This window comes from Oxyura jamaicensis, chromosome 5 (genome assembly GCF_011077185.1).
Source record: "Oxyura jamaicensis isolate SHBP4307 breed ruddy duck chromosome 5, BPBGC_Ojam_1.0, whole genome shotgun sequence".
NCBI lineage: Eukaryota > Metazoa > Chordata > Aves > Anseriformes > Anatidae > Oxyura > Oxyura jamaicensis.
In genome coordinates this window covers 16,772,778-16,985,761 of record NC_048897.1, presented here as the reverse complement: position 1 = coordinate 16,985,761, position 212,984 = coordinate 16,772,778, and the positions used below count along the sequence as shown (strand labels likewise).

The 212,984-nt window shown below is 38.4% G+C and overlaps 5 protein-coding genes and 2 long non-coding RNA genes across 14 annotated transcripts; 4 read left to right on the top strand and 3 right to left on the bottom strand.

Annotated features, from left to right (window-relative positions):
• The first annotated feature begins 13,351 nt into the window (after positions 1 to 13,351).
• On the top strand, positions 13,352 to 18,796 carry LOC118168621. Its single transcript, XR_004751691.1, has 3 exons — positions 13,352 to 14,784; positions 15,773 to 15,834; positions 16,820 to 18,796. It is a non-coding gene; the product is annotated as an uncharacterized LOC118168621 (long non-coding RNA).
• A 3,712-nt stretch (positions 18,797 to 22,508) lies between these two features.
• On the top strand, positions 22,509 to 26,151 carry SRP14 (signal recognition particle 14). Its single transcript, XM_035326583.1, has 5 exons — positions 22,509 to 22,588; positions 22,704 to 22,776; positions 23,586 to 23,698; positions 24,801 to 24,833; positions 25,258 to 26,151. The coding sequence occupies exons 1-5, from the start codon at positions 22,565 to 22,567 to the stop codon at positions 25,345 to 25,347; spliced, it is 333 nt and encodes a 110-aa protein (XP_035182474.1). The 5' UTR covers positions 22,509 to 22,564; the 3' UTR covers positions 25,348 to 26,151.
• An 836-nt stretch (positions 26,152 to 26,987) lies between these two features.
• On the bottom strand, positions 26,988 to 64,034 carry EIF2AK4 (eukaryotic translation initiation factor 2 alpha kinase 4). Of its 2 annotated transcripts, XM_035326578.1 has the most exons (40): positions 63,780 to 64,034; positions 63,224 to 63,271; positions 62,044 to 62,159; positions 60,761 to 60,863; positions 58,045 to 58,218; positions 56,172 to 56,252; positions 55,516 to 55,664; positions 53,987 to 54,099; positions 52,820 to 52,977; positions 51,864 to 52,399; positions 51,396 to 51,505; positions 50,673 to 50,830; positions 49,899 to 50,311; positions 49,073 to 49,142; positions 47,885 to 47,965; positions 47,298 to 47,420; positions 46,703 to 46,807; positions 46,371 to 46,428; positions 45,703 to 45,782; positions 44,939 to 45,040; positions 44,467 to 44,517; positions 43,153 to 43,389; positions 42,516 to 42,591; positions 41,967 to 42,088; positions 40,765 to 40,814; positions 40,506 to 40,674; positions 39,810 to 39,926; positions 39,009 to 39,074; positions 38,331 to 38,501; positions 37,607 to 37,741; positions 37,378 to 37,485; positions 36,558 to 36,686; positions 35,412 to 35,498; positions 34,165 to 34,277; positions 32,517 to 32,575; positions 31,277 to 31,374; positions 29,985 to 30,053; positions 29,513 to 29,557; positions 28,366 to 28,490; positions 26,988 to 27,505 (listed from the first exon to the last, which is right to left on the bottom strand). In XM_035326578.1, the coding sequence occupies exons 1-40, from the start codon at positions 63,930 to 63,932 to the stop codon at positions 27,451 to 27,453; spliced, it is 5,013 nt and encodes a 1,670-aa protein (XP_035182469.1). In that variant the 5' UTR covers positions 63,933 to 64,034; the 3' UTR covers positions 26,988 to 27,450. The 2 variants fall into 2 exon arrangements, with proteins under 2 accessions (XP_035182469.1, XP_035182470.1); XM_035326579.1 differs by lacking the exon at positions 63,224 to 63,271 and having other exon boundaries at positions 63,780 to 63,932.
• Positions 64,035 to 66,279: 2,245 nt separating this feature from the next.
• GPR176 (G protein-coupled receptor 176) lies at positions 66,280 to 103,524 on the top strand. 2 transcript variants are annotated; one of them, XM_035326580.1, is made up of 3 exons: positions 66,280 to 66,828; positions 98,965 to 99,217; positions 100,678 to 103,524. In XM_035326580.1, exons 1-3 carry the CDS (start codon positions 66,714 to 66,716, stop codon positions 101,783 to 101,785), a joined length of 1,476 nt encoding a protein of 491 aa, XP_035182471.1. In that variant the 5' UTR covers positions 66,280 to 66,713; the 3' UTR covers positions 101,786 to 103,524. The 2 variants fall into 2 exon arrangements, with proteins under 2 accessions (XP_035182471.1, XP_035182472.1); XM_035326581.1 differs by lacking the exon at positions 66,280 to 66,828 and adding an exon at positions 94,533 to 98,156.
• A 2,735-nt stretch (positions 103,525 to 106,259) lies between these two features.
• Positions 106,260 to 107,314, bottom strand: LOC118167319. Its single transcript, XR_004751098.1, has 2 exons — positions 106,825 to 107,314; positions 106,260 to 106,471 (listed from the first exon to the last, which is right to left on the bottom strand). It is a non-coding gene; the product is annotated as an uncharacterized LOC118167319 (long non-coding RNA).
• Positions 107,315 to 107,570: 256 nt separating this feature from the next.
• On the top strand, positions 107,571 to 190,019 carry FSIP1 (fibrous sheath interacting protein 1). Of its 6 annotated transcripts, none has more exons than XM_035328649.1 (13): positions 107,571 to 107,705; positions 108,549 to 108,686; positions 109,870 to 110,053; positions 110,966 to 111,049; positions 112,352 to 112,521; positions 113,432 to 113,516; positions 117,093 to 117,191; positions 119,337 to 119,434; positions 119,994 to 120,101; positions 125,695 to 125,859; positions 134,499 to 134,636; positions 185,797 to 186,343; positions 189,625 to 190,019. In XM_035328649.1, exons 2-13 carry the CDS (start codon positions 108,561 to 108,563, stop codon positions 189,645 to 189,647), a joined length of 1,827 nt encoding a protein of 608 aa, XP_035184540.1. In that variant the 5' UTR covers positions 107,571 to 107,705; positions 108,549 to 108,560; the 3' UTR covers positions 189,648 to 190,019. The 6 variants fall into 6 exon arrangements, with proteins under 6 accessions (XP_035184540.1, XP_035184539.1, XP_035184537.1 ...); XM_035328648.1 differs by having other exon boundaries at positions 112,349 to 112,521; XM_035328646.1 differs by having other exon boundaries at positions 110,966 to 111,064; positions 112,349 to 112,521.
• A 7,271-nt stretch (positions 190,020 to 197,290) lies between these two features.
• Positions 197,291 to 212,794, bottom strand: THBS1 (thrombospondin 1). Its single transcript, XM_035328045.1, has 22 exons — positions 212,699 to 212,794; positions 212,521 to 212,603; positions 211,557 to 212,134; positions 210,931 to 211,006; positions 210,477 to 210,673; positions 210,170 to 210,295; positions 208,613 to 208,706; positions 207,430 to 207,603; positions 206,887 to 207,063; positions 206,374 to 206,547; positions 206,068 to 206,195; positions 205,807 to 205,959; positions 205,102 to 205,320; positions 204,529 to 204,636; positions 203,988 to 204,147; positions 203,482 to 203,600; positions 202,043 to 202,277; positions 201,442 to 201,669; positions 201,037 to 201,308; positions 200,548 to 200,645; positions 200,305 to 200,444; positions 197,291 to 199,613 (listed from the first exon to the last, which is right to left on the bottom strand). Exons 2-22 carry the CDS (start codon positions 212,588 to 212,590, stop codon positions 199,606 to 199,608), a joined length of 3,534 nt encoding a protein of 1,177 aa, XP_035183936.1. The 5' UTR covers positions 212,591 to 212,603; positions 212,699 to 212,794; the 3' UTR covers positions 197,291 to 199,605.
• Positions 212,795 to 212,984: the final 190 nt, after the last annotated feature.

Sequence of the window (212,984 nt, the reverse complement as noted above, 5' to 3'; positions counted from 1 at the left end):
AAAAAAAAAAAAAAAAAAAAAAAAAAAAAAAAAAAAAAAGGTTCCCTTGCCTCCTGCTGAGGGTATTTATTTGTAGAAGAGTTGCAAGAGTGTGAAGTACCTGTGCTGAAGTTATAAAAAGTAGAATAGCTCCAACAAGAGAGTGACTTGCCCAGAATATCTGTTAGCTGAATGATGAAGCTGCTCTCCTCAGAGGTGCCAGATACCAGAACAGAAATTCAGAGGTGGGCCCTTCATTTCCTTAAAGAAAGCTCTAACGTTTGAGTACTGGGTGTGATAAAGGGCAGGTGACTATGAAGCCTTGTTCCCTGGTTTTCTTTTGTCCAAATTAAGCTTGCTGCAATGAGGCCTGGTCATTTGGACAGTGTAGGCGGGTGGGGGCATGCTGCTGAATGGGGGGTTGACTGTAAACGTTAAGAATCTGAGCAGAAGTTTCAAAATCTCTGTAATATCTCAATACTGTGAGAAAACGCCTCATTCTTTCTGTGAGCAGGTTGTTTGGGAGCTGGGGCCACCTGTTACATATGTATTTGTAGGTACATCAGCTTGATAGGGGTTTTTATCAAGGCTTGGGGCTATGGCAGTAATAAGACATTTCCCAGGAATCTTTCCTTATGCTTTTGTTCTTCCAAACCAGATAAACAGAGGGCCACTTGCTGTGCAGCAGAGGGATAGTTTTTTCCCCATTCACAAAAGAATTCAGAGGACTCTTATTTTAGGTTAAATAAAACAAAGTGTGTGTGTGTGTGGGGGGGGGGGGGGAGGAGAAGAAGCCCCCAAAAGAAAGGGGAAAAAAGATTTATGCTGAAGTACTGTTGTTATTGTTTTAACCAAAATGCAGCTACTATTAGTGCAGATAGGGAGAATTTTTACACCAAAAGGAACACAAGGAAAAGACAGCCAGCATCTCTCTCCACTTAAAGAATCTCTTGACCCAGTATCTCCCTATGCAAGCGTGCACCAACAGTTGCATGCAGTAATTTTTTGTGTAGCTAAGTTTGCCTGCCGGCCTTGTATGATAAGGTGTGCGTGTGCACTCTCATTTTCTTCCTATAAATCTTTTCTTTCCAGAAAGTTGTAAACCTGAAGATAACAGCGTACACTCTGAAAAGTGAGGTTTATGCTGAAATCCTTGGCTTAAAAGTCTTGCCTGGAGGAGAGAAATCTCAGTAAGCCCCAAGGCTGGTGGTTTGGCTCATGAGCCAATTATCACTCCGTGACCATAACACAGGGAGCATACTGGGGGAAGAAAAGGTGCAAATAAGGAGTACACGGGGCAAGCATTTCTTTGGCTCTGATCATCCTTCAGTGGTATATGAGCCTTCAGGGGATCACACGACTGCAATACAGTAAAACACCCCTACAGCTCCCCTAAATCACATCACCTTGTAGGATCAGCGAACACAATCTCTTCCCTCCCATACATCACCCTTGCAGCAGACAGATCTCAAATGCAGAGCAGAGTTGAGCACTTCTGCTCTCGCTGGATCCAGAGCATGTGCCTGCAGTTAATAGCAGATGATCCTAATCGCAGCTCCCGCAGCCCAGGGCTAGCTGATAACTCTCTATGCTGACTGCTGACCCCTGTAATCTCCTCAGTCCTGAGAAGGAGCAGATATTGTGAACCATGTTTTTTAGTAGTTGGGACAAAAATAGTCCTCTTCTTGCACAAAGAATTCAGATAGCAAACTATAGGAGCAGCAGTGACTGAGCAGCCAAGCTAGAGGGCTGGGAAAAATCTGCATTGTGTATCTGGCTCCACCACAGGCTTGCTCTCAGTGACCTCAGGGAAATAATTATTAAAGGTCTCGCAGCCTCACTTTCTTCCTCTGGAAAAAATCAAGATAATAATAGGCAGTGACTCTGAAATGGTATTGTGAAGATACATCATTAACGGGTATTTCTAACGGGCTTTGAATTGCCCAAGGAAAAGAGGGATGTAGAATTAACATCTGGGAAACAAACTTTGCTGAAACTGCTTATTTACTAAGAGAGTGGTTTCGCTGCTTCTGCAGCAGCCCTTAAGGCTGCATTACTACCGAAGGGTAGTCTCGTGAACTCTCCATTTACACTTTAAAACCTCTGCACAGGCAGCAGCAGAGTCACAGATGCAGCTGCAAGAAGAAACCACACACCACAGTTGTGCAGGTGCATGTGGGCCCCAGTGGGAAAGAATATTAACTATTTCCTGGTAATAGGAACACAGAAGTCCTTCACACTTGCAAAATAATCTCAGCACAGTTCCAGGACACGGTCTGTGTGGGAAGCTGCTATTCAATTGAATACACAACTGTGCTTAACTGTGCTGTGATCCTAGCCTAAATGACTTCAGACTAAATATTCTGGATTCGCTTTCAAATTCAACTAAGTTTGTGCATTGTGTGCCCTGTAGTTTCACTGTGATAAGGAAAGCTTTCATCCTATGATTTCCATTAGGGTTAGTTTAAAGCTTTATGTCTGGAAGGAATAGTTGATATTTACCTTGGTATTTGCAAGATCAGATCCAGTTTTTAAACAAGCTACCCCTGTTCTTTGCATCTATTCTTCACCAAAATTTGCAGTAAAATCATTCTTTGTACCCATAAAGTAGCCAGGAATTAGAAGACTAACTCATAATTCATATTTTTTAAGAAGTTCTATATTTTTGGAATAAAAATATCTGTTATGATTCTCTCTAATATATTAATTACAATTATTGTCTGAAATTGAAACTGCGTGATTGTTTGCAAAAGTAACGAGGCATGTTTCCCTTCCCTGAAATGACTGAAGTGAGAACCAGGCTTCCAGTATGAATGTACACATAAGCTATATATTGAAATCATTTACTTTGAAATTGCTTCCAGTTATCTAGTTTTCTATAATATTAAGATGCAAATCTAGGCAAAGTGGTTTTTTTTTATACACTTAATATCTGTGAATCTGGTAGGATTGGCTGAGCTGAAGCTGCCACAGGAGATAGTGATGTTCTGCTGAAACACGGTAACGCTTCAATAACCCCTGATGATGATAATGCATTGAAATAACAACATGTGGCATTGCAATCCACCCACACATCATCATGCATCACACCAAAAATGTCACGATGTGCTGATGGTTAGGTTTCTCTTCTAAAATCACAAAGCTGGCAGTCCTAGCCGTACTGCTCACAACAAAATGTGCTGTTTTGTTTCATGTCTTTGGCTGGTTTTGGCTGTACCCAGGATCTTTCTCACTTGAGGTGGCAACGGGGGATGCTCCTTAAGCATTTTTAAAATGGTATTCAGAAAAATACCCACCCAAGTTCCTGTTCTAACAGAAGCCCACCTGAACAGTAGGAGGCTGTAAAAATGGGCAGAACATCTAGTAAGAAAGAAGTGTGGTACCTGATTTTAATCTCTTCCTTTCCAGCACAGCAGAAAGTAGCCTCTGTCTTTCAGTTCCACCTGAAATATAACTACAGCAAGTTTTCCAAATGTCTTATACTTGCACATTTGAACACTTAGATTTGGCACAAGTTTCAGCAGGGGGTTAGGGTGGTAGCTAGTTGGAATGGTAGCAAAAAATGAATTTTATCTTCCCTCCATATCATGATAGCAAAATAGCTATGAAAAATTTTTGTTTGCCTTCTTGATAAATAAGGCAACATAGTCACATTAACTTCAGGAGTGTCTGTCTGCTTTTCTTACCACAGATGGAGATCAAGTAAAAATGAAAATAAAATAGGAAAAACAGCTTTCGTATTTCAAGCTAAATAAATAAATAAATAAAAATCTCTGTCTGTATTTAGGTTAGGACCTGAATGGAGTTCTGGTGCTTAGACTCTAAATTGCAATTCTGAGGACCTCAGCTGCTGCTTAACTCTGCAAATAACTACTTTCAATAGGTGCTTCAACTCTTAACAACAAAAAATCCTATTTAAGCACTCTTAAAGTTCTGTTTCTACATGTGCTTACCAGCACTTCAGTGTTTGTAGGTCAGAGAAGTGTGACTTCTATCCCACATCAAAGGTCAATGGAGATCCCGAAAATAAAAGATTCTCTGCATTTCCCTCCTTTCCCTTATCGAGCCCCACATGAAATGAATGATCCCTGCTGCTTTTCTCTTCTTCCCCCGGAGCAACAGTGATGACGATGATGACGGTTGTGTTTTCACACAGCAGCTTGGTGGTTGCAACAGTCTTCCTAGGATATACATTAGATACCACAAAGGGACAGTCTTAAACATGGTTAAGTCTATTAGGACTTCATCCATCCTTACCAAGAGGAGTGCTGTCCTGCTTTTATTTCATGCTTCCAAATTACTGGGCAGATGTACTCAATTTCCTTCTGAAGGGCTTGAAGTTCATATTTCCCACGTCTCTGGAAAGTGCTCTAATGATTAGGGAAGAGGTTGTGGTAGGACATTATCTCCTCATGTAGGTCTTGAAGTGGGGAAGGGGGAGAAAATGGGATTCAATAAGAGAGAAGAAGAGTTGTTATGGCTATGATACTACTGATGAGGGCACTAACGTAGCCAGAGCCTTGTCTTTCTCGCCCTGCCTCAGGGCTACTAACAGCATAAACAGCTATTGCATGAAGTACCTAAACAGCCCTGAGATTAGCTCAGGACGTTCCTGACCATGAGAGTACAGGCTAAACAGAATTACATACTGTTCTTCTGCTCCAACTCATTTCCAATGCTTTCCTGAAGTTGTTTTTGTACCTACGAGACAACTTGGGAGTACCCTGAAACCTCTCGTCTAGTGGCCAGAGTACTCTAAGCAGCTGTGGCTTTGTCGGGGGGTGGAGGTGTAGTAGAAGGCAATAGCACAGTTTTGGTGCATTTCACACTTCTGGCCAATAGCACCTGCTAATACATCATGTACTCATGAATTAGGTGACATGACAGTAGCCATGCATCTGTGCACTGCATATTTCCGTCCTTGTTTAGGTCAGACCTGTGTCTGTCCCTACGTCCTAAAAGGTCTGAGCTTCCTCCATGTTCTGGCTTCTTCTCCGTAGGACTGGAAATTGGGTAGCATGAAGCCTCGCCCTGCAGTGCCAGAGTTCCTCCTCTGGACCCAGCAGGGCCAGAGCCACCACTTCTACTGCATGGCTGGCACACAAACATGAAAGCAGACGTGACTCAGTGCATAATCTTCTTAGGGAAAGGACTCCAGGAACTTCCTGCACAGACACAGGCTCTGTCTCCTCTTTGTAAGCACTGGAGGGGAAATGGAAGAAGAGAAACACCAAGGGTGGGAAATAAGACTGTGTTTTCATTTCCTCTTTCTTGTTTGTTACTTGGTCCTTCTCTAGTGAAAGAAAAAAATGCAACAACAAAAAACCCAGCTGCACCTGTTTGTTTTTTTTTTTAGATTTTTATTTTTTTTTACAAAATGTTCTCTTGCACTCGTTCACCTCCTGGTAACGCTGAGCTCCAGAAAATACGGAGCACTCTCTCTTTAAGAAAGACTGCTCTCTGCCCAGCTGTTGACTTGCCTGAAGGTGAGACCTCTGCTTAAATTCATGGCTCCAGCTGTCAAAAGCAAAGAAAAGCAGCTTTTCCTTGGCGGCTCTCTGCTTTGGGTAGAATTTGACATCTTCCTCAGTCAGCAGAATTTAATCAGCATCAAGTGCCCACAGCCTCTCAGCTCCACCACAGCCCGGCTGGGGGTGGGGGAGCCAGACCTGTGGAGGAGAAGAGGGGGAGTCCACAACCCAGCAGGCACAAACAGACACAGACACAATCACCGGCCTCTATAAGAAATCCAAAGCTTGTCACTGTCTAGGGAGAGCCTCATTATACCCTTTGACTTAAGAATTGCTGTTATCATTCAGTAACCTTAGCCAGCTTAGGCTTTGCTGTGTCCTCCTGAGAAGCTGAGAGCAGGTAAATGGAGTGAGTTACTGACAGCTGACAATGACACTGATTTCCAAAAGAAAGCTGATGAAATGGGCTCAGGGATACAGTTTCTCAGACTTAAGTGAGCAAGTAAAGCCTAGCGAACAACTCCTGCGATTGCCATTCCTTGCTTGCCTTTCTCCTAGGGAAGAGAATGCCTGCAGTACTTTTTGTGTAGATACCACCAAGCTAAATGATCCAGCTCACAAAGCAAAACTGTTTCCTGAAGCGGATTTGCAGCTAACCTGCAAAGCCCAGCATTCAAGCCTCAAGTGGTCAGATGGGATTGGCATGAGCAGACCTAGGTACACATGGACATAAGTATGGGTCTGCCACAGCAGGATGGCATTTGCTTTTTCCCAGTACTGCCACCCCCTTCCTACAACCAGTCCCCAAAATCCCATGGAGTGAAATGGGACTGGGGAGGTGGTGGTGCGGTGGTCCCTGGTACAGGGTTTGGGTTTTTGAGCCGTGTCAGGGGCTTTCCTGGCTGCTTCCCCCCTGCTGTGCCACTCCTGAGGAGCCAGCCTGCCCACTCTGGGACCCTCATTTCGGGGGGCTCAGTTGGTGCAAGACAGCTGCTGTTACAGCACGAGCGTGTGCAGGGTGCTTTCTCAAGGAGACTCTGTGTTAGTGTTTACCCATTTAAAACAACCTGTTCACAGTAAATATTATCTGTATACATGTTTTGAACACACAGACTCCAGACCTTCCTATACATGCAGTTCATTTCTAGCACCTGCAGCTGTTACCCATTTCCTGACAATATCATCGTGCCCATTGAGGAGAGGAAGGACACGTTGGGTTGTTTTTTTAGTGTTTACCTCTTCCACCCGTTTGATATTAGCCTGCATAATGGCACAGAGCTGAATCAAAGGAGGCGGCTGGTGGGAGCAAACAGGAAATGAAGCAATGCCCGAGGTAAGGCGGGCAACTTGCAGCGGGGCTGGGAGGAAACAAGCGCGTGCATGTGTGTATTTGGGAGGGTATTAATCTGCAAATACCCACTTGTCCCCAAGCAGAGGGCAGTTAAGTTTTCTCCAGGCCCATGCCAGGAATCAGAGGGATCCCCTAGTACTGAATACCCCCACCTAGAAAAGAAGAGGGGTAAGATAGCAGGGGAGACATGCTGTGGGTGAAGGCAGGAGTGCAGGTAAAGGCTTGCTGCTTGGGGTGGGGGAGAGATCACAGGTGTATTGCAGCCCAGGAGCTTGACAGTGATCAATGTAGGGCTCAGGCTGTGAACTGTGTACTGTTGCAGCCTGTAGCCATGAATGCGGTGGCAGTGGTGATTTTTTTTCCACCCTTGTTCCTTTGTATTTGGGGAATTAACTTCATAAAACCTGCATTCATCGTTTCTGCTCAGCCACATGACAAACTCCTACTGAACTGTGTCCTGGAGGGGTGATGCAGCCACAATAACAAGATCCCTCCTGCTCCCGTCATTAAAAACACTGCATTTCTCATCTCACCGTGCTGGGGGAGGGGACTGGGAACAGCCGAGGAGGCAAATCCCACTGGGGATACTATTACAATATGAAAGAGACTATGAACCCTGCTCATTTATGTGCAGAATTTATCTCCAAATGTCCTACCAAAGGACATACTTTGAATCTTATCCTAGTATTGCTCATCTTTTTCAACATTCACCTTCAAAAACAAAACAAAATAAACAAACAAACAGTTACTAATATGGGTGTTTCTAAAATTACCATCTCGCTTCCCTTCTTAAACTTCTCTATTTAAGACTTTACAGTGTTAAAAGGTACAATGCTAATCTTGTATAGCGTCTGGAGCCTCCTCTTCTCAAATGATATCCCTCTTATATGAACAGCTAACTGAAGACATCTGTTGGATGCAATTATCTGAATGCTGCACATTTGTTCTAGACATTGTTTTCTGTGTTGCTTGGGGATAACATTCTTAATTATGTTTTTCTGTCAGTGTTGGTATTTGTGAAGACAGTTTTCCATTGTCCACCAAGTTCAGTGAGTGGTTAAATCCTGTTTGTAAAATATCCAGTGGGATTTCCTTATTGATTAATGAAGTAGATGTGCTTATTTAATTATTTTAATAATTCTTCACAGCCTCCTGTAAGTAGGAGAGGTAAAGCCCGCACTCATGTACAGATCGTTAGCTTTCATTCAGTACAGCATATCTTCGTGGCAGGAGGTGAACTTTGTTACAAGTTTTATGTCTGTAGGATTACCTGCTGTACGGTACGCTGCTTGTGGGACATGAGCCAACTAATAATGTTGGATTAAAGAATAGATGGAAATGACTGAAATGTGTTTTCTTTCAGATTTAGTCAGAAATACTTTGCTAAAAGTTCTAAAATTCTCATTAAATCTTGTGACAGACAGTTGCCCTGACCATTTTATAAAGTACTAGGGAAAGCACTTTCAGTAAATGTCAGCAGAACGCTTCTCCCTACCAACTCCATTTTATCTGTTTTCTAAAAAAAGGACCCATAGACTGACACAGCCAAGTTGCTGTGGCTTACTAAAATACCAGTGTTAGCTGAACCCTGGTATTGCACGCACACACGCTTCCAGCCGGGGCACACACCAGATAGATGTCGCTGACTTCTCCTTGCAGCACAAGCGCCCCGGCCTCGCCCCGCAGCGGGAGGCGCGATGGCAGGCCCGGTGGCAGCGGCCGGCCGGGCCGAGGTCAGCCTGAAGCTGTCCCAGCGTGGTGCGAGGCCCTGGTCCTTCCCAGCAAGGACAGCTCTCCTCGTGCCTGACCCGGTGAGCACGGAGGGAAAGCGTATCATTAGTGTTATTTAATTTGCATTACTGCGATACTTAGGAGCTCCGGTTTGGATTAGGACTCTGTTGTGCTAGGCCTGTGTAAACACAGATGAAAGCGTGACACTGTCCTCCCGAGCCGCCTGCCTTGTACAAACACACACGGCAGTCGGGTACGGTTTCACACTGAGGTTGGGTTTTGTCTTCCTCAGTGCCTTGTGCTGTGCCAAGCATGTTGTCAGCTCTTGCAAGTCATCCTTATTTAACAGCCCACACCTCAGCATGCTCTTTGCTGAACTGGTCATTTGGCAAGCTCGCCTGTTTGTGTAGCGTGCGGCAGATGACCCAGAAGGATACTTGAGGCCAAGCTGGGACGGACCACGTGAGTTTACTTTAAGGGCAGCTACAAAAAGTCCCCATGGGTTGCAGTTTTGGGTGGGAAGAGCTTGAGGTGGCTGAGCGTGGAAAACAAAAGCCTAGGACTGGCCGCCTCATGCCAGCCAGCTCAGGGGTCAAGAGGAGACAGAGCTGAGCTGGCTCGAGCAGTGCCCACGGCTTGTGGGGTCTGCTTGGCCCACACGGGCCATTGTCCTTGTATACCTCGGAGGAGGTGAGTAAAGCAGAATCAGAGGCAGCAGTTAGTTTTCTCTGTGTGAAACATTTACTCATTTTCCCCATAGGCTGTTAATGAGACTTCTGGCTTTAGCAGAAGAAATCCCACCTTATTCCCTAAAACTTGGTAAATAAAGATGAGTCATAAGAATTTTTTGTGTTTTGAAGCAGAGATCTTTCCTTCACCCGAAGCAGGAATGGCAGGGTCACACCTGAAAAGAAAGTGGCTAAAAGCCTGTTTGGATAATATACTGTGTTTGGTCTCATAGAGCTGAGCATCCAGGCAGTGCTTGGGTTTTCTCATTTCCAGAATAAGAAAAGATCTCTGTGTGCGGTGATCAATTCTTACTTGCTCCCTTTCACTCAGTGCTAAAGATCCGACTACATTTCTCCTTCAGAACTAAATTAGTAAAGCTACACTGCTTTTTTTATATAGCCACTAACTTTGGTTGTGTTAAAGACTTTCTCCATTTTGAGACATTTTGCCAGTATGGCTACAGCATGATTTGTACACGTGTTGTATGGATGCATGGGGTGCTGCTTGTAACTGAGGTGCTTTGTGGGTTACACCAGTGACGTGGGCAGATTGAGACAGGGAAAGTGTCTACAATCAAAAGATGTAAGAATTCTCAAAAACAGTATAAACCTCATAATCAAGCCTCGTGAGCTGTTGTCTGAGGTGGTTTGGCTTTGTTTGGAAGTACAGATGCAATGTAGTCAAGGTATTGCAGTCTGATGGATAAACCAGTTCTGGTCAAGGCAGGGTGCAAAGCTTACACCATCCAGCTAACCTTGCAGAAAAAGTGATGTGTCTGGCCTTTGTTTTAATGTATTTCGCTTTGGCTCACTTGCGTGATCAGTCACTCTGTATTAAAAATACACATTTTTACTGTTGTAGACAAAATGCATAAACATTTGACCCCTGGAAATATGATATACAGCTAAAGACAGCTTTTGAAAAACCTGAAGCGTGTATGTGTGTTATAAATTCCTCCTTTCTCACAGGACTAGCACAGTAGAAAAAAGGATAATCAGTTGTCTTTTGGTCTCTCTCTCCTTCCCACCCCTCACCTCCTCCGTGCTCCCCCTCCTTTTTGCTGTGGGATGTGCCAGCACTTGTCTTGGCAAAAGCCAGTCTTGGATCTCAAACCCGAAGAAAACTCCAGTCTGTCCGTGACTGACTCAGCCTTTACCAGGGCTCCTCTCCTCCCCGCCCCAGTGCACACCAAGAGAAGAGAGCGTCTTGGTCTGCTCCAGGGAGGCACAGCAGAGGGGCATCCGCGAGGCAAACACGTAATTCATGCCCTCATAAATCAGGGCCATGTCAGAAGTACAATTTTAAGTGCAAGTACGTGCACGTACCTTACAGATGGATGATCGCATGCGCCAAATACCACATGAGAATAACAGGGCATCGCCGTCTGGTATGGTCCTGGTCTGTGCCTTCAATAGGGAAGTTAAACTAAGAAGTGCTTTGCTGGCAGTCTTAAGGACCAGGGTCCCTTTTTTTTGTACACAGGGCAGGTAAAATCAGCTGACTGGGGTGTGATTTCTACCCACCACTCTCCACTACACACACAAAGCTACTGGCTTTCTCACTCTCCCTGTCCAGTCAATCTTTGGCCTTTCCAGAAAGATTGCCAGCAAAACTATCTTTTGGCAGTGGTGATAACATGAAAAAGAAATTAGAAATTGTGCAGCAGTTCATTTTCCAAAGAAGCTACCAACCATCAGCCACATGATAAACCTCAAATTCTCCTTCAGCCCCACTCAGCCTGGTCTGGACCTCAACCAGGGACACAAAAAGCTTCAGTTCTCCTTCCCAGTACCTAAGTGTGTTGATCAATGTCCTAATCCTTAAAAGCTAAATCACATGGAGAATTAATGCCCGTGCTGTTCTTAATGCATGAGCATCTATGAAGTCCACATAAGGACTTAGGATGGAAAGGGACCTACTGGGTCTTCCACACCAGAAGACACTGCTAGTAATCTGTGAAGTGCCATCCTAAGCATGTTCTCTACTTCGCTGTTAATAAACCTGCTGGAAAGTTTTTCTAAGAGCTTACTCTGCTAGTCATTATTTTATACCACTTTGTTCTTGTGTGAAGGTTAAGCTTTAGTTTAAATAGCTGTTTTTCTCTCCTTGGTGTTTTCCTCTCTGACATATTTAAAGACTCCTGTCCCTGCTCACCTGTTCTCATCAGTGTGTTGCTATGTAAGTCAATTTCTTTATGATATTCTAAGACAGACTCTTAATTTCCTCAATCATTTGTTTAAGCCTGCCTTTTTGTAAATATGGCTGACAAGAGCAGTATCTGTTGTTCCAAACACACGAGGTTTGGATACTGCTTTACACACTGGCGCTAATGCTAATTACCCAAAGTATCTTGTCTAACACACCCTGTGACTGCATTTACCTTTTCCACGGCTGGCTCAGTTCCCCTGTAATGCATGTCTGCATCTTGGTTTTTCTTCACCCCCGTGTCTTCCAAATGGTGTGTCCCTGTCTTTACGACAGGAGCTCCTGTTATCTGGGTGTATGACCTTTTGCACCATGAATTTCTGAAGTCATCAAATTCTTTCCTGATATTCTGCTCATCCTCGCTGTTGATGAGACATCTCAACTTTGTGTCTTCAGTACATTTCATTAGCACGTTATAATTTTTTATGCCTCCATCAGCCCTTCTTAAGATAAATGATTTAAAAATGCTCCTTAACTTTTTGGCTTATGCTGTTCCTGGTGGGAACCTCATTCCTTAAGTTACAACATGAAACTTCTGTTGAAACTCTTTTTTATCAATGGTAGAAGCTACATAGCCACCTTTGCCCAGCTATATCTGCTGTGTGTTTTTCTCCAGTGCAAGAAAGGCAAGACAAAAGCAGACTTCTTATCCGTGCAGCACAGGAGCACGCTCTGATACCATTGCCCTTGAGCAGAGCCAAGGGCAGGGCTCCTGGATGTACGTGGCCAAGCAGCTGACATACCTACGAAGGGGGACAGAAAAAGATTTCTGGTACTTGTCCATGCTTTGTCTGGGAGCAATCTGGGAGCTGTTGTGGAAGCGAGTTTTACTGGAGTTCAGCAGCATCTAGCTATGGCCTTTACTGCAAGGGGCTGTCGCGGAAGAAAGAAGCTAGAAAAACCATGTGTCTCAAGTTCGTGTGGCAGTATCTTGCCTTCAGTCTGGTCAACTCCAAAGGGGAAGTCTCAGGGCTTCGAGTGCAGCCTTTCAAAACACTTAGAACAAACCCTAGGCATTTGCAGAAACCACAGAGTGTACAGTTAATACACCCAGATGTGCTGTCAGCCCCACAGCACTGCACCAGAGTGGATGGAGTGTGTAAATCTTGGAAAGGTTAAAGCTGAGAGAACAGCGATACGCATAAAGACTTGTGTTCCTTCCAGAAGGAGGAGGGGGGCGAGGTGTTATCATTCGACATTAATCACTTACATCTCCAACCTGCCTAAATCCTCTGAAAAGAACCAGCAAAGAAAACACCAGCTGCTGTAGCTCCTACTTTTTCCTCAGTACCCTCCAGTCTCCCTCCCTCCTCCCTGCCTTCCCCAGACTGTGTTTATTTTTACTGCTCGTGAATCAGCCAGGAACTTGCTCCCTGCAACAGGATCAGCTGAGAACAAGCTGCAGTCTGTACATTCCCTGAAATCTTGGTTTTGTTTGGGAGCTTACGATCAGCAGCAAAACAGTGGAGAAAAGGAGAGAAAGTGATACACGTCTTCGTTCTCACCCGGAGTGATGGGACTTTCAATCTGCGTAGAGCGGGACTTCCCCAGCTCGCTCTCTGAGCGTATGTCAGCTTTCACTAGAGATTTTAAGCATGCTTGGTTTATGAAAGAACGCTGTCATCACTTAAGCTGTGAGTGCTTCGGGAAAGCAACCATTGTTTTATATAGGTGTGCCTCACTCCCACAATAATCCTGACTGATGGCACCAAAACACTGCACGCTGACATAAATAGCATGGCAGCTCGCCCGTCAGCAATGGCTGTTTCTTCTCAGGTTGCTCCAGTGCAAAAACTGCTCGGTCTGGAATAGCAGGAGGACTCCCCGTCACCCTGATCACGCGTGGCTGCCCCAGCTCTGGTAGTCGCACAGTGGCTTGAGCCCCAGTGTCAGTGAAATCGCTGTCCCATGTGGCAAAAGTCCTCGTGGGTGACGGCCAGGCATGTGATGAAGGGGGTAACGAAGAATGGAGAAAATAATTAGAGACAGAGGAGTGAATGGTGGGAAGGAGATGGAGGGAGAGGGGGATGAGAGGAAAAAAATTGAAAGAAAAAAGGAATTGAAACACACCTCCAAAAAAAGTGTATGTGGGAAACCAGGAAAAGGAAAGGGCCAATGTGACCGAATCATCCTCGGGAGAAGGAGCACGTTCCTCAGCCTTCTCTCTGGTGCCTGGCTGAAGCTACCCCCTGTAGCCAGAGCACCTGAGGGGCCAAGACCTGTCCCATACTCGGTCCTCAAGCAGCAAGACTTTGGGGAAGCCAGGTTTGGAGTCCAGTCATCCACAGAGCGAGGAAATCCTTATTTACTGACACACCCAAATGCGGGTTTTCTCCAGGCTCTTGGATCCAGCAGTCCCAAGGCCGCCCCGACATTTGCCATCCAGCTGATCACTTGTCACCCAATTCCCATCCAGTTTCGGCTTGTACGCCGCTGCCAGGCACAAACCGCTGGGCTTCGTGCCTCTTCGTGGAGGAGCACTTGACTCGTGGAGAGGTGCGGGTGCCGCGGCGTGCACCGGGAGGCTGCCTCCTCGCTGGGGCACGCCTGGTGCAGAACTGCTAATCGCTTTCTGATTGAAGTGGCTGCTTGCTGCCAGGACTTCTCTGCCAAAAGATAGCTGTATAATACTGATAATCAGGCGCCCGGTGAAGATAAAATGCCTGTTGCTTGCCTCTAACTGAAGAGTTTCATGTTGACAGGCTCCTTATTACGGAGAGCCGTTTGTGCTATGGAAAAAGCAGAGCCTTTTACTGAAAAAAAAAATAAAAAATCTTATCTCAGCCTAGAAGTGCAGAGAGTGCAATTAATTAATTTGTTTCTGGAGTCTGACCTCTAGGCACAACAGATAGCAATGAGCTATATATTGTAATTACAGGATACAGCAAGCCTAGCCTATAGCTCGTAGCTGAGGGCATTGTGAGGAGAGAAAGATTGATGTTGAACGCGGTCGGATGACTAACACACCGTAACAACCCAACTGGTCAGGCGAGAGGAACAGGCACCTGAAACAGCAACTGGTGTCTTGCTGAATAATGATGCCATTTCCTATTTTTATTACCTTCCTCTAGCCTGGAACTACCTTGTCCCAGCAGCACCGAGTGCAACACGACGTGCAGGACAGCGCTGCCCCACGTGCAGCTGGTGCCGTGCCCTTGCTCACCCCTGTGCTCCTTATCCTCCCTCAGGAGCACTGTGGGATTTTCCCAGGATGAACACCACAGGCAGACAAACACAGGTGACAGTTCCCTTCTGAGAGACTTGCTCTAATGATACTCTTCAATCTTGCCTGGAAAAGCAAAGAAGGAAAAGGTTAAGGTGAGAGAACATCATACCTTGAATGCAAAATTATCTTAGGTAAGCTTTTAGCGCAGATGAAATCGGTTTCATCCTAGGGGTTGTGGGAGGGATTTTTGGTCTTGAACATAGCCTTTTTGTGATATTCTCCATAAAGACCTAGAGTGCAGTTCAGTGGAGTGCTAGCTCTCTTGTTATACTCAGCTAACAATAAAACTGTTGGGTCGTTGTAAGGTTTAAGCATGATAGATCTCCTACATTAGTATGTCTCACTGACTGAGCTCTATGGAAAAAAAAAAAAAAACACTGTGTCCTCAGCAGTTGAAGTTCCAAGTATTTTCCTGCTTTTTGTTAGTACTTTAAACCAATCACAATTTGTCTGAAAGAAATAAAATATAACATGATTTTATGTGAATTTTTTTTTTTCTAAAAAAAAACATGAAAATGAGAGGGAAAGGAAAAAGAAGAAGAATGAGAAAAAGAAAAAGAAATGGGAAAAGAAATGGAAATGCTTGAATGTGCAGGTTTCTGGCACAGTATTCAGTAAACCTCCTGCACTACCTGAATGCAGTATCTCGAGCAATGCCATTCCTGAACTTTAACAGCCATAAGACTTAATTGTCACAGGTTTTTAAGGCTATGGACAATAACAAAGGGATTGCATTTGTAATACCTGTGTTGCTTCTGAGAATTTCCTTGGCAGGGCTGTGTTTAAGGCTCTGTGATTGGCAATGGCTGGGCTACCTGCTACTGCAAGCAGGGATGACTCACTTGGGATTTCTATAGCCTGAGCACTAACAAAGAGCCTGTGACTTCCAATCTGCCTGGGGCTCCTGTCTGCCGCTCAGTGTGTGTCTGAAGACAACATGTATTCAGGAACAGAGAGGGGGATGCCGAAATAAAGGGAAAGGGACAGAAACAAACCCAAATTACAGTTTTTGTACCCGTGTTTCCTGTTTTTGAATGACTCCAGTTGTAGTTATAATGCTTAGCTTAACCTGCTTTACAGAGCTACACCCTGCAGCCCTTAATCTCGGAAGATGCTTTTGAAAAATAAGGCCAGTAAGTAAGGTAAGATTTCTGTATGGATCACAGGAGCCCAGCTCCAGCATGGTAGCAAAGGATGCTGCCTGAGTGTGGAGGTAGGAGGAGGAGAGTAAGAGAGTGAGGGCACTCCGTGAACCGATAAAAGTGGATTAGGGATCTGGCACCGAGCAGACCATCAGAGAAGGATGACATTAAGACAGGCAAAGCGACAAATCTCTCTTAGTGCAGTTCCTGCTCTAATGAACTGACCACTCTTGAAAATCATTATCTCAAGATGGTGCTGAAAACCATCCACTGGGAAGGACAATATGGTTTGGGTGTTGTCAGAAGGCATGAGTGACTCTTGCTGACACTGATGCTCCAGAAGTGTTGCACAAGTACCTCATTTTCTCTCTCCTGGGAGGCAGGAGGCAGGATAAAAACTAGCAATATTCAGACCAGCTGCCAAGGCTGCTAATATGGCAGCAATGCCTTCAAGCGCTCGTTCCCTTGGCCTCTGGAGCCTCTGCCTCCTTTCCCCTGCTGCCGCCTTTCCTTGGCTGGGGTGAGGCTGGGGCAGAGCAGGGGAACAGGCAGACAGCTCATGTAGAAAACAGCTTTGCTATGCTTAGGTCCTGCAGTTTTTTTCTTTCCCCCTATTGTTAAATGGCATTGAATACCAGCAAAACAGGAAATGGCTTCCTCCAGCCTCTGACCCACTGAGTGCGGCCCAGCTGCTAGCTGCCCGGAGCGGCCTCCCCACACCACCCTGTTCCTAGAAAGTATCTGGGCATTTGGAGGAGCATTAGGGAAGAGTGAGAAATACAAGTAAAGCTTAAATAAGCAGGTAAACTTGGCAGCTCTTAAAAGAAGGGAGTCATACTGGAAATATCTGGCGGTAACAGTCAAAACTGTCTCTGTTTTCCCAAAACTATGGCTTATGGAAATGAGAGCAATAATGTCTCAGCCAATCTCTGTCACCTCACTCGTCTGGTGGCTAACTTGATTGTTTCTTTGTTGTGCTGTGCAGCTCTTGTGTCAGACATCCCTGCTCAGGCTGTGAAGAAACCATTGTTTCATGGCACTGCAGCTTGTGTTGTGATCCTTAAATCTCAGAAGTCCAGCCAGGTCTCGTGTCAGCCTCAGCAGAGACAGGAAACGGTGCTGGTGAGTTGGTAGGTGACCCTTTTCTTCCTGAGAAAGCAACACCCCACGGTGTCAAGAGAACATGCGCTGCTTGCAGGTCTGTCCTTTTGAGGAGAGTGAAAACGGAGGAGAGCAAAGACCTTGTGACTCCTTTTGTAATTACACATCCCCTCGTGCTCGCTGATACCAAGGACGATGTTGTCCTCCCTAGTGTCATTCTGCTGACCTAGAATTCCCATTGACTGTTTTTTTCTTTTCTCTATTTTTTTTTTTTTTTTGAACATGGTGTGATATTCTTCATTCTGTCTCTTAAGTACGTACAAAGAAAAAAATATCCTGTAACCTCACTGGGAATGTCTGGTGGAAATTTTTCACAACTGCATTTCTCTGTTTCTGAAAGTAGGACACATCGGTGTGAAAGAAATGATGCTCAACCCAATCTCTGTCACCTCATTACTCTTGAGCTCCAGCTTAATTACCTCCCTGATGCTTTGCACAGCTCTTAACCAGACATTCAGTGTCTGCTTAAAAATCTGCCATACAAAATGAAGTGATGACTATATAGCCTCTTTCTGCTGGGGAGGTGAGCTGTGAGGTTGGTAAATATAATTTCTAGAGAACCCAGAAGGTGCATTACATTGTTCAGGCCTGGTTCCGCACCACAGACAACTTACTGGAGTTCACAGATGACTTACAAAGACCCACCGAAACCAGGCTCGAAGGTCATATCACAAAATTCATTTAAAGATAATAACAAAGTTTTAACCCCAATAAATTTGTGGTTTCTTGTTTACAGCTCCAAAGACAGAAGTTACGCTAACAGCTACCAAATTCTGACCTCCTGTATCTCACTATGACTGTATTGACGCCAGTGGGACTGCGAGAGAGATGAATTTGATGGTTTATTTTCAGAAAGTCTTTGAGTTCTTTGTGTGAAAGTCCATACCTCAAAGTGTCTGTGTGGGAAGTGTTTGAACCCCACGCAAAACTTCCTCCTGGTTCAAACACAGGCCTAGGGCTGCCATTTCAGTAGCCCTGTTTTATTCTAGTAACCCTCCAAAATGTAAGCAAGGTGCACACCGAAACTTTATTTCACAGCCCTAAGAATTGATAACATGCTTGTTTTAAGCATACAAAATAATATAAGGTATAACCACCAAGTTACTATAATTCTGGCCATGGAGAATATAAATGGGGAGCTCAACCCAGGCACTTAATAATACAGTAAATATGCATCCCTTATCTTCCCTGACAGAGCAGCTTTCCAAAATCTGGGTGGTACTTCAAATCCATGAAGTCCCTTTCCAGCAGACAATCTTTTTGTGTCTTACTGCAGATAGGCTTTGGTTTTCACTACTATAGTAATGTCATGCATTAGAGTTTCAAGAAACTTATCTATTTCCTGGTTTCCCTCACAAACAATAAATCACAGCTAACATTGCTATTACACAAGGAAAGTCAGTGTTTGTTGGATTCAAGGTTACACTTAGCCTATCTGTGACAATAATTCTATGGAAATAAAAAATAATATTAAATAAAATATGAGGTATTCACTAAGATGGACAGTGGTGTTTAGGATAGAGCTCAGGGCACATGAACTGGATCCTAAGCAATGACAGAAGACCTCCTGTTTCTTATGGAGAGTTTCTCTCTGGAAGTTGAGCTCACCGATGCCTCAGCAGCTTCCTGGTAGCATATCGTGCTCTCAGAAAGATCTTTCAAAAATGCCCGGTTTAGTTCTGAATCTATATTCAGAATTTGCTTTTCTTTACTATTGGCTGATCAGGCAAATCATACCACTTTGTGTACATATGTTGTGTTCAGCAGCTCTCTGATCATTGTCCCTCCGCATGCCCTTTACTTCTTTTCCCACTTGCAAGGAAGGCTAAAAGCTGATCTTGGCGCTGACATTCGCCAGTACCTTGGTCATCTGCTAACTGCTGTGTTGGAAATCTACTTAGCACTAGGAAAAAGTGTTCATTGCTCTTGTTAGAATTTTTCTTCTGTATTTCCCTGGCACAGAACTTGGAGATATCTTGGCAGCTATTTCAGGGTTAACTGTCTTTCTGCCCGAACAGCCACTGTTAAATTTTGGGCTCAGAAAGCTTTCCCTTTGCCCACTGATCTCCGATCTGGTGAGGCTAGGAGGGCACTGAGGTGTGCATCTCTGTTTTTACAGTGCTAATGATAGAGTGGTAAAGGGCTGGTGGTGTTCCTGGGGTTTTGCTGTGGTACTGAATCTTTTCACTGTGCATAGTTACACTGTGACGAGGCATGCCTGAACTTACAGATCAAAGTGAGTTACCAGAATGGTCCACTTGTGAGCTGTGGGCCATTATCTGTTATTAACTCATCCTGAGCAGTGTGGTCAGCAAACTAATTTACAGTATGCTATTACATTTCTGCGCTGTGGTGTGCGGCAGTGTGTGTGTGAGAGAGAGCCCAGAACGAGAAGTAATCTTTTCTAGCTAGTTCGAATAGATCTTTGCCAACTTCTACTAAAGTTGATCAAGAATTTAATTTTCTTCTGATAATCCTGTTTTTCTGCTTCCTGCCCCTCCCAGCACGCTGAGCAGAGCAGAGGTTTCACCTTCTCTGTTTCTTTTCAGTACAAGCTTGCTTCCAGGAAAACTTGGAAGCACAGCAGCAACCTCCTCCAGTTCTCTGCCAGATTTCCTTCAGGATTTAATGATTCAGGTGGCTTCATTTGCTAAATTTTTGCCAAAAAAAGTAGTTCTCTACTGACACCGTGTAATAAAGTTGAGCAAACAGGAGGGTTGGTAGGAGACTTATTTTTATTGCCAGGCTCTGGTCACATGACAGATCAGGTTACAAAATACTAGTGCCCCTGCCAGCTCTCAGGATCCACCAATCCCTCCTGCTACTGTTTTAATCCAACGTCTTGTCTTTTTCCTTTTATTTATTTATTTTTTATCATTTATTTTTTGCTGGGGGTAGAGGGTGAGGGGAAAGGTATTGCGCTGGGGCAGGAGATAAAGTGAAAAGCAAGTGTATCATGATTGGGAGTATCCCTTTAGCTCCTTCTGTGTTTGTTCAGCACTTTTTCACCAGCTGAGTAGCTTATTCCCTCTGAGTGTTGGCAGCCTTTGGCAAAGTTAAAGCAATGTCAGCATTTCGCTGTTCCATCTATTTTTTGGTTAAAAATATTACATTTTCATCTTGTTTGCAAGTTGCGATGAACGCTTCTCCCCTAATTAAATTGTGACATTCTGGCTTGAAAAACAGCTTCGCGATCAGGAAGATAAGCTACAGCAACAACAAAAATCCTCTGCTGCACTTATGGAAAGAAATTCAGCAAGTCAGTGAAGCTGCTGCTTTTATTAGCAGTGAGACCCAAATCTTTTCAGAAAAAAAAAAAAAAAAAAAAAAGGGGGAAAAAAAAAAGCTGATGAAACATAGATTTTAAAAATGTAAACTTTACACAATTCTAGAGTTCTGAGTCATAACAATAAGATCCTCTATTAACGGGGAAAGCCTTTCAATTTGTACAAAAGCAATCCCCGCACTACCTTGTGAAGAGGCAGAAATTGTGAGTAAGCTGAAAGCTGTGGCATTGCACAGTAATGACAGTTACAATATGTGAACATCTGTCAGTGCCTGCGCAGGGCACAGAGATGGTAGGGCTCCTCACTGTGTAATCTGTATTTTACTGACACCAAGCAACGTCAAGAGGAATCGAACAGTCAGAACTTCTGGTAGAAGTTTCTCTCTCTCTCTGTTTGCATACCTTGGTATATAAACTATTGTGAAACAAAGGCTCTCCAAAACTGTACATTTCTCAAAACTTCTCATGTTTTAGATACCTACAGTAAGTCATCTGTCACATACTGGAAACACACATGCTATACTTCAACAGGTTTTGAACAGTTGTCCCCTGCTTCCCTGTATTCCCTTTGTCTGGAACCTGTGGTCTCCCCACTTGTGGTTTGTTTTTCTTGCTCCTCTGCTCTGAAATACTTTCCTTCCTGAATTAGGAGTGTCTGTCTGTATTCAGAGAAATGTTTTCACAGTGGTTTCTGCCAGCATCCAGTGCTATCAGAAACCCTGGTATCACAGATTCCTTCAGGGAATCTACCTCAGTAGGCAGATGCCCAATACCTCTGTCTCAGATGCTGTAGCTACACAGCTACTGCTACCTCGATGGCTGGATTAGATTGGCCAGGACTATGTCGGCAGTGCCAAAGGCACGCAGAACACCAGAAGTAGCTCCCACTAGCGGGTGGTGATTTTTGTGCAGAAGAGGGGAAAGACTCCGTGGTGCTCATCCTACAAGAGTTAATGGGTTTTGTTGCATAAAGTGTTGAGAAAAACTATGTATCTTCCCTCATCTGTAGGAGAGAGGAGCTGTCCTACAGAAGAGAAAGGAGAATGGTTCAGGGCCACCCTAGAGTTCTCTGGTGAATTTGTGGGTCAGTATTTGGATAAGAGCTCTAGTCCCCGTGCTTCAGCTACAAGACCACCCATCTTCTCTTTTGGCGAGCATGACTGGAAATGCATTTCTTTTGGCTTCCAGTTTCTGTGACCATGGTAGTTTCCAAGGGAGTATGTTGCAATTGTTTAGTTTTTCCATTTCTGTTTTGCTTTCACAAGTTGCCTATAAAAATCTGCAACACCACTGCATTGTCCTCATTCAGGTCTCTCCACACAATGCAACCCTACTCTGGTATCTGACAGCACGACCTCTTGCAATTAGGAGTTTGTAAAGCCTGCTCCTGCAGCCCGGCAGGGTTGGAGGGAGTCAGCAGGGACACCTCGCATCCGTGGGCACTGACTGCGGGCTCCAGGGGCAGGGACCTTCCCTTTGTGAGACTGCCCGAGGCCTTGGCCTGTCAGTGCTTCTGCCCGCAGTGTTGTCGTCCTCTGAGAATGGCGGTTTTGGAACACTTAAACAACCTGTGTTTCTCACGTTAGTTTCTGTGAGATTTTTATGAGAAATAACCCGATTTGTATTTCTGAGGTCTTCCCTCCTCAGCTGCCAGTGCTACAGGTGAGGAAACGTCCCGAGGACAAAACACACACGGTGCGGGAAGGCAGCCTTGGGTCTTTGCTCTTCTTTGACTCCGAGCGGGCAGAGTTAATGATAAACGGGCAGGTTTCGGTAAGCCGTGGCCGTGTGGCGATGCCCCGGTGCACGGCATCCCTTGTGTGTGCGGTCACAGCTCCCCCTGCTGCCGCGCGGCTCGCGCCGAGCGGCAGCGAACGGCTGTGACAGCAGCGGGGACGTTGCGAGGACCGGGCGCTGCGGTGCCCAGCGGCTTGTGTGTGACAACCGAGCCGGGCTGCCGTGCCGGGCAGGCGGCACCTCCCCTGCCCAGCCGCCCGCCCCCGCGGCTCCTGCCCCTCAGCGCGGCCCCAAGCCGCAGCTCGCCCCTCACAGCCCCCCGCCCAACGGCCGTAACGGCCGCCAACGGCCAGCCCCGCCCCCCTCCCGGGGCTGACGTGGCGCTGCCAGGCGGCGGGGCGGGGCGGGGCCTCGAGGCTCGGCGGGCGCTGGCCCCGCCCCGCGCCCCGCGCCGCGCGTGCGCACGGGACGGACGTGCGGACGTCCGTGCGTGCGTGCGCGCGGCGTTTCCGGCCCGGCGGCGGAGCGTGGAGCGGTGCGGCTGCCATGGTGCTGCTGGAGAGCGAGCAGGTGCGGGCGGGCCGGGGGCCGCGGGAGGCCGCGGCTGGCTGCTGAGGGGCTCGGCCTGGGGCCGGGGCGGTCGGCGGCCCGCAGTCACGGCCCGCTGTGCTTCCTTCTCTTGCAGTTCCTGACCGAGCTGACGAGGCTGTTCCAGAAGTGCCGCACGTCCGGGAGCGTCTTCATCACGCTGAAGAAGTGTGAGTGCCGCGCCGTGACCGGGCCGGGGCGGCGGGTTACACCGGCACGGGGCGTGCTGCGGGACGGGCGCGCCGAAGTATTTAACGAGAGTCGGGGGGAAGGAGCAGCCCTGCTGGCTGCCAGGCTGGTAACCTTGAAGGAAGGTGTTTTTTTGAGTTGCACAAAGTATGAACGCTTTCTTATTACTAAGCAGTAATTGAAAATTTTTAGGTTTCTGGAAATGGAGATTTATGGTGTTGCTTTAATGGTCTTGTCTCTCTGGTTTCTGGATAGCTACCCGTGGATCCCAGTTGGACATAAAACTCTTTTACTGTGAGAGCAGTCAGTCATTGGAATCACGTCCCCAGGGATGTGGTGGATTCTCCAACATTTGAGACTTACAAGGTTCAGCCACGCAGGGTGTTAGGGGAATCCTGCCTAGGCCCTGCTTTTCCCATGACGAGTTGAACCAGATGGTCTCTGAGGTTCCTTACAGCCTGGGCTTTTCTATGGTTCTGGGATGAGTGCTGTAGGTTGAAATGCATTTGAAATGTACCGCTGCTGAAATGAGCGAGCGGTTCACACAGCGTGTCTGTGTACAGGTTTGTGTGCTTGTCCTGGGTTAGTCAGGTAGCTCAGGCAGCTCTAGTTTATGGGATTACAGATGAAGGGATCTGTGAATGGTTTCACAGCAATTCAGCTCAGATGGCCGGAAACTTCCAGGTATTTTTACAGATCTGCTCATGAGCAATTTTTAACACCTCAAGTCAGGAGGCATCCCATAATTTTTATCCAAATACAAATAAACATTCCCTGTATTTCAATACAGATGATGGCCGAACAAAACCAGTCCCACGCAAAGGCCATGTAGAAAGCTTTGAACCTGCAGACAATAAGTGTCTTCTCAGAGCAACGGATGGAAAGAAGAAAATTAGCACAGTGGTAAGTGACAACTTAGGGCTGGAATGATGAGCAGCCCTACCTGGCTTTCACGTAATGCCTCATGTTTTAAGTGAAGCTTGTCGTCCCGTGAATTTCATGAGAACTGCCCCCTTAATGTTACAGAGAAACCGTACAGTAGCCAAAAGCACAACTGAAATCTGGATGTCAAAGTGTTGCAGTTGCACTTTGTGGTGCAGATGGGGCAGTTACTTGGTTTCATTTTGTACACAGCAATTGGCTTCTAAATGGTGGGAGACTTTTTTCAGCAACCCTGGCTGTTGTGTTCTCAGACAGGTGGAACTGGAGGGAGGGAAGGAGGAAGCTGTTTCTAGGGTAGTGTGGGCAGAAAGAGAGAAAACAGTGGCAGAACCTGCAGCGTGAGGACAAACGGTGTCTCTAAGGAGAAGAAAGGTCCTGCAGTCAACGTTGGCTGACAGAGGCGGCTTCTTGGAGACCTCAGTGGAATTACTGAAGGTTATTGCACCCTGTCAAACAACTGGACGTTGCCTGACTGTGAAACAATAGGAAAGGGATTTGTGTTTCTTGCCAATAATACATAGGCATGGGGTAGACTTTCTCACTTAGCATACCCAGTTTTCTTTCTTATTTATGGGGCTATTTATATTTCAGGAGCTGTTAACTTTAGAAGTTGAGAGCCTGATGAGTTTCCTTTGAATGAGAGACTGAAAGAGGCTTTAGCTGACTTCAGATCTTCTTAGTGATGTAATCCAAGGAAAAAATGTTGCTTTGAGAAATAGTGGAGAGAATCTGGGCTGTAAAGTTTCCTACTGGAATTTGCGTTTCAACATCAATTAAGTTCTGGCCCTGCAGTGAAATAAAACCTTCCTTAGAATGTTTCTGCACGTTCTTCCTGTTGAAAACACCCAGAATTGGGAAGAACAGCCTTCAGAAGATTTGCTTAGTCTAATAAGGAGTGAGGCGTTACGCCGTGTCAGTACAGCCTGGGTACTGCTGTCACAGGCTGATCCAGCTGCTGCTAAAAACATGAGATGGTCCCTGGTGTGAAAACATGTGCTGATATTTTAGTTTGTAATTTTGAAGCCAGTGTTTTTGTGGTTAACCTCTACTATTACTTTTGTAGGTGAGCTCAAAGGAAGTAAACAAATTCCAGATGGTAAGTTTTGTATGCCTTATCTTCCTTTTCTGTACCTACTGGGGAGTAGTCAGTAGGAAGCAGTGGACTGGTGTGACTGAGCTGAATCAATGCTGAACTGCCACACAGGTTAACCTTAGAGTGCACGCATTAGTGGAAAACAAAATCCAGTTCTGTCTTACCTAACTTTCTGCATTGGCTTAGAAACAATAGTTTCCCAGTGCAGTAGTGTAAAGGCATGTGGAGAAGGGCTCGGGTTGGAAGGGACCTTTAAGATCATCCAGTTCCAACCCCCTGCCAGGGGCAGGGATGCCACCCACGAGATCAGGTTGCCCAGGGCCAGTAACTGAGAAAATTAAGATACATATCCATGAACAGTAAGTGATGTTATCTCTAGTATATTGTTAGGTGTTTGCTCTGTTAATGGTTCTAATTTTTGTTTCAGGCATATTCTAATTTGCTGAGAGCTAACATGGATGGCTTGAAGAAAAAGGACAAGAAAAGCAAAAACAAGAAGAGTAAAGCAACACAGTGATGGAACAGCATACTTCCGTCACTGCAACAGACTTGACCCTTGCTCAAAGCAAAGTCCATTTCTTTTTGAGTTACCACTTGTCTTTGGCTTTCCTTCCAGCAGGATACTGGGATGTGATCAGTACTTTTGTTTAAATTGAAAGCAGGAGATGCTTTCTGTGGGGTGTTGTATGGCAGGAGTATTTACAGGGTTATACCAAAATAGCTTTACACTCGTCTGCCAACTAGTTTTGTACTTATACTGCTGTTTGTTTTGTATTATGCAAGTGGGCAGTGTAAAAACTATCTGGGGGATAACAGAGGGTGAAGAGAAGTGCACAGCACCATGGGCAAAGTGAGACTGGAACACAAGTCTCAGGGGGAGATGCCCAGTTTTATAGATAAGCCTTGGTAGTACTAGGGAAAGTGGGTGCCAACCTATCATCCAGGAACAGCAGCTTTCCTGTTTGTCGTATTTTGAGGGCCATGTTTATATGATGCAGTGCAGATGCCTCAAAGGCAGCCAGTCCCGTGCTTGAGCTCTCAGCTCAAAGGCTCTGCCTTTACCCTGTGCTGATTCAGCTGTGCTGATCCTGGCTCAGGGTGGGAGAGTGCAGGACTCTGCATCACGGTCCCAGCAGGCATAGCTTAAGAATGCTCATGTCACCTGAATGTTTGTTTTTTTAAAACTTCATCCTTCAACGTATTCAGGGATCTGGATTTCCCCATCTTCGCATCTTAAAGTAGCTCCTTCATATGAGCAGATGTAAAAGGTGAATACTTACTTGTTCCTATTAAACACAATGAGAAATGGATTTGGTTGTAATGACTGCTGTGACGTGTCTTGCTAACGATAGTTGTCTGTACTGTTAGGACTGACCCTCTCCCAGCATTACTTCTGTGCATTGCTGTTGCAATGTTGGCAGTTCTCAGATGTTTTGGGGTTGTCTTCAAAATTAGCTCTTTGCATATTTTAACGTTCCTCTTCGCTACAAGAAAAAAGGCTGCAGAAGAAGTGGGTATTTCTTAATGCAGTGGGCCTGCAGTACTGAAGACAACCTTTTGTGATAAGAAAAAGAAGCATGAGCAAGGTACTGGTTGGGGAGAGAGGGTAAACAGCAGTCTATGTGAAGAAATATTTTTTTTTGCATATTCACTAATACGAAATATTTACAGCAACTAAGGCTGCTGTAATTCATTTTTACATTTGTTTAGATTTTTTACTACTGTGTTTGTATTACAACTTAATTTTAACTATATAGAGTGGTAATTCTAAAAAGCATTGACTGGGAAGCTGTAGCTTCAAGGAAGTAATTCTAAGATTCCTTTCATTATTTTCATGTCGTCAAATGCAAACTTAATCTGACAATCCACGTGAAGGAAGCTAGTTCAAAACTGTAGTTATGCCCCTAAGCACATGCAGGTTATTCTTTCTCAAGTCTTACCTTGAGGGCCTTTTGGTCCGGGACAAGTCTGTGTCCTGTATCAGGTTTTATTTTTGCCTCCCAGGAAGCAGCTGTTTGATTTGAATGCAGACGTGTGGGGATGGGACAAACACAGGCAACCAGGTTTGCACAACTCTCAGCTTGATGTCTTTTACTATTTTTTATATTGAGATTGAAGATTAAGGCAGCAGTTTAAAAAAAGAAAAATCACAAAACCTTGTAATACGTACTTCAAAAGGCTTAGTAGCCAAATCTTTTATTACACAAAGCCCTTCCTCAAAAAAGTTTAAAAGTGTTTTAGAGTTGAAGATAACTACATCTCTAATCCTTGAACTGAGATGCTCATTTCAGCGCTATTGCATATGGACATACAAGGCATTCTGAACTGTATTAAAAAAAAAAAGTCAATTTATACCTGGCACAGCTAATAATCTCTCTTGCAACGTAATGGTGCAAGAATTACACAGTAACACATCTCTAGCTGTAGTCAGACTGTTCCTTAATTACCTATAAAACATTTCACTTTTTGGAATAAATTTACAGTTTTATATTACACATGAAATTCAATCTGGACACTTAAAAAGGCTGCCTGTCTTGCTTTAAGACAACTTTATGAAATTCCTTTGTGCAAAACACTATTGTCTATTAGTAAAAGCATCCCAGAAAAGATGCTTACAGCACTAAAACAAAACCTTATATTCGTCTCGATAACTGTACAGGATGAGAGCAGGAACCCTGCAAAGGGAACAAAAAGTTTGTTTTAAAACTTTGAAACTACAGATTAAAAATCTATAAAACATATGGCAAATCATGGCACTAAGCTAACAGCAAAGATTCCGTAGAAAAGCAATAGCTTTAGTTCATCTGCCTGTCACTACAATTTTTCCCTTTGTTCCCTTTCTATTTATCTAGTCAATTTAATTTTTGAAGGCTTATGCCTGCACACAAAACATAAAATGGGAAAGGAAAACAGACACACCCAACATTGTAAGGAGTAACATCAGTATGTAGTAATGGGGTTCTGATGCTCACAGGTTTGGAAGTCATAGGAAAGAAAACGCTTCATTTAGTATTTCGTTGCCTTAGTAAACATTAGGAGATAAAGCAATTTTGGTGCATGCACTGCATTTGCTTGAAGCTGGGCAGTCTCTCAGCTTCGCCAGATTGCCATCACGTTCCTTCAAAACAGGAGGAACTAAAATGCACTCAATTTTAAGTGTCCCTCCCATGAGAAAAGAGGATTATTGCATAGTAGAATACTGTAGTATATTTGGATGTATATATGTTTACTATTTAGTTGTTTGAACAAAGTAGTAAACGAAAACATAGTGGGAGTATGTTTTAGATTTTCTTCAAAAGGTGTACAAAATGCAAAATTCAGATTACCACAAGCGAGGATTAGATGATGTTAACTTTCCATTTTGTTTCATGTTAGCAAAAAAATAGTACTCAAAGAAATACATACGTACTTCCTAATTTTTTTTTTTTTTTCCCCTCAGGGAGAGGGGAGGACAAATTAAGAGCAGTTGGTTAAATGAATTTCAAATTCAGGAAACAATGAGATGCTTTATGTACCTAAAAGAACTTAAATTTACCTCTTTTCCATTTTGATACTGTAAATTTCATCACAAATTGCTTGCAGATATGAACATCTTTGTTTTGGCCATCGTGACATCAGTTGTCTCACAGTAGCATCAAAGGCTTGTCTGTCTCCATCAAACTGGGAAAAAACGGACAAGGAACTGTAAAACAGTACTACATTCTCCAGCGAAGGAAATACTTCTCCCGGTAGGATTCAGCCTTCTGAACACTGTCTAACATCAATACCCCTTAACTAAATGGAGTATTAAAAGGTTTTAAACGTTACTCATGTAAGTGCAACTTGACTTTATTTAGAAAAGGTATTAAGAATTGAGACATGTTAGTGAGCAGTTTCTTAAGACAATTTATAGATGCTGGGTGAAATATGAGAACTTTAACATACGGGCAGTGAAAAGGGAATGATGCAAGCTGATTGTGTGCCTGCTCCCTTTTCTAAGTAGGAGGTGATGAACACTCTCAGATTTGTGTAGACTGGACGATACAAGTATTTTGAAAATTTCTGATGTTTCACTGAGGTCTAGACAAATACTGCTTCAGAACAACACATACAAGGTATGAAAGTGAGTATTAAATCTAAATCAATTTCCAGGCAGGATGTCAGTGGTATTTTTGGAGGGGTGGGAGATTTCCACCTCAGATAGGAATTTCTGACTTCAAGTGCTCTCTTTGGAGGAGGTAAAGAGCTTTGTCTTCAGGGAAAATAAAGAAGAAAACCCAACAATCACGTAGCTTATGATTTTTTAAAGGGGTCAATATAATACTTATGTATCCTCTATCTTCACTCATCTGGCTGCACTCAAACTAATTGCCTCTATTTTGGGGCCCTCCTTCATTAACAGCTTCAGGAAACACTTTTGCTGAAACCACCCGTTAAAGCTTACTGGTTTTGAAAAATGCACAGTGAGACTTAATTTCAGGTAACTTCTGGGAAAAATCCAGAGTTTTGGATTAGGACCTCCTACTGGTGTCTTCTGTAACTAGGGAATTTGACCAGAAGATTTTTCTAACTTCATTCAAGCAATCTGAGTAAAAAGTCCTTTCAAGTTTTAACACTTCAATGGGTAAATTTTACATTCAGCTTCATTAGGAACAAAACTTATAATCTGTTGTTCAATTAAACTATAATACTTAATTGCTTACCTCTAATAATAAGAAGTGTATCACAGTTTCTTTCGGCAGATCTACCTGCAAAAATACCATCAAGAAATCCAATATTTAACAGTTATTCTAGGATTGGTTTGCCAACTGTAGATGGGTTGTACTAAAGGGAGTCACTTTTTGAATTCCAAGGAAGCATTTGTGCTGACAGCACTGGGAATATGCTAAGGTTTTAAGCAGTTTAAACAAACTGTTCATGATAGATTGCATTATGGAACGTTCAAAATAGGCACAGGCAAACAGGAAATGTTTCTTGAAAAGCATATATCATTTAGAGTCCTCTGTGATGTGATCAGCAAAGTCTAAAAGCCACATGCAAAAGCTGGGTTGGTTTAAATGTAAGAGCAAATCTAGCAGGAAAGTGAGGCTATTGGTAGTAACGTGTTACAGGTAACAACTGCATCATCCAATTCAATTACAAATCTGAGATTAAAGCTTTTGCCAAAGTACTTACCGCTAAAATTTCAATCTCACTTGTTTTCTGTTGCAGGCTAGAAATGAATGTCTGAAGCCTTGTTTGTACCTGCCAACAAAAGATGGGCAAAAATAAAATTCACTGGTTCTGTGACCCAGGCTGGGAACACTTGTTTTCTGTTTCATAGGTAGGAGAACAGAAGAAGCTGATTCTAGCACAAGTTGTATACGTACATCATATTTAAACTAAAATTCACATTAAATATAATTTTCAGTAACAAATCCACAACAAACTTGCATGAGTAGACAGGAAGGAGATGGGCTGCACCACTCCTGCAGCAGTAATAAAGATCTGGTAATACTGGTATTGTGCTAAAGCAGACTGAACTGCATGTTACATTGTGAAGTCTCATGTATGTACTTAAAAAAGCTGCTTTGTGGGCCTTAGATAACTTTTCAGAAGCAGTGAGAACCTAGGACTGGATACGTTGAATCATCTATAGCTGAAGAGGAATGACTGATTTGAAAGCGTGCTTCGAAACAAAGCATGGCTTGTTCCTCTTACCACTTTTTGCAAGGCAAGCTATAGAAGTTCTGCAAAGGTAGCATTTAACAGAAATAGTTGTAGCCATGCATTAAAATTGTCTTGTACCATGGAAAGATGCTTTTATTAAAAAATTGAAAGCAGTAACCCTGTTTAGCTCAAAGAATACGATCCACTTCTTTCTTTGGGTTCAAAGAAGTATTTACAGGGGTCTTTTTTGTTGCACCCATGAATTTGGACTGTAAAGGGGTTAAGATTACAGTTCTGTTTTACTATGTACTCTAAGTATCTTGAAGCCACTAACCCTAAATAAGCAAACTGGCATTTGCTTCCACAGTATCATTTCATCTTTCTACCTTACTGTAACTGCTGTATTTTAGTCATTTTTAAAAAATCTGCAGTATTTCTCCTTAGTCTTTTAGTTTGTGGCAACATAATGAAATATATGTGTTACAAACATACTGCAAATGAAAACCATGCTGAACTTGCACCTTTAGCATGCAGGTATTTATAAAAAGTGGCAAATTGCAGAACCATTTTTCCTACTAGAGTAGGATTTCTAATACATGATCATAGCTGAGCCACAACAATGTCACAGATAACCCCCTAGATCCTAAATATTATTTTCAAAAAATTCTTCTTCGACTTCAACTGTTTGTGTTGTTTATAGTCTGTTTTATGAATAAGAACAAACAGGATGCATTTGTCTAAGGTGATAATGAAAATATAAATTCTGACATTCCTTAAGTTCTAATGATTACTTCTTAATAGTTATTGGATGTATGTACCTGAACTTCTTGACGCCGCCTGGCACTGGCAGATAATTTTTCAGGGGCTAAAACACTAACTTTAGGCACTGCAAGAGTTCCATGCGATTCAAACACACCTAAAATGCAAGCATACAGTTTTAGATTATATTCTTTCTTTTAACAAAAAGTAGCAAGAAACAGAAAAATTCACAAATATTAATATGCTTAACATTTACTGTAGTATTCAAAAAGGTACTAAAAATACTGTCAAGTAGATAGGATCGTGAAATGTGCATGTAAATTCTTAAAATGCATACATATGACTCTGAAAGACTTTCTAGGTATAAAAAAGTGGTATTTTAAAACAGCGTTCTCTGAAACTAATAAAAAGTTTCAAATGACTTACAGAATTTACAAAAGAATGTAGCAGACATAGTATCAAAAAAGAAAAGCTATTACGAGATTAAGGCAACTACTTGCCTCTGTCCCATAGAAAAGTTGATGACAAAACAAATACCATACCCACAAGCTTCCCCAGACAACAGCAATTAAAATTTGAAATGGTTTATTTTGAAATCCAAATCGACACTTCAGGTAATCACAAAAACAAAATAACAAAAAAAAAAAACACCAAACCAACAAAGTTAAGCATGGCAGCGTTCCTGACTTTCAGGCAAGAAAAAAACGTTTGTTTAAAAACAAACAAACTCAGATACTAAACATGTACTTACTGAAATACTGAAGTAATTATCAAAATGCCAAACTATAAAAAGTATTTAATATTATTTATTTTTTAAACACAAACTTCTACTTTCAGGCTAAGCAGTGCAAATAAGTACCTATAAATGCACAGTTATTTTCACATGAAGAAGAAAAACCTTGGAACGGTAATTCAATGTGCATGAGTTAATGCAGTCACAATCACAGGTTGACATTCATTTTTCATCAAGATAACATTTAATTTCTTCACTTAAAATGCTCATAGTTTTTGGCTTTTTCCCCCTTCTCACTAACTGTATCAATGAATGCTTATATCAGGCTTGTTCTGTCTGTTGGTCTGAGCAGTTAATACTTTGGAGAAAATTTCAGTTTTAGATGGCGTGGAACAAAATTTGAGAATGGGGGAAATACCTCTAACTGAATGTGCTGCATTTTTAGAAAGCATTTTCCTACCCTGACCTTGGTAATATTTTTAAAAATTATATTCCAGCAAGAATTTCTTATAAAACCTGTTTTAAACAGAAAGAGAAATAATTTTGTATGTTCAATAGCTAAATACCTGAAATATTAGCAAATGATCCCTTTTGATTTGGTACTGAGAGATTATCTGATGTTTCTCTAAAAATAAACAAAGACAGTTAGGGAAGCAAATTAACAATAACAAAGGCATGCTGTAATACACATGGTTCCAGACTATCATACAAAAATATACTTATTTTAATCCAACAGATTAAATCTGTGTTATATTCTGGAACAGACAGGATAGCCTACAATTTACAGTACTGAGGTATTAGGCCCAGCAAACTCCATAAACAATTGTATTGCTGTTGTATTGGACTACTGCTGGCCAGCAATCCAGCAATCTTTGGGTTTCCTGTGGATACAAAAAACTGTGCTCCCCATCATTCAAGGGTGATTTTAATCCCAATACCAGAATATTATGAGAATATTGTCTTTATATTAATCTACAATGTATAGATTTCTGAGAGATTATACTAAAGTATCAAAGTAATATTTGAGATCAGAGAAATTAAAAGAAACTTTCAATTATTTGAATCCATTTACTTTCCATATTCAGGATTCATTAGGGGAAAAATTTGCCAGTGTTATGATCATAATTATTTCAAGTTCTTTGTTTAGAATTACCAATTTATTTTTCTCTGTATGTTCTGTTCTCAGGATTTAGATATAACTTTTAGAAAGTATGCCTTTCTTTCACAACTTCTAATGGATCCTTGTAGATCTGTCACAAAACACGAGGATAAGGTTAGTTGCAAAGTTAAAGGCTAAGACTGGCAGAGGCCAGATAAAGAATTCATAGCTGGCTAGCAAGAGGTATCACCCAGCTGTACACTCTACATTTGAGTTAAGCCTTTCCCAGCTTAAATATTTCCTTTACTGTTAAGTCTATTCAGGAGTATGGGTATCAAATCTGTTGGTTTATTCATACAACCTAGAATTCAGAAACTGTCTGTTCCTGCTGCCACTACATACATGTGTATGTACACACACATAATGCAGATACATGAACATGTATAGATGTGTGTGTAGTTTTATAAGATATATATGTATCTAAAACATACCTTAACATATCTGTATCTTAAACAACTGTACTATTTAAGCGCACCAGTGTGGCTGTAGTAGCCATTCCTGTGATTTCTGTGCTTAGTTCTATTTGTCAGAGTAAACAGTAATTTTAACAAACATAGGGTACTGCTGTGTACCCCAAGTCTTTGGCTAGGTGTTACTGTCACTTGTGCCAGCCAAGGCGTGCGGGAGTCACATCTTCATTTTTACCATATCAACACTGCCTCAGAATGAAAGGGACTTGCTGCTTTCATCCTTCAATTACACAGTGCACGAATGTAAACAACTTCTGTTCAGTAACGGGGACTTGCAGGCAGTCATGCCATACAAACAGTACTGCTATTCTAGTAGCATTCCAGCTGGATGACCACACGGTCTTCTAACTTGTGAAGGATGTCTGAATGTAACAGCTACTAGGAAAGTCAATCTCTTAATCTTAATGAAATTCTATAACCAAGCTTTTTGCTTTCTTTTCCCCTCAAAAGGAACTCATCAAAGTTCTTGTTCCTTACTGAATAAAATCAAGGTTTAACTGGGCGTATCTAAAAAAGTATTTCATTTAGAAAACAAACACTTGTGTCTAATTTTGACTATTCATGTACATGTGTTTTGCTACTTACCTACTACATCTTTCATCACAGATTTTAGTTTTCATTTTCTGGATCAGGTGATCTAATAAGTCAGATTCAAAAATCCTTTTCTCCGTCTGTCTGTCTTTCTCAAAGGATTTCACCTATGATGTATTTCAGTGATTCTTAACATTGTTGATTCTTAAAATAGCATATGAATAAACTTCTCAAATTTAATCAAAACCAAACTGGATTATTCACCCATTAAAGGTGAAGCAGTCAAAGGAGGAAGTTGTCATCATTACCAATCAATCACTGCCAGTTAAATCTTTGATTTTATATATTTTTTTCCAACCAATTTCCTCTGCATTCCCAAAGCTTGAACTATCTTGTCCACTTGTATCTAATATGTGACAAATAAAATTTAACAAATTGGTTCTTAGGTGCAAATACTGTATTAATAAAAGCATATTTGGTTTGGGCCTTTTTTTTAAAATTAAGGAATTATGTTAGAATTAGGCTTGCCTTGCAGTTTGCAAAGATTATACTCAAACATTCAAAACTTAAAATAGCTGCTCCATCTTTACTGGAAAGAGATTAACCAGTCACAACAGCATTCATCTCATTAGCATGTTCTTTGTTGATTTTGCTTCAATAAAGTCATATTTAAAATAACACTCTGTAATAGTCCCGTAGAAGACAAACACATATTCTCATAATCAAAATCTACTTCTTCATATAGTTATTGCAGCTATTTGTTCTCTCTGGTACAATGAGAAGGCAAGTGATTAACAAGTAAAAATTATTTTAGTAATTCACATTAACTAGATGACATGGCCATGCCATCTCCTGTCAAATGATCACTTTTTTCCATCAAAGAATGAATTTTAATTAAAAGAGATCTTTTTTTCCCAAATGATCCAGAATCAAAGATATTGTATAACTTTTGACTTCTAAGAAGGTACCAAAACTAAAGGCTGCATAGCAGATAGAGTACAGACGGTGATAGATAATTCATGTTTTAACACAGTCCTATCTTTCTGTCTTAACCTTAACGTACAGTGAAGAACAGCATGGTTCAGACTCTTTGCATGTTTGAACAACACTGCAGTGAGGGATAAAAAGCTGGATTTTTCACAAGAACTTTCTGGTACTTAACCAAACCAATGTTTACCTGAATTCCATCTATTTAAATGTTTTATAGAAAATGTAATGTTCACGATCTTAACAAAATAAATAAATGTAAAACAGACTATCAGTCTGAAATACCACTGGACATCCTCGGCTACCATGCTTACCTTAACATGACTTCCTTCTTTATCTGACACAAGAGCCACATATGTAATCCCAGAGCATCGGCAATATTCCTGCAGTTCCTCCTGGGACTGAAATGGAAAGAGGGGAAGGAGAATGGAAATTTGACAGGTTATAAAATTATCACATATGTAATCAATGTCTTCTGTTTTCAATTAGAATAACTCCATACACCGCAGTTACACTGAATATAAATGCTTCTGAGTGAGGAAAGCTTTATTAACAAGTCCAGGAGGTGAAACCTCATTTTGGATTGATATATTCACCCAATGTTCCTTAAAAATTGAAATTGAAGTCTACACTAGGCAATCTGAATGCCTAAGCCCTGCAGTCCTAGTTCCCATGTGGAAAGACTATCTGGATCGGCCTCATGGGCAAGACGTGCTCAGCGGCACAACCACTGTCCTAGCTACAGTAAACTGCTACTTCCTCCTTGCCAGCTGTCCTCACAAAGGAAGCACAAGTAATGCAGGACAAGTGAAATGTAGTCGAGTCTCCTTCCAGCATGGATAAAGATGCAAGAACCGTCTGCAGAGCACAGCTGCCTCAGTGTAGACTTAGCCTGTCATGCATTTCAACAGATTTAGGAGATTCTTTGTACCAAGAAGATCTATGAAGAATCTGTGAAGGGTCTGTGAAGACAGTCTATGGAGATCTGCTTTGCTAGCATCTTCATCTCACCTTATTACCTTCACTCATACAAAACACGCTTCTGTCTTGAAGCATCCTCACCTCACTCAAAATGAGGCCAGTTAGCTCTGATTTAAATTGTTATGTGACTTCCCCCCTTGATTTCAACAGGCCTTGGATTCTGCACTCAGGATCTATAATGGGGAAGGTCACTTAACTCCCCTGTGCTCTGAGATGCACATAATGATCCTCCAACACATTTTTAAAGACTGGGAGCTAGAGAGGAAGAGCACTGCAGGGCCAGTGAGACCTTCTTAACATTACTGCATAACATAACCTTCATAACATAACCTGCATAACCTTCTTAAAATTACTGCATAACACTCTGCATTCTCAGTTTTATGAGTTGGTGATCCAAAAAAAAAAAAAAAAGATGGTCTCAGCCCGTGTTAATCTTAGAGTAGAGCAATATAATTAACACACAGAGAAAGAAATTCTACCTGGGACCAGTCGTACATTATTTCAGCTGGAATTCCTGCAGTCCAGAGTTTCTGAACAATATTGATAGCTCTGCCCATGGACATCTGTCCAACGCTTACAACCAGCAGGTCACATGAGCTGACAGAAATCTGAAGGAAAAGTGAAAACAAAGGGGACAATAGTAACCACCAGACCTCCTTTTTACCTTCATAAGGCAGTTAAAGTAACAAAGAAGGATATATATACTAACATTTTTCAGAATGCATCAACCTGAAAAGAGGGGTTAGATCACCTCTTTTTAGAGCCACCATACTCCTAAGCATGTTTAAAAGATGCTGAAGCTTAATCTTTGACAAAAGGCAACTGCACGTCCTGCCAAGTATCCTAGCCATTTTGGTTCTTCTCATTACGCTTAGCAATGTTAATTTATTCTTATAAATAAAAGTTAGTAAAACACACATTCCACAACCAAATGGAACTGTGACATATAGAGTCTGTTTCCTTAAGATTCTTTCCTTGTAGGGGCAAAGTAACAATAGCTAAATATCAACAGTTGTAATTTTTCATCTGAAACAATGCTCAGACTGAGAAAAATGTCTCATCTGAATTAAAAATCAAAGGGTATAAACCTGAACATCAGATGTTCCCCTTACTTTATTAAATAATGCTATGTAGAGAGAGACAGAAGAAAACAAGTCATCTTGATGTTTTCTGCCTATTTCAGTATGGTATTTTGGAACACTCCTGCATCTCTTATTTTTTGCCTATCTGTGGTTACAACTAGGTTACTGAGCAGTCAGGAGTAAGCAAACAACCACACCTCCCCAAAGCCAAACTTACAGAATCCTCCATACTGGAAACAGCAGCAGTTATTTTGTCTATAGCTATGCTGACTCCAACAGCCGAAGGAACTGGTCCTACTGTCTGTGGCCCTCTAAACTGTGGAATCTCAAAACAAGACATAAATAAAGTAGAAGAACCAGTTATCTTTGGAAAATGTCAAAAAGGTTTTTCATCTTTTTCATGTTCTTCTTTTCATCTAAACTCATTAAAAGAGATGTGCACATACCAGATGATCATATCTGCCCCCTGCAGCAAGAATTTCAGGCACAGTTCTTTGTCTTCTTTTGATGTATGCTATAAACTGAAAGATAATACCATTGTGTTGCTGTATTTTGTAAACTAGTCCCAGATTTATAGAAACCTGTAAAAATAAAAATGAGTCAATGAACAAGTCCTGTACCAATATTATTTGTTAATGTAATTCATTTGCTTTTAGCAGCATGTATTGACAACACTGTTCTCACATTAGGAAGACATATGGAAACACTATCTCCAAAATTAAAAATACAATACAATTAAAATACAAAATAAAAAATACAATACAATTAAAAAGAGCGAAATAATGCTTTAAGCTTAATGCATCACAACAGAACTGTAACACGAACTCCAGCAAGCCTCAAGGAAAGTGGAAGGGCATGCCTTCAGTAATCAGCTTTCTGCATTTAAAAAATATTTGTAGTTTATTTCAAAATTTAAAATTTCTTTACGCTCTGGGTAATGACTTCAGTCTTTGCTGGGAAGAAAATCTCTGTGCAGTTAAGATAATAATTGATCCAGAGACTTATTCTTAAAATGCATCTCAAAATCAATGCCAATATTATTACTTCTCATCAAAAGATATTTTGGTGTGCTTTTTCTACTCTAACATATCATTATTTTGTTTCTTGACAAATTACATGGCCCAGTAGCCTACAAAACAACAAACTTATTAGCAGAGTGTTTTTACAAACCTGAAGTTTTATTCCAAGTTGCTTTAACAGAGCAATTATTTCCTCTAGATCCTTCATGCCATGCTTCAACAGCTGAGTCACACCTGGCTTTTGTTTTATCGTTGTGTTTAAAAATGGAAATACATTATTTGCTTCTCCCTTCTGCTCAATGAATTTGTAGAGTCGAGAAAGCTAAAAACAAAAATCAAATAAATGTATGGATAGCACGACTGACAGTGCTCATAACAGGTCACATTAAAATAAAATATACATATTTGTCTGTGTGAGTGAAGTATCGGCCATTTTTTCCCCTTGTTTCTCCTAGCAACTTATCAGAGCATCCAGAAGTCAACCTCAACTCTCTTGAGGCAGACTTGCCAACAACTGCAGACAATTTATTTTTTTTAAAGTTTCTTTCGTTTTACTACATATCACTCTGTACAGTGTTCCATTTACCATTTTACTACTTTCATAACACAAAACACGTTTAGAGAAGACGGATGCGTGGAAAGTAGCAATACTGTCTTCAAGAGAGAGCAGAGAACAAAATCAGACCAGTTTCAAAGAGACTAATCTATTCTGGACAGGGAACTTAACAGTTGATTCTTCTCACTCTGGTCGAATAAATTTCAAAGTCAGTATAATATTCTGACTTATGGCAAGTTTCAAGTAATTTAACAGTGAATTAAAATTACTTACACTATTAGATGAGAGAGATAGATTACAGAATTTGGCTTCTACTTCTCTTTTAGTTAGCTTTTCAGTCTGCAAGAGAAACAGATGCAAACATATTCAAAACAACTGGGTTACAACAAACAGTATTAGTGCTGAGAAGAATTAAAACATAACTTTCCAATTCTTTTAATTAAAGGTTGTATTTACCAACTTCAATTATACTTGTAAAGAGTGAAAATGATAAATAACAACACACTTTCCACTTATCTCTTAGTGAGGTCATATTTGGCTTGGTTCAAGAAACATACCGAAGTAAAAACTACCAATTTCTGTTGAAAAGCACCTCTGCATAAATGAATACAAGAATGTTTATGCAAATTAATACAAACCCAAAAAGAATAAATTTGAAAAATTAAAGAATAAAAGTAAAGAATTAAGAAACATACATTTTGTTGAAATTTAAACACTATCTTAATTATTCAAATGAATTTAACCTATTTTCTCTGCATGGTGGAAAAGACCAAAATGTTAATAATACACATTTTGAAATTTTTATTGAACGGCCTACCAGTTCTTAACTATACAGGTGAATAATTCTCTCATAAATACAAATTTTAAAATTATCTTAAAGCACCCCAATCTAGAAGTAACAGAAAAGTTATTAATCTAGTTTTACAGCACAAGGATAGCGAGCTATTTTAAGTATCAAAAAGATGTTCCTTGTTATGCTGATAATGCTCTGTTCCTCATTTTTATAAATTGCTCCACTAAATGAGATAACCTAAGTGATGATTACAAAGATTAGTTTAATATCCAATATCTTACCACAGCATCATATAAAATTATGTAAACTTGATTGAGTTTATCCTCTGGTATCCCACAATGCAGAAGTATAGCTTTCAGTAAGGAAGTATGGTTCAAATAAATACTGTAATTTCTTTCCTAACAAATGGGGGAAAAAAAAGAAAGAGAGAAAGAGAAAGAAAGAAAGAAAGAAACAATCAAACAACAAAAAATGTTTTATTAGCACTCTAATTCGCTTAAACAAACAAACAAAAAAATCCACTACAAACACCCCTAAATGCATACCAACAAAGATGTTTCTTAAACTTTTAATAACTTCTCCCATTGTTCAAAAGTAACTCCAGACTTCTTCCATCACACCTTACCTTCCATTTATAAATAAAGAATGGCAAGGTCTGTCCCATTCTACAGTAATCACTTGCCTGACAGAAGACAGGCATTATTTCGATGGCACTGTAAGGATTCAATTAGTATTTATGCTACATACAAACCTTTGCTTCATTTTAAGTTTACCTACAAAACACATTTTTATTTAAATGACAATGCTCTATACCTCACTATTGACAAAATTTGTGATCACAAAGCTCTATACTTGTTAGAGGACCTATCCTTTTTGAACACAACAGATTGAATATTTACTTAGATTAAAATCTTAGGATGGAAAAAGAGCACAAAATATTTAAAAAAAAAATCAAAAAGTATTATAAGAGAATCTACCTGTAGTACTGGAAACTCTTGAATGATTTCTGAAATGGCATAAATTGTTTCTGCTATAGGCAAAAAACTATTTCCAGTAGATGTAATAATGTCAAATGCACATTCTAGAAGTTCTTTGGGATGACAGCGGTCTAACTTCCGTGGTCTGAAAACTCGCTCTATACAGTATCTAAAGGAAACATTGAAGAACAAATCGGCATCTTCAGTATTCACTGTCATAAAGCAGTGCATCTGTGCAAAGTGTCTCTAAGTCCCTTACCTTTTCAAGTTTGATATGTTGTTTCTAGCTACAAATCTTGCAAAAGGAATCTGAAAAACAGAATACATAAAAATTGTGGAACCAAAACCTTCAATCTGGCTGTGCTCTTAAACTGGAGATGAATTACTACCACACAGTCAACACTTCTATTCTCATGTGTAATAATGCCTTAAATATTTGCCAAAGCCAAATAACATCTATCCTCTTTGTGACAAGCCTTAAAAAAGGCAAACAAACAACAAAAAAACCCGTTCCCTAATAGCTTGGAGAAGGAAACAAGGACCTTTCTTAATTACCCTAATGAACAGAAACTGCATCATCATAAACTTGACTATGAGCCTATTGAAACGTACTAGCAGATATTTTGTCGTTTAGATAAAGACATAAAGGAGTTTTTGTTTAATAAAACTTTGGCCAACACGTTTTCCAAAACAAGCAAGTCCAATAGAAAGATCAATATTGTAGATCCTGCACAAGTCCTTAGCTGTGAATCACACTGTATATATAGCTTGATGTTATAAATGCAAAGGAAGGGTGAGTCACATTGACCTTAAATTAATAATATGGAATATAAAAGGTCGGGTTCTTTAACTGTCAGTAATAAATGAAAAAATAAAACTTAAAGCATTTAGGTTTTAATTAAGCGCAAAGCAATGAACCAAACCAAAATTGCATTTAATTGGGTAGTACTGAATCACAGACGCTAAAATTTCAACTGCACATACAATTCCTCTCCAGAGGAGAATGACCCTTTACAACATTTGCTCAAAAGGAACATAAAACTGGGCAGAATGTTACATACATACTCTAGAAAGACATATAAATATGGGATAAGAAGATTTTCACTGGTCATGGGAAAAGTCCTTTGTCTCACATGTGCAAGAAAAAAATAAAAGCAGCAATGACATCTACCACATTTATAATATGGCATTATTTTCATATGTGGTAAAAAAAAGAAAAAAGAAAGGAAGAAGGAAAAAAAAAAAAAAGCATATTTCTTTTAACAGTTCCAGCTGTGAAAACCAGGAGGACTCATTTTCAGAGCACTAAGAAAAACAAAACAGGCACTGAAAGATAGACTGCTTCAGCAGTTCGAGGAAGTATAAGCATAAACCTAATTCAAGACCAGTAAATCAAAGGTATTGACAAACACCACAGCGCTCTTCAAACCCAGCTTTGCCTGCAGAGAAGATACTACTTACTCTGAGGTCATAAGGAAGCATAACAAGCATCCCACTGTGATCCATGAAATATGAAGCTTCGTTATGTTCGTACAGTTTTTTATTTCTAGGCATTAGCAGTGGAGTATGCAGCTTGATGGCTCCTACACAAAAATATTAAAGTACTTTTACCTCCCATTTCAAAATTAACATCTACTTTTTACAAGTTTATATCATACCTTGCAAGGTTGCTTAATCTCAACCAATACTTTTTAAAAACTGCATTATTTTAAACATCGTTAAATGGTGGAAGAGGAAAGTCTATTAAAGAAACCCATCAACAATGAGATACATTCAAAGACATAATTAAGATTTTGACTGTTCTTTCTATGTAAAATTTGAAACACTCAGATTTGAAGTTAACAGCTACTGGGATGCCAAAATAACAGCAAAAACTATACAGAATTTACAAATGATATGCAACTTCTGAACATACTTTGTGACTCATGTGATAGCAATAAAACCATTCCATTCCCTTGAATCCATTCAGTCATGAAAAAGGAAATGAACAACTTTTGGAAACACACCCACCGTGTCTTTTAAATATCCGGCTGACAATCTCACATACATGCTGCTGTATCTTGGCTGCCCAAATAGAAAAACTACCCTGAAACCATCACAAATAAAAAATACATATATAATTTATATGCAATGTACACTCTATGTAACATAGGTAATAAGTATTCTGCTGTCTTCTCTCACTATAGTCAATTGTAAAGTTTACAGTTTACACACTAAAAAATAACTACAGTTACACAAAGCATTATTTTACTGTGTTATCTTGTATTTTGATTTAGAAAGATTTATGAGCTTGAAGATAGAGAAGGGTTACTTTGGCACCATTAGAAAGGGAAGAAAATAGTCAAAGTCTACAATTTACGTTGGCAATCAGATGCATTAGTTTGACAGAAATTAAGAATAAAGCTTGTTTCTTCATTGAAGAATGAATGTGAGGTTAAATGGGAAGTGGGTATTCAGCCCCCAAAGTAGAGATTTGTAGCATTAAATGGGAACTAATGGGAAGGTTAATCCTAAGAGATTGCAATTATCTCAAACATGCTTTGAGTTTAGCCATATAAACTTCACTTCACTTTTTTTTTTTTTTTTTTTTTTTTTTTAATCCAGTACAGGAGAAAACTCAAAAAAATCCCCTTTAACACCTACAAACCTTCAGCATATCACTGTCATAGGTATAGTCTATAGCTGGAGATATACGCTGTGAAAATATTTGACTCATCATAGTCCGGTAGGCCTTTCCATCCACATTTGCTAAGGTATGGTGGAGTACTTCATGAAGCTCAGACTCTTCCATTTGTGGTGGTGGAAGATGTTCACTTTTTAACAGCTCCACAGCTGTTGGTCGTGCTGCAGGATCATGGTTCAAGAGCCATGTAATAACTGATCTCTACAAATTAAATCAAAATTTTATAGTTTCTTTTATGCTAGTGGTAGTTACCAAAACCTTCTTAGACACATCACACATACAGAACGATACATGCATCAGACTATACAGGGAAAAAAAAAAAAAAAGAAAACAGGGTCTGAATCTTTAAGTTGGGTAATTCTTTGCTTATTCTAAGTATCTTTTATTATGGTATTATCTGAATAAAAAACAACTAAAATTATTAGAAGTTTGTTAGTCCATTTAGGTCTCAAGGGGTGACAGAAATATGTAGTGCCTTTTGCTGTTCTGTGTTATGCAAGCTCTGGCATTTTATTAACAAAGTTAAGAGAAAATACAGTCACATGCATAGGTTTGAGAGTTACAGACATTAAAGAAAGAGAGAATCTTCCCAGCATATTTTGGTAAACTGTACAAAATGGAAATATTTTTTATGGTACTAGTGACAGACAGATTGCTGTTCCACTAGCAAAACAGACAAAAAGTTAATTCTAATGGTTAATGAAAGAGTCCTTGCACAAGGAAGAATTTTTCTTAGATGGTTCAGAAAAAATTACACTGCACCTTATCACTTCATTCCTCTGCCATGGAGGCATGAACTAAATATGATGAGACAAAAAGAAAAAAAAAAAAAAAAAACAACCTCTATTCAAATCTACTGAGTTCTTGTCATCCCAAGTTTCCCAAAAAGCTCTTGGTAGCAATTTTCCAACTAAGAGTGTCAATTTAAGCTATATATCCCTTTCTGTCCTGTGACATGGATCTCTTTCTAAAGTCTAAATTAAGGGTTAAAAAAATATAGTTGCAATTTGTTTATGCCTAAGAAGTAAAAATTGTCCGTGACAGCTTAAAAGATACATATATGTGGGTGAACTCTGCATATGTTTGACTGTACTCAGGGAATTTTGTGGATAAGCATATTTCCATGTCAACTTTACTTTTTTTTTTTCTCCTCACTTTGTTCTAATATCAAGTAATAACAGCTTGAAAGAAATTACTAATTTAGACTTAAGTGGGAAAAATAATAATTAATTCTTCTTGACAGATAATACCTACTAGTTAAAATGCCCTCAAAATTACCTGCTTTGCATGCTTGACTTCGTCAAAGTCTTGAGGAAATACAATATTGGGCTATTAAAAAAAAAAAAAAAATTAATTTGAACAGTCAGTCCAGCTTATGCAAGCTGGTCTTATTTTATGTTCCATATTTTTTAATCAGAAAGACCAAGCATTTTTATTCCAATGGGGGAAAAACAAACAAACAAAATACATGGCATAGTTAGTTTGAAGAGCTAACAGAAAGAAGAATGTTACTGAAATGCCTGAAATGCTGAATACTGACTGATGTTAATAACAAAGAAATCTATATTACATTATGACATCACTAACAGCTCCAATTTTATTATTTCCTTTGTATTCCATATTTTAACTTTTTTTTTCCTTTAAAAAAAAAGCACTCCTCATGGAAACATTTTTGCTATGTTTTGCATCCTTTTCCTTCTCTTAAACTATCTGATGCACAGAATTCAATCTTTTATACCTGTATACTTACCAGTCTAAGCTGACCAAGCACAAAGATCCTTTCTGATGCAGTACTCATGGGGTGGTAAGACATTTCAAAGAATATTATACCCAGACTGAATAGGTCCACTTTCTGTGGAAGACAAAATGGAAATCTAAATGCAGTACCTGTGAATTTTCTGTCAAAGATGACAGCAGAGAAAAATAATATTTTCTTTAAATTTCACATTAGCATAAGAGATGTGTGGGTTGGCTTTTGTTGTTGTTGTTTAATTTTTGTTAAATGATGCAATCAATTAAGATTTGGTAGACTTCAGTATCCTTTATTTTCGCAGCACTGCCATGACATAAAGGGCTCTGTTTCACTTTGAAATCATTCTTGTTTTGAAATTCAGCTAATTTCTGCATATAAACAGGATCCTCCATAAAGAAAATAAAGTACTGCCAACCGCAAAATCACAATCTAGGAATCCACGAGAGCAATATATACTTCAGATTATGATATTTTACTTTAGCTAAAGATGGTAAGATTTCTAACCCATTTACTTATAAAGATTCACCTTTCAACATCAGGTAGTTTGCATGCAGACAGTTACAGCACAGGCCAAATAACTGTCTTGCCTATATCCTTCCACCTTGGCCCCAAAGGAATTTTTCTCATTCCTTTCATTATCTCAGAAGTCCCACCACATCCTTTTCCACCTTGAATTCAGCTTTGTTGATCATGAGTGACCTGCACTGTACATAGTACCTTAGATTCTATGCTGCCTTTTTATTAAGTCTACTTAATCATACCTGATTATATGTAGACTTAGTGTTTCCTTGGACTTCTGGACTGACATACAGCGCAGTACCAACCATCCCTGTCAGACTACCTACACATCAAAAGATAAAAGCATTAGTGTCAAGAAGGCAGGAAAGAAACACAGCAAAGTCAGGAAATCTCACTCATCGTTTGTCTTTGTTGCTTTCATGGTGGCATGCAGTACTTCATGAGAGATACCCAGTCAAGAACAGTTTGCAAAACAGTTCTTACCTTCATATGTCAAGTATACATGCCTGTCTATACTATCTACGTCCTACCTATAGCAATGAAACCAAATAAAACTCTTGAAATTGAGACCAAATAAAAGTCTTGAAATTGTCCTATACAGACAGTTGAGAGAACATAATTACAGATAGAACAGATATACAGGATCTCTATATAACCCACCATAATAAAAGCACCAGTCTGTGGCAGAAGGCTAGGAGTGGAAACAAATTCAATCAGATAACTGGCAAAACTGCTAGATTTTATGTAACGTATCCACCCAGAAGTTAGATTTTTTTTTTCAAAACAAAGAAACAAAATACACACAAAGTCATTTTCAAACAATGACTGTAAGTTCTAACAGCGTACACAATGTTGCAGAAAACAGAACTTTGCTTAAAATCATTTGAAGTAAGCTACTATGTATACTAACCTGAGGGGTCAGCCTTAACAAAACTATCTGAGTGATTTTCTTCTTGTTTAGAGATTGCCTGAAATCAGGAAAACAGATATATTGTACGTGGCACTTGAAATGCTTCTGTTGGCTTTTCTTGCTGCTTTGGTTTGCAGTACACATTTTAATTCTAGACTCTTAGAAATAAAAATATTTATGGCATTCACAATATAAGGTTTGATTAGCATTATTTTCTATTTTAATGTATATTCATATAACATTACATGTAATATTACATATAATCATGTAATATTCATGTAATGTTGCAACACAAAATGAAAGTTGTTTCATTCACTTTCAGCTGTACTCACTGCATTTGCTGGATGATCTGTAGCTAAACCAAAATCACCAATTTTCACATGATCATTGGAATCTAAAAAAATGTTCACAGGTTTCAAGTCTCTGTGGATCATTCCCTGTTATAGCAGGAAAAAAAAACAAAAACAAAAAAGACCAACATCGTATGAAACAAGAAACACAATGCAAAATGTCTAAGTCTTTATAGTAAAAAAACAGTATTACATAATTTAATTATTCTATATATAGTGGAAAACTTAGTGCATTAATCACTGATTATTAATTTTGAAGTAAGACTGTAGTCACTAGCCCAGAAGCTAGAAACAATCTTTTATGTTAACAGATACCTAATGCAGCGTTTTTAAAGGTAGGCTTTTTTTTTTTTTTTTAATGACAAAGGGAAAGATTTGAAGTGATTCATTAAAAAATCAAATTTATGATAATACATTCTAAAACCCTAGAACTGAATAATAATAGGAAGAGTAAGGAAAAAAACTTGCTAATAAACACAATTATATGGAATCCAACGCTCAAAAATGAATAGATGAGTAGAATAGAATGTATCATAACATATATTATGGACAGGTCGTAACTGTCATACTTACTAACCTTTTCATGGATGTAAGCTAACCCATCTAAAATTTCTCGGAAAAGCCTCCAAAGCCGACTGGTGTCTTCATATAATCCTTGGTCAATAGTATCCCTTAATGTGCTCTTTTCACAATACTCCATCTTCAGTTATGCATATGTAGGGGAGGGAGAGAGGGAGAAAAGAGCAGTTTTGTTAAAAAAATAAAAATCAGAAACTTGAGTATGTGAGCATGATAATGCCTGGTTCGGTAAAACACAGTTCAGAAGCAGCTATCACGATAATATTCAGCTGTTTGGAATTTTCTGGAGAGATGTATTTTAGCCAGAAAATCTGAACTTACTTATGGGTCCTATCCCATTTTCAGGGACAACGGTACTAGCTTGTTCAGTAGTCCATTCTCAAACATAAATGTTAAAAACAAGATGAAAGCAGTCTAGGCATAATCCATGTTTAAACCAAACTTCCAAGTATTTTTGGCTTTATTTTACTTGGATCCTTAACTGATTATATTATGCGTATGCACAGCATGTGCAAACAATCATATAAAAATCTAATTCCATCTAGCTGTGCCTCCCTTCCAGACCAGGGCTACAAGCAGACTGACCTGAATGTACAGGTAATGCACTGTCTGAATGACTGGTATCCTGTCTTCTTCGTGGCTACTCTTTTCATTGCCTTCTTCATCCTGTATCACAGTAAAAATAAGAGAAGATATAGCTACAGGAAGCTGTCCAGAGTTCTTTTTAAGCATGCTACTAGTCTTTATTGGGTAGAACACATTCATGAAAACTCTTCTTCTGTGACTGGGTTTTAATATTAGCAAAATAATATATTGACGTTTTTATAACACTGCTGCTCCTAAATCTGCTGGAAAAACAGGTATGACCCAACTCTCACTTTTAAAAGTGAGAACAAATAACATTTTTGTCCTAATTAGACACTGGAAGAAAAGTCTTCCAGAAGATCTAGATAAAATCTAAATCTCAAAATGTGTCATGTTTAAAACAAACAAACAACACCTTTGAAACTGCAATATTCAAAGCGTACCTAGTAAATTTAATAAGGAAAAAAAACAATAACTTTGATATATGATATAAATCCTCTCTATCCTTCCATGATAATAAACGTACTGCCATCTTATTATTAAATATATGTTGAAAGCTTTGTCATGACAATGTACGTTTCAACAGAAAGAAGGAGATAAAGAATCAATGGGAGAATTTTACAAATCATCAGGACTGGCAATGACAGATTCTACATGCTGTAGAAAGTTCTAGGTATTAGCTTTCTATTGATATAGTGTTCTGACTTTTCACTAAAAGTGGTGTGATTCAAAATCTTAAGAACAACTAAAACCTCACATACATTATGCTGACCTCCCATCTCTCTTTGAATGCTACAAACACGTCACCACTCTGTGAAAGTGGCTAGTATGAGCAAATACACTGGTTTACATCCCCTAAAAAGAGAACAGAATTCAACTTCCATATGATGTAAGGCAGTCCAGATGGTAAATTGATAAATCATGTACATACATGTCTTAAACTTGCGCTAACCAGGCTCATGACTACAGAATATGACTCACATTTAGCTCAATGACACTGTGAGAAAAAGAATCCAGATTAGTTGCATCACGTGTATTTTTATGTAGCTCCTGATGGCACATTTGCTATCACGAACATAACCCTGTGCTTACACAAAACATGAAACAAAACCTCCCAAGCAACCTGTTTGCTTGTCAAAGGCTATTTTATGATCTTAGCGTTTTCACTAGCTTTTTCTTTATACTTACTGGAGGATGACCTTTACTGTTTTCATCCTCGTTATCAAAAATTATTTCACTTTCAGAATCTGTGGTTGGCCTATTAAAAAAAAAAAAAAAGAAATGTTTTGGTATTCCTAAAGTAAATATTACCAAAATATTTATCATGAAACCTGGAGCCTATTATTGCTGAAAAAAAATAATTTCCTTCTTTTATTTAAGTTTCTCTTGAAGGACCCTTATATACCTTAAACAAACAAATGAAAACAAAAGTATCCTGCTTGCAAAGCTAAACTTCCTTTGACAGCTCAGTCTCTTAAAACAGAGGCATATATTTACATCAGGAAATTTTCATTTCTGCCTTCACTAAGAAAAACTGAGATAAGTTCACTTATGATCCAATGCTTAATCACCAACAACAAAAACAGAAGTGAAAGAACCACTCCGCAAACACTGCTAGGTATTGAACGTGTTAACAAATCAAAAGAAAAAAAGGATGAGTAAAGTAATTTTCAGGATTTTAAATATTTCTCTGATATTGTTTATTAAAAACATTATGTCTTAAGGTTGGAAGATAGTCCAATGTAAAAGTAAACTGCCATGCATTCTGAAACAGATGCTAAGAAACTTCTAGAAGCCTAAAACAACATTTTCTTTTTATACTGACAGTTTTTAACTACAAATTTTCCTCTCCCTAGCTATCCAACTGCTGGCAAATACAGTAATTTATTACCAGAGGACAGAATGAAAATGCAGTGAACTGTCTCTGACGCAAATCAGAATGGTAAAAGACACAAGCCTGGAATACTCAGCCGTGCTAGTGTTCCCTACAGAGCTAATAATGAAGACTACCTACAAAAAAGAATGTGAGAACACCCCATCGCCATCATCATCGTCATCATCACTGGACTCCTGATCAGCTCTGCTGAACTTGTTGCTGGAGGATCTTTCACATGAAGTACTCCACTCAACTGAACTTGTCAGAACTGGGGGAGGAGCATTGGCTTCCACATCACTTGACTCCTCTGTGGTAAGGATGAGATCTGCTTTGGTGGGCACTCTCTTCTCTTCAGCTGTTTCAGATGATGGAGCAATGGGAGCAGGACTTTCATGTTTTTCTATCCAAGCATTGTAATACCTCACAATATTTTCATGGTTCAAGCGGGAAAGTAACGTTACTTCCCCCTTAATCCTCCGAAACTGCTTGCTGGCAGTGTTTATGCGGATACGTTTAACAGCATAATAGCAACCATCAAGCTTATTTCGCACCTGCAAAATTCGAACAAATCTGACATCAAATGCTTATGAACGCTCTACCAAATAGAGTCTGAAGTAGAATAATTACATGGAAGTGGTAAGTTTTCCCTCCTCCACCTGGGAAATGACTGCAATTCAAATGCCAACTTCCCCATACTGATGGACCTCTCCCTAGGATCCCAGTAATCCCTAACAAAATTTATAAGCCTACTCAATTCCAGATTAAAAAACAAAAACAAACCACAATACAGGTACAGCACACTAGAAAATCATCAACAAAACCAAGTAAATATTGAGTACATTGTTTTGCTTCAGAGAAAACAAGCGCATTCCAAAAAGGATTAAATAGTGGGATATTATTTTTATAGCATACCTTGATGACTGCTCCAAAAGCTCCTTTGCCAAGTAATTTTAGCTCTTCAAACTCATTGTAATAGCGTGAAAATTGTCTCTGTGTTTCTGTGAAGAATGAAGCGCTGGATATCTGACTGCTGGGTACAACTGTTTCAATGCAATCTACACCTGCTGAATCTGTAATGAGGACATCACAGTTACCAGCACTGGTAGTAGTACAGCGGTAAGGCGATAAGGCATTAGGCAACTGTCAAACAAGCATTAGGAGGCAGATAAACCCTAAATAACCAAGTACAACTAAAATCTAGGATACAGAAGTGCTCTGCTGAGTAGAGTTAAGCTCTGGTATAAGAATACACCTTAATACTGTGTTTCATTACCAATGTTAATTATACTGGACAAAGTTAGCAATTTGAACAGAATACAATGAAGGAAGACATCTCACTGAAAAAGAATCTTCTGGGAAGAAAATAAAATCTGACATTTACATGATTCAGAAGGCGGAGGAATTTCCAGGTTTAATTAAATCATCAGCTTTCTCTGCTGATGAGAAAACAACAGTCAGACCACCCCAGCTAGTCATGGACCTATAAGCTGGTGTGGTCCTTAACTTCTCGATTAGTTATTGCAAAGCACTTGTACAAACACAATTTTGATGCTCTAGCACAGCCCAATTTTTCTGTTACTGCAGGCATGTGGTCCAGTTATTATTTAACAGAATACAGAAAAAACTGTTTCTCACCATCTAGATTTTCTTCTGCTACAGGTGTTTTCATTTGTGGAATGTTTATGAAACTATGTTGTAACAGCTGCTGAGGAGTCCATCTTTCCTTATCTTCCAAGCAAACACATCTGTTAGCAACCCAAAAAGAGAACTGTTCAAAGAACTATCCCAGATCAGACCTAAACGTTCAAACAGATTTCTGTTAAGGAATGATCACCTTTATCAATTCTGATGGAATCAGAGGCAAAGAGAGACTAATGACTTATCCACACAAAGCTGGTGGCAGAACAGAGCAGAAGAGAGCAGCAGATCTGTTCTCCTGAATCCCAGATTAGCAGCCTGAGAAAGAAAACACCTCTTCTCTAAAAAACGACTAGTGACATAGGGGGATTTAGCTGATCTTTTGAAAAACTGTTCAAGCCTTAAAAAAAATAATAATAAAAAATATAAAAGAGAAGAAGATACAGGAATGCAGCAAACACGTACTTTTCCAGAAAGTCTTGGAAGTCAGCAGGTAAATTGCTAGGAACAGCAACTGGATATTCCTTCGTTACTTGGCCCTGGCTGAGTGAAAGCAGAAGCAAGCCCAGACTCCATACATCTCCTTTTTTTCCAGGTTTGCTGGGAAGAGAATCCTCACTAAAACGAACTTTGGTTTGCTCAAAAACATCTGCTTTGCAGATATCAGCTAAGCGCTTGGAAATGCTGTAGTCTGTCACCTTGATGTTTCCTTCAGCATCTACCAGGATACTGGAAGCACAAAGAACTTTGTGCACTACTGAATTACTGTGCAAGTAGTCGAGAGCTGACAAAATCTGGGTCACATAATGGCGCAACTGCTCAATTGGAACCGGAGTCTCTTTGTGCAAGTATGTAGAAAGGCTGTAACCACTTATGTGCTCCACTAAAATGTCCACCACAATTGAATCATCCCGTTCTTTAAGGTTCATACATATATAATGCACTATGTTTGGGTGACTTAGCTTTGTCAGTGAGCTGAACTCTGTCTCTGCACCCTGAAGCTGTTAGAGAAAAACAACATAACATGCATTGTGTCATATTTCATGAACGCACAATTAATAAAATAGATAATACAAAAAATATATATACAGTATATGATATCCTCATCCTTATGTGAAAAGAATGCATTGTAGACAAGGGACAAGAACAACTCTAGTTTCTGCCAGGCTCGTTTGATTTCCTCTTTCTTCAGAATTGTAATATTTTATTTATTCATACTTGCAAGTACACTTCCTTGGAGCTGTATTGCTTTAAATGTACTCCTGAATACCCCAACATGTTAATTTTCCTCTGAAGTGGAAAACTCTGAACTTTTCAGGCTCATCACCACCCTCCCAAGCTTAATACAAATTAGCAGTTTTATCAAAAGCATTGAACACCCCCTAAACTTTATCAAGCCAAGTGCAACCTATGGGCATTACCTGCTTCTTACACTTCTCAACCTTTTCTCTCTCATGCGTTGTAAGAAATTTTCCCATCTTTTTTTGCCAGTGTAGAACCCACTCATATACTAAAACAAAGTCTCCACTGTGAATTTCCAATGCATTGTAGACTGATTTACCAAGCTGTTCATCCTTGCCTATATATGAAGGGAGAGAAAAGGAAGACAGTTTCTCTTTTTTCCTAAAGGCTTAACAAGAGCTCCTGCATATGCTAAAGAAACACTGCTTTCTACAGTTCCTGAAATGTAGAACTAATTGCAACTAAACAAAATCTGTACCTAAATGTGTCCTGAAAAATATCAGCTCTGATGAATGTGAATTCTATGTAGATAAAATAAACTCATACTATTCAAATGAAAACTACAGCATATTGGCAGAAATTGCTGCACCTTTTAAGAATTTTAGGTTTCAGTAACTGAATACTCTTCACACTGAACAAATGCCAAACTCCATGGACATAACTGTTCATCGTCAAACTGCAATATAATAAAATTATTTTTGCACCAGAGACTTTTAGATTGCTTATCCTGCCACTGAAAAAGAACAACAAAAACATTTTATGGTCCACTTACATGGCAATCCACAGAGGCCTTTCATCTCCAAAAGTCTCCTACCCTTGCATATATTTAGTTGTCACTAGAACTGCTGCTTTCATTGCATTGCTATCAGCAGCCATGATAGGAGAAAAAGCCTGTATCCCTAACCCTGCTGTTACCACTAGTTTCACATTATTGAAAGTTAAATGATTTCTTGCTTGGTGGCAATGTGTATTTGACAAGCTAGCTATTTATTTAAATTAAAACAAAACAAAACAAAACAAATACAAACAAACAAACAAAAAATTTGGGGGATTATTTTAGTTATGAAGAGAATATAAAACGTTGAGAGGGTGTTTTTTTGGTATTGCTATTCAGTTAAGTAATTGTTTCAGAAGCAGATTTTTACTTAAAATAATCTTAAGAAAGCATGAAATATTTATCACAAAGTAATTTTGCTTATTAATCCTTCCCAATCCTGGCTGTGACATTTCATATTCCACAACAATTTGTTGTGCTACTTTGTACATAGTAACATTGTTCAAGTTCTCCCGCCCCCCCAAACAGCTCCCAAAACAGCATTTCATGCTGCAAATGTTATTTTGCTTACCTAAACATTTTCCTTTATGGACAGTAAGTTGCCCAGCACTTGTGCTGAAGTTCAAAACCTCGTAATTGCTGGTGGACTCTTCATTATTACCAACAGAAAACTGGCGTTCTCGCCTGCAACGTGGACAGAACATGTTTCTCTGTTTCAAAAAAATATTGTTGCAGTCCCTAATTCCTAAATGCAGCATTTCTGCAACAGGATTAGTTTTCAGACACTTTTGTATCCAATCATAACATTCATCAAAGACACGGAGTTAGTGTAAACATCTGATTAGAAATACAGCACTTTACAAACAACAACATTTTGCACTGGGTGTCTAAAATCAAAGCCAGGAATTGAATTAGCAAGTTTAATCCAAACCTTAAAACTTCTGCAGCTGAGGATGACAACTTCAGTTTGGAAAACATAATAGTAATAACAACAACCACCACCACAACAAACATATTACTGCTCTAAAAAATACCTAAGTATGCCTTGATTTGTGTTATCTTTCAAGACATAACAGAAAGCAAATATATGCAGTTTTAAAAAAATCATTCCAGCTTTAGCTTAGTTATTTTTCCCAGCTGAAAATGGGTTTGCCATTTGCTTTTACTCCTCTAAATTAATCCTGCAAGAAGGAGAAAGTTTTTCAGAAAACAAACAAAAACCACACAAAATGCCAAAACAACAACAACAAAAACCAATGAAGTGGAACATTCCAAACATTCTCACATGCATGTATGGAGCTGCATTTAATATCAGAAAGAACTCAAGACCACTAACGTAAACCAACCTCCATTACATCTTAGTACAATCTACTTCAAAATAGAAGTGTCACCATTACACAGTGTTTCCTCCAAATAAATGCAATTATGTATACGGATCACAAGAGTTTATGAAGGGTCACGTAGAAACTCCTTCAAAATACCAAATTTAAGAAAAAAGAAAACAAAAAACATACATCGGAGATGTCACTGCACTAGAGCTGTATAAAGAACAGTATCTAAAGAAAGCATCTGGCCTTCTGAACTCAAATATACTTTATAAATGAAATTAAAAACATTTAAAATAATCTTCTGAAAGTTTAAGTCCCAGTAGACAAAAATTCAGGTGTCATGAACATACAAAGGGCACCAATGTCCTTGTAAAGACAGACCTAAGAAAACTAAACAGGCTTAGCTTTTGCTTAACTTCACAAATATGGTACCAGGGCACTTCTAGACAATTTTTGATTATTTTTATCATTGTTAGAATAAGTAACTCCGCCTTTTTGTATTTTTGTTAAGAACACAAAATGCAAAGAAGACATAATGTAAGAACAGTTGTGTGGTAAATCAGTATTAGTCCATTAATTCAAAGGTAAAGCATAGTAACACAAACTTTTGAGACGTCTCATTCCACAAGCACAGACAGCATCTCATTTGATTATACTAAGATTAGCAATGAGATAGGAAAGCGGATTTCCGGATTATCAAACGCTATAGAGAAACAACTGCCAAATACAAACTGTGACAAAAAAAAATCCACATGCAAAGTGACATACATACTTTGAACGCCCAGCTGAATTTGGGCGGTGTTTATTATTCACTCCATGTTCCAAACAGTTCCCATTCAAACTGGAAGCAACTTTGTACCCTGCAGCATCTCTCCTGTGAGAATTTTCTTGACTTGTCTGAGCAGCTATTTCCAGACGTTCCTATAAATAAGGAAAAATACTGGTTAAGTACAGAAGCTATCCTCAAAATATGTGGGTACACTTGGCTACTATTCTATAAAGTCATACAGATCACAGAAGAAAATAGGTTTCCATAATAAATGTACAGGTGAAGCTGAGGAAGAAGTGCTGAGATTCAGAAAGCACATTTCAGCACTGTCTATGGGCAGGAATGTAAGGATGCTTTGCAATGAAACTGTTAACACGTTACCATACTAGATTTATTCTATGTCTATTTAAAAATATCCATCTCAGAACATTACAAAGATGCCACTAAATTATTTTCCCTTACAGTTAGTTTTATTTCAGAAATAAATTCCATGAAATCAAGAACAGAAGATGGTATTTTAACCTAGATCTAATAAAAGCATTGGATGAGAGAAGATACCAAGAACAGTGGAAACATGTTATTCTTTCAAATTTCTGTGTGCTACAGAGTTGACAAAAAGGTATTGCATTTTTTTGGGGACACCTGCTTAGAAAGAATACCTGTTTGGCAATCTCCTTCTTTTTTCTTTCTTCTCTTTTCTCTTCCTCCCGTCTCTGAATCTCGTTAAGGATTTCACGTTGCTGAAATGAATTTCAGTGCTGTTAAACATGCAACAAACAGTACATACAATGCAACAGCTAATCTTACCTTGTCAAAAATCTAGGATATTGATTTCACAAAAGTGTTAGAGTATTTGTAGATCTCAGAAGAATAAAATTAAATAATAATAATAATAAAAATCAGCTCTCCTGAGGAAGTTAAGACCAAATAGCATCAATTGTATGATGAAGGTGAATGGAATTCAGACAAAAGAAAATAACTTCTACTGATAGATCCAACAATAACTATTATGTCCATATTCCCACAGTGTGGAGATTTCACACCACAATTCTCTTTGTGACCCAGATGAATGCCCTCACTTCTAGTGCAGAATAAATATGTCTCTTAGATTAGATTTATTGCTCTCTAGAGAAGTTTGTCATAGTGAATATAGCAGTCAATCTGTGGTGAAGGAAGGTAGGATTATCTGTGTATCTGGATAATACTTCCTAGTTTAAGATGGAACACACTGAATGTATTTGTATAAGGTCCTCTTTATAAATGGTTTCCATAGGATCATTAATCAACATTCAGGTTTGCTTCAGTATTGCAAACATTCAAGTTTGCACAAGTATTACTCAGTGCTAAAAATTCATCAGTATAATGTTACAACAGCAGATAGTTCATGTGGTACCTATTGGTCAGAGCTGTCAGTGTCAGTTGATAAGATATAATTCCTTTAAACTTATGGATATGCAGGATGATTTACAAAATCATGATTGTATAGAGGGTGGTTTTACTCAGCTGGGCAGCTGAGCTCCACCACAGCTGCTCTCCCCCTCCTCAAAGGGAAAGGGAGAGAAAAAACGATAAAAAGGGCTCAAGGGTTGAGATAAAGACAGGAAGATCACTCAACAATTACTGTAATGGGCAACACAGACTCAGTGCAGGGAGATTAGAGAAATTTATTGCTTAATCCTAACAAGATAGAGAAGTGAGAAACAAAGAAAACAAACTAAAAAGACCTTCCCCCTATCCACCTCCTTCCCTTAAGCAGCGCAGGGGAACAGGAAATGGGGGCTGAGGTCAGTCCCTAACCCTTCGCCTCCACTGCTCCTTAATGGTCCCTCTCTGCCCCTGCTCCACGTGGGGTCCCTCCCACAGGATGCCGTCTTTCCCAAACTGATCCTGTGAGGGCTGCCCACAGGCTTCAAGAACTGATCCAACATGGGTCCATCCATCAGAAGCAAACTGCTCCAATATGGGCCCCCACGGACAGCAGCTCCTGCCAGGCCACGTGCTCCTGCGTGGGCTCCTCTCCATGGGCTGCAGCTCCAGCCTGGGGCTTCCTCCTGCAGGGGTCCTCCACAGGCCGCAGCCTCCTTTAGGGCAGATCCACCTGCTCCACCAGGAGCTCCTCCACAGGCTGCAGCATGGAAACCAGCTCCACTGTAGCACACCATGGGCTGCAGGTGAACTTCTGCTCCAGCACCTGGAGCACTTCTCCCCCCTCTTTCTTCACTGACCTTGGTGTCTGCAAGGCTGTTTGTTTCTCACTCCTCACTCCCCCAGCTGTTGTTGCACAGCAGTTGTATTTTTCCCTTTCTTAAATCTGCTCTCACAGAGGTGCAAACACCGCTCATTGGCTTGGCTCTGGGCAGCAGCAGGTCCCTTTGGGGCTGGCCCTTATCTAACAAAGGGCAGCTTCTGGATTCTTCTCACAGAAGCCACCCCTGCAGCCTCCCGCTAGCAAAACCTTGCCACATAAGTCTACTACAGATTGTTAAAATAACATAAACAATACAGGGTTATTCATACTTTAATTTCTCTTACCTCCTGCTCCTCTCTTCTTTTAACTTCTTGTGCCCTACGCAATTCCTCCTGAGCCAGCCTTTCTTGTTCTTTTTGATGATTTTTTAGCATTTCTTCGTGAAAAGACTTGGAAGGTGGTTTATTATACTCACTGAGAAATGATTGTATGTGGCCTGCAAGTTCAAATATCATCACCTGAAAGAAAATAAACGTGAATGACATGCAGAGCTCAAACTAGTTGGAAGAACAAGTTCAAAGAACATCGTAAAATGATACCCCACTTGGAAAAGCAATACAGCAGCAGCAGTGTGTGACTGTTCATTTTGTTACTTACCAGATTAATTTACTGTATTTCAGTACTTTTTGTCAGAGCTATTTATTAATGAACTGTAACATGAAAAATCCCTGATCACAGTAGCACAGACGGTGAAAATTACTGAAAGACAAATTTAAGCACTTTCCCCCTTCCCTCCCTGCAAAATCCCTTTTCTTATCTCCTTCTTTTAGATATATTTTCCTATTCATAAAGATACATGTTTAAGACATACCAACGACAACAGAATAAATCCTTTAAAAATTGTCTATCACTGTAGCTACTACTACTACAAAATAGTTGCTTTTTCATTTATAACATGAAATCCAATCCTTTCTCTACAATCTAGCCTCACAGTTAGAAGTGTAAAGCCACGTAAGGCATTTCACATTTCTAAAACTACAACTGCTAAAATAAGAACTGCACTGAAACCTTAGCTAAATTCTGCTGCACAGCTTGCCAGGATGAAATCATTTTTCAGTTACTGTTTATTGAACTAGGTATACAGTGATGGCCTATTGACCCATCAGGACTTAAGCTTTCATCAGTCTAGTAGCATATCTCTATTAATTCAAGCAGTCCACAGTATTAGTAGGCCATTGCAACTCCAAAACTGAAGAACACATTAGAAAGATACATCCCAACAGACTCAGAAGCAGCACTGAGCTCAATTTGCATGTATAGCTGGAAGAACTGCCATACTGAATTGTACCATCTGCCTCTAACAGGCTGACATTTCAAACATCTTCAAACAATGAAACACCTTTTTTAAAAACAAGAATGAAGATAGAAGGCAATTCAGAACAGAAAGAATAGCACAATATTCATATGTCTGATGTACAAACTAGATTATCTTTCCCAGGTTACTCTTCAAAATGCAAGGCAAACATGCATGTGCAAACATTTGAAAAAAGACAAAATCCCAATAAATAATAATAATAAAAAAAAACATCTGTTGTTCAGTTTGACAGGTAACTGAAGCATTTTCATTTTTTCAGTATTGATGAATACAGTTTAATAAAGCATTATCTGCCAAGGCAGAGAGAATAGTTGACTCCCTTTCCCTGTAGAGAAAATAATGCAAGACTACATTTTGTATTGCATTAATCAAAAATGTGTACTGTATATGTAACTTACAACTGTATCTGCATGTTTCTGGATCAAGCAAGATCTTCCCTCTTGATAATTATTAGAAAAACCTGTAACATTTTTGTAGCTTCTTTCAATTAGATCAGAAATAAAAATAGGATTTAAAGCCCTACAAGCCAATAGGCTCTCCTAAGGTCAATTGTGAGCAGATTGAGAATATATGTCATAGTTTTGTGGTTACTTCAGAAGTTTGAACGTTGTTTCTAGTATTTGCTATAATTGTCCATAGCACAGTCATTATAAAAAAAAAAAAAAAAAATCTTGGCCATTAAATATAATGAACAAAACTGTATCTGGCTAGAAGTATCGTTCTTTTGAAAGTATCTGTATTAAAGTTGGCCAAAAAAAAAAGTGTAGTATACAAAGGGAAAAAGGCATAGATGTGGCAACACTAAAACAGGAGCAACCCCTGCCAAATTTGTTTAGTTGACAGGCTTAAGAAAATGAAAGCAGAATATTATTAGAGCATATAGTAACTTCCACAGCTGTGTATCTTTCACGTTCAAAAAGGCAAATAGAGCAAATCAAATGTGCTCACCTATAACATTTCCACATATAGATAAGAAATATGCCATAAACCCTGCTTTCACAAAGAATTTGATGTTTGCTACTAACTCTTTGAATCATTTCTGTTCTCAGCAACAATGTAAAAAGCTATCCCTAATACCAAACACACCTGGGGAGCTATAAAATCCTTTAAAAATAAATACAACTTCTATGCTTCACATATTTCTCTACCTTTCTCTTTTTACCATATTCAAGGGGGAAGTCAAGCATCAATATTCCTAACCACAGTAGAAAAAAAAGGCACAATGGCATGGAGTGACTGTGCTACAGCCCCAGAAGAAGTTAACTGTTGAGCTGGTATTATAATCATGGTCTCTCACCCTCCAGTTCAGCATTGGATGAACCAGATCATACTGAAAAACTCCCTATGTGGTCAGTTTGTTTTAAAAGCTATAGCCACTTACAGTACTCAGATTAATCTGAAAAGTGCACAAAGTTCTCAGTTTTAGCGTTAGTTACTGCCTTTCATACTGTGGAATAACTAGGAACAAACGGAACCTTTAAATCTGCCTTTAATCAGGGATAAAGCTTGCATTTTTATACATACCCTGTATTTTGGAAGTGTGCAAATTCTTAACTTTCATTAAACAGAAACATTTATAATAAAAGAGGTAAATCATACTTCCAACATGGATGTATTTCACTATATTATACATTTTTTAGAACTAGTTAGGACCAGAGCATATTTCTCAAGTGAAAAGTTCTTACCTCTCCACAGCGCTGTTTTGCCAGTTCAGCCAGTCTGGATTTTAATTCATTTATTTTCTCATTTGACAAGCCTTTTGCATTTTTCAGTTCTATTTCAGGGACACTGGGGGAAAGCAACAGAACATAAAGAATGTCCTTATTAAAAAAAAAAAAATGTAAAAAGCTACTGTGTAAGACAGAAAGCAGGTAAAAAATGGTCAGCGATGGAAAAGGAATGGAGTTTATAGTCACTTGGCAATTGGTCAATGCTCAGTGAGGCAGGACATAAATATTACATATATGATATGAAATCAGAGATGTGATTTTATACTCATTAATTTTTCCAGTTGCACGGTACTTGTCAGCTACACATAGCAGAACTTGTAAGGAAACCTCCACAGTCTCTTATGATTCAGCTAGCTCTTAACTAGTAATTTATGTAAGAGTTCTTTGCAAATATTACTAGCATAATATTTAGGTGTTTAAAATTTATCACCACTATACAAGTGACAAAAACATAAAGACATGTGCAATAAGTAAGCAAAAGAAAAAAAATGTTTATGGGAACAAGTAAAGCATCTGTAGCTATCCTAACTTAAACAAACAAACAAACAAAAAAAGAAAGTAGAGGGGCTGCTATGCCCCATGCTACAGCGTATAACTGAGCTGTCACTTGGCTGGGAACAGCGCTTCCCTTGTACGCCCCTCAGGCCACAGTACGAATAGATGGGCTAAAGGCAGCTCTGCTGTGGACGCAATCAGTGACATAAGGACTGAATGGAACATCTTGGTCAGTGCCTGTACTGCAATTCTATACCCCAAAATTACTCGCTGACCCAAAACACTAGGAGTGCTTATTATCTGCAATTCTTTTTACTTTCTCCGTGGAGATTCCAAGAGCAGAAAACAGGAATAGCAGGTATGAGTAGGACAACAGATTGTTTTAAAATTAAAGAGTCAGTCCCACTATCAGCAGAATAGGTCATGAGCTGAACAAGTTTCAAAACAGCACTAAGATGCTAACAGGTACACCTGTACTTACTTATCTTCAAGTTACAGCTCAGGGCTGCGATCTTTTCCCGACAAATGTAGCCCTATTATTGTCCATTGCACAAGAGACCACATCCAATTCAGGCACAAAATCTTATGGTCACCCCTCATACCACAGGCTGAACAAATACAGACATGCAGAAAGCAAAAATACGCAACGAATGAAACTCCATGTTCTTCCAACATACATTTCAATACGGAAAAGAGAGAAATGTTCACAGAAAAAAAAAAGTTATATTTTAATGTATACTCACGTATCAGGGTAGGTATGTGGACACTTGACCCACAGATCAACTTTGGCATATACTTCATTACCACCTGTTAATCCCTGAGGATGCAGAACTAAATTAATTTCAGGAGGTTGTCGTACCTAAAATGGAAAACAAAGCTTTGATGTAAAAATTTTGTTGTTGTTTTAATTGAAGCAGGAATCATTGCACACAACTCTCACAACCTGTATCATGACAGAATTGAGGTTAGACCATCCAAACCACGAAAATAATACACTAATGTGTTGATACTGCTCAGTGAAGCTGAGCTGGTTCTTTACCACAGCTTATCCAATAAATTTTAGAACGTTTTCAGGTAAGTGCAGTTACAGTTAATAGAAAGATGAGTCAGACTGAGCAAGAAGGAGGCTTAATAATAAAATCTTCCTATTTTGCTTACTGTAGGCTAGTAGTAGAAAAAAGTTAACAATCTGTGACAGGTTATTTGTGTAATATCACAAATTAATACATTCAACGTATGAATGAAATTGTTCCTTTCCTGTTTGTTTTAGCTCACTAACAAACACCAATCAGTATTTTCTGATATGACGATAGACTATAACATCACATCTTGTTTGGCCAAATAGATAGATTTGTTGTATTTATATTTTTAGCATAAAATGTAATTTTTATTAGTATTGCCCTTCCTGCCATTCTCTTGAAATTGCATTTTTTTTTTTTTATTTAAGTAGAATATTGCCATATAAAGATTCTAAACTTTTTCTTTTCAATTAGAATTGTATTTTATTTTTTTAAAGGGAACGGACCTTAGTAATGTTAGGAACAGGTATGGAAATAAGATGACATAGAAAAACAAATATGGGAACAACTTAAAAGATAGTCATTATCCCCTCTACTTTGCCGTTGCATTTCCAAGGGGAAAAAGTACAGGTAAAGTCAAAAGCATGTCAGGTATGAATTTAATGGGGTGCGAGACCAGCAGCACTGCTAAGAACTCGGGAATTTACTGACATTGCTAGCATTAAATTCCAGCCCCTTTCTTCCCCCCCCAAAAAAGTCACCAGTTTCTGCAAGAATTTTAGGTTTGGGTGTATGGCAGAAAAAACATTAGCAGCCATGATACTTTGTAAAAACTAAAGACAAAGAGGACAGACAAACGATAGTAACAGTGAAATTTGGGGGGACTGATGTAAGTGACCAGTACCTCCGGGTACAGGAGAACAGAGCCACCAGATGCAGCTGGAAAAAAATTCTCAAGAAGACATTGCAGACATGAAAGAGAAATGGAAAAGAGTAATGAGTAGTAGACCTGGGCAATCAATTGTAAGTAAAAAAGAAATACTGTAAAAAAAAATGAAGTGTAAGTATTAAGTTCTGATGGGAAACAGCCACAGTGCAAGTAAGCCATGGTATAGAGCAAATGTGCAGAGATCAGCAACATGTATGCCGAGGAGATGAATGAGTTAAGCAGGTATGTAAGTAGTCAGCTAAGGAATGAATTCGGAAGCATTAAAAAAAAAAAAAAAAAAAAAAAAAAAAAAAGCCAATTAATTAAAACCCGCTCTGTTCCTCTCCAGAACGGAGACCTGTTTCTCTGGGCTTCCCATTCAGCCGGGAGGCAGGAGGACGAGGGGCCGCGGGGATAAAACCCATAATAAATGAAATAAAGCCCAGCGAGGCGGGCGGATAAAGCACGGCCACCGAGAGCCGCCGCAGGCCCGCCGCCTCTCCGCACCGCGCCGCGGGGCCCCGCTCGCTACCTTCCAGGCCCGGCCCTGACGCAGATCCTGGAAGTCCTGCCCGTAGATGGACTCCAGCGCCTGCAGCTCGTTCTCCTGCCGCAGCTGGTAGCTCTCCGCCGGCTCCGCGGCCGCCTCCGCCGGCAGCAGCCGCGCGCCGCTCGGCCGGGCCATGTCAGCTCCCCGGGCGGCAGCGGGCGGCCGCCATGGCGGGCGGCCCCGCGGCGCTGCCACCCTGCGAGCGGCGCCGGCTCCGCGGCGGCGGGAGGAGGAGGAGCCCGGGCCGCACGGCCCCGCTCCCGGCCTGGTGGGGTGTCCGGGGGCGGCGGGGCGAGGGCTGGGGCTTCTCTGGTGACTTCCACCCGGAGGTGGAGCGTGAGCACCGCAGGGTTTTTTTTCTGGCTGAACGCCAGGCGAGGCCACAGCCTGCGAGCAGCCCCGCTGTCCTCGGGTGTCGGTGGTGGGACGTGGCAGAGAGGCAGCGGGAGCTGTCAGGGAAGCGGCGGCGAGCAGAAAGGAAACGTGCTTTTCTTCAGCGTTTTCCTTCTGCTGAACAGGAGGATGGTGAGAAGATGAGGTCACCTTTTAAGTTTTGCGATCCTGACAAAAATACCCTAAGTAAATTTAAACATATACGTTTATGCATTAGGTGTGCATTCCCTGGCAAACAAAAACGTTATAGTAGTCCATAACTTGCTACCCTGAGGCTATATATCATACTTCTTGCTTTACTGACCTTTGCATACAGGCTTTTTGTTCTAAGTAGACTACCTAAGGAGGGACATATTCTACTGAGTAGTCTCTATAGCTCTGTTAGCCCTTCTGAACGTGAGAACTTGCTACATGTGTACTTTAGTTTGAAAGAAATGGAAAGATAAACAAAGTTCACGCAGTCCCAGCTGGTATTCTAACTTATTTACTAATTGCTAGTTTTATGACTGCATCATGTTATTAGTAAAAATAAACAACCATTTTTTTGTTAGTCAAATTAAAGCCTAATTTTAACTGCATCACTGTTCTGATACTGTTCCCTGAGAATGCTTGGAGAGTACCTTCAGTGGTAGAATTTTTGCCTGATTTTTTTTTTTTTTTTTTTTTTTTTGTGGGAACTGTGTGACCAAAGATGTTTATGTCTAACAACAGAGATATCCTTTTATGGCCAAACGTGACCTGGGGCACTGGAATTGCTCACTAGAGTTTTTTCCACCTGTGTAGAAATAACTGCTCTATTGGAAGCACTGGTGCAGCAGGGTGTGCTCGTCTGTCAGTTTGTGTAAGCAGTTTGTATGCATTAAAGACTAGAAATGAAAGTTTCTAGGCCGTGGATTCATCTTCTCTTCCACACAAAGATATAGCAAGTTTGGCCAATGTGAAGATGTGATGCAGTGAGTAATTAAGAAACTTCAGTACAATTGTCTTGAACAGAAAGGAGGGCTCTAGACTTGCCAAATGCTCCGTGCCATTGGGTTGGGTAACATTGTGTACTGTTGCAATGGCCCAACTATGCTAGTTGTTCCCGACTTGGCAAAAATTAAACCAGTTGGGATACAATGTTCTAGACCAGATGTTTGCCTCAGGCTCTTCTATTTTTTTCTCATAATTTCTTCTACAGAGATCCATTGTTTCCAAGAAAAAAAGTAGGAGAAAAATGTAATAAAAACATGGTGAGAAATTATTTTAAAAAGTCTGGTATCCCAGCAGGAGTGTGAAATCTGATGGGTAAGAGAGGAAAAGACAAGGTTTTTCAGTGCTGTGCTTTTACTAGCTAGCCTTGCAATCATGTACTTTGAGGGGAGAAAAATATTCACATGGTCCATAAACATTTACTGGAGTACAGTGAACATCCCTGGAGCCTACCTGTCCTGAACACTTCCCAAATTTGTCTGCTGTGGAACATGCACATGGAGGTCCCTGGGCATGTGGTGAGGGAGGCGTGTGGCCCAGGTGTCTGCCCAGGTGAAAGCTAGTAGGGGCATGCAGGACAAAGCACAGGCTTGATTTTTAACTAGCTGCCCTCTGAAAGTCTTTAAGTTAAAGACACAAGTGCTTTAAGCTGGGCACCTGCCACATGGAGGCACACTTGGCGCATTTAAACACTCAAATTTGTATGCCTATGTAGTATCTCTCCTGGCAGATTCAGTATTCTACGTCTTTCAACAAGCTTGCAAGATTTCAGCAGATAACATACGCGGAAACTCAGAGTTTCGGGACCTGCTTTAAAAAACCCTCCTTGGCAGCCGCGGCGCCCACAGAGGGCTCCCGTCACGGGGCGGCGCCGGGAGCAGCCCGGCACGCCCGCGACACACCCCAGCAAAATGGCGGCCCTCGCTGCCGCGCTGGCCACGTGACGGCGGAGGCGGGAGCTCGCCCCCCCCCCGGTGTGCCCGCCGGCCGGCGGCGGGGCTCTGCGGCTCTCCGCGCCGCCCGGGCCGGGCTGGGCTGGGCTTTCGCGGGGCGCCGTGCCCGCGTGGACGTGCGGGGACCTGTCGGCTCCCCGAGGCTCGAGTGCCCCCTGTCCTGGGACTCACCGACAAGCTGCTTTTCCCTGAGGGGCAGCTGGGGTGCGGCGGGAGCCCGCCGTCGGGAGAGCGAGCAGCATGAGCGGCGGCAGCGCTAGCGGGCTGCCCGCGGGGGGGCGGGCGCTCTGCCTCGCTCCACGCGGAGCTACCGAGGGCGCAGCGGGGCAGCGGGGCGGGCGCTCCGCCGGCTCGCCCGAAACGCGCTGAGGGAGCGAGAAGCATGGGACAGCTAACGGCAGGGGAGAGCCCGCTGTATCTCCTCCTCTCCTCTCCCGGCGGTGATGACTCGCGGGGTGGCGGCATGACGAGCCGAGCCCGCTTCCCGGGACGCAGCTACACGGCGAGCGGACCAGCCGGGGCTCCCTCCGCCGCCGCGCCGCCTCGCCCGAGCGCCCCGCTGGCTCACTGACGGGCAGCGCCTCGGCCGGGGGGCGGCATGGCGTGGAGCGGCAACGGCAGCGCGGCCAACAGCGGCGGGCACGGCGAGGAGCGGGGCTACCGGCACTTCGCCACCGCCGCCCAGGTCGTCATCTTCGTGGGCGCTCTGCTGGGTGAGTACGAGCCGTGGGGTAAGCCGGGTTGGTGCCGCTTGGGAGGGCGGTGAGCTGGGTTTCAGTAAGACACTACGGCTAGGTCCCTGGAAGCTGGTGCTGGAAATGGTGAGGCTTCTCACACGAGGCTTGACAGAGAATGTCTCCCGTTCGTGCAGGTGATTTCAGCAGGGCTTTGCTGATGGTCGTGGATTCTTATTGCCAAGGATTTGTTTTTGTCTGATTTCGAGTAATGCTAAAATCAATTTATGCATTTGTTCCAATTCATTCTAATATTGACTTCTGCTTGGCAATATTTCATAGCACGTTGCTACTTTCTAAAAAATAGGGTCGTTATCTTGGAACACCATTGAGCTCTAGGCTTGGTCACTGATAGACTTACCTGTTATTACTGCCAATCATTGAGTCATTTCACCTAGGGTATTCCTCTGTCCAGGGGGGATAAGCGTGTTTTTTTATTATTATTATTATTTTAATTTTTTATTTTTATTTTTTTGAGCATAGGCAGTATGTGAAAACAGCCCTCGGTGGTGTGTCACATGGTATAAAATGATAGCCAGCAAATAGTAAGTGAGATTAATGAGCCTGCTCCCAATACATATGGTCAACAGTGTCCTAAAAGCTACAAGATGAGGTGAAAAGAGTCAGAACTTGAGTTCTTGTTCTTTGTCTTGTGGGTTTTCAACCTCAAGAACTGATCTAAAGCCCTTTGGATATATATCCAGGCTTACTTTCATGACAATAGCTCTCTACGGACACACTCATGTGATTAGGCCTTCAACAGCCTGGAGTTTTTATAACAAAATGAAGAAAACAAAACAAACCCAATCCAAGCAAAGCCTTAAATTTAACAAGACTTACAGTAAGGCATGGTTTGGCACTCATGCGTTTGCTTTCAAGAGGTGGGCTCTCTTGATTTGGACCTGCCATGAGGGGCTTATCTGCTGATCAGTTGGCAGGGAGGCTGATGAATCTTCCAGGTAGCATCTCCAGGCCTGTTGTAGAGCAAAACCAGAGAGGAAATCATGGTAATTTTTTTTAAACTATAAAAACACAGTAGTCCAATGACAAACGTTGGGCCTCATGAACTTGCAGTGATATAAACCAGTTTAACTATTATTTTTTTCGAAACTGCCTTCTTTTTCTGTCTCTGCTGTGCTGAAACACTATTTTGACAACACAACATTATTGTAACAGCTGAAAACCTTAGTCTTTAAAAATGTTTTTCTGTAGCATCTGTATGAATGTACTGTTTGCCATTCTGTATTTACTGAATGGAAAGAAAGCCACAAAGACATTGCAGACCGACTTTTGGTGTGTGCGTATTCAACTGTCGTATTTGCCAGAAGTTTTGCCAGATTGTGATTGTCAATTGTGAGGGAGATGTACGCTGCATTTTTCTCTCCCGTTTGAGACCTGTGTGGATCCTTGTAACAAAAGGAGAAATTCCTGCATTAACTTCCCTTCTGTTTGGAGAAGACAGTGCTACAGTGAGTGTCTCATGATATCTCTTAAGGACGAAGAGTCCAACTGTTCTTTTTACAATATATTGAAAACACATCCTTGAGTTTTTATTTATTTTAGGTAGTAATGATAATAATACTGGTTTCTAGAATTCTGTGCATCTTTGAAGGTAACTACATAATTGTCACAAACTTGCCAATGCTTGAAACTGTATATGAGCAGTATTTGGAAGAGGATCTAGCTGGTAGAACCATGAAAAATTACCAAAAGAGGCTGATGGTCTGCTGTAGCACACTTTTTTCTTACTTTTTCTCCTAATTTATTGGAAATTTGTATTACTAAAAACTTAGGATTTCTTAAAGAAGCAGATTTTTCCATTTTTGGAATGGACAAAACATAATTATTGGTGTAAAAATCACTAGTTAGAGCAGTTAGAGATGAGTTGTTCAGGTAAATTGGTTGTGGATTACTGATTTAAGATCTAAGTACAGTGTTATAGCTTACAGTCTTTAACAGCTGTTCACAACACTCTGAGTTGGTTTGCACAAGCTTGTGCTGTTCCTCTTCTGCTTGTGTGGAAGTTCTTGATGAGCAAACTACCAATGATTTTATTATTCAAGGTCTGAGAAATAAGATATGTGAAATCTGTATCTCTGTACTTTGAACCCAGCTGGTACTACCTGTGATGCGCTCATTTGGCTGCAACCTACTGTGAGGTTTCAGTACAAGACAAGAGGCTTGGTGGATGGAGGAATTCAGTCAATTTATTTTTCCTGATTGGTGTAGTTCCTGATTGGTGTCTCAGTTTACTTCTGTGCAGGAAAGATTTGCCATATTTTCAAGGTTTACAGGCCATTTCTGTCTGTGATGCTTGGCTGGACACATGAAATAGTGAATTCTTCTGGGGAACTTTCGCACATATCGGTGAACTTAGCAAATGTACAAGGTGAGGTATAATGTATGTAAGGGACTAGAAGGCCTTGTAAACGTTATCTTCCTGTGCAGCTGGTAATGATGGTGTTCATAGTAATGGTATTTCCTAGACTTTGAGCTATCAGCTCTGAGCGGGGCTGGAATAAAACAGTTAAAACACTTGCCACTTGCATTTTCCATTCTGCTGTTTGAATTGTACTTGAATCAGGGAGTGCAGGGCATCTTGTAGAAAAATACACAGGTGTGGACACCTGCTGAGCATCAACAGTAGAACTAGGAAAAGACCCATGCTCTAAATACTACTTTACTTTTCTGATCCATGTGTACTTCTTTCCTGATGCAAAGAGATGTTGTGCCTTGAGAATTTGTGAATGACAAATACATACGTAGAGATGTGTTTCTGGAGTGATGTCAGAATAACTTCAGGTACGGTAGGATTAAAGCTGTTCATTCTAGGAAAAGTTGTAGGAGAATAGGTGCCAACGTAATTATGCTGCTTCTGTTCAACTCTCTAATATGACTGATTGTATTTTGGACAGCTAAGTTACCCCAATTGGCTTAGCAAAGGGAAGGCTAATGGGATGAGTTTCTGTGTGTAAGTTTAATGCAGCATCTTTCATTGTGTTAAATGTAAGTATTGGTGGCAGGCAGCAAGGGGAAGAACTTGCTGGTTTTGCTGGCCTCTGGAATGATGCAGCTGGGAGCAGCGTGACGTGAGAAGCAACACATACTGTCAGTACTGATTCCCTTCAGTTGGCTTGATTATATGTGGTAAACACATCAAGAAACTCAACCTTTGTGTGTTTTAACTAGTTTTGAAAGGATGTAGGAGAAATGTAATGGCAGAACAAGAATGGCAGAGATTTGCTTGGAGATGGATCTGTGCAGGATTCATGGAAGTGGGGCGAGCAGTCCGCTCTGTGGTTCCATGCATATTCTGCCTGACTCGGGTTAGATTATTTCTTACTGCCTGGTAAGAACTGTAGGAGGCTTCCTTTTGCCTAGACTGCTTTTTAGGGCAGTTCCATCTTCCCATATGACCAAATAAATATAGCCAAGATGTCAGGCAGGTTTACATGTGGACTTGCATTCCCGGCTATACTGGTCCTCTCATGGGTGATTTGCTCATTTCACGTAAGAAATGAAATGTACAGTTTAAAAGTAAGAGCACCCATTTTCAAGTCTTTCAAGTCTCTGTTCAGGCAAAAATTAAAGTCCTTGATTCTCAAAATTCTTCAATTTGCCTTTGGTAAAAGCAACTAGTTGTTTCTGTATGCTGTCTGTGTAGACTTTTATTTTTGCATGTTACCCTGTTTGTCTGTCTCTGGATTCTTCCAGAGTCTTTGTGCTGGTTGTCCACTTCACGATGTTGTTCTGCCACCTACTGCTGTAAGATCAGAGTGCTATAAATGATACAAATTGATAACAAAAGCATGTTCTTTCATGAAGTCTCTAAACTTGCAGGAATAAAGTTCTGATTGGGATTTTTTTATTTCTTTAAATCAAAAAAGAAACCTGGTGAGTTTTGCTGATCTTGTAGGGATTGGTTTGGAAAGAGGACTGACAAAGTAGCATTCCAGTTGTAGACAGAGAAAACTTTAGTGTTCCTATGTCCAAGGGATGTTGGTTCCTTTTGCTGGAGAATAGTTGGTCTTCAGCTCTCATATGACATTGGGATTGTAATGACAGACGTCCCAGAGCAAGGCAGGGCACTGATGGTTATGGATAGGAGAACACATTTTTTTCCAAGCTTACTGGTCTGTGCCTTGGCCTTGTATGGATGAGGCTTGTTCTCTCACATCACACTGGTTAAGTTTGGGAGCTTTCAAGGGGAGAATGTTTCTTGTTGCCTACTGCCGCAGTAAAAACGAGGATTTGTCTGGCTGAGGTGAACAGCTCAGGAGAATGAGGCTGCTCGCTTCTGCCATCGGGGCTGCATCTGGCTGTGCATCTAGGCCCAGTGGTGGAAAGTGCTGCTGGGGTATCAGCAGATAAGGGATGGATAAGAGGGCTCAGAGGTAAAGAAAACTTTAACATTTGAGAAGCATGCTGGGCAGCAGTTCTCTTAAATTACCCTAGTAAAGCATTTCTTGGCTTGTGTTTATTTTCCCCGTTCTGAGACCTGTGTAACCTGGCTGCATTCTAGATTTTCTCGGTTGTTCTCTTGCCTTGAAGACCATGTAGTGGGATGGGCGCATATCTCAGGCTGTTTGGACTTCTAATATACACAGAGTGCTGGGAGGCTTAACTACAGTGTGGTAAGACTGCAGCTAACCCTCAAATACATTTCAGTAATGTAGAGCAGACAGCCTGCAAAGGGGAGTCACAGATTGTGGTGTTGGCACTCATGGACCCACTGCATTTGGAAGAAATAGAGGCTTCAGATCTCTCAGGCTGAAGTCAAAGCTGTGGAGCAAAACGTATAGATTGCTTCCCATTAAACCTGAGAATTTAGATTTTTATCTTGATTTTTTTGTAATTTTTTTTTTCCTGTTGCCACTGCTCTTCAGCATGAAAAGAAAGCAACAAAAAGCTCTAGTATATTCTTGGCTGCTATTCAGGAATGAATGAACAATTTATGAAAATAGAGCATTTGAACAAGGTAACTGTGGGGAAAAACTAGCCATTATATTTAGCAGAATATGGAGTTACAGCTTTTCCCCCTGTGGCTGTCACTCCTTTGAAAAAAGGATGCATGTGGACAGTGACTTCTAAATAGGTGACAACTGCTGAATGGCATATCAAAGGTACCTAAAGATACCTTTTATCCCTCCCCCTGGTTTTAAAGGTTCAAGATGACATAGGGCTTCTTTTCAAAGCCAGTAAATTTTTAATAGCTTTCTTTAATGAAAGAGGATTCTTGAGATCAGATTTGCAGTGAATATAGGGACAGAGCACCATTGCTCTCTAAAGCACGTTTATCTCTTGCCATTAGAGGCAGGTAGCCTGCAGGGACTATTACTCCAGCTCAGCAGCCAGACCTTTCGGGGAGGGAGCATTGCTTCAGGGTTCCAGCTGGGAGAGGTCGCTGGAGGTGGCTGCGACTGCTGCAGTTGAGTGCTGGCAGTGGGATTTTCCTACAGTTCACTTATTTACATACAAATCTATATATCTTATAACTGCAGTTAAATGGCTGAGCTAATGACTTGTGCTTTTACTGAGTAACTCATGCGTGTAGCTGAATGCTCCCACTGCTGGGTTTAGGTGAGATTATATCTCATTATCATGGCTTGTAGTTTTTATTCTTTTCATATTCCCCACATCTGAGAGTCTTTGTGTGATCCTGAGATTGAGTCTGTTCACAGTTTTCACGTTAGTTTTGTAGATAAAACTGCATGAATTTCTTCTCTTAAAAATTATCCGCCCATTTTCCTGATGATTTTCCAGGAGCTGTTTGGCTCCAGGCTCTCCCTGCCCTTGAAACTGATTTTCATTTCCCTGCCTTGACATCTGTGAAAAGCAGATACAAAATTAAATTTGTGGCACCTGACTTGTGAAGATGTTTCCTTTTGGGGATCCAATCCTAGATTGACTGGCAGTCTAGGTAATGCATTTAAAGCAAATGTGTAGTAGCATAAGGAATAAGCAGTTGTTTGGAATAGGCATGAGGTTTGTCACAAGCATCTTCTATAAAGAGCAAAGGTGGGAGTCTTGCAATAAAGAATATTGCAGGTGAATGAATTTTTAAAGAAAGAGAGGTGTATCTGCAATAGCTCCAGCTAGAATTTGTATTCCTGCCTTCAAAATGGGTATAATTAAAAAAAAATGCATGAAAGGTTCAGGGATGGGGAAGATGTTTGTTTCTACTGGGGTTGCTCTTAGAAAAGCTGGAATTGTTTTTGGATGAAACTTCCAAGCTAGGCAGTTTCCATAGATTGACTTGGTTGGTCAGACAGAATAATTAAAGTTTGCCAAAGTAAAAAGGGTCTGAAAAGCAAATTTAATAAGCAGCATCAGGCAATTATATGAGTGGTAATATTTGCGTGTGATAGTAATTACTTAGTAATAACATATTACTGCAATGTTATGACATTAATAATTTTCTTCTGCATTTTCCTGAGTGGTTCCAAGCCCCAGATACAACGGACCCTGCAGCAGTAAGTCCAGTTCAGGCTGCACCCTTGGTAAAGTCTGTGTGGAACAGATTCTGTGCTTCTGCTTTTTGTGTGTTGTCAGGTGAGCTGCTAAGCAATTTTCTATGAAAGGAAAACAGAATTTGGTGAATGGGTGAAGAAGAGGGATTGTGTGAACCACTGCAGCCCCTGTTGCTATGGAGAGCTTTCTTGTGCGCTTCAGTGGGGATGCTGCCTCCGGCTCCGGCTGAGGGACTGCTCAGATAGCTCTGCCGCAATTTGGAAAAGAGGCACTGGGGGGAAAAACACAACTCTTTGCACCAAAATCTGTGGGATGCAGTGATTTATACCTGTAATGCAAGTGGCTGATACTCTGGTGATGCTGTATGCTGGAGTGTTCCTCAAATGTCTGCTGGGGGGCTTGGCTGTGTCTTCAGACATCACTTGTGTTCAGGGTGTTAAACTGTTCCCTATTCAGGGAGAAAATGACTGAGATCAGTCGTTTTACTGTCTGTAGTCCCCATGCGAACACTTCAATGACAGCTATGAGCCAGAGCTGTTTGACTAAGCAACTGGATGTCATGTTTGGCTTTTCACTGTGAGTTGCATTTGCTCAAATGTCAGGCAGTGTGTGTATCGCTGCTGTGCCACCTGACAGTTCTGAACTTCAGTGGAAGTTGAGGAAAACCAAGGCTTTGCATTGGATGGTATGAGCAGTAATTTACTACTTCAGGCATCAACTCAAAAGTCAAGAAGTGATGCAGAAAAGACATTAAAATATACAAATAAAATGTTTTGTTTTAGTTTGTGTCATTCTTGTATTGCCAGGTAGAAAAAGGCTGCTTTTCAATAAGCAGCATTATGAATTTTAAGAAATTGTACTCTAGATTTTCTCTTCCAGGATTGCAGAGGTAGTCCTTGTTGTCTATTGTAATGTTCTATGTATCACATTCTAGAGTCAAATGAAACTATCAGTATTGTTATAATTTTGCATCACTAGAATTGATTATTATTATTATTATTATTTTTAAGACAGAGCCTGTCTTTGCCCGTTTCCCCATCCCCAGGTAGTGAGTAGGTTTAGATCCTTTCAAAACAAGTCAGTTATTCCATTATTAAATCTGGTTGGATCAATGAGTGGACCCAAGCAGCTAGCTTTTAAGTCCCTGGTAGTCATTTGTGTCATCTATTTGGCAAAGGAAGGGACATGCACATTTTCTACTTTTGTTCTATTTTAAAGCTGGAAGTATGTGACCAGTTGGCACTTAAGAAGAATTATAAATGGTATTAGTTGTGTTACTGATCTTGTCCAATAGGCCTGGAGTTGAGCAGGCACTGTGAGCATTTGAATGAGGTTAAAACATTATATATATATATATTCAAGGTTATTTTGTCATTTTTTGTTTGTTTTGTGGGATGTTGGGGAAAAAAAAATGAGTTTGCTACTTACTGGGAGCGTTCTTCAAGGTCTAGGAAATTGTATAGTTTTCTATCACTCTGAAAAATTGCTGTTAAGTGTTTAGGTGCTGCTGAATCCCAGAGGCTGATGGAGGTGAGTGAGGCTGCTGCTGCTCCATGTCCTTGTGTCCATAGCAAGGCTGAGTACCTATTCCCAAGAGACACATGTGCGTGTGTGTACATACGTACACAGAAAATGTAGCATTCTTGCAAGCAAAAGAGCACCAACAGCTTTGTCCTCTTCCCTTCTCTGGGTGGTCAGGATGAAAGCCTGCTGCTGGAAATATATCGATCCCTTCAGCAGCAGGTCTTAGACAACCAATCCACCCAGTAGCTGGCCCACAATCTCCTGGTATCCAATTTCCAGCACAGATGTGTGCACATGTAGGTTGGTTTCTCCAGTAACTGGCCCAACATTATGACTTTACCAGTAGATGACCTCCAGATCCTCAGGTCTCTCCAGTAGCTGTGTTGGACCTCCTGGTCCGATACTAGCCAACTCACAGACCCCTCAATAGGCAATCTGAAGTATCTGGCCCAGGCTTACAGCCACACCAGTACTTGCCTTCCAAGCATCTTAACCTGCTCTCTCATACTGATTATATGTGTACCTGTTGGAATATATCAATGTGAAGAGTCTTGTAGATAAAAGTGAATTTTATATACATCCTTTATATATTTAAGGAAAAATTCTCAAATGATCAGAATGATGTTTTGTTTTCTTGTAGTACTTTTTCTGTCATCATCCCTCCCATCACAGAACTTTTAAATGACTGCATTTTGGGGCATGCAGTTGTGGTGGTTTTACCGTGCTAGGCAGTTGAACACCACAACCGCTCTCTCACTCCCCCTCCTCAGATGAGGAGGGGAAGAAGTAAAGGAAAGAACAACTCACCGGTTGAGATAAGGATGATTTAATTAAAGAGGGGGAAAAAAAATATATATATATATATATATAATTAAGGAAATATTATTATTAATTAAACAATTCAACTAAAGAGAAAAAAGGGAAAGGGGAGAAGGGAGGGGGAAAGGGAATAACAAAACAAAACAAGTAAAGGCTATGTGGAAGTGCAGAGGAAAGAAATTACTCTCTACTTCCCACAAATGAGCGATGCTTGACCACGTCCTTGAAGCAGGGCCTCAACGCATGTAGCCGGTGTTCAGGAGGAGGACAGACGTTTTTGCAACGAGAGCCCACCCCTCCCCTCTTCTTCCTTTTTCCACCTTTTATTGCTGAAGTTGACATCATATGGTATGGAATATCCCTTTGGTTGGTTTAGGTCAGCTGCCCTGCTGATGTTTCTTTCTCACTTTTTTGCCCACCCCCTAGGAGGGTCAGAGAGAGTCCTGATGCTGTGCCAGCACTTCTCAGCAGCAGACACAACACCGGTGTGATACCACTGCTGTTCTAGCTACAAGTGCAGAGCACAGCACTGTATGGGCTGCTGCAGGGAAAGTTAACATCCCAGCCAGATCCAGTACAGCAGTTCAGATTGTGATGGAGTTAACAGCTGAACTGGGCATCCAGAGACCTGAGACTTATCTGTGGTAGGTTTCCTGTACTTGCTCTTTCAGTATCTGATAAGGAGGTAGTTTTCAAAATGGTGTGAGAGTGGGCTAGATACTGCTAGGAAGTTTGAAAATGACAGTAATACCAGAGAAACAACTATTGTATTGTACCTCTTTCCGTCTCACAGCTGATTAAATACTATCCCTGTAGCAAGTACAGCCTCTTGCTTTCCTAATAGTGCTGTTATATTTTCATTAACTTTAAATTTGGCTTAGTTGCTGAAAGCAGGGACAAGGAACTGTAGCCAGCCAGCTTCTATAGAAACACTGTAATAAGGAGAATAACTTGTATGGGAGGACTGGCTGGAGAAGAAATCATATAACCTCTCATAGCGAGGCATTAGGTCAGCCAGACAATGCAAATGGAAATTATAGTAGTAATAAGCAAAAGGGACGTGAAGCTGAAGTAGTGGTAGCAGGGAATGCTTTAATTTTCTTATTTGCTGCTCATGGTCCTTGGCTATTGGTGGGGATTGCTGGGAGACTGTTGTGGACTGCTGCTATTTTAAATGCTTTATTACTTGTAATTTCCATCACTGCAATTTACATTCTCCACCATGAGCAGTCTGATGTGCTTCCTGGCAAATAGAGTCCTTATGTTCACCCAATTCTCTTGGGGGTGTGTGTAATTTTTTGTAATTTATAAATGTAATTTAGTCTTTTTCTATGACCTTTGACTTACATGTCTGTCAAAGCAATTTCATGCAGGCACTCAACAATTGCTTCCAGAAGACTGATAAAATAGGAAGCAATCTTTTTTCTCCTGTTGCCTCTTGTATCTTTCTCTGTGCATCTTTTGCCACTTGGCTCACATTCAGACTCAGCAGGCTTTATTTTTGTTGTGTGTCTGTACTGCTTATGAGATAACAGGATCACTTCTGTGATACTATAGAACAACAAAGTCAGTCATACGAGAGTCTAAAATTTTCTACTGCTCTAGCATGAATGAATTGGAAAAAGTAAAAAATAAATTAAAAATTGAGGTAGTTTTTTTGTTGTTGTTGGAATCTACTATCTGTATATCTAAGAAGTATCTATAACAAGAGAGTGTGGTCTGGCTTGCCTTTTCTTTTTTTTGTATAGGGTGTTCTTCCTCTTAACCCTTTCGGGGAAACATTAGCTACAGCCCCTTTGAGACTGTCAGTCTGAATCAGGTGTTTCTCTGTGCCTTTTGGCTTTTCCCAGCTTTTGAATACAGTCCTGCGATTTTCATAGAATCATAGAACCATTAAGGTTGGAAAAGACCTTCAAGATCATCTGGTCCAATCATCCATCTACCACCAATGTCACCCACTAAACCATGTCGCTAAGCACCATGTCCAACCTTTCCTTGAACACCCCCATGGATGGTGACTCCATCACTTTCCCTGGGCAACCTGTCCCAGTGCCTGACCGCTCTTTCTAAGAAGGAATGTATCTTAATTGTTTTAACTGTAGTGTTTAAGAGTAGTGTTCTTTGTCCCATTCTTTGTTTTAATTGTTGAAGAGTAGGGGCATGACGTTTCCATTTTTCCACTCACCATGGACATTGCCTGACTGCCAGGACTTTTCAGCTGTGATGGAGAGAGGCTTGGCAACTCCATCAGCCAGTTCCCTCAGGACCCTGGGATTCATGTCATCAGGTCCCACAGACTTGTACCTGTTTAGATTCATCAGGTGGTCTTGAATGTGCTCTTAACTTACAGTGGTTGGGACTTTGATCCCCCAGCCTCCATCTATGGGTTCAGGAAAATGGAAGACTTGGGAAGCCCGCCTACCAGTGCAGATGGAGGCAAAGAAGTTGCTGAGTACCTCAACCTTCTCCTTGTCTGTTATTACCAATTACTCAGATGTAGAAACTCACTCCTAATATAAGAAATTAGCTGCCTATAATTGCTTACACGCTACTATTTTCACCCCTCAGTCTATTTTAACAAATGTTAAAGGTGCATGGTGGCCCTTGGGGACTCCTGTCACCCCAACACAGCAGCCAAAGGAAGCTGGATCCTTTCTTGTGCTCTTCCTCAAGGCTCTGTGCAGAAGGGCTGCCACCTCTCGCACAAGGGCTGGGGGATGGGAAAGAAGCACTCACACAACCCCTGAGAATCGGCAAGAGTTCTTTATTGCCAGGTGTTTGGTGGCTCCAAGCTAATGCTTGGGATGGAGCCCGAACGACAACAAGTATGGAGCTCGCCAGGCCCTGCTGCAAAGCTGTTGATGTTCTCAGATGGCACAGAGCAAAGACCTGCTGGGGTAGTCCCAGGTCTGATTTGGCCGAGGTGGATCCACTTCCACCTCTTCTTGTGGACCCACCTCCATGGGCTCCACGGTGTTAGGCAGGAGGAAAGCCAGTCCTTGCCTGGGACTGCCCACATGGGATGCCTTCCATCAGGAATATTTTCAGGCCAGGGTGCCAAACCAGTGGGTCGTCCAGTTCCACGTTTAGGCCCCATGCTGCTGTCCAGTTTATTTCCAGGCATGGAGTCAATGCTGCCGTCTGTTTTACGGCCACAGCTGGGTCCCACGCTGTGTTCTGGCCAACCTGAGGAGCAACCTCTGCTCCCCACGGCTGTCTGCCTTACACTCCTGCCTTTGCTCCACACCATCACTGCACCGCTGGTTAGGCTCAGCCCCCTGTCGCTGTATGTTTGAGGGGCCGGCCTGTTCCCCACATGGCTGCGGTGCCAATGGTATCTCTGATACGTGTCTGTGGGCTGGGCACCAGATGTCCCCCGGGCACTGGTGTCTTTTGTGCCGGAGGTGCTGTCCCTCTGCCCACCACACATCTTGCTCTCGTTAGCTGCCATCCTTCTCAGTGCTTCCTCACACCACTTTGCTGGCCTCACACCGAGGAGGGCTGCCACTCGCCTTGCTCCTTCTTTAGCCTTCTTCCTGCCACGTACGCTGGCTGTCAGAGGACCGAGTAGCTGAGCAAGCGGCGGGCCAGCTGCAGGGGTCCTGTTTTATAGGGCCTGGGGCAAAGGTGGGGCAGCGGTGGCCACTGTGACCTCAGCAAGCCTCTGTGATGCCCAACATGAGTGGCCGAAAGGCAGCTGTGCTGGGAGCAGCCTGGAAGATGCCCTCACGTGGAGGAAGGAGGAGGACTGGGGGGTCTGAGGGCCCCTTTTCTGTGGCTAGCTCCCCCAGGCCATTTGGCTTGCCAGAAAGGCTGCCCCATGCAATCCTGCCTCAACCCATTTTTCTTCAGATCTCTAAGGGTCAGAATCTCTTGTTAACAAAAGAAATTACGTGTACTGGATTATTTTGTGTACTGTTTATAGACGTTGTGAATTTTCCTCTGGATCTATTAATATTCTCAACTTCAACTATGTAAGCATCTGCAAATTTCATCACAAAGCTGTTTTCCTTTGTGTTAGGAGGCTACTCAAATTCAGCTCTAATGCTGTTCTTTCCAGTACTGCAGTCACTTTTTGATTGCATTTTGTTTTGCCATCCACGATGATTTCACATTCTAGTTATAGCCCTAAATACATACATACATACCAGGGCAGCACAGTAAAAAAAAAAAAAAAAAAAAAAAAAAAAAAAAGGGCAGTAGAGCCCAGCCTTCTAAACTTCAGTGCGATGCATAAGAAATCGAATTAGATTATGATCGACATTTCCACAAGCTAAACAGCTTGGAGAGCTGCACTTCTTACCAAACAAGGCCTCACCAGTCTTTCTGGCAAGCTCCCCGACTAAAATAATGTATACTAAGTAAAAGCTGAAAAACGTATGCACTCTACTTTTAGTCAGCTTAAATACTATTTTCCGTACTTGTGCTCAATTAGTAGCAGTATTATAACAGTTTAAAAATATCAAAAGTAAATAATTGATATTATGCAAAACATATCTAGACATCAACAATTCTGAGTATAGCACATCATATTCAAGTTTGTTACAATGGTTTTAATTCGTTGGCCAAATATGTTAGGAAAAATATTTTAAGGATTAATTACTTAATGCAGGGTTTTAAAAACCAAGAAATTAGAAGCCTGTGAGTCTGTTTTGGTTAAGGTACAGCCTGTTGTCTTTTACAGGTTTGTCTTGTCCCGAAAGGTACCGCATGTCTTAATGCATCTAAAATCCCCTCCTAAATGTCACCATCCCATTCATGCATGGAAACTCCAGCTTGCTGCCTGCCTCTCTGGCTTAGCATGCAGAGCTGGCCATCTCTCCAGGAACGCGGTGATGAAAGTCCTGGGCTTCAGGATACTGCTTGGTCACCTGAACATGGTCTCTAGAGTGTCCCTTCAGCGCTTCCCTCTGTGGGTGGTACAGGGCTGTAACCTCTAACACATCCCCTGTTCTTCCTCAGTAGGTTTTCACCTTCTCTCTGCCCCTGGCAGGTAAGAACTCTTTGTTTCTCTTGGTGGTTTAGTTCAGCCATTCCCACCTGAAGAGAGTGAGGCACAGGATCTCCTGCCCCTCAGCAGGCAGCTAACTATACATGCTGCTAGCCTCAAACTTGCCGGCCTCTCCTGTTTCCCACTTTTCTTCCTCCTGCTTTTCACAGGCAAAATCATGGTGCAGCATGCCCTTTCTGATGGCCCTTTGTTTATTTCCCATCACAGAGAGATGAGCATTTACCCCATTTTGTTTGGAGTGCTGAAGTACTCTGATGGCTGGATGTAGCATCTATCTTGTTTTTTTGCAGATATGCCCTGTCTCTGTCTTTTGCAGGTTAAGTCTGGACACTGTGTATATGTACACTAACACTGTGACTGCTAATCATCAAGAAATTATGGTGGGATGTTGCCACTTATGCTTCTTTTGCATGTCCATATTCTTTTTTGGAGCATGTATTTTAGAAGTCCCTATTTTGTTTGCTTCACCCAAGCACTGATGTGTTAATAAAAAAAAAAGGGAACATTGCAAGGAACACCATGTACAGGTCAGTAGAATTGCTATAATACTTGCAGAAAAAGCTGCAGAACCCAGCAATATATTACAGAATGTTCTTTTCTTGCACTTATAAAAATCTTTATCTATTATCCTTATTTTGATCCAGTGCAGTTCTCTAATGTTCATGCTAGATTTGGTGGAGTTCAGTATTCTGTGCCTGCAATTTAATTTAAGGAAAGAAATGAATTGCCACCAGACTAAAAATTTCTGAGTGTATCAGACCTTTATAAAAGGGCAGCAAGGGCATCGTTTTTCTTTCCAGTTTTTGCAATATGGTCAGCAAAAGAAAGGAATCTCCTTAAAGGAGATCCTGAAGCACCTAGGCAATTGGCAGACTGATACTGCATATGGAACCAGCCTCTGGACACTTAGTTTGATTATCTTAAACTCTTATGAAAGTAAAATTGCCCTTCAGGTTCTAAAGGAGATGAAAAGCACTGAATACTGTTTGGATTGTGTTTCTCCAGTCATTTGTTGTGACGTAATGTGGACAGATCTGAGTACGTTGCTATCTCAGAATACTTTATATTGGCCCTAATCCAGCTGTTATAGCTGGTTGCTTTGAGACCAAAATGCAAATTACAAAGTCAAATACATTCCTGTGTGGTAGTGCTCAAAAATAAAGAAATTACATGTGGAAATGTACAGGAAGGGCAAATAGAGCCCTAGAGCCTATAATCTTTATGTACGTCACTGATAAGCGGTCTTTTCTTCATGTAGCACCATGTGCTGAACTACCAAAGCTGGTAGCTGTTTGCATAGCTGTCCATTAATACCAGTACAATTAGATGCATCTCAGCATCTCTGATGAAGTGGCATAAGTCCCTACATTTTATTTTTCAGACAGTAGATAACTTTGCAGTCCCAAGAATCTTTTATATAACTGGGAAATTCCTAGTTTTTTTTTTTTTTTGTGGGGGGGGGGGGGGAGGGGGCAGAGGGAGAGCTGCTGTCTGTGAGGCTTCCCTGCAGATGGAGAGGCAGGCAAGCTTTGACTCTGCTTCAGCCTTCTGTCAAGGCCAACCTTATATATTGTACAGTCCTGTCTATCCAATTAATCCCATAATTCAGTCTGGGGGAATGAGACCACTCCTTTTTTTGTACGTTTCTGTGCCGTATGTACACCTCTAATGAGAAGCAGGTTATCTCAGACCGCTGTGGCAGCTTGGGATGAAATGGCTGCCATGCTGCAGTAGTGCTGAAAAAACATATGAACACGAGCAATAAAAACAGCCTGAACATGACTTGATTCTGCACCTGTCATGCAGACAGTCCGTGGCTCTGTGTCCGAGTGCTGGGTGGCCAAAGTGCCACTGCATTTCCATATATCCTCAGTTGCTAGCATACAGTATGTCATGATCAATATCAAGTTAGTAGCAGCTCTTTATATTGTCTTGTCTGATTGTTTGCTTTCTATAGAGTAGAATTTCTAAAATATCTCTGCTTTATTTTGGTGATGGATGTGGTGCATTTGGCTTTACCATTGACTGTCTGAGCTCAGTAAAAAAAAAAAAAGCTTTTGCTGTGCAACAAATTGAATCAGTTTTGTTACACTGTCATCTTCTAAAGATTTTTGTTTCAGGGAGAAATAGCAAATTATCCCTAAAGGCTGTTTTTTTTTTTTTTTTTTTTTTTTAAAAAAAAAAAGAAAGCAGTATCCAGCTTTGTATACATTTCTGCTTTGCAGGATAAGAGTTGAATTCATTTATCTAACACTTAGATCTAAGAGCAAGCTTTTATCTGGTGTCTCTTCTTACTCAGGCAATATGCTAGCTAATTCATACACTGCCATTTGTAAACAGTGTTTACACAAACTTGCATGTGTTTACATAAATCTGCTTTAAATGATCCCTCTTATTCAGTGTCAGCACCTCTGTTCAGGATAAAATGAAGCTAATGTTCAAATGCTCTTGCATCTGGCAATTACGCACCAGCTATTACATGTCAGGGTGACACTTGAACTCAGCTAGCACACCCAGGGGACAAGCGTATTATTGACAGAGTGTGCTGAGGATTTTTGGTGTCCAGCTTTATTAAATAAAAGGTGCTTTAGCTACTTTGTTCCATCTGATAGCACAAGCACTTATTTCTCCTTAGCTTTGATGTTTTTACCATGAGAAACATGCCTAGTTTCTCACAGACAAAATTTGAAAATAGAAAGAAATTGCACTGTTCCCTGTCACTTCTTTTACATGTGTTGCCCAGTACCGTAAGTGTTTTAACCTTTGCAAGTAAAAGGTCCTTAGTACTGCAGTTCTGTCTCCTCTTTTTCACTTGACCTTCCCCCCCAAGCTACCTTGATGGTACTCTTGTTGTCCTGCAGTTTGGTTTTCTGTGCTGTTACTCCTGTGGCCTCCCACTTGCATACCCCGACGCTGAACCATGGGTTCTCACCTGAAGTGATAGGCATCAGTGTGAATGTTGATCCTTCCTTCCCCTACCTTCTCCTAGCTCTTGTTATGTAAACTTTGGTTTAACCATTGGGGAAAAACAACTCTTAATGAGTACCAAAGTAATAATAGCTGTTTAAATATATCATAAGCATCACCCAATTGTATGCACACAATGCTTAGCAAACAGTGAGCTTATACCTCTTTTGCCTGATCCAGCGTGGTCCAGGCAGTGCTAACAGTGTCCCAAGCTGGGGAGAAAAATGAGGGGTTGAGTGGATCCAAATGAGAACTATTTTTGTTGGGGAAAAGTGTTGTGGAAGTCATCAGCCTGATCTTCACTATCACCACTTGCCACAATGAGAAGGACTTCCAGGTAGGGACATTAGTTGTGAGATCATATTGCTTTCCTTCCACTCCAGCTCTCCACAGGGGAGCATTTTTCCTACTTGCATTCTCTCTCTCATTTTTTATCTCTAAATTAACTTAAGTCTATGCCATCAGTTATGGACACCATTAATATTTTTGTGCATTTAAGCCATTGTCAGCATCCTTTGAATGGAAGGTTTTCAGATAGCACAAAGTTTCTATGAAACCTCTGGTCAGATACTACAAAGTTTCTATGAAATTCATACCCTCTGATATGAAGCCGAGCTGACCAGGGTTGAGCCTGGAAAATAATCCCCTCCTTGTTTGTGCTTCAGCCACTGCTTTTTCTTCTTCAAGGGTATGAGCGAGGTAAACGTGTCTGCCACCAGTCTGAAGGTCTAAAAGCAATGCCACTTTGATTTTTGCCATATCAATTTGCTTCGTGCCTGTAATGCTTCTAATTTCAACAGTGGTTTCACTAGCTATGACTTGAACTAATTTACTGTTCTTTTATCTTCCCTGAATTAATAATTTTAGTTAAGTTTTAAAGTGAAGATGAGCTTGTACTGCACAATCTTTCAAAAGTCCAAAGAGCAAAGTAAACAGAAAGAGATAAGTTTGTGGAAAGTAATAGCAGATGGAGCAATGGCTGTGAAGTGTATTACGTCCATACAGCTGAAATTGTCTGAAATCATGACTTATTTTTGGCAGTCTGTACTGAGAAGCTGTACACGTTGATGTTCCCCATCTTCTGAATATAGGGCTTAGCTTGTCCCCAAACAGGATTACTACCTGTTTTTGCAAAATCGGGCCATAAGTGACTTTCCAAGGTAACATTGCTATCTAGGGAACCCTGTGATTTTATCTTAGTACTCCTATTTCTGGTCTCTCACACTAGTCAGTGGCCAGGCTGTACCATTGAAAGCTCTAGGAATCATTTTTTCATATACTTATTTAGAAAGCAAATAAAAAAAAAAAAAAAAACCTGCCCGCTTACGTGCTTCGGATGAGCTATTTTTAAAATAAAATTTCATTTACAAAATGATTCACTATATTGGAAGAGTCTTAATTAGAAAATCCCTGCTGGCAGTTGAGTGCTTTGAGTTATTCTGATTAATCGGATACTACTGCTGTGTGCAGTAATTCTGCCACGACTTGGGGAGTCCTTTGAACAATTTGCTGCTGCTCAGGGGTTCCCAAAGGATTGATTGCAAACTGAGACCATCTCAGGAGCACACAACGAAAAAAGTTATTCTTTGCTTTTTTACCTCTGACATTTGCAAAGTCTGTAAAGAATTGGGATAAAGACTGAAATCTGGCTGTAGATAGAGAAGTGATTTACAGAAAATGCCTTTGGTCCATGAAGAAGACGGGTTAGACTGAAGGGTTTCCCCTCATCTCCTTTTTCCTTTGCCCTTTTGACTGTTTTGTTGCTGACCAGCTGAAGTGCGATCAGAGAATTTTTGACACTTGTCTTTTTGGCATGGTAACTACTGCTGGAGCAGCATGTAACAGCACTCCTGGACGCTAGTAGTGTGTTAGCAGTCAACAGGGAGTACTCCATTAGAGACTTGTGCTGCAGCAGTGGTTGCCCAATAAACACACACTAGATAGTGCCATATATTTCAGTGAGGCAGTGGGGAACCTTGGAAGCATAAATGGGAGCTTTTGCTTTGTTATGCTTAACTTTCTTTTTGTATTAGGAAACCAGACAGAGAGAGAGCCACCTCAGCTAGCAGAGAGAGGGAGCTTTTCAATAAATGTAAGAAATCCTACTGGGGTTGTGCTAAACCTGAGTGGAAAAAATATTGTAAATAATAGTAGATCAAAAATGAATAACTTCCATCACCAAAAGAGGTCTGGCTTTGCCTGGAGGCTTCTTTCTCTTCCCCACAAACTTTGCAGCTGGTTTAATGAAAGCTACTTCATCCCCTGCCATCTTTGCCTCTTGTTACTTTGTGCAGCTGTGGCTGTGTATAATTCTGAAATGGTGACTTGAGATTTCCTTTTGTTCTGCTTCATCTGAGAAGCTGAAAAGCCCTTCTCTGTGTAGAGCAATTCCGTGAAATGCACAGGACTCTTCCAGTATAGATTTAGTAATGGGTGTTAAAGATGTGTTTTAAAAAGTTCAGATAATGAAAAAATAATTATTAAATGAATAATGTTTGCAAAGATAACACTTGGTAGAAAGGTTACATTTGGAGGGGAAAAAATGGCCCACTGATATCTACAATAGCCAACAAAGCATGGTAACAGTCTTTGTAAAATCTTGTTTTTACATATGACAAGGAATTTTTGCAAACAAAATAACCCTAAGAATATTTATGTGGGTAAAGAAGAGGGATGCTTTATTTCTTCTTCAACATTTGTTCTTTGTGCTCGTATTCACCTAAGTAATCACTGGGACAAACAAATGAATGGACAGGGCCTGCTTGAATGGTGGAAAGTGGCATCAGGTCTCAGTTTTGCATTTTGTTTTGGTCGTAGCTTTTCAAAGGAGGTTAATTTATCCTGTGAGTCTCCTTGTGAGTCCTACAGAGAATACATTGTACCAGGAAATGGTACAAAGGAAAGCTAGTTATGAAATATTTTACCTCTAATTCATAAATCAGGCAGTCTGGAATCGGTAGAATGACATAAAAATGCTTCTCAATTAAGCTCATTTTGAGGGGATGGAAATAGTCCTTTGGGTCATTCCAGAATTCTCTTAGTGCATGGCATTATAAAATTTGTTTTTCATTTCTGTTCTATCACAGTAAGCCTACTTGGTTTTCTTATGGAAATATTTTTTTCTCAGCTTCTTTTCCCTCATGGAAGTTGTTCACAGATGTTCCTGGGAAGTTCATCTGGCAAACGAGAGACTTCCTGCAGCTCTTACCCTGTGTCTGATGTAGTTCTTTGCGGAGGAGATGAGATCTGTTCCTGCCCAGCTGTGTCTGTACTGGCAGTCTGAAATGACCAGCACCGTGAAGCCCTCTGTTTGCTTATATTGAACTTGCCTTTAAAGCTTACAGAGTGAATCGAATGTGGATTTCCTCAGTACACGTCTGGTAGCAAATCTGTTTTAAACAGTGCCAATCAGTTGTCTCCCATTGGAAAATGAGAAAGAGTCGAGGTAGCCTCTCATGGTGCATTGTGCTGCTGTTTGAGTGTCTCTTCATTAAGCATTACTTATGCTTGCATTGGTGCTTTAACACCTGAATGACTTACTGCTATCTCTCTTGGAAAAAATATGTAACCAAGTTATTAATTTCTTAATGTGATTCCCTACCGAGATTGAATTGATATGAGAAAATCTCATTGATATGAGAAACTCATAAACTAATAAATATGTATACACTTGAGATATTCTTATAGTTTATTCTTAGTACAAGTGTACCGGTGGTTCGCTTTGTGACTTAATGGCACTTGGGTAACACACCTCTGAATAGTTACTTTATGTGACAGTGTGTGCCATGTCCTCCGGTACTGCTTGTTTTCCTGCTTTTTGTTCCTTCCACCATTCATTTATAATACATATTTAATGAGATTTACTTGTTTCCAATACTAGCTTTATGTGTAGTTAATGAAAAAAACAAATGTTTCAAATCCAAACAATATAAAACTTTTTTTTTTTTTTTAACCTGTGGAATGATTTTGCATTTGTATTTGTGAATGTATTCATTAAGTTGTTTCTGCAGTCATTGCTGAGTACAATTGATGAAATAAAAGCTACATAAAAACTCAGGCAATCCTCTTCATAAATGAACCTAAAAAGATGTGTTTAGAAGCAATTAAAATTTTGTCCATGTTAAAATCAGTTTTTGTTTTTGTTCCTTTAAAAAAAGGCTCAGTCTTCTGATAGCTGCTTAAAGGTTTGTTTTGAAAGTTAGCAAAAACACTCCAGTAAGGAAGAACTTAATTTTTCATTTGCAACAACTCAAATGGACTAAGACTAGGCAAAGATGCAGTACTGGTTTGGATTGCTTCGATCTGTTGTAGTACTTGGTATTGTGGCCTATGGGTATGAGCAAGGTAAGGTTTCTGATGAAAAATAATGCCTTTTGTGTAGCTGGAAGGGAGCAGCTACATGAGGTGAAGAAGCAGACAAAAAAACATTCATAAATTTGGTATTGTGTAATTAAAAAAACAACAACACTAGTAATAGCGGGGTAACCTCGGCACAAAGTCCACTCCTTATTTTAGGATGCTTTATAATTGTAGCGCAGTTTCTGCTCACGGGTTAGTAATACCTGTCACTTGAGCCAGGTGCTGGGCACGTGTAACTCAGAACAGCATGTGAGAAGAAATCCCACGTCACTTACACCTTTCTTCATTCAAACTCTGTCAGGAGGAATTATGTCCAAACTGCGATGCATTGCTGCGTTTTGGGACTGGTGATGTCAGTGTTACTTAGAAGGAAGTTCCTGATTAAATTTGTTTTTCTTTTTTAAACTGCTGTTAATATAACAATTACAACATTATATAACAATATAACATTGATTTGGAATGTTCTGAAAGGGAAATATGCTTTTTTTTTTATTAAACCATGCAGATTTCAGTCCTTATTCTGTAGGTCTTGTTCTCTCGCACGCTCTTATAACTGCTAGTTCCCTGGCAAGGTGGCTGCCCCTTCTCTTTGTTTCATCATTTTGGGAGTAAAAAACAGCTGAGTTCACACACATTTGTTTCCATCTGTCTTTCATTCAGACTGATGTTAGTATTTCTGTTGCAAATTTCTACTGTTACGTGTCTCAGGAAAGAACGCCACACTTTTCTTGTATTTTGGTCTTTACTTGAAGCATGTGGATAAATCAGCAAGAGGTTTTTCTTTGGCTGTGCTATCTTAGACCTTTCAGGTTTGCAATAGCAATTTTCCAGAATGTTTGTATATTCCTTTTTTAAGGTAATAGGACTAATCATACAGCTGTTACTTCAGAAATGAATGTTTTGTTTCCAGGCAGTGGACTTACAAAGCTTGAAAGGGTTTCATTTTAGTTCCTTCATGGAAGAGCTGAAATTGTTGTAGACTTTTGGCATATGATTTTGTTGCTACCTTGTCTGCAGAAGTGAAATTGCTAGATGGTTCTTGTTTTCTGTTTGTTTCCATATGGCATAGAGATATCTGAAACACTTCCATGGGCTGACAATGGATGATTCCATATAGAAGAGGAGTAACTACACAAACGTGTCCTGCAAGCATTCCCAGCCACTGTGACATTGTATTTTTTTTGGGAAAGCAAAAGGGAAGAAGTGGAACTGTAACCTTTTATAAAATAAAGATTACCTATGTAGAATTGTGAAGGACAATTGCTGGAATACAAAGAACACATACCTTGTTTTATAGTGGCTGTTGTACTGAATATTTAAAAAAAAAAAGCTGAGGTCAATGATGCAGCAATTAGTTTCTTGGTTATTTGTGGATTTACTGCAGAGAGTGGACCCAGAAACAGCAGTGTCTCTTGCTGGGATGCTTTGGAGCAAAGAAAAGGGAATTCTATTAGTAAAAAAAGCAGACTGGAGAGTAGACACTACAGAATTCTTATAGTGAGGTTCTGTTGCAAATGGGAGAATGTAGAAAATGAAGAGAAGAAATCTGGAGAGAGACCCAAATGAGAGTGGTTTCTGTAAGTGAAACTGTTGATCAACAAAATCTCAAATTTTACTTCAGGGCTTTATAAGTTTTTAGGAAAATAAACCAACATCAAAAACCTAAAGCCCCACTTGCATTCAGCCAGGCCAGAAATGTCACTGTGATCTTGACAGTGAAGCGCCTTGCCTTTCCAAAGATATCCATGGGAACACGTCTTCCCTTTGCCAAGCCAGAATAAATCTGATTTGGCTCATATGTCTTCAGTGATACACCTCGCTGTGGTAACCAGACAGAATATTTTTTTCATGTGACTTTTCTGGTAGTCAGAGTCCCCAGCTCTTTCTTCTTCCTGGTGAGTATTGAGTCCGTTCATGGGGCTGGGAGGAGCAGAGACAACTAGTCATTGCAGTCAGCTGTGGAGGGGAAAAAAGAAATGCGTGTTTCCAAATATAACATGAATTAATCCCTCTGTGCAGGACATATTAAGCATATGTTAAGTTCTGTCTGAAGACAGCTGTTTATAAAGAATCAATATCAAATGTGCCCAGCCGGTGACCTGATGAATGGCTGTGTGGCAAAACTGTATAAAGAATAAAATGACGCTTCTGTTAACTTGGCACTTTAGAGAAAGGGACGTACAGGCCAACTGATATAGAAAACACCTCCAATCTTTCTTGGTTTTATAAAGAATAAAAAAGTCATGAGACTGTGGCAGAACAGAAAATTTCTGCTCCACAAAAAAGCTGTGAACTATGGCATCTTTCAGCTACAAAGTATAATTTCAGCTGCAAAGGAGGATGAAAATTGATGCTAATGGGTAGGAATCTTTTTTTCCTTTTGTTGTTTTTTTTTTTTTTTCCAAGAGTGCAAGATAGCTTCAATTACCAATGATAATATAAGGTCTGTCTTCCAACTACTAGTAATTACCACAGGCTTTTAAAGTTTTGATCCACTGTTAAATAGCACAATTTAAAATGAATTATTCTTGTGCTTTTCTTCCATGATAATTAAGCTAGGGTATACCAACTAACCAGCAATTAAGTCAAATTATCCAGTTGGTCATATACTATTAGAGTATAAATTTCAAATACTGACTGTACTACAATATGGCACAGGAATTTAGTTTTTCAAATTTGGTCTTAGTCTTTAGTGAACAAATGGAAAAGTATTGGATGCAGAAAAAATAATATGTAAGGCCAATGCTGTTGGACCCTGCCTGCATCGCATACTGGTCTGGTAGCCTTTTGTACAGATGTGAGGGTGAAGGCAGAAGGGAGTGAGCCACTGGACAGTAGAGGAGGTCGCAAGGTCTGGAGGAGAAAGGGGAAAGTTGTGGTTCTTGTTTACTGTGGATATTACAGCAGTTTACTGCACAGATTAAATACTGGAATTGCTCTGAAAGACTTAAGTCTCTCCAGAGCCTCGCAAGTGCCAAAGTCAGTCCCCTTCTGGATCCGAGCTTAGTGCATTCTTCAGAGAGGACTGGGTCCTTCAGGTTTCTGGGGCTGGCTCTGTAACCAAACCAAAACTGAGCATCATCTGTGATGTGAGAAGTCGTATCTTAATGGCCACATTTCTTTAGTGGCGCCAAAGTGTATGAATTGCAGGTGCATGGGGGTGAAGTCGGATGAAAAATGAGCATCTGAAGAGATGTGACAGGACATAGGTAGCACAGCTGCCACCAGATGTGGCTACAGGCTGTCTGCAAACAAAGCAGTTATGGGGCATAAAAACTATTTTAAAAACAAATCTTATATGTACTTGCTCCCATGTTAACACTGCTATTTACACTTGGATTCAGCACAGCAGTCAGGCGAGCCTAAATAAATAGCTGTGTTGCTTGACATCACCTCACTTGAGCTACAATTGCATCCCCTCAGTTGCTTCATGACATACAGGTTCAAAATGGCTCTCTTCTGAGTTCTTTTTAAAACAAAGGGGCAAAAGCTTTTCCTCTTGTACCAAGGTTGATGAAAAACAGACAAATGGGCTGTTCAGAAAATTTACCTGCCTCGCTTGCATCCCAGCCCTTGTACTGTTTCAGAAAGGTCATCAGATTTGTTCTCTGAGGGCAACTGGCACAAAGGCAGGTGTAGAGAGGCCTTGGTGCTTCACTGGGTGTGATAGTATGTTGGCAAAGGAGATGGGGGTTCCAGTACTGCTTCTGTTAATGAGTTAATATATGTTGGTGATGAGGGGGCTGATGTTTTTACCTCTTCTATATCCACTCCCTTTTATCTAGATAGAGAATATTTTTACTTCTTATCCATCAGGCTAAAAGGAAATGGATACAGAAGAGGTAAAAAGATTAATCCCCATGTCACGGGGTATGTCATGGGGGTCATGCAAAGTCCTTGGCTTTAAAAAATTTTGGTTGCATTTTTGCAGTAAGTAAAATAAGCTCATCCCTTAGGCACTATGATTCAAAAAGCTAATAACCTTGGAAAGATTTATATTCTTGTTACGGTGAGAGCAGTAAATCTGGACATTCTTTTTCAGGTTTTTAATTTCCTTGCGTAGGTTTCAAAGGCAGTGCTACACATTTGTCATATTTTCCTGAGGTGGGAACAATTCAAGGTTCTGAAGTTGCAGAAGCAATATTCTTTAAACTTTCATCCTTCCAAGGAGCTCGAGGAGTTTCAGGTTCTTTGAGGTCACCAGCTTTAAAACAGAGGCAAATCGTTCAGAAAAGTCAAGTGTACTTCAGCAGAATAAGCGGGTTTGGTTATTTTCTTGATTGGCTTAAATGGTTTTGGCAATTGTTGAAGGACTGTAGTTTATCGAAAGGGAGAAAATGACTGTTCTCTACCCAGAAATTTTATCCATTTAATGGGATTGTAAGTGCAAAATGTGAGATGGGAAAAAGTGGTAGTGGATGTGAAGAACTGGAGAATTACCAGTGTAGCACTTTATCTCCCCTTAAATATGTTTATCCAAAAGAAATAAAAATGGGTATCCAAGATCTTTAGCATTATGTAGTTATTTAAGAATCTGTCGTTCAAACAGAAAATCTATAAAATACTAAGGACAAGATTAATGTAATTCTGTACATGACCTTGTTTAACGATCGTTCCCTTTAGTTATTTTGACATAACAAATACCATTGTACCACACAAGACATTAAATGCTTCTTGGCTTCATGAATGCTTTTTTCTTTAAATGATCAAACCTCTTATAACTTCTAGCTTTTTTTCTTTTTTTTTCCTGTGTATAAAGGCAATTCTGTCAGTATGATTTTTTTTTTGAACTAGAATATACCATACTTATAAAGAATCACAACAATTTGGGCCTGTATGAGCAGAGCTGGACTAGATGATCTCCAAAGGTCCCTGCCAGCTTTGACTCCTCTGTGATTCTGTGATAAAGAAATGCACTTCTTCACGCTGTATAACACAGTGTGTATTCTGATATACCCCTGTTACCTCTGGAGACAAGTAAGCAGACAACGTACATTTAACATAAGGGTATTTGATAGGTACCTGTTGTGGGTTGCCAAAATTGTTTTTAGTGAACTGCCTTTTGAGTGATGCTTGTATTTTAAGACTGAGTTCTGCAGAAAGCATCTTCCTCAAAATAACTCTGAAAATAACAAAAATAAACAGTGTTGGAGGTTTGAGAGTGTAATTCTCCTGGTGTTTCAACAAGAGTTTTTTTTTCTCATTGAACATGTTGATAGAAACTGATTTGTTCAGTTGGTAGCTTTTAATGAAAGATTTTGATAGAAAAAGTCCTGTTTCTAGCCTTTTTATTTTTGTTGATTCCTGATTTATTTTATATAGAGAGGGCTGCCATCTCCTTTCCTGTAACACTGCAGCCTGTGTGGGTAGGGGCTGCAGGAGGCTGTCTGGTGGAAATGACATTTGGACAACCCTGCTGTAGATGGAAGAGGAAATCAGCAAGCAGAGGAAGGCAAGCTGTGAGAAGGAGGATTTTGCTAGAGTGTGGACTTTGTTTTAGTTCAATTATGTGCTGATGAATGTTCACAGAAATATCAAATGAATGTCGTACCCAGCTAATGGATTGCGTTCCATGAGATGACAAAGAGCAATAGGTGTATTTTTTTTGGATGGCTGCATGGCAAATGCATTTGTTTTAGATAACAACCAGTGGTTTCCATGGGGATCATCCTTCTGCTTTTTAAAGGTATTATTAAGAATCTTTTACCTAGTTTGAATTACTGCTAAGAGCTATTACTTCAAAACTATGTCAGCTGTTGATGCCTGAATCAACACTTTGTGTCTGGCAGTGAAACCTGAGGGGGGTATAGCTTGGGGGAGAAAATTTTTTTTGCTGCTTTGAATCAAAAATCATGCACCCTGATAACATTTAGCACTCAGGGAATATTACTCCTTGCAAATACAGTGAACTTAAAATGCTACAGAGGCTTGAAGGGTGTTTTCTGGGCGGTGTGACATGTCAGACTGTACTTGTATTTATTTTCTTAGTGTAATTCTGCACAACTTCATGTGCTGTATGGCTGCTTGTCTTTGATATTTCTCAAAAAAATGTAAGGGTCAACTAGAAACAATCATCCTTTCAATCTGAGTATAGTGGAATTAGTGCATGGGGATTTTCTTGAATATTGACGTTTACGATAAAGAAAATAAAATAAACGTTTGTCAGGTATTATATATATGTTTCTTTCTAATGTGAGAAGAGCTGCTTCTCATGAAGTATTCTCTTTTAGTATTTCCTATTCCTCTTCTTTACCTGGAGAAATTTACAAAGGCACAGAGAAGCTGGATACATTTCTCCTCATTCAGTCTGTGTATTGATAAGGTTGCCAGCCAATGTCAGATGTAGTAAGGGTGATCTGGAGGCTTGGCTCATTCTCTGATAAAAACAAAGATACTTTTTGAAATGAAAAGCACTTTTTCTTCTTTCAGTGTTGGAGTTTCATGCAACCTCTATGGGATATGTTTTGTCACATGTGATCACTTATAAATGATGCACGTATCCAGGTCAGTATTGACTAGGTCAGTATTGACTTGCAGGGAAATAGCCAGATGCTACATTTTCCAGCTGCTTGTTCACCCTAACTTTCCCTGGATGTCTCTCAGCTAACCAACGCCAATCCTGTGTGGTTCATCAATTCTTAAGCCAAGGTTATGTAGCCAGTTCTCCAGCAGAAATACCTCAGAAGAACCCATGGTGAAAACAATAGCTTTGCCCACTGTGAGGACATGCAACAGCCTAGTACAGTTGTACCCCACAGGGAATATCATTGTTAGGTTAGTGACTTTCATGGGTTCAACAGTGAATGACTAATACACGTAGAACAGCAAAGTGGCTCTGCACGCTGTGAGAAGATGCAGAGTGCCTTTGCTGTAATGCTTGTTGAACTACCTTGCTGCCTGGAACGTTGTTATCCTCTTCCATGGGAAGGAGTAGCTTCTGAAAGGTGAGAAGGAACAAAGTGGGAAATGTATGCAGCCTGTTCTTAAGCTGCTTAATATTTGATGCTATACAAAGTTTCTAGTGTAATTTTTTCACTATGTGGCTTTGAGCTGCATAAAGGGAAATACTTGATTAAAAAGCATCAGCAGAAAGAGCTACTAGCTTGTGCTGAAGCTGATCTGGTTCATCAGATCAGAGGGACTTATAAATATGCAAATCACTCATGGTTGCAAGTGAGAGGGTGGAGGGAGAATGTTACCGTGAAGTATATTCACTCATTAATTTTCCATTGCCCCAAGTGGACACTTCTGCCTTCTTATTTTTTCGCCTTTAAGGTTCTGACTTTCTCTAAGGAGCTCTTTCTTATCTTAGAATCACTATTTTGCATGCTTTAGTCTTTCCATTTCTGTCTAGGATCAATCACTGTCAGAGCTGATTTTGTGTCCTTGTGGCTCTGGTGGTGTACAAATGACGATATGACATAATTTGTAGAAGTATTTCAACAGTTGAAAATCTGGAGTCTTGAATCAAGCTTCTCTGTAGGACCCTGAAGAGTAGCTCAGTAGTAGTTCTAGCAACTTCTGAAGAATTGTTTTAAAACCCTCTGATTTTTTTTTTATTTATTTTCTATTCTTCATTTATAATCATTCCAATGGATGTGAAACTTGCTTTGGAAGTAAGGTTATAAAATCAATGCAGTTCAAACCAGATGAAAGATTTTAATTAAAAACAAATACAGCTTCTCCACTACTTCAGGGCGTTGTAGTAATATGTTTTTACTGTGTGAGCAGTACTTCTTTAATAACTGGGAAGTTAGATTTTTGAAAGCCAGTGATTTGGCTGACTGCTTATCTCTTAGTAACTGGAAGCTTTAAATACAACTGATTGAAGACTGCCTTTTGAATATATTGTCAAGCCGAAAGCACCTGCCAAAACCAGATGATGATTCCATTCTTTAAAGTACATCAGCTGGTAAATACGGAACTCAATATTTTGTCAGCTACCCAAAAGGAATTGGCATAAGACATGACACAGTAAGTAGAAAATTGAATTGCAAATTACATTTAAATACTGGAGACCTAAATAGTATGTCTGTGAGGTAGATTTCAAAGTTAATACATCTCTTATTGGAGATAGTGCATGAAGGCTACTGTTTTATCAAGAAGCTAAACTTGTCTTTCTGATATTTCTTGTTACTTCCCTGTTTTCTTTTATACACACTGGCCACGTGAACAATATATTCTCACTGGCATTTTGGTTCTGTGGGCAACCATAGCAAAACTCTATTCAGCAAATAAAAGCTTGGTAGTGTGTTTTTTTTTAATTGGTTAGAAAAATCAAGCTAAGGAATTGTCAGCTGTGAGGGACTGCAGCTGCTTTTTCATGTCTCAATCAGCAGTGTAAGATGTTTTCTCATTGTGTATATTGTTTACCCTATCAAAACACTAAAATCTGACAGCCTCATAAATCAATTGCATTTCAACTTGAGAGCTCCTGATGTCAGTAATGCATGTTATCGACACTAAGCAGTTGTTGACGTAGTCTGGTAAGAACGATTCTTCTTGCAGGTAGGAAGCTGAACTCCACTGTGTGTGCTGCCCAGCTGCAGCAGAATAAATAAATGGGATTGTCTTGTCAAGCAATGCTTTTGTGCCAGTAGCTATGCTTTGGCTGACCTTGTGGTACTGCACAGTATGTCTCCGGGAGAAATAAAACCAAGGAGAATCATATTTTACCAATATGATACTGGCCTTTACTATGGAGTTACTTCTAGTGCAAAACAACTAGCTTACACATGAGCTATGCACTGGGCAAAGCTGTGTAATTTGGCTAGTGCTGAGAATTTTACTAATTCACTGAGCATTCAGGCCAGTTTTTGCTTAGTGCACAGTGGACTGGCTAACAAAGAATGATTGCAGTACTTCTTCAGTAGGAAGATTTGAACATAGTTTAATCAGTCATGCAACTGAACTATTACATTTTATTTTTGTCCTGGATCTGCTGCCTGGCAAGATGATTTACTGTCTATTGCCTAGTGCCCTATGAAAAGAAGCATTTAAAAAACCTCCATCGGAATTGATTAGCTAGGGCATAGTATCATCAAGAGATGCATGTTCCACTTGAGATTTTTCTCCATTAAAACTGACTGATTACTAGGGGTAGTTGTATAGAATGTTTGCTTCCTTTTCTTTGTCAGATCATTTCATAAAAGGGTGAATGCTTTCTGAAAGTAACTCTGATGCCTTGTAAGTACACAAAGAATGCTTTTCAGCCCCCTGATAAAATTTTGTATGCTTTTATGCTGATTTTATGATGTATATGTGACAAACATTTGGATGAAACATAAGGCAGCTTTCAGTTTTAATTGAACATCTTGCATAGAAATGTATGATCTGCACATATCCTTAAAAATACTCTAACTTATTCTGGCTGACTTGCTGCATTCCAATTTTGACATGCTTTGGAAGTCTGTTTCCTGTTGCTGTCAGTGAGTCTTCAAATGCTGTGTCTGGAGACAGCACTTAAAAAAAAAATCAAGTTGTAGGTGGTGGAGCATGAGCCAAAACCCTGTCTGTGCAGGCATGGGTGGAAAGCTGGGGCCAGGCTGTGTGTGTGCCCTGCTCAGCTGTGCTAGCAGAGATCCTCCTCAGCTCTGCACCATACACCCTCCTCTGCCTGGGTACCACTAAGAGCCTGCCACCGCGTCTGATGAGCCTGAGAGTTCGCTGCCCCTTCTGCATCGCCTGCCTTGGGAGGGAAGAGCCAGTGCCGGGGCGATGGGGGGCTGAGGAGAGAAGGGGCTGCCTGCCTGCCTTCTCCCTCCCTAGCGTCCTGTCCCTTTGCAGTCACAGAAACCCTGTAAATCACGGCTGTTTGATTAACGTCAGGAGAAGACTAATAGTAAATTCAACTTCATTTTTGCACTGTTCTATTAAGCCTTTTTTCCCCAGTAGCACTCTTTTAATATATATTTATATTTTATTTTATAGCAAATAGCTTGCTAAAGACAGGTTTTTAAAGGAGAAATAAAATCCTGTATTCTGAGGTTTTTTGACATTTTGGTACATGGTAGAAATTGCCCAGAGCTGCCAGAACAGACTGCTACATGTACTCTTGTGCTGCTGTGAATTAAAATCACAGAGAAATTTGGGGTGGAAAATTTGTTTCTGTGATGTGGTATTTCTTCCTGAGATCTGGATAAAGTAAGATGATGAGGTAAAAACTATGTTTTAGCTAATGCTGGGTTCTCTCCATGCTTCTGATTCCTGTCTATTCCCTATTTGAAACAGATGTGTAGGGCTTGAATATCCAAAACAGTGGGTTGCATTCAGTGTGTTCTTTAGTGAAGTTATGTGCATAGAGTCTTTTTTTTCCTGTCCTATTTGTTTAATGGCATGATATTATGTATATTCAGAACCTCTTGGGGGGGAAAAAAGATCAAATTTCTTCTGGATGTGGCTTCACAGAGGCCTTTCTGTGCCATTACATTGGCCAGTGGAAGGAAAAGCAAGCTGCTGTGATCCACTTACAGAGACACAGATTAATCACACATCTATATTTGTTTGCTTACAATGTACTTGTCTGTTTTAAAAAATGCAGTAATTATTAAAATATAAGCACTTTAGCAGACTTCTGAATTTGGATGCACAGGATCACTTGCTTCATGTGTGAGTCAACATAAGCACCTGAAAACCTAGTTTGGATGTTCTGCCTAGGCACTTGCCTCTGACAGTCTCCAATTATTCATTACTGGCAACTGGGAGGAGGTGACTGGGATGTAACTGGTGTGTTTCCAGCCTCCTGACCTACCAAGCCACTGTCCATTACACAGACCTCCTAGCCTGAGCAGTGTGGTGGTTCAAATCAGTGACTCCTGGCAAACTCCAAGCAGGTGCATTGTATTGCAATATTAGGGAACAATCCGAGCTATTAAAATTAATGCTGTTTTGGGGGGAAGGGTGTTTGTTGTTGTTCATTTGGTTAGGTTTGTTTGCCTTGTTATCCTTCCTGTCTCCACTCACAGGTAACATCATGGTGCTGTGGTCAACTTGCAGAACATCAGTACTTAAGTCTGTAACAAACAGATTCATTAAGAATTTGGCCTGCTCGGGGATTTGTGCCAGCCTAGTTTGCGTGCCTTTTGACATTGTTCTTAGTGCCAGTCCACACTGCTGCTGGTGGATCTACACGATGCTCTTCTGCAGAATTGCCAAGTTTCTGCACAAAGTCTTCTGCTCAGTAACCATCCTCAGTTTTCCAGCCATTGCTCTTGACAGGTAAGAGGTCAAACTTGCCAGGATGGTAATCCTTGATTATTTTTTTTCTTCCTCCCATTCTTCTCACTTATGATACTCTTTTCTTCCCTTTCATTTTAGTCTTGTAAGTGCTCTTGAGTGTTGTTTTATGCTGTTACTGGCACAGGTTGCCCAGATCTTCTCCTTGGAGATCTCCAAAAGCCACCTGGGCACCTTGCCCTGGGTGGCCCTGCCTGAGCAGGGCTTGGACCAGGTGGGCTCCAGGGGTCCTGCCAGCCTTGGGTAGGTTGTCCAACAATTTCAACTTCCAAATCTAGTTTTCTTTAAGAAAAATAAAATGAAATAAAGACCCCTGTTAATACAACCAGAATTATTTCAGAGAAATTCTGTATGTAGAACATAAGTCTAAAACAGAGGTGGACCTTTGGACTGCATAAATTTTAGGATTCCATTAACTTTGCTTATTATTATTAGCTGTCACTGGTCCCACCTAAATGCATGGCTCTATCGTCTTGAGAGTGACTAAGGTATTTTTAAGGAAGGATAAAGACTGTTGTAATATAACTTATATTGCTAAAACAGTGTATTTATATACATCAGATAAAATTGTTAGTCTGTTAACATGTCACTGCAGAGAGCTAGCTCTACAAAAACAAAGCTAATGAATTGGTAAGTCTCTTAGTACTTGGTAAGTACAGTATTGTTACCTATAATGCATACCAGTGTTGCCACTGGAACAGTTATAATTTGGCCTTTCCTAGTAAAACTTTTGTGATCTTACTAATAAAAAACACAAGTTGTTACTGCTTATGAGGATAAGAGTAAAAGGTTAGGTCTCCTGTGGAAAGTCTGTGAGCTTAAAAGTTCACAGCAGTAAGCAAACAGTGAATCAGTGAATGAAAATTTGATGTCAAAGATGTGTGGTGTTTTTTTAATGTACACAGAGCATTTAGTGTTTGACTACTCTTTTGCAGAGGGCTTTGCCAGCCAGAGCATGTGCAAAACAAAACTCCATTTTACTTTCAGTAGGTGCATGTAATTTGTAGCTAACAGGTGTTGTTATCCAAATATAAAGGGAAAACCATCAGAAAGTAGCTATTCAAATTAACTATGTCTGGCCTTCCACAGCTTTATAACTATATCTCTTTCACATATTCTGAGTGCTTGTGCTGTGTGTAATATACTGTTCAGTGCACAAGTAGAGAAGTTATTTTTTCATAATAATGTTTATACGCATTGACGTGATTTTTTTTTTTCCACCAGTAATGGGATCCTGAAGTGCAAAATTTTTTTCTTCTTTTCTACAAAGAGGCCTGCAAAGCCAGACCCTTGTTTCTTTTCTGTCATAGCAGATAGTCAGTTGGGTATTGGGCAGCATTATGTTCAGACAGCTTGTGAGAGGCTTCACGCAAGTGCTATGCTTGTTCAGAACCATATTCTTTGCATTGTATGTTACTTTTTTTTTTTTTTTTCCCCAACAGGTACTATTCTGTTTTATACCCTCTGGAAAGAAAAATATCTGATGCAAAATCCCGAGACCTGGTTATTTACATCTGGGCCCATGCAATAGTGGCCAGCATTCCGGTATTTGTTGTGACCAATGTGTCTGATATTTATGCCATGTCTACCTGTTCCGAACCCTGGAGCTACTCTCTTGGCCACCTGATCTACGTCATCATCTATAACATCACCACTGTGATTGTACCAGTGGCTGTGGTATTTCTCTTCATGATTCTTATTCGCAGGGCACTGAGTGCCAGCCAGAAGAAAAAAGTCATCATAGCTGCCTTAAGGACCCCTCAGAATACAATTTCCATCCCTTACGCCTCCCAGCGAGAAGCTGAGCTTCATGCCATGCTGCTTTCTATGGTTATGATATTTATTTTCTGCAGCGTTCCCTATGTGACTCTGGTGGTTTACCGCACCATACTCAATATTTCAGATATTTCAGTCTTCTTGCTCCTCACTGCCATTTGGTTGCCTAAGGTCTCTTTGCTAGCCAATCCTTTGTTATTTTTAACTGTTAACAAATCTGTACGGAAGTGCTTAGTGGGGACGATAGTACAGCTGCACCAAAGGTATAGCAGGAGAAACATTGTCAGCTCGGGCGGTGTTGCAGATGCTAATCTGGAGCCCAGTGTCCGTTCAGGGAGCCAGCTTCTGGAGATGTTTCACATTGGGCAACAACAAATCTTCAAGCCAACAGAGGATGAGGAGAATGAAACTAAATCTATTGGCTCTGGTGACTTTCAGCAGAAAGAAATACCTACCACCAGCTTAGAGGTAGAAGAGACTTTGGTTCACAAATTTGCACCACAGATGATTGCAGACTCTGCAGCTCAGGTAGCGCCAGCTGTGCCCACTGAAGCTGATATGGTAAATGACAAGTATTCCATGCAGTTTGGTTTTGGACCCTTTGAGCTGCCTCCACAGTGGCTTTCAGAAAACCGGAACAGTAAGAAGCGACTTCTGCCTCCTTTGGGGAATACCCCTGAAGAGCTAATCCAGACAAAGCAGCCTAAATGTAAAGCAGAAAGAAAAATCAGCAGAAACAATAAAGTCAGTATCTTTCCCAAGGTGGATTCTTAGGAAGAGCAGGAGCTTTAAGTGACAGATGAAGGTCGCCTTCTGTTAAATGTGTGATCCCATGGATCTTTGTTGTGCTTAAATATGTTACAGGCTGATTTTTTTGTGCCAAATACAATTAAAACAAACAAAAGGGAAACACACACGTGTTCTTTATTAATGTGTTTTCATGAAAATAATATATTGAAAGATGGTGATTCTTGATTTTATTTGTGAAATACCTACAATAATATATTCCTGATTCGCTTTCAAAAAAACAGACATGGCTTTGGGAACACTTTTCTTATGACTGTAGAATGGAAATGTGATTGTTTGTTTGCTGGGGACCCTTTATATTAAAATGGACTGGCTATCAAAGAAGCTTAATAGGAAGGCTTTAGGGAGTACAAGAGGATGCAAAATGGCTAAGACCTAACCTTGTGAAAACAGACACAGCCAGCTTCTGCACAATTCATTAATGAAATAAGATGGACTACTAAGTACATCTATTATTAAGCCAATTTCTCAAATCAATGTTAAAATAAAACTTGCTGGACTCTTGCACAAATTAGTTACCAATTATCTGTTGAACTAAACTTTTTTAAAACTTAATACTGTATTTTGGCTTAAAAATTCAGTAAATTTAAGGATATCCAAATTGTTGTGTGTATCACAAACCTGATAAAAAGATCCTGAAATGCCATTTCTTTTTTGAAAAACATACGTTCTTGTTTATTGGGGTCAGGATTTGTCCTGCATTGTCTCCAGTCTAGCTTTTACTTCAAGCTCCATGAATATATATGTGCCAAGGGCATAAATGTCACATTTTGATCCTGTGAAAAAGGACACAATGTCCCAACAGTGTTATGTATGTATTGTGTACATAAGCAATAGACTTGTATCTATTGTTGCACTCTGCTTGTTTTCTTACAGGAAAGCTAGCAAATGAAAGAAAAGGGTCAGAAATGCTAGCAGTCTTGTATTGAACCTGTTGAGCGAGGAAGCTGATAAAGGACTGCAAAAGGCAAGTTTTGCTAATGCTGTTGATCTGTATTAAGAGGTAGGGAGGTTTTCCTTTTACCTTCACTGCTATAAATACCAATCTTCTTACTCCAATTTTCTCACAGATTAGACCACCCAGTGTACAAACATGAGACTTCCAAATCTGGTGAATCAGTTGCACCATCCCTGGTATCAGCACAACAGCCTTTCTAGGAGAGTTGTTGATTGTACTTCAGCTTGCCCCCTGCACATCACCTTGTTTATACTGTGTGAATTTCAAATTGTGTCAGTCTGTTAGATGACCTTGAAACTATTGTAACCCTGGTATTTTAATCCTTGTTCAGTCGCAAGTAGTCTTTCCTTCTTTCTTATTGGCATTCATTGTTCTCTCAGTGGGTAGTTTCTGAAAAGCACAATCTAGTAATGCCCAGACACTCTGTGTGATTCTCCTGTAGTTCAGCCCTTTGGTGCATGTTGGACCTTCACCTATTGTAACTGCCTGTTTATGAAAGTAGTTTTCTTTAAAAGCATATGTTTTAAAAGGACAAGGTGAATTATCTTGCCAAGTTCACAGTAGCTTGCCAAATCCAAACAGTTACTGTTGAAAGTGGACCAAAAAAAAAAAATCTGCTGAAGCAAAATTTGGAGATGTACCCGTTCTTCCTTTCATGTGTGTGAAGCAAGTCAACAGCTTCTGGTGGCTCTGAGGTGGTAGATTTCTACACGGCATTCAAAGCAAATGTTTTAATAAAAAATAATTTTAAAAATGTTTTGTAAATTACTGTGTAAATTATGTTTTTCCCTCTTTTCTCTTTGTTTTCAGTGCTGTTCACTTTTTGCTAGTTCAAGAACTTCTCAGCTTGGGAGTGAGGAGCAGTCTCCCCAGCTGCCTTGCCTCTTAGATGCAGAGATGAGGAGGCAGACACAGTTTGCCCAGAATCAGACAGAAGTAGTACTCCAGGAAAATATTTCTTCTGTGACAGAAGTAGAGAAGTGCCATAGCAGACAGACTTTTTTCTAAGTACTGATAATATATATATACATATATATCTTCTGAAGTTACTGAAAACAGAATCCATTAAAAAAAAAATCCCCCAAACATCAAAAGCAAAGTAGAAGTTATAGTTTCCTTGTGAATTTTGATTAGATTCAATATTTATGGCTCACTTACACAGATACTGGCCAAAGCCTCTGTGATTAATGAATGGATAAGCGGCTACTCAGATCTGAACTTCCTTTAAGGAAAACAAACTTGGTCTTAGTTTTGTCCCTTTCACCTCTCACGTTGAATGAAATGCTAGTGATAAATTTGAAGAGACAAATCCTATAGGATTGTTTTATATCTGGAAAAGCAAAGGTTTTGTGTTTTTTTTTTTTATGACTGTTGAGACAAAAATATATTTTTATTTCAAATAGAACACATACAAGAACTTGTGCACAGTTCTTTAACAGATTGTGTCTGAAGACATTGAAACCTTTCAGCTATAAACTAATAAAGGTCTTTTTTACACCTGAAGAATTAATTCAGAATGTAGTAGTTGTGAATATTTTATTTTTGTCCCTCTTCCAACAGTTTATCCATAGGAATTCTTAAGAGAAACGGAAAAAGTACACACAAGCACATCTTTGCATAGAACAAAACATCTGTGTAAGATTCATAGTATGGCCTCTGTAGAAAACTGTCATCAGAAAACAGTAATTCAGGAGATTCTTTATGCAAGAGGAGTATTTGACTTTAGAGTTTGATTTGTAACTTCACTGAAGGCAGTGGTATCTTTGAGTCATTACTGCCGTCTGTAGGCTTCTTCAAACTATGTCTACAGGGCTAAATGTTCTACAGCACTCAATATAAAAAAGTCAAAATATTGCACTGAAGATAAGCAAAATTTTTTATGTTGTTTGTTTTAACCACCAGAGGTGTTGGTAAGATATTCTTCTCCCTGATTATTGTTGAAAAAAATTGAAGTACCAAGCATAGCTGTGCGGATAGAAGAAAGGAAAGCCCAGTGTAATTTGGGCTGAGAAAATAGGTTTAAGGGATAAATCTTACTATTGGAGCATTAACTTGTATGTACATAGGAGTGGTTCTCTTGTTCCTTATCTGTGAGGAGAAAGGGGGCTTTTTTTTAAAGAAAGCATAAGAAATACTAAGTCAGATCCAATTCCTGAATATACGTTTACTAAGGCAAACCAAGGTTTCTCTGCTTAGTTGCTCTTCTGCATCCCTATGGCTAAACATAATGCACTGAGATGGTGGCTTACTCAAAAAATTCCTTTGTGCACATGAAGCAGCGTTCTTTCTTCTGTGCTTCTATTTTCAGTGAAACCTAGCCCTGCATGTCTTGCCTGGGTCGTGCCCTGTCTGTAGGCACTGTGAGGGCCTCATTGTCCCAGTGCCCTTGTGAGGGGGGGAGCAGACTCCAGGCCTCTGCCCCTGTGCAGGCAGACAGCTCAGCACAGCGCTGGACCCAGCCGAGCTCTGGTCTCCTCAACCCGCTGCCTTCCAGCGGCAGCACAGAAGACAGCCTTGTTGAGGCACGAAATTCCAAATGCAAATCAAAGAATGAAAATCTGGCTTTATTAAACACGATGGGAGTTTTACTGCTGACTCTGAATTTAGCATTTTAGTTCAGGCTTTCCTCCTCATCTGACCGGTTTCTATGCTGCATCACTGTTGCTGATGGAGCGTACTGCAGAACGTTACTCATCCTCATGGTGGATTTCTGGAAAAGCTGGAATGTGACCCAGAATTCCTGACTTTTTACCCTTGACTTGGTGCACATCAGTCCAGAGATAATAATCTATTTGTCCTTTACAAGAAAAGGGTCTGTTTATTCCCCATTTAGGAGAATGAATACAATGAACCTAGCTGTGTTTGTCCTGCTCTCAGTAGTGCAACTGTTACTGTCTACCTTAAAAATATTGCCTGTTGTAAAGGAAAGCTACTTCATGTGAGTATGCAAAGAAAATTTAAAATATTAAATATGTAGTAAGTATTAAATGAAGTCTTGGTAATTTGCTCTCCTACCTGTACGACCATGAAGGTAGTGTTTTGGCTACCTGTGTATTAAAACACTGTTCAGCAGAGAAGCATGAATACAAGCAGTACTAACAGGAAAAGATTTCCTGTATTTCCCCCCTCATTTGTGTTTCTTCTTGACGGGATTAGGGAGAAAAGGATAAATGAATTCTGTTACTATGGTGACTATTCTGAGTAGCAAGACAGCTTGTCTAAATGTGTCTTCATGATGTTGTAACCTATCTTTTAGGATGAAAAGCACAGCTTGGAGTGCTTTTCTTGCCGTGTCCTTTCTAGGCACAGTTTTCTTCCATTCAGTCTTTTTTTTTAATTATTTTTTTAATCCCCATCGTGCTCCAGATAGGTCACATTTATCATGGAACAAAACAGATATATTCCCCGAAAGGCCAAAAAGAAAATCACATCCCTTTTTCTGCCTTACTAGTTCAAACTTCATTATAAATACACCACCATCAGTAATGTTCAAAATTCTTTAACATTTTATAATCTGTACAAAAATTCACCTCTGAGTAGAGGACTGAAGACTGCTGTGTCCTGACTGGTATGTTACAGCCCTGCTGAGCTCGTTTCAGTTGCACGGCAGGCGCCTCAGGAAAGCAGCATCGTTGGCGCTTCGAGGGGTCTCAGGTTGGACTGCTCTCAAGTTTATCCCTAGGGATGTACAGCTCCTGGAATTTCAACTGCCATTAGAAACAACTTTATTTATTTATTTATTTCCTAAGCACTGTAGGTAAGAAGAAAAGTTCATAAATTTCAACCCAATGCCTCAGAATACAGAAGATGGAAGGACAAAAATGTTAACGTTATAACTGGTTAAAGATGTTATGTTATTTTGAGACTGCTGAATGTTGAGACACGCTGTCCCCCGGGGTGTTCCTTAATTATTGCTTCCTTTCCAAGTGTTCCCCACAGACAAACCACATGGAGAGGAGAATGTGTTCTCAACAAAGGTATGAATACATGAAAACAAAAACAATAGCACATTCCTTCCAGGAAAAAAGAAATATATATATATATCTACCTGGAACTCAGCATGCTCACATAGGAGGCTAAAACACACTGCTGGAGTATTCTCTGTCTGTCTTTAGCACATAATGGTAAAGGCTATTGTATTACTGCACTAAGTATCAGAAAAAAAGTGCCAGGAGAAGGACAATTCCTGTAATGGGGCAGTAAAACGTCTGTTGGGCACTTGAGTATCAACAAGAACTTACTGCAGAACACAAATCCGTGCCCCCAGGAAATTCGGGATTATTCTGGCAGAAATGTTTGCCACTCAAAGCTGTACTTTGAGCGTGGTGTAGTTTGTTCCTTAGAATTGCTTCTTGTAAATTGTTGCTGCCGACAGAAACCTTAGTTTGACACACACAGATACAAAAGAAAGTTGCAGGGGCTGGTAGCAGTCTCTACATTTTTACAGGTTAATTAATTAATTAATTAATCCCCTCACTGAATCACCGAATGGTTAGGGTTGGAAAAGACCTCCAAGACCACCTGGTCCAACACCCCCTGCCACCACCGTCCGCCTCAGCACCGCGTCCCGGCCTTCCCTCAAACCCCCCGGGCCGCTGACAGCACCACGTCCCCGGGCAGCCCGCAGGCGGCAAGGACCGGCCCGCCCTGGCGTCCCCCCCCCCGCCCCGACAGTGGTTCCGCCCGGTCCAAGCCTCCTCTCGCGAAAGGCCGGCTCAGGCGGTGACTGACGGGGGGGGGGGTATCGTCAGGGCAACGGTGCCGCCGGCCCTGTAACGGGTAGGGCAGGGGCCAGCCCGGGCGGGGGGCTCTGCGCCCATCTGTCCGTCCGTCCACCTCTCCGTGGGCGGGCTGGGTGGATGTAAGCCTCACCTCAGCAGGCACCGCTGTCTTTACCTCGGCACTGGGAAAGCTGCCAGTGCTCCACAGGTGCCTCATTCCTGTCAATTTCCTAACTCCCGCCAGTTCGCAGCGCGTCCAGAGAGGGGCTGCGAAGCTGGGGAAGGGCCTGGCATTGTCCTGTGAGGAACTGGGGGTGTTTAGGGAAAAGGAGGCTCGGGAAACCTACAACAACCTGACAGGAAGGTGTGGGGAGCTAGGGGTCGGCCTCTTCTCAGAGATAGGACAAGAGGGAATGGCATCAAGTTGCACCAGGGAGGTTCAGGTTGGAAATGAGGAGACATTTCTTCTCAGAAAGAGCAGCCAGGCATTGGGATGGGTTGCCCAGGGAGGTGGTGGAGTCACCGTCTCTGGGGGTGTTCAAGGAAGGGTTGGATGTGGTGCTCAGGGACATGGTTTAGTGGGTGACACTGGTGGTAGGGGGGTGGTTGGACCAGATGATCTTGGAGGTCACTTCCAACCGTAATGATGCAACCATTGTTTAAAAGCAACATTGAAAGGGGACGGGGAACATGGTCTTCTGGATTTGGGAGCTCCCCCTGTTTAGAAGCACTGGGTGCAAAACAAAATAAGCTGTGGCACTTCCTCGTGCCAGGTGTGCAAGTACGTCTAACGTTCATGCAATCTGAAGTTTCACTACAGTAAGAACACTCAAATCCTTTGATTAGCTTGGTGATGCGGGTATATATTTGTCCATGTATAAAAAGTGTCTGTTTGAGTAGCAAGCTAATCTGTACTAGAAAGACAACATTGAATTGCCAGAAAGGATTTGAAACTCATTGAATTTACACCTGAAATGGGCTTGTGTTCTTGCTTTATTAATAAACTGGTAGTTTGGAAGGTATTTTTATTACTGTTATTTTTTTTACTCAATTTTAGATTACAATGGATATTACAAGGGGGAGCTTGGATAAAATTTCAAGGCCTGCATCTAGCTCAAGAGCTTATACTAGTTGTAGATCTTTAAGTGCATCTGTGGAGTTATTAACACCAGAGCCATGTTTGCCAAAGGTAATTCTTTTCACCTTCATCTGCTTAGAAACTCTGTGCTTTCTTAGCAGAATGCCAAAGAAATAAGATTCTGCTCTTTTAGCATTGCATACAGTTCTGGGGTCTGTTAGTGTGCTAAGGAGTTATGTGAAACTTCATGAATTTGGGCTGCTCCTTATGCATGTATGGAATAATGTTTAATTTAGTTTTTCCAAGTTGGAAACTTTTATGTTTGCTGCAGAAAGGTCTGTTCAGCATTACCACCTGGAACACTTGGTTGTATTCATTTTAATACTCAATCAGATTATTAAATAAATTCTATTTAAAGTTTTTTTTTTTTTTTTTTTTTTTTTTTTTTTAATTAATAGTATTCCAAGAAATATAGGCGAGCTCCAGGAGTTTGACAAATTCTATTGGAAGGAAGGTGTTTTGTCCATCCTTTGAAAAAAATAATATCAGGGTTTAACTTAATTTTGGGAATGGGGGTATGTAATACAGTTGTTAGGTTGTAGGAACGGGGACTCGAGTATCTGAGATTTAGGATTGTCCAGTAGTGCTGTACTGTTCAGCTGTCTGTAGAATGGGATCATAACTAAATTCTTCTTAAAGATGAATAATATATATTTTTGAAATTATGAAAATAATATATATATTTTGTAGGTTTATAGTCAGGTATTAAGGTTACTATGAGATAACTCTGAATTCAAGTTCAGACATAACCATCATAGGCAATTGCATGAAAATTGCTGTCTCTCGAGACTGATGAATTAGGCATAAGCATTTCAGCCCTTCAAAGGCTCTAGAAAAAACTTCGTGGTATGAGCAAGAGATGAGGATGCAACCTGGTGCAGAGCACCCAGTGTCATGAAATGGTTGAGGCTGTTGTACACACAGACTAGTTGGCTGTACTCTGCTGTAGCAGAAATGGCATACATCTTCAGAAGTCCTTCCTAGTGTGACAGTCCCAACTCTGGCAGTCCGTGATATGATGAGCCTGAGAAAACAGACTCATTAGTGTGTCAGAACACTGAGTATCAGATATCAGATCTGAAAATTGTTATTTTATTTAAGAGGTATTTTGCAGTCTTATGTTGAAGCATTATTAGCCTTTGTAATAGTATGTGATTGTCGTGATTACCTGTGATTATCCTCCCAGCCCTACAGATTTATATTCGTGTGATATTAACTAATTCACATTTCATAGGTTGATTCACCTGTCAGTCTTGGTGGTAGTCATCAAAGAAATTCAGAAGACTGTTCTCCAGAAAAAAACAAAGGTGATGGCAGACGGAAATCTGATACCAAGGAAGTAAGAACAGATCAGCAAGCCTCAGTGGAGAGTGTGTCCTCCTTTTTTCAGGAGTGTGTGCTGAATCCCAATGAGTCAGGTGCGGCAATGACTAACACTTTCTTGTGGTGTGGCTAGAACAAATACCGTGTCAGTATAGTGTGGGTAAAATTATATTGGTGGAGGGCAAAGAGAATGTAAACAAGTAAACTCCAGAAAAGAAAGAGGAGGAAGATGGTGTCAAAATTCATGCCCTCACTTCTTTTCACTATTTGGAACCCATCTTTGAAATACAGTGGTAAGAGGTGTGATTACACAGCACATGCCTTGTGGCATCTAAGCTGTGACCTGCACCTCGGTGATAGCCTAGAAAATCAGGACAAATCTTCTGCACTTGTTTTACGGAACCATATTAGAAAGCATTTTCAGTAAGGTGTTTTTATCCAGCTTTTCAAAGATCATGACCATTTGTGAGAAACTTTAAATTCTAATAATGGTCCATCAGTCCAAAAAAAAAAAAAAGGAAATTATTTCTGTAAGTTTTAATATTTAACGACTGAACAGTGTAAATACTAATAACAGAATTTTAATACAAATATACAATATCTCATTGTAATGAAAGCACTTGAAGAAGTGCTTCAGATGGAATTCTTTTGGCTTTCTGTAAATGCTAATAAACGAGCTTTTCAGAGCCTGTTTAAAAATAGAGAAATGTTGGCCAGTATGTGAAGGAGAAAGTTTCAATGCCTTCTTTATTCTTAGATAGCTTTCATGACATAATTAGGGTGAAAAGAATTCCCATGATTTCTAACATGAGTACTGGTGTACTAGTATGTACCATTTTTAGAGAGTAATCCACTCTTTAACAATCTGAGAGTAAAGCACTCACAGTACAGGCTCTGTGGTGTTCCCAAAATGACAAAAAATATTTTGTTCTCGTAGTTGTTAACATGTCAGAAAGTTTATTTCACATCTATATTATTGTGAAAGGCTTTTTTCCTGTGTTTTTCAGGATGTGTCTCTAATTCAGATTCTGGAGATGATAGCACTGAAACACAGACTTTGAAATTCTGTGAACCTTCCCAAGGAAAAACAAGTAATGCCAAAGAGGGTATTACTTTTCAGGTGTATAAAGTGTAGGGTGCAATAAATCAGTGTTTTTTCCTTTTCTTGTTAATGATCCTTGAAAATGTATATGCTTTGTGATATTCAAGAGGTATTAGATTAATTATTTATTTACAGATTATTTCATTAAAGAATATTTATTTAATGATATGATAGTATTTATGTTCTATGTATGTTGGTCAATCTAAGGCAGAATCCAGTGGTGGTTCTATCTAGTTGGTCGTCTCACGTAGTAGGCATTTCTTTGGAATACAAATTGGCTAGAACTCAACTTCATGTTGTTACTCGGTAGTTGAGGCCCAAATCCATCTGCAGGGTTCAGGACAGTTGAAATATATATATATATTTTTTTTATAGCTCTCCCCTTGTTGAATCACTCTTTTTTTTTTTTTTTTATGGCACAAAGTAGACTAATGCATCACAGTAAATGCTTGGGATCAATGGTTTTGTAAAGCTTTTGACTTCTAAACATCAGAAAATGAAAAGATATTGCAGGACTCCACAATTTGAAAGCCTATGGGGGCAGGGACAGTGCCACAAATGTTTCCTGTACTCTTGCCATGGAAGCTAAATTCCAGTAGAAAAGAGGGTGCTATAGCATGAGAGTGCTATAGAAAGGGAAAAGGCTGAAAGTAATAAGAAATTGAAATCTTTACGTTTAGGAAAAAGAAGTAACAACACAAAAATCAATTTCAATTTAATAATGGTAGTTTCTGTAATGTTTCACCATTTTTATTTTTAAAAGCAACATTTTTCCAGAACCAGTATCAGACTTTGCTTTGGTCAAGATCTGTTGAGACTGAACTTTGTATAACATTTAAAGGTAGAGGTATCAGAGGGTCTCTCTTAACCCCACAGTTGTTCATTTTAATGAAAGACATTTTGGCGTATATTCCAGTAGTCTGCCACAAAAAAAAAAAAAGTTTTGAGTTGTAAGCTTATTTTGTCTGTCATTATTGCTGATACTGTGGAGATGTTGTCACTCTTTATTATATCTGAGGCACTTAACCCAAATGGATTGCCCACCCACCCCATTGTGCACCCCCCTGCCCAATATCCAACTGCTCCAACTAAGAATTTTGTTCAGCATTCTTTTACAGACTTTCATGTTTCTCCCTGCTTCAAACAGGTCTAGAAATGAAAATGGTATACATATGCTTGAGAATAATTGTACTTTTGTCTGTAGTTGTTGTCAAATTACTTGTACTTTTATTTACTTTTTTTTAAAGTTGATATGTGTCAAGTTAGCAATTTAAAATCTATTCTACAGCAAATTCTTCCAAGTTAGAAGATTCTGAAGAGACAGAAGGAGATCCTCAGATTCAAGCAGCCATAAGGAAAATGAAAAAGCTTGATACAATACTAGCAAAAAAACATTTTAAGGAAAGCACAATTAAAAAACAAGGCAAAGAAATGAGAACAAAGCTCTGGAAAGAAATTCAGGTTAGAATTATACTGCTTATTTTGTAAATAATGTATCCTAGACTACTGTCTTACAGAATGATCTCATTTCACAGACACATTGTTTTATAGAATAACTAAGGATTGACTGATTGAAGTGAATAAATTGATTACTAAAAAGTATCTTTGCATAACTTTTAATATATATTGGCTAGGCAGGCTTTGAAACAGGGACACAGACCTTAGAAATTGGTATGACCAATAGTCAAATATACAGCTACCTGGGTATGGTTTACAAGCACGGAGTCTTATGCTTGAGCTTGTTACTTGCAGGTTATGATATGGCATGAACCCAGAGCTAGGAGTGTTTATTCTGCTCTAGTGTGACCATTCTTAGGCCCATCCACTTCAGTACTTTTTCTTATTGAAGCAATTAGAGATGCCCCCGAAGAAGGCATGACAGTGCTACAGTGTGAATTTTTTTACATTATTCCTATCACAGCCTTAAGTAGTTGTCATCTCAAGCCTTGAAACATGAGATTTAGTTTTTCCTCTGAAACTAGATTATTGTATACTTTTCACGAATGTAAGTTTCTGTCGCTAAAAAGGTGCGATTGCATTTGGTTTGGGTGCATCTCATAACTTCAGTGGATTTGGATTGAGAGGCATAAATCCATTAGAGAAGCTCTTTGCCTTGTGAAATGTCTCCATGAAAGAGACAATGCATAACAGAGGCTTTGAAGTTCCACCATGCCTTTGTCTTTACTCCAGGAGATGTTCAAATAGCCTTAAGACTAAAACAAAGCAGTAAGGAAATGTTGCCACCGAACAAGGAATTTTTTGATAGGGTCTGAAGTTTGTTAGGCCTGATAAGCAGATAGAGTATTTTGCAGCACTTTAAAGCAAACTTCTGCTAGTAACTGTATATTTATGCTTTACTTCTTTTAAATAGTCTGACAGTAACACTGGAAGCCATGAAGAGATAGAAAACACAAAACTTTTCTTAACTTTGATCTCATCATGGCAGGATACAGCTGGTAAGTAGGAAAGAAATAAAGACTCTCATCTAATTCTGTATTTTGTTAATATTCATATTTTTGTTGGATAATATTAAAGCTTTCAAACTTTTAAAATAAAAAAGATGTAAAAAAATATCAAGGGACTACTTGAGAAATGAAATCATTTTTGCATTCTCACTGAACTCAAAGTTGTGCTCTATGATGATTTTTCTTAAATAGATGTTGTTGTTGCTTGTTTTTTTTCTTTTCCAAAGAACTGGCTACTCAAGAAAGATAAAAATTTAAGAGAAGTAAAACTTGCTTTTTTCAAGTTGATGGTAAATAAAGATGATTTCAGAAAGGATGCCTGACTGAGAACACTGCTGAATTGAAGTGATGGATGATAGCAGATACAGGGAAAACACAGAGTAGAAACCTGCTGAAAGATTTAGATGTCTGTACCATTTTGGAACATCTGGGCAATAAGAAAAGAAATCAAAATTGATTTTGTAAACAAAATGACAATTTCTGATGGAGGTTATTGGTGGTCTTAGCAAGAGAGTTTGCAAGGCTGGAGTACTTCATGAAGGAAAGGCAGTCACTTAAAAAATATTAGGCCTAAAAAGTTGTTAAGAAGCTCTAACAATGTGGGCCTGGACACACATGTATTTTGGAGACAGTTTTCATGTGGGAATACGATTGAGAGTGAGAAAGAAGCAGTGTTAATGCCATTGTAAGGATCTGATGATATTACGGTACCAGAGTTAGGGAAAACCTGAGCCTTTTTAGGAACTGTTAACAGAAGAACCAAAAGAATGGGACCAAATGATGATACTAACTACTCAATTATGTGTTGAAAGATAATACAGGAAGGTGCATGCACAGCCAAGGTCCTTGGAATATGGTCCAAAGAAAAGCAAAAGGAGTATGGGTCGTTTACATTAGCTTTGATACTGATTACATTACATTACATTCACTTCTAAAAGATGTCAAGATTCTGATCATGACAGAGAATTTGAGTGAAAAGAATCATCAAATAATACAGTGTGATTCTAAGTAAAGATAGAATAGGAACTATGAACTTACTTTTAAAAATCCCATTTTCCCATTTTCCTTTTTTTTTTTTTTTTGGGAGAATTCTAGGAAAGAAAGCTTAGAATAGATAGCAGTTTTTAAAAATGAAACTATGTTAGACATGTTATCAAACTACTTTAAGGAAGGAAAGATCAGAAAGTCAGATAAGATAACTTTTGAGTTTCATAGTAATATGAAGACAAAAATATTCAATGTGGAAATAAACACTGATAAGAAACAATGTTTGCATTTTAGTCTTTTCTCTTAAAATTAAAGCAGGCAGATTAAACAAAATGTCTTCCTTCTTAAGTAGAATTTAAAACACCAAGCAAAATCTATAGCTGTATTAAAAGTAGACATGTGACTAAGGAAGGACTGAGGTAATGGTTAATGATATATATAGAGAAATGTGGAATAAGGTGCATAACAAAAAAGTCTGATCAAAATTACAGTGCATATCTATGTAAAACTATAGATAGAATAGAGAAATAAAAAAGTTAAAGACTATTTAGCTATGTTTTCATGATTTTTCTATTGAGTCAGAAGGGCATGATTCTGTTGAAGTTCTATAGCAAATAGTTGAAGCATATTCTGAATTATTGATAGTTTTCTTCAAGACTGCACAGAGGATACGCAAGCTCCTAGAAACCTGGAAAAATAAAAATGTTGCCTATTTTAAAATGTTTTCTTTCTTTCTGTGCCTGTACTCTAACTGGAGGAGACACTGGAAAAGAAGTATCCTGTAGGCATCTTTCTCGTGATGTCTTCACTAGGGAGTGGGTTGAACAAAAAACAACTGTTTGGATTTGTCAAGAAACTGACAAAACTGCTTGAGAGTGGTTTTCAAAAATTTGGTGTTTGAATATTCTCTCTTGGTGCTGGAGATCTCAAAGACATGTCAATCACACACATTTTTCATCCTGTCCTTCATCTGTATATCTTTGCTGAAATGGTTTTGTGGTTGAAGGAAAAGAATTGAAAGGAAACAAGATTGTGGTACAACCTACCTTTTTCCTTGCTGGTGAGAGAACAAGGATTAGAGGATTGAATGATATTGCTAAGCAAAAATTTCAACTTGCATGTAGTAATGTGTGGTCAAAACACATCAATAAAACTACTGCAAGGTAACGTTTGTGTGCTGAAGTTTGGATTACTAATGGAAAAACAGGTTTTAATTTAAGGCTGATATTTAAAAAAATCTCCACTAGATGTCAGCATATAGCAAAAAACCACACCAACTAACCAACGAAAAAAAAAAACAAAACAGGCAAGCATATATATATATAATATATATTTATATTATATATATATATATAATGACTTCCATGCTTTGATTCCTCTTTTATTTTAAAGATAACACCTTGATGCAGAGATTATGTGTGTCACGGTGTTCTGTGTTTACAAAGCTCTATTTAGTTTAGATTTATATTTCTCCTCTAATCTGAGAGGATTCAATTGCCTTGAATTTCCTGTTACATGCTTGTGCTTTACTTTTTGTTTTTTATTTACTTATTTTTTAAATGTCTGCCAATGACTTCCAGACCTGATAGATGCCCTGATTGATACTGAAATAAAAAGCAATTCATGTATTTTGCTTTTAGAGCTTTAATTTGTTAAAAAACTATTTTAAATAAATTATATAAAGAAGCCATTTAATTATAGCTTTTAATATGGCTGTGAGATCAAACACAAGTTTTGGGTACAACATCATTAAGAACAAATGCGTCCCAGCTGCTCAGGCACAAAACCCCTCTGACCCACTCATAGCAGACATGTAAGTTAGGAATTAATTAAATGGCCTTAAATTCATCTCTTGTGCTCTGTGTAACAAAATCACACTGCAGCTGGTGGTCAGTCCATTAAACCTAATACAGGATACTGGTTGCTTTTTTAATTAAAAAGCGTATTTGTCATATGTGGGATATATGTTTCTTTTCAAAGTGAGTCCTTTTCTGTATGTGCTAAGTTTATAGATTGTAGGTTAATACCCTTATATTTTCTGCTGATATATGTTTGTACCGTGACTACTACTTTTTTTTTATTATTATTTATTTTCTTGAGTAATTGAAACAACTTATGCATGCCAGAAATCTTTGAAAACTATCTTTTCCTAGACTATACCTAAGACTCTTGGAAGTCAAATAACTCATGTAGAGGGAGAGACACCGGCTGTTAAAATCTGGGTACTTTATTTCCATTTAAAACTCAAGGTGACTAAGCACATGGTGTCTGTGGAGGTTTTTGAACGTATTTTCTACTACACAATAACTTGTCATGTATGTGTGGTATGTAGATTCACCAGTTGCTAAAAACACAGGCATATAAAATAACAGTATATTTCTTCTGTTCCATGTTGTTACTCATGAGACACCCGTTCCACTTTGATTTCCTTTTTATTTCTTGAAGAATGTAGTGATTTTATAATTTATCCAAGTAAATTTTTGAAACTTTCTTGTGTGAAAATTTATAGCATGATATGCATGAAACTAGTTTTTCTTTAAATACATTTAAATTAAATTTTAGTAAAAACTTTATTTGCAGATCCCTTCCACGTTAAAGAAGATGAAATATGTACTTCGGTATTTCACACACAAATTAATCCAGAAGATTATGACTGCCATAAAATCCAACATAATAAAGGTAAACTTTATTAGCTGGTAAAACATCAAGTACAATGACTGGGTATTGAAGATTAGGCTTCTGTAGGTAAGCCAAATCATCAGAAAAATTAAGGCTTTTAGTGGAATGGCAATTTTTTTATTTATTTTTTATTTTTTCCCCACAAATGATAAAATAGAAAAGCTTTATTTGGGACTTAAACTAAGCATTTTACTCAAGATGCTTAAAAAATTTTTGCTCCTAAATTATATTGTTTTTGTTGTAAACTGACAAGATGTGTAACATTCATTGTATAATATGCCACTTTTTTCTTGGAAATTTTTGAAAAGCGTGTGTTTGCTGTTAATTTAAGGTACAGTAATCGTCCATACATCAGCTTATATTCAAGAAATCATCTAGTAATGCAGAGTGGTGTTGCATAAATTTCAACTGTTTTGTAACTTCTTTGTTTTCAGGAGACATTTTATGGATGTTGTGGCAAACCTAAATCTTCAGACAACTAATTTTGTATTTTGTTATGCTGATTACTGTAGAGGCTGCAATGCTGTCATGTATTAAGTACTTTCTGGCAAAAATCAAACATCTATACTGATTATTTTAGATATTACTTGTTTTCATGCACTACTTTGAGGTATCAAATGTACTACTAGAGGTATCATGTACTACTTAGAGGTGGTAGTGTGGAGTGGCCAATACTTCAAAATAAACAGAACTGTGCTTTTGTGCCTCTGTTCTTTTCCTGTTTGAAATTCAAATATGTGTGGTTGAGTAACTTCTCGCATGTTGTGACATAAGAAGAATGGCTTCAGCTGTCATCTGCAATTGTTTTTGTTTCTTGTCATCTCCCATTCTTTGTAAACAGAAGGGCCTTACTGGTGACTGGCTAATATGACAAAGACTTTGTAAACAGGTGTTTCTCAAGGTTGGACCATTGATGGCAGCAGAATCTCTTCACTTTACAGAATATGACTGCATGTTTTAACTGTTCTTATATGATCCAATTCCTTGATAGATTTAAGATCTTACCTGGCAACGTTAAAGGTACTGGGTTGCCTTCAGTAAACGATTGTGTTCTTGATCATGTCCCACACCTAAGTCCACTAGGATGTACTTGCTATTTGAAAGTCAGTCTGATCACTGAGAATATTATAGAATTCTTTGTCCATAGAGTGTAAAAGGTTACATTGAATTAATTTTATGTCTTTGGGGGTTTGCTTTCAGTCTATTCAGTCTGAAAAAAAGTTATTTCCATGTAAACTGTAAAAGAGTGTGCTGCTAGAACCTGTGTTATGGCTTATCTTCTATAATCCAGCAGGCTAAATTGAGGTTATTTTTGTAGATGGAATAACATACTCCATTTCTCAATTTTCTACTTTTCAGAGAAGTACTGTGCATACTTCTCAAGTATTTTGTGGGACTAAGGTATTGTATTTGCCTAGTCATATTATTTAATATGATAAATATTTGGTGGTCATAAAAGAATTGTGTTCTTAAAACTAGTACAAGTCTCTGAATAACTGAATTTGTGCCCATAATTATATGGTTGATGGAAAAAGAAACTTATGTGAAATGTTGTCAGAACATCATTTAATTATGATGTAGATTTAATTATTACAAATAATGTATGTGGCTGTTTGAGTACAAGTCCATGTTGAGTTTTATTTTTAAACAGAATTTGTTTTATAAGCTGTGTTGTAATATCAGATATATCATCTGTTCTTCAGCTGTTTTGTTTTTGTTTTTGTTTTTTTAAAATACCTACTTGGTATGACTCCAAATCGTTCTGTGGTTTCCCCAAAAATTACTGTCTGGTTTTGTACTGATGATAAAACTGAAACAATGATAGGGTTCAAAGGAATGCTATGGCTTTTAAAGCAGCCATGTTTAACATTTTTGAGGTCAGAAATCCAAAGGCATTTTAGCCTTCCCGGTGTTGTATGATCTCAGATAATAAAAGCTTAAAAATGAGACTAGTCTTTGATGATAGATATCTCTTTTAAATATAGCTATATAAGTTATATAGATAATGAAAACAGCATATCAAAAGGTTGTCTATCTACTTTACAAGTTGGTTAAAAATTTTAATGGACTTACTGTAATCGCAGCTCTGACTGAATCAGAAAAGGAATGATCATAACTTAGCAACTTTTTCTCCTCAAATTTCAGATTATCCAAGTGAAATAGAAACAAATGATTTTCTTCAAGCAGAAAAAACACAGAATAAAAGTAAGAACAATCAGAATTTCATTAAAAAGAATGCTGAGGTAAGCATTAAACCAATAATCATTAATGTATTATTAAATGTTAACTGAAAAATAGTATATAAGCATTTCTGGAGACGGATGGATTTCTTTATCAGGGACATGAAAAGACAAAAAAAAATGAAAAAAAAATCTACTAAAAATTGATGTATATGGCAGAGTACTGTAGAAAATAGTTCTCATCTTGGATGATCATGTTTCTAGGGTAGACATAATACTGCTTTTGCATACTTGCTGAAGAGTATTGGAAGTTGAATTGTTCTGTTTGTGCCTGAGCATGTAATAGAAGACATGTCAGAAAATGGAAGCCTTGACTTTCATGCTTGCTTTTTTATGTCTCTAATGATTTCTTTTAATCCAATGCCGCCCCTCCATCCATGTCTTTGTCAATGACTAGTATAAGATTATCAATTTATTACCTGTCAGAGTGATAATTTGTATTATGAAAATAAACAAAGTTTGGATGTTAATGTCACAGAGATTAACAATTTTATTTTGATACTGTTTGAGCTAATGGAGTTCTAAAGGTTTTATTTTTCTTTTTGTTTGCAAAATATTTCAGCTAGCAAAAGATTCAGGAAACCAGATAGCTATGCTTGAAGGAGAAAGGAAAAGGTTAAGTGAACTATTGAAAGATACAGAAGATGGAAGTGAATTGCAAGATCTTGAGGTATGTGAACTTTAATTTGTACTGTCCTTGTGTATTTAGCTTACTGTAAATCTGAATTTGATTATTGTTTTAGTCTTATCATGAAGTAACCAACTGAGACAGGAGAGAACCCGAACAAGTCTTTTTTTTTTTTTTTCTGCAAAAATGAATTTTCCTTGGCTTCTTTGTTCACTTTACTAACAAGTGGAAGTGCGCAGGCCTCAAATAAGCAGCAGAAGTTTCAGGAAAATAAGACATGGATGGAAAGAACCTTAGAAGCACAATGAGAGTACTCTTTATGCAGAAAATGTGAAGCTGCTGCATAAAGATGCTGAAAGGCCAGCATCTGCTTCAAACAAACAAATAAACAAGAACAAACAGTACCACAAAACTCAGAGTTGTATCAGAACTTTAATTTTAGGATGCAGCAATTGGGGAAATATATACTGATGAAGCTTGTGTCTGCATCTGGAAAAATAACTGTGTGGCTTCCAACTCAGTCTGTCTGAAAAGTACACAAAGAAGCCAAAAGCCTACTTAAGTATTGGACATGTTTGTTTTAACATAATGCTGTTAAAGAGCAAGCAGTGCACATCCACATACTGCAGTGGATAGAAAGAGCTGAAGTAAATAGAAATACTTTTCCTTATGGAGAGTAAAATAAATATGTGATTATGCCAGCCACCACTGCTTGAAGGAAACTGTGTGCCACAAAATGATTCCCAGTAATGTGAGCATGTCAAATAATCTTTTGATCTCCTAGATACTAGGAGACAGCTTTTATTCATTACTCCTCTGAGGGAAAAATCATTGTGATAGAGTTGTTGGGAACATTTCTTATGTTACAAAAGTAATCATAAAGCTGCTAGGCTATGGGTATGTAAAATCTGATTTGAAAAATGAATCATTATATAAGCCTAGGGTATTTTTCAAATATATATGGTGTTAAACTTTCTAAAGATAAGTATTTTCATATTATGATCCTTAAACCATATAAACCATATATTTGATATAATACTTCAAGAAAATGCATTTTAATAAATAAGAATAAATGCTGGGAAAGTCCTTGCTTTGTTTAAAAAAATACATGACCTTTTAAATTTGTTTTACCTTAAAATGTACGTCAAGTCTGTAGTAATGTTATGAATTTTGTCACAGTATGTCAGTATACACTGAATATGAAGAAAGATGTAAACTTTGTGTAGAATGAACAAAACATAATCTAGGTCCAGTTTCTGTTTAACTTAGACAACAAAAATTATCTGGGCTAAATTTTCAGTAGGATAACTAACAACTCATATGTGAGACAAGCAGATGCATTGTTGTTGTTTTTTTTGATTGTCTTTGCATGTTTTACTCTTAAATTATTTTCTGATAAGATTGAGAGTCATCCAAGAGGTGCTGTTCTTAATTACTCTTTTCCAAAATGTGGCTAAAATACATTTTTCTAAATTACAGTTTCAGGATATGGGGTAAAGTGAGCTCAGAATTTTCTTCATCTGAGTCCAAACGGGTTATGGATACAGAGTACTAACCTTACCAGCGTTTGTGGCATTAAACAAATCTGTAATTTACTCAACTTCAGTGTGACTTCTGGGTTGACACTTGTGTGGTCACTGGCCCAAAACACATTTCTCTTTCATCCAGGGAAACTAGTAAATATTCAGTGTTTTAGCATTTTTGGAGCTTTGTGGAACAAATGTGAGTTGAGGAGTCTAGGAGACAGGAAGATCTAAAGAAATGGATGATATAAATGCCCAGTATTTTAACAGTAACTCTTCTTTCACAGATTATAAGCTAGAGCAGAAACACAGAGAACTTAACCTTTGCTGATTATTGGTATACAAAGGTGTAAAACTATCAGCCACATTCAGTGTTTCTATTGAGATAAAAAACTTTGACTTCTATAAAATTGCAGCAGTCTTCCTGTTGCTCTGACCTTTGTTCCATCACTTTGCATAGAAAATTTACATACTTTTTTCTGGATGTGAACACCATGCTTGCAGAACTGACATATTCATCTGTGTAAGATACTGATCGGTTAATGATCACTGATATTTGACTTAGCTGACATAGTTTAGCATTAAAAAATGCAGTGTAAATGCATCTTCGGTTTAATGTTGATCTATAGGTTAGGAAAGTTGATTTTTATTTGAATTTGTTGTTTATTAGAAGAACAAAGTTAAAGCTTAGTTGATCATTATTTAATTATTCTTTTGTTGGTGCATTCAGGAGGAGATTGAAGGTCCCTATTAGATATGCTTGCAACAGGTTTAGCATTGTAATCCCATGTGAAGGTCAAAATCTTCAATGGAAACAGTGCTTCATCCAGTCTTTGAATAGGAAGAAACTGTTGGGAAAGTGTGGGTTTAATTTGTTTTGGTTTTGGTTGATTGTTTTTCTCCTCTTGTTGGAAGGGTTGCTTGGTGTTGGATTAACAATACCATCCTTTCAGTTCTTTGAAAGAGATGGTCTTTCATTTGATAAATGCCAGCATTTAAATGTCACAAAACTTTACAGGTATTTTTTCCAAGTAGCTAATACAGATTCTGACTAGCAACGCGTGCCTTTTCTGTGCACCAGTTCTTAAGGCATCATGGCAGTGGAAAAGTGCAACATTTATCCAAAGTTTGTATTTAGCATGTGGCGCTGTTATGTGGGCACGTATTTATAGAGCTTGTACTATTCATATCAAATATTAAATAGGGCACTACAGAAAGAGTGTGTTGCTCTATATTCCTGATACAATTCCTGTTTTTGTCAGTTGAAGTTTGAGTGCATTGGGTTTATGTGGCAAGGTTTTGCTAGCGGGGGTGCAGGGGTGGCCTCTGTGAGAAGAATCCCTGTTAGATAAGGGCCAGCCCCAGCCAGCTCCAAAGGGCCCCACTGCTGCCCAGAGCTGAGCCAATAAGTGGTGGTGTTTGCACCTCTGTGAAAGCAGATTTAAGAAAGAGGAAAAAAAACAACAACAACAACATCTGCTGCACAACAGCAGCTGGGAGAGTGAGGAGTGAGAACCAGCCCTGCAGACCCCCCAGGTCAGTGCAGAAGGAAGGCAGGAGGTGCTCCAGGCATGGAGCAGTTTCCCCTTTTCTCCCCCTTTTCCTTTGAGGAAGGGGAGTGAGAAAGTGCTTGTGGTGGAGCTCGGCTGCCCAGCTGGGTAAACCACCACAGTGGGTTAATCTAGTCACTACTAGACCAGCCCTTTAAAGAAAATAGCTCATAAACCAACTGCCAAGATAGAATAAAAGAAAGGATAATACTTAGCTACTTGAAACCTGTCTAGCTTAGAGAAGGATTCTTTCTCTGAGACTTTTGAATTATATTATGGGTGACTCATTTCCCAAGGCTGCTTTATAACAAAGATCAAAGGAAGTTATCAGGTAATGAGTAATCTAGACTGCTCCAAGCTGGCACGGGTAACTGTCCAACTGGTGGCCACTTTCGTGTTATTTTGTTCTGACTCTTAAAAAGTTGGTACAACTACATTGGCTAAAATATTTTAGCTTTTGGAGGTTGTCCATCAAGACAGAGCTGGGTATGCTGTATTAATTCTTCTGTATAGTGTAATGGGGATTAGATAACTTCATTTGACTTGTATTACTAAATATGTCAAGTATCTGAATAGTTCAGATGGATGTGGCCTTCAAAGATAATCTAGTCCAACTAAGTAGTACTTCTTTAAAAAAAAAAAAAAAAGACTATTTAAAATATTTCAGACTTACATAATTGTCAAAACTGCAGGGGTGTAAGTCATTTCAGATGTTACATAGTAATCAGCACCGACTGCTGTTATAAAAATACTGTTCTGAGTTAACACATAGGAAATGTTGACAGGATAGAAGCATGTTTTCCAAGACAAATGTTAAATCAGTGGCCATCTTTAAAGTTCAAAGAAAGAGCGTTTAAATCTGTTTAACCCTGGATTAAAGTGGCTACTGGGTACTGGGAGCAGGGGATTTGAGAGCATGTGAAATAAACATTGAGTGATGGCTAGTAAGCTGCCACTTGGTGGCTCAGCTGATGCCTGTCGAGTCATTTCTGTGTGTTTACACTGCTTAGGTGGTGGTTAACATGAGACAGGTTTAGTACCACACTGGATACTTATGATGGTCATTGTCTCACTTGAACAGATGCTTCTGCATAGCTGGAAAACTTCTAGAGATGTTTCTGGGTGGCTTTCCTGCTATCAGGTCATGTTTGGTCAGGCTTACTAGATCTGTCATCATACTTCTATGAGAAAGCAATAGAGAAACTGTTTTTGTTTCACAAAACCAAAATAGAGGTAATTTATGATAGGAGTTTGGGGTGTGTGTTTTTGTCTGTTTGCAACCAGCGTGCTTTAGGGTAATGAGGATGGCCAAGCTTTCTCATGCTTCCTCTCTTCCACCGGCACAGATCGCTCAGAGAGGCTGTGGAGTCTCCTCCTTGAAGGTCTCCAAAAGCCACCTGGGCACCCTGCTCTGGGTGGCCCTGCCTGAGCAGGGCTTGGAGCAGGTGGGCTCCAGGGGGCCCTGCCAGCCTCAGCCGCTTTGTGACTCTTTTTGATCCCTTGTCAGATGGAAAATTGATGTGCTTTTAGACATGTATTCTGATTATGTTTCCTTCTTTGTCTTGCACAGGAGCCTGTTGCTTCCAGTTCCTTCAGAGAACAATAGTCAACAGTGTATTATGTTCCACTTTATTTGGACTTTTAAATGAATTTTAGCATGTTCTGCTGTGCAGGTGTGATTGGGTGTGTACCAGAATGGATGTCTATCTGTGTTTGTTGCCAGACTTTCTTTATGAGGCAAAAATTGTTCGGGGTAGTTCGGCAAGATGTGCTATTATGTAGTGTAGTTGAGAATTTCTTGTTTTTGTATCTGTTGACTTGCATTTTTTTTTTTTTTTTTTGGATAAATATATCTTGTATCAAGTTTGCTATGCAGCCCATTCCATTCTCTGTTCAGTCCCTTGGACTTCAGGTGTAATATGGTGTTTCCAACATTAGAGGTACTGTTTGTGTGGGCAAACAAGGAGTGCAGAGATGCACGGCATAACTGAAGTGTCTTAGGTTGATGCTTGTCGACAGTTCTAGTGTGGTTTCTAGCGTGATTTCCAAGGGCTATGCTTTTCTGCTTCAATATTAGCATAGAAAATGTGAGATTATGGCATGTTCTTTGTTGGTTTAGGACTGGTGGATCTACCTCTGTCAGACAATTTCCTTTTAATTTCTCTCCTCCATGCTATCTTGCAAAGGAGCACACCATCTCTAAAATTGATATTCATGTCAGTGACATCAGACATGAATGCATGTAGATGTGTGGGTGCTTTCTGAAAAATAAAATGAAGCGTGTATATATATATATATATATATATAAAGTCCACTTAAGTTGCTGCTTAATTTTATTTCAAACTGAAATATGTGTGCCTCTTGTTTGCTGCATATCTGCTTTTGGATGTGCATGATACACGAATACTGACAGAGTTCAGCTATACATTGAACTAGATGAGAACTTGCATTTTATTCTTAAGTACAGTTTATTTGAAAAATAAATACACTTGATGTGTAACTGCCTTTAAAGTCTGTTTCCTTTGGGAAAGAGGATTAAATATTTTCCTTATCTTTCAATAGGATGATGAATCTGGCTGGCTAGCACCAGGAGAAGGGTACACACCTGAACCGATGGAATTTCATCACCTAAATGAGATAGACATTAAGCTTCAAATGCTGCTATCTAATGGGGATTTTTCTGCAATTTCAAGCTCTTACTCCAAATCTCCAAGCCAGATTTATCAGGTATATTAGAGAACAGACCTTTCAACAAGAAATTTCATATGTAGAATTTGATAATCAGATGTTCTGAACAGCCCAAGGGCCTCAGTGGTGTGGTCAGTGTTGTAATACATTATCCATAATAATTTATCTTTGGGAATTAGATTTTGTTTTCTTCTTATCTCAGGATTCCAAAAGTGCCTCTTCATGTACGGTCTGACATATAAAGCTGTTATCGATAAGCAATGTTAAGGATTGCAGAAAGTGAATTGGAATTGTATATGTCATGCTTCTAAGGGTCTTTGTTTTTCTCCCTTGCTTGCCAGCACTAATAGGAACCTTTGGGGTCTCAGCCTTGATTGTTTGAATTATGTAGATAGAAAACTGCTTTTTTCCATATCCTAGGAATGTTGACCATGGTGTAATGTGAGAAATAACTACATAAAATACCATGAATTCCTATTTTTGCACTTATTTGCACACGAATTGCTTACGTTTGTAAAACTTACAGTTCATAGCCAGAATGGAGGCTCTGTAAGACTATATATTGACAAAACTGTTTTCAGTTACTAATTGAGGGAACATCTCTTTCATGAGTTAAAATAACTGATTTTTTCTTCTTCCTTTTTTTTTTTTCTTTATTTTTATTTTTTAGGCAACATTACATTCATAACAGCACTTTAATGCTAATTTTCTATTGGATTCTTTCTGGACCGCAAATTTTGTTTAATCTGAAGTAGTAGTTTGCTTCTCTTAGCTCCAGAGGAGTTGCATTTCGAAGCTGATCATGTACCTACTGGGGTTTAATGTGTGAGACAGCAACTCCCTCTAGTGGTTAATCACACAAATTCAGTTGTTACCCAGGTTGTTCAAGTTCACGGACCTAAGCTTGAAATGATGGATCTTGTGTGCACTGTTACAAGACATCAAAATCAGCTTGAAGTTAATGATACTGTCTGTGATAATGAGTAGTCTCTCTGGGACGCTTTGTCCAAGTGATTGTTGTTGCTTCCTTTGCAGGTAAAAGCTCGAAGGATTGAATAGAAAATTGAATTTATGTATGTGCTAATTGAAAAGAGTAATACTTTGTCTTGTTGAATAGTATCAGACTTGATAGCCAAAAAGAGATGGGTAATTCCATAAATTACCCATACCTGGTGAAAAGCAGTTGTTTCAGCTTTGTTTTCCGGAGTATAAAAGGTTTTTTTAAGACACTGTAGTATTGGGAAATACAGGATTCAATTTGTCATTTTTTCTTCAGATAAACTACAATGTGGGAGTCATTTTAGTGAAAGTTACCAAAGAACAGAACTATTTGTAGCTGACATCATAAATTTAGAAAATTATCATATTAGAGAATTATCATATTAGATAATTAGCATATTTAAATGTAATAAATATAAGTTGAAGTGGGTAGGAGGCTTTAGCTATTTAAAATTGGATTTAGAAATATATTAACTGTATAAATTCAAAACTAATTTAAAGAAAAAAAAAAAGTTAAACCCTCCTACTCTTCTGTTGTGTAATGCCAGAATGGTCTTGATTTCTGGATGCTTTTCCAGCTGACACCAAAATTCCCTAGACACATGCATTGCTGATTTTCTGCTACGCCAAGCTGTGGCTCTCTGGATGCTGTAATTTCATTGTGATCCAGACATTAGGGAAGTCAGTGTTGAATTCTTCATGAAGCCTGATTTTGTAGGTGCATTCTGATTTATCTGGCACTGTGACATGACTGGGCTTGCTTATATTTACATAGAATTTCAGCTGCTAACATTTTTGATGGTAGGTGGAGGAGAAAATAGCTCTGTCAACTTTCAGAAACCTGGCTACTGTGGAAGCTTTGTACTGGATCTAGCCTTTAGTTCTGTGTTCTTGGTTGTAGTTATTTGTACCTTGATACAATCACTTCAATTCATATGTAGAACAGTTAAAGCAGGTCACGTTCTGAATTTGCTTACGTGAGTTCATTATCAACACCTTTTGTTTTCAAATTCCTTTTACTGTTGCTTTTTGAAAAAAAAAGCAGGAGCTAACATGCAGCTGTAGCTGAAAAATTAGTGACTATTTTGAGTCTAGAGAGCTTCCTGTCAAAGGCCATATATTTTTTTACATGTCCTAGGCTCATTGCTTTTTTTTTTTTTTTTTTAGAATAGCCTTGTTTATCATGATTGATATCCTCTGATATTGTTATAGACTCAAAGTTTTCATGATTGTGTCTTCATGTCTGCTTTGGTCTCTTTCTGTACTCTTCATACCTCATCAGTAGTTGTAGCTAAGACACCTCCTCCATTTAATTTCATCACAACTATTTCACATTGTGCTTAGATTTGAAATGTTGTCTTTGAGCTATCAAAGTGCACATCATTTTGCTCAATGCAATCTCCTCCTATTCTTCAGCTCTCTCTTTAGGCTATGACTGTTTGTTGCAACATTACATTTTGGATTTACTCTTTAGATTTAATTTATTTGCAGTTGTTCTATGACATACTTAATGTGCTTCAGGCTGCTTGAAAAAATCAAGTAGTTTGATTGGAGGGGAAAAAATGGATCTTTAAGTTTTCTGGTCTCATACTCAGGGATTTATTTTTGTTGTTGCTTGGGGGTTGGGAGGGTTAGTTGTTGTAGTGAACATTCAGGGAGAAGAATTTAGCTTACAATTTTTATACTTGTTTTGGAGAAGCTCTGCATGCTAAATATAGGGCAGCCCCATAGTGAATGATTTATTTTGCAGGGTGAATTAACAAATTTTTGTAGAAGGGTGAATGATACAGACAGGGTAAGGTCAGCTGACATTCTCAATGTGGCAGAGCAAGTTATTGTATTGTTCTGCATGCTCTCTCATTCTTCTTGTATGCTTGGTCTTTGGGACTAATTTAAAAACTAAAACTTAAAATAGAAGAAAATTTAGAAGAATTCTAAGGAGTGTATGCATTGCTACATCTACACATACATATATGCAAACATACTTTTACTACGGCTTTTCTCACACAATCTTTACTTGGCATATGAAACTGCCAAACAATAAAAGTTATTTCAAGTTTTTTCAAGAAAACCTACAATTGTGTTATAACAAGCTTATCAAGGAAACTGTCAGGCACTAAAGAGGAGGAGATAAATGTCTTCTTCAAGATCTTATCCCTGTGTACTTTCTTAGGAATACTTCAGGCTTTCCAGTTGCTTCCATGATGACAGCAGTACCATGTAAGTGGAAAAGCCTGACATCTTGAAAAAGTTGGGGAGCATTGGGATAGTTCAGTGAGAACTGATACATAGAGTGATTAAAGATTAGAGATGCACTCCTAGTTCTGGTATTGCCTAATACTTGATTAAGGCTTAGATTTTCATCCTTAATTATTGATGTTTCTTGGTGGTGCTGGTGGCAAGGGGAAGTGATGAAGAAAGTGGGAAGCATACACTTTTGTTGTTCTGCCACCTGGCAACCTACGGAAGTGCCTGAAGCGAGTTCAGAAACTCTACTTGAAAGCGATGCTTGAGATAACAGTAACTGATGGCATGGAGGTTGATCTAACCCTGGGAAAAATGAGATGCTTTACCAGTGAATGGCATATATATGTACTGACAAGAGGAAGGGCAAGACATAGATGCTGGATCTGTGCAGCCCCTAGACAGCAAGGTTCTGTTGTGCTCACAGTTCTTTCATCTTGTTTTCCTCAGGTGTCCCGACTCTGGTTTCACGTTCACTTTCCTTTGCTTTCTCAATTTTACTCCTCATCAGTTTCTTTTATCCCTGAATCTTAGCTTTTTTGGTCCAGATAGTTTTATTTTTCAGACAGTAGTTTTCACAACTCTCCCCAACATCCAAACAAACCTAATTCCCATGTTTTTTCATTCTTTGGTTCTTTTACAATGTTTTCTAATGCAGTAGAAACTTTTTTTTTTTTTTTTTAAATCCAAACTAGCTTGTCTTATTTAGCTGATACTTTATATTTTTCTCCCCTGTTCTTCTACTCCTTCTCTTCTAGTCCTGTTGCAACCCGCTCTAGGTATGTCGCAGGTATGGTGCTAGTATCTTCCAGAATGAGTTGGTTAACAAAACAAGGTTTTGATAAAATTCATGAATGGCATCAGATTGGCAGATGTTGCAAAAGAATTATGATGGGTTATAGAAATGTTTTTAGAAAAGTAATAGCTTCAGAAATGTTAGGTGCTACTTACTGCATGTAAGAAAGAAAATAAAACAAATGAACGATCTGAAATGAGGGTAACTGACTGAGCAGTCCTACACAAAAAAGGAGAAAGGATCTGAAGGAATTGAGCGATGCCTTTGCTGAAAGATACTGCTTTGTGATAAGTGAACACGAATGCCATGTGCAAGACAAAGGCAATAAGAGTTCTGGTTTTCTGCCCCCCTTTGTAGGGCTAATTTCAAATGTTTCGTGACAAGTTTTTCAATTGCTGCTTCAGTTGATCACAGCAACTAAGTGAGGAAATAAGGTAGATACCAGTATTGAGAATTGTTACAGGACAGAAGTCTGATTTGGAAAGTGGGTGCCCTTTTGAAGAAGAGGCTTTACTCAGTGGCATTACTCTTTCTCCTAAAAGTCAACGCTGAAATTCTTTCTGACTTCCATGATATGTGGATTGCGTCTGCTGTGGTTAAGCAGAGTATAATGCATTAGTGATGGGGAACATTGGAAGAATTGTTGGTGTATAAACATCTGCTTGGGTTTTGTTTAGAATTTTAGAAGTAATTAAAATGAAATTAACTCAGAGTTGCATATCTTAAAGATGTACATTCTTTTCTTTTGAAGAATTTCATTAGATATAACTTTCAAAGAGCAAACACTTAATCACCACTGGCTCAATAGGAGAGAAGCTTCCTGCCACTTATGAATACATTGGCAGGATATAGGAACTATTCTCCAGCCCAGAAATCTTTAACAACTGGATTTAATTATTGTACAGTACCATAGCTGAGCTGCTAAAGTGAAGCATACAGATTCATCTTTTTGTGCAATCAGTCCAGCTGGATTCAGAATGCTTTTCCATGACTAATGTTTTATTTTACATGGAAATGTTTCTCATCAGAACTTAATTTCTCTCTGAAACATTCCTTTGTTTTGGTGCCAACTTAATTAAATATTTTTAAAATGCTTTTGTGTTACTCAATATTTTTGGGGAAGAACAAATTAAATTGAATATAATTCTGGAAGAAACAGGAAAACGGTAGGATGAAGAATGTAAAGTGCTAAGACTGAGTATGATGAGTACAGTTACCAACTTGAACAACTGCAAAACTATCTGAAAATAAAGAGCAGTGGAGACTCTGATTAAAGAAACAATAATATCTGTCTGCTTGATTATCTTAAGATAATTACTTTAATGTCATTTATTACCTTGATGAATTCTTTCATACCTGTTTTTCTTCTTATCAAAAAAAATAATTCAAATTTTCAATTATAGCACAAAAATATAGTTAACAGTTTAAAACTAAATGATTACTCAAAGTGATGAAAGATTCTGTAGACATTCTGATGTTTCCATTGATAAACTCCTATAGCCTATACTCTATGCCTTTGCTTCACTAAAATTGATGCTTTTGACAGATATCTCCACTTCAAGGCAAAGTTAGAAGCAGGTAAATAAACTGATGAGCCTGTTTTATGGCTCAAGAAGTTCGTAGGGCACCACTGTCTTTCAGGAGGTGCCTGTTTGGTTTGGTTTGGTTTGGTTTTTAAGTTTTAAAGTCTTAGAGCAAAGAAAATGCAAAACAATTATAGCCACTTCAAATACTGGGTATTTCCACTTATATTATGGTAATTTCCACTTATATTATGGTCATTACAGTTTTGACTGTTGCTAAGTACTTACACCCTCCCTTGTGCCAGTAATAATTTTATCTTTTTACCTCTTTTTTTTGATAATTTTTAATTTCTAATGATGAAAAACATTAAAATGTTTTAAAACAATTGAAACATTGACAGTAAAATATTTTCTGTGATATAATACTTCCCTTCATGCAGATATCTTGAGAAGAATGTTATAAAATGAGTATGTGGAGAAAATTTGTCTTAACTTTGCTCAGATGGTGTGAATTCTGATCAGTTACTGTTCACGGATGAGATAAATGAGACTGTAAGAACCACTTCTGTGAAAGCAGAAGTTTAATCTCCATAGTGGTCAGATATCAGCTGATGCGCTGAGACTACAGCTGATAGGTATTCCCAAGAATACAGGGAAAAGAGTATTTTATTAATGTTGTGTTTTATTAAGATATTTTCTATATATTTTTTGTTTGTTTTTTAAAATTCTGAACTCTAGAAAAAAAAATTAGGTAAATAGTGCAAGGCTTTCCAGCTTCATGTTTTCTACTACTTATTAGCCTGCTGGTTTATGGGCTAGGAATTGAGATTCTTGTGACCTTTCTTCTCAGAGATTTATAGAAATTAACATAAATTTCGGTTTGCAATCTTGGAGCTAACTAGAGTTATATCAGTCATGGATGTTTGTGTAGGTAAAATGTTGAAACAAATACTTTTTCCTCCCATTTTCTAGTAAATGTTCATAGCTTAAGTTTTTTATCCACCACTCTCTGATAAGAATTGTCTAGATATCATTGCAGAGATTAATAGTAAAGAAAAGTTTGTGGAGAGTAAAGTCATCAGGCTCAGTTAGGAATTTCTTTTGATAGAACAGTGTTGACTTACTTGTGAAACAGATAGGCTTAAAATCATACGCAATGGGATAAAAGGAAAAATACATCACAATACACAGTTTTCCTGAAATCTGAAAGGCTTGCTCACAAGTACATGCAGCAGCTGAGCTATTTCTCAGTAAAATGTGACATGGACTAGGACAGAGATCTGCATAAGTTTGGCGTCAGGAAGTTGTATGGGGAAGAAGATAATAATTTGAAGGTACTGCTTTTCTGATTTTGACTCCACTCACTGTTACCTTTTAAAATCAAGTTGGTATTGTAGCAATATTTTTAGAGATGCTGTTTGCAGTTTGAGCTCTCTTCTTGATTGAAGGCTGAGTTCATATAAAAAAGTCCTTGCATACAACGCGTGCAATGAAAAAAACTAAACTAAAATATTTAGTGATTGCTCAGTACAACTAATTGCATATTCTTAGTTGTGTTCATAACATTATTTTTTTTAAACCAAATGATAACTGCAACTCTAATCCATACTGAGCACTAACTGCTTGGAGGACAATGCCTCTATATATGCACAGATCAAAAGATTGGATTTAGGAATGTAATTGCAGAAATAACTTTAATTTTTTTACAATGAAAAAGTGAAATATGATACTGCTCTTCCCCTTTTCTCCCCCAGGATTCCATGGAAGATTTAACTTGAATTAAAATCCCTGGGAAAACAAAACCATGCAAATCATCTTATTAGAGGGAGAGTTAGTTATACTTTGGGCTCGTTTGCCAAATCTGTATTTATATCACAGATATAAAGTTCCTATCCTTGTTTCATGTATTAATAAACACAAGTTTAAATAAATCCTTTTTTTGTGTGTGTGTGTGTGTGTGTGTGTTCTATTTAGATGTAACTCAAGCAGTTTTCTTGCTATTGGGCATTATATTTAACTAATAAACTCTCTCTGTATTTAGAAGCTAGGTTTTAGGCACTCAGTATTAACAATTTTGGCTTTAGGCAGTCTTCACATTAAACTTGAGTCCAGTTTTGAGAGATTCTAGTCATTAACAGATGCTGCTGCTTATAGCTTTGTCAGTTATAGGAAAGAATTGCTGGGACTGCTGATTGTAAATACATATTCAAAGATTTGTACTGTGTTTAAAGCAAGTTTATTTTCAGGCATGTAATGTTTTAGATTTCAGAGCTCATAGAATGGTCTGATGTTCAGAAAAAACGTTTTGAGATGCTTACAGTTTTTTATACCTTGTAGTTAAGAATTTGCAAAGATTATTCTCCTTTCCGATCAAGACACATTAACTGAAACTGTTGTGCTTGCATGTGTTTATGAAGATAACTTGAGCTGCTTCTGAAAATAAGAATGAGAAGAGCACATTTTTCTTAAATGGTTGCTTGTGTTCCTTTGGGTTGAATTGACTAACAGGTTTTTAGTTTTGTTTTTTTCCTCTCCCTTGTTGGCTTACTTGGATTCTTATATAGGATCTTTGGTTTGCAACAGAAAGTTCTGCTTTTTTCCAAATACAACATAGCTTTGCTGTTTTGCCAATATTTGGCATTCTTAATGATCTAAATGTCTCAATGATCTTAATGTCATTCTTAATTATCTAAATTACTTTCCGTTCTTGCATGTAATAAGACTATACTGAAGCTTGAATGTATTTAGCACTGATACGAATTTCAGAATTGGATCCAAAGCTACTGCAGGATATGAGAATGTCTTTAATAACAGTTGCACATCTAACTCACACTTGAACTGTGAGAGAGGGTTTCTTGTTATTTACCATGATGTCTGGTAAACAAAACCTACACTTCGGTTCTGATTCTTCTGTTCTCTTCTGAGAGTTGTCAGTGATGTCCGAATTCTGTTCCCACTATCAGTGACAGGAGCAAGCTTTTGAAACCCTTCCTCACTGTCCCTGGTTATTCTAAAGATTTCCATGTTTTCCTGATGGAAGTCAACAGAACGCTCTTCTGGCTGTGAAGCAATACAAAGTCATGTGTTTAATTTCTTCCTAATCTTTCTTTCATCAGGAGTCTCTGGTTTATGCAAACAGAAGCCTAGAAGCAGTTCCAGGTGAGAAGGTTCTACGAGACAATAAGGAACATCGCGATCAACAAAACCGTCTGAAAGAGATAGATCATCAACTGAAATCCCTACAGAGAAATTTTGTAAGTCTCCTATTTTTCTCTTTTTTTCCTCAATTTGAAAACTTTGAAGTTTATAATTTCATTTGTCTTTACAACAAAATCCAGTTCTGCAACATTTTGTAAATTCCTGAAGGAGTTCCTTAAGAAATAGACAAGCAAAAGTCTCAAATAAGCTTTCTTAATCTGGAAGGCATTTTTCAGTTGTAACGCATCTTTTTGACTAACATAGTGTCTTTCAAAGTGAAAAAAATTACTCTTCTCTCTTCCCCAGAGGGGGATACCATTTATAAACAATCATGTGTAAATACATCTGTAAAGCATTTTTTATGGTTCATGTAATTCAGCATTCTTTGGACGACCAGGTCTAGTGGGAATGCTGTGTGTACTAAGTTATTGTGTGGTTTAGTTCTGCTAAATTCATTTAGTATATTTCTGTACTTAATTTTCATTTGATGCATGAATGTCATAAAGGCAAGGGCCAATAAAAAATGAACATGTAAGTAAAATGGTAGTAAAAAATCATTACATAATTAGAACAAGTACGTCATATTGCATCCTTATTGCTATTTTTACTCAAAAGTGGGTAGAGAGAAGGCAACTTAAAATCTAAGAGGATCCTATTATTATCCTAGTAGGCAGAAATTGTTTATTCCGAAGTCATAGAGTCAGGACTAACAAGTCTGAACTTGCAGAACTGTGTGCCTCTCTCAAGTAGAAGATTACTATTCTTTTTCAGTGCGTATAATTTATTACATTACTCTCAAGTTACAATAAGGAAATACAACTTAAGAAATGGTTGCAGGGGAACCTCAAGGACTTTAAGAATTCTTTTAAATCCTTTTTGACATATACATTGTAAATGTACTGTTTAATCTGTGCTGTTTAATCTTAAAGAGCTATAAAACAAAGGAGAATACAAAGGAGAATTAGGGAGAAAATGTATACAAAGGAGAATTAGGGAGAAAATAAACAAAACATTCTAAAGCAGATGAATTAAAAAGAAGAGTCCTAAGATGGTACAGTTGTCATTTGGTCTAAAAGCTGATGCTGGCATTTGTTTATATGTTGAATCCCTCATAGATCTTTTGAAGAGCACAGAAAGAAAAATCTTATTTTTTTTATTTTTTTTTTATTTTTTTTTTTTAAATAAATAGCTTTGAACAAAACCTTGAAGGCTTGTCTTACTCACATAAGATCCAATGAAACTGCTGAGGGCTCAAAAGAGCATTAGTGCATTAGTGCATTAGTGAGCTGCCACTTGCAGTCAAAAACTGGATATATATGCGTATTTTTAAGATTTGAATGTGTTTAGTGTTTCTGCTTTCAGATTGGAAGGCTTTTGTTTCTCCATAGAAAGTGCTATGTGGGGAAGACAAACTAGTTCAGCAGTGTATGAGAAACTGACTTGAGGTAAAAGCTGGCATGGGTAACATGATAAAGTGAATTTTTACTACAAACTCTTGCTACATTAGCAAGAGGTATCATTATGGTTAATTGAGATGAAAGAGCTGTGCAAATGAGGCGGGTGGTGACTGGGGACAGTGAGCATGGGTGCACATTTGAAGTTCCATCTGAATGAGAACACACCTCTTTCTGTGAGGGTGACAGAGCACTGGAACAGGTTGCCCAGAGAGGCTGTCAATTCTCCTTTTCTGGAGATACTCAAAACCCACCTGGATGCCATTCTGTGCAACGTGCTCTAGGTGGCTCTGCTCAACAGGAGGCTGGGCTAGATGATCTCCAGATCTAGAATGGCCAGCCTCGGCCATTCTGTGATTTACCAAGAGTAAGTCATGCTTGATGAACCTGATTGCTTTTTATGATGAAATGACTAGATCTACTTGATAAGCTGGAGGGCAGGACTGCCACTCAGCAGGATTTAGACTGGAGCAGAGGACAGGAACATTAAGACATTCATCAAGGACAAATTCAGAGTTCTACACTGCAGAGGAACCTCTCCCTCCAACAATCTGAGCTGGAGTCTGACTGGCTAGAGAGCAGACCTTTTGAAAAGGACCTGGTATAGTTGTGGACGACAGGACAGCATGAGCCAGCAGAGTTCCCTGCAGGGATGAAGGGTAACAGCCTACTTGGCTATGGCAACATAAGCATAGTCAGAAGATTAAGGGAAGTAATTACTTCCCTTTTCTTAGCACTCATGAGACTCTGCCTAGAGTATCACATCCAGAACAGAGCTGTAGTATCTTTACTGATATATGTTGTGGGAGAATGAGGTATTGTTCATAAATTGAAATGGGGAGTTTCCAATTGGATTTAAAGGGAAAAAAAATAGCTCCGAGTTAATTAAGAATGGGAAGCAGGTTGCATGAAGAGACTGAAATCTCCATCGTTAGAAATTTTGTGGACCTTCCTGGACAAAGCCATAAACCATTATGTCTGATCTCATTGCTGACCTTGCTTGGAGCAAGAGGTTGGACTGGAGATCTCCTGACAGCTGCTCAACCTGTTGATTTTTTTTTTTTTTCCCCCTACAAGGGAAATGATCAAGAATGTCTGCACATTTCTCAGGTAGCAATCTTTATTATCACTGGATTGAAAGAAAAACAGTAAATTTTTAATGACTTTATATTGTATAAATCAATTTCTTGTGTGTAGACCAAAAATCCCTGTAGTCCACCTTTGACTTTTGGAGGTCCTTATTTCAGTAGTGTGCTTAGCTTCTGCAGATCAGTTAGGATAAATACTATTCCCTACTAGTCTTTGCATTGAAGAAAAAAAGCAGTGGTAAATTAGCATGCATTCTTCCTGGCATTGGTTCATTTAGTGTATTTACAGAGTATGGGAACAAGACTTGGGACAAGGAGGCAGTCTAGGTTTAGAGACTGTTCACTCACGTGTATGAAATTTACAGTAAGTCAGCATATTTAGCTCTTATCTGCTCAAAATACCAAAACTTCCTTTTAATACACAGCTCTGTCTACTACGCTACTGTTAGTTAAAACATGGGAGGCAAATAACTAGAGGAATTCTGTGGAACTTCAGTATATTGAATAGGTTAATGGGTAAGCAGATAAAGTAAGTCTGTATACTGTCATCATTTCCTGTTCGTTGACCTTTGTATCACCTTTTGTCACTACTGACCTTGTTAATGAGACAAACACAATCTGAGGAAGTGCGTCTGGGAACTCTGTGCTTGTCTACCACATGCCTGGGAAATGCGGTGGGCTGCTGACTTATTCAAGTATTTTGAATATCAATGTTTCAAGACTTGATAACAGTATTTTTTGGTATCAGCCTAAAAGGAAACATTTGCAACATACTGGACATTTATCCTTGGCTAGAACATGTGGGCATTTAGAAGTCTAAATTGAAAGAGGGTAATATTTATTTACAGTGTTAAAAAACACAGTTTGTCTGTACCGATGTAATTCATGGCCAGGCTAGCTTTGCTGCACACTGTTCAGCACCTAGTAAGGCTTAAGGGGACATAATGTGTATTGCTATCAGCTCTTGCTTTGTGGCATGGCTGTGAGATCACAGCATGTGGATGTGAAATATTTGTGTGTAAGGTCTTCTGTGAAATACTTTGGTTGCCAGAGTAGATAGATAAAGAAGTATTCAATTGTAAATGAAAGTAGGCTTTTCCTTCTAACAGTCAAATATATAGAAAATTTACACTTTTGTAGAGTGAATGAAGAACAGCTTCCAGGAGATACTTATTTTTTAGTTTCATGTCCTTGATGCCATTTAGTCTTATTTCTAGAAAATACAGTTGCTACTTGGGAAGATTTAGACAGAACAGCATGGTATTCTGATGCAAGCTACATAATTGGCTACATTATTTTTTTTTTTTAAATTTGATGTGGGAGTGTGTGCATTCCAACTATGTAAGTTAGTAAGCAGGTGTTATTTTCAGGGTCAGAATGTCTGAAATCGGTTAACTTTTATGCAGTATGGACTTGGTGCCTTGTTTCTATACCAAAGTAATATTTTGGCCATTAATTCTGTAACAACATAAGCAGCAAAAGTGGTCTCTGCCTAGAAAATGTGACAGAAATCTAATCTGAATGTTTGGGGTGAGGGAGGTGTATATAGATGTTACGTTTCCTGAAAAAAAAAGTCAGTATTTTAGCAAATACTGTTTGAGGTTCAATAGGTGGCACTCTTCACTGTATGTCAGTGGAGGAATGCCTGGGCATGGTTCTAGGGAATGTTATACTGGTGAAGATGTTATTGCTATGGTGTAAAATACTGGTTATAAGAGATTTTTATCTCACTTTTGGCACAATACCAGGTGTGCAGCTTCTGACATTGCTATTTTTCTAGCTTAGCCAATTCAATTGTGTTAAAATTCATGTTGTATTTAAAATTTTTCTTTACTCTTTCCTAAATTACTGTATTCTCTGTGTAAAACTAGAAAAAAATTCTCTGCTCTGAGTGGAGGAGGTGATTTGTCAGAAGTTAGGAATGTTATTTCTGAATGCATATTTGTATTGGACTTCATGCTTTCAAAATAGAATATTTTAAAATGTCTAAGAGAGAACTGTCAACAATTTATTTAAAAATATAAATCCATTAGATAATTATTTTTTGTTTGTTTGTTTCCTATGGAAATAATGGATAGATTAACTAGCAGAATTACCTGCATATATTAGGTAGTAACTTAAAGTAGGTATAAAGTTAACTTCACAAAGTTTTGTTTTTGCTGGGGGAGAGAATGCTGTGTTTCTTCCACTACTGCAATATGAAGAAATTGTTCAAATGGATTTGTACAACTGTAGCTGTACTCTGACCCTCTCTTCAGGAGGGAAGAATACATTTGTAGTATTTCTGGGGGAGGCTATTTAGTAGGCACTGGCTTCTGAAATTATAGCATTTATGGATGCCTCCACAACACCTTACCTCACGTATGCTGTTAGACTTCATAATTTCAGCTGCGTCTGGGACCAAGACCAAAAACAAGGCTGGAAAATAAGACATTATTATACTTTACGATCAATACCAAAGAAAAACAGAAAATCTGCTGAACCATTAGGCTTGAAGTAAAGAAATGAGGGGTTTTGCAATCTGAGATCCTCCTTTACTTCGAAAAAATTGTCTCCAGAGAATTAATATACCAAAGAATGTATTGTATGCATTCATGTTGAAATGTATTGTGAAATTTCAATCCAACTGAAATCTATCTGTACCGTGGTTTCTGGGCCCTTGTTGAATTTCTTTTAGGTTTTAGTTTGACCTTAGTTCACTTGTTCTTCATTTGAAACCATGGCTGACTCTCTGCACATTCTTTCATCTTTCAGTTTCCTGGAAACCATTGAGCTTATCTTTGTTTGGTGAATTGCATTGTTAACTGCTGCTTCAAAAAAAAATGTTCAGCTGCCAAATGCGTGTTGCTGAGCATTAATGAAAAGAATTTTATATGGAAAGAATAATAAACGTAGTTATTTCTCAATTGAGGCTTCTACTAGTTGGCCATTTGTGAACCAGTAGCATGTTTGGTGATGTGCTGAATTTCTCCATAGAAGATAGTAGGTTTAAATATATGTCCAAGCAAGCCGTTAAGTAACAATTTCACCTTTGCTGGTTTATAGGGATGTCTAATTCAAATGTCGCACGCTGGAGGCTCATTCCTTCCTGCCAAAAACTAGCCACAGATGCTTGTTTTAGTGTTTCTGTTAAATATATAAATTCAAATACAATTAATATATGTATATTACTACTGCACATGATTGTATACACACACACACGTGTTACCTCTTAGCATGACTGAGGTAGTGGTACCCACTTTAAAAAAAAAAAAAAGTCTTCCTACTTCCAGTAAGTTATTTTAAATCATAATTAAATTTAGTCTGCTTAATTTTAAATTTAGTATCATCAGATGTCTGTACATCTATAGTAATTATTTTTCCCCAAGTTTAGTCAATATGGTGGCAAAGCACAATGCGTGACTGTTAATTATTCAGGTGTTTTTTCATAGAACATGAAAACATACTCAGTTTTCTGAATAGCTGAACTTTGCAGGAAGTTAAGCAATTGGTATAGGTGCTACAGAATGAAAACAGAAAATCAGTATGGATGTTGTCAAGTAAAATTATCTACAGGAGCTCAGTCAAAAGGCATGATACTTTTCTTTGTGATGCAGGATAGTGCATATCTGTGAGGAAGGAAATCACAGGATAAAATTAATTATTGTTTATTGATAGAGAAAATCTCTCAAACTGTTTCATGGCTGAACCTGCATAAGGATAACAACAATTGTATATATAATGTATGCCAACTTTTTCCCTGAAACTGACAGAATTCAATGCACCTAACCCTGTGTCTGTACTAGACAAATTCCAGATGAGGTAAATAATTTGTTCCTGACTTCTGCCATTTAAAGGGAAGAAGAGGGCAAGATAAAGTCCTTCCATTTATTTGGAGAACAATTTGTCAACTATACAATCCTGTAATAAGGTTTTCTATCACAGTGTCTTTGCAAAAATTCATTGCTAAAACTTTTGAACACAGGGCCATAGTCTATGGTATTGTAGTTGTTGTTTTTTATTTGTTTGTTTTGTTTTGACTACTTTATGCATTGTTAGCCCTTGTAAGCTCTTCCTGCGTGCTGTGCAGTAACATAAATAGCAAACATCTTTATTTTAGTTCACATAATACCATGTAATGAGGTAGTTTCTCTATGAGCGTATGTTTCTCCATAAAGGTAGATCTTTTTTACTAAGGCGTTCACATGACATATACTTAATTTCACCAAATAAAGGAAAAAAGGACCAGTTTTCTAAAGGCTGAGGTGTACCACTAGTAGTTTGTTATTTGTTCAGAAACTATCTAACAGGTGCTAAAGTTGCCTGCTAAGTTATCACTAAGCTTCAAAAAGATCTTATTTATTCAATTTTTCAAGTAATTAATTGTCACTGTGATTCTACAAAATTGTTTCAGAATGAAAAGTGATAGTGTTTTCATCCAGAAGAAAATATTAGTATGAAATCTAAAGGTCCTTCATTTAACAGCTACTATACACACAAAGAGAGCAAAGTTAAATAACATTAATGAAAGGTAATTTTTTCACTCATATGGTTAAAATAAATTTCCAATTTCTTGATTTTTCTTCATAGTATTATTGACAAGAATGAAGCAGCTGTTCAAAGTGTTTATAATAATTTGAAAACAATATATTGCACTACAACTTAATATAATTCAATATATGTTGTATATATAATAAATAGTTAATACCAATTATATAAAATATTAATCAGTTAAAATCTTAAAGATGGTTCTATTTTGTATGGATAATATATTAATATAATATTTACCTAGATGCTGGAGCCAGTTAAATTAAATAACATCAGTTCAAAGGTAAGTAACATTGTGAACTTGCATCAAGGGTTCTCAGAAATACTAGTTAGGTGTTGACACTGTGTATGAAAAATCATTGCTTGAATATGATACCTGCAAGGAGACCTAATTTAAATATAATTTTATTTTCTAGATAAGAATGTTCAAATTCTCTATTGATGTAATGTGATTCTCCTTATCCCAGAATGTAGTTTTCAGCTATTAAGGAAGAGTCTGCTAATTGTTTCTACCAGAATGTGTAGAAGAAAACTGAGAAGCAGCTCACTTCCCATATTTCTCTTACGTGCCAAAGAAAGACCAAAGGAAGTCTTTTGTCTGTTTTATCCTCCAGCCACTATATTTGTTCCCATTCTCTTTCCCAGTGTCTTCCCTATAATCTCATTTTATTCTCTAGAGTTGACCTTTCTTTCTTTACTTTTTCTCCTATATATTATGATGTTTGCCATCTTAAAATAGCAAACAAACCATCTTTGACTACTTAGCCATCTCTAAATCCATTGTAGTGCTATTTATAGCCATTGTCCAAAGCCTCCTCCAGTTTCATGTCCCTGACATAATTTAAATTTAACTGTAGCTGTGCTAGTTATCTTTATTTATAAATGGAATTTGACACCATAAAATGGATTGTTACTGGAAATGTGTTTTGTCACAGGTGATGACAGAATTTGCAGAAACTAATTTGCTTCTATGCAATTATATTTGTCTGTGCTGTCATAAATACCCTCTGTTCTCAATGACCTTGACAATTATGATGTAACAGTGTTCCTGTATTTGCTTATTAATTATTTATTAATTATTAATTATTAATAATCTATCTGGGTAATACGTAGCATAAGATTTGCATCACTGAAATGTGGTTTTCCTACTGAGGCAAGAAGAAGGTGTTTGCCTGTTGTTCCGTTGGCAAACTTAGGAGTTCTTCATTCTTTGCTGCCATTTAGCACTATTCTTTAATCTCTGTTGGAAAGAAATCTTGTTTTTGTTGGCCTGCTTGCACCATGTGCACTAAGGAGGAATAGTCACGGAAAAGCCTCTGTTTCTCTGCAAGTGTTGTAGGAAAAAGCTTTATTTGTCCTTTTGCCCTAATACGTCACATTTAGAATGAGAGAAGTGTAACAGGGCTGCTATGGAGAAAACCTGCTGCAACATATATGTAGGTACAGGATATCCTTTTTGGGTGAGTATTAAGTTCTTGATCATTTATTAAGTAGCATATAGCTACAACCTTCTGTCTGAATGGGCTGATGGTTATGTAAGTCAGAGTCTACAATAAATGTCAACATGAAAGAAATCCCATGGCTGTAAATGTTTATGCATGCGTGCCTGGATGTACAAAGTGTGTAGCAAAACTTGTAATCTTTTCTTGAGTCACTTCAACTTGTTAGGACAAGACGGATGTGTAGTCAAACAGCAGTTGTAAATGTGGGGGATGGAAAGCACATAGCAGATGCACAGAGTGCTGATGCTCTTGTAAACTATGTCAAACTATTTGACAAGCATATGGGGTTACTAAGCCAAAAGGCTCTTAAGTATGCTACCAGGATGTTACTTTTATTATAAATATCTGTAATGTTGGTGTTGACATCTCATGTATTTCAGTTGAAGCTGCATAATAATTTGTGTATTTTCACCTGTATTTTCAGAATGATTTTTATAAGTATACATGTTTCATTAAATGTATAATAAAATGGATATTACAATTAATATACTAACACAAACTGATGGCATACTGTGATACGTCTGTTAATCAGTTTTACAAAAAACCTCAGTTGAAAGCCAGACGTATGTTGTTGTTGTTGCTTTTTTTTTTTTCTTCTAGAAATAGTTTCATGAGGTGACAACAGCAGTATTTCTAACAATGAAATACTTTTCAGAAACACTGTAATCCTGTTTACAGAGTTCAAGAAAGTTGGTTTGAGAAAAGCTTTGGAAGTTTAACCTCATTGATCTAAATAGTCTAATTACACAGCATGTTTTTTGTTATGTTGCACAGTGCATACCAGTATCAAAAAATACTTAGGAAATTGGGCTGTTCCCTCTGCAGAAAAACTTCACCTAAAATAATTCCTCTTATTAGGAGTCTGAAAAGCTAAAAGCATATACATTTTAAATGGAAAAATTACATAAATACCTAACCTTTTGTTACATTGGTTGCCAGTTTGGCAGAGTTGGGTATCTTGTACCTGAATCTGTTTACTGATCCACAGATTGTGCATTCCTGTGCATTCCTGGGCTGTGTTTGCTAGAAATGCTCAGAGCATGCCAACACATCCAAGCAGCCAAACCCCCTACATCATGACGTTTGAAGGGAAGAACGACATTGCTGGAGGAAATTAAGATAATCATAAAGAAACACAAAATTCAGGGCCAAAACAGCATAAGCTAGAAGGAGATTATCTCTCTAGCCTAGCAGTGGGCAGGATGCTCTTCTGGAAGAAAGGAAGCTAACATTATGAACACTGCCTCATATATATTTTGAGATTCTTTTGTGGAAAATGTATAAACAGATTAGTGTGATGGGACTAGGAACATCCTTTTTCCAGGAGGATGAATTTTGTTTTGATGGAGACTTTCTGGCAAGTGTAATTGTCATTACACAAATTGATTGCCAAATAACACAATCAGTTCTTTTCCCCAAACACAAAATGCAGTCAAAATTAAACACACCTCCATACCAAGAATCTCCCTATTATGGCCTTTGTGACCACCCGATTGTTAGAGCATCTGCATTTTTCATATAGATGTCTTCTCTTTCTGACATGTGAGAAGTTCCCCATCCCTTTCTGGTGGCACCTAGTCATTGTTGCATATGCAACGTACACATGGGCACGTAACGTAGTCTTTTCTGCGTGCACTGCTTGATGGTCTTCGGTTAGACATGAAAGGCTATAAACATTTCTCTGAGTAAATTTATCTTGAATGCCCTATTGTGAAGTAGGATAATATAAAGTTGTAGAGACATACACATATATTGAATTCAAAGAGTATTTTTTTGCTAAAAGAATATTTAACTTCCAGTGATCTGAAAGGTTTCACTTTCTGAGGTGTTCCTGGAAAAAAAAAATGAAAATTGGGTAAGTGTTTATACAAACATGAAAATATGACTCCAGCAGAGTTTGTTGGTTTTATTCCTATCTGCTTTTCTCTCTGTAAATCAAAGCTTTCCTAAAAATAAATCTGAAGGGAAAGTACTGTATCTCAGCAAGGAGCCCTTATTCTATGGGAAATGAACATATCATGCCTGTCATCTGCTATAGGTTTAAGTGTAATAGAAACTCATTAAGGAAGTGCAGGAAGTTCCTTGTTTGTGAGGACCCGTCCACAGGACTTCATCCTTTTTGTTGAAGCTATGTGTATTACTGTCTAAATTGCATAAAATCTTATGGAAGAAGTGTTTTTCCAGTCAGGTTTCTTTTTGCAGTTAGCAGCCAGTGTTCTTTCTATCAAAATAATAATAATAATAATAAAAGCTAAAGATTCTTACATTAGGATTAAGATGGCTTGTTTATAAATGTAGCACTTTTTGGAAATTACCATGTGTTTAACAGTTCTGTCTACCTGTGTGATTGGGAAAGTAATTAGAGTTGTTTATTGCTAGAATTGTCACTGTCATGTGATATCTTGTACTAATTTGTCACTCAAGTTAATTGGGGAAATCAAATCTAATTTGAATGCTGACAAGTGTTTTTATTACTGTTAGTTTGATGGACGAAGCCAGAAAGCAGTACTGAGGAAAGTGACTACAGAGCAATAGCAAGAGCAGCAGAGAATTTTTAAGAGTAATAAAGCAACAAAAGAACAACTACTTTCTTGGCTTTGTTTATAAAGGAAGGCACTGTGGACTTGTAAGAGTATTTTGAAGTACAGTGCCATGATGGTTTCTGGGTACTTTCTCTAGAAGGTATGTCTTTAATTAATTCAAACTTATATAATAATAATAAACTTGAAATAAGTGCATTCAAGGAAGGGCAAAAGTCCTGGATAGAATGTGTAGAGAGTATGGCCTGATTTGTAGAGAAAGATGAGATTTAACATTTATGGATGTATTCATCAAACTCTTCATGAATGATACGTATAAATTGTAACCTATAAATAGATTAGGAGTATAGATGTAAAGTGTGGAGAGAAATAACTGGTGTGGAGTGAATTCATGCAAATATAACATGCAAACTTAGTAACAAGCTAGCATCTTTCCAGTCATAAATGGTAAGGAAACTGAATTCTCAGTGTTTGCATTTACTGTATGAATAACTTTGATAGCAGGTATATTTGGTCTCACTACCACGTGACTTTCTGTTACTGTTCAGTTTCTGAAATTGAAAGTGTTGATTGTTTTTGAATACATATACCTGCCAAATAATTTTTGCTTGGAGGAGGATGAGGATTGATTTATTCCATGTGAATATATCTTTTGGTATAAGTTCCAATACATAAATGGTACACAAAAATATATACAAATATATGTATGCAGCATATATTTATGCCATATATATATATAAAGAACACAGAAGTTTTATAATATATATTTTATATAGAGAGATCAGCAGGAAAATGAGCTAATATTAAAATTTAGACTCCCAACATTAACTGTATATTTATATTCTCATAAAAATCACAGAACACGTATTAGCGATAAATAGTGATTGAATTTGTTTTATTATTACATGGTATAGGACTTGTGATTTATTTATTTTTTTTTAAAAAAAAGGAAGTGTTGTTTGATAAAAGGATGTTCTTGGTATGAAAAGTCACATCTGTATCTCACTTGTTTTATTACCAGGGGTTTGCAACACCATTTAGCTACAGAGAAAAGTGAGTGAGTAAATCTTTTAATTAACCTCCATGATTATGCATCACGCTCCCTTCATTAAATGGATCTAGCAGGGAGAAAAGCCAGTTGTTTCTAATAATTTTCTGGTTCTTTTGTGGTTTGTATACTTCAGTGTTCTGAAGGTCAGATAGAACTACCAGACCATAAAATCCAGCCAGCGAGAGATCTGGAGCTAAGAGAGCTCAAGGATTTATTAAGTGATGTGAAACTCTATTGTTTTGTGCATGTGTTACATAATTGCTGTCAATGCAAGGCTGTTAAAATTCCCTGCTAGTAATAACACGAATACCATTTTATAGCTTCAAGAGGAGATAAAAGAAGTTTCTTAGTCAGCACTTCAACAATATCACAGCACATGTCAGTTTTATTATTGTGGGGCCTTCAGTTTTGGCAGATGCTCTCCATTCTGGCTGTGGTGTGGTAATTACCATATAAATTAAGCAGTGAAGTAAGCTGAGTGCAGCCTTATCCCTGCTGCCTGTAACCAGGTTGCAAGTACTGCAGTGTGAAACAGGCATAATTCAGGCTGATTATATTTAGAAGGCCACGTTTTGAAATGCTGGGCCTTTATCTCCATTCAAGTCAATTTTAAAAGTAAATTGAAGCTGTTTAGTTGCTGTGCAAACAGAAGGATCATTCTTTCTCCACAAGGTACTCTCCATAATAACATTCCAGGAATTAGTTTAATCCATCCAGGTTTGATTCATAGCCACTAATTATATTTCAGCATACATTCTAATGCTTCAAATTATATGTGTCCTTACCTTAATGAGTTGTAACTAGTCCTTAAAATGGGAGCTTTGCACTTCTCCTTTGTATCATAACAGGCTTTACTTTGAGTTTTTATGGGATTAAGCTACTATGCAGAGTCTCGCTAGGATAGTGAGCTGAATTGGGTAATGGAATAATTTTCTTTTGCTCTGCACGTTTGTTCTAAATTCAGTTTAATTCTGATCAGTTGGGAAGCATTCGAAATGTTTATATCAAGAGTCCAAATGCAAATTACTCAGATGATAGGGAGAAACTAGACATTTCATTTTCTTCCATGTGTTAAGCAACTGCATGTGTGAAGAGTGTGCAAATAAAATAAAGATGATGTGAACTCCTGGTGCTTTTTAAAATCAGAAAAATAATGTTGGAAAGCAAAAGCCTCAAAAGAAAAATGGTGCTATATATATTTTTTTTTCTTGGTATTGCATTTCAGAAGTCAAAACATTTTGGAGAGCTGTGTAAGTTATGCATGATGTTGTGGACACAAAGTAACATGGCCAGTGTTTGTCAGTGAGCTGTTGATAAAGCTGATGACGTTACGGTCTTTCAATAAATTCTTTTAAATTTGATGTCATGAAAAGAGCTAGAGCAGCAATTCATTCCATCAATGTGAGCATACAGTAAATTATCTTTTCCTTTACTAGGCTATTCTATTTTCTCTATAGATAAAGTGTGAACCTGCCAAACTATTTGCTGCTTAGTAGAAAACTGTTCTGATCAAAAGATCAGTAGGGAAGAAAGTAAAATAAGGGATTTTAATTTTTATGCTTACCCTTCACCCCCCAAGGAGAAACCTACAAGAAATTATTTGAAGCTATTACATTTATAAAAAATATCCTTATTATATGCAAACTTCAGAATTAGATTTTCTATCTTCTCAGTTTTCCAGGTGCTTTTGGAATAAAACCTGGTTTTGGTTATTTTTTTAACTGGAGAAGTTGGATTTCCTTTAACATTCGTCACATGGAATTGCAACGTAAACAGAGAAAAAGAACTGAAATAATAGGATTCATAGTCTTTAAATAATATCAGAATTGTATTTAACTTTGGTGGAAATGAACACCAACATCAGAACTAGTTCCAGCTCCGCTAATGTGTTGTTCTTACCAAAGCTCCTTTTTGGAGCAGGTATTTTTTTTACAGCTGGTTGTATGCTCTTTTTTTTTTTCTTTCTTTCTTTTTTTTTTTCCTTTGTATTTTATGCTATGCATTGCTTAACAGTTAATTTGCTTATGTTTCTAATCCACAAGTTTAGGTAGCTTCTTGAAGAACTACGATATGCAGATAGTTGGTAGATGATGATAGATAACTTGATGTGTTCTGGAGAATCCTATTCTTGTTTTAGTAAGGCCTTTCTGAGAAGAAGAGAAAATTAGATCTGTATGTGTATCGTGTACATTCTTACTAAGTCTTACTGGTTAAATTGCCTTCATTAGGGCTGTTTTGGATTTGCATTTTCTCAAAGATTAAATCACTTAAAACATGCCATAATCCCACATAATCTTTAGAGAATTTACATAGGAATAAGAGTGGTCGTGGGGATCTGCCTGGGCAGAGTCATTTGAAAATTTAATGCTGAAGTTACTACTCAGTTTTGATACTCAGACCTCTCAGTAAATGCTTAGTTTAAGCATCTTTGGAATGCCTGGTGTGGTAAAACCTTTGTGCAAGATCTAGCTAACAATCATTGAAAACAGTGACTTGATACTGAGAATACAGGAAGGGAAGACTTGGTTAACAATTAAAGATGTGTCGCAGTTAAAGTTTGATACATTGTCAAACCTGCTTCACAAGCAAATACACACAACAAAACTACTCCAAACTACTAGTTATATTATACTACTTAACTTATTGTTTGGATTCTTGCCAGGTAGAAAATGATTACATTAAACCTTATTTGTTCATGACTGACTTCCCTGTAATCCTGGGGGGTAATAAAAATCAAATAAAAAAAAATCATGGGAAGCAACATTTCTTGGGAAAAATGTGCTTGACAATTGGCAAACTTAATATTGCTTGGGGAAAAACTGCATTCCACATCCATCCTTCACTCCTAAATATTATTACTTCACTAGTCGTTCAATTACCAAAAATACTTGTAAATACAAGTAAAATGCTTGTTACACCTGACACTATTGCACTGAGTATTTGCTATGAGAATCCACGACACTGATAAAACCACTTACAGTATCTCCATAGACTGGATTATGTGGAAAGTGCTCTTAACATCTTTACCTTGTTTTTACTTTCTCTAATATATCTCAGTCTTTTGTTTGTATTCTGTTAATTATTATCTGTAGTGCTTCTCTTTGTCTTGTTTGTGAGTGGACCAACAAAACTAAGCAGGGTAGTGGTAGCATTCAGTGCCTACTGGTAGAGTTAGGAGGCTTTGCATGTGGTTCCTTACTGTTACTCCTATGTCTAGTCAGTTTTGAACACAGAGTGATATTGGTTACTTTTATAAATTCTATTGGGCATGCAAATAATGGAAAATAAATTTCTCTGTAAGGACAACAAACATAAATGTGAAATTTGAATCTTGATTTATATCTTTCCCTCATTTTATTTCTAGAACATAGCACGCAGCAAGCACTTTCCAGTTCATTTTGTTCTTAATCTTTCCATTTCAATGTCTCCCAAACTGGTTTGCCTAGTAATAACTTCTTTGACACTCTGAGCTGCCAGATGTGCAAATTGAATAACCATATGAACTTTAAGGTTAGGTTAAGGAGCAGTGTTGTATAACTTTGGTACAGGATACCAGAATCTTATGCAGAAATACAGTGAATTTGTTTTGATGAAAGCTAGAGAGAACAGTCAAATTGTGTTAATTCATCGGCATACATCTTTAATACTGTAATACAATGAAACAGCTAATGGCTTTAAGAAGAGTTTTAAGAGGGAAGAAGCAGGTAAAGACAATATACTGTAGGAATAATATAATATGCAAGACTGAAAACTTCTGCCAAAACTTCTGCCCTTGGAGTTTTTGTGGTATAGTGATCTAAGTTTTGAATGTAGTGATTTTAACAGCGTTAGTCCAGCTGAACTGGCTAAACATTGTCTTACAGAACAGCATTTCAAGTGCAATATAATTAATCATTAGCACATCTTTGTGAAATTAATGCCTCCTGCAATGAATTTGTTTCATCTACATGACAGCCTGTTGTCAGCCACAGCTGAAAACTGTAGGTAGTTTCTCCTTTGATACAAAACATTAAATTTTTGGTTACTTGTTATTGTAAGGAAAAAAAAAACTTTTTAAATTCACACTTAAAATTAATATGGACTGAAATAGCAGGAAAGTTCTTTGAATTATTCTTGTAGTCATAAAGTGTAAAATGCTTTAAAATAGTTAACATGCATATTTCAACTTGGTGAACTAGTATTACATTGGCACAAAAAAATGCAGTCTGCAAATAATTAAACAATAATTAAAACAAGAAGAAACTAGCTCTCTTTTAGTGCTAGGATCATACTTTGGAAAGCTGATGTTCTCTCAGCCTTTTAAAGTTTCTTTCTATCACGGAGCCCAAACTTACTTGTACTGCCAGTTCCTTCAAAGAATCCCTATGTACAGAAAGCAAAGTAGCTTATGCATATGCTCTACTTTGAGTATTAGGGAGGTGCCAGGGGAGATTCCTTAAATAAGATAATTTCTAAGCCCATGTATTCATTTTTTCCATTGGTAATGTAAATCATAACAAGAGCAATGACTGTAGAAAACCTTGATGTTACATGAACAAGTGCACAGTGCAAGTAAATGGTATTAATTTATTTTAGTGTAGCCATAATCCTGCACGTACCTTCAGGTGCTGTCCCTGAATGCTGATGTTTGTGCTGGGGCAACAAGTTACCTGAAAAGTATACAAAGATTCATGGAGTTTCATCCTTTCTTCTTGAAATATTCAAGTTCACTGCTAAAGTCTAAGTCAATTTAATGTTCTAAGCTAAAGGTAGTCATAATCTATGCTCATCACAACCATTAGTAACATAAAAAATTCTGTCAGACTGACTTTACCAATTTACTTTCTGAAGGACGGAAAGTAGAATGCTGTCCTTTCATTTAGAGCAGAATACTGTTTTCTATGTTTTGAGTACAGGATGAGTATTATTGCTTGTATAAAATAACTCTTTTCATTCTCAGACCCATCTAGTTTTGAGGAATGTCATTTATGTGGTAATTTCCTTTAGCATTTATTGCCTGTCTAAATCTTGAATGGAATATATTACCTGTGGCATGGATTTTAAAATAAGTTCATCGTGAATATCTCTTTAGGGGAGGGTGGGGGTGAGGGAGAAAAACTGATATTTTACTGCTGCTTCTGCTTTTTTAAAAGTTTGTAAATTAGTGATTCAGAATTATTCTTTCTTTTGAAAATGAATACTTTTATTTAGGTATAAACATAGAATCATACAATAATCCCATAGAATGGGCCCCTAAAGACCACCTAGTTCTAACCCCCCTGCCCTGGACGGGGATGCTGCCCATTAGACCAGGCTGCCCAAAGCCCCATCCAGCCTGGCCTTGAACAACTCAGGGATGGGGCATCCACAGCTTCTATGGGCAACCTTCTCCAGTGCCTCACCACCCTCTGAGAAAGGAATTTCTTCCTAACGTCTAACCTAAACCTACTCTATTTTAGTTTAAGGCCATTACCCCTTGTATTATCGCTACACATCCATGTGTAATAATCTTTACAGCTAAACCAGCTAATTGTTTAATGAGCTCTCATCATTATAGATTTTGGAACAGTTTGTCATAAATGCTGAAACTGGAGAATCAAGAGCCTTGTTCTTTGTTTTGGTTGTTGTTACTAGAGAGTTGAATATCTATTTGAAAAAGAAGATTCCAAATCAATTTATTTTTTCTGGAAATGTTTATTATCTTCTTCTTCATATGTATTTTGTGTTTGGGCACAGTAGTCTTCTAAATGAAGTCTGGAATAGAAAACTAGCAATAACGGAAACAACTGCCTTGTCTTGGACTTCTCTAGTAGCTTGCTAGCGTACAAGTTGTTTAAAACAACTTGTTAATTTTAACATCACACATATTTCTATATTTTTGTTCAACATAGTATCAGAAGTAGATTGTCCAAACTTTTTTTTTTCTTTTTTTAAGAGAAAATGATATATGCAAATCACATAAGTGTTTCTCTTATTGTTTATAAAAGCAGAAGCAGGATGATGGTTTGGCTAAGGGTGTCTGAAATGTCAGTAGTTCATCTCTGGCTCTTGGCATCCTTTAATTATGACTGTGGTCTATTGGCATGTGTCTGTACAACCTAGCCTTCAATAGAAAGGGAAAGCCAGCAATAACTGGGGTTTTGTTAGTGCAACAAGTAGACTAAACAATGAGGTGGTGAAGTGTTAGGAGTTCCTGTTGGATTTCAAAATTTTTTACTTCAGAGAAATGTTATTGAGTTCTCTTTCATACCACATATGAAAGGCATTTGATAATATATAATAATATATATAGAGAGAACTTTTTCCTTATTTTGTTTTCCTTCTCCAGAACAAACATAATGGCAGTGTTTTAAAATACATGGTCAGTATTTGTATGTTTGGATGCGTCTGTGGTATAGGTTGTTTCACTGATGTTTTTGCGATGTAATTGCATTGTCTATCAAATATGGAAGTGCAAGCTCACTAAAATGAGCTTTGTTTTGTTTATATCCTAATTATGTGCACATGCTTAATGATGTTCAAATGCAGAAAGCATGACATATTTTTTAGGGTTGTCATTTTCTTTTCACTACTCACATCAGTATTATAAAACCTGATCCTGCAGGTCCATCCTTGTAGTATGAATTTAATGAAGTATTTGTAATCGAAGTTTGTCTGTGTATATTTAGGATTAGGCCTGTAATTTCCATTGCTAGGAATTATAAAAATGACAGAGGAATAACATAATTCATTATCATGGCCTATACCTAGGTTACAAAAAAAATGGTAATACTGGCTTAGGCCATTTCAGGGATTTTTTAAGATAGTAAAAATGCATACATCTTGTAGGAGAAAATGTAAATATAATTTTCTGGTTACACATAGTAGGCAGGATACTTTGATTTTTACATTTCCTTATGTGATAAGAACTTAATTTTGAATCTATTTTTATAACACTAAAAACTGGACAGAAATATTTTGTCAGTTCTATTTGTGAAGTTTGTGTTTTCTGGCATTTTAAAATTACCATTAGCTTAGCTTTGTGCACGTATGAGTGTATTTAGATGCATTTAGAATGCTGTCCTGGTCTTGCCTAGTCAGACAACAGAAACTGGGACTAAATTTTCATAACACCATCAGTGAACTAAGCATAGCACACACATGCTGTGTGCGGAGTTAATTTCTCATGCAAATTAATGTTTGCATATGCAGGTACCACATTTGAGCATAGTATTGTGGAGATTTGCTTTCACAATAGAAAAGTGCTCATTCTGTATACATAATAAATTAGATGCACAGCTCTAATAACGTGAAAAGAGTTCTTACATGATGAGATGATGTGTTGCAAGGTAGCTATAACCCCTTGAGATGGCTGTGAGGCAGTGGAAACAGGACAGATTCTTCTTTGTTTTCATTTCAGTAGTTGTCAGTTGAATTCAGTCACTTTGTAAATCAGAGTTTAAAAAGTTTATTTTATTTCTTTCTTGGTCAAGAAATATTAGTCTTCTGACAATGCAATTGCTTTATTATTTCCTGAAAAGCTCGAGCAATGATTCGTATGCCTGAGTTTGTGCAAGGAATAGGAAACTTTTTTTTACTGTGGGTGTTGTTTGTCTGGATGTTGTTTGTACCTATGCTACTTAGATGTACCATTACTGATCTACTTTGAGACCAACTATTTTCTACTTTTATGGGAAGCAGACGGAATGTCTGGAATTCCACTTACAAAAAGGAATCTGTATCCTGCTGAGTAATAGCAAGACAATTGTCTTCCCCCCCCCCCCCCCCAACTGCAGATGTAAAATTCAATACCAAAGGCACGCAAAATATTGAAGGTGATTTACTGCAAAGATTAAATATTGTTTCTTAAATTACATAGCTATGAGGAGTATATATGGCTGCAGGATTAATTGCAAGAGATATAGCATCATCTTTTGTTGGGGAAATATATTTTGAAAAGGAAGAAATACAAATCATAAGTGTAACTCTTTAGTTCATATTGGTTAACATTTTTGATTTTGTATGCTTGTTGATGTTCATTACATGTATGTGTACTTCCCGTAAGTTTACCAAGTTCAATTACACAGTGACAATTGCAACACTTGGCTGAATGCATTTGGTTTATGTTGATGACAGTGGAAGCTGGAGATGCTTAGAAAATTGTTGCAAGAAGTAGATTCATCACATTCTTAAGAAATTTAAGTACATTTTTTTATGACATAAATATCAGGCACTTCTCAAAACAGCAATGAGCCACAAATATTGGTTCGCTTTCACGTTCAGTTCATAAGATGTTATATGCACTGCTTATTTATATTGCAGCTAGTGATGCATTATTTTAAGGAGATGACAGTTGATGAGCATCTCACCCAAAAAAACCCTTTACATCTTTTTCATATATTTTGTGTTATTTTCATGTATTCATGTATTTTGTGTTATTTTCTAGTTTTCAGCCTTCTTTCAGAGGAAAAATATGGTGGTAAGATGAAGATGATAAAAATACATTAAAATAAATTCAACCCATTATTCAGCCTGCAGTTAATACTTGCTCATGTTTTCAAAGTCATGTGGATTTTGAATAAAATCAATATGAAAACTGTAACTGCATTCCAGGATTTGAATATTTTAGGAATTCATTGTTATTTTTATAATGAACTTAACTCTTAATTTTCTTCCTTAATACTTGGATTGAAAGTTGAAATAATATAATCAGTTCTGTTACTAACATTAAAAATGTTTAATTGAACACCATTTTTCTGTTAGCAGATACCCAATTTTAAATTTGACATTCAGCGTATAACTTTTGACCACTTATTTTTTGTCTCTATTTGTCACTAATATTAAAAAAAAAAAAAAAAAAAAGTTGAGATGTTGACTACTATTAGGAAGCACACCATGTAAATACAAAGTCCATAAAGATAAGTTTTAAATTTAGAAGCACATCTTCAGAAGTAGGTTACTTTTTGGAATGGCAGAGGAGCTTCTAATTTTTCCCATATTTGATACGAAAAGTGCTAGTACAGGATCACGATACACTACAATGCATATCACATAAATTTTCTAATAACTGAGTATGTAAAATCTTTTTGTTAAGTCTATTTTTAATAAAATCTGGTATTTTTACAAACATCAGCATTAAAAGTGTGGGAGGACAGTACTTAATCTTGCATCAATTACAGGTTGTCAAGCACGTTATGACTGAAGAAGGAACATTTGCACTGTGTGCACACATGCACTGTTCTAAGCGGGGAAATACAATTTCTGGGGCTTGAGATTTTTATAGAGGAAGTTTCCATGCAGATCATGCTGAAGTCATTGGAATTTTCATATCAGTTTTCATATATCTCTTTGTGTAGGGATATAGTATTTGCTTTCTAGACTTGTTTCTTTCATAATGATGATTTTATTAGGACTGCCTTTACTGAATAGTCTAGACCCCTATACGCAGGTGAGAACTCAGGGACTTAACTGGTTACCAGTTTGTCTCCTTTTTGTAGTTTGATTTAACCTTCTTTGATTGCTTCCATGGGTTTTGGTTTTTTAGATGACTTCAGGGAAATAAAATAAATTTATTCAAACCACGAGTAAATTACTTTGTTGGTAAACTGTGGTGAATAAATTCATGTGGTTAAGTCCAGAGGGAGAAATACTGAGTAGGCACCCTTAAAAAAAAAAAAAAAGAATGAAGCTTTTGAAGAGAATACTATCGTATTTGTACAAAAATTATGTACACATTTTTGTCTTTACTCTGTGGCTGAGGGCACACTCTTTGTGAACACTTCAGAAGTCATTTTAGGTATGAAATATTTGTGAGACACTTGTGACTGGAAGTCATCCAATAAACTTTGTGCTGCACAGGAGTCTATATTAAATATAATTATACTTCTGACTCTGCTTATTAAATGTAACATTGTCATGTTAAAACATTCAAGTAACGGCTAGAGTGAAAGGGAAACAAACACATCTGTATTTGTCTCATTATTTCTTGTTCTAGATAAAGCACACCAGTAACAAAAGGCTCAAAACATTCATTTGGTGTGGATGTCACTGTTACAGAGAACATTCAGCATTCGTGCTGTTTTCTGAAAGTTTATTGTTTGCTTTTAGCATGTATTGCCTTACTTTTGGTGCAGGGGTTTTTATTTTGTCTTTTTTATTTTATTATTATTCTTCCTATGGGTGGCTCCAGGTGGTAAAGTAGCACGGCAGTTTGTAAGATGAGCAGAACTGTGGCTTCTGATTCTTGGCTCTGGATGAAGTTTTGATGAAGTGGGAAATAGGATTTTTTTTTTCCCCTCTTATTTCTCATATTTGAGTAGTGTTACATTTCTTAATGTCTCCCGCATTTAGCTTCTGTTTGTCTATTCTGATTTCCTGTTCTTTTCCCCTTCCCCTCTTTCTCTACTTGCTTCACAATAGTAGTGATCTTCTTTGAGATCTTTTCAAACCATTATGATGATTGCAACCCACTCACCCCTTCTTTTCTTACAGTAGATTTTAGTCTATATAATTTTATTTCTATATTTTTATATATTTTTATTTAGCACTATCTCATGCTCCATGTTATCATCTTTAGTTTATGTAATTTGCCTCTTTCATCCTTGAATGTTCTAGTTTAAAGCATCCTTCTCTTCCATGTCTCCTGCAAGAAAATTCTGATTTCTAGTCACTGTTGAAACTTCATAGAGAAAATAGAAAGTGTAAGAATAGATGAGCAAAGTATAGAATCTCTTTAGAGCTCCTTTTCCTCTCCTTGTTGCAGAGAAAGAGGTAGAATCAGAATGGGAAATTCTTTCCTTACTCTCAGTACCTTTTTAGAAGCAGTTTTTATCTAGCAGGGAAGAGCTTGTCAGTCTGTACCTGGACCAAATGAACAGTCCCAATCTTTTCCAAGCCACTTAAAAAACAAAACAAACCAGCAAAACAACAACAACAACAACAACAACAAAACAAAAACAACATCAAAAAAAAGTGTTTGAATTCTGTCTCAAAGATTTGGATCTTCAAACAAACATCCAGATTACTTTCAAGTCAGAAATGAAAACAAGTTGCTTTGTGCAAAGATTTTTATAAATATTGTGCTCTCAATATTTCATTCAAGTAGATGATTTTTGTAATTGTAACTGATATTGATAATTTTGACATATTTGAACTTATTTTAAATGACAGCATATCTGGATGTGGTCTAAAGGGGGAAGAGTTAAATGAAGGCTTGAAATAAAAATCAGTCTTTAAAAACAGAAATTGTGATAATTATCACAAGTTACAAGACTGTTCATATTTTAAAAAATATGATTGTTATAGATACCGGACCTCATTTATATAATTGTTTTGCTGTTAGATTCCTTAGAATAATAGAATACTCCTCCAATTTCTGAAATTTTAAACCCTCACTTCCGGTCACTCCAAGCACGTCACTTTCTGTGCTCCTTTAAAACACAGCACAAATCCCTGTTTGTTTAAAGCTCCACGGAGGCCGCGTATATATATTCCACTTGTAGCCTGTGAAGCTTTCAAATTCAAGAAGCTTTTACTTGCCGTTAGTGAGACTGGATTCAAAACCAGGTGGCAGAGATGAATAGACAATGTCTGTGAGCAATGCTTTGTTGAATTGCACATCACAATTCCTACCCTGAGATTCTTTTTTCCATACTGAAATAAGAATTAAATAGAGCACAGTGGATCACTGAATAATGCTTTAAGAAATATTAAAAAAAAAAAAAGGGGGGGGAAAAGAAATCTGAAGTTATTCTTTTGGTAACCTTGCCTGTTTCTTTCTTGTCTAAATTCAGACTGTTTTTAATCCTTCAACCCCTGTTGTTTCTTGCATTATTGCTCCCAATGCACCACGCATTGTTATTTCTGCCCAAGTTCCCTTCAATGAGAAAGACTTGGCCCATTGTTGCTTCTACCTTCATATAGTGGGGAAGTATTGTGTGTATGAACTACAGAGGTATTTATTTTAATTTGGAATAGTACTGTGATAATTAATATAGCTGTATTTTTCTTGCTTCTTTTCAGTCATTTTCAGCATGAACCTGAAATTGGGTACTGAATTTCGTATTTGTCCTGAATGCTAGTCTCTCTAGAATACATGACTCCAGGGGAGGAAAATTCCTCTACTGTGACATCAATTAATGCTATTGTGTTGTATAGTAAGCATGAATGGCAGAAATCCAGCCAGTCAGACGAGGCACGTAACTTCAGGTCCTTTTGTTGCAATAACCTGAATTGGTTTAAGCTGAATATAAAGCTTTGGTTAGTGCATAAAATTCTATCTCTTTAAAAATTTAAATAATATTTATCTACTAATTGGAGATGGTGGGAGATATGGACATTTTCTTGAGAGTCTAGGAAACCGTTCTGTAGATTTTACTTAGTCACAGGCTTCTTAGGTCAAATAATGATTTCCAGAGAATGGGATGAAACTGGCAAGCATTATTTACATGGGTGACCTACTTTCATTCATAGTAGTTATACAGTACAGTACTAAAAATATTCTTGTCAAGTTTGCACATACCAAATTGAGAGAGAGGCGGGGATCAGTCATTACATTTGAGGGTAGGGATGCCATCCAGAAAGACTTCAACAGGCTCAAGAAATAACAGGAACATTATGAAATTAAGAAAGGACAAAAGCAATCCTGCACCTGGGAAAGATCCGCTGGCAACAGGACAGTCTGTGAATCAGCTCCAGCTAAAAAGACCTGGGGATCCTGGTGGACGGTGGGGCCAACGTACGCAGGACTCAGCAATGTACCTGGAAGGCAAAGAAGGCCAGTGGCATCCTGGAGTGTACTCACAGGAGCAGAGACAGGAGGCTGAGAGAAGTGATTGATCCCTCTAATCAACTGCATCTAGACTACATGTTAGACTACATCTAGAGTTTGTGTCCAGTTCAGGACCCCCCTGTTTTGGGAAAGACACTAATAAACTGCAGCAGAGAGGCATCAAGCTCACTGGGGTCTAGATCACTTGCCCAGTGGGGAGAAACAGAGAAATGGGCTTATTCAATCTGGAGAAGAGAGAGCTACTAACAGCAAATTTCCAACACTGAAAGGAGCCAGGCTTTTCATACTATACACCATACATGGTGTTACGACAAGAGACCACAGGCATGATGAGAAACAAGATTCAGACTGGATGAAATAACTTGTTTATCATGAGAGCAGTCAGGCAGTGGAACAGGTTGACCAGAGAGCTTGTGCCATCTCCATCCTTGGAAGCTTTCAAGATCTGACTGGATAAAAACCTGAGTAACCTGATCATAATTCTAATTTCAGCAAGCATAAAGGAAAAGGTGGTTCTGGATGTCCGTCGGAGTAACTAAGGGCTAACAGACCATGTGCACTAACTAGATGAAGATCCAGTCAAACTGAGAGTCCCTTATGTCCGAGCTCAAGTCAGAAGCAAGTGGCTAGGTCTCTACATATTAAATGCCAGCTGAGGAACCATACAACCGCTTGCGTAATTGTCTGGGATTTGCCTTTTAGAGTATTAAGTTCTCCACGTGTTCACAAAATCTGAAAATCTGAAAAAATAAGTAGTCTGAAGGTCTATTGAATAACCAAACATTTGATGTTCTTCAACTTATTTATGAAAGTTATTTATCTGCTTACTGTGAGGTTTAACTTGACGTGAAAATAATTTTAGCACCAGATTCACTTATGGTAAATGCCTATAATTACTTAACATTTTTATGTGTAAAATGATTTATCTTAATTTTCTAACTTCTTTTTGCATATGTGTAAAGTAAACAGTGCAAACATTGCCTGCTGCAGGTTATAGTATTGTCCACTTAAAATGTTTTTGATACTTTGGGCAAATGTATGTCTTTTTAGAGAGCAAGCTTGTGTGTGTATGAAATTCATTGTTGCAGTTGAGCTTTTGCACTGGAAGTTGGAAATAAATCATGTGTAATTATTGCCTTTCTTCCAAAAATAATTACTATTATTCTGGATTTCTTCACCTTAATTTAAGGGAATATGTATTTATGAAGTGTCAGTCCAACATATTACTTAAACTTGTGTTTGCCAAACAAAAAGCTTCACGTTTGAATGCCTTTATTTCTCGATAAGTAGTAGTTGAGGAAAGCTGCTAGGCTGCACAGGTATTTATTAAAAAGGGCATTTGAAATTATGGCATATTCTCTAATTCTAGTAATCTCTTTATTTAATGTTGAATCAGATTTGTTAGTTGCCCTATAAGAAAGTAACTGTCAGCCTAGGGAATTATGGAATTAAGTTCAACAAGGCCAAGTGCCGGGTCCTGCACCTGGGGCACAACAACCCCAAGCAGCGCTACATGCTGGGAGATGTGTGGTTAGAAACCTGCCTGGCAGAGAAGGACCTGGGAGTACTGGTTGACAGTCGGCTGAATATGAGCCAGCAGTGTGCTCAGGCGGCCAAGAAGGCCAGCAGCATCCTGGCTTGCATAAGAAACAGCGTGGCCAGCAGGTCCAGGGAAGTGATTGTCCCCCTGTACTCGGCTCTGGTGAGGCCGCACCTCGAGTACTGTGTTCAGTTTTGGGCCCCTCGCTACAAGAAGGACAGGGAGGTGCTTGATCGAGTCCAGAGAAGGGCTACGAAGCTGGTGAAGGGTCTGGAGAACAAGTCTTACGAGGAGCGGCTGAAGGAGCTGGGACTGTTTAGCCTGGAGAAGAGGAGGCTCAGGGGCGACCTTATTGCACTCTACAGGTACCTGAAGGGAGGCTGTAGCGAGGTGGGGGTTGGTCTGTTCTCCCACGTGCCTGGTGACAGGACGAGGGGGAATGGGCTAAAGTTGCGCCAGGGGAGTTTTAGGTTGGATATTAGGAAGAACTTCTTTACCGAAAGGGTTGTTAGTCACTGGAATAGGCTGCCCAGGGAAGTGGTTGAGTCACCATCCCTGGAGGTCTTTAAAAGACGTTTAGATGTAGAGCTTAGGGATATGGTTTAGTGGAAGATTTGTTAGCGTTAGGTAGGAGGTTGGACTCGGTGATCTTGGAGGTCTCTTCCAACCTAGACTATTCTGTGATTCTGTGAAGTGAAAATATTTCTAGCAAATGAAAGCCAAGGTAGATAGGCTTTCTTCATAGTAATGAATTAATGTGTTTATCAGTATTTTTGACATATAAATATATACTTCTTCCTCCTATTTTAAATAATGCTTTAAGCCCTACTGAACTCCATTTTGCTTAGGCTTGGTATCTGGCACTTTTAAATCACTTTTACTGTCTATTACCACATTTAAAAAACAAACAAAACAAAACAAAAAAACAAACAAAAAGCACCATTAAATGTAGCCTTTCACAAATGTTAGCAGAGTTATAGCACAGGTGTTTTAAGAGAGCACAGCAACAGCTTTGTTGCAGGAAATGAGGCCAAATATCTTCACCAGTGGAGGCTATGGGAAGAATTTAAATAGGAAGAATATTATCCACACTAGAATTTGGTTAAGGTGGTAAAAGTAAGACCGTGTGCCCCAAATTATAAAGGATATCTCTATTACAATTTTAACCCCAACTTTGTCTCATTCCAAATAAGGTTGGTGATAGAGAACTTCCATATATCTCTGTATGACAAAGAACAACTATTGCTTCAAAAAGCTAGCTAAATCATGAAATAAGAGGTAATCAGATCTGTTGTGCAAACAGTAAGATGAAGCTGGTTATGTTTACACCATGCAAAATCACTCAGATGGTAAGTTCGTTGTATTTCTATCAAGTGATATTAAATTTGAATATTCCCTCTGCTGGTATCCTCAGGTTTGTAATATCCGTATTTAATGTACTTTAGTAAATTATACTAGCAATTTTTTTCCTATAATTTCAACCATTTAGTCTTTGTAAACATTTTGGCAGCTTTTTCATTAGTAATAGGTGATGTGAGTGTTAGGGCAGAAAAGTCAAGATATAGCTGAAGTTTAAAAATGTTTAAAATAAACGACCAGTTTTTAAGCCTTCTTGAACACGACAAAGTGGTAAATTTGTTAAAATATTAGTTTTGATTTATCCTTCTCTACCTTCTCTATTCTCACAGTATTTATTTTAATTAGAAAGTAATAAGGGGAATTAGATTACTATATATTCATGAGTACATCCACTGGCAGAATATGTTCAAAGAACAAAGATCTTAACTGTTTAGAAAGGTTTGCAATATCAACATTAATAGAGAAGAAACTAGCCACTGCAATTTCTCATCTCATCAGAAAGCAGATTGTATTCCACCTCTAATTAACCACCTGTTGAGATTAAGGTAGGTATGCTGTCCAGGCAGGAAGTGAAAAGGAAAACCCAGCATTTGAGAAAGAAGAGTTACCGTTCTCCCAAATACTACGATGACCTTGGATCTACATTACAGAGGCACCAAGTAGTAATGGTGGTTGATACTTTTATCCTGAGAGCCATTTGGAGACTCAGTGGCTGAAAGTATTTCTCTGGCAAATGACCTGCTGTTTTCTAAGATTCTTGATGTTACTGCTGAAAAGCTGTTGAGAGTCATCAGCCATAGTGACCCCTGCTCTGTACTTACCCATGTAGTTTGTTGTCATCAAGAGTGCTTTTGATTTTTGACCATGGGATAATGTTTCACAATGTAGTCATGAAGTAGTGAGGAGCAGAATGGGTGATAAAAGTCTGCAGGTAAGCAGAAACGGCACCTTTGGGATGGGTCTAGAAACCAGAGTGGATACGTTGATTGAGAATTGTTGGGTGGGGGATGACAGGAGGTTGGTGGTGGCGATGGAGCAGTAAATGCAAAGTTAGGTGAACATTGGATAACAATGTATTGTTGCAAGAATTAGACTGAATAAATCATACAACTAGATAGTCTTAATGTATGATTAAGATATGTGGCACAATTGGCATAATTCAGTGAGAACTTAAATGAATGGAATATTACTATAAAGGAGTGTAGCCTTTCCAAAGACAGCCCAAGAGTAAGGAAGAAAAAGAATATGTATTGAAAGTTTAGAGGAACCTAGAGTTATTGAACAGTCTTGGAAAGACTGAAAGGAAAGTAAGATTAAAGTCAAAATGGGCAGTACTGCAGGCCACTGCAGAAGATGAATAAATGGATGCAGCATTTTATGAACAATTAGCAGAACAATCTAGAATTTGGCAATGTAAAGATTTTTTTTTTTTTTTAATTTATTTTTTAAATACCCAGACATCCTTTGAGAAAGGTAGCATATGTGTAACAAGCATCAGAATATACTGGTGACTTTCTTTCGCTTCCCCTTGCTTCCCCTTGCTTCCCCTTGCTCCACAGAAAAAGAAAGCAATTTACTGGAAAATTTCTCTAGAAGTAATTTTAAATAGGCAGAAACCAGCTAAGAATGGGAAAGTGAAAGGCAGCTTGATTCACGTGACAGTGAAATGATAGTACTTGCAATGTTTAGCAAAGAAAAAGTAGAAACAATGGATGTCAAGAAGCAGACTCCAAGAAATAAGAGAACTGAAGATCTCAGGAGAGTAAGGATTGAAAGGATTTCTTTATTTTTTTTTAATAACTCTCAAACAAATTTGAAAATGAAAAGGTTACAAGAGAAGGTAATCTAGTGCTAAAGGAAGGAATGGGAGTCACTTGTCGATTTCAAATGAAGTAAGAAGGCATATAAAAAAGGAGTAACAGTGTTGCGTTAATTAGTGTGAATATGAAACGAGTCTGAGACAGTTTCAGAAAAGGCTGAGGCTTATCTATTGTATAATGAGCAAGCTATGTCAAGGAAAGCAGTATGCATTTTAGAAATTCCTTGTACTAATGTGAATACCAGAAACTTTTGTTCCACTATTCAGTGAATATAACTTGTAAGCCATGCTGTGGAGAAGGTCCTTAATGCATTTATTTATTTATTTATTTATGTAAAAAAGAAAAAAGGTCTGCAAGTGCTAATCTTACTATTTCTAGCTTTAATGGAATTGTGTCTCTATCCATAAGTAAAAAACAGGGTAGATTATGTACATATACTTTGTGTTTTCAAATTATCTGTTTCATGGACGTCATCACATTTAAAATACTACATGAAGAGATCTCAGAAATATTGATAGTCAAAATTAAAGATGGCCTGGTTGCTTAGGACTGGAAATAGCAAAAGCAGTGCTTGTTTTTTGAAAATAAGAAAAACTAGCAAGGATGCATGAGTAAATAGATTTGTCAAGAAAAATAGTACTGAGACAAAGGACTTCTTCCTATGACAGGCTAGTAGAGAGAGGTCATTTAGGTAGAAACAATAGATTCGGGTTGTGTTCAAATCCGTTTATGTTAGCAGTCTAGAAATATTAATGGTTCACTGTAAAATGTCAATGAAATGTGTCTCCAGAAGGATTTGGGCTTGGCCAGGTTTATTCTGAATTTTCGTTTATGACCTGGAAAATGAAATGACCAGTATGCTATTTAATTTTTGGCAGCAAGAAGTTGATAGAAACTGTCAATATCTCAACACCAGGGGTTTATATAGAAATGGTCTAATGATGATGCATTCCAACAATGTGCTGTTATTAGAGGTACCTTCATAAATGCAAAAGTGAGTAACTTTAGGTGAAAAGTTTCTTAGATGTGTAGTTAATTATGACCAGCATGAGTCATATCTTGTTCCAAAAATAGGAAACATCATACTGTGATGTATGAAAATTAAGATGTATTTCTGCTCTATGCAGGTTCATTAGGTCTGAGTTAGAATCCCACATTCTGTTATGTGAATGTTGTAGACCATTTGGAGAGAGTGCAGAGGAGAGAATCAAACAATTTGTAGATGCCTACATCAGAGATCTAGAAAATGCCTAAATCAATATGGAAAGAATTGGGGTAAGTCAGCATAGCTGACAGAACTCTTCAGAGGACGTAGTAACAGTCCTCCAGTATGCAGTTCTGCAAAGTGAAAGGGAAATAGTTTTGTTTGTATGCTTAGTGAAAAGACAAAAGAGCAATTGTGCTTAGTTTGAAGAGGGAAAAATAAATAAATAAATAAATAAATTTATCCATTAATGGCCATAAAAGAAAAGAGACAAAACTTCTATTGGAAGTAGTAAGAGGACAGCTAAACATTTCTGGAGGGCTTGGAATAAGGTTTGGAATCTTGCAGTGTCTTCCAGTTATTTTTTGTGCTTGTTTTCAAAACGTCTAATTTTCTAAGTGGGCAAAAGGAGATGCCACAGATTTTCTCACAAGTTAGAGCTAGATGCGTTCACAATGTAGCAGCTAATAGTAATAGGGAAACTGCAATGTACGTGAGTTTTTTATTACAAAACCTGGAGTGGATATGCTGCTTAATTATGGGGAGACTATTGTTTTCTTAGATTGCCAGTACCTGTGTATCTGTAAAATGCTGAACGCAAGCTACTGTGCATCTGAAGGCAATCTAATGACAGTCAACCTGGAAGTGCATGTAAAACATCCTCAGGCTCTAAAGAGAATTAAGGTTAGCATTCTTTGAGTACATTTAGATAGATCGACGTGCCCTGTGTAAGGTAATCTACTTTTTTATGGCACATTAACAGTCCACATAACACTGACAAGTAAATTATTTTTGATGTATTAAGTTTTTCATTCCATTTCTAGTTCTGTTGCATTTGAAAATACTAAGTATGGATTTGATTCTTCAAGCAGGCATGAGGCCTCAATAGAAGTTAAAAATGTGTTGCATCTTGGGATAGACAGTGGGAACCTGAGACATGGAATTGGTTTCATAAGGTGAATACCTTCATGTTGTGTAATGTAGCACATATGAGGAATCTTAATCCTGTTTCAGAACAGTGTTTCCCATTTCATTAAACACAATGATTAGTTTTATCAGGCGCACCTAGGAAATTTTTCACGTTCAAAGTAAACTCATAGATTAGTAATCCATCTCATTTTCATACTAACGTTAAAAAAAAAATAAAGGAAAAAAGCAAATGGGACAATGACTTTAAAGTAGTCCATTGAATAGTAGTATAAATTTACAGTTTCATGAATAAAATAAGAGCTTTCAGCCAAGGCTGAGAGGATTAGAATAACCTTTGAGCTGTACCATTCACTTGGATTTCATGAGGGGATATAGTTTTTGATTTAGTTTTATTGTGCAGATGTCATATGTCTAGACTCTTTTACTAGAATATCGAGTTTTTCCTCGCTTGCAGTCTACTGCTTGTCTTTGTGGCTGAGGACAGCAATGCTGTGAACTGGAGGAGGTTGTCTCTTTTGTCCCTTGCCTGGACATTGTGGGAATAGACATGATATTTTGCACAAATCTGGTAAATGCTTGGTAAATCAGCTGCCCTTAAAAACATCTGGAGAGGGGGGAGGGAAGGAAGGTATTTGAGGGCAGCAATCAGTGAGTCTGCCCGTCAGGACTCTTTATACCATAAGAGGGCTGAGAGAGAAAGAAGTACAAAATTTCTATATGGATTAATACAACAAAGAATATATATATATATACATATATATATGTATATATATATTTCATTGTTGTGCCCTCTCTCTAGAGTCCAGAAGTACGACTGCAGCTTAGGTCCAGACTGCAGCAGTGGTACTGGTATTGGTAACAGAGCTGTAATTAGAATGAATTCATCACGGACTGCAAATGCTGCCCCGGAGATCCTGAATAAATTCTGTGATAGCTAGCCCAGGTTGAGTTCTCTGTTGCTATGGTTTTCCTGCTAACAGCTGCTTTCGAAATGGTTTGTGTATAGCTTGACAAACAGCAGCCATCCTGTTGGATGGCAATCCAGACACATTAGCCTTGCATACGCGTTTGAGGTGTTTGATAGAGAGCAGTGTTGTACTAAAAAGTTCTTGCTAAATGTTTAACTAGATGACTGGAGTGTAAAACTTCTCAGATGAATTTCATTCATTCTTTCATATACTTAACATTTACGTTAAGATGTCTGATTTTTTTCAAAGCTTAGTTTTAGTTACTATCGTATGTAACCCAATGGTTGGCTGGTTGTTTTATTTATTTATTTATTTTACAGTAGTCAAGCAAATAGTAACTTTAGCAAGCCCAGAAAAGGATGTAAATGTTTGTGAACAATGTATTGTTAAATGGCTATAATTATATGCAAAACTGTTAAAGGAAAATTAACATAATGTTAGGACATGAAATGTGAGATAGTCTTCCTTTTGTTAATCGATGGTGGCACACATTGTTTTAGTTTTCTTTAAAAAATAGCTTTAAAAATCTTGTGTTGATTAGAAGTGTTACATTCCTCCCATTGTGTGAATTTTTTTCAGACACTCCTTTGTAAGTATTTCAATTTTATTGTCGTTTGACCCAAATCATAATGCAGTTGGTGGAAACTAGCTCACAAATCATGCTTCACAGGGATTATTTTCATATTTTGTCTTTTTCCTTCAGGAAAAAATGATAAAAAAAAAGGGTACAAATTGAAATGCAAGAAATGCCTTTTAAGCATAAGGAAAAATAATTAAGAGTGACTGAACACTAGAACAGTTTGCCAAGAGGCTTTGCAGTCTCCATCCTCAGAGAGGAGACACAGCCCTGGCCAACCTGCTGTAGCTGACTGCTTTGAGCAGGGTGACTGGACCAGGCAATCTCCAGAGGTTCCTTCCAATCTCAGCTATGCTCTGATTCTGCGACTCTTTATCAGATAAAATGTGTTCGTTCTTTGAAGAAATCTGTCTAAATATCTGATCTCTACTTACATTAGATTCTTTGAAACAATTTTTTGCATTCCTCTTTCTGTTGGATTTTTGTATTATTTAATTGGACAGCTGGTAAAGCATACTGTACTGGTTGGCTTTCATGCTGAATAAAAACAGACAAGTCCAGTATGCTTCATGTTTATCAAGACAGGAGGAAATGCTTTAGGAGCATGAATATAAAGGTTTTGGTTACCATGTGTATGGATAGCATATTTCATCACATCTTGTTTCTACAAATGACGTCATGGAAGTGTCTGATTACAATAATCCTTGACTTTTGGCAAGGTTGGGATAAAGTACGTATCTGAAAATTTGAAGAGTGGAATTTGGTCTAGACATATATATCTTTTTTGACCTAAACAGCTATATTGAAGAAAAATAAAAGCACTCTGTGTAATGTTTTAGTGGACACCTAAAATAACGAAATATCCTTAGTTCTAGCTTTGCTGCTGTGCTTCCACATTATAGCCGCTCTTGTTTATTTTTTTTAGCATCCTCAGAAAATGATAGATATTATCCATGTGTGCAAGGGACAAAACTAAGCACTCAGAAAATATGTGGTCTAGAAAGATAAATAACAAAACAAAACAACAAACAAACAAGCAAAAATACCATCTAGGACAGAATAATCCCAAGCAGTAGAACAGGCTGGGGTCTGAGAGGGTGTAGTATGCGCTGCTGTAACTTTAGCATGAGTTAGCAGCATGTGCTCACACCATGAAGACAAACCATTCTGGACTGCATCAGTAAGAGACCATACAGCTCACAGACCAAGGGGTGTAATCATTCTGCTTCATCTAGTACGTGTTAGGCTACAACTGGAATCTCTTCCCAGTTTTGTTCCCCCCAGTTCAAGAGAGTCATTGAAAAAGTGAGGAGGGTCCAGAGGAGGGCTGCCAGCGTGGCTGATGAATTGTGCCATATGAAGAAAGGCTGAAGGAGTTGGTCTTGTTAAGCAAAGCAAAGAGAAGGCTCCAGGGGATCTAGTCACAGTCTTCTAGTACCCGAAAGAGTTACAGAGGAGATGGAGGTGTGTTCCTCACATGGATGTATAGTGACAAGAGCAAACAGGCACAAATCGCATCATGGGAAATTCCATCTGAGTATTAGAAATAACTCTGCACTTGGGAGATCAGTTAAACAGGTTGGCCAGAGAAGTAGTGGAATTTTCCTTGTTGGAAATACCCAGGAACTAGCTTGGTGCAGGGCCCTTGATAACCTAATCTAAGGCCTTGCTTTCAATAGAATGCTGGACTGGATAATCTCTACAGATTTGCTTGAGCCTAGACATATCTGTAATTCCATGAAAATAAGAAAGATTGTCCATGTAAGCTTAGTTTCATCTTCTCACACTTATAATTTAGTAATGGATAAAGAAGGTTTTGACTAAGATGGCTACATAGCTTTTTAGAGAGAGTGGATGTGAAGTTGTCCGATGCATTTAAGTGGCTTAACAGTTTAAGTCTTGCCAAAACTGATGTGACTTTGTTCTGGTATACAGTGTCTGCTTCAATTAGCGATTGGATGGAAGAATGGAAGGACTGCAAGAAAAGTAAAAATAGCTATATTTTAAGGCCGCAGTGAATCTTGGGGAAAATATCCTAGTCAAAAATAGTAGAGGATATATAGGAACCGTGAGGGTCTTGTGTTTAACAGAAAGCAGGTAAATACAAGTAGGTATTTATTACCACTTCACAAGAATTTATTGTGTTTCAGGAGATGTCAAGGGAGGGGATGAGCAGGAGAGCCAAACTACAGTGGGATACTCTAATGGTTCTGAAGGACCTTGCACCTGAACAACCCTTTAAACAAGCCAAAATTAGAAAGGTGAAGAACTTTTTCATATTTTTTTTTTGTCCTTTACCTTCAGTAGGCTGTGAATTTCATGGTACTTTTAAAAAGGCTCAGCATTTAGTCTCCTATCTGGGTATTGTCTGTGGCTCTACTCAATTTCCTTGTAGTTGTATGGCAAGACTAAACTGTGCAGGAGCAAAGGGCACGTCGATATGCTGTGGCATTACCTCATGGTATTTTCTATCACCTGAATTGTTCATATGTTCATACAATGTTCTGTTTAGGTAGTATTGTAGAATGTGCAAGCTTAATTGCATTCAGAAAGCTACCTTTGGCACTCATCTTTAGGAATGGTTTCAGTATGCTTAATAATGCTGTCATTTTCATTACAGTTTTGTACTTTTGTGGTGTCAGACATGCAATAGAGGCTGTGTAGATAGTTTGGCAGCTATAGGATATGTAACAGTCAGGATTAAATAACAATAAAGGATTCACTGAACTGCACTAACAAATCAGACGTGATTACAGTCTGCATCAATGCATATGCAGAGATTTGAAGATGCGTGCTGATGAATAGGCTGTACCCCATTTGCTTATGTTATCTTTCTTTGTGTGAGGTAAGTGAAGAGAAGATAGTATATAAGTATATGCTCCAAAATTATATGAAATAATGTATGAAGGCAGTAATAATTGAGGAGGTTGAATTAAAAATTCCTTCTTTTTATGCTATATGTCACCCAATTTTTTAGTTCTGTCCATTTGCATTTTTTTCATTTCTAGTATTTACTAGTAATTTTGCCTAATATGGTTCTCAATAAAATATTTTGTTTTACTGTTCAAATAATGAAAGGCTTAATCAATTGCAATGCCTTACAGTTTCTAATTTCTGGTTTTGGAAGAAATACAGAATGCAATTTTTTTTTTGACTTATTTGTGCTTGCCTTTTTCAGACTAAACGTTTTTGTAGTAATCTCAATTTTGCAAGCACTTTTATGAATAAAAAACGATATTTTGCAAAGTGGTTTGTAGGTCTGAGTTCTCATTCTGATCATATACAGTACTGCATAGTTTTTAATGGTATTCTTTCTTCCTATTGTATAATATTTTTTATTCAAATAACTCAGATTTGTCCAGTCAAACTTTAAGTGAACCATTTTGTCCCTTAAATAGCTCAATTTTTTTTCAGAGGGTACAGTAAATGGCTGAACAGAAAATCTTCAATAGAAAAAACAAGAATAGAAATTGGATGGTAAACATAATTTAACCTCATATCAGTAAGCTGTTTGGTCTTTATTTCATGCATCATAGAAACTGTATCTAGAACTTTTAGTATTATAGAACTTGAGCATAGCCACATTTGTTTTTTAAATTTAGGACCAGGTTTACTTTTTTGCTAGGACAAGAGATTGAATAAAATGGATCATTAGTTTCCTGATGCTTAAACTGTTCTTATCCCAGGAGCTGCTGGCAGCTTTTATGCAATGCTCTAACTTCAGGCAGACATGGCTTTATATTATCTCTATAACCAGATGTAAACTCTGGGAGTTTACATCTTGCCCAGAGAGAAAGGTTTTCTCTCTCCTCTCTGTTACCATGTGTCCATATTTGCTCAGGCAGTAATGTAATTTAAGGACTAAGGACCGTCCAAAAGCATAAGATTCCCTCCTAGTAGAACCTTCAGTCAGTAACTGCTCATCTGAAATAGTCTGTTTGGAGGAGAAAAGCTCTTATCTCAGTTCTTATCTCAATATATTTGTTATATCAGTGTCCTAGTCGACATCCACTGCTCTTTTTTTCCCAGACTAATCTTTTAAAGATTTCAGCATGAAATTTTTTCCTGTGTCATGAGAAAAATAAATCTTCCTCATTATATAAATGATTAGTTTTCTCTGAGTCTGGTTATTATCCCTGGATATTTTTGAAAGATGGATTTTTTCCATATGGTCCTTTTTCATGAACATATGGGTCTATTTTGTGGTTTTGGGAGCTACAGTGATCCAGATTTTCTGTGTGTGACATGGAGTCAAATATTGGGATTTTTTAAAATTGTATTTTATTAGATAATTGACTACCTAATGCTGCAGAATATGAATATGTGTTATACACATCCACTTCACTTATTAATTTATTTGCAATATTGTAGTATTTTGTACTGTTTTCATGTCCAGTGTCTTTGTGTCCATCTCGGTATTTCTATTTCTGTGAATAAACCAGTAAATGATTAGAATTAATTAAATGGGGTGCATGGTGGGTATATACATACATACTTGCTCACACTCAGCTCCACACACACACACACACACGTATAAATAGTGAGAAGGATTTAAACTACTGATTTCCGTTAGTGAGACTTTTTTTTTTTTTTTTGAAGATTATGATATTTTGAAATTCTACCAAGTAAGTCCTAGTAACATTAGTAACGTCATGAGAGAAAGGTAGGTATAGTGGCTAGGCTAACTCGCTGCTCTCCCACATTGGGCAAGTTAGTTAAAGCTGGATTGGGTGAATGTATGTTAATTCCTGGGCTTTCTCTGCACTTCAGGGCAAGGATTATGTGGTTTAGAATAATATTTAGAGCAGCCAGTCTACTTAGCTGGGAACAGCCTACGGCTAACCGATAAAAGTGAAAAAGAAAGAGAATGAAAATAAAAACACACACAATAAAAAGAGAAAAAAACAAAACAAAACTGTCTAGACTCACATTTTCTGGAACATAGGTATCTCACTTGGGCTCCAGGCAGGTGCCTTTGTCTTTTTCAGATTGAAAACCTAGAGAAACTTTGTAAATCTAGACACATCTAAAACATTTTTGTTTCAAGCAAGGAAGATATCTTCTAATTACTTCTTATCTCTTATGGTTCAGACATCAGCTTAGCAATGGTAGAATTAAATTTAGTTCTTTGTAAGCCTGCTGTTTCAAACTCCATCTGTCGTCTTTGAAGAGAAAGCCATCCTTCCTCAATAGGTTGTAGAAATGATTCAGTGCGGTACTGTTCATGGCTGTCACTGAAACTGGGCTCTATTATGTGAGGGATGTCGAGCTTTTTGGGGACCAAAGCCAGCAAGCATGAAAAGGTACAAGACATGACCTGGTGCTTAGCACGTCCAGGTCTGGGTAGGGAGACTGAAGTGCCTTAATTAATTTTCCCAAGAGTGACTGAGGATAACATACAGAAATATCTATGTTATATACCTTTCCTTGTTATTCCTTCGTGACTCCATCTTTCCTATGGCTTTTTACTATGGGGACTTAGAGCCTACTGCTCCCATTAGGCAATGTAACCTGTGCTCACACAAAACCAGAAGTGAATGACCCACGTAAGGAGCATACTTCCAATAATGAAGTAAAACAGACTGCACCAGATGCATCAGGTGCATGAAAAGAACTCCCATCTCAAGGGGTACTTAGCATAAGGGGATGCACACGTGAACAGACTCCACAAGGCAAGAATAAATTAGTTGTGGCTCCTGGCAGCCAGACCAGTGAGATCCACAACAATGCATTCTTAAAATTCCAGGAGGGATGGATTTCTGATGTCCCTAAAAAGGGTAGAGTATCATTGTGTGGCTCATAACCATGATGTGTTTGTCTTAATTAAAACTAATTAATTTTAGCAGTGATTTGAGCATCGTGGCTCTCAAGTCATACTGGCTGGGCTGGTATATACAGACCTAATTATGCTACAGAGGCTATACTACTCAGCAGCATCCTTCCAGATTGCAGCTGTATACAATCTTAGTATTTGTATGGAGTTTTATGTCTCTAGCAACAACAGGGCTAAGTATTTTAGTTTAGTATAAAAAAATCAGATGTCCAGAATTTCCATCGCTTGTAGTATGCTATTCTGGCAGTATAATAAGGCCAGAAACTGCTGCTAAACTGTTTGCATTTAGAGAGAGAATTTTTCTATGAGCATCTGTTATACTTCTCTTAGCCAGGTATTTGAAATGTGTTTGAATCACATCTGTCACACATTTAACTTGAATAATTTGCACATCGACGCTGAAACGCCTTAAGAAGGTTGAAATACTTAATTGGAAAATGCTTAGTTGAAATTTAAAATGCCTAACTGGAATTAAATGAAGTACTTAATTGGAATGCTTAAAGGAAAAACATGTTAAGATAAACAGTGGGTGTCCTTGGTTAAAGAATTTATGACATCTAGCCTTAGCTTTTTTTTTTTTTTTTTTTTTTTTTTTAAAATATACAATCAGCTCTTTTCTTGATATATTTCAGTGGGAACCCTCTATCCAAATTCATCTTATGAATAAGTTGTCCTATGAATAAGCTTTCTGCTAAGTGCCTGGAAGATGCACACAAAACACCCAACTGTGTCATTGCCTGCTGATTCAGTAGCTGTGATTCCCCATAACTGAGAAAAGTATAGTATTCTCTAAAACCAACAATGTCATCATTAATTTATCAGAAACACAGCTGTGAACTTTTTTTTTTTTTTTTAACCAAAGCAACTGGGCAAAAAAAATTCCAATGTGCAGTAAGGAAAGTTCCAAGCAACTGGGGTGCAAAAGGGCTTTGTGTTTAAGCGATTGACCTTGTAATGTGATCACACAGACTTTGTAAATTAATCTTTCAGATCTTATGAGTGACATGTGAACTTTGACTTCATGCATGGGCAAAAGACAGGCTCCAACTCCAGTAGAGTCACCTGTATCAGAAATGCATGATAAATTTACATAACTTTCCTTTTGAAGAATATGAGTCTTGTGGTGCTTTCACATCTCTTACTCGGAGAAATATTAAACTTTTTTTCCCTTTTTGTGCAGTGGTATACATTAATGAAATCAGCAAGATTGTCCTGACTTAAAATGATGATAAATCAGATTGTCACAAGCCTAATTTAAAAATATATCTTAGTTATTCCTATTATTTTATATTAATTTTATATTATATTCCTACTATTTCATATTTCCTATTTAGCTATTATGTTTCAAAGTGCAATAACAGTGAGTTTTCTGTGAGCCATGCAGAGCTGTACCATTTTACTTTTTGCTGATTTGCTTGTTTCTAGAGTTATACTAATTTGCCTGAAAGTAAAATTTCTTAGAACCAGTGTTTACACAGCTCTTTTGAATTGCATCTCTTTCACTTTTTTACATGAGCATGTTTGGCTGAAAATGGTTGAAAAATTCAAACAGTATTCAAACATCAAGACATTATTTTTAAAAATATGAGTCTTTTTACTGTAAAACATTTAGATTTCTATATGAACAGATTTTTTTTGTTGTTGTTGTTGCTGTTCCTAGTGCAGAAAAGCTGGTATGCTTGTGTTTAGTACATACTCATGTGGGCTGCCTAGGTTCCTGAGCATGTGTCACTTGTGAATGAATGCTTGTGGCATTCCCTTTGATGATAGAGGAGCCTTGCCAGCCTGGTCTTCGTACCTGTTGAATGCCATCCTTGCTTCCAGTTACAAATATATAACTTTCTCTTTTTTTTTTATACTTATATATATATACTTTTACCATCCAGGTGTTTACCGGGAAAGGAGCATGTTGGAGGGAAGGAAACATGCATATTACATCATTGTGTTAAGTATCTTTTGGCCCATAGCTTCCATAGTTGAGTCAGACCTACTGTCCTAAGTGAGTAAAGGCCTTATTGCTTTCTGTCCTAAAGCAGATATGTGGACTTGTGCTTCTTGTTACAGAAACCAGTATAATGGAAATAATAAAGTTGCAAATGCAATCTTTTAATGCAAATAAATAATAATAAGGGATTACAGCATTTCAAATGCATACACTTTTCTAGATGTCTTTGTTCTGGGACATGAGAAAGGACATGTGACTGAGAAAAAGAACAACAGATGCTGAAAGTGCTTTTTATTTCTAAGTCCCAGAGAATTAAAAGCTAGAATAAAATTAGTGGCAAAAAATGACAGTGAAATTTTCCCACCCCTCCCCAGAAGAAGGAAGAGGTTGGCGCTCCTACCCGGTCTTACAATGCTTATGCCATTTCTAGTTCAGCAAGATCATAAAATGCACGCATTTTAGTTATAATAATGTAGGAAATTTATAACTCCAGCAGGAATATAGTTACTGGTACAATTGCACATTTACTATATATTTTTTATACAAGCCTGAGGAAAGCCTATAAGGGATTTAATAAGCAGTCAAAACTAAGGTTTATTTTAATTAGACCTGCTGAAGAGTCATGTTTGTAGTTGGACAAAAACCGAAAACCACAATCATTTTTTTTTTTTTTAAAGAGCTGTCAAATATTACATAATATTAATAGATCAGCACTTGTTTTTATCTTGGTCTTAGCTTTTTTATTGTTATGTTGTAAATGTAAATTTTCAGGTAATGTGTATTTGAATATTTCAAGGTTAAACTCATGTCCTTGTACTCACTGAAAGGATTCCCCCTCAGTCAAGAACGGGTGCAGGCAAGCTCCAAATAAAATGTTTTCCCTGGGGCAATACTGTTCATCACATTCTTCCTAAAGGCTTTTGGTTTTGGTTTTATGTTTTGAATGGAAAGGTATCTCATTTCAAAATACCCTTCCATTCTTTAAAAAAGAAAAAGATTCTTCCTTATTCTCTTTCTTAAGAATGTTTTTTCAGCTCTCTGTAAGATATATGCCCACATTGACAAGCACAGCTGCAACCTGACATTCCCTATAGATACTTTGCACTTACCTTGTGGCAACAAGCCCCACCAAACACAAAAAGAAAATCAAATTCTTTATCAGTTCTTTCTTTGACCTCTCATAAGCAGAGACTGTGGCAAAATTATCCCTAGTCTTAGTCATTTATCTATACTTGTGTACAGAGATTTTTCTCTAAAAAGCGGTCACATTTTCATAGGTTTTAGATGGGCCATTCCCCAGACAGGCTGTCCTACAGATATTCATGTTGTGAATCGAAGTGGTCAGAAATGTTTCATAAGCTGTAAATGGGAGCTCTATTTCTAAATGGAAATTCTATTCTTCCTTCTAAGGCACTAAATGGTAAAGTAGGTTTCATATTTGCAGTACCATACACGCTCTTCTACTGACCTTGTGGAGTGAGCTACAAGACAATACAAGATAAGCCAGAGTCCAAAGCCTAGTAAGAAAACCATATTAAAAGAAACTGTATTTTTTTCCTTAACTCAGTTAGGTAATTGAATACATGCTGTCTTACTTCTCTAGAAAACACTGCTGGTTTCTGTATCTTGTTATACCATGTACAGCAGAACTTCATATATACTTGTACTACTGGGAGCAAATATTTCCATCTCCAAAATACATTTTACTCTTCAGCTTCACAGTATACGTGTGTATGTTATATAGAAGAAGTCAGCATTCAGAGGTGCTATTGATACGTGGGGCCAATTAAAGATTCTCTTACAAATATCCCTAAAGAATGTCAGGAAATATGCTCTGAACTCCTAGAATACTTGCATTATTATTATTTTTTTTTAAGCTTCACTCTACAATTGCTTTTGCTGAATATTCATGGCTTACTTCTCCTCAGGCCAGTCCTTCTTGTTTTTAGTGAGATTAAAGCGCACCTAATTACATAGGCCATCTAGGTGATGTATTTATGGCTTCCCTGTTTTCCTTCCTATTGGATGGATTTTGTTACTTTTATTGTTTTTAGCATTTTCAATCAAGTGTTCTATTTTATGAAGAAATAAATCTCTGTATCCTCAGTTTTATTCCTATTTATATTTTCCCCTAATAAATTATAAGTATTCTTAAGATCTGTAAATATTCTTAAAATCTCAAGATGTAGAGTTTTAATATTGATATAATAAGACACTGTGGTGGACATTATGCTGCATTGTATCTAGCTATTTCTTGGGGAAAAATAAAAGCCAGCATGAGAAAAAAGGATTTTATTTTTATTTTTTGTAACAGAAAGCAGCTGCAACCACATCAAGGCATTTTTGTCTACTCTATTGGCTTTGCTGCAAATTAAAGCCACAACTTAATAACATTTGGGGAAGTTAGTTCTGTGGAATGAAATCTGTTAAATGCTTAATAACAAACAATTAAAAACATGAAATGGGATGTTTAGGAAACTGTTTGTGAATGATAAATAACCTAGGTTGCAGAACTTCTGCTTCTTCAGTTGATGCTAGAAAATGAAAGTCTTATTCAGCATAATAGATTGTATATACCAGTTCAGGAATGTCTTACATTTTTCCACATACGTTCTGTGTGCCCAATTTAAAAGAATTTGCATTCTACCTAAGAATACTTGAAAGTGTATGAAAGTGTATGAAGTGTTCTACAAGCAGGGAGCTATCCACTGTTGAGGAAGATTTTAGAAATGAGAGAAAATAATATGCCGTGACTCATAGGTAGTACAATGCTCTTTTTTTTTTTTTTTTTTTTTAAAAAAAATCTACAAATGCAGTAGATTAGACAAGCTAAATGTTAAACTAATCTGAAATTAGAATATCTGAATTCTTTTAAAACATCTGTTGACAGCCTTTGGTATAGATGAATTTTGAATTCAAAGTGATTTAAATCAGAGACTTTTATCATAGTTTAGTATTAAACCATTCTTCAACTTCTTAGATATGTTCATAAGGAATGGTTGATTGTTACTGTTTAGTAGCTACTAGGATTTGTTGATTTTCAGTATAAAGTGCCTGGTACATTCAGTATTTCTTTGACCTTGTCAAGAAAATGCTGTATGCACATTTAATTACACATTTTAATATATGTTTACTTACAATTTTCTTTTTAGCTTTTGTTCTGTTAAAGGTAGCGTACAAAATTTCTTCATTTGCAGATTCCTGCTTACTAGAAATTTGTGCCCTGCAACCTATGAAAATGAATTGTAATTCAGTAGCAAGACAACAGTGTTTGAAAATTACTGAAACATAGCTAATGACATTTTTTATCATATGATATATACAAAAATCCAACATACTGTACAATTAAATACAGAAATTAAGGTTTAGAGTAAGAGGTGCCAGATCACTAAAAACACTGGTTGTAGTTAGAGAGGAGAATGCAATACTATTTTAGTATTTCTTTTGGACAAAACCAGAATTCATTAAGATGCTGGAAATGTTTCATATGTTTCAACATACATAGTTAAACACCCTTGTTTAAAACTACTAGTTAAAAGGAAGTATTATCTGCAGTTAGTGGTCTGATTCAATTGCTTCCAGAACCTGCAAGATTTTAGAATATTAGATCTCTTTTTGCATTTGTTTTTATTCATCATCAGAAGATCAAAACTAGTTGCTTGCTCTGCCAGCTTCCGTTTGGTTTCTCAAATTCAAATAAAAGTGTATTGAGCTAAACAAAACAAAGTATATTCAAACTCATAAAATATCTCCCAACACCTCTGAAAGAGACTATAGTTATCATACTTTGATTTATCAATTCATTTCACTCAGAAGACTCAATTGCTTAGGTAGTAACACTTCCCAGTCACTGGTTGATCCCTCTCATATCTTGGACAGCAAAAATATTTTTGAGTACAGTTTTTTATTTAAGGTATAATAGTTTGTGTTTTAGGAAGGTCAGACTTCACCAGATTTAGTCATAGTTTCACACGTTTTAGGGAATGATTAGTTAAATAGGAAAAAATCCTCTAATTTAAAGTACAATTAAAAATAATGTCTATTACTCTTTACTTGCTTTTGTCTTTAGATATCATATACAATATATTCAGAATTTCCTTTGCTATTACTTGTCAACTTCTTGCTTTGTTGTGCAAAACCTACAATTTCTCAATTAATTGGGTACTAAAATATTTGTTATATATATATTTTATTAATATATATTTTATAACGTGTAATAGCTCCTAAAGTGAAAGAAAAAGCCAACATACCAATGGAAATACACATTTTAAGGAGCTATAATTGATATTTTAAGCATGTAGGTTTGAATCCAGACTCCTCTATACTGTTTGGCTCTAAAGTTTACAAATGCCATTTGGTTCAGCTAATGAAAATGGAGCTTTGGAGCAACAGTCTTCCTCAAATGCACATATGCATATGTAGGCAATTGTGATAAATATGAAATCTTTAATCACTTCAAAATACTTAGTTTTGATTAACAAATAGAAGTCTGATAGGAATCATAGGAACTTTATATGTGAGATGTTTTCAAATTTAGTTTTGTGATGTTGCCTCCTTAAAACTTTGAAGAAAATGTACAGATTTAGATTTTGATGCCCATGTGTGAAAATGCCACTGCTAATATGCCTGCAGCTGGAAAATGCTGTACAACCTGTAGATCAAAATCTACAGAGAAATGAATCTAAAATTGAAAGTAAGTTTCAGAAAATGAAGGGTAAAAAGTACAACTTGGATATTGTAACAATTCAAACTAAAAGTTAAGACCTTTCAAAATTTTAAAATTATTTCCAGATGCTTCCAAGCAGAAATTCACTCTTATAGTGGCCAAAATCTCTTCATTATATCCTAGTGTAATACCACACACATTCTATAACTGCAATATTGCTTGGTGTCTATGCTATTAAATGAGAATATTTTTTTTTTGGTATTTTAGCTTCCTTTTTTTTTTTCTACTTTAGTTACCTCTGGCAGCCAGTTGTGTTCTCCTTCTAAAGCCTGCAGGGTGTGGCATAGATGATGAAGCAGTTTTTCATTATTTCCACGTTTAAGCCACAAGCAATTGACTGGGTATTTTTAAAAAAGATAAAATAAAAAAGAATAATATGCCTCTTTGTAATGACTAAAATATGCATGTTTAACATGTTTAAATTAGTTTTGCCTGCAAGAACTTTTTTTTTTTTTTTTTTAAACATGTATACCCCATAGGCTGTTAAAAATAAAGAAGAAATTAACATTTGCAATTACCATCTCTCCTGTGAGATTCTTCATGAAATTCTTTTTTTTTTTTTTTCTTCTTCCATGGAGAATTTACCTCTTTCCATGCACCTTATAATGGTTATGATGTTGCGGACCTAATGGCTTACAAATCTCCACTCTACTCTTTTATTATTTATTTATTTTTTCCTGGTGTTCCTGTCCCTGTTTTCCTGCCTAGATACTTCTGTTCTTCTGTTTCTTGGCTTTTAGCAGCAGCACCTAGATAAAATAGACTACCAGACCTTTCCATTCTGCCATTACACAAGCAGAACACTGGAAAAAATAGGAGAAAGGAAAATGTAATTAACAGAAGGAAAGATAGCAGGTGGAGGAAAAGACCATAAGCAGGAGATTTTCTCATATATATCAGGAATCCCATTCATTCTTAAAGATTTGTCTTTTCTGAGAGTGTACGGAAGTCCTCAAACCCACCCAAATGAGAAGCAAACCAGTGAATCATGATTGCAGCACAAGGAGATCCTAATTTCTGAATCCATTATTCAGCTTCCAGTCTTGATTTTTATTTAACACCATCAAATCAGTGCACATTAGTGTCCTCTCCAGAAGCTCCTTCACTGAGTTATAAGTGTCTTTATGATCTGCTGTAGTTAGAGTTTGTCTCAGTACATTCAGAAGTAAGCCTGACGGAGGTAAGAGTGCCTTAGGATTGATGGTGCACATTGAGTTGAGTAGGGTGGAGACACAAGGCAAGGCTGGCCTTTTGAAAGCAGAATAGAGAAAGCCGTTTGATAAACTATTAAGTAGTCAGGAACTAACTATACCTTCTAAAAAATTCCTGTGCTGATTCAGAAGTCTGAACATCGTCTCATTAGACCAGTGTATGCTCAAAATGGGGTCTTCTGATCAGGAAGAGAGCAGTTACTTTAGAATTGACAGTTGCAGTCCTACATTTCAGTAAAAAGTATCAAAGTAAATTGTTTCAAGCAAATAACATATGATAACTGTAGCTTGTAATACTTTCAGATCAAGCAACAAAATATAAACAAATGCCAGCTACATGAGTCCTTAAATAGTCCTGCTTTTCTAATACTTCATTTGCTATGTGTCATTTTATGGTTATTTACTGTAATTAGAAACAATCCCGAAGTATGTGCTTTCTCCTCATGCTAAAATCTGGTAAGGCCTTTTACCATTAGTCTTTCTCTGTTACTGTACAGAAGTGGAAAACAATCCTAAAGCTTTAAACTTGCAAGCCTATAGTCACAGCAGGTCTGTCTACAGCTATCTACCAGTTTGCATTCCTACTGCATGCAGTAAGACCCATGTCACTGAGGAATTCAGCGAAGAACAAGAGATCTTCAGTCAGGGAATGGCTACAAGGGTATGAAAAAAACAGCCACACATGAACAGCAAAGGTGATTAGCAGGCTCCTAAACTCCTTGCTAGGAATTCATTTTTTGGATCATTAACAGTAAAAAGCTTAGGAAATGAGTAGGACTCAGTGTCCTATTAAAAATTAGCCAGAACAATTAAAAGGTTTTCCAATTTCTAATGGGAACCAGACGTAAGAGCTCATTTTCCCTTGTCTAGTGGACTGTTTCTGCATTTTGAATAACATTAAACTTATGTCCTTCTGGTTTTAAAGGAATATCTCTAAGTATTTTTTTCTGTTTAGGAGTTGTAAATTATTTACAGTGAGGTCAGTGAAAGCTTGGGAGAAGTGGAATTTAGTGTCTCCCCAAGACTGCTTTACTGATTCTAAGTCTTGTGACTCTAAACTAGTAAAGTGAGCTGTGATGGGATTTCTTCTGGTCTGTACAAATGTGCACTTTACAGCCTCCTAATACAGTTACTGTATTATGGGATCTCAGGTGTTAAGATGGTCATTTGCTTGCAAATGCACAACCTTTTCTAGAGTGAGGTCTCTCCCCTTAGGGTATTACATGCTTCCCTAACCTCAGTTTTCTGATTTCAACAGCAGCCTTTCTACTGTCATTTATGTATAAATTTCTTGCTGATGGTTTATTAGTAAGTGATTTATGGCTGTTTAAAGGCTATCTTCTCTTCTGCTGTACGTTTTTTCTTAATCCTGAAATGACTTCAGCAGGAGAAAATTGCAAACAGTAAGCCTTTATTATTTTCAAATATTTTTGTGAGGTATGTTAAATACTTTCCTTATACATACATCCTTGCAAACATGTCTTCTAAAATAATCCAAAGGGAGAAAGAGACAAAGAATAATAATAATAAAAAGAGGTAAATAATAATAAAATAATAAAAAGTAGTACTTTACACAGTTTTGCAGCACACCTGTTTCTCAGGAGGAAAACAAGACTACAAAATTACCAAACTCTTTCACTCTATAGCTGTTATAGTCATTTCCCACCCCACTGGCCTTAGGCACTAAATCTCCCCACCTAGCCCTCAGGAAATAATAAAGGTAAACCATGAGCTAATTGTCAATAGAAGCCATATGATTTTCCTAAAAGGAAAAGAGAAATTTGGACAAGCAAAAGAAGATTGCAGATAAATAGGGTGGAGATGGGAGGAATAAAAGGACAAAAGAAAGGCAGAACAAGATGATATTTTTCACTATGTTCATTTTGTACTTACACATTCACACCAGATGCAGAATTCCTTTCTGCAGTGAGTGAATTGCCCTGTCATTAGCATAAAATTAACTCCAAATGGTCTTGGCCAAGAGCTATGAAATATGTTAGTATAGAACCACATACTCAAAAACATGTTGGGAATCCATGTGGGTTTCCAGATGTGAGCATCTTCTGTGATATAAATAGTTATGTTTACATAGGATAATATCCTGCTCAGTGATATACTCACCCTTAATGTAGATTTCATTTCTGGTTTGTCATGCATTCTGGTACTAACTGTTTTTCCCTCTCCGACTTACTTTTCATCAGTGAGTATTTTCTTGATCAGGATTAAAATTTAAAAGCCTGAGAAAAGATTTTGAAGAGGTCATATTTTTTTTTCTCTAATACCTAAGTAAGTGTTCACTGCTTAAGGTTGTGGTTTGATTTTAGTTATCAAAAGTACATTGATACCAACATTAGCTGAATCTGTATATGATTACCTGATTTTGTGTTTATTAAATTAGAGTTCTCTACATATAATGACAGTCTGAAGCTTTCTCTTGCTGTTTAAAAGCCCTTAACTTCTTGTCAAAACAGTTGTCTTCTCCTGCATCTTCTGTAAGTGAACTCAAGGTGCAAATGAAATTGATCTGTATAGGAAAATACTGGTGAAAAAAATGTAGGATAAATCTATAAAACTCATTTTAAGTACATAAACCAGTGCCTGAACTGTAATCAATACATAGTACTAATTATTAGCTCTCATTAATATTTGAACATTTAATTACAGTATGATGACTGAAAGTAACACAAAATATCTTTCTTATTCATTTTGTCATGTTATCTTGTAATTTCTAATACCTACAGCAAATTTGACAAAGAAATAGTATTTTCTTCTTGACTGAAAACTTTCCCTATTCATGAAAATGGATGTGCAGTTTTCAGGCATAATCCATGCACTCTGTGATACCTAGGCTGTGATCTTGTCTGGTCATACACATCAAACAGGATCATTCTGTATCTGTACATGGGTAAGAGACCTTCAGGAATGAAAATTCAGCTAGAGATCTGATACTGAACTTCCCTCTGAAATGACAGCAGCTCCATGCACTAGCACAATGTAAATTCTCTATAGTAGTCATTGCAGGGTGAATAATATCATTATTTGATACAAATCGTTGTGGCCTTAGGGAGTTCATCAGATGATCAGCTGTTCTTGGAGGTTGGGTAAAACCAAGGTCTTCAAAGTAGTGAATATCTTTTTCCATTAGATATTGCATATTATTTATTATGTTTTAATATGAAAATATATTTTATATATCGTATTTCATGGGCAGATGTATTACTCATATCTAAAATATGTTTTGACTTTTCATTATCAGCTTTCAATTGTCAAATAGTATTTTTCTTGTCTATTAAAAAGAAGCATGAAGGATTTGAAAGGCTAGAATCCCCCATTGCAAACCTCTCTAAGCAAAATGTCCTTTCCTATTACTTACCATTTCCAGATAATATCAGTCATTATCTTTAATATCAAGCTGTGAGAAATGCTAAGTAAAGGAAATACGCATACTAGAAATGATGGGAGCATGCCCCTGTCTTAATAAGAAATTTACTGACAAAATGCATCTGTGAGCCATCTGCAAGCCAGTGACAGCTCTTAGATAGCAGTAAAACTGTAATACAGGAGAAGGAGCTTTCTTCTGTCATGTGCTGTGGAGCATACTTGATGTGGTAGGTGCTGTAGATGAGTAAGTGATGTGCTTTGTGTCACATGGTTGAGAGGCTGTGTTGCATTTCTACTGTGAGAGGCTGAGAATAGTTTAGTCAATATGTGACAACCTCCATGGGCTGCTGCTGTCCAAAACCATTTTTGACCCCACTTGTATTGTACTGACAGCTGAAGTCTTTTAGCAACGTGCTGTTTTGTTTCTAGTAGCTAAAGCTTGAAGTGCATGTGTTTGTATGTATACACAACAAACCAAAATATACAAAAAAAATACATATTTTCATAATCAAGAAACAGTGGTATCTTGTGCAAGACTCAACAAAATCAAGGGTCTCTCAGGGCCTTTTGGACATCAGGCTTCTTTTCCAAACTTTCAGCACCTAATCTATCTAGAACCTAGTGGACATTACATAAATGATGCAATTATATAAATGTATATTTAAATTAAGTTTAGATATTTTTTTTTAAAAAAAGTTTATATAAATTTAAGAGTTCTGCCAGCACTTTTGTATTTCAAACTGTTTTATGGTGCTGCTTTTCATTAATTATATTTTGACAGAAGAAATTCTTGCCCCCCCTTTTTTTTTCAGACTGAAGAGAAAACGGGCCTCTCTGAAGAGCAGCTTAAGACCCTTCTGGAAGAATGTATGCAGCCTCAGAGAACAATAAGCAACGTTACCATGCCAAAGTCTCAGGAATCTCTTTCTTGTGGATTAAGTCCCCCTTGTTACACAAGTCAAGACTCCACTCTTCACTCCACATCTACTCTTTCCAAAATGTTAGTTGAAGACCATATTGTAGGGACGTTAACAGCTCAGGAAAAGGCTGGACTTGAAGACAAAAGCTTGTGTGTTAATGCAGAGAGTGAAATCCCTGGCTACTATATCAGCAAAGCATTGGCTGATAGTCACTTATCAAAGGATTCACTGGCCCAAACAGAGGAACCTGATGACCTAGAAGGTTTACAGAAGATGAGAGATAAGAGTATTAAAGAAGGTTACTTTATGTCAAGAGCACTCAACACAAAAAGGTTGAAGAAACCTTCTTTCTTGGGTGAACCATTATACTGCATCAGCATGAACAATGAGCCATCCACAGAGGCTGACATTCTCAGCATACCACTGCAAACCAAAGGAGGTGAGACCCTTAACAACCCTTTAGAATAGGCTTTTGATTATGATGAAAAAAAACAAGCAGGTTCTCACCAGAGGTATGCACCAATACATGCTGACTATTATGGTAGGGCAAGGATGTACTTTTATAAAACATAAAAAACGATGCCAAAAATAATAGACAGAAAGTAACAATGTTTATCAGCATTTTTCTCCTGACATAATTAGCTGTAAGACTAGAACTCCTATGAAATATAATAATGATGGTGATTAATTCTGTCAGCTGGAAAACAGTGTTGACTACATTTATGGATTATCTTTCTGGTAGTAGAAAGTCATGTTCATTGTTCTATGGAAAGCAATTATTCTCCTTGTTTTTAATAAGGTAAATTCTGTCGCATAGAAACAAGCAAGACTTAGCTGTATTAAAAATAATAAATTCTGTGGAGAGAATTCAATCGTCTGCACAGAAAATACCAACATGAGCAAATGCTGTGTAATTTTTGTAAACTATTTTTAATTCAGTAAAGAAAGAATAAGACTTGTACTAGGAAAAAAAAATAAATTGACCCTGTCTGTTGTTATAAGAGGATTTTGGATACATCTCTACTTTTATTTCCTTTGCTTAAATGCATTTATACACTGATACTGTAATCTATATCTACATTTAAATTTTAGACTAAGGCCATTTATCTTTCTGGAAAGCAAACTGTTCAAAGCCAGATTTAAGGCAGGTACATCTATATCTTTCATTTCTTCCATAAAAATTGTGATAGTATGAAGTTGTTTCTGATAAAAATGCTACAGTTTAATTGTATTTTAAATTAATACATTTTGTTTGGTTTGTTAGGATACATCCTTGTTATAGTGGTAACCTCTTTTGAAATTTTGGAAAAAATTCTTCTTATTCATTGGTAGTTTAGAAGAACATCTTAATACCTCTTATCTATGTTATCGTTGCTTAATTATGATCACAAATGTTTCTTTGACTGTACTTAACCTTTCTACAGTGAAGGGAATGATATATATATATATATATACGTACATATATATATATATACATACATATATATATAGATATATATATTTGAGTCCACCTTCCAGGAAGCAAGGAGACTTGTTATTACTGTTTTTACAATGCCAGACAAACTTAGTTTCTAGACTCATCTGCTATATTTCTCCATTATTTGCCCATAATGAGATTTAGGCCATAACTACAACAAGAAAAAAATAAAATTACAGTACTTACAGAAAAGCAGTTTTTGGGGGTAGGTCACTTTTCAGCTAACCTCACCTGCTAGTCTTGCTCCTCATGCAGATGCAAGCCTCCAGAGGAGAGGCAGGTGGTGGTGGTGGGGAGCACTGCAGAGAGCCACCTGTGTCAAGGACAGCTTGATTTGATGCAGGATTAAAGTGGCTGCATACTACATCATGAGCCTTGCTTCTTGAGCAATCAACAGTGAGAAAAACTCAAGCTTAACCTGCTGTTTTAACATGAATTAAAGTTCTCCTTCATTTAGCCTGAATAGATGTACAGTCAGAGCTTCCTCTACTGTCTCCCTTCATTAGTGTATTTTAAGAAGGGGTATGTTAATTCAAGCAAAATGCTGTGCACTTTAGCCACTGTTTAGTGAAGTGAGCAGGTCACCACTTATGCCACCAAATAGTCAATATGAAGTAATTTTATTGTATAAGAGAGAAAGGAAATTTCAGCAAAACACACTGCTATTAAGTAATTTTCTGTCTGGAACATGTCATGGTGAAATATTAAGTCTTTAAAGTGACTTTACATGTTATGTTTACCACATAAAAATTTAAACGTATTTGATTCAAATCAGACCTTCTACCAGAGCACTGCAATGTGCTATTTTGATCATCTCTTTCTGTAGTGACTGGGTAATGTTCAACCATATAGGCCTCAAATCTGTATGGCCAATGCACACCCTGATTTTATAGTCACTTTTTCTTACCTAATATTTTTTTGGAAAAAAAAAAGTGTTCAGAATTTTCAGAAGTTTCTGAATCTTTTCATTTTTACTGAAGACTTAAAAACAAAACTAAGGGAAATTCTTGATAGATTTTGTTATCTCAACAGGTTTTGAGTCATTGTGTCAGAGTCTGATTTTTAAAAATGGTAATCTTTGGGCAGAACAAGAGTAAGCACAAAATAAAGCCCACTTCATGGCTTTGTAATTGTTATTACTGCCAAATATTTGGCAGTTATCCATAAGTTTAAATTATATTCAGATTTATTATATTCAGCTAATATTCACTTTAACCCTAAAAACGTATTTCCAAAATTAACATTGAAATAGACAGCAGTGCATTCTTATTATTTTTCTTACTGCTTATAAGAAAATATGCAGCATAAAAACAAACAAACAAACAAACCCTGATACCTTTCCACAGAATTAATTTGTTTCCAGTAAAGGTGACTCAGATCTGTCTTAAACAATTACTCCTGGCCATTAGAGAGAAGTTGTGATGTTTATCAAACTTGTAAAGTTTCCTAATGTATTTTATAGGTAAATCTGTTATTAGTTCAGACAGGATTACATCTACGAATTGTGTTGATGAATGGAGATCCCAGTGGAGACCGGTTTAAGGCAAATACATCTGCAGATGAATTTATGAGAACTGTCAGGTTTATTTGTGTTTTTAAGAGAGATTTACATAGTTGAGCTTTGTTATGATCTTAGTTTTAAAGGACGTTTAAAATATATGCATAATCTTCTGTAAATAGTTTGGTTTTCTGGCATGCTATGCCTGATTTAAACATTTAAAAATGTAAAGCTGTGTAGGCAAACAAAATTGTGTAAAACTGGTTTAGCACAATTTCAGTTTCACCGTTCCTAAAATAGTGTAGTCAGTGATACAGATTTACTGTAATATATTAAAATATGTATATTTAAGGAAGACATAATTATTAATGTTTTATACACATACATATGTGTGTATATATGTATGTTTCCATATGTCCAAAGGAAACACGTATATGCCTTCAGAAATTAGTAATTCCTGCTTCTTGGAACAGACAGTAATTTGCATCAAGGTCATACATGTGAATACAGGTGATGTTTGCTGGGATAAACAGAAGCCAGACTTACCTACATACAGATATGAAGAAGTTGTTATTTCTCTTTTGTATGAGCCAATCAGTAAATGTTTCCAGCTCTTTTTTTGTTCGTTTGTTTTTGGCTACGTGAAGTTTTAAGTAGATGTTGTATCACAAGCTTGTTGTTTCTTCCTCTTATGAATAATGTTGTGCTTTCAGCAGTTCAACATATGATTCTTTCTTTTTTACAGATGATACAAAGACTGGAAGTTGAGGGGACAGTGATCGCATGCTTCTTTACACAACTGTTTTTCTAAAAGTGTCACTAAACTTCCATCAGTGATGTTATACTGATACAATATCATTTCAGACACTCTGAAGGGAATGAATTATCATCATTGAAAACTTTTCCATGACATCATTTATTCTTAAGAGAAAATTATTATCCTATACTGTTGCAGTTTGATTTCAAAATATAAACTCTTTCACTTCATTAAGTTTCCTGAGAGCGCTCCATCTAATAAATAAATATATAATTGTGTATCTGGCTGTCTGATAATGTAAAGTAAAACTTGTGAAGTTCCATTTCTACTGACAAGACTTTTTCAGAATGGATTTGAAATGTATATAATAATAGTTTTTTTTTTTTTTTTTTTTTTTTTTTTTTTTTTTTTTTTTTTTTTTCCTTTACATACAATGTACTGCTTTTTGGAAGTGAGCTTAAACATGACCTTAGTTCCCCCAGTGCAGTTTGCTGTACTGGCTCAGACTGCTGAGCCCTGACTTGGTGAAGGACCCGTCACCTACTCAATTCTCTGCCCAGTGGCTGTCTGCTGGGCTGCTGCCTTGGCTGAAGGGAGAGACTTGCACAGGTCCTCTGCTGGATCGGGGCATCAGAACCAGCCTGCTCTGCTGCGTCTGTTCTTGGTCCTGCAGAGTGTAACCATATGGCAAATAAGCATATCCCCAAGTGAAGAAATGCAATGAAGTTAGGAAAGCTCATGGTCCCTTGTGGAGGCTTGGTGTCAATAAAAGTGAAGGAGTTCAGAAGTTTGGCCCAGCAGTGCCTGGAATGTGAAACCTTATAGCAATGGCTAGCTGGGGGGAGGGCAATACAGCTGGTTCGTGTTTGGGATAATAATAAAAATCCATTGCAAGCTTTTGCTTGTCTACTCCTTAACTACTATTTCTCCTGAATTTTGTACATACTTAGTGTGAGCTGGTCGTTAGTTTCTCCTTGTGTGCACTGCAGAGTTAGGAAAAGAAGACATTATTAATGGCTCTCTTTTAAAGGTATTTGGGGGGCGGAAGGAGGAAGAGGAGACATTGTAGCAAAGACAGCTCAATACATTTTCCCATTGATGAGATCTCATTTGACTGAAATGAAATAAATGAAATGCTGAAATGAAAAATTCTCTCTGAGATACTGTATTAGCCAATTAACAGTCAGCGAGAACAGATTTATGGATACAACATAAACTATGCAATGGCTGCACTATGGCATACTTGCGTTAATCTGAATGTTTAAATTAATGCACATATTGCTCAAGATTTTAAACTCATTTGCAGTGTTGCAAATCTGAGTGGATGTGCACTCCTGAGGAAGCAGTGATTGTGCAGATATAACAGAGTTCAGAATCTAACCTACTTCCTTTAATTAAAAATGTCATTTACAGTATGACAACCAAGTGCTATCTATTATTTTACTTTCTAATATTTTACTTGTTTTGCAGCAATAATAACAGGCCCATGGATGCTGAGCATTCTGCAAAGTCCTGCTGCTCTGCATGGAAGGATTGTTGTAAGCAGATTTCATGGAGCTTTGCAAATCTACTTAACTAAATGTATTTCTTATCTTCCTTAAAAATTACAAGCCTTTGTCAAAATGTCTTTGATATACAATAAATACAATCAAAGCAATACTGACAAGCTTTTTTGATAGTATTTTTTATGCCTGTATAATATTCATAAAGGGATGTACAGGGCCATAATCTTACCACAGCATTTTCATATGGAATTCATGCTTTATAAATTCCTTACAAGTCTTGTTAAAGACCTAGGATAGTTTTGAGGAAAACTAAGTCCTGCTTCAAGTTTAAAGGCAGAATATCCACAATATATAAGAGAAAGAGTTCATTCTTACTTTTCTGATGTATTGTGTTGTCTTAAATATCTCACTGTTATGAAAAAACTTTTTCTAGCACCCTCAAGGAAGAACCTCGACACTTCAATATTGCTGAGGCCATGAATACAACTTTTTATTCGCATCTGGCATTTCAGGGATGCTTAGCACGTAAGTTTGAATGAATATTGATTTGTATATTCCAACATGAACTCTATTATTTCACTTCAGGTCGTGGGTAATGCTGAGCACCCCACCAGCTGTGGTGACTGCAGACTGCAGGGACCTAACACTTAAAGTGCTATTAAAAAGGTGCTTAGGGTGGGTACCCAAACTCAAATTGTGCCAGAAATTGATGATATAACATTTACCTGTGCTTGGTTTCTATTGCATTACATTAAATAGCAAGTTGTTTGGGAAGATTTTGTTTCTTGCCTGATGTTACAGGTGAAATATCAACTAAAGTCCTCCTCTTTTTTTTTTTTTTTTTTTTTATAGTTTTAAGTAAATCTGTATGAAATAAAATTATTTGGCAAAACATGTTTACTGATAAGAAGTATAGAAGTACTGATAGAAGTATAGAAGTATAGAATAATGGAGGTAAAATACAGTGACAAGGTCATTTCCCAAAACATCACCAATATCAGGGTAAAGGGAAAGTTGAGCCTAGCAGAATTCATGTTTCGTTTTCTTTTTCTTTCTTTCTTTCTTTTTTTTTTTTTCAGTGCCTCTCAGCTGTGCCCTGCAATAACCCCTTCTCCTGTCTCCCCCCTAATCAGGCAGCCAGCTGCACTGGAATGTGGTGGCTGCTTGTCTTTGGGGAGTGATGCAGCAGTGATGATTAACTGATTCAAATGAATTTTTATTTGCAGCCTAACTCAGTATTTGGAAACAGGTTTTACAAAATAAACAGCTTCATTGATCATAAGTTGCATTTTGTAAGAGATTCCTAGCTTCTTTTTAGTCTTTCATAGTTCTGTTCATCCTGAAACGTAGCAGTGCACAGGAGACTGATTTTTAAAGTTATCCTTCAGACTTTTGGGCTTTGAGATTTGCTTTGTAATGAGGAATAAGAAGTTTTGTGTGGGCATAGGTTTATATTGTTTTGTGCTCCTAATCTCATTTCCCATTACAATTTTGCAGTACAATGTATATAAATTTATTTCAAAAATGTAATATTTGTGAAAGCAAAGTACCCATGAAGAGATTATTTTGGTATGCTTATATTGATTTGCTGAGCAATATAAAACCAAACTATTCTGCTGGTGTTGCTGACGCTCCTCAGGAATAAACAGATAGTGCTAGTGGTTGCGGTGGCCAGCGGTCAGCTGTCGATGCTGATTTACTCCAGTGTGTATGTTTCAATTCTGCATGGTTTGCACTTGTAAATAACAAACTCCAGAGAGGGAGATAAGGGTGGTTCATTTTCATGACTCATACATATATAATATGTATTAGAAATACATATATTTGGGTAGGATGATTTAAAGAGTAATGGTGTTGATTTCAGTATACTGTAATGATAAAAAAAGGTCAGTGAAGATTTGCAGTCGTTATGCAGATTTATAGCAGTTGAGGATCGCTTCCATTTTCAGAGAAGTGACGGACTAAATTTTCCTGATATAAAAAAAGAAACTGTTGACTATAGACAACAATGATAAAAGGAGTGAAGTTACGGTTAACATTCTTATATGTCCAGAATTCCAGTTTGATTTAAAGCAATTCTGTCACGGGGTGAACAGACTTTCAGCTCCATCATTTAAAGAAGAAAAAAAAAAAAAGGCTGAAAAAGCCCCACAGGAATTCTAGATCAAATGTTGTTTCCAAGGCAGACAATGGCTACCTACCAATGGATTTCTAGAGGGTGTTCTCCATCTCACTTCCCAGGCAGAACACCTGTAGAGTTGGTGGTCAACTGTTCTGAGCACAGAGTGAAAACAGGCTGTGCAAAAACTACCTGTGCATAGATGGGAGGACAGGAATGCTCTTACAGGTATTGCTTAAACATCTCATCAGCTAGCAAGGAGTAGAATAGAAGTGCTAAGAAGGGTATGCTTTTTTACCTCCTCAGGAAAGGATAGGTGAAAGGCTGTAATTTGCAGCTCAATCTCTGAAATTTCAAGAATTATAAGAGCTATAATTTTTATGTTATATATAAAACCCCAACTCTTCTAGAAAAAAAAATCAAGAAAATAATGTGAGAATGGACTTCTTTTTGTTTCTCTTCTTAGACAGGCTTCCTAACCACAACTTTAGATAAGGTCTCCCTCTTTTGCTTTTTTACCTTTTATTTATTTTTTTTTTCAAAATCTGTTACGCTTACAGTTCCATGAATGCTTTTCCACCCCACTTACAAATAAAGAGCTCCACCTCAGAGAATCTTACTTTTTGAAGGGTGGACGCAGAAAGCAAAGTGCATGGTAGATGCATGGGAAGTTGTTAAATTAGAAAAGTTTTTGAAACCTACGAAAAATAAGAACTGTGAATTTATTTCTTTTTCAAAATTTCAAGACATTTAATTATTGAGAAATAATTGCTCTTTTATTTGTAGCTAGATTTAAAGGTCAGGAAAACTGTTTTCTTTATAAATAGAATAGGATTGCTTGAATACTACTAAAGCTATAACCTACAGTTATCCAATTATATGTTTCATTGAGGGATTGGCTGGAATCCAGGTGCAGTATTTAGAATAAAAGGCTCCCTGTCATTTAAGTCTATGTGAAATAGTTCACTGCTTGCAATTGAATCTGCAGTACCTTATCTATTATGCCTAAGAAAATCCACCACCAACAAACTGGAATGCTTGCAAGCATCTGTTAATTTCTGGAGTGCTAAAGTACATGAATAATTTTGATTTGCAGGCGTGTATTCTGGATCTAGAACTTTTTTCTCCTGTACTTAACAATTTGCTGTCTTCTTGTGGAAATACCATTCTATGCCATTATTTTCCCATTGTTTGCTTTGTGTATTTGGTATGCATAGTTTTGGTGGGAAGGGTACTGCCAGAGGCATTCTCCCCTAATTTTACAATAACACTAAAACGGTCTCTCCATGTGCCTTCTGTGAGTGGAGTCATCAAGGCGGACTGACCCAGTATCTAAGCAGCTCCCAGTTTAGCTCTTGTATGTGTTGCCTAGGCAGGCAGTTCTTGAATTTGGAAGCAGTTGAAAAATTAAAGACAAATGATGGCTGGGCTTTGTATAAACGTAAAAATCCAAGTTTCTCTGTGAAATTTATCTAATTTTCTGGATTTCCTCTGGAAGGTTTTATATATTTAAGACCATTGCTTGCTGAACACTTTTCTCTAATCAGTTCTCTTCATCTCTTCATAAGTCTGCTTAAATATTCATACATCTTTGTGCACCTGTTCTTCCTTTCTTGGAAGAGGTGAGGAAAAAGTGCTAGGTATCACCTTGTGGATATGTTAAGATGCTCTCTTCTAGAATCTCATCAATCCTTTCCAAAATGAATTTATGTTTAAAATCAACCAATTCCCATATTATAGCCTTCATTGCAAAATCAAAATGTTCTTTGTCAGTTGTTTCTTTGGGCAAGTACAGCCGCACCTTATCTTGTCTGTAGATCTGTTTCCTGTTGCATTCACACTCTCCAAGCAACAAGTGGGTAGACTTAACCTATGGATTAACACAAGACATGGTGTGACTTTTTTATTTTTAGGCATATATTGTTCCCAGTTCAGATAGTACAGATTTACACTACATAAATGCATGTAATAAATCAGTGTGAAATTTTGGCTTGGGCTCAGACAAGGTCATTGGGATTGCCTGCCAAGAGTTTCTTCCCCCACAACAGCATCAGTTGGGAACTGCGTACATTGCTGCGTACATCTCTCTTCTTTTGGGCCGATGCTGCTCTTTGGTGTATCTCACCTGTGTATGTGTGTTTGTTTGTTTTGTTTTGTTTCATTTCCAGTGCATGATGGCATCTCTTTTTAAAATTTGTGATAATATTGACTTACATCCTTATATGTCTGTTCACAGAACTGATTGGCTTTCTAAATCCAGGCTGTCTTTTATTTCCTGCAAGTACAGTGAAGAGATTTCTCCAGGTGGAAACTTTCTTTGTTTTTTTTTTTTATAGTTCTTTCACTTGGTGCACCTGGGAGGCAGAGCATTTGAGCACAGCAGGCCTGGGTTAGATCAGATAGCTTATGCTGACACTGCAGTTGCACAAGAAGCTACCTGTTCTCACTTCAGAGGAGTGAAGCAGATAATCCTGTCACTGTTGAGAGCAGAAGTTCATCAGCCACTTGTATTTTGGAAGCATCAGGTCAGGAGTTCATTGGCTTTTTTTCTTCTTGTTACCAGTGGGATAGAATAAGATGTACAAAACTGTACTCAATAGATCAGTGACAAAAACAGGGAAAAACTCATAGACCAGGACTTCTCATTCTCATGATCACAGTAAATGTGATATTTTTGCTCCAGTGACTAAAGAGTCACTGCCCTGTCAGCCCTGTTACATCCTATGAAATAGGCAGTTGGCAGCATGGGCTGAATTGCTGTTTGTTGTATAGATGCTCCCTTGCCTTTGGGTTAATATTGGGCCAGTTCTCCCCACCTTTTTAAACACAGGGCTTTTCTGTGTTCAGTGGAGCATGGCAGCCAGCCTCTGAGTAACTGCAACAGCCAAAACATTGTGTTGTGTGTGCAGACACGTTTGGCCAGCTGACACTGCTGAGAGCATGGAGTCACTCAGGTTTTTCTGCTTGTCATGTCTTGTGAACAAGCCAAAGGAAAGGAGCGTGGTGGTTCTACACTAAAATAGTGCTAGGTGGGAAGTGTTAGTTTCTTACATGCTCTAGGATATGTGAAGCTGAGTTGATGCAATGATGCTCATGGGCCAGGCATTGAGGAACTTGTGTTGCACATCTGAGGAGTTGGAGTGCTTTCAACAGCCTTCCTGTGCTGCACTGTGAAGCTATGAAGGACTTTAGTGTGTGCATATCCATGGTTTTGAAGATGAAGAGCAAGCTCCAGTTATAGTGTGCTATACAAAGCACCAAATACTCTAGGAAAGGAAAAATACCAGCAAGTAAAATTTAAGTCTCACTTCAGTCCCTAGGAAGCTATATGAGGGCAAGGTTGAAAGGAAAAAAATGTGTTTAAACAAATCAAGTCCAGGTCTATGCAGAATTTGCCTCAGGAAAATATGTAAAGATTAATTTTGTGCAGCTGCAAGACCCACTTACGTGGATATCAAGCACTTGGAATATGGTAGCTGGCTTTGCCAAAGAGCTCAAGACAAACTGCTGCTGTAAGTGAAGACTGAATAGCTGGTCTTACCCCTTGTTTAAGCGCTTTGTTCCAGCCGTTGGTACAGTGCCACATCATCGGCTTTTTGATTACACTAGCAGTCTCGGTCCAGAAGAGATATGAACAGATATCCATCTGCCTCTGTAGCTATTTATTCTGCCACCTCTTTTCCTATGAGAGAAAGAAAGATGAGGTAGGCTGGGCTGGAGGTGATTAAGATCTCTCAGAGATTTGTTTTCCATTGTGGCTTCATCAAGGGGACTGTGGCTGTGTCTACTTAGAGGAGTCCACAACACTGCCTTTAGCAACTGTCCCTGACAGCTAACTGTAAAAGAGCTGAGCCTTCAGGTGGTCAAGCTAGTACAGCTGGGGTGAAAGCTGATCTGTCTTCTTTAGTCATGTAAAGATTGGAGAGATGTCTTGCTTTGAAGGCTAACTTGACATAAGTAAGAAAACTATGTATTTCATATCAGTGGCCCACCTGTATTACAAAACATGAGTAACACTAGATGACAATTATAAATATAAGTGTCCATGTTGGTTTATTGTTCTTTGTACACAAGAAGCTTTATTGTACAACTTACACAATTTGAAAACGGTTAAAAATGTTTACAAAAAAGCATGTTCTTAGAAAATTACGCTAGCAAAAACATTGGGAGGGAAGCAAAAAATCTTCAGTGTGCAAACATTTTATAAAAATAGAAATACTAACTCTACAGGTAGCATTTCATGATAAATTATTTAAATAGCATATCTACACAATTATGTGATTAACTGTTACAAGGGCACTGAGAAAAATAATTTATAAAAATACAAGCAATGGTATACAAGATGACAGAAAAAATATAACATTAGAAATTGTATTTGACATGTTTTTCTGATGCCATTTCCTTACTGGGAATACACTTTTCTGCAAAGAAATTTTTGACTATGTACAGCATTAACTCTTCAGTACTACAGTAGCTTTAAAGTTTGTTAGACATTTGAACTCTGCTTAATCCAAAGGTTTTTCTCAGTCACACAATAATGAGGTAATATTTGTATGTAAAACTTCCACTGTATTAATTTCTTTTCCTTTTTTGAAAAGACAAGGAAATGTTATAGGCAAAGAATACTGCCCCTTCTATGGGGAAAAAGTCTATTAATATACATCAAGCCCTCTCCTTCCTCTGCAAGAAGTTCCTGAAATTCTATCCAGGCTGAGAGGATTGTTTTTTAGGAGCTGCACATTGATAGTTACAATAATTAGTGTGCAGCAGCACAAATAGCAAGACTAAATGGTTATTGACTGTAGTCATTGTGCCTCTTTCTGTAATCTCCTCAGGGCAGGTATTTTGCTTTTGTATCAGGCCTGCTGACTAGTGTTAGAGTACTGCAGATGTTTCACAGCACCCTGTAACTGCTAAGATGATAAACAGTACTTCAGCTCTAGCACGATGGATGTGACAGGAACTGTTCCCATCTGAAAGGGCTTGAGTTTTGACACAGCAGCACAGTTGCCTGCCAGGCTACCAACTGCCTTGCATAAAGAAAGGAAAAGCCAGCACTGAGCTCAGACTGAGAAAAACAAACATTCCATTCCCCACCCTGCCACTTTTCCCTGTGCCTCAAAGCCATTAGGGGAAAACTGCTTTTTGTAACAAATACATCACCATTATCTGCTCCAAACAAGATTTTGCTCAACTAAAACCCTTTAGTTTCAATATAGAGGAGAGTTAATAAATAATCTGTATTTACAATCTTACAGTTGTGAAGACTTGTAACAATGATTAGGTGGATAGTCTTGACGCATTTCTTGTTGTTTTAATCAATAATCCCTCAGTCATAATATTAAAGATAGGTAAAAATAAATATTCTACAATTTCAGTACTTTATCTACAGGCCCCCTCCCCTCCAAAGAAGGAAAGGGTTTAAAGCATCTATGGCATGTAGAAAAGGAATGTTTTCATTGCTATTGTTTTTTGTGCCTTTTTAACCATAAAATGTGAAGCACATGCTTGTTTCCTTAAGAACAGCACAGTGCTAGTTGAGATGATGGTGCTTTCTGGCACCATATCTGAAAAAAAAAAAAAAATTTAAAAAAGGTAAGAAAGATCTGCATCTAACCAGGAAAAAACAATCTTATTGTAAATCCCAGTTCTCCAGAAGCTCATGTGATCCAGTGTGCCAATTTGCATCCTCCTTCCCATCATGGAAATCACTTTTAAGATCTGTTTTGTCCTGTGTAATAGAGCAGCTGATCTAACCCACCCAAGCAAGATCAAGGGCTGTGTTTTCATCTGAAAGATGTAACATATACAAGGATAATCATTTCTGCAAATTACATAGATGTAAACCAAGGTAGCAGAGACCCCATTAAAAAACTCCACCCCCCATGAAGACTTGGAGAGTTTACCCTCCCACCCAAAGCCCCTTTCCCCCACACAATGAAAGGTCTTCAGTTTAAGTAGTCCACAGCACATCCAAAGATGTTTTTTTACAAAATGCTACTCCATGGGACCTCCAGTTAGAGAGGCAGTGACACTGCACTGTCATAAACAGCAAACAAATGTCTTTCCTACTGAAAGAAGTGTGCTTGTTCAGTGAAGACAATTCTCATTTGCAAGACACATTTGTTTCCTTCCATTTCAGCAGAGGTCAGATACCAAGTATGTTCTCACTTTCATTCTCTCAAAACCATTCTCTTGAGGCAGGTAATGTGTTTCGAGTCCACATTTACGCAGAAAGAAGAGAGGAAGGAGTAATATAATGGTCCCAGGATTTGTAAGGCTAAACGTTTCAGAAGGTGCAATACCAGCATTTTAAAATAGTCTCTGAATCCAATAACCTTAGGATTATGGATCTGTGAAAAAGAGAAGATTAAGACATTAAGTATGTCTGTATTATACATGATTAAGTGTAAGACAATAAATCCTAGGGATATTTGTGAAGAACATATTGAAAAGAATACTGAAAGTGCTTAGGTACTTTCTTGAAGTTTGACTTTAGTTCATGTAACATTGACTTTAGTCCATTATATAACAATTCCTGAAGTCAGTGTAAGTGCAGCTAAGGCACCTGGAACTAGTCACATGCACATTACCACTGAACTGCAAGAGCAGAAGGCTGCACATATTGTATTTCACTTGTTTTTATGCAAATCAGGTTTTTTCCCATGTTGTAGTTACACTCTTGCTAAAGTCAGTATTTTGCATTTTCACCTTTCACTTTGTCAGCTCGATTCATTTCGGTCAATGTTTTTAAAAGATTCCCATTCCAGGTATGAAACTGGGATTCCTGTTACTTTGAATGAGCAGGATATAAATATTCTTAAGATTTTATACATTCAAATTTTAACTGTGAAGATTTTAACTGAAGAGTTGAAGAAGTCTTCACATTTCTATCTGCAAAACTTACTTGAAACCAAGTCATGCAAGATCATGGGTGAACTTAACCCCTTATCTCTTATTTTTTGATCTATTCTCTCTTGAGAACGACTTTCTTGATAATCAGTTCATTTGTATAGGATCTCTTCAATACAAAGTCTTCCTTACCTCTGCATTCATATTTAAGATCTGAGAAGAACACCATTTCTTGAGAGAAGACAAATAATCCTAGCCGACCACCAGCATAAGTTTTGTCATAGATCGGTCCTGAGTCTGCCATGATTTTCTTCCCTTCATACATTACAACTCTACAAAGAGACAATAGTTTAGTCATCAACAAGATCAGGTTAGGCTTACTTCTGCAGAAATCCAGTTTCCTTGTGACAGTTACTTAAGATGGGTGATGCTTACCTGATATAGCCAGTCTTTGGTCTATGGCTAAGGCGCCATCTGTATGCAGTGAAGTCTTTCCAGCCTATGTGACGAGGGTCATGCCACAGAGTTCTCACCTACAAAATAGGATTTCAGTTAGCCAGAGGTCTGAGATACACATTTTGATGTGAAGGTGCCTTGACAGTAGTCTCTATGAGTAGCAAAGGCTTAAAGTAGTCAATAGGTTCTGTAATGGGGGTCATTTGAAATCACTTGTATTTAATTTCATATTTAGATATTTCAAAGTAAATCTACTCTAGTAGTCCAGAAACAGTTGATTCATTGCTGCTGGAAAGCTTAACTTTATCCATAATCATGCAAAAAGTTGCATAATTAATGTCATTGTATTGCCAAAATGTCTATCCCATTCTGAGCAGCATTTGCAGACCCCCTGAAAGGTGTCTAACTTCTTGGACGAACAGTGTGCTTTACAATACAAGGAAGTAAGTTTATCAGAATGCCTCTTACCTGGCCAGGAGTGTTTCCTGTATGCCACAGAGCATTACGAAGGTGTTCTCCTGGACCTGTGGTGGAATTCACAACTTTGATGGAGAGACCTGAATAGCCCTGAGCTTTGGTTGGTGTGGAGTCCCAGTAAGACTGGGTGATCTGCTTCCACATGACAACATAGAAACGACTGCTAGATTGGTAGCCAAATACAAAGCCAGCATAATCATCATCCCTTTCTGTATTGATGAAGAAGGTGCCACTGAAGTCCACAGCATTGAATTCATCAAAACCTACATGGGCATTAAGGGAAAAAGTCTGAGGTTCTGCTTTTTTGCAACTGGTAAGCTTCTTAATAGCTTCTCAGTTTTGTCTTCACCACTCCCCCTCCCTGCCCCGTGTAATGCCTGTAAGAGTTCTCCTTACCAACTGCAAGGCCAGGGTCACAGTTGACTGTTTGAACCAGCTCTTTACCCTGGTGACGCACAACCCAGTTTGGATCATTTTGGGATGTTCCTTTGGGATCCAGGGGAATCATCTGAAACCTTCGGAAATCAGTCTCACTAATGTCCACATTTTCAGGGCAGATGTCATCAATGTCTGGCACACTGTCTTGGTCAAAGTCATCTTTGCAAGCATCTCCACGTCCATCACCTGCAGGATGCAAGCAATTTCACTATGACTGATTCTGAGCAATCAGGCATTTGTTGTTTGCTACCATAGTTTTTTTTTTTTCCCTCAAATCTTGCAACTTGGAGTTAAAAGCTTCACTGCAAAGCTCTGATTGCCCAGGTATCGCTGGCAGACTACAGAAACCATAACAGTTACTTTCACTCCAGCCTGATACTTCATGCACTTGGCAATAAATTGGATATTTAATCATTTTATTCCTGACTCCTAAGGAGCACTATAATATCACGCAGACAGGCTTTTACTTGGAAAGTCTGTCCAACCTTAAATAGCATGAAAAAGATATGAACTGTTGGAAGATAGCCTTAAAATGTTACTATGGTAGTGGGCATCTTACCATCAGAATCAGCTTGATCTGGGTTGGCAACCAGTCTGCAGTTATCTTTGTCATCAGGAATACCATCGTTGTCATCATCATGGTCACAGGCATCACCTTTTCCATCCTTGTCATGGTCAGCTTGATTGGCGTTGGGCACGTAGGGACAGTTATCAAGATTATTTTGATGGCCATCTTCATCTATGTCCTGGTTGTTGTCACACTCATCACCTATGCGGTCAGAATCAGCGTCTTCCTAATAGTAGGAAAACAATAAGGAACATTTTTAAGCCACTTAAGAAGTGGGAGCCTTAATAGCTACAATTAATTGGGATCTCTGCTTTAAGAGATAAGATGATTGCAGTAAGGTATTAGAGATGTATTCAAAGTTAATGTTAAGAGACATTGCCTGTAAATTGTGGAGAAGTAGAAAGGATCTTCATCCACTTTTCACCCTAAGGTGGGAAAGCAGTTAAGTGAATGACAAATTTAAAAGATTTTGTAGTCTCAGTTTAAATCCTTCAAGTAAGACTGCTTTTAGGCTACAGACAATACTGAACTAGATTTCACTGATTTGCAACACCCTCCAACCTTTCAATCATTCCAGTTATTTCCCTAAAGCTATTAATCTTTAAGCCTTGTAATTGACAGGACAGCACAAGCCTTATCCACTTGTCTTCAACTGTTTTTCAACCAGTACATTGTGTGAGAGGCTGGATTCCCCTTAAATTTTACAAAGGGGAACTTAAAGTGTCATTTACTCTTTCCCTAGAGAAAAGCAAGCTATATTGCTTTCACCTTACTGGTGGAAAACAATCCTTTGAAATTTAACTGTTTTGGACTTAGAGTAACTTTGTGTTTAAGCAAAATGCAAAGCAGCATTTAACTCTGGTATGATCAGGTCATAATATTAACCTCCTCTAACATTTTATAATATATAATACACCCTGCAAGCCCTAAAATCATGCTTAAGGCTTTTGGCTATTGCTTCTATCCTAGGAAGACTGGAACCAGACTTTAGAGCAAGCAAGCTTTGCAATCCATTACTAGGTTGATAAGATCTTGACTAGCTATAAGAATTTCTGTAGAATTAGCAACCCACATGTGTCATAGACTACATATACAATAAGGTAATGAAGAGGATGGTCACTACCCTTCTGTATTTCATAAAATGCTCCCAGGTACTTTATATACTTACAGTGAGGATTCACTACAACTGACAAACCTAAGAGGTATTTACAAAAGCAGTAGATGCAGTAGTCCCATGAATCCTCTCTGGAATTACTTTTTTGAAAATATACTGCTGTTTGAACAGTGAAGAAATGCTATTTGATAAAGGCACCATTTGGCAAATTAGTAAGAGTGTCAGAAATTAAGTTTAAGCTGTACTTTGCTGTTCAAATGTGCTACAATACACAGGATACTATACCAGTGTTCTACTTATAATTCAAATCCTCTACCTGGTCAGGATTATGTTCCAGTGGACAGTTATCACACTGATCTCCAACACCATCCAAGTCTGTATCCCTCTGGTCTACATTGTAGACATATTGGCAATTGTCCCTTTCATTGAGGACCCCTGCAAAATTAAGATGAGTTTGTGAATGCAAGTCAGAGTGTTTAAATGCTGCAAAGGACTATACAAAGCTACATGCTTCCCAATTATTCCTGATTAATTTTTCAAAAGCATTTGAACACTTCGAAACCTGACTTCATTAGCTATGCCACATGTTTGTTATTACTCCTTGTAGTAGAGCTAAAATTTAACTGTGCCAAAATGCATACATTTCAAAGTGAATTTCCATTAGCTGTAAGCATTACTTTAATAGTCTTTATATCCTGAAACCACCACAGATGAGCGCTTGTGTGTTCACATAAATTTCTAGTAATAAATCAGTGGTACATCAGGTACATTTGATCAATCTGTGATTAAAAAATGGGGTGAAGGTGTTTAGAGGACACCTACCATCTCCATCAATATCCACTGCACATGCATCTCCCTCTCCGTTGTTGTCAGTGTCAATCTGATCAGGGTTGTGATTGTAGGGGCAGTTATCACAACGGTCACCAACATCATCCCTGTCATAGTCATACTGCTGTGGGTTGTAGATGAATGGACAGTTGTCCTGCAAGAAAGAGAAGTCAAGCTTTAAGAAGTGTTGCTTTAAAAAGTGTCAAGTGAAAGCTTTAATCAGATTCTGATTACACTGCTATATGAATGAAGGAACAAAAAGGCAGGAAAACAGAACTTGCATGCTTCCATCTCAGAACTCTGCACTGCTTGCATAAGCATGGGAATGGCTGAATAGTAATGAAGATTGACTTCCCAAAGCTCAGCCCAGCTGCAGAAGGTCTGTCTGTATAGTTATGCAAATCTAAAGGTTTCTGGGATTGCTGTCAGTGGCAATGGTCCCCTCCTAAGATTAAGGAGAGAAGGTAAACCCCAGCCTTAAGAAGGGGAACAGGAGAGCTACATTCTCAAAGGCTGTTCTTTTGCATTGGCTTACCCGGTCATCAGGAATACCATCGTCATCATCATCATTGTCACAAGCATCACCAATTCCATCTTTATCATAGTCTTCCTGCCCAGAGTTGGGGAGATTAGGGCAGTTATCCTATAAAGGATAGAAGTACAGATGTATTTACTTTTGGCATGATTACAATAGGGATTTTAGCTGGTAAAACAGCCATTAGGCAAAATCATAACCAGGTTAATATTAATCATACTGTAATTCTCTTGATTTTAGGTAGTCATATTATAAGCAAATCTTTGAAAGCTATAGCCCAAATAATTTTTAAATGAAAGATTCGGCTGCTTTTGAGATTCTTACCATCCTGTACTTCTCCTGAAAACAAATGCTTGTCAGAGCAAAGCTGATATAGGTGTAGTCTAAACTAGATTTCTCCTAAATGTTTGTTAGGAAAATGTTTGTTAGTGTTCTAGAAGACTTTTCCCCCCTCTATGCTGTAAGGAATGTTTAAGGCAACACTAAAGGCCTCCTAACAATACCAGTGATAGAGAGGGATATTTTATAGTTTTTATACAGAGGGTAGTTTAATAGCTACATAGATAAACTTACTTTTTTACAGTGGTAAGTGGCATTAGCCACACAGACAAGATTCTCATTTGGCCATCCATCCAAGTCCGTATCTTCTCCACAGATTATGCCATTGCCAGCATAGCCTGGTTTACATTCACAGCGATACATTGGGTCACTGAAGTGGCCAAGGTAGTTACATTTGGCATTCTTGTTGCAATCATGTGTTCCATCTGTGCATGGGTTCCTTGGTTTGCAGACCTAGAGGACCACACAGAAATTAAATCCACTGAAAGTGTACTTTTATCCCTCCTTTTCCCCCAGATTCTGACAAGGCATAAAGAAAACATGCCTGTTTTGAACAATGGTATCTCAATCGAAAAATAAAAGCTTCTTATATTACTTCCTATCTACTCCCTAAATCCAATAGCTGTCTTAGCACTGATTATTTTTCTTCTTAAAATATCTTTTCAGATGGAACCAAACACTAAAAGATCTTTAAGGTACATGCTGTTGGATCGTAAGTGCATACTTATGCAATTGCTCTCCTAAAATTACATGCAACATTAAAACCCTCCGTAGCTGGAGAGGACTTTAAAAAAAGTCATTTTGAACTTCAACTAAAATTGCTTAATGCTTCTCTTGTTCTGAATCACATACTACAAAGTCTTTCTTCCCTGAAATGCTTAGCTGCTTTCTGCTACATAGAAGCCTTGAGCTTTTGTAAGCCAGAAGAGTTGAAAATACCTGTTTGTTTGCCATTGCATCCTCAACACTGCGACCAAATGGCTGTGTCCCGGTGAAACGTGGTGGACAAGGTAGACAGTTGTACCCAGGTTCAGTATTCTCACACCTGTGCACTCCATTGAAGACAAAGCAGGCATCAGGAACCTCCTTGCACTTTAATGCAAGAGTGAGACAGGAAAACAGTTAATGTTTTTAATGTACTGGTAGTTTTCTTATTTTCTTCTGTTCCCTTTCAAGTTCAAAAAACTATTGTCTTCCTACCTCATCAATATCTTGGCAGTGGATACCATCACCATGGTAGCCAGCAGGACAGGCACCACACTTCCAGGAACCATCAGGTGAGCTGGTACATGTAGTTCCAGCAAAGCAGGGATTAGACAGACACCCATCTGAGAAACAAGTGAAAGTTAAGATTAGAGACTCTTATCATGCTACTATAACACTGTCTTGCCAATATGCCAGTTTAAAGTTATAGCACTTGAGTTTTACAGGCTTTGGCATACTTTTTAAACAGCACTGTCAAGACTGACTACAGCCTTCAGATGTTTATGGGAAAGGGATACTCACCAATTGGACAGTCCTGTTTGTTGCAAACCTGAGTTCCTCTAGCTTCACCTACACAGGTCTTCCCACCATACTGAGGCTCAGGATTATTGCAGAGACGGCTGCGTTTTTGAAGTCCTCCTCCACATGTCACTGTGCAAGCATCCCATGGAGACCATGGTCCCCAGTTGCCATTAACTGAAGGGAAAGAGAAGTTGACACATAGCTTTAAGTTCAGTGGAAGCTACCAGGTTCAAACTAAGGACTAGACTTCTGTAGGGAGAGCACTTTAGACAAAAGTCAGAGAAGCAGCCTTAATTAATAGGCTCCATGGAAGAGTCAGACCACAACTACCATAGAAAACAATTTAGCTTTGTCCAAATCTAACCTGTAAAGTTTTACCTAGCCTACATCTAATTTTAAGGAGAAAGTATTGCTAAAAATACATTATATAACAATTTTATACTTCAGAAGTTCACTGTTTAACCTAATAACTAGTAATACCTAATAACTAGTAATTAGCAACTGTACACTTACTTGGGCAAGGATCTTTCTGGCAGGACTTCGTTTCTCTTGCCTCACCCTCACAAGGTTTGCCATTCAGCTGTGGTACTGGGGAGTTGCAGAGACGAATTCTAGTGATCATGCCCATGCCGCAAGTGACAGAACATGATGACCATGGTGACCAGTGGCTCCAGCCACCATCCTGTTTAACTACAAACAAGATGTCTATTAGACTTTTCAAAGAAGAGATTTAAGAGATTAACTGCACAGCACTTAAAACACAGCTAGTACCTGAATTTGTACCAATGACTCTTTATATATTGGAGAGCCTTAACACCAGAGATAAAGCTATTTTATTGCTAGGGGAAGTGCACACCTAAACTGGCATCAGTTTTTAATCTGGGAAGCCATACCCAAAAATGTTTATTTAACGCATCAGCTATCTCCTCCACTTGATTACTATTAGTCCTTAAAGCTAGAAGCCAATGCTCCATCCCTGTGATAGAGCAACAGGATTGCTGTTAGTCCTAAGCCAATAAAAGCAGCCTGTATCTTATTACCAGATTAAGTACTTACATCTCTTATCACACTCCTGAAGGTGGCAAGTCCGAGTCTGTACAGAAGACCCTTCACAGCGGTTATTGAGACTGTCACAGGAACGCCCTCTCTGCTGGATCCCATTCCCACAGGTCACCGAACATGAAGTCCATTCAGACCAAGGAGACCATCCATCATCTGCATAGTCGCTAGCTGTAAAGGGGCACAGCTCTGTTATAGCCCTGAATCAGACTTCAAGTATGTTTCCCATAGTCCCCCCACTTTTTTCTTACAAATACAAAACTGCCCTCAAGATCTACATACATCTTCCTTCCCTGTACAAGATGAATGTTTCAGGTCTTACATGCATCACCTAAGTATTTCAGATGACTTTTCTGAACTCATCATTATGTAAGGTACACAGGCTAGTCACCAATACTAGTTCAGTCAGTTCTGCAAAGTTTTTTGCTAAGATCAAGTTCAATGAGCAGTTTTGTTTGCTAGAGAGAAATCTAGCCATAGCAGCAGAGGCCAATTGTATACAAGCTTCATCTAATTCATCTAAAGAAACTGAGCATTACAGTTCCTTATTAAAAAGCACTTAAGAAGCTTCTAGATAGAAGCTGTCTAGAAACCCCTTTAAACATTTTTATGATTATGCTTGATTCATAGCTACTTTGCAGATATGGAAAGACAGTGTTACTTGGAATAAATTTTAACTTGCTGAGATGTGGAATAGCATACACTACTAAAAGGTATTCCGTAGTGACTACATCCATAGTGACTACAAGACACTGAAGCTGTCTAAATATACCTCAGAAGCATGTTCTGCCTGCATTGTTTTGATGTTTTATATTTTTTTTTTTATTTCAGATCTCCATTAGATCAGCATGATTAAGAGTAGTCAAATGTATCCCCAGATCCCTCTCTCTACATAAGGACAGGATTATCTAAAACCTGTCCAAGATGTTGAGATGTTGTAATCTTAATAGGACAATAGTGATTCCTTAGGTAAGTGGCAATTAGAAATAGCCCATATTGTAGAAACCTGCTATATTCTTTCAGTAGAAGATAGTAATTCGAGTTTCAAATCAAAGATGCATCATGTTAACCTTACTCCAGTAGTGTAAGGTTATATCCAGTTGTAGTATACATCAGAGAAGCGCTAGTCTAGCAAGACAGAACAAACTGCTGTACAAATGTGAAGGTATTAAGTACTTACGCCAGCATCGGGGGCAGCATTCCCCATCAGGCACAGTGGCATTGGAACAAGGCATGAGAGGGCAAGACACTTTGCGGCATATAGTGGCAGAGTTCTGTAAAGAATTGAGAATCACAATAAGCAAAATAAACTTAACTCTGGAGTCTGAACTTGGAGCTGAAAAGGTCAAGTAATAAAGAAGTCTTTTCTGCAGCACTTAAAACAGAAACCCTTGTATTTAGAGCTGATACCTGGGACTACTCATGGATTGTATTGTTAGTCAAACTTCATCCTATCCTCACTCTGCCTCCACAGTATTTAATTATTTTTCAGTCAAGAGAGGAAAATATTCTTGATCTTCTGCAAAAAGAAATAACTACCAGAAACTAGCAAAAGGACTACCACATGATACCCCAAGCATAAGGTCAAGGGAAAGACTTCAAGGGAAAGAACCAAGAAGCCAGCTTTCTCTTCTCTTAAGATGGCTTTAAGCTGATTATATGGTGAAGATAAAATGAGTTTAGTGGATGTGGCCAGGGCACCATAAAATCCATAACTTATACTTAAAGGTCTTTGATCTTTAAGCCAAGCAGACCAGATAAAAGCCGCCCACCTCCAGCCTGAATGAGAGCTCAAGTGTAGCCTGTAGTTTTGCTTCTTGAAGGTAGTAGCTTGGTCAGAAGAATGCCCTCATGATTGCCATTTTAATCCCTCTGTTTCCCCGTGCAAATGACTATATTAAGGCAATTGCAGCCAACATCGAATAAGAGGGTTGGTAGGAAGGAAACTGGCAGTGGCAGAAATCACAGTAACATTTGCTGAATATAAAGCAAAGAGATAAAGACCTATAGAAGCAGATGCAGAACTTTGTGAGATGCCCTGGACTGCGTATCTACAAATTATCAGCCTTTAGTTTCTAAAAAAGATCAGGAAAGTTAACCCGCTCTTTGGTTTACTGATACTCCAAAATTCTTTTAAGACCTTAGGAGGAAATTCTTCACTCAGAGGGTGGTGAGGCACTGGGATATTGTCCAGAGAAGTTGTGCATGCCCCATTGCTGTGGGTGTTCAAGGCCAGGTTGGATGAGGCCCTTGGCAACCTGGTCTATTGGGTAGCATCCTTGCCAATGGCAGGGGGGTGGAACTGGATGTTTTTTAAGGTCTCTTCCAACATGAGCTGTTCTATGATTTTATGATGACAGAATATGGATTCAGAGTATTTCAGGGAGGAAAGCTAGTAGTACATTAGGTATGCTCTTTCTGTTGTTGCTGGCTTTTAAATTTATGCATGTATTATGTAAAGAGCAGAGACACCCCAAATTATGGTATTTAATGTGTGTTAACTTCTCTATCAGTGATTTTTGTATAATTCTAAAATACTGCTGCAGTAACACTATATGAAAACTACATTTATACCTGAAATAAAGTAGGATGAAACAAGCTGAACAGTTCTCTAGGTATGATAGTACATCCAGTTCTGTGTAGGATTTGCTCTTTCAAACAGAAAGATATTTAGAATTCTGATAGCTTCGTGTCATGAATCTGTATGTAGAGAATTTATGAATGCAAGGAATTTTACCTGGCAAGTACATTCAGTACAGCTGTCAATAGTCCACTCTTCCTTATTTTTGTGCAAGATCCCATTATGAATGCATACTCCAGGAGTAATCTGGACCACTTTGGCAATCAGCTCATTTTCTTCAGTCTTAAGGGGGGCAGGGGAAAGAAGCAGAGAAGATAGTTAGAAGTTAATACAGAAGACACCCCTTTCCACAGAAGTTATAGCTAGAATGTTATTACTTTTTATCTGAGCTCAAAGGACAAGTTACAATTCATTAATAAATTAAAAGTTAATGAAAGGCACTGTGATTTTAACCAGTACTCACCACTTTGCGAACTCTGTCTTGAAGCGTTGTAACCATGGACCGTAACCCTTGCAGTTCCACAAACATATTGGTTAGTTCATCGCAGGAAAAGCCACAGACAGCTTGGATGTCCTTTGTTTTATGGCCAATGTAATTAGTGCGGATAGCTGGGCTGGAACCATTCATGGGGTTGTCCAAAGTAATGATTGCACTAGTGGCTAAGAGTCAAAGCAAGTAAAGTTTATGTAAATCAAGTGTACTTTTTTTAATCACATGCATTTATCATTCCAGTGTAGCACCTGTTAAATAGCTGCCACCAGATTCATTAGGGTGTCTCCAAAAAATAATCTTATTTCTTATGCAATGTGGATTTGCATGTCAGCATACTTCTGAGTTCTGTTTCAACTTGTCTTTCTAATGCACTGTGGAATCTTATATTTAATAGGTCATTGGATTTAGAAGATTGCCGACTTACAGCTGGAGCAGCCTTTGTTCCTCAGGATAGTTTCCAGAGTTGTTCCAAACACAAACCGCACATTCTGCAGCAGTCCCTGTGGACAGAGGAAGAATTACAGCTACTTGCAGCAACTGCAAAGGAAAGGAGTGCAACTTGCACAGTAAGAGCTTGTAGACATTTAAGGTCACTTAAGTTCAGTAAGAGTAATTTCACAAGACAGATGGCAAGGTGAAACAAATTACCTTATTCTCCTGAATGAGTACAAGCCCCGCTTCCTAACATTCTCATCCCTGACCACAAAGACCTGGCAATTTTTCAGGCAGGAAGAAATAAAGCATCAATCTCTGAATCTTTTGTAAGTTGAGCACTCAAGCTACAACTACCTGTTCAGAAGCTTCAGGTTCTACTTACTGCTACAGAGAGTTCTGAGAGTTCTAGCTCCACAAATCTAATGCTTCACCCTTCAAATTCAATTGCTACAGCTTAGTAATTCTAGAGGCAGTACAGATCAGATGTACAGAAGCAGAGTTGTTCTTCCCTATTTCCTACATCTCTCTAGCTGAGAAGGCTGGTTGAGTAGCTAATGCACCTTCAAGGCAGGTGACTGAAGATAAGTAGGCAAAAAACGCAAGTAAAAGCCTTACCTGGAAATTGTCGTTGACTCCCCCTTTAGCAATACGGAGCCTGGCACTGCTGGCCAGGTCCCTCGTGAAGATGTTTTGGATGGGAATGTCCAGTTCAGCATTCTCCATTTTCTCACACCCCACATAAAGCTGAGCCCGGTCTTCCTGCACAAACAGGGTGATGTTCTTCCAGTGTCCTGTAGCCAGCAAGGCATCCTCTACAGACACCAGTTGCTGTTTGCCATCTCCAGAGAGGCTCAGGTCCAGGGTGCCTGCCTTGCCGTTTGAAACTAGGCTGAAGACATGACCAGAGCCATCCTTCTGTTCCACAGCCAACAGCGTGCCTCTGCTTTTCTTGGCTTGCCGGAGAGTGGCCAGAAGGATGAAGCCCTTCTCGGCATGGATGGCATCTAGCAAGTCTTGGAACTTGGAGTCAGGGACAGCAGGGATGCGACTGGCATCTTCGATACGGTAAGCAGGGCTGGAGGACTCTGGCCCCTTCACCAGGTGCACCCCGGGCGCCCGGCGCCCAGCTCCCTTGCGAATGAAGCCGATGAGTTCAAAGAGATCGAAGACGCTGTTATCATCGCCCCTGGACTCTGCGGAGAGATCAGAGCAAGCACCGTAAGGCACGGGTAAGCAGAGGCTGAGCGACCGCGCATCCCCCTCGGCTGGCGGAGCGGTGCGGGATCCGCACGGTGCCTCGCGTTAGCGCACGGAGCGGAGCCCTGACGGCACGGAGCCCCCCGGAGCGCACGCGTCCCCGTGACAGAGCCCGCAGGCACGGAGCGCCAGGTTCCGCCCGCTACCCGCCGGGCTCCAGCAGCGGGGAAGGACCGAGCACGGGGCCGCCGCCAGGTGAGACCGCTCGGGCAGGGCGCTGGGAGCGGGGCAGCGCCCTCCCTGCTGCCCGCGGCTCCCCGACCAGCCGCCCGCTCCCCCCGCTGATACCCACCCGGCGCGTCCCTCCCCGCCGGGACCTCACCTGCCGTGCGCCGGGCCTCCGAGCCGCCGGTCAGGAGGAGGAGGAGGACGAGGAGCGCCGCCGGCCCCATGGCGAAGCTCTGCCTGCGGGGGACGGCAAAGGGAGACGGTCACCGGGCGCTCACCGACGGCCGCGAGGCAGGTGCCGCGGGCACGGCGGGAGCCGCCTCAGCGCTTACCTGCGGGGGTGCAGCGCTTCGCTGTGCTCTGCTCTCCTTCCCTCCGCTTTCCCTGCGGGCGGGCTCGCACCGAGCGCGGCGGGGGACGGCGGGTGAGCGGCGCGTGCTGCGAGCCGTGCGCGCCGTGCGGGTGCCGCTGCCGGGAGCAGTGCGGGCGCCGTGCGCCGCGCGCGCCTTTAAAGGGCCGCCCGCATTCCTGGGCGCGCGGCGGGCCAATCAGCGCCGCCGGGGCAGGAAGCGGGAGGCGTGCGCCGGGCGCGCAGCGACCGGGGACGGAGCAACGGCG

Excerpts from the sequence above, each read along its gene's own strand:
- SRP14 (XM_035326583.1), top strand. The coding sequence starts at position 22,565 with ATGGTGCTGCTGGAGAGCGAGCAG. Across the intron at positions 23,699-24,800 it reads AGAAGAAAATTAGCACAGTG|GTGAGCTCAAAGGAAGTAAA; the intron begins GTAAGTGACAAC and ends TTACTTTTGTAG. Across the intron at positions 24,834-25,257 it reads AAGTAAACAAATTCCAGATG|GCATATTCTAATTTGCTGAG; the intron begins GTAAGTTTTGTA and ends TTTTTGTTTCAG.
- EIF2AK4 (XM_035326578.1), bottom strand. The coding sequence starts at position 63,932 with ATGGCCCGGCCGAGCGGCGCGCGGCTGCTGCCGGCGGAGGCGGCCGCG. Across the intron at positions 39,927-40,505 it reads AAGAGTTTCCAGTACTACAG|GAAAGAAATTACAGTATTTA; the intron begins GTAGATTCTCTT and ends CCCATTTGTTAG. Across the intron at positions 34,278-35,411 it reads AAGAAGGAAGTCATGTTAAG|GTGAAATCCTTTGAGAAAGA; the intron begins GTAAGCATGGTA and ends AATACATCATAG.
- GPR176 (XM_035326580.1), top strand. The coding sequence starts at position 66,714 with ATGGCGTGGAGCGGCAACGGCAGCGCGGCCAACAGCGGCGGGCACGGC. Across the intron at positions 66,829-98,964 it reads CTTCGTGGGCGCTCTGCTGG|GTAACATCATGGTGCTGTGG; the intron begins GTGAGTACGAGC and ends CTCCACTCACAG. Across the intron at positions 99,218-100,677 it reads CCAGCCATTGCTCTTGACAG|GTACTATTCTGTTTTATACC; the intron begins GTAAGAGGTCAA and ends TTTCCCCAACAG.
- FSIP1 (XM_035328646.1), top strand. The coding sequence starts at position 108,561 with ATGGATATTACAAGGGGGAGCTTGGATAAAATTTCAAGGCCTGCATCT. Across the intron at positions 125,860-134,498 it reads CTCCAAGCCAGATTTATCAG|GAGTCTCTGGTTTATGCAAA; the intron begins GTATATTAGAGA and ends TTCTTTCATCAG. Across the intron at positions 134,637-185,796 it reads AATCCCTACAGAGAAATTTT|ACTGAAGAGAAAACGGGCCT; the intron begins GTAAGTCTCCTA and ends TTTTTTTTTCAG.
- THBS1 (XM_035328045.1), bottom strand. The coding sequence starts at position 212,590 with ATGGGGCCGGCGGCGCTCCTCGTCCTCCTCCTCCTCCTGACCGGCGGC. Across the intron at positions 210,674-210,930 it reads GAACAAAGGCTGCTCCAGCT|CCACTAGTGCAATCATTACT; the intron begins GTAAGTCGGCAA and ends TTTGACTCTTAG. Across the intron at positions 207,604-208,612 it reads ATGCTGCCCCCGATGCTGGC|CTAGCGACTATGCAGATGAT; the intron begins GTAAGTACTTAA and ends GCCCCTTTACAG.